General features: G+C 41.7%; 5 protein-coding genes and 2 long non-coding RNA genes across 23 annotated transcripts in view; 3 read left to right on the top strand and 4 right to left on the bottom strand.

Moving 5' to 3' along the window:
• The window catches only part of LOC143693609 (uncharacterized), a 13,576-nt gene extending 10,226 nt beyond the window's left edge, over window positions 1-3,350 (bottom strand). The window contains exon 1 of the long non-coding RNA XR_013181489.1: window positions 3,320-3,350. This is a non-coding gene — a long non-coding RNA (uncharacterized LOC143693609). The remainder of the gene's footprint in view (window positions 1-3,319) is intronic.
• Window positions 1,280-25,510, top strand: RD3 (RD3 regulator of GUCY2D). 7 transcript variants are annotated; one of them, XM_077175888.1, is made up of 4 exons: window positions 1,976-2,580; window positions 2,776-2,937; window positions 14,713-15,024; window positions 22,761-25,510. In XM_077175888.1, the coding sequence occupies exons 3-4, from the start codon at window positions 14,729-14,731 to the stop codon at window positions 23,056-23,058; spliced, it is 594 nt and encodes a 197-aa protein (XP_077032003.1). In that variant the 5' UTR covers window positions 1,976-2,580; window positions 2,776-2,937; window positions 14,713-14,728; the 3' UTR covers window positions 23,059-25,510. The 7 variants fall into 7 exon arrangements, with proteins under 7 accessions (XP_077032000.1, XP_054485501.2, XP_077031999.1 ...); XM_077175887.1 differs by having other exon boundaries at window positions 14,710-15,024; XM_077175885.1 differs by lacking the exons at window positions 1,976-2,580; window positions 2,776-2,937 and adding an exon at window positions 1,280-1,417 and having other exon boundaries at window positions 14,710-15,024.
• A 6,607-nt stretch (window positions 25,511-32,117) lies between these two features.
• LOC129118639 (uncharacterized) lies at window positions 32,118-37,567 on the bottom strand. Its single transcript, XM_054630098.2, has 7 exons — window positions 37,421-37,567; window positions 36,888-36,959; window positions 36,514-36,651; window positions 35,800-35,852; window positions 35,126-35,209; window positions 34,809-34,901; window positions 32,118-33,415 (listed from the first exon to the last, which is right to left on the bottom strand). The coding sequence occupies exons 2-7, from the start codon at window positions 36,955-36,957 to the stop codon at window positions 33,365-33,367; spliced, it is 489 nt and encodes a 162-aa protein (XP_054486073.1). The 5' UTR covers window positions 36,958-36,959; window positions 37,421-37,567; the 3' UTR covers window positions 32,118-33,364.
• A 472-nt stretch (window positions 37,568-38,039) lies between these two features.
• TRAF5 (TNF receptor associated factor 5) lies at window positions 38,040-61,280 on the bottom strand. 5 transcript variants are annotated; one of them, XM_077175880.1, is made up of 13 exons: window positions 61,036-61,280; window positions 51,769-51,835; window positions 49,395-49,527; window positions 48,620-48,996; window positions 46,815-46,872; window positions 45,481-45,582; window positions 44,977-45,141; window positions 44,598-44,675; window positions 44,151-44,225; window positions 43,790-43,882; window positions 42,708-42,848; window positions 42,034-42,202; window positions 38,040-41,563 (listed from the first exon to the last, which is right to left on the bottom strand). In XM_077175880.1, exons 4-13 carry the CDS (start codon window positions 48,832-48,834, stop codon window positions 40,986-40,988), a joined length of 1,674 nt encoding a protein of 557 aa, XP_077031995.1. In that variant the 5' UTR covers window positions 48,835-48,996; window positions 49,395-49,527; window positions 51,769-51,835; window positions 61,036-61,280; the 3' UTR covers window positions 38,040-40,985. The 5 variants fall into 5 exon arrangements, with proteins under 5 accessions (XP_077031995.1, XP_077031994.1, XP_077031996.1 ...); XM_077175879.1 differs by having other exon boundaries at window positions 48,620-48,951; XM_077175881.1 differs by having other exon boundaries at window positions 48,620-48,951; window positions 49,395-49,523.
• Window positions 61,281-63,456: 2,176 nt separating this feature from the next.
• Window positions 63,457-90,316, bottom strand: RCOR3 (REST corepressor 3). Of its 6 annotated transcripts, none has more exons than XM_054630167.2 (12): window positions 90,060-90,316; window positions 89,515-89,571; window positions 83,469-83,546; window positions 81,935-81,987; window positions 80,050-80,211; window positions 79,573-79,697; window positions 78,033-78,129; window positions 75,179-75,397; window positions 73,444-73,521; window positions 72,775-72,832; window positions 67,325-67,566; window positions 63,457-66,896 (listed from the first exon to the last, which is right to left on the bottom strand). In XM_054630167.2, exons 1-12 carry the CDS (start codon window positions 90,199-90,201, stop codon window positions 66,552-66,554), a joined length of 1,656 nt encoding a protein of 551 aa, XP_054486142.1. In that variant the 5' UTR covers window positions 90,202-90,316; the 3' UTR covers window positions 63,457-66,551. The 6 variants fall into 6 exon arrangements, with proteins under 6 accessions (XP_054486142.1, XP_054486143.1, XP_077031990.1 ...); XM_054630168.2 differs by having other exon boundaries at window positions 78,051-78,129; window positions 90,060-90,315; XM_077175875.1 differs by lacking the exon at window positions 90,060-90,316 and adding an exon at window positions 89,859-89,922.
• A 5,755-nt stretch (window positions 90,317-96,071) lies between these two features.
• On the top strand, window positions 96,072-100,685 carry LOC129118696 (uncharacterized). The gene is made up of 2 exons (XR_013181486.1): window positions 96,072-96,871; window positions 98,688-100,685. It is a non-coding gene; the product is annotated as an uncharacterized LOC129118696 (long non-coding RNA).
• Window positions 100,686-105,413: 4,728 nt separating this feature from the next.
• Window positions 105,414-285,153, top strand: KCNH1 (potassium voltage-gated channel subfamily H member 1). Of its 2 annotated transcripts, none has more exons than XM_054629252.2 (12): window positions 105,414-105,631; window positions 116,581-116,704; window positions 116,951-117,057; window positions 126,858-126,986; window positions 134,521-134,639; window positions 142,939-143,331; window positions 155,801-156,230; window positions 189,969-190,168; window positions 193,729-193,981; window positions 207,822-208,018; window positions 278,090-279,133; window positions 283,028-285,153. In XM_054629252.2, the coding sequence occupies exons 1-11, from the start codon at window positions 105,559-105,561 to the stop codon at window positions 278,936-278,938; spliced, it is 2,874 nt and encodes a 957-aa protein (XP_054485227.1). In that variant the 5' UTR covers window positions 105,414-105,558; the 3' UTR covers window positions 278,939-279,133; window positions 283,028-285,153. The 2 variants fall into 2 exon arrangements, with proteins under 2 accessions (XP_054485227.1, XP_077031989.1); XM_077175874.1 differs by having other exon boundaries at window positions 278,090-279,255.
• Window positions 285,154-288,358: the final 3,205 nt, after the last annotated feature.

The raw sequence follows: 288,358 nt of genomic DNA, 5'->3' as shown, positions 1-288,358 counted from the left end.
AGCAGGCCAAATACAACCCTACCATATTAAATTTGCTTTCTGTCAGTGACTGAGAGAGATTATTTGCTTGTGGTTGGAGCCATGCAGAAGACAGCAGCAATATGATTGCTACTGCTTGGAGAAGTCCATCCTCAGTGGCATTGTCAGAGTCCATGACTTTGACACCAAAATATGAAGGCTCTGCAGGCAGCACCTGCAGTGTTAGCAGTGTGCTCAGGTGAGCCAGGGCAGCATCTGACAAATGGTGAGAAACAGCAGGCCCAAGTGCACTGCACCACACACTGTTCAAATGCACTACAAATTGCAGTATGGTGAAACCTGACTGTCTTGGAGTGTCCTGGGAAATGTACCACTGGATAAATCTTCCCTCCATCTATGGTATCAGAGAATTGCTACCAAGCAACTGATGATCTGAGTGCTGACTGATCTGCTAAGTCCTGTCAGTACAACAGTGAAAGAATCCTTGGTTTCAGCTGCTAAATAAGGTATGGGAGAGATGAATAATTTTTCAGTTGTGAGGCTTATATATCTATTTGCAAGGAAATGTTCCCAGAGATATTCCACAGTCATCAGTGTCTCTGATTCATGACAAGAACTTCCAGGAATTCACTGCATTGAAAAGATAACCTGGAAAATATACCTGAAAATGAAGCATTTTCAAGGGGGTTTTCTTCTGCATTAGTCAGAGTTGATGAGTTTTGAAATAGGTTTTAATGTATGAAAATATAATGGTCTTTATTCGTGCAAGATGACTTTTCACTTAAACTCAACAATCCATTTAGAGCAGAGCATACCCAGGATGTTATAAACCTCCACAAACTGGGCTGGCATTGAGGCTCAGGACAGACAAGTAATCCTCCAGAGATAATTAGCACAGAAAAATGCTTCCCATCTCATTGTTAGTCCAGTTGTATTTTTTGATCTAATAATAAACTAAACTTTAAAACCCCCCATCCTCATACATTTTAATTTAGACTGCACTGGGAATCCTGTAATCTGTAATATTTTCAGCTGGTCTGTTTTGGTTTATGTGTGTGCTGGTGTCTGGAACACCTCTGTCCTCTGCCTGTGCAAGTGCTGCATGAACACAACAACTTGGGCCATAATTTATGAAAGCTTTTCAGTGGGGGCCTGCATGACTTCACACGCATGCTCAGGTTGCAGGTGTCATTGAGTGCTGTCACCTGTCCCTGTGCTGTCCCTACCCAAGGCTGTAGCTCTGCAGCCCTCTGACACAGCCTGGCTCTCCTGGGATTTGGGGGGGGTTTGGCCAATGATACTGGGGATGGTTTTGCACATTTTTGCACTGTGGGAAGAGGCTGGGTGAGGAACTGTGGGCTCACAGAGGACACTGTGGCCGTGTGTGTGACTGGGACCATCTAGTCCAGCCCCCTGCAATGAGCGGGGACATCTTCAGGTAGGTCAGGCTGCTCAGAGCACTGTCCAACCTGCCCTTGAATGCTTCCAGGGATGGGACATCCACCTCCACACTGGGCAACCTGGGCCAGTTTCACCACCCTTGTAAAAACCTTCCTCCTCCTCTTCTCCTCCATGCCCTCCAAACCCAGCACAACCCTTGTGGCTTCTGTGGCTGAAGACTGTTCTGTTCTGTTCTGTTCTGTTCTGTTCTGTTCCGTTCCCAAAGGACTTGGTGAGAAATGAATGAATACTTCCAGTTTCCGCGCCGTTATTTGTCGGTGCAAATTCCACCTACAGCAGTGAGTCCCCGCGGGGTCTGACGCCGTGCCGCTGCCGCTGCCGGTGCCGGTGCCGCCGGGATGCCCGGGCGGAGCTCACGGTCCCGGACCGAGCGGGCATCCCGCGGTCGCTATGGGAACGGGGCGGGCGGGGCGCGGGGACGGCGGCGGCTGCGGAGCGGCGGCTCCGCTCAACTTCGGCAGCGGCGAGAGGCGGCGAGAGGCGCTGCCCCGGCTGGGCGCCGGCGGCGGGACCGAGCGGGCACCGCGGTGAGGAAGAGGAGCGGGAGGAGGAGGAGGAGGAGCTGGGGACACGGCCAGCAGGGGTGCCCGGCGGAGGGCACCGCTGTGTTTGCGGCGAAGAGCCCGGGCTGGGGTGTCCCCGGTCCCTGTGCCGGGGCGCGGTCACCGCCCGGCCCGAGCGGCTCCCGCAGGGCGCGGGGTGCGGCCGCCTCCGCCGGGACAGCCCCGGGGCGCCGAGCCGGAGTCACGGCCGGGGGCGGCGGGAGCGAACGCCGCCTGCAGCCTGCGGGAGGTCCCGGTGCCCTCAAGCACCTGCATTTCTTCCAAGGGCCGCCTCAGCTGCGGGGTAGAAAACGCTACAAAGTTTTCGTGGTTTGGAGGGACTTTTAAACTGGTGCCGGCTCTCGGCGGGAGGCTGAGTGTGTGGAGGTAGCGGACCGAGCCCTAATCGCTCCAAAGCACTGCCGTAAGCACAGCTGCTGTATCTCGTCACCAGGGCTAATCCATAGCCCAGTGTGGGTTTAAGCCTGCTGTGCCAGTTTAGAGGGCTTGACTTCCAGCCACGTCCTCCTCCTGGTACCCTCTCCGCTCGCCCTGGGTCCGTCTGTCCGCGGGAGCAGCGGGAGCGCCGGTGCCAAAGGTGAGGCGGGATGGGTGGGCAGGGAAAGGCAGGGGCCGGGGCCCCCCGGCAGCTCCCCCAGGCTGGGCTCGGGCACGGCTGCCTGGGTGATGGATAAGGGCCGGGTAACTGGTTATGTAAGGACAGGCGATCGAGGAGGAAAGCATGGTTCATGCTGCCTAATGTTTATGCCATATTTAAAATCTCTCTCATCAGACTCCTGCCCTGCTAAGTGCCTGCAGGTGGAAGTTCAGTGTTTGTTCAACCCCAGGGAGGTGCCACGAAGGGTCGGTCAGACAACTTCTGAGTTATGGCAGTGTAACTGAGGCTAGAACACACTGCACACCTCCTAGTGCTGATACATCAATTGAAACCCAGGTGAGGACAGTGCTGTTCATGCTCACAGGGGCTCTCTGTGCCCACAGGTGGGACATGCAGCTATTCCAGGGTGGAAAGCATGAGCTTTCCCAGGGTTCTGCCAGTGCTGTGGGTGATCTCGATAAAGACAGGCTTAAGTTTTCAAGCTGTAAATTTAGCATTCTTCTTTTGATTGCTAATTTTAGAACAATGTATATTTTTAAGTAGCTCCTGTCACAATGATCAAACTTAAACACTGGTCCTAGTACTCTGCAGTACAGAGAAAACTGTAGTCAGAGTGGGACTTTGGGGACCTTTGGTCAATATTCTTTCTGGTAGATACCATAACTAAGGTTCAGTCCTGAACAGAAATGTACAGGTGTCTGTTACACTGCATTCTCACCTGTGATGCAATGAGTTACTCCTGCTTTCCCAGAAGAATCAATCCTCAGTCTGGATGGAGAATGCACATCCCACCTGCCCATTTTCACAGCACTCAGTCTGGTCTTCGCTACAATATATGAATAAAAATACTTCAGAGGACATGAAGCCAGGTGGAATATGCCTTTGGGTCAGAGTTTCAATCTCTTTATATAACTCTGTGTATGAATATCTGCAGTGGATGACAGCATTAGAAACTCCAATCTGTGACATTACTGCCCCTTTAATAACATTGTGTGGTTAGTAGTAGAACAGAGCAAGATGAGCTGGGGATCTCTCAGAGTTTTAATTCTGAAAGCCTTTTGTATTGGAGCCTTCCATCAAATGCTATTACTGTTTTATTGCAGAATACGTTTTTCTGGTGGTTTGGATGATTTTAATAACAGAAAAGCTCTGGGTCTGTGCTACCTTCTGAATTCTCATTTACACAGCTGAATGAATGGTGAAGAATACTTTACAGCCCTCTGTCCTGACTGGAAACCTGGCTTTGTAGTCTGCAGAGATCAAAGCAAGGTATAGAATTGAAGGTGTGTTTGATCCACCGTGGCAAGATCTGAGCAATATATAGGAGTGTTAATAACAAGTCAGTCAAACGGAGCAATTCATTGTGCTTTAACTTCCTGTCTCCTGTAGGTTTAGGTAACAGTTTGGTGTAAGCTGTATGACAGAGTGCTTTTATGGTTGCTAGTGGAAACATTGTTTCGAGCATGAGTGAGATATTGGCATAAAAATAGTTCTGTTTTTCAATAAAGGGAACTCATTTGCTTTGATAAGTAGACGAACTGCAAAATACTGCTCTGCTTCATGAGCAGATTTGAGCAGAACCCACCCTTTTGCTTTTGCAGATAACACAAAGATTATCTTCTGTAGAGTGCCAGGCATTAGGAGAGCTCCAAGCTATTGGGCCCTTCCTTCACTCTTTCCTTAAGACTGGATTTTCCTCTGGAGTTAATCAACAGAACTCTCATTTATTTCAATGAGACAAAATCTGATTTACATTTGTGCAGCTTTGCTGCAGATCATGAAGCTGTACCTGTTAGATCAGCAACCTTTTCTCATGGTGTTCTGGTTAGTGACTGAAAATCATCTTCCTTATTCTCACCTGAACTTGGGGCCCAGTTTGCACTGAATTCTCATTTCTTTACTCCTCTTGCCATCAAAATGCAGATGTAAAATGCATCAGATACACTTGTTTTCTAGAAGATTGAAACTTTAAGAATGTATTACAAACTACACAAATACCGGGGGAGATAAGAGCAGTACTTTTAGCATGTTCTCAATTTTAAAGGCTTTCATTAAAAGAACCCCAAAACCTTCTGAGGGCTACCAGGTGTAGAAAACGTGACATATTCATGTATTTCATCACCGTTTTGGTATTTCCAGAAGGCCACTCAACCTTTCCTTTGATAGAAAGAGTACTACTCAACCTTTCCTTTGATAGAAAGAGTACCACTTTTGTTTCTTTTCTGTCCTGCAGCACCTCTGATGGATAAGGGACTCACTCTGAGTGATTGTCAGTCACGCACCTTCACTAAAGGCTTGGGTGACTTGTGGCACTCTGTGACAAGGACAGCAGCCAAAGAGCCAGTCCCTTTCTGGAGTGCTGGCGGTGCCAGCCCGCTGGAGAAAAGGGAATGCAGGGCAGGGGCTGCGCGCCGAGCAGCAGCACGGCGGTCACGCTGCTTTGGGAGTGGCTGTCACGGTGTTTTGGGAGTGGCTGTCACGGTGTTTTGGGAGTGGCTGTCACGGTGTTTTGGGAGTGGCTGTCACGGTGTTTTGGGAGTGGCTGTCACACTGCTTTGGGAGCAGAGCTGGCAGCAGCAGGCGCTGTCAGCCCGGGGCGGGCAGGTCGGACCCTGAGCACAGCCGTGCTGGGACAGACAGACAGACAGACAGACAGACATTGCCTGGCATGTGCAAGGGCCTGCTGGGTGTCACAGTGCCCTGTCACAGCTGGCTTTGCTCCTGGACACTGCTGTGAGGCTGTCCCCAAACTCCTGCCACCACGGAATAAGGTTGCATTTAAAGCATTCGCTTCATCCCCTGCGCTCCTGTTATTCAAAGCTCCTTGCTACTTGTAACAGGGTCATGTACCTGGAAACGTGTTAACCACTGTGAATTTCAATTTTTTTCGTCCAGAAATAGCTTGTGTCCATCACAACAGAGGAATCAGTGTGCTTACAAAGCAAAACACAGGTTTTCTGCTGTGGTCTACAAGCCAAGCTTATAGAGGGTCTAAGGGTCTAAGGCCCCTGAATGTCCTCCAAAGTTCTCTCTCTTTATTCTGCAGGTCAGAATGAGGAATGCTGCTATGATAATATAATGATATTTGCACAGCTTTTAAATTTCTTGATTGACAAGCTCTACCTACTGCTTTTTCAGCATTAATTGCCTCATAACATCTCAGGCTGAGGTTATAATAATTTCCATTGAAATTACAATCATGTGGCAGGTAGCTGTAAACACCTTAACCTTCCATGTCACTGAACAAGAAAGGAGATTCCACACACAGAGGAAGTAGAGTTCTTTGGGCCCTGGTAAGGTAAAATTCTCAGTATGGAGAGAATAAAGGCAAGTAACTTAAAAAAAAAAACAAACAACAAAACCCACAGAATATCCTGAGTTGGAAAGGATGGACAAGGATCCAAGGATCATTGAAGTTCAGCTCCTGTACCAGCACAGGACATCCTGAAGTGTCACACCATGTGCCCAAGAGAGTGCTCCAAATGGTTCTTCAGCTCTGTCAGGCTTGGTGCTGTGACCATTTCCCTGGGGAGCCTGTGCCAGTGCCCAAACACCCTGTGGGTGAAAAACCTTTTCCTGATATTCAACCTAAACCTGCCCTGACAGCTTCAGGCCATTCCCTTGGGTCTGTCACTGGGCACCACAGAGGAGAGGTCAGTGCCTGCCCCTCTGCTTCTCCTTGTGAGAAAGGTGTAGACTGCAGTGAGGTCTCCCTCAGTTTCCTCTTCTCCAGGCTGAACAAACCAGAAAGTGGTGGAGAACAGAGAACAGGGGTTCTTTAACAAAGCTATGGTGGACTATATAAATAAAATTGAGAAGGTGTTGGCAGCAGTTTCTTAGTTAGAAGTTGCTAAGATTCTTTGGAACAAAAATTAAAATATCTTCATGACAAGAGAAATAGATGTTGAGGTTCATCTTTGATGCTGTTGCTACTTAATGCTACTCCATGCAGATAGAGCCAGCAGCAAAGCCATGACCACAATTTCTGCCTGAGCAGCTGTTAAACATTGCATCAGTTAGCACAGAATTCAGAGGTGGGGGTAGCCAAACCAATTTCAATCTACCTGTGAGTTGCAGTCCAGGCAGGTACTCGATACCTTTTGGTATCTGAAGGACACTGGACTCTCCTGGACCATGTAATTCAAATCTTACTGAAGAGGTAAATAATTTAAAACAAATTTTAATGTGCTCTGCATTTTGACATTATCTCTTTCTCCCCTGACTATGTGTCTTCTAAAAAGTACAATTATGGGGACAATTTGGAGATTGGACCCACTTTGGAAGTGAATTTCCTTGTTTGTTACCCTGTGATCTGGCATGTGTGGAAAAAGGCTAAGTGGGTATCTTGTATGAGCAAATTCTGCTCTCTGACTGTAGCGATAAGGAACCACCACCCACAAGAAGGGAGGGAAGGCATTTCCCAGCTCCTCAGCCCAGTTTGTTGGCATGCTTTGACTGGATGATGATGGATTTCTTGGAAATCTGTCTACAGCTGAGTGACAGCCTTTCTATTGACATCACTGGATTATGGATTAGGCTTCTCTCACGTAACCCCTTTGAGGCTTCTCCTTCTGCTCCTACACAATCACCACACCCCCAAGGCTCTTGAGAGTCACACAGGATTGTCAGCAGCACTCCTGGACTGTGAAGCAAAGGCAAACCACAGGAGACTTGTCCAACAGAGGGCACAGAGTCCTATTCTACTCTCATTTTTTTTCAAAATGCACATTTCCCACCCTCTGCATACTCCTCTCCTATCCTGAAGGGCATTACAAGCTGGCAGCTAGGAGAAGGATCAATGGAAATGAATATTTTATTCTCAGAAGTTGATTTTCTATACACTAAACTGGCCCTGCTGCTTGACTCATGGTTTAAGACTGTACCAAGTCTTAGCAAGTGGTGATGCAGCCTGCAAGAGCCTGGAGGAGCCTGTGTCTGTCAGGTTGGATGAACAGCCTCCAGTTGGCCAAAGACCAGCAGGCCAAGGAAACACTCCCTTTGCTGGTGAAAGGGCTAGGAAGGGCTGAAACCCTGTGTAAAGAAGGTGAAAAAACAGATAAGGCATGCGAATGTTGATATTTCTGATGGGGAGTTCTTCGGAACAAGAAGAGGAAATCACATGGGGAAACATGTGAGAAGGTGAAAAAATGGAAGATGAGGTGAAATTGTTCAGAACATGCCCTGAGAAAAGAATGGAGAAAGCTGCAAAGTACATGAGGAGAAAAATGCAGGAATTGCTGACAGCGTAGAGAACAGTGTAGGAGTTTTGAAGAAAGGCAAAACTAACAGGAAACATTTACATGAAAAACTTTCAGCAAGACTTACTAAAAATTACTAAAATCTGAAGCAACCCCTCAGAGACTGTGAGGGAGAGAGAGAGGGGGAGAAAGCCAGGTATTCCAGACTTTAGCAAAGCTAAGGTAAACATGTGCTTAAAACTCTGTGAGGTGGTTGGTCAGACTTGCAATCCGCAGTGACTTCTAGACAAAGGTCTGGGGTCAATGACACCAAAGTCTGAAACCCCAGCTCTGTTTCTGTAGTGGAACTTACATAAACCCCTCAGAAATTTTGGTTTAATAACACCAGAGGTGTTCATCAACTGGATTATGTCACCTCCCAGGATAGCCTCTCAGAAGGAATTGGAAAATGGACTAATTGGGCAACAGAAAGATCTGTATTCAGCTGGGGCAATGTCTTTTTAAAAATAATTTTAATGTGAATGCTTGCAAAGTGTAAATTTGTCCTTTTCCCCAGTAAGAAGGTCAGGCTGTAACTTTTGCCTTTCTTTAGTTGTCCACATCTTGCCAACAGTGCTTTGAGTTTTTCCACATGGGAAAGCCATTTTGAGCCAGTTAATGATTAGCCTGCCTGTGAACTTTAAATTAAAACCAGCAGCCACAATTAATGGAGCCCACAGTATCTTTTGCAGGCTGCTAAGAGCAGTAGTGGGAAGAGTGGTGGCTTGTTGAGCCTGCTAAATAGAGATGGCCACTTGCCAGCTCTCAGAAAGAGGAGATGATGGATGAGAGAAGGGAAGGAAACAATCTCATACAAACAGGACTCCCTTAGGAGCAGCCAGCACAAGCTGCCAGTGTGCATGAAAAGCTTGCATGGGATTTTCCTTCATTTGAAAACAGGCCATTCCAGCTGCAGGTCAGGTGCTCTCCTTCCTTTATAGTCTTCTCATCTGGAAGCAGGTTTTTATGGCAGTCAAGTGAAAGCCCCATTTGGGGTCTGAGCTATCCATGTTCCCACACCAAAAGCAATTCTGCCTTTTATCAGAGCTTTCTGAAAACTCTGGGACTGGGCAAAGCTCAGGTTTAACAGACTAGGTATCCAAAATATTTTTCTGTTTATTCTCTGTAATACTAGTGCCAGGTAAATTGGTTCTCATGCAGGATGCCTTGCTTTGAAGGAGACCTGTGGAACTAAAAACCATAAATGCAGTAAGAACAGCCCAGGATCATGCAAAATCCAAGTCTTCTTGCTCTCTTTCCCAGTCTGAGCACCAAATTCCTCTCTTACTCCTCTTCTAATGAAACAGCTGGTGAGCTAGGAGTAGCTGGAAGGGCATTCCTCAGTTGTAATGCTTTATACTGATTTACCCCTAATGCCACTGAAGTCAGCAGAGTTAAACCAATGTGAAACCAGGTCATAGCCAGAATTAAAATACAGAAGGGCATGTTCACCTTCATCAGATAAAGGCACAAATAGAAATAATAATGGTACCTAGAGCAGCTTACAAAAACTACTGTCATCACAGAAGCTGAAAAGAAACAGGAGTCTTTAATACAACAGCTTGTGGCCTGTTTTACCCCTCACTTTTGTTTGAGATACACAAAGGGTGATCAGACCAAGGAAAAGCTCTTTGTCCTTAATGCTGTGTGATGGTGAGTGGAGGCACCACGGGGCAAGATCCAGGTACCCATTGGAGTGGCAGGGTCACTGATTTGAAGCTGTCAGTGCCTGGGTTCCAGCCTGAGCCCGTTCCTGTGTCTGAGCTGAGACCAGAGCTCTGCCTGCTGCTGTGGGAGCTGCTGGCTGGAGTCACTCACCCTGGCCATGGACACAAAGGGAAGCACTGGCTGCTCCTCCTCCTCCAGAGCACAGGCATGAGGCAGGGGCAGCAGTACCTGCAGCAGCTGCTGGCTGTGACTGCTGTCACCAGGATAACCACAGCTGATGCTGCAGGGCACTCACTGCAGCCATCTCTCCTGTACAGGCACTGCTAACCAGCCCAGGTGGTGCCATCTTATTGCAAAGCTCCCATTCCTTCTTGGTCATTTCTCATGGGCAGCTCCTCACAGCACTGACTCCTTCTTCTTCACAGCTCAGCCAACAAACTCCATCTCTCCTCACCCAGCTAACCCACTCCTCTTCTTACTGGTTACAGCTGTGGCCTGTTAAGGGCAGGCCTGTTCCTAACCTCTGGTAATTCGCGCAGCTGCAGCTCCTCAGGGGTGCGATTACCTTCTGCACTATCTTTATTTTCTTACATTCTGTCCCCACACCCTGGTGCTCCTCTTTGCAGGGATGGCAGATCTGTGCCTCACACTCTGAGCTGGCTGCAGCTGTGACCTGTGGAAGCTTTCAGCCCTTTCATGTCTGCCTTCTGAAGAAACTGGCATTGCTTGCTGGGAGAGGTAGGGTATAGGACTAGAGAAAGTAGTCCTTTGATGCAGTTTGGAAAACTTCCTGATTCTAGAAAAGTCTAAACATTAGAGCCTGGAATAATCTCAGATGTGGGATGCTGTGCAGACTATCTAGGTTTTTGGAGCATTTTCCTTTAATGGTATGATTTATTTACATAGTATGAACACTTTGGAAAGTGAACAGGCTACTGTAGGATGAGTGAATGATGCATGGAAGCATCTTTTCCTTGCAGTCCTTGCAGAATGCTGTGGATCACTTCTCATCCAGGGAGTCTGGGAGCTCGTGGCTCTCAGCTCTAGTGGGAGTACTGTGTAGTTATGGGCTTTTGGTGATTTTTATTGTCACTAAAGGTGGAAGCTTAAATGAAAAGCATATTTTTCCTCACCACTTCATGTCTGTCTGTGTCCCAGTAGTGAGGATTTGCTCAGGCCTGCAGAAACAGACTCTTTAATCCCTTGCCCTCGTGTTAACTTTTGACGCCATGTCCTGCTTGGGCTGCTGCCAGAGGAGCCTTTCTGTAATCCCAGCTGCAATCCTTATTTGTGCCATCCCTGCTCCCCAGGGGCTAATGGGAGGGAGCAACGAGGCACGTAAGTGCTCTGTGTGAAGAAACAGATGCTGTTTTTCTCCTCTTCAGCTCCCCAGTGCCTGTTTTGGAGTCCATTGTGTTTAAATACAAGTACAATAGGTAATAACTTTGTTCCATGCATTGTCCTCCTGAAGGGACAACATGAAGGGATTGGCTGGGTGGGGAGTTAATTCCATCTTTTTCTGAGCTGATTGATGCAGTTTGTTCTGTCTGCTAAGTGCTGGGTAACTCCCTAGCAGCAGAAACCTCTCACTTAGAGGTAATAACAGTTTAAACCTTGGTATGCTTCTGCTTCCCTCTCAGAGCAGCCTCAGTTCCCTTGGCACTGGAGGTGCTGCTGAAGGAGTGCTCCTGCAGCAAAACAAATAATTGGACTTCAGCTTGTAAAAGGTGGTGTAGCCTCTGCTGCATGCAGCCACACATTTGCTAAATAATGGTTAAAGCTCTGTGTGGCCTTGTAGCTCAAGCTCCTGTGAGTGCTGCCCAGGCAGGGCGAGCTCTGCTGCTGATGTTACAGGAGCAGCAAACCTACCCAGGTGTGTTTAGTTTGTGTGACAAAGTTTTGGTGGTGATGGGGGCTACAGCAGTGGCTCCTGTGGGACACTGCCAGAAACTTCCCCCGTGCCTGACAAAGCAAATGCCAGATGGCTCCAGCAAGGATCCACTGCTGGCCTAGGCTCAGCCCTTCAGTCCAGATGGCAGCACCTCTGGGGTAACAGGGAAGGGGAAAAAACAAAAGAGCAATAGCTGCTGGGAGACAGAAGGGAGGCTATGGGAGGGCAGCAGCTCTAAATACCACAAGGTCAGTGGGGAAGGAAAGGCAGGAGGTGCCTCAGTCAGTGGAGCAGAGATCCCCCTGCAGCCCACGGTGAGGCAGCTGTGCCCCTGCAGCCCATGGAGGTTCAAGGGGATGCAGAGATCCACCTCCAGCCCATGTCCAAAAGGGTTGTGACCCCACGGGAAGACCACAATGGAAAAGGCTCCTGGCAGGACCTGTGAACCCAGGAGAGAGGAGCCCAAGGTGGAGCAGGTTTGCTGGCAGGACTGGTGACACCACAGGAACCGACACTGGCAGCCTGTTCCTCAAGGACTGCACTCCCTGTGAGAGACCCAGGCTGGAGCAGTTCATGAGGAACTGCAGCCCATGGGAAGGACTGACACTGGAAAAGTTCATGGAGGACTGTCCCCCATGGGAGGGACCCCACACTGGAGCAAAGGAAGGAGGTGAGGAGTCCTCCCCTTGAGGAGGAAGAAGTTGCAGAAACAATGTGTAGTGAACTGACCACAACCCCCATTCCCCATCCCTCTGTACTGCTGGGTGGGAGGAGGCAGAGAATTTGGGAGTAAAGCAGAGCCTAGGAAGAAGAAAAGAGTGGGGGAAAGTGTTTTAAGATTTGGTTTTATTTCTCATTATCTAACTGTGATTTGATGAGTAATAAACTAATATACCCACGTTGAGTCTGTTTTGTGCCTGACAGGAATTGCTGAGTGATGTCTCTGTCCTTATCTCAAACCATGAGATACATTTAATACATTTTCTCTCTCCTGTCCAGCTGGGGAAGGGAGTGATTGAGCATCTTTGGTGGGCACTTGGTGGGCATCAGCTTCAGCCCACCACAGCAGGTCACAGAGGAGATCTCCAAGGATCTCCTGGCTAGAATGTAGCTCCTAGCAATCCTTTGACTCCATGCACTGAGTTTTTACAGGTGAGGTCGCTGCAAGGTCGTGCCCTTCTGTGAGGGTTCAGCCAGGCGAGCCCAAGCCCGGTGTGTGGGCAGGAAAACGCTTCCCCAGCCCAGCCTGCAGGAAGCAAGGCATCCTTGTAACCTGAGCTCAGGTGGCGGGGCTGTGACTCGTTTTAATGACATGCTGAGAGGAAGCGAGGCTGCCTCTTCACGCTCTGTCTCACCCTCTGAGCGGGATGGCTGCTGCAGGTGAGATTTCTCAAGGTCTCGGGATTTCTGCTGGTCACAGTGACCCTGAGATGCATTAGAAAGTCTCTTTTCCCAGCCCGACGCTTGAAGAAGGAGTCAGAGCTCTTCTATTCTCGTTCTCAAGGTTGTTTATTGTTTCTTATCTATAAATATCTTTCTCCGCCCCACCACAGTTCTGTCTAGCAGGTAGAGTTGAGGCACGCTGCCCATTTTTGGGGCAGCGTTATCTTTTTTATGCTAAAAACTACGTGTACATAATTTACCATAACTTCTCAATACCTATCACCTATGTTAGACAGTGAGTTTTTACCTTAAACCAATCTAAAAGTGCCACCATCACCCAGAAGATGGAGGCTAGGAAGAAGAAGGAAAAAGGACAAGGTACACCCAAATTCCTCCATCTTGGGACCCCGAGCCCCCATTCTAAAAACCTCAAAAATCTATTTTTCACCCTGTGACTAACTATTATTCTACTTAAACTCTCTTGACTTGTAATTCTTCATATAAAGGTTGGTAATTTTTCCCATGGGTCAAGATCAAAGGCACAGGGGTCTTGGTCTCTGAGCCCCCTGGGCAGGGGCTCAAGCCCCCCAGTAATTCGGTCTCCTGCAGGGTTCAGGTTTGCTCCCAAGCAGGCTGCACGGGTCTGGATAGCTCAGTCCTCTTACAGGACAGACTGCCTGAATTCCCAAGCAGTTCTCAGCGTCTGGGAACTGTAGCAAGCTTAAGGGATCAGCTCTTTAGTGATTATCAGCTCTTTGTGATTCCAGCCCTTAGCTTGCTAAAAGCCACAGGAAGGCAGACACAGGGTGAGAGAGGAGAAGGCTGTTCTGGTGTTCCACAGCGATGTCTTTATTGGGTGTTCTGTGAAGGTTCCAATGACAGCTCTTCAAACCAGAATGGGCTAAAACAGCCCATTATATAGGATACAGGGGGATCAGAAATTGTCCAGTAGCAGGGGTTAAAGGAGAGTGACCCATGGAGTTACAGAGAGATAAGCCGGGGTCTGAAGGTGGAAGAGAGGGGCTTCTAGCTATTCACCATTGTCAGGACCCAGGACATCCCTCTGGCTGTCCTGAGCAGCCAAGACCCCTGCCAGGGAGCTCAGAGACCCTGGCACAGAGCCCAAAATGCCTGTGGTTTTGATTATGACCCATGGAGCAAATTACCAACCTTGTACGAAGATCAGCAAGCCACAACAGTTTAAGTAGAATATTAGTGAAGTTATCACAGGGTGGAAAAGTAGATTTTAGGGTTTTTGGTATGGGGGTTCAGGAGGCAAGATAGAGGGATCTGGGAGTGTCCAGCCTTTCTCCTTCTTCTTCTTGGCCTCCATCTTCTGCTGTGATGTTGGCACTTTTAGATTGGTTTAGAGTAGAAGCTCACTGTCTAACATAGGTGATAGGTATTGGAAAGTAATTGTAAACATTGTACATGTAGTTTTTAGTATAAAGACATAACACTGCCCCGGGGCAGGCAGAATGCCTCAGACTGGCTTGCTGAGCACACCTTGGCAGAGCAGGAGAAAATTTTTTATAGATAAGATAAAATAAACAACCTTAAGACCAAGAAATGAAGAGCCCTGACTCCTTCTTCAAGCGCCGGGCTGGGAAAAGAGACTTTCGAACTCTTCTCGGGGTCACTGTGACCAGCAAGAGATCCCGGCACACCATGACTTGGCATTTCCTATCTTTAGGCCTCTGCTCTCCACGGGGCCCTTGCAGGCCCTGTGCCTGCTACACTCCAGGGCAGCCAGAGGAATTTCCTGGGTTCCCACATCAAGGTGCCCAGCACCAATTTTTTCCAAGTGGTTATCCAGCAGCAATTTTAACAGCAGACTGGGGGGCTGTGGGGGGAAGTGTTCTCAGCTGAGGTGTGTTGATGATGGCACTATTCTTTTTCTCTCCCTCTCCACACTCACCCCACTCCCAGCAGAGACACACGGAGCACTATGTCACTGGCATCCTGGTTCAGGTGGAACGAGCCCCCAAACCGCATTTCCCAGAGGAGCCCCACGGAGATGGTGGTGGAGACGCTGATGATGGAGCTGAGCTGGCAGATGAAGCAGGCCGAGAAGCAGCAGCGCGAGCGCGAGAACGAGTACCGGCGCATGAAGAGCGGCGTGGACTACGGCTGGCTGGTCAGCTACCCCAAGCACAGCTACGACATCAGCCCCGGGGAAAGGCTGCAGCTGGAGGACATGTGCACCAAAATACACCCTTCCTACTGTGGGCCTGTCATACTCAGGTACTGTCAAAGATGGCATGATGAAGAGCTTGCCTTTCCCCCTTTCCTCTTTAGGATGTGTGAGGACAGAGTGAGAGTTGCTAGGACCAGCAGAACGGAAATTTGGCATCCTGTATCATGAGTTGTGCTGGGTTTGTGTCTTTGTGAAAGAAGGGAAATCTAATGTTTTAAGTCAGTTTAACATCATTTCCCGAAGAAGTTACAGAATGCTATTTCCCTCTGACATTGGTTGAGTGCTTCATGCTCCTGAGTAGCCAGAGCAGCATTACCTTGCCTGATGAACAGGTACCATCTCAGTATTGTGATGGCTTTTTTTTGCTTCAGATTTTGGAATTGTAGAGAAACTGAGGTTTAAAGGGACCTGTAGAGGGATGTACTTCCACCTCCTACTTGGAGTAGGGCCACCTTCAAAGTTAGATCAGGTTGCTTAGGGCCTTGTCCTGTCTACTGTTGAATATCTCTGAGGCAGAGGTTCCCCAGCCTCTGAACAGCCTCCTTTGGTGTTTCCCCCCTCTCAATGGAGCCTTCATTCCTGGATTTAAGCTGTCCAGCAGGTCTATTGAGGCACTTGTCCCCAGTGTCCAAACCAGTCTAAAGATGCTATTATTTTTTTCAGCCTGTGAGCCAGGTATTCCCAGAGAATGTCTCTCTTCCCTACCCTCCCTCTTTCCCTAGACATGGAGTCATGGGATGCAGGTGGGGATGAGTTGGTTTGAACAGCCAAGTGGTGCTTCTGACTTCTGCAGTGTAGATGTGCACAAAGCCTCTCTTGCTGTGGAGCCTTTCAAGTGCTACCCTTGGGGTTGCTGCCTGCCAGCTGAGCGACCTCCTGTGAAAATGCCTTTAGAAACTGATCTAAGCCTGCTCCAGCATGCAGACTGGAAGGGAAGGGTGTGGCTCTTTTCCTTTTGGGGTGGCTGTTCTAAGATAAACTCTTGCACTTGGCACAGCGAAGGCAAACTTGGCAAAGTGAGGAACAGTGACTCTGCAGTGCACCTTAGCCAAAGCAAAATTGTGCAATGGGCCTTTATGATCAACTTCCCCTGCTCCAACATGTTCTTCAGCTGGGATTAGAGTGAACACACTCTTTACAGAACATATACAAGAGGCTCTCAGCACCCTGCAGTCCCTCACTGCATATGCTGGCTCCTGTTTTCCCTTGAACAAATGAATCTATGGCCTCTGAATTGCAGCTGCAAAAGTGCTGGAAATAGCTGCTCCTCTGTCTTACAATGGATGGAGCCAGGAAAAAATGCCAAAATTACCTCTCTAGCCCTCATCTTCCCTGGGGCTGAACCTTGGAATCAACCTGACACACAGAGCCTTGGCTCTTGCAAAGGTTGCCATGATGGCAGAATTTGGGATCATTCAGTGACCAAGACCTCTCCAGTGAAAATTTGCTGGGAACAGCACCTGCCTTGTGGTTGTATAACTCCAAGCTGTGCTGTAAACAAGCCACTTCAAACCCTTGGGATTCAGAGCTATCTTTACCATCCCCAGGGCCTGTCTAACAGGCTAACAGGTTATTTCCATGGCAGCAGGCTTTGGTTGCTGGAGCAGGGAGGCCCCAAGGTTCATCTCTTCAGGAAAGTATTAAGCTGAGCCATATACAACTTGCTGCTCTGCTATTTATTTTTTGTTTAATTGATACAGATCATGCAAGATGTCTGATTTCAGTGCAGCTTGTAATGGTTGTTCACTGTTGTTCAGGATTCAGCATACTGATAAATGTAAGTAAGTAGATAAAGGCAGTAGATAAATGTACTCAACAACGTTGGTGGACTCTGTGTGGGTGATTGAAGAAGGCTAAAACCATCCTCTTGAAACTCCTCTTACAAATAGTGTGCTGTCATAAATTGTATTACACTGTGATTTGAGAAGTGGCATGTTTTACAGAGCCTGCATGGTTAGCAGAGCCACACTAAAAAAAAACCCTGAGGATTTCATAATCTTTGTTGGTTCAATTCTGGGACTGAGAAGGGGCTATCAGAGTCACAGAAATGGTGGAACTGGATTGTGTCAAAGGTCTGGCTGATCTGATGAGCAGGCTGCATTGACCAGTGGCATCAGTGTAAGGAAAAGAGCAAAGGACAAGGAAGCAAATCCAGCAGCAGGGACAATTACACCTCATGTATAGCATCCAGCTTACTGTGCCTTGTAACTGGGAGACTTTTGGAGCCACAAGTGGACCTTCTATCCATAATTGGCTGATGTGGCTTTTTCTTTCAGTTGTTGAGGTTGTGGGAGCTTTTCTCTTTTTGAACACGTGTAAATTTATAACGTTTTAGCACCCTGTGGCAGAGCTCCACTCCTGAACTACAACTCTGTTACAAAAACTGTGTTTTGCTTGTCTTAAGATAATGTGTCCTAGTTTTATTCAATAATCCTTTCATCTTGTGTTGGAAATGTTAAGAGTTGACCCCTCTTCTTTTCTACCTTCTAACTGAGAGCTCTGTCATTCCATTGAATTTTCATTGTTGGTGAGGAAACTAAGAAAAAATGGGGCTTGCCATGTTAGGAGGTGAAAATATACAGGAGAAAGAAAGAAAAATAAGTAGCCCACAATTTAAAAGACAGCCAAAATTGGATAAATTGTCTTTCCAGAAAGTGAGATAAGATGGAGATTTTAGTAACTTCCCCAAAATTCCACAAGATGAGTTTAATAGGAATGCAATGAAACCTCCACATTCCCAGTGAAGTACTTTAATAACAAGATCATTGCACTGCTGATGTTTCCTCTCTGTGACTTCTTAATATGTAGCAGCTTTTAGAAAAATCTTCCACCATAAAAAAGTTTGTGAGTGTTGTATTGGGAAATTCAAATGCAGAGCATGTACCCTACCAAAGCCCTTGGTTCTGACTGAAATAGTAAGTTTGATCCTTTCCCTTCCACTTTAGATATTTGAAGAGTTGAGGTCCTTTTTGAAGTCCTTTTTGCACTCGACAAGCACGTAATTCTTAAATAACACAAGGAGCAGGCACCTTGCAAGACTGCAGAGTTTGTTTTGTTTGTCATGCAAGGTCTCCTGCTTTGTGAGATTCTGAGTTCAGAGTCAAAGCCAGAACAAAACATTTTTATATGAGCTGTTGAGATGTCTCTTTGTTCTCTAAAAGTCTAAATGATTATCCAAATTGTCCTTTTCTGTGGGTATGGGCTCATTTACTGAGAGGCAAAATTTCTCCAAATTTGTTTCTTTAGATGTGGAGGAGGCTGGAAAGCAGCACTTCACAAATGAGCAGGGTTTTTTCAGATCCAGATTGCCTATTTTGTATTTTGGGTCAATAGGAACTTCTCTTTGAGGCTCTTGGAATTCTGGAAGGATTCAAATACACTGCAAATAGCATCAGATATCTGGAGACTCTGATTCACCTCATGCAAATAAAGCCATTGCATTCAGGAGTAACTTAGCTTTAGGTTACTGGGTTGGAGATCTCTGTTTATTTAAAATTAAATCCTGGAGCCAGCTGAAGGAAATGACAGTGAGTTTGGTGAGGCCTGTGGTACCTAACTGCCCTAGTTAAACTGAACAAGTAGAATAGTATGTTGCCAATAAAAAATGCTGGATTTTTCCCATCTTTACCCAGAGCTTTAACCCTAGTCAGAGCTAGTTAAAGTCTGTTTAGTTTCTTTCAGTTTCAGCAGTAGTGAAACTGTTGGTTTCTGTCCCCCTGTGTCCAGAGAGAAACAAAAAACTCCCTAGTATGGAAATGTGAACTTGCATTTTGGTGATCTGAGTTGTTATCAATATTACATGCTAAGGACTGTAATTTTATAAGGACTGTGTATAGCTGAAGTGGCCTTCCTATTAAGACTTAATGTAAGACAAATGACTAAAATCAGAAATGGATTTATTTACAATTACAAGCTTAAGTTTGAGGTGATGTGACATGAGTGCTGCAATTAGTGTGAATGCTGTAATTCTTTGGGAGTTAAGGAGCCTTTTGTAGCAAAGCTGTTTGAGTGTTACCCTAGAACCAGAATTACTGCTCAAAATATAGATTCAGGAGTCAGCAGCTAATTCTTAGCACTAAGCAACCCCACATTTTCTTTGAATGACTGAATCTACTTAGAGGTCCCCATTCAGACAGGCACTCAGGAATACCCTGAACTATAAGCACATTGTTTAAATCCATGGACTTACATTGGATTTAACAGGTCTTTAAAGTTCAGGCTGTATTTAGGGAACCCACTGTACAGGGGACCTATAGAATAACACAGGCAGGTGACAGTGCTTTAAAAAGCAGTGCCAGGATGAGCCAAGCACGGCAGGATTCTTGAAATGTGACAGCCCTATAATGCAATGAAAGGGTCACAACTTAAAGGACAAATTTGTTTGAACTGTGATTCCAACACTGCCTGGACTGGGGAATGTGCTCATCCCTGTGTATGCCCATTCATCCTCCCCAGGTCTGTGCTGGTTCAAGGTGAGTTTTTGTCAGGTCTCAGTCACTGTGTGACGTGCATGATGTATTCCAGGAGAGCTGCCAGCACTTCCACAGCTTGAGCCACAAGTAAGATACAGAGGTTTGCTTTTGTGATGAGTAAGGGAACCCTGCTGAGGTGTTTCTGGACATGGTTGTGAGGTTGCCTAGTTTGAAACTATCCCATGCAGAAGCGTAAGGCTGTTAACCTGGGGTAGAAGACAGATGAGCCTTGTGCAATTTTGTGTTCCTAACCCCACTGAGCAGCTTTGTGTGGAGTTTGTTTCCCAAGATACAAGGCCATACTCCCTGATTCCAGTGGTTTTCTGGTTTTATATGCTGGCTGTTCTGTGCAGAGAGCAGACTGCTGGAGCATCCAGCACATCAGCTGGTGTTCACTGATACCTGGGGAAGATGGCTTTGGTTATTTGTAGGTGCCTGCAGCAAAACCATGTTTTCTTTCTGATACACAGACTGGTTTAGCTGGAGCTCAGCCCTGATAACCTGTCCATCTTTTCTGTTGAGAAACATTTGTGGTATGTACTCCTTTAGGACTTCCTACATGAGCTTGTCCCTTACACCAACGTGCTGGTACTGAAGTTAGGTGGGCATTAATAAAGGGGTGAAGTTTGTTCATCCTGTTAGGGGAGAGAAAAGGATCCCCTTTCCCTTCTCCATCAGAATCAGGGTGGCTTTCCATTGTGTGACTGGCAGACAGTCTTTTGGATTGCTTTCTCTTTGTTTCTTGGACCTGCTCAAATCCTTACAAAGTAGTTTTGGTGTTGGTCCTGAAAAGTTAGAGGTAAATCTTAACAGCAGAGGTGACAAAACTAAGCTAAGAAGAGTGCAAGACAGCAGACAGGTGGAAAGCTACCCTGATTTCAGAAAACTATTTCAGCTGGATTGGTTGGGGTGTTTTCAGCAACCCAGGGCATTAGCACTAGAGCTCTCTGTTCAGGGGGAATATTTGCTGTCATATCATTCATTTCCCCTCTGGTACCCAGAGCCAGGCACTGGCCCAGTAATAGCCTGATACAACCTGCTCCCTGCTCTGGAGCCACAATCCAGCAGTAGGACACACAGCCTCTGAAAGTGGAGGCAGTGAGGAGGCCTTTTGGGGGCACAATTGCCAATACAAAAGAGGAGGATGTAATTATATATATATAAAATATGATAGCACCTCTCTTTTAAACAGACATTGAGATAAAATAATGGAATGTCACTTTTTAGTTCATCTCTGCAATAGCAATCCTTTGAAGCTGCTTTCCCTGGTATAATAATAAGAATGTTGTGGGGACTTGAGTTTCTATGGACTCACCTAGAGTCTATGCTTCAAATAGAAAAAAGGGAAAAATGTATTTATTGTGAAAACTGTATTTTGGGCTCTTTGATAATGCAACTGAAGTGCCTTCTCAAAAGGCAAAAAGGAAGTTTGCAATGTTCAACAAATCCCAGTTCCTGCTGTTGTCTGCTAACCCTCAGCAAGAGATCATCGCTTTCCCTTCCAGGCTCTGCACAATTCAGTTTGGCATCATTGTGCCAGTGCTTAAATACCAGCATGAACTGCAGCACCTCAGAGGCTTTTTGCACCCAAACATTCAAATTTTGAGGTTTTTGGTGAGGGGGCAGAGGAGGAAGATTAAGAATCCATCCAAAGTGACTGAAACAGTTAAGGAACATTTTGGTGACTTTGGAAGGTTTTGTGTCAAACTGCTCTGGTTTGGGAGAAGGGACTGGTGCTCTGGAGAAGGGACCTCTGGAAGGGACTGGTGCTCCTGCTGACACCAAGCTCCCTCAGTGAGCAACACTGGTGTCCCCACAACTGTACCTGTAGCTGCCAGTACTTGCTGGGAGAGAAATATCTGGGATACGGCAGGGTGTCGAGATGTGTGGCCAATTTCAGGCCTCCACATTTAAAGTCAAAATACATAAGCATACAAAAAGTCTTTCTGGTTTCTCTTTGGCTTGCTTTCTGTCCCTATTATCTTGGGTATCCTTTGGGACACCATTAAGCAATGCAATTCCATATGTGCTAAACTCCTTCTTACATTCCTGGGGCTTTTCAAAAACCCAAGAGGCAATATCTTATTCTATCAGCTTCTGCTGCTGGGCTCATTTAAATACAGTCCTACTGTTTTCCATCCTTGTCCAGTTCTGCTGGAGGAAAATATCAAAATGCTTACCTTATACACTTTAGCTTCCCTGCAGTACAAACACCTGGATTTTAGTGAAGTACTAGTTTAGCTCTGTGTCTGCTTGCAGGTATAATTTTACCTTAAGAACTGATTCTTTATTAGAAGAGCAGCCACATTACCACCTGTCACAAATGTGTACTATTACAGAACAATGAGAATATCTACGTGACCAGAGGGTGAGCCTTGGGAATGGCTCCCACACTTTCCAGGCTGGGGACAAATCGCCCATCTTGGTGTCAGGAATGGCATGATCTCTTCATTGCTCAGCCTGTGGCCCATTCAGTGGCTTCAACAAAACAACTCTGCCCTGCATCTTATCTTCCTCACCTGCAAAATAAACAGTGGTGATTCTTCACTTCCTTGGTATTAAGCTAGGTTAATAAAATTTTAAAAAACTCCATTTTGAGCTCTTTGCTGAGAAGGTACTGAAATAATTCAGAGCTATCTAATTAGATACAGGATTGTGCTGCCAACCAAGACGTTTTCAGCTGAGCCAGTCCATTATGTTACAGAAATTCATAAGAAGATGAAACACCACAGAAAGTTAAATATTGAAAGACTACCCAAGAAAGTGACTGGATTTTCCTTTGTCTAGAGGCCATTGGGTAGTGCTATTGGGAACAAGAATGGAAAACAGGGGAAGTCATGTGGGGCTTTCCCTGGTCTACCTTGAGCTTCTGGTAAGCTGCAGTTCAGGGACTACCTCGAGCAGTGATGTACATTTGGACAATCACGTTTCATCAGCAGTGCTGGGGACATTTTCCACAAACTCGTCCAATAATTTTGTTTCTTAAGCTATTGAGTTCTGGTTTAATAGGTTGTTGTGTAAAAAGAGCACTTCCTTCTGTTTCAAACTTGCCTTCTAGCTTTGTTTGGTTCTCCCTATTATTTCTTATGCTTATAAGAAACAGTGATTCACCTCTTCCTTACATTCCCTGGCTTGCTTGTGATTTTAGAGACCTTGGGCACATCTTCATGGCCCCTCCTTGTTGTTGTTCCCTTCTGTGCAGGGAGTCCCATTTAGCAGGAAAGTGCAGGTTCCAAGCCTAGCACAGCGATTTGGCAGCAATCTGGAATTTGATGTTTTTAATCAAAGCTGTGCCTCGACTGTGCTTCCAGGTTCAGGCAAGTGGTTGCGGAGTACGAACCAGAGGCGCAGGAAGTATCCCGGCTCTTCCGCTCCGTCCTGCAGGAAGCTGCTGAGAAGATCAAAGAGGAGGAAGAGGCCAAGAAGCTTGCAAGGCAATGGAACACAAAGAACAGAACCAGCCTCTCCTTAACAACATTTAAATCTCGGTCCAGGATCTCCCCATTCATCAGTGACATCAAGACCATCTCTGAGGATGTGGAACGGGGCACCCAGCCCAACAGGAGGGTTTGGAGCATGCCAGAATTTCGGAACACCAAGGACTTCTAACTCTATACTGAATAAGGTTTTTAGACACCGATATTTCGAAAGCTCAGTTAACCCTTTTTTAACTCTACTGTTTCTTCTTTTTTCCATCTCTCTTTTCCTGCCTGTCTCTGTCTTGGAAGCTGTGTCTGTAGTAACTGCTGATGATGCTGCTGATGCCCGCAGCCTGTGACACCATTTATGACCAAACATGGTAGCCTTTCCTGTAACTCAGTAGCTGTTCAGTAACCTTAAGGACCTTAAGGCCCATTTACTATCTCATTTTTATTACTGCTTTCTTGTGGAAAATGAATTAGTTTTGCTATGCCTTTCCCTTCCAGCCTGGCTGTAGTTATCTATAAAAACTTTTGGCTCAAGCTACTGAGAGCTGCTGGCTGCACCAATCTTGCTGAAAGCAAGACAGCCACTTAAATGAGTGAGGCTTGCAGGATCAGGCTTGTGAGCTAAAGCTAATATCTGATTTGGAACTGAACTTCCTTTTCCAACTAATAGCCTTCCTCAGTGCTACAACAAACTTCACAGGTAACCTCAGCACTGCTCTTGATCTGCTTTTTTGCTGACAGTTCACAATCCAACCTGAGTAGAAACAGACCCAAGCTTTTTGAGATTAAAGACCAATCATGTTCCACAACCACCAGTTTATGCATGTTCAAGTTTCTTGGGTACTTTCTCTTTTGTGCAGGCAGAACCCCCAGAACTTAGCACCTGCAGAACAGATAGAAATTTATCACCCTGCTGTGTAGATACACAGGTGGATACCTCAGTGCTGTGTCAAGTGCTGTTCTGGCGCCTCAGTGCTCCACCCTACACCCCAGAAATAAATCAGAAATCACCCTACACCCCAGAAATTAATGTTTATGGCCAAGCCTGAAAGAGGGCTGAAGTAGAATATCCATGTAAAAGGAAGGGTGAAGGGACTCAGCATTCATCTCCAGGGCTCTCTGTACAGTGGCAGCAGTTGAGATCATGTGAACATTTGTTGCTGTGAGTGACTGAAGTGCTCTGGCAGATGAAGGTTCTTCTGAGACCTTGAAGAGACAGGAAAATGCCACTAAGAAAAAGCTGCTAAGGCCCTAACTCAGCATTGGCAGGGAGAGCTCTCACCAGCAAAGGAAACAGCAGGGCACACTGTGAAAGTCAAATGTCCTGTAGAGAACCCAAGGGCTAGGATGCTTTGTGGTGACCAAGGGGAGATGGGGAATGAAGAGAGGGACTTGCTTGGATGACTGGCTTCTGGGGAATCATCTCAGTGGGGTACAGCCTCCTGGAGGACCCTGTAGCTTTGTTGTTCTTTTGTCCGTTTCCAGCTATTTTTCCCTGGGGATCTTTGCAACAGCATGTGGGTTCTACAGCCAAGATTAAAACCCTCTGAAGCTGTGCCAACTCTGGGAAGAATTCCAGTGCATGAAATCTATCCTAGACTAGAAATGTGCAGCTTCTCCCAGAGATGGAGGAAGGCAGCATAAAACAAAGATCAAGATCAACCCCCTAAGAGCTCTCTGAGACTGGGATTCTGACTCTTCCTCTCTCCCCTCTGGGCTATGTAAGATTGAAGACAAAGCTTTCTTAGCAGCAGCAGGCTGCAGTTTCTATCCCTTGGTAAACATTGCTGCCAGCAACCCTCCTAGGGACAGAAAGCAGCTCACTTTTAATCAAAAAGTCAGGGCTTCCAAATACAGCATCCAGTTTGGGACAAGCTATTCCAAGTTTAGGTCAATGAGGGAGAGTTTAAAGCCTTCTGACAATCAGCTTAGTCTTTTTCAGCCATATGTCCTTGTGAAGTAACGTGATTGTGTACATGAAGTAAAAACCAAGGCTAGACATACTTAGCATAACCTTAGCTGTCTAGAAGATGTAGGATCTCTAGCAAGGGGTCACCACAATTTGCAGAAACAATTCTTGTTTGGAAAAGAGTCAGCCATATATTTTTTAATATATTTGCAAGCCACTGAAGGTACTTGCAAGGTACTGAAGACTGAGATGAGTTCAAGAATTTCATGCTAAAGCTCTGTTTTCATTTTATTTGCACTTATGTTCTGTTTGGCACCTTCAGTATTGACTGCATCAATGTAATGTTTGATGGGCTGCTGGGAGACATGGGACCTACTGCCACTACTCTTTGTAACAGCAGTGTCAGTAGCAGTGTCAGTAGCACGCTCACTCTTTCTTAAGGAGAATCAGCAGTAAGTACCTGCCCTGCAGCAATGTTCTAAGCCAAGGAAATCCCTGATGGGTGTTCACACTATCACAGTGGCCTGTGATTGTGCTGTGTCCTTCATTAACAGCTTCCAGCTGGCAGACACCATTCTGGTGCAGCCAAGGAGACAGAGCTGACCTTTGGTCAAAGCCCTGCATGTTATGGAGGCCAGGCTGGGGCACTGCTTGTGACAGCTGTTTTGCCTCAACTTATCTATCATTTATAATTCCACAATAAAATGTAATCCAAACTCTTGAACAGTAGTATCATTCTCCTGTACCCCTTCTGGAAGTTACACTGGGCTCCACAGTAGGATCTGATGGTAGAGGGATATTCAGATACCAAGCTAGGAGAGATCTATTCTTACTCCATGCTCTCTAGTACTCTTACAGAGATAGAAGTAGTACCATGTTTGCCTGCAGCCAACTGCTTGGAGACTGACTGTGAGCTCCTGCATTGTGTGTGCAGCAGCAGGGACTGAAGCAGAGCTGGGAGGTGATCAGGGTGCATGACTGCTGCACTGCTTGTGGTGCTCATTTTTCTTAGAAATGCTGTACACTGAACCTTAAATGATCCTTCGATCTCAGCATGCAGCAACAACTATGCACTCATGTTTGCCTTGTCCTAATTCCACATTTGGCATGGCTAAATTAGTGTCAGTTCAAATGAGGAGCATGAAATGCCTGACTGTCCCCACCTACTGTGCTATGGTCCATGGCACTGGGCACACACAGCGGGCTAACCAGATTGTTTCTGGCTAAAGCCAACCCAAATGATCCATTGCAGGTGCCTCACAAACCATAAATCTGCGCTAATGGTGGTCTGAAACAAACTCTCATGAAACTTGCGTAGTGTGAAGATCAGGTCTTCATTGGTAACTGTCTGACTCCACAGCTCCATTCCTCCTGGGCTGCACTACTTGCTAGTGTAGAAAAACAAACAAAAAAATCTTGATGAGACCATCTGATCTGTTTTTAGCACCTCCTGAGAGCTTGTCCTGTGTCTTAATTCTTTAAGGAGAATGCAACATTAACTATCAGCTATATAACTATTAACAAGCAGAAGTGAACTGAACAAGAATTATCCTAAATCCTCAAACTTTCTTTCGGAAGGCTTTTGGTATCAGCTCAGAGCATCACTGTTGCCCCATTGCTGACAGTGTTGTGCTGTCCAAAGGACACTGTCACACCCAGGAAGAAGCAGTCCTAGACTTGCTATACCTGCTAAAAAGTAATGGCAGCAGCTCAGCTACACTGCCCAGCTTCCAGGGGCTGGCACTCCTTAGAGCCACTGCTCTCCTGAGGGAGGCTGTGCAGCCCTGCCCCTGGCTTCTAGAGATGAGCCTGGCCACAGGCCGTGCCAGCCAGAAAGGCTGTGCAGGCAGGAGCTGTGGTTCCTCACCCACAGCAGCAGAGTTCAGGCAGCTGTCATGCCATGGGGAATTGGAGTAAGCTCTGAGGGGAATACCTGTCTGCTGACACTGCACTGTTTATACATTTCAACACAGAACCTTGGAGAATTAAAGCAAAGCTGTGGAATAGAAACCAATTTATTTGTACTTGTTGTCTTTAATTAAAGGTCTCCTGAAATATAATCTGTCTATATCTAGCCAAACACAACAGCTGTTCCACTGCTCTACTGTGTACGTATCAAAGCAGGAAGGCACAAATGCTAAAGGCACTTGATCTAAACAAAAAAACCTCCATCCTCTCTCTTCAGGTACACATGCAACTGCCCACCTTCTATCTTGCCACCTCTACAATCAGATCTCAAGATATAGTGATAAATAACCAGGATTAAGCAATTGCAGAGGTCTGAAGTTCTCTGAAGCTACATGGTCTGCAGATACAACCTTGAATCGAAATCTTCATCAACATGAACGTGCTTCTGAGCACGTCTTACATGAGCCAGTATCACCACAAAAGGAGATGACAGGAGAGACAAAATGGGTGTTTTGTCTCCTGATACTTTTGAGTCACTCTGTTGATTCCATACCTGATCCTGTGTACTGCAACACTTCAGTATCAGCAGATGGCCCCAGATGGCTCAGAGCTCCCTGTGCTAAGCAACGTATATACGAAGCATGCATGTGTTTTTAACAAAAGGGAACCATTTTTCCCCCACGAGGTATTAGTGAAGCATGAATTGCATTGCTTAGCACATCCTGCACATGAGACAGATGAGTGGTTCCAAAAGGGGACTGTGTGAGTACAGGGGGTTAGTAAACCACAGCGCCCTAGACACAGCCTATAGCACAGAGTTACTCCCTGCCTGAAGCTGTGGACAAGCAAATCTGTGTTGTTGCTTACACCACTTCCCCCAGACAATGCTATAGGTCTCTCCTGGAAGGAAAACTACAGTTTGACTGAATGACCACTCTGATATTCCTGTGTCCTGCTGCACCTCCTTGCTAAAGGATATGGCACTTCAGTTTTGCCCAAAAAGCATTCTTACAAGAACTGGACTGCATCAGTCACAGCCTTCTTGGTGTGCCCTGCAATACAGGAAGGGCTCTTAGGCCTCCCTCAGTTCCACCCACCTGTGCCAGGCAGAGACATCATAATTTCAGTGCCTGCCTTGCCCTGGTACTGCTGTCTGTGTGAGGGCTGCTGGCACAAGGGACCTCTTGTTCCCTTTGCATGGTCAGACAAGTCATGTCTCAAGCTGGCTTACATCAGAGAGATGCTCTGCTGGCCCTGAGTGCTGGGTCTTGGGGCCAGGTCTCCCAATGACTACCAGGTATTTTCTGTGCATTTCCTGCACAAAGATATTCTCAGACAAAGGGAAAATCCTTACAGATGAGATCTTAAAAAACACAACAGAAAGGTGAGAAAGAGACCTACAAGAATACACTGTATACACTGTCACTGGACACTTCATAATATTATAAATTTTTAGGGTCCTGGCTAGGATTATCCCATATAGCATCTTACCTCTGTATTTTAGCCAGAGACACATGTTGCCTTTACCAAATAAATGTAATGTAACCCAGGAGCAGAGACACCAAAGTGAGGAAAAGAGCTTCTGTGTTTTTAACATCAGAATATCTGCTCTCAGAATGCAATTACTATTACATCTGGTTAGTGTTCACAATGCTGTATCCTCAGAGGCCTCTATCAGGTCACAGTCCATCTGCAGTACTTTTTCAACCTATTTTTTTCCAGTATCAAGTGGCTTAAAGCAACAGATTGCACTTAATTTGGCCTGAAGACTATTTAAATAACCAGATGTGTTAATCAGCAGTGACACTGAAATACCTCTTACATTGGAGAGTTTTCTTTCTATATTCTGGCACTGGTATTTAGGAGATGGAGAAGAGCAGAGTGCAGTTTCTGGAGAACTCAGCAGCCCCAGGTAGGGTGAGGCACCTTCCAGGCCCCTGCTGGCTCTCAGCAACCTCCTCCTGTTGAATTCAGCTACTGAGAAGTTAAAGGCTTCCTTCTGCGTTTGGCACACAGGCACCAGCAGAAGAGACTATTGTCTGTCCTCAGCACAGCCAAGGGCAAGAAAGGAACAAAGACTGGATTAAATTCATAGGACAGCAGTAACACATGTTCCCCATAAACAACCATAATTAGGAATTTGCGAGCTAATTATAGGGTTTCAGAATAAGAAAGTGCAAAGCCAATGTCCAAAGGTAAAAAAAAAAAAAAAAAAAAAAGGTTTCTGTGACATTGCAGCTGGCCAGCATTGCCACCTACCGGCAGATATTCCAGCACCGACCAACCAGGAACGGGCAGCAGCTCGGGACAAATTCCTCACTCCCACACCACTGTTCTGTCACCCCTAGAGCAGCTCACGAGTGGGGAGCAAAGTGAACACAGGAGATGTTAGCCCTGGTGCTCAGTGCCTGAGAGGAAGATGGCACCAGCTGCCACCATGGACATGGGGCCTCTCAGGCTGGGTGGGGATGGTGTTCCTCAGGCTGCCCCAAAGGGCTCTCAGGGGCTTCCTCAGACCCCTCAGCACTGTGTCCTGCTCGTCCCTCGGACAGCACTACATCAGTCACACCCCTGAAGCACAATTTAACACTGAAGTTGAACAGGCAGGGAGAAAAAATACCTGTTGCCAACAAGCAAATAAATCTCAATCTCTGCACTGGACAGTAATTTTGATGATTAATTTTGTCCAGAGATGGAACTAGGTAGATGGGTGCTTGCCAATAATTTTAAGAAGCAGGTCCTCAAAAACTCACCCTACAGCTTGAAATATAACCAAGTGCAAACTGGTTATTTTCAGTTTCTCAAGTGTGCCCAGGACCTCATTCCTTCAGGAAAACCCACTATGACATAAAATCCAGCCATTCCACAGAGTCCTCAAATGACAGTGGAGGTCCCAGCCTTGAGTGTTGAACCAGAACTTTGGAAACTTGTTTCTAAATACACACAGCAAATACACCCACCATAAGGAGGGTGTTCAACACAAGAAAGGACATCAGAGCTCCACCAGCCACCAAGGCCCTTGCCCACACGAGGAAAGGCTCAGCAGGTGACCCCAGGGCAAATCACTTCAGCCTCTCTGACCTCTGCTCTTCCCCTGCATGTAGAGCTCACTGTTTTTCCTGCTGCAGAGGATGACTGGGAATGGTAATTCCTGCAGCATGAAACCCCAAGTACATCCAAACAGCACACCCTGCCCAAGTTTAACCATACTGAATATTGAACTGTTTCCAAAATGGCAGGCCCTGCTCAGCTGTGCAGGATGAGACAGTTTAGCTCCATGGAGCCAGGCACTTCCAAGTCAACGTGGCATTTATCAATATTGCCTCAGCTTTTCATCTCTGCTACGTTTTTGTGTGGGCAAAAGAGTGAAGTTCAAGCCAACCCTAAAGGAAATGAGTAACAAAGGATTGCACTGCCCACATGAACTGGCTGGGATAGAACAAACAGTGCCAAGGAGGATGGGCATGGCAGCAGCAGCTCAGAGAATGTATCCTTCATCTCCTTCCCGACAGTGACTTCTGCTTCTGAAAATTCTGCTGCTAAAAAAATTCAGTTGAGTTCTGCACAATTCTCAGAATGGAAAACTGTGTGGAACACAGAAGGTGAGTGATAGGGAAGACTGTCACACACACACATACACTCACACACATACACTCACACAAAAGGCAGGTTTCACATCTAAAAGACCTCTGTTACTTGGCATTTTAGGAAGAACCTCAGCTTGCCCAGCCAGGTAAGCTTCTGCAGCCCCTGCCTCATCACCTGACCTCTGCCCACTCCACAACTTCTGACAGCAGCCATCTCCCTCCAGCCCTGCCTCACCTGTTCCACTGCTCTCCTGTTCCAGCCTTCAGCCCTGCCCACAACATGCACTTCTTGGTAGACCTGGCAGCAAGTCTCTCTATCAGCCATGTGTGTTACCAGGTTAACATCCCACAGTAAACTGCCTCACATTTCCCTCATGCAAATTTCTCAACTTGATTTTCAGCACATTCTTCCTGTTGTAAGCTTCTCACCTGGTGGTGCACCTGCCACAACAGGGATTGCAGCAGTATTAAGAAACCAAGCTCTAGTGAAAGGGTCAGTGAAATGAACTTTTTCCCTGAGGGTGCAAGGTGTGGAAAATTATTTTGGCTGTGCTCACTATGGAGGGCTGGAATCTGTTGGCCTTTTCCCAATAGCAGATACTCAGTACCATGAAGATGTACAGGGTCTCACTGCTTGTGGGGAAAGATGGAGAAGGGAAGGATGCAACATGACTCAAGCCTCTTTAGAAACCTGAGAATCTACATCGAGATGGGTAGAACAGAAAAGGAGGCTTACAAAAGCAACAACTGCTGGAAGTTTCAGAGAGCACTTGTAACTGACTGGGCAGGAGAAAATAAAGCAGAAATCAATGACACAGTGTTTAAGCAGCTTGGCTTTGTAGAAGAAATGATAGCTCAGAAGTAAATGCTGGTACAGAAATATTTTAAAGCATCACCAAAGCATACCCAGAATGTAAAGAAAAATAAACAGAAAATTTCTCTGTCCTGAACACACACCAAAAAAAGGTTTGTTTTGTAAGAAGAATTAGTTTGACTCATTTTTGTACCATGAGAAACAACTACCAAAACCTTAAAGGAAGAAGAGTCCACATCATATTACTAAAGGCCCTTTGCCTTTTCCCTACTAATGCAGAACAGGGCAGGAGTTTTTATGATCTTGACCAAGGCAACAAAAAGCAAATTATTTTAACTAAGTATGAACATTCCAACCAATGCAGTTCTTTACAACTGTGACCTCTGCATTTCCCATTGCTATTTTCTTTTCATTTTCCAAATTTCTACTCCTTACCCCGCACCAAGTTTTCCAAAATTACACTATTTTTACATAAAATGTAACCTAGGGAATGGGAAGGATGCTGTCTTCTAAGAGTGTGTTTGGGATTAACCTTGTTATGCAAAGTCCAGAGACAAAAGCTGCTTATCTGGGCAAGATGCTTTGACATCACTAGCTAGAAAATACCAAAGTAGCACAAATCGAAGCATAATCCCCATGATAAATAAAAGGGGTTTTCTTATTTCGTTGTTTTTTCCCCCCCGCAGTGACATTTCAGAACAGTGCTTTCAAAAAAACCCTTTTGATTGTTTTTTGATTGTTGGATTAAAAGTCAAGGAAACTCCATTTCTTACCTATGTTTTTTTTCAAGTTTTATGTTCATAAGGATGTATGGAATTTCTCTGCTGGATCAGGGCTTTAGTTTCTAAAGAGTTACTTCTCTGCAACAACTACAAAATGCTTCACAACAAAAGAAAACTAGGGAAAGGAGAGGATTCTAGTATCTTCAGAAGGCTTCACACATCAAAACAGTTATAAATTATCCCTTGAGCAATGGTACAAATCTTCAGGTTCACTTCAAAACACTGTAGCAGACACAGACACAGTTTTCCATTTGCTCTTTAATGATCTCCCCCCGCTCTGACTGCTGTACACTTAATGTTTTTGTCAAGGTCAACTCCCCTTGAGTCCTTCCTTCAGGCATTCCTAAACCACAGCTCCTGGGGAGCACGTGCTTCACAGTGATTCCAGTGAACTCCCACAGCAGGGTTATGTACAGAGGGACCTGCTGGGTAACCTAGAGTCAAGGTGTGGAAGGAAGAGGGCAGGCACTGAGCAATTTACCACAGCTGGCACACCCACAAGCTGTGCTGGGCTCCTGCTGGCTGTCCAGACCTGTCTCATCTCCCAGTGGACTCTCAGCAGACCTGTGAAGTCACTGTCCCTGCCTGCCTCAACACCATGCCACAGCTCTTTCTCCATCAGACCAAGGCATGCCGATGGCACGTGCCTTGCTGCACTGCAAAGAGGGGAAGATTTGATACAGGCTCACAGGATCAGAACAGCAGGCCACAACTCCAGAGCTTTCAGCCTAGGAACTGCAACTCCAGATTTGGGGGGGGTAAACTATCTATTATGAACTGAACAACTGATTCAGGTAAACAAACAAAACCAGAGACCTTTCCTGCTTCTACTTTAGGATAAAAATAATTTGCCACTATTATTGCTCTAGAGTATTTTGCTGTTACACTTTCTAATGAGAGAGAGAGCAATAAACTGTCCAGAGAAACACCACATCTCGAATTCTGAAAGAAAATAACATATTAGTGAATGAACTTTCAAAAAAAAAATCATTTATGTAAAAGGATGTTCTATTTACAAAGGTCAGTTTGCTCTTTATGATATGCATAACCACTACCAGAAAAAATATACATAAAAGAAACACCTCATCTTTCAAATAAACATTTACAAATACTCTGCTTAAACTACTAGAAAAATTAAGACATTTGAAATTAAGAGTGCATTCTGCATGCAGTTAAGATAGAAATTACATTGCTGGACTTCAGTGTGTCATCTCCTATCACTGTGAACAACAGACACTTGGGCTCTTCTAAAACACCACAGCCTGGCTATTACCTTAGGATCTCAAAAGGAGGACATGGAGCTCCATGAACAAGTTATCAGCTACTCTGTGTTTTGCCATTAAGAAAGGACATCCCAATTTTCTTCTCAGTAGGAGGGTCTGGTCTTGTCCAACTTGGTGTCCTTTTCCCTGAGTTTCTCTTTAGTGTCCTGCTAGGATGATGGCTGGCTGGGTACATCTGCCAGTCCTTGGTGAGGACTCCTCCGGTTACAAGGCAGAGTTCAGGAATTCCAGGAGCTGGGCACGGTTCCGGTCTCTCTGTCGAGCAGACAAGCAGAGGCACTGGTTGGACAGAGCTGTACTCAGGAGCAAGGCCACAGATCCCTGTTTTCTGTGGGGTTTCCACATCCCAAAGCGAGTGCCATTGACACAGCTGGGTCCAACCAGCTACCAGTGAGGCATGGGTGCCCAGGGGAAGTGCCAGCCAATGGCTTCTGGGGACACAAGCTGTCACTATTCCATGAGACACTTCCTAAGTGGCTCCCTAAGGAGGCTCCGCTGGCTGTCATGGTGCAGCTCCCAGCCTGCCCAGGAGGGAACTCACAAGCACAACAGATGCTCCTCTCTGGTGGCTGAGGCAACTTTCAGTGTACTCCCAGCAAGTCCTCAGCTTTGGGAAGTATCTTTTTATCCCTGTGCATAAACAGCAGCTTATGCAGCATAACAGAACCCTGAATTTGGGTTCTCTCTTCACAAAAAGAAATGGCCCAACCAGTCAATTCCAGAGCTTTTTATAAAAAATTATTCAATCTTTAAATATTGTAAAGAATGGATGTTGTTCAATTCAGGAAGACCACGGGCCCCAATCAAAAATAGGACCAACATCAAATATTTGACATCAAATATTGTAACAAGCAGGTTACTGGAGCAAAACTAGCAAACATTCAGCATAATTTAACACACCCTTTGGTGTCACAGAGAGAAGATAATGTGTTTTCAGTCAAATTTAACTCAGAATGCCCAGGACTGCTTTGATAGCTCTAGAATGAACTACTAGGGCTGAACCTGAATCTGCCAAGCTGGATACCTTGAGAAGTAACACCTCCTGACCAGTACCAGAGCCCTCTGCAGGTCACCCTAAGGTGTTGAAGAGTGAAGGTATTATTTAACTGCTGAGTCCACACATCCACAGCAATAGCACACAACACAATTCATGGTATTTATTTCCCTGGGTATCTCAGTAAAAACATTTGACTGCTCTAAGAAAATGCAGGAGGATATGCAGTAATACAACTGGGATTTTACAAATTCCTCTCTAAATAAAGGCTAGTCTTGCATGTGTTAGAAAAACACAGTGAAGTAGCAATTACCACAACTGATCACAAGAGACTGAAAGAAGATAAGTACAATTAGCACCAGTGTAACAGAAAGCTACAAATTGCCTAATGATTAGAGGCTGAAATTCTAAGAACCTGCACAAACATCCTTTGGTTTATCTGCTCATGACTGAGAATTCCAAGCCCCTTAACATAAAACCTGCCAAAAGAGTGAATTAAAATTTCTCAGAGGGCATCACAGCCACACTAAAAGCTACACTCAGTTTACAACTCTTAACTGCAAGACCCGCTCTTCTACAAAAACTACTACTAGAAAAAATATTAAAAGATACAGCATTTTTTTCTTAGGGACATTTAGACTAATTAACTCTTACCTCTATATCTTCCTTAGTCTTCTTTATTTTCATCTTAATTTTCTTTCCGGTTATCATGCTGTAGTTTTCATTCTTCTTTTTGTTTTTGAAGAACTGAAATGAGATCACATGTTAAAAAGACATAAGCTTTGTTCTGTACAAATCTCATGTAAAATTGCAGACAATAATCTTTTATACTTCCTTACTGTCCACAACAACAGAGAGAGGTTTCTACTGGTTGATGACCAAACTGGTGATCCTATGAACATTTTTATGACAGGATGGATTAAGTATGTAGGTGAGAAATAGAACAGGGCTTCACACTCGGACCAGCATACCTTGGAAAGCTGGACAGGTCCTGTTTTCTCTTTCCTTTTCTTCTTTTCTTTCTTTTTCTTCATTTTGTTCTCCTTTTTCCTTTTCTACAAGAAGAAGACATGTTCTTATGCTTACGGACTAACAAGGGCAAAACCCCCTAAACCCACCAGGATCTCTCAAGGCACTCAAGACAGCCACTGCTGCCTGCCCTTACCACTGCTGGACAAGCAGTAGAAAGTAATGCACCAGAGTTAGCAACCCTTGGGACTCCGAGCAAGAGTCAGAAAAGGTCTGATTCCCTGTTCTCTCTCTTTTAAAGTAACCCCAATATATAAAATCACTGAAAATGGAATAGGAAAATAACAACAGCAAGAATTTACCACTCACGGACTATAAATAATTTCTTCTGGGAAATTCTATGAAGTTATCAAGATTCCCCACTTCTCTTTTTTTCAGAGACTACTCTAAACTTCAGCGGGACCACCAATGATCAGCAATAGTAACTTTTAAATTATTTCTCTTTTTGTCTAAAGTCAAGTGCCCATTTATCAGTTCAGCTACCACAACCCTAAAAGCATGATTTAGATTTACACAGCCACAGACAAAAGCATTATCTTACATGACATTTAAGGTTATTGAAATATAAAGAACTGTTTTGTTTGTTAACTACTTATTTCTCTTTGTAAACTTTTACCTTTTTGTTGTGTTTTTCTTTTTTCTTCTTCTTTGACTTAGACTTAGGAGAATCTAAAATTAAAGGAAAAATAAACAACAAAATCAAACACTCAGTTTAGCATTCTGAAAAAGACATTTGATTTACAGATAAGACAGAGAAATGTGAAACATATGAAGAAAGTGCTTTAGTTCAGCTGTTTGTATGGACACAGGTTGAACTAACCCTGAGAAAGAGAACACATTAAGTTACTGCCACTTACTGGGCTAACATGGAAGCTGAAAATATCTCATTTACTGATTCTGCAGACGTGCCAGCTTCATCTGAGTCCTCAAAGTTAAATGCTTGAAATGTTAAGACCAAAGGAGGACTAAGTCAAACCCACAACTCTGGTCTAAATAGACTGGTGAAGTAAAAAAAGATCTGTGTTTTTAAAATGCAACAAACTGAGGGGCTTAAATATATACAGCATATTGTTACCAAGTAACATTTATTTGAATGGCAGTTTGTCTTTAGAAGGAATTCAAATTAACATAAGAACATTGCAAACTGTGTATGAAGTGGCACCTTTACATACAACAGGAAAGGGTTATGAGAGAACAACCCTGAACAAGCAGCACTGGTATTCTGCACTGTCACTCTGTGGTGGTCTCACCACTTCTAAAACAAGTTTTAAATGCTCTCAGGAGTGCTATCAAAACTGGAAAACACCATGTGCATGTGGAGGTAGCTTACCTCTACTACTGCTGGAAGAAGATGACCTTGATGAAGAACGTGATGAGGAAGAAGAAGTGGATGTACTGCTAGAAGATGATGTGGATGAAACAGATGAGGATCTGCTTCTGCTGCGCTTTCTTTTCCTTTTTTCTTTTCCTTAGGGCAACACAAGGCAACAGTGACAAGCCTGCTAATAACTGTGGCCTACAGAAATGACTCTCAGTAGAATTTAAACACAATAAACCCCTGTTTTGAGGGGTCAGTTGTGTTTTTCCCTGCTCTTCCAGTGTGCCATGGTCTACCGGCATCAGCAAGCCAGCAAACCCAGTAAGTGACACAGAGGGTGACACACAAACCAACACCAGAGAACAGCACCAGATCACAGCACCTACCTCGGGCCTTCAGCCCTTCTTCTGAGGTTGCACATAGCGTCCTGCTTTTCTCATCCTTCCTGTTATCCATATCTAGTCAGAGGCAAAAGGACATTCAATAATATCATTTCCAAAAGTATCTGGCGGTGGGGGGTAAATTCAGAAACCGAGGAATCGAGCCAGCACGCCTGAGGGCAGCGCCATGGAAGCACAGGGTGGGACAGGCTGGAAGAGACCACGGAGGGTCCCTGGTCCAACCTCCCCGCTCCAGCAGGGTCATCCCAGGCACACGGCACAGGACCACATCCCCCTCCATGACACTGCACCACACTGTGGGGGAAAGCACGTTCATGCCCTTGCACCAGGAACCAGAGGCCAGACTCGGCTCCGGTGCCGCTGCCGCAGGCGCCAGGGGGGTTTTACCCATGCAGACGTATCGGGCTGTCGCTGCATCACGGATCCCGCCCATGGCCCTCACCGGCCGGAGGGCCCCGCACCCCGACCCGGCCCGGCCCGCCCCACCCTTCCCCGGCCGCCCCAGGGCCCCGACCCACCCGCGCTGCGGCCGCGGCCGCCCCGGCTCCGCCGCCCCTGGGCCGGCGCCGCCCGCGCCCCGGAAGGGCTGGGGCCGCCCGCCGCCGCTTCCTGCCCTCCCTCCCTCCCTCACGGCAGCCGTGGGCACAGGGACCGAACACGGCCCCGCTCCGCCGCTTCCTGCCTTCCCTCCCTCACGGCAGCCGCGGGCACAGGGACCGATCGCGGTCCCCGCTCCGCCTGCCTGGGCTCTGCCCTGCCCAGCATCCCCTTCCCGCTGCTCAGCACCGTGTTCCCAAGCACGCCGCAGTGGTGGGATACTGGAACAGTTCCTGTTCCTGCTCTGAGCCGAAACAAATCCAACCCCTGCTGAGCCCAAAGCCAGCCCAACCACAAATTGTCATCGCAGTGCAGCCTCAGACCTCGAGCATATTCATCTGATCTAGTTTAGGATTTACTGAACTTGCTCTGCGATATCCAAGTGCGAACCAAAATACCTGTGAAGCACATTGATTCCTAATCTTAAGCAGTGTTGGTTTGTTTTTGTTGTTTTTTAATTAGTGTAAAACAAATGCCCAGTACTCCACATCCTTAAAAGTCTGCTTCAGTCCAGCCAAAAGGAATATAGGCCACAGTCCCTCCAGAAGGATGATAAAATTATTTATTCTTACATTAGTTTATGTACACAGTAAAGACATTCGGCTAGAAAAATGCCTCTATTGTAGTAAGAGATATTCAAACAACTACAAACTATGAATAAATACATTAGAAACATATGGTATGCTGATGTAGAAATACCCTATGCTCTTTTGGTTTCTTACCCAGTACAACATTATTGAAAAGTTTTTTGGTATTCTTCATGCAACATCAAAATTCTTCCTGACAGTTCATGCTATACAACATTTTTTCTTTATTAGGAATGGGATGAAATTTTAAACCCTGTTTACAAGCAGTAAAAAAATCACTGAAATTTTAACATAAATCTCTTAATTTCTGTACTAAAAAGAACAAATTTAAAGAAGGTTGTCTTTAAAAAAATTAATCTTTTCAACTAATTCTTTATAAAACAGGCAGTATTTCAAAAGGGATGTTTCCATCACCCAGGATGAATTTGTGCTTCAGAATTTTAAAAGGAATATTCATGGCAAAAACCTAAACCCAACCAGTAGGTAGAGGAGAGACTGCAGTAGGAACTGCATAAAACCAAACATGCTTCCAAAATCTGTCTAGGAAAACACTAAACACCTATCCACATCACTATGCCATCACCTATTCTAACAATTAGAAATGGAGTTTTAATAATACTTAGCTCTTTTCATGCTCAAATTTCTTCACAAACATTTAAATAGCCCTAGCTCTTCTGCAAGTATTATTATTCCCATTTTACATTTGAGGTGGTGGAGGCAGAGAGGGCTGGGAATTTGCCAGGATACAGACCACACCCATCCTTTCCATCTTGCCTCCCTTGCTTGTCCTTTATCACTTTCTGTATTGAACACTCAGTGTCCTTGAGAGCCCCAGGACACAGGGATGGTACATTCCCATCAGTTGTTAGTGGTTTTTATGGAAGTTGTGTCACTTTGAAGGTTACATGACAAATATTAAAGTAAAGAGCGACATGAAATCCAGGCTCAGGGTTGATGTCTCAGAATGGCACACCACTGTCAAAATAAGCCTGCTCTTTCTGTAACCAAGTGTTATGCCTAATTCATTCTGTTTTACAAGCTGAAATGACTCCTGAGGTCAGTGGTGGTGGAACACAAGAATAAATTTGTTCTTCACAATCTGTCCCCAGGAACATGGAAAGCCCCTATGGTGGCTCAGTACATCTTGACATTATAAAACAAAAGGACTTCCAGATCAAAACAAAGATTTCACATGTGCTAACCCACCATGAGGTACAGATTACTAAGGTCTCTTCCCCTCCACCCCTGAGTTAGAAAATACATGTGTCTGAATTATGCCCTGAAAACCATGTGGGAAAGTGAATGTCTAGCAATAAGACTGCAGATACAAAATAAAGTATTTTGCCTTCATCTTGGTGTCAATCCTTGAATTATTTAGATTCTTATCAACATCCCTCATGGGAAGGGTATTTTTCATTTTACCACATTTGCCCTCCTGAATTTTCTATTTTACTCCTTTCAGTCTGTGCCCTGTTTTGATTTTTATCCTGCCTAGTTTATTCTTACTCTAAAACCAGCTTAGTTTCTTGCTGTCTCTTGATAAGCTTTGGAGCAATGGATAATGCTGTGGTGTTTCCCTACCTGACCTGTAAGAGATGAGAGATGCAAAATTCTTCCACTTGTAATAACAAAATCACTGAGCATGCAGAATTACATCCCTCTTACAGGCACCCAAAGGGCTTTAAAAAGGCACATGTGTTCTGTGTCACGTCTTCCTTAGTGCCTGACCTTGGTGGCTTTAGTGTGTCTCCAATAAACCCTGTACAATGCACACATTCCTTTGCAATATGGAAGGAACTTGGAATAAAAATTAAGATCTTCAGGCATCACAGTCAGCAGCTGTGTCATCCTTTAACAAACACTAAAACTGCACTGATTGTCAAAATTGGGTTCTTACAGCAACCTTACTCCCTAATCTATTTTCCCCCTTCTTCCTCAAACTTCTAGGAGAGAGGAAAAGTGCATGTTACATAAGTGAGCTATTCCCCAAGCTCTTCCTGCCTTTTGTAGAGCTGGTAAGGCCAGAAAACATCTCTTTTGCACAGATGTGGAAGCAAAAGATCAGGAGTTTTGCCCCTCCTCCAGCAGTGCAGCCAGGAGCTGGCAGGCTGGCTGAGTGCCCTGCCTCTGGCCATGTCCTGAGAGGTGAGAAGCACCTGCAGCTTTTGGCTTCAGATGGGGACTGTGGATGTTTACCACCAATGGAAACCAGTCCCAAGGCACTAGGCAGGAGTGGAAAGGACATAAGAAAGCTGTTGTGAGCTGGGGTACTCTGTACAGCTGAAAAAACAGGCTAAAAACGTAAGAGGCGTTGGCTCCTTCCTCTGGGCTTTCTGGAAAAACACAATTAAAACAAATAAAAAAGATGCAAGATACTTGGCAAATGTTTACCCTGCCTAACTGAAGCCATTCTCCCTGCTTCAAAAATCCAGGAGATGGAGGGATCAAGACACATTGATTCAAATTTGCTAATGTTGAAATGTTTCCATTACAGACAGATGAAATGCACTTGCATGTTTGGGCATGGCTTCACTTCTGTGTGAGGGAGAGGAGCCCACAGGCCTGCCTGGGCTCCTGGGAATTTACGGGAGGAGGTTCATCTCCAAATGCCAGTCTGGGGATGGGAGGCAAGCATTCTCCCTAGCCTGGACTGAACCAATCTGGATTGAATGCATGTTTGTGCCAACCTGGACTTCTAGCTGCCTTAAAAATGCGGTCTTGAAAAAAAGGGTAGAAAAGGAAAGGCTGATGCTTTGGCAATTCATTATCTGTCCTGTAGTCCAAAGCCATGAAACATTCTCAGTAGCTTGACTGGTGGCAATTTGCTATTGCATGGCTGGTGCTCACCACAAAAGCAGTTCCTCATGCTTACAGCAGTCACATTGACCGGGCACGCTTTTCACAATTCCTCCAGGTCAGTTAGATCCACGACCACTTTCAAGAAGAGAGTGTCATCTCTGATGTAGGTGTTCTTTGTGCTCTCCAGGACGGTGTGCGGCACGAAGCGCGGACAGCCGGAGGCGATATTCATTTCTCCATCCGGCCTTTTGAAACTGCTGCTGTTGGGGTCAGCCCTAAAGACTTCCACAATGTGATTTTTTTTCCCACTTTGGTCCAAAAGCATAAGTGTAACCTTCTGCTTGAAAGGCCACAGCAGCAGCGAGTCAAACTCACCCCTCATGACCACGAAGTAGAGGGAGATGTGCGTTCCCTTTCCCGAGCCATCCCCGTTCAGGTAGGCTCTGGCACACAGCCTGTACCCACAGCGGCTGGTGTAGAAGGGCTGGCTGGCTATGGACAGCACACGGCCCTCCACTGCCTCTCTTTTCTTCTTCTTGTAATCCGTGATTTTCCAGATTAATTTCCCATTGTAGCACGTGCCTTCCAAAAGCTTAAATCGTTCTTCGTTTTTATTGAGCTGTGCTTTGTGATTATTGATCTGGCGATCATGTTTGCTGGATTGATCTTCCAAAACAACTGAGAGAAGAGGGAAATAAAAAGAAATAGAAAAAAAAGAGTGAGACATTTGGTAAAATATAACCATCAGAGCCCTGGATAAAACAAGCACCCAGACTCAAGCTGGCAAAACTGATCTACCCAAGCCTGAGTACAGGTATGAACTACAGCTGTTAACTTTTTAAAACTGTAATTGCAGCAGCTGGTAGTTGAATAAGAAAAGCTGTCAACTATAAATCATGAATGCCTGAATAGCACCACGACCTCCATCACAGTGCAGGAGCCAAACCAAGGCCAGCTCTGTGGCCCTGCAGTGCCGCTGGAGTTCAGGAGACACTGTGCAGTAAGGAAAGGCGGGAGAACACCGCACACACCATCACAGTTTGGTCTCAGAATGCAAGAAGAAAAGCCCTTTCTAGTAGCACCAGAGGCTCTACTTTGCCAGCAGTAAATCAGCAACCCCCCCACATGTGCAGGGAGGTACCACATACCCAAGCGCTGGTCGTAGGTCTCCATCAGGGCAATCTTCTGCTTCATGGTCTCAATTGCGTCAAACAGGGGCCGCAGGTCTAGTTTACTTTGCTGCTGGTTTGCCATCTGTATTAGCTGTTTCACTTGTGATTCCAGGCGTGCAGACTTATCCAGGTGACTGGCCAGAGCCTTCCCAGTTCATGCCATTGAAAGAGGGTGGGAAATAGAGACAAGAGATATCCATAAAACCAGATAGTTGTTTTGAATTAGGATAGTGAAGTCTTTAGCATGTCAGCAGTAGCAACAATATGATGCATTCAAAGTGCTCTGCTGGCTTAGGAACTTATCCCAGTGCTCCTTCATGATTAATTCAGCACATTAACAGACTGAGAAGCCATTCCTCATTCAGAACTCATTCACACTGCACCACTTCATTCAACTCATTATTCAAATTTACACCTGCACATTTGCCCTGGGCATCTGACCATGAGGATTTGTACTGTGCTTTTTGCCCAGATCATGTATCCAAACTTCTGTATTGATTAAAATGAAAAGACAATACCATATTGTAAAAAAATGAGAAGGTCTTGGGGAGATTTGTTACTGCTGTGCTATTAATAACAACTATTACTGGAGAAACATATTTCAGGATGCAAAAAAGCAATTGGTAAAAAAAGTAAAATCAATGTCTCACCTGAGTGCTTACCATCAAGTTGCTATTATTACCAAACAGTTGTGTATACTGTCTGAATTCTTTCTCACACTTCTTAATGGCATCTGCTAGCTGCTGGATTTTAATATCTTTACATTCCAGGCTCTTATACAGGTCAGATATCTACAGATGGAAAAATCAGAGTATAAATGCTAAGGAACACCAAAACATAGGATGCAGAAATTATAATGTATCTGACTATATAAGAGACAGTGGTAAAGTTTACAATGCAAATCCTGTAAGTGAGCTAGATAGAGCACTTCTTCATTCACTATTTGTGAATAAGCACTAGCAAGAACTGCACATAAGGTAATCAGACTTTTGAGCAGATCTGTGTGGCTCCAGGTGCAAAGAGGCTCCTATCTCTCATTTCCATCGTGATGATCCATTCAGCTCTATAGTGGGATAATATACACTTACATGCACAGGTGCATGTGTATGTATATGCATTTTTTTCCTCTGCTGAGGTCTAACCAGCAGAAGAGATGAGTCAGTGAGAGATACGCACTTCAAAACCAAATTTTAGCAGTTTGGGACTCTTATTTCTTGCATAAACAAGCAAAGAGTAAGTCCCCCATCAACTCAGTTAACAGGACTGGGCCTACACCCAGTGTCTCCTGCTGGGAGCCAAAGAAATGATCTTGAGCAGAGAGGTGCTTGCAACTGGCTCTGCTGTCCTCTGTGCTGCCTCCACACAGAGCAGGTGACCTGGGCAGCTAAAGGCTGCTTTTTGGAGCAACCTGGCTAGTCAATTAAACTTTAAAATACTTTATCTCTAAACCCCATATCCAGTGTAAAGCAGAGACTGAAAGCAAATGAGGTGAGCAATAGCAAGGAGCCTCCCACTGTGCCTGGTGGAAAATATATGTGCCTGAGCACACAGAGGTATCCCAGTAATTGACTGGCTTCACTAGAAGAGCTTATTCTGTCTTCTGAGGTGTGAAAAACCATAAAAACAGTCTTTTAAAATGTACCTGATCTAAAGCAGGCAACAAATGTAGAATCTTGTATCGTCCTCTAACCAGTCAAGAACTGCTGAAGAGTGCTCATTAAATATGACTTACCTGCTCTTCCAGCCGGGAGTTCCTGTCTAAAATCTGCAGCATGTGTTCCCTCAGGGCACTGTTTTCATGTTCAGCAAGTTTCCCTCTTTTAACCTTAGTGAGGCAGAGGGGGGAAGTGAAAGAATAAAATAGTAAGATAAGCAGATTTTTGAAGTTGTTGGTAAAAAAATTATTGATGCAAACATTCAAAATGTCCCCTTTATGCCTTGAAAGGGAGAGAAGGGCAGTCCTGATTCTCTAGTATTTCATCTTAGCCAGCAGAAATGGTTGTGAAAGGACATAAATTGGTTATTTTAATTATTCTGACGGTTTGGGAGACAAAGCCCAGTCCTGGAACAGACAAAGATGTGTAAAACAGTACCTTTACATGACAGCCGTACTGCTTGTATGGACAGTCCACTTCTGCCTCGGGACACACAGCGTGGTGCTTTTCAATCTGCATGTATTAATGAAGCAGTTTGTGATTAAATAAACACTTAGTAATTCAAAGCACTAATAAAATTTAAATGCCTGCAAAAAGGGGCGAATAAAGGCCACTGTCATGACACCACCAATCACTTTACCAGGAAAACAAGTATTCAGAATCAATAAGCAAGCCAGGTATTTTTCCATGCTGCAAAACACCCATGGCTTGCAGTGACAGAATAATCCACTTAGAAGATGGGAGATATATCCTTTTAGGATCAAACTAAGGAAACTCTTAGAGCAATGAAATTTTATTGGCATGAGCCAATGTAGTCTGCAGCTTTCAGTTTTCATAAATTTATGTGATATGCTGAATTGCAGTATCAGAAAAAAATAATAGTACCTCTTTTTTCAGAATTATTTGTGAACAGTTTTGGAGACAAGGCACAGGATAATCAGGACAGTCATTTTTCTCATGATTCTGAAGAAGAAGAAAACAGAACAAGGCAATGGCTTTCATTTTTGTGAAGTAGTATATACAGAGGAAGCTGTGCAAAAAGTAATCCCAAACATACAAATGCAAGTCACATATCACTTTGTTGTTCATAAGAGAGCATCAATAATTGGTATGATTTAAATTACATTTATTATACTTTCTCCTTCAGCTACTCAGCCAAATTTTGTTTCAGGATTTAAGTGCCATTGCAATGCTGGAAACTTTTCACTCAGCAATATCAAGGGGAAACAGGTGATGGAGTCCCAGGAATGCTTCATAATCTTACCTTTATGTTAATTAACACCACATATGTATTACAGTACTGGCACCTCTCTTCCCGGAATTTACAGTGCTGGCTCAAGTGCTCCTTCAGGTCTTTGCGAAGAATTCGATCCTGACAGCCATCATTAGTGCACTGCATGCTTTCAAACAAACACTGCTGCAGATGCTCCTGCAACACACAGCAGCAGGTTAAATGCCAAATGGCCAGTGTGGTTTCCTCAAATCAGCAATCACCTAAGTGTTCAGAATATGAATGAACGCTGCGATTTACAAAGGCTACATATAGCAAATGGCTCTTATTAAAAAAAAAAAAACACCTTAAGGCAAAGCTGGAACAAGCTAAAAGCTGTAATACATGCTACTTACAGTGTATAGCTGTCATAATCTTTTGTACTTGAACCACGTTGCTACAATAACTCTAAAGACAATCACGGGAATTTAGCTGATCATAAATACACAGAGCTGTCATGAAAATCAAAGGCTTCAAAATTTGATCAAGCAAACCAACCTGATATCGCCCCAGAATTACTTTTGAATTGCAGTCAGGAAAGTTTTTGCAGAACACATGCAAGTTGAGAACTTCTCTTTTACAGCAGTTGTCTTTGAATACCTGTAAAGGAAACAAACCAGCCTTAATATGCAGTCACATGGGATGTTATAAATAATATAAAAGAACAAAACATTGCTACAGATCTTCTAGGTGTTCAAGCATAGACACCATAATTGTGAGTATGGCTCTTGATAATTCATATTGAAAATTTGTATTGAAACTATAAATTCAACCATTTATGACATTTCTCGTAAGCATAGGGTTTTTTTCCCCCATGTAGTTATTCCAGAGATGCTGATCCATCCCACAGCCAGCAGGACTAGTAGCACAGGAGCTGTATAAGCACTGCCAGAGCCTGCCTGTATCTAGAAGAAAGCAGCTGGAGCTAACAGGCTCTGAAAGCCAAACCAGCTCTATGCATGCTCCACTCTGCTCAAGCAGTGCCTTTGGGAAGGAGGTGATGCTGAGATATCCTTTCTGTCACCTCTGAGAAGCAGCACCATTCTCAGATGTGTATGCAGAAGCAAATGAAGCCCCCGGAGCAAACTCTCTGCCTTATTTGGAGATCTTCCCGCATTGTTGTCATCAAAATTTGCAAGAAGTAGAAGATGAAAAATGAAAAACAAAAATCCTGTAGATAGTCTGATTATAATTTCCTATCAGGATTAGAAGAGAGAGGAAGGAGACATTTTATTTCCCTGGAAAATTTCTGGCAGGATCAGTATATAGTATACTTTTAAGCTTTGGAATATAAATAAGGACAAATTAATCCATTATAAAACAAAGCAACCAAAAGCAACAACAGCTTGCAAAATAAAAAGGATTATCTCTCTTTTCCTCTAAAAGTTACCAAAAGTAAATTAGGTCTTCAGGGTTAATGAGATCTAATGGAGATAATCAAGAAATCAAATTATAGCCAAGTTAAAACGAAGACAATCAGATAAACAAGATACCCCAGCAAGATAGGGCATTTAAAAACCAAATCAGTAAAATCTCCATTAAAAAACCAGACATCTGGTGACTTGGGAGGATTCAAAGCTTTGTGAAATTCTTCAACACTTTACTGGAAATACAGAGGACTAAAATTAAATAACTTTAGAACATGAGGTATAAAATGAAGCTTAAGCTATAATCCCTTTCTGGGAGAGCATCACTGAGTAGACTGCTTCCTTAAGCATTATTTCAGAGACAAAAAACTGCTCTGCCCTGAGGACTGAAAGCCACCTTGTTCTCAGCTGTCTTGCCTTTCCCATGTAAATGCTGACGGCTGAAATAAAGCTATAGCCACTTACCTCATGCATTTTTATTGTTTCTTTGTCGACAGGACAGGTGGGTACTGCATTTAACTCTCTAGATCAAAAGAAGAGTCGTGTTAACCCACAGGAAATTCAATTTATTTTATTAAATTGGGCTATGCTATAATCTGACTCTGACAGCAGTCAGCAGTAGAAACAACAAGAAAAAGTCCTTTAAAAACACTTTCATCTGGCAACTGCACAGCCAAATTCTGCCCACAGCTCAAAGAGGACATAAGGCAGTAACCATGAATACATAACAGAAAGCAGAGTCTGTCCTAAGAGTGTTCAATGGTAAAAACCACAAGATGTTTTTAATTAAGGGAACATCATCACTGTCTGACCATCTGCAGATCACAAATGTCATATCTCAAAAAATCTCATTGTATGCTTTAAACCCAGCCTTTGTCTACTAGAAGCAGTGCCCTCCTTGCTATGCCACTAAAAGAAGATCTAATGGCTTCTTTCTTAAAAGGCATAGGAATCATGTAAAATCCAGGAAAATAGTCATAGAGGCAGTGCAAAAGGAGTTAACCCAGAGATAAAGCAGCAAACATGAAGCATCTAAAGTTCACAAAAGGTAATTAGTGATATCCATCCACATAAAGAGGCGCCTCTGCAACCTTTCCAGGTAAAATCCTGCCCTCAGGTACACCAAAGAGTCCATAATGTATTCCCAGACAGGTCTGGAGGGTGAACTCATTTGTACCAAGCAAGAGGGATGCTAGCAGCCCTGTGATCTATCTGCAGCATCAGGTAATATTAACATCAGCTTACAATTCTGCTGAATTCAGAGGGATTATACAGAAGCAAATGAACACAGCCTAGTCTAACCACCAGCACCAACACCGTGAGACATCAATGCAGCAAATTCCTCTGTAGAGCACCATGGCAGATAGACAGACCACAGCAGCATCTCACACAGCACTATCAGCTTACATCAACAGTTTCTTTATGCTGGCTTCCCTGCAGACGGGGTAAGGCCTTTAGAGACACCTTTAAAACACTGAGCATGCAGTCACTGGTGTGAAAAGTGCTTATTATATAGCTCTATGCAGATATTTACTATATGTATTTTGTTGTATTGATTAGTGGTGCTGTATTAACATTTCAATAGTATGGTAAATGTAGTTTTGTGGTTAAAACGTAACTTTTGTTGTTAAAATAGGATCTATATATGTGGGATATTTTTTTTAAGAAAGGAATGAGGTACTCGCACCAGATAACAGCCACAGGACACCTAAATCTTTCAGAGAAAGAGAATTTATCGCCCCATTATCAGGAGAAACAAACTTCTTCCTGCCTTGCTCAGCCATGAAGATGCCGTTTAGGGTTAAGAGGAAGAAGTCGACACTGACCAGACAGAATCCTGTGTTTGAATGGAATTTATGCATCATGTATGAGATGTATGAATATTCAACGGGCTATTGCTTTTAAGGGTTAATCCTCTGTTAACGTGGTGTCCTTTTTCGGGCTTGTGCTGCCCAGAAAAAGGTACCTGGACATCCGTAACTCTTTGTTTCTGTTGTCTCGTCCTAATTCAAGTTGTCCAAATTATTATTACTCTAATTATATTATTGTTTTTATAACCATTTTATTACTATTAAACTTTTAAAATTTTAAAAACAAGTGATTGACGTTTTTCACCCTGGGCTCAACAGAGCCCTGCCATTGACTCCTTCAGGCTCTCACTGTGTGGGCAATATTAGTATGGCACTCGCTGCTGATTTATAGGAGATGTGGGCTGCTCTTTCAGGAAAGGGAGCAGGGGAGCGTGCGGACAGGGAGGAGTGTGCTCTCACCTCAGAGCGAGGATGCACTGCTGGCAGAAGCGGTGCCCGCAGCCCGTCTGGTGGGGGTTGTGCAGCACCAGGTGGCAGTGGGCGCACTTGTACCGCTCCTCCAGGCTCTCCACGAACTTGTAGTCGGCGTCGGGCTCGAAGTCCAGGGAGCCGGCGCTGGAGGAGTTCTGGCGCGTGAAGGTGCCCGAGGGAGCAGCGGGTTCGTCACAGGCCATGGGAGCTGCGCTGGGAAGCGAAGCAGAGGCAGGGAGAAGCTCTTCAGACACTCCCTGGCAGCCACTCCGCCTCGGCTACCGCTTGCAGCAGGCTGCTGCCGGCAGGAGGGCTCTCATCTGCAGGGGGGACACAGGTTTCAGAGGGAAACGTGGTGGTGCCAGCTATGGAAGAACAATGAAACGCTCACAGAACCACAAAACAAAGATCACGCTCCAAGCATCAAAGCACACTTCTTTGGAAAAGAGCCTCACAGTCTGAAAATTATTCCACAGAATTGTGATTTTGATGGTTTGGTTGGCGGTTTTTGTTTGTTTGTTTGTTTGTTTTTTGTTTTGTTTTTTGTTGTTTTCTTGCAGTAGTTCTTAGGTCTTAAAAAACGTCAAGAGTCTGGGGAAAGCAGAGGCCAAGTCTTGGCCTTAATGCTCACCAGGAAAGTCTCCGCTTAAAGCAGAGCCCGCCCACATGAATTTACAAGTTCATTGCACTGGTTCAGGCAGGAGATGGCTTTGTGGTTCACAGCAAGGAGCATACAAAAAAGAAGCCAGCAGGGGGATTTTACCTTCAGTTTAGGTGTTACAGGAATTGGAGCCTCTTAACTTGACATCTTTCTTTTTCCCATTGATCATTCATTTCTAGCAGTAAACTCTTATTTTACTGAATTATGTGCAGGTTTTTGGCTATATTGATTCTGTCTGAAAGAAGTGGTGGGAAAAGAAAGAAAAGCAGGGTTGCAATCAGAAGTGTGACGTAAGTTTTTCTTTCAACCTACCATAACTCATACACAGCACAGGAATGCATCGTTCATCATCTTCCAGTAGGAAAAACCATCAACATTCGTTCCAAGCCTTAAGCCACAAATCTTGAGATTTGCACCAGTCCCCCAACCTTGCAGTTTTTATTTTTTTGCAAGTAGCTCAAGCCCTAGAGCCACTCTGGTTGGCATTTCTTGCAGCTTTGCACTCAGAAGACATTTTCCTTACATGACTGTACAAGAGCACAACACACCTGAGCTGCCAGATCCTGATTTCCTGAGGGGAATGCTCAGTCTTACAGCTGTGCTGTAAAGGATGCTGTCTTTTCTCTGTGTGCACCACCCACCCTGTCAGTCACTGGAGTCACTTTTACTGGCATCAGCACCCGTCTGAGAGCTCTCACTCATCTCCTGTAAGGTCACCCAGGGCATTTGCTGCTTTTGGAGGGAAGCAGGGCCAGCACATCACCATTAACAACCTTGTGTCTGGCATGAAACAGTGTGCCCAGTGCTGGCACTCCGCCCTCCCTCCCTGCTGCAGTGGCTCCTGGCCCACAAAAGCAGCAATTAGTGAGCTGCCACAGAGCACCTTGGGCTTCAGAGAGCAACATCCATTTTCCTTTCCACTTTAACAATCCATACTGGGTGAGGAAATCCTGCAGACAGATAATGTGCCTGATTCAAAAACACACCAAAGCACTTAACCAATTAAAATGTATTCCACGGCCAACATTTAAGTGCTCCTGTAACTCAGCACCCTCGTTAGGGGCTGTACACAGTATTCACCTCCCCATCTTGTGAGAGTCTCCCTGCCTTTCACCAGGTGGCATTTCTGACATATTCCAGCACAGCTAAGCATCTAACATTGGTAGCCCTCAGGAATATGAACTGTAATCATATTCCAGCCATTAAAGACTTATTATTCCAACAGGAGTTTTCAAATTACCCTGTTTGGTTCCTCCAAATGAAGAGCCTCCTGCTTCAAACCAGACAGGGCTGTCCATTTGTTTCTTTCATTTTTAAACAGTCGATCTTTCCTCCTCTGAAAATGCACTTCCAGTTCCCTGACACCTAATAAGGAGCAATTCTCTTTTCCTCACGCCAGCCAGAGATGACAAAATGCAGCCTGAGGGATTACCAGTCTCCTGTCTGTGCTGCCTCAGGAGCAGATGCCAGCACCAGAGTGTTCCTGCTGCTTCTAAGGCAGATGGAGAGCTGTCACCATTAACTTCCAGAGCATGGACCACCCACAGGATGAGCTGCCTAGGAACTCACTCTGCCCTGGGTCGGTGACAAACCTGAAACAAGTTTCCTTCTTCTCTTTTATTGCTGCTCTCTCTCCCGTTTACTTGGCATACAATTGCCCCAGTCCTATCCTGCTCCAGCACTTACCTCATCTGATGTATGGTTTAGCAAGCTAATGCATCACTGTGTAAAAGCACACTAAAATAAAACCAACAACAACAACAATTCCATGTTTTACCCATTTTGCCTTTAGGGATCTTCCTTAACTCCAGAAACTCCAGCTGGGGTGACGTATTTTAGGCAAAAATGTTATGAGACACATTAAAAAGAAACACTCAGCAGCCCAAAATTCCATCAAGAAACTCCAGAGCTCTCACTGCTCATTAAATCAACCAAAATCAATCCCATTTCTTTCTGGAAGGAGCACTCTGCTGTGGTACAACACCTTCCAACTCTCCTGCTGAAATGAGAGCCTGTATCTCTTTAAACACCTTCATAATGCACCCAACCCAGATCCCACTCCTAAAAATGGATACTCTTGGCATCTCCATGGAAGCACCTCCTCCACCTCAGCCTGGCCCAGGTTAGCACTGCACAGCTGAGGGCACCTCAGGACACAGGAAAGAGCACCCCAGGTGAAAGGGGAGGCTGCCTGCTCAGAGGGCAGAGCGGAAACCTCAGAAGATGAGGGAGTTCACCACTGCTCCCAGCCTTGCAGGAGCTTTGCTGCAGGGCTTGCAGCTGTTCTGCTGGAAGAAATGGGCTGCTCCAGGAGGGGGCCTGTGGATGGCGGCACTTTGCCCAAGCTGGAGAGGTGCCCGTGTGAATCAGCTGGGGAGGCTCAGAGGAGCTGAGAAGCAGCAGCCTCTGCCAGCCAGCACTTGGTGGATGTGATCCAAAGGAGCCCAGGCAGTGTAATTCCCATGGCAGCACTCACCAGTGACTCGGGGCACTTGCAGCAGCTCTGCTCCCACTCCTGGCTCCCAGCGCACGGGCTCTCGGAACTGAAACCAAAGGGGAAAAAGTGCTGTAGGTGACAGTGAGAGCAGCCCAGGGTTATCTGAATCAATTTCCTGCTTACGCTGATGCCTGGCCAGCGTAGGTAGGGGCTGAGGGAGCTTTCACTTCTGTCTGCTCACAGCTTCCAGCAAGGGGAAGCTGTCCTGCCTTTGTGTATGCTGCAATTTTTCAGCACACGTGTGAACTCTAACGCTGGTTTAAAATAGCAGAGAGCAGCAGGCTTGTGCTGCATAATGATGCTCTTGAGGCAGACACAGTGCATGCTGGAAAGGGATTTTCACTGCAACTGCACTGCAACAGCACACACACAAAACCCCCATGGAGGGTATGGAGACTGAAAATTGACACAAATAAAAAAAAAAGGATTTCCCTATACTGAAATAAATAGAATTAATTCTGCCCACACATAAAAAAGAAGTGGTATGAATCACTAGGAGCTAAGCCCAAGTCCTATAAACAACTACCAATGAGTGGGAGCTCAAAGGCAGTGCAGTACAAAGAGCTCCCAGCTGCACCTTCCCATCACCTCAGCATCCCAGCCCTGCCTGCACAAGCAAAATGCTTCTGGAACAACTCTTTCCATGCAGATGCCTTAATCTCACTGGAAATAATCCAAGTGGGAGAATTTTCATAACAAAAATAAACTTTATAAATTGGGAACTATCCTGTTTTAATACCACCATACCAAACGGAGCCCAAACATTTTCCAGTAAAATGCTCCACACTTAAAATTGCTTCTTATTCAGAAACTGAGCAGAACATAATAATAAGTAGAAAAATCAGCATGGGCATGACTTACTAGAATATAAAATTGCATCAACATTTTAAAGCCATGTTCAAACAGCTCCCCTCCAGCACGGCTGCTCTCTCTCTACAGCACCAGCAGTCAGAATGACAGAGGCTGTGTGGAACCTTGATCACACTGAACCACTGTGGACAGATTAACTTCTTCTAGCCACAAAAACATACTTTCTGCACACAGGAAAAACCATTCCTTACAATGTGGTTGCTTTTTTAAAAGAGAACATGTTTTTCCTGTTTTCTCCAATGTGAAACTAATCATTACCCCATGAGCTGTGAGTGCACCATTACAGCCAAAACTTCCAGGACAGCAGAACCAGGCACAAGCACTGGGTGCCACCATGTCTCAGACTGAGAAGGGAAAATATCCAGGTTGTTATCACAGACTTGATCACCACACATGGACAAGAAGACAAGATCCCAGGCTCTGCTGCCCAGCAAATGGGGCTGAGAGCTCAGCTTCTGCCAGGTTCACTGCATGAGAGGAGGGTGAGGCTCAGTCACCCTCCAGGACTGGGGTATTCCCAGTAAAAAGCACCTTCCTCACTTACCAGCTTCCATGTCATACATACAACAGGGCACAGAAAAAAGGTTATGCACCTACCTTTCTGTAGCTCTAGTCCACCTCTGTTGCTTTACACTAAGACACTTGGTAGGGACGAGGCTGAGAAGATGCCCTGTCCCTCCCTCTACAATTATCTGCCTTTTATGGTAGATCAGAACTGTCTTAGACACAGTGGGAAAAGTTTTGTCAAATTTGGAGGTCTAAGATCAAGTCACTTTGTTGGGAGGTAACAGACAGAAACAGAATGGAGGGGAATACATCTTGCATTAAAAAACACTCTCCAAGCTGCCTTATAAACTATTAAATTTATGTACAGATTAGCTGCCTCCAGTACTTTTGAATTAAAATAACAAAGTTGTATGATTTACTACTTTGACGTCCCCCAGAACTCCACTATTTTGGGGACAAAAAAATATATGCCCCACTTCAACACACAGAGTGGAAGAGCTAACAGTTTCCCAAAGAATGACTAAAAGTATCTATACAGTTAGTTTGAGATACATATTTAAGATATAGCAAGTTGTAGGGAGCCATGTGGAAACAGGAGATGATGACATCTGACATCACTGGGGGATCATCCTTGTCCCTTCTAGCCTATGGAGAGTTAGAACATTTTGACTGCTGACAACAGAACACACTGGCAGAGTCCCCATGTGGGAGAAGGACCATGGCTGCACCATGTGTGTCCCTGCAGCACAGAGGCTGAGGAGGGAAAGGATCCCTTGCTCACCAAAACAGACCCACTGCCAGCACCCAGGGCTCACTCCCACTTCACCCGGCAGTGAGGGAATCTCAGGAACTGCTCTGCTGTTGTCCCAATCACTTACAAGCTGCAGGGTAGTGACCAGCTGGTACCCAGGGAAGAGTACTTCTGACAGCAACAATTTCCTATTGGATATGTGCCTGAGCACCCCCAGGGGATGTTGCTGCAGCGGACAGCAGAATAAACATTTTCTTTTGTATACAGACACCACTATGCTATTGAAGTTCCAACTGTAAGATTACCTCATCCTCAAGGCACAGCAAAGCCTTACTAAGCAAGCATCAGTTTGCTCATGCCCATAGGCAAATTTTCACTGAGCAGAGTAAGACAGTAGGGTTTCCTTTGCACAGAGGTACAGTCAAGCATTACAATGAATTCCCATAAGACTAGACTGCATCAGGGTTTTAAGACACGGTTACAACACTGCATTAAAAAAAAAAAATTAAAAATACACTTTTGCAATTAATGAAGTGTGTCTGGTGCTAAAGTAGCTTTGATTTTACAGCCAGCTTATTATCTGCTACATCTCCTCTTTCCCCTGGATGTTCTAAAAATAATTAATTAATTGATTTTGCACTGTCAAGAAATCTATTTCTAATCAACACAATATTGTTATGCCTTAAAATAACCTCATCCACAGCTGGAAAATAAACCTGTTGCCACCACTCCTGTGGCAATCCCTGAATGCTTTATCACCTGCCCAAGCACCACAGAAATCTCAGTAAGAAGGTTCTGCCTCTCACCCTTACAAGATCATGACACCACTTTGCCGGTTCAGGGGGTGAACTTGTTCCCTGAGATGTTTCTGGGTCTGCAGCCTTCCCCCAACCCCTGTGTGCCAAGCCCCTGAATAGCCCTTCAGAAATGAGAAATAATTCTGGCAAAATTAAGCTCCTGCCAGCATTAACAAGACACATTTTGGTAAAGCCATACCTGGAAGCTGTAGCTGGTCCTCACTGGGGAGAAAATGAGAGAGAGACAGAGACAGAGAGACAGAGTCTACCAGCGTGAGCTTTGTGGTTAGCATAGCAGTACAAGCATTTTAAAACAGCAAGGGAGTGGAAATCCCCCAGAGTAGCTTTGAAAAGATCATGCATAAAAATGTTTTAGAAGTGTTAGGATACAAGGCAAGCCACTGAAAAGTATTTTGCCTTACTGCAATGATGTAGGGACTGCAGATTTACCATCTGGAGCAACACAAGGTTACCAAAGACATTTCTCACAGTCGGAATCCAAGATACAGAGTAGATTTCACCTTCCACAAAACTGGTGAGTGATGTGATCAAAGAAAAAGTACAAGGGCAGCAGGAAGCACACAAGGACATAAGAAACAGCCAGGTCCAATCCTGTGAAGCCCTTTGCAGTAGCCTCGCAAAGCCGTGTGAACACACCCATTGCAGGAAGTGAAGTGGCAGCTCACAGAGGAAGCAGCACTGGCTCGGTCACATCAGCTCATGCCACAGGCTGCACAGGCATGAGACACTCAAACAGAACTCCCAAACAGAAATAAAATCCATTTTAAGAAAATAAACATTTTATTTGGTTTTGTAATAACTTAAGTGGCCATAAACCCTAATGGTTTTGTAGTCTCAACTTAATTGTACACTCAGGATTCTTGGCAGCCTTGTCTCCCTCTTTCTGCATCAGCCTCTCTCCCCAGTCCAAAATGTGCTGCCCTCGAGGCAGTGCCTTAGGCTCTATCTCTACCCCCACTCTTTCTTTATCCTCCTCTGCCCTCTTCCTTTGCTTTCTGGTCTCTTGTTTTCATTTTTTTTTCTTCCTTTCCTAAAGTAACCTATTATATTTTCTCTGAAAGCAGTAATTTTTAAGTCTCCTGTTATTTAAAATACTAATTTTCCAAAGAAAGTGTCTATTCTCTTTTTTACTTAAATGCAACATATAGTCTCTTTCACCTTTTCCCAAAGCATTTCTAACCTATTTCAATTTCCATCTCCCCTCCCAGGAGGTATCTCAGCCTACGGCACGTTTTCCTGAACCTTCCATGAAGCTCTGGAACAGACAAATCAGTGCATCATAAAGTCAGTGGCCAAGGGAAAGACACCAATTTGCAAACTTGCTGCTTCTTTATGGGATCAATTAAATTGATTTGAGTTGCATTTCTCAGCACAGCCTAAGCTCCCTTCTACAGTCAAGCTTTTTAACCCAGAAGGTGTCCTTTCATCCCTGCCATCAGCACCTGACACCAGAACAGCACAACAGCTTGTGCACAGACTGCCCTTGAGCCTGCCAGCTCTGAGGGAAGGGCACATCCAGCTGGATTCCTCAGGAGGAGGCAGTGCTGCAGAAATTGTAGTGCTCTGCAAGCACAGCTCCAGGAAGCACCATCTGCTTCTGGGAAGCTTTGGGGAAAACCCCAAATGGAGAAGTTGAGTGGGAGCAGGATCTTAATTTTAAACAGTTTGACTCTGTAGATGAGTAGAGAGCAGCAGGGCAGTGTTACTGCTCGTGAGCAGCCCTTGACCTCCTCCAGCAGCATGCACAGTGCTGAAACCCTGACCAAGTTTCAAACAAACTCAAGGGGATGAACTCAAGTGAAAAGGCAGACAGCAACAGCATTTAGGAAAGAAGAATGTAGGAAGAGACAGAAAAATGAAATTAAAAAAAGTTACTGAAAAAAAACCCAGTAAGGGACAGAAAGCAAGACAACTAACAGGCTTTAATTTTTTTATCTTTTAGTGTACTGAAGGCAAAGTGAGTCATCACTTTTCCTAACAAATAATTGGCCATTACAAATTTTGCAGAACTAGGTCTTTGGGGCTTCCAAATTCACATCTCTTCCTCTGCCCTATAGGGACACACTATTCAGGACTTCAGCTGATTTGACCACTCTGTTGGTTTGGCCATGAATATCTGTTTAAGGTACAAGAGATCCTTGGTTTAATTTGCCACGCCCAGACCCTTTGACTCAGTCTTTATAGAGAACTTTACCAGCATCTCTACAGAAATCTATGAATCAACTCAATGGTTATTCATCTGAATTAGTAGGATGAGCTCAAAAATTTTTTTTAAACATATACATGTGTCTGATGACATGTAGACACATATTTCTAGCCATAGCTGTCACTGAAAATGCAACTGCTAATATAAAAACCCAGTGCTCTCAGGGACCCCATGAACTTGCTGTTGGGAAAATGGTGACAGCAAAGACTGTCACCATTTTCTTTTCTTAAAAAGAAAAAAAAAAAGTCAACTGCAAAAAGGATGTGTTCTTAAAAAGTCCTTGCCATGAGGACAGGCTGGAGATGTACAGACGTAAGAACCAGGAGCAGTGCTCTCCCATGGCCCCTCCTCCAAATGCATTGGGCAATGGAAAGCTGTGCTGCCACAGCCAGGCAGCCACAGCATTTTTTTGTTTCTTTCATAGGGCCACATTCCAGTTTCAAACACATGGATATAGCAGACAAGATTGTGAACTATATGGTCTTAGCACAGTGCAGATAATTTCATATCCCACAGCATCTACTTTGGGAAAAACTCCTTTGCAGATGGTTCCTAACCTTGAGGTTTGGTTAATCACTAGGTGATTTGCATAATAATAATAAGTAACTTTTGTATTTTGATATAACCTTCTGCAAAGTAAATTCACAGCAACATACTTTGCATACAGAATCCCTGTATGCAAACATCAGTATATTACACACAGAAACTTGCTTTACAGTCCCATTCCCAGAGACAAACATGCTTAACTACAGGGCACTCTGGCCAATCCCATCTCAAAATCATTGTGGTTTAGGTGCAAACAGTTTCTCACACACTTGTGTATTTGTTGCAGTATCGAGCAGGGGAAACTGGAAATTTTTGCAACACTTGTACTAACAGTACAGCATGACTCAAGTTTCCTCACTTTCCCGAGCCCAGCCACACACCAGGGTAAAGAGGTGAACTTCTTTCCTGGGCTGAAGGAAGACAGTGGAACAACCACACACTTGCAGCCCAAACTGCTACTGATAAGGCACTGATGACTAACAGTGTGGTCATTAACCCTTCACAGTTGTTGCCGAGAAACCTGGACAGAAAAGCCCCAGAAAGCAAAAGAAGAGGTTCTGAAATCCTCCCGCTGGGGTGCAGTCCCAAGGGCACGCTGGCTGTGAGGTGTCCCAGCCAGTGTGACCAGGTGACCCCAGGCTGGCTGGGTCCTGCAGCAGCACCCTCAGGCTGCCACACTGCTCTGGGCAGGGAATGCTCCCAAGAGCTGCTCTGGGCAGGGAATGCTCCCAAGAACGGAATGTCTGTGAGACAGCAGAAACCACCTGAATTCCTGAGCCACCAGCAGCTGCCTCCTGAGGATCAGGAGACCAAGAGAACTACAACTCACACAGACTCCCTGAAAAACCAGAGAAAGGAATATCTCTCCCTAGCCAGATGATTCCTGATGATGAATTATGTCTATTTATGCAAAATCAAAGGGTCAGAAAAAGAACTGAAGAAGACAGAGGGCTATAGGGTAACTTAAAGGTGGGGAAAATAAAGGAGATGAAGCATCTCCAAGTGTGCACCTGCCCACTGAAGGGATCTTGCAAAGTGACCCAAGCAATATGAGGCACAGAATGAAGAGCTCCTGACCTGTCCCACAGCTTTGACAGCTGTGTAAGAATTGCTCTTCACTTAGGGAGCCTGTGTGGTTAAATAAAGAACTGTCTGGTTTCTGCCCTCTGCACTTACCTGAATTCTTTTTGTCCAAGTCTACAAGAGCAGCTTTCTAGCTTCAAAATCTTGTCCCCTCCTGGTTGTGATTCCTTACCCTCTCAAAACTCCATTAAATACCCTGTGAGCACCACAAGCTTTTCTTTCTTCCTTCACGGTGTTACTATGAATCTTATCTTTCACCAGCTTACAACTCTTCAGTTTCTAACCCTAAAGTTTCCTGGGAGGTACTCACAGATGTGCCCTATCGCTGCAGACCATCTTCCTGCACAGGCTGAACTCAGCCTCTCCTCTGATGTCTGGGCTGTGGATGGTGGCCAGCCCAGAGGCAGCACGATGACCCCAAGCTTGCCCTGCAGCCCTTCTGCACAGCCCGTGTTCCAGCCTGGCACAACCAGACCCTGTTCCACTCAGCTCTGTAACCTTCATCTCCCTCTCAGGCTTTAAGTGTTAGATCTTCACAATACCTCACCAACTTCTCCTGCTTCGTGTCTCTCTATGACACAGTATTTCTTGTCTGCTAACACAAATAAAACTGCCATCCATCACCATCATCCTCTGGTTTTCATCGAATCAAGGGTTTGGGGACCTTAAAGATCATCTCGTTCCAACCACCTGGCCATGGCCAGAGACACCTTCCACTAAACCAGGTTGTTCAAAGCCCCATCCAGCCTGGCCCTGAACACTTCCAAGAATGGGGAAAACACTTCCAGGAATGAGGAAGACACTAATTTCCAAACACTTCTTTCTCTTGAAATGTAATATTTTACTCATTTATCCACCCTGTGTGCTGCCACAGGGATAATTTTTCTAAGCCACAGCTACAACCACATCACTTCTCACCATCCCTCCACTTTCCCACTGCACCGATATCTCTTCACTTTCAAAGCCTGTTCTGGTCTCCCTCCACTTGCTTCTGCATCACCTCCAACGATATAAAGGTTTCCTCTCTGTTCAAGCAATGATAACAGGCTCCACTGCCTCCTTGTCATGTATTTGAGCAAGTGTGTGCTGGGAGGGCAGATTTTTTTTTTTTTTTTTTTTTTTTTGAGAGATATTAGCAGGCTGTTCTACTTCAAATCTCTTCTCCAAGATCTCCTTTGCCAAGCAGCTGGGAACAACCAGCTTCTGACTATCAAGGTGATCCAGAAAGTCCCACTGTCTCCTGTTGCTCCTGCACGCAGGCAGGTCCCTCCCTCCTGACTTGAATCTATGAACTCCCTTCAGCCAAGGGCTGCAGTTCAGCCTTCTGCTCACACAGAGGGGTCCTCAACCACAGCAAACACTTCTCTGCACAACAGAAATAAAATAATCAAAGCTAACAGCAAAGGAAGTTGTCATGGGTTGTTTTAGGCTGAGCGCAACACATCACCACCAAACCTCATGCTTAGCTCTAAAGCAATAATACAACACAGTCTTCAGAGAAAAGAAGATGATGCGAAAAACCAGCCATGGCCAGGCTCATGCACAACGGCATTCCAGATCACCCCAATTTTACCTTCATCACTAAACCCGCATGCTCTGTGTGCAATCAGCAGGGGAGTTTAAAAATACAACTGTTTCTGCTGCCAGCCTGGAGATGTGCCTGACCTGAATACACCCAGCTATTTTTAGCACATCACTGCACTCCTTTCAGCCATCCCGTATTTATAAAACGGAAGTTATGAGGAAAGTTGTTCTTGGCTGGCACCGGGAAGGCACAGCCAAGCTAACAATAGGGAAAGCAATTCAAGAAGTGCCAACAATAGGAGCTCTTCATTTTTCCTTTTAAATATGAAGAGTGTTGAAAACGTTTGGTTAAAGCCTGCTGCGCCTCGAGATGCTCCCAGAGTGCTGTTAATCAAGGAAAATCAGAAGACCCCCTGCACAAGCACAGAGGGGAGATTCCCTCCCTCCAGCAGCATTCAGCTGACACCAGCAGGGATGCTTGTTACAGGTCCCTGCAGTCTGAAAAGATCAGAGCTGCAAAGACATTCTTCATTCATCCGAGCAGTCCCGACTTTGTCTCCTTCCCAGCCCCCAAAATTTCGGCCCTGCCTCAGCCTCTGGGGCGGGCACCAGGCCTACCTTTCCCTCCGGCATCCCCGGGGGCGGCGGCCGTGGCGCATCCCGGGCAGGGCTGGGGAGCCCCGAGCCGGGGCCGCGGGCTCCGCCGCACCTCGCACAACTCCCGGGGCGCCAACTTCGGCTGCGCGCCCCGGGCCTCCTCTGGAGCGGAGAGAGCAGCCCCGGCCCCCGCAGACTTGCTCTGCCCCGCGGGGCTGGCAGGGCACTTCAGGAGCTGCCACCCCCGCCCGCCCAGCACCCACCGCGGGCCCGGTCCGCTCCCCGACGCGCCCCGTCCCCTGTCCCTGTCCCTGTCCCGCCCCGGCCCGCCCGCCCCGCCGCACCTGTGCCGGCGCTCGCCGCGCTCCGAGCCGGGCCCGGGGCCGCCGCTGCCGGCGGTGCGGGTTGGTGCGGGGCCGGTGCGGGGCCGGCCCGGCTGCGCGGGCGCGGCTCCGTGCGCGGCTCCGGCGGGCGGGGGGCGCGGCGAGGACGCGCTACTGCCGCCTCCCCCGGCTGCCGCCGCCACCCCCGCGGGCGGGAGCCGCTCTCGGTTTCATGGCAACCCCCGGGCGGGGAGACCCCGGCGGCGGCGGCGGCACCGCCCCGCTCGGGCAGCGCCGGCGGCACTCCGGGGCTGGGGGATGGAGCGGCGGCATCCCCCCCTCGTGAGGGACGGCGGCGCCGGGAGCCGCGGCTGGGGCAGGCTCCCTGGCAGCCCTTCCTCAGCCGCCGCCGGCCCCGGGCTCCGCACACCGGCCCGCAGCCCCCAAACGCCGGTGAGGCGCGGTCAGGGCGGCAGAGCCGCGCCGCTGCCCTCCCGGCAGGCCAGGGAGTTTTCCAGGAGCGGTAGCGAGGAGCGGCGGCGGGGCTCGGGCGCAGCAGCCGCTGCCTGCAGGGAGGGCAGGTATTGCTCTTTTCACTATTTACACCCGCGGGACTGAAGGAGCGAAACAAAGCCCGCGCTAAATAGGCAAAGGACACGGACGTGCCGCATGCCTGTTATTATTTGCTATTATTATATTACTGTTACGTGCCGGGACTGCTGGCTAATGACCCGAGACGTGCCGAAGGGTTCCTTACAAAGGCAGGCAACGCCGCCCTCCTCCAACCAACAGTACTGATGTGAGGGCTTTGCTGCCTGTTCCACATCACCTGCTGCTGCACTTTGTTCTGTCTTTCACATTAAACCACTTCTAGGAAAACCAGTCTCTAAGGAACATTCCATCCTAGCACACGCACAAAAGCACTAAGGCTGACAAAAAAAGAAACAATTGGGTCACTTTATCTGGATTGTCTTCAAAGGAGCTCTAAAACCAATACTAATGAAATGGTTTCAGAAAGATTCTTCTTTTGCTAAAATGACTCAGAATTGTCACTCCCGAGGGAGTCAGTCCATAGTGCATTGAGTCTGGGAACCCAGCAAAGGCATTACTACGACAGACACTTAAAAACACTCCTTGCAAAAATTAGGTTGGTTTTATTTTTTTATTAGCTTTTAGGAATATCCTGATTAGTCTGGGTACGACTTGCCGGAAGTTCACAGGAAGATCCGTCAGAACAACAAGCATTATGTTTCTGTAATTAAATATTTATAAGTTTAAATGAATAGCTTAGAGATGGAATCAGGTTTCCTAGCTGGTCATTGGCTGCACTATCCTCCCAGTGCAAAAGATAATTCCCCAGAACACTGCTTTGTGGGGATGAATAAAACCATCAGATATCAAGGTGCAGGCATTAGTTTAAAAATCCCTCTTCACTTAAGGTTCAGTGAGCATAACAGGATGCCTGGTCTGCATTAAGACAAAGTTGCATCCTTGAAGCTGCAGTAGAGATCACAATCCCTGAATCTCAGTGCTTCCTTTTGAGCCAATCCAAGGGAAAACTGCCAAGTCAGTAACAGCAATGAGGATTTATTGTGCTGCCAGAATTCTTTCAGTGTACAAAACTGCACTGAAAAAAAGCTTTAAGATTAAAGAATTAGAACTAAAAAGTAGCAGCCTTCACTAGTGGTGAAAATGAAGTAATTTTCCAAAGTTGTATTTCAGAATTAATTTTGAGGATGTCTGTTCTATAAAAGGGGACACCTGCTAATGAAATAGTCCAGATACTGTTGCCTGTATATTCTGCTTCTTGTCCCTACCTGACTGTACATTTTTGACACCTAATTCATTGGCAATGGACTGAGTGGTGTTAAAGAGTTCATGTTTGCCTTTATATCTCATATACAACTGCCTAGGATCATAAAGCAGATGTCTATCCCATCAGTGCCTGGCTTTAACTCACTCTGAGAAGGGCAAACTCTACCTCAGCCTCAGGAAAAGCTGGAGGTTCACCACATTTAGCTGGATGACTGAGCTGTATTCAGTGCTTTTTACAGTGCAACATTGCTGACTTCTCTACCACTTTTTTAGCAATATGAAACACATCTCCAAGCACACTATTTCATGATGTTTGGCTTTGCTTTTTTGCCTGACAACCACATTTCTGCCTGGCCTCGGCTGTAAGTTCAGTCTATTCCTTTCTTTTGCTCTAAAGAGGCACAACATAGTCCTAGTAACCTTCATCCCAAACTCTGCATTTTGTCTCTGTCCATACACAAACTCCCATACCTGTAAGCTACCGGTGTGCACTCTATTCTTCATGCATTGTGAGGTTTCCAGAGTAAAGAAAAATCCCAACACTCTAAGGATGAAAAAAACCCTAAGGACAAAAGTACCTATTTCTTTTTGCTCAGGAGCAACAAATTAAACTGCTTTACTATGATGTGCAATGTTTAGTGATTGTTTTATTAAATGCAGAAATACCTGCTCAACTTCGTACCCATTCTGATTTAAAGTGCAACAATTAAATCTGATAGTTCTTGTACATCCATATTTTGCAAGTGTTGTTTCTTGAATACATGTTCTGATTATGCCTTGCATTTGTAAAATTTAATTTTTTAGTACCGTTTTGCTTTATTAACTAAAATAAACTGTACAAAAAGCTGTAGAGTTACATTAGCTTTGAACAATGTAGGATACACGTTCTCTGCCCAACGTTAGTGTGCAAACATTGTACATTTTTTAAAGTGACAAAATTAAGCCAACCTTGAAGTCAGAGTTCATTACTACATTACAAAACAGGAGACTAGATATGGCAAAAGAAATTTCCCACTGAAATCAACACCATTGTATAATTTTATTTCTAATTCTTAAAAAAATAGAAATGAATTTAGAAGAGAATCACAGTATAAGGGCCCTAACATATTAGACCATTACAAGGTACATAAAAATAGAAGACACAGATTTCTTTGAAACTTTAATCCTTTGATTAAGCAGCAAGCAAATCACTCTCCAGGCAAACACTGCTTAAAACATACCCTACCCCCCAAAACAGGACGTGCAAACTGTATGCACATATTCTGCAAAGCACACAATAAAGACATTTTGCTATGTACATACTTATTTAGTACTACAAATGCTAGGAGTTCCCTACTGTGTGCTACAGTGTAGGTAAATTAAGAAATACTACCCTACCTATCTCTGACCCTCCCTCCCCCCTTCAAATACAGCACCTTTGCCCAGTTATAGAATATTTAAACAAGATTAAACGGAATTACAATGTACTGAACAGTTTCATAGCAGTTGGTGGTGGCCAACTGTACTGTAACACCCAACATTCTGCATACTGAAGTCTATCGACAAGAGACAAGACAAAAAATAGCGGATGTACAATACACACACCTGGGAGACTCAATGCTTAAAGTAAACAAAAAAAAAGAAAAAAAAAAGAAAAAAAAAATCCCAAAGATGAATCTTACCACTGTTAACAATTAAACTGTAAAAATGTACCATCTTGGTTTTTTATTGGTTTTAAAGACCAGAGAGCAGCCAGATTTGTGTGCAGCTGATGAGGGCACACTAAAGACTTATGACTCCCAGAACACAAGTTTCCATGACCACTAACTCCTTGGTGCTTGTTTTAAAATTCTGCTGTACTTAGACACGGGATCATCTGATGCTCACATAGTGGCTAAGCACCTACTCTGATGCAAAAGAAAATTTGTAAGAAAGACCATTTTGTATGACACCTCAGCACACCAGTGAAAGCTCTTCATAAAGAAAAATCTCTCAAGTTTGATCTGAGTATTTTAAAATGAAGAATTAAAACATAAAGGTCAACACTTCAACTGCAATTCAGGTTACAACTATCAAACTTTAATACTAGATTTTCAAATGAAATAGAATCTGATAGTACAAGAACTTCCCTTTGCACATTAAAAAAAGACCTTATTTAGCTGCTAAACTGATCATTAGACCACCTAATTTATCTGTGAAAAAAAAACATAGGGAGAGCACATCCCATTTGCATAAAAAGTCTCATTTTAGTCAAGGGCAAATCTAGTTAAAAAAAAAAAAAGTTAAAATGACTTTTAGACACCATTTCAGCTATAAGCAAAAAAACCTTTCCAAATAGGACAACAGTCAACATGAATATTATTACATAATCAAGAATGCATTATTTTTCAATAGCTTAATTCAGATCACACAGTTTCAAACAGTGCTACTCATATTTGGAGCCTGGTTTACTTGGAGGTTAGAGGCATCTGCTTTTACAAAAAAAACACAAAAAAACCCCCACACCCTGAAAGACTACTAGGCATCATTCAAGGTTTCAGATGAGAATGCAGTGAAATGAGTTTCTTTCAAACTCCTATAATTTGGAAGCAATATTAATATCTATATGCAGGTTTTACTGAGTCAAGAAAATAAACAAACACCTTTGTCCTTCCCCCAATACCCTCAACTCATGTAATCAACTTTGCCAGAAATATAGCAGGAGTCAAGAGAAAATCACTTAAAAGTAAGACTGGGTTGGCAGGAGATAACTACTCTCATGATACTCTACCAGCACCACCAGCCTCTACACTTCCCTCATTAATGCTCAAGCAAGGTATCAGTGATCTAACACACACGAACTGCAGACAGTCATTCTCAGAGGAATGGAATTCTACTGTACTTACATAAGAAGAATTAGTGGGATAACAAATTAAATTAATACTTCTTGCTAGATGGATCCTGTCCTGTCATCCCCCTGGGTGGTGGAAGCTGCTGCCACTCTATCCTGCCCAGCCCACGAGACAAGACTGCAGCAAGAAACTGGACTCCTGCTTCCAGTTAAATTCTATGAGTAGAACACGCATGAGATTTAATAAATTTGGTACAATAGCTCACTGAGTCTTCAGAATACTCTGAAAGAGGAGTATTTAATAAGCCAGTACCTTTTAAAACAAACTAAGATGTTCTGGGAAAAACATGGAGAGAAGACCTACATTTTATAAGAAGGTGAAATGCTGTTATCTAAACAGGGTCAAACATTCTGAACCTAAAGCCATTATTTTCTTTCACTAAAAGATAAAAAAAAAAAAATTAAAAAATTCACACACACAAAAAACCCCAACACTACATTTAAGTCTCCTACAATATTATCTATTTCTAGATTTGCCAGACTACTTTCCTGTAGTTAGATGCTTGACTATAAAGAACCGTAATAAAATAAATAGAGTAAAAATCAGTTAAACAAAATCTTGGTGTGTTGAACATTTATTCATTTAAGAAGTTAGCTTCCTTCAACAGTTATTCATACAGAGGAGGGCTGCAGTGTAGGCATTGTTCTGCTGTACAAGTCTTCGGCATAAAAATATTTTTATACAGGTGGTCATTGACGTCGTTCCGTGTCTAGTTCTTAGCTCGCTCCTCTGGAAAACTGGTCTGATACCTGTGAAGGCTCGCTCTTTTTTTCCAAATAACGATAGGGACAAAAAAGTACATGGATCCAATTTTTCAAAGGTGGGAGTCAGCATAATGGCGCTGGTATTTCTTCAGTGCAGAGTGGACTGAGGTTCTGTGTGGATGCCGATGAGCGAGGGCGGCTGCTGGCCGCTGCCGGCGCCCAGCACGGGCCGGGGGTTGAGGCGGGGGGGCACGGAGCTAGCGGGCCGGATGAGCGGCGGCGGCGGCTGGTTCAGCGCGGGCCGCGGCTGGATGAAGCGCGCCTGCTGCTGCAGCGGCGGCGGCTGGCGGTGCAGAGCGGGAGCGGCGGGGAGCGCCGGGCGCAGTAACGGGGGCGGCTGGTTTAGGGCTGCCACGGGAGCGGCAGGGGCCGGAGCAGAGGCGTGTGCCGGAGGTGAAGGGCCTAAACACTGAGTGGCCGGAGTGCTTTGTGCCTGCGCAAAGGACAAAGAGAAGACGGTGTGAACGGCCGGCCCGGCCGGGACCTCAGGCGGTTGGGCTGCCACTGGCCACTACACAGGAAACAGCATTTAATAATATAAAACCAAAGAACCGAGAAGTTACTGAAAAGAAATCACCAACCAAAACATTATGGACAGCAGAACTAAAAATATTTACAAAGCAAGTCTTCTTCTAGAGCAAGAAGTGTATTTTAACAGTAAAACAGTAACGTGATCGTCACTATCAAAGGTGCGGCCCTGCTCCCGGCTGGTTAACGACATTGGCTGAAGTTCTATGCAAGCTCATCATCATTCTTTAGAATGTGGATTGCCACTCCACACCAGTTAACCTTATATTTTATCACTACATAAAATGCTGTTCCTCAACCCATGCTTACTTATTTCTGGTACACAAAACACACCTCATCTTCTTCATCAGTGCTCTTTCCTGATGGCACATTAGAAGTATTTTTTGTGTCCTCCCCTAAAGCAGAAGCATCACCATTAGAAGCCAGGGTTCCTTGTTCCGCTTCCCATTCCTGCAATACCTCCTCTAAGTTAAACCGACGCCTGTAGTTTACAAAGAAGTTCTTCACTTGGCCAACAGTCTTGTTGCCAATTACATCTGCAATAGCTTGAAAATCTTTACCATATTTTCGGACACCTGGAAGGCAAAGTAAATAACATAGCTGTGAAGGATCAGTCAGACACAGCTACGTGTGATGTATTTATAGAGAGAACCTATGGGACCTGCAAACCGAGGACTCACTAATTAGGAGAACTTCTCAATTAGGAGAAGGCCTCAATTTCCGTTAAAACAAAGTAATTCTTAATAGCACAGCTATCAACATACAAATCAAGAACTTTATTAAAAAGTCATTACCCATTCTTCTTAAAAGATCCTGGCTTACTCACCAAGCCTCTCAACCTAAAACCACAGAGATCTGGCCCCTGACAGAGTGAATCTTTCAGCGTGCTCACAGTAAGGGCAGATGCCCAAGACCAGCTCAAGAGGGGAGGAGGGGTGACTGAGCACGTGTGAATGGCTGCAAACAGAATAAAATGCTACAAGTATCCAGTGACAAACACTGACAGCTCCTACAGGCTCCCTCCACACCAGCTGCACGCAGAGGGCTCTTTCCCACGGCCAGTGGGGCAGGAGAGGCAGAGGGCAGAACAGGGGGGCACAGATCTGTAATCACAATATACTGCTGTTCCTGCACTTGTGACACACTCTACTCAGGCTACACACAGCAACTGCCAAGTGTTCACCCCGCAAAGCCTGTTTGAAGCTTTCATTCACCATTCTACCTGCGTAGAAAAATCTGGGGGTTCACATTTACATTCTCCACCTTGGAGAATGTAAATATATTAAGTTACTAGTGCCTGCTTATAAGATGGCCCAGCAAAAGCCTCCATGATTAAATCCTCTACTGATAAGCAGCATGACAGGTGAGCTTTACAGTATTCTTTTCATTAATTTTTGTACTGACATCAGTAGTCACTTTTGTTTTTGAGCACTTCAAACGAAAACCCCAATATATATTTTAAATACTTCTCAAACTACATCTGAATATAATAAAAAAATAGAGTACAACATTCCATAGTTTTTAACTTAAAATTTGAATTATAATAAAAATTATATATATTTTGTTATATTTAGGCTATGTGTCTAGTTCTTCCCCTCTCCTGCTTAAGAAAAAAATCCTCAACCTCTCCCACCGCCTAGAACACAGCTTTTAGCTGCACAAAGTATATTTTTAATTACAAGTTTGGAAACTTGAAGAAATAAACCAATTTTGTTCCAGAGTAGGTAAACAGAAGACTTTTTTTGCTGTCAGTTATGCATGAGAGGATTACAATTTGACTTCTCCTGTGAAGCTTGTGATAGTTAAACTCATTTGGAACATATTACAGTTCTTAGAGGACAGGCACTCTTTCTCATTACAGGAAAAGAAATTTATGCCTGATTTCATGCCTCACTTCAGAAAATGAAGCAAAGTGTTCAGAAAGTGAGAGTTGTTTCAAATCTGAAAGCAATGTTCCTTTTCAACTTAATTGTGAAGAGTGTGACCTTCAGTTTGTTCTGCTCCTTTCTACTTTCCTTGTTATTAGGCACTTCTGATGTGGTAATGTACACTCTGTGCAATTTAAAAGAAAAGTTCACCTCCAGGATAGTAACAAATTCTGTGGCTGAAGCTGATGTTTCAGCTGTCAGGAGCCCAGCTACATTATTTAGTATCTTCTGCAGTGTACAAAAGAATACAACCCTCCCGATTGCAGGAACCTTGGAAAGATTTCAGAGCCACGTGGGAGGGCATGGATCCAGGCAAAGCAAAGACAGGGATTTGGCTCTCTGCTTTATCAGTTGTACAAGGTATCAGCTGTACTCCTTAAAAGCTGTGTGTGCCCACACAACACTGCCTCCAGTGCTTTAAAATTCTTTGTCTGCCCTACAATTACTACCCTTACTGATTTATAATGAACATGGAACATCCACTGCAATATATCTAACATCCTGTACAATTAATCAAGTGAACAAGGTGCCCAGCAGAATAAAGCATATTTCTGTTAGGAAACTAATAGAGACTTTTAGTGATTTCAGCCTTTTATGTTACTATGGTGGCTACACTTCTTTCCTCCCTTAATCTGCAAAACAACTGAGCCTGTTTGCTATCTTCAACTCAAGCTGTCAAAAAATAAGGTCTTAAAGCCTATTTCTAAGCAAACAGCTTGAAAACAAGGTGTTCTTGCCTTCACTGAGAACCCAACTCTTAAAAAGGAAATCTAAATAAACTAAAATTTCCTTAGTTTAGCTGCACACAGCACTGCTCATTTTGGATTCTTTTCAATATTATTACCACTGCTCTACCACAATGACGTATTAAAAGCCCTTCAAGCCACATAAGAAATAGAGAAAATTCACTGTGTGTTTATAAAACTTCAATGTATAAGGTGATGGCATATCTCTAAGAGTTGTTGCCAAGTCACCATCCCTGTCAAACTGGTGCACATTTCTTATGCATCCTTATACAAATTCAGAGCTAAACACCTCAAATTATTTCTCACGTGTTCAAACCGTGATTCAATAATTTTATTAGGCTAATGAAAGTGAAGCTCAAAAAGAAGGACTGCATAGCCTCACTTCCCATGTATGAATGAATGGTTTTCTCCCAGCTCATTTGAAAGCAGCTGAGCTCACAGGAATCCTTCAAGCTCTTCAGAAAGAACTTCATCCAGCTGCAAAGGTACACTGGAACACATGCATGCTCTTGATTACAGCATTTTATCTTGAATGTCTCTCTTGGAGAAACTCATAAATCCAAGTTTGATTATTCTGTTTACACTGCTTCATGTTGTACAGCACAGCCAACACAATATTAATCAGGGTGCAAAGCAATATGATACAGCACCACAACAAGGCAGAAAGAGTTAATGGGAGCTGCAGTTCCACAGTGATGGGATTACAGTGCTCCTGGCAACTATCTTATGTAGAGTTAGATCCTGATTGTCCCAACTGTTTTTCCCTGCAATGCCATGAAAGTCATGCATAGCTTTTCAATGTAAATTTGTTGTCTCGAACAAGTGTTAAAACACTTTTGCAATTGCATTTTTATGGCCAAGATCTTAGTTTGAAAATATGATCATTCTTATACATTTCTGCACATAAAATTTTGTAATTTAAGAACACTAACTGATGAACTAGCCCATTACATTTAACAACTATTCAAAGCTGAACTGATAGCTGATAAATTATATTGTGAATATATTGGCTCAGAGATTGTAAATCTGAGTCCACAACCCCACTGCAGGCACCTACACTGCTTTTAAGATTACACACAGCTCTATTTTAAGATAGGTTGTCTCATTACCTCTTCCTTAGTTACTGGCAATCCCTTGAGATTAGCCTACAGATAACAAGTATTTTCATGTTTACAAAAAACAGTACCAAAATTATATTACTGCAGATTATATTTACAATCTCCTTGGTCAGAGTTATTGTCCAAATTCAAGTGAACAAATCATGTAAGTGCCACCTACCTGCTTAATGCTTGTGATTTCTGTAAAATTATTAAAAGCAGATGCCAAAATATATCAATAAATTTAATGAAATTCATCTGTTCTAAAGTGTACGAACCAAATGTCCTCATGTTCAAGTCAACGTTCAAATCCAAGCCTAACGCACATTAGGGAAGCTTTTAGTAGAGCAACTGTGGCTACCTTCTAAAAACAAAGCCAGGGAAAAACACAGCATGGCTCCCTCATGCCTAGAGTCTACCACCTCAAGGAATTGCTTTGAAGCAAGAAATCAGGGTCCTTAGCCTGAGGCATGGGAGACAGCCCTCTCATTCCAGGAGAGAGAGCAAGCACTAAGTAAGGGAGGGATAATTAGAACACTTTGTTCTTGTCATTAAGATTCTCTCTCATCTCCATTTTATATGGTGACAAGGGAAAGGGTCCACAGAGGAAACAATACATATACGAAGCACATGTCAATGAAAACAGATTTCTTCCAGAATGCCAGATTTCTCACCCCATCCTTAAGGCTGACTACCTTTATAAAACACAGAACCATTCCTAGAGACCAGAGGACTGGATCTCCTCTCCAAGGAGCCACCACCAACACTCATTCTCTTTTGCTCAGGCTCTCTAGTTTATTTGTCTTGTTGGTCACAGAGTGTCACAGCTTAACAATAACTGACTGTATTCTTATCACTTCCCAGACTGTTGCTTAGAGAGAACTCCAATAATTAAACTATGAAAAGGCAAGATGGTTTGAATCCTTTCATTCTATGGCAGGCACAATGACCCTGGATTTTCCCCACTCTTCCAGCAAGTCTATCTTACTAGTATAGCATACTAGAGACATCCCCTTCAGCTGCATCTGGGAACAAAATACTGAAGTATTTAGAAATGGTGAGAGAATGAACCTAGGACAGAGGACAAGTATGTAAATTGAAAGGCATGATTTAAGACTCGCCATATCTTTCTGCATTTCCATTCACACATCAAAATAACCTAACTTTAGGTTCAGTCAGTCATCTGACTAATAAATAAGTACCAGGTATGGCATACCTGACAACTTTACACTGATATCCTGATACAGTGAATATTTTATACTAAAACTCAGTCTCTCATTTTCAAGGTGAAGAACACAGAGGAAAAAAGCACATAGATATAACTGAACTATTATCTTTATAAAAGATGATCCCCATAAGTGAGTCAATACATGCCTTCAAGACAGCATCTCCAGATATTTCCCTTACATGGTCCTTGATTTGGCAGTGCATGCTAATACAAGAGTCAGTTTTCCCTCATATAAATGAAATAAATGCAAATAAACTGTATGAATAGCTTATCAGAAAATGCTGGGGTTTTAGCCCAGTAAGACTGTTAGTCAAGCATCCATATCCATCTTTAGATCTTAAAAGGCCTAATGAGTAGATACCTGCCCATTACTCCCTCATGAACAAAGAAAAGCAACAGTAAAGCAGATTTAATCTGCTTTTTCCTACCTTAGGATACTGGAAATGTCTTAAATGCTTCACATTTTATTACTTTAACAATTGCTTTAGTCTTCTACATTAAAGAAATTCATGTAATGTGATTTAGAAGATGATTGAAGGGACTTTCTGGTACTAATACAGTTGTTAAATCCTGCATAGCTTTTCTCTTTGAAATTTAACATGGGTAACAGAAAGCCTAATGTCATATTGCTTGATAAATGTCCTAAATATTCTCAATAGTTTTGCTGTTTTCCTGGTGACCAGAAAAAGTTTAGCTTTGCATTAGAGGGAAATACAAATAAAAGCCTAAGCACCTCTTCATATCCTTTGCATCAGATTTCAACTTGCTGCTACTATTAACATACCTTGTACTGCAAGAAGCTGCTCTTCTGTGGTCCAACGGGCATTGATTTTCTGATTAGACTATTAAAATTAGAAAAATGGCACAAAGATCATTAAATTGTTTCAACAGCTGCAAGATATCTGAGCATCTATCTATTTTACTTGCACTACAGTTTGCAAAATGGGTAAAAACCTCTTGCTTATAAGCCAAAAATTTATAGTTTAAGATTGCTTTCACGCAGAGGAAATACTGTTTATGGAATTAAGCTTAAAACTATGCCAGCAGTTTTTCCTCTGTTTTATTGCAATTATTAGTATCATCTACATAATAACTTATGCACAAGCTAATGATCTTTATGCAGACAGAATTTGAATTTATAGTAACATTTGTCTAAACTATTTGGACTTGGTGTTTAGAGCATTTTGAATTCATGTTATGTTTCATATCCAAGCCTTTAAAACAAGCAAAACCAGAACTTCAGTAGAAATAGATCATTCATTTTAGATGCCAAAATGTATATATAGTCATGTTTTTACACAGAACACCATTTATTACTGGCAATCTACATTACCTATTTTTAATCCAAAAAGCCCCCAAGTATCAGGGCTCAATTTCAGCTCCCTATTACTGTGGACAGACATGACACTTCAGAAGTGCAAGGCCACAAGTTTGAGTGTTTGTTCTGATTTACCTCAGGAGGTTTGAATTCTTCAATCCCGCCTTCCATTTTCTGTTTAAGTGCACTGTTTACTTGCTTAGCATTTTGAACCTTGGTCAAAAACAACAAAGTTAATCAGCTCCACAAAGAAAGTTGGTCACTTTACACATTTATCTTCACTAGGATTGCCACAAGTGTACCTCCTAAGTTAAAAAGAGAAATATTATGGTTTAAGGCTTCACTACTTTTAACTGTTTCAAAAAAAACTTTAAAAAACCAAAACAAAACACATCAGTTTAGTATAGAGAAAAAAATTAAGCCAGTCTTTCAGAAGAACAGTTTGTTTGCAAGAATATTAAAAGCTGTTCACAACAAGTAATTTTTGATAAGATGCATAGGTTCTTGAAGAATTAAGAATACTCTAGACACAAAACTTCATTCTTAGATATGTGAGATGTATTGCATATATTAACTTCTTCCTTCTTAAAAAAAAAATAAATTCATGAGATGTTTTCAGTTAGTTCCTTCTGACAGATGCTTTTCATTGACCTGAGATCATTCTAATTTAATTAGGGGGGATTCTTGAAATTATTTTAAATATTTCTTAGTTTTTAAAAGGACAGACCTTCCAAATTGTACATATACACATCTTTGAACCACTTAAATCTGACATTGATGCACATAACATAGGTAAGAAAATAGTGTTGCATACTATGGTGCACAGCTATTACAAGGGTTCTTAAGCATGGACACAAAAGCAGACAACTCAGTGGGAGATTCCAAAGGCTGCATCTCTGAGATCACTGCAAGAAAAGAAAAAAAAAAGAAAAAAAGAAAAAAAAGAGAAACACAACCTCAAGGCTGAAACTCACCTACACTTAAGGCTAAAGAGTGAAACCCACCTATGCTATTTAGCCCCAGAGTCCTGCTGTGACAGAAAGAAGCTTATTTCTCCTGTAAAAGAACATAAGGGAGCAAAAACCCCATGAAAAAAAAAAACCCTCCACGATTTTGCAACATGGCAGTTCTATAAGGAGGCAGAAATTCCAGAAGATGAGCCTTGGCTCTGTAGCCCCATCGCTCCTAGAAAGCAAGCATGCACATAACTACTGTACCCTTAGAAGCTGAATAATTACATGGTTCAACTTTAAATGCTAAAATTTAATTTCTTCATGCAAAGGGCGCAGGCAATTTTCCTCTTAAAGGTGAAGACTAAAAAGCTTTTCTAAATTTAATAAGAAGTAGAAAACTTATCAATTCAAACAGAGACATAACTAGGTCCACACATCTAGGTTCCACACACCTCTCATACTTTCATAATTTGTGGGAAAGGACATCCATAAAAAAAAGCTACAATTTAAAGCATAACAAATGTAACTTCCTCTGCTCCATTGGTCTCGTTATGGCTTTTCAAACAAATACTTCTAACAAAGTAAAAAAAAAAATTCAAATCAAATGTGACTTTTGATTTTTCCTGTCCCCAAATCTGTAGCACTGTTTTAATGCTACCCTTTTTTTGAAAAAAGTAAAAAGTAATCTTGCTTCATTTTATCCAAAAGAGCAGATGAACGTAAAAAACAAAACTGAAGAGCAGCTACTATCCAGCATTTGTGGTGATAACTGTGGAACAAAACAAGGAAGACTCACATTAAAGAAGTTTCAGAATCTTCACAGAATCTAAAGAAGTTTCAGAATCTTCAAAACCATTACAATCAGAACAATCTGAGATAAAAAAAAAAAACAAACCAAGACCAATAACCCATGGTACCTGTCGCTTTAATGAGATTAGTTCCATATCCAGCTGTCTAAGAATTGTGTTGGCTGCATTGGGACTACAGGAAACAGCTATCACATCTTCCTGGGTCAGGTACATGCCTTTGGGTGGCCGGCATTTGGAACGCTGGGAATGGTGGCGATGCTGCAAGCTCTGATACTCTCTTCTACCCAGACCTATTTTGCTGGTCTGAACAGGCTGCTCATTATTGCCCTTTAATTTACAAGAAATAAATCATTAAAGAATAACAGTATCTTGTATACAAGTTTACTAAAAAGAATGAAGTATCAGATAGCATTGTAATGTCATATTTATGACAAATAAAACCTAAGCTAACATCCTCCTTCGCATGTAGTATCCAACTATGGCTTGCAGATGAGTTGATGGAGCATACCAGTCATCTGCTGGATAAGCCTGCATTACTCTAAGAAAGGTCAGTTCTCAAAACTTTTTTAGTATGGCCACAAATACAGTAAATGGTAATGGAAATCCCAGTCTGAATACTGTGACAGAGGGCAAACATTATGGATCTCTTACATAAGCAATATACATGTATGTATCTCGCTTTTAAAACAAATAATCAGTGACTTTACACATTTATTTCTGATCAAAGAATTTGGGCAAATACTAAAGGAGAAGAATGAAAAATTCAACTAGGCCAGGCAAGAATGCAAAATTACATTTCTCCCTGCTGTAAGCACTCTCCACAAAGAGACTGTACTGTTTGGTTTGAGGGGATGGGGAGGAGCTGATTTGGGATTTGGAAGAGAGAGTATGGACATACCCCTGCAGTCATTATAAAAAATCTATGTAATTTAGAAAACATGGGCCTTGATTATTTGCTTCTTTGGAAGGAAAAGGAATGGCAAAGAGGAAATTAAGTCTTTGTTTTGGTATGTATGGGCACCTAAACATTCTCTGCATGTATGCGACTCCCTCAGAGCAACTGAGTAGTTTCCCTATAGGCCAGGAGCAGAGACACAAAAATTACTTTCTCTGCAAGGATATTCTAATTCAAAGGAATGCTTAGTACCAGAACAGAAAGAGAACTCAGGCTTTTCCCTACTTCAAGCAGCTCCCTACTGCTCCTGCCTGCTGGCATCCATGCATGTTAAGAGGAGGTGGTCATCTGATCACAGTAACTGCAAAACCAAGTGCAGCAGCCTTTATTATTATCATTATTATTATTTTCTGTAGTAGTAGTGCAGAGCAGCAAACAGTCTTGTTTTACTACACTTGACCTTGTGCCACATTCTCTTCCCCAGCTAACATAACATCTTAATCCAGCCCCCAGACTTCATAGAGGCCACCTTAAAAGCACTTAAGATATGTGCTCTTCCCCAGAAAACTGATATAGAGCATTACATCTTTGACATGTAAAAAATTCAAGGTTAAGTTTACTTCTGCCCTGTTTATACTTATTTGGGTTTTGGTTCTGCATTGCTCTTTCAGTATGAAATTGCAGTTCCTGTGTGTTCAATCTGGATTTAAAGTGAAAATATTCTCTCATAATTTTGTCTTGCCAAGATAGAGAGCTTAGGTTATATTTGTTTTATCTGGTAACAGAAAGTTTCCATTGCTCTGTGTGCTCAAGCAGCCTACTCAGTTTATATTCTGCTTAGGAAGTGAAAGCATGCAAATCCTACCAGAACTATTAGATCACAAAATTATCTTGCACAGATCCAAATAGCTCATCAGAAACTACAAATCTATTTGTCCTTTTCCTAGAAATCTATCAACACACCACTTGCATTCTGGACTGCATGTCATGATTCAAACTATAACCAAGTAAATTGAGCAAAATAGCCCTTATTTAGACATGGCTAAGGCAGCAACTCTAATCATTAGATTGCAGGGACATTGTTAGAACAGAAAAGTAAAAAGGTACTTTATCAGACCACGTGACATTGCAAGTACTATAAAACATGCCCACGTTAAAAAAGTAATCTTGAACTCTTTCACTGAAAGGGATAATTGTCCTTTTTCCCCTAAGGCCAGTAGATAAAGGGATACATCGAAGGTCACTGCAAAGCTCAGAACAGAAGCTAAACTTATCACTCTCTTACTCAATATTATTTTGGTGAAAAGTGCAAAGTTTTATTCATAATCCTAGATACCCCTTCATGGGAGTGCTGAAGTTTTGCATAACCTCTCCTCTCACTCTTGAGAAGCATGAACTGGCTGACTTAGGAAGGTCACAAATGCTTAAAGTTGATAAAAGAAACAACTAAACACACACTTAAATGTGTTTTTCTACTCTTGTTCATAGATAGCTTAATGTTTAGAACAAATACTCAAACTCCTAAAACCTGAACATACCCTGAACACAGCAGTCATCTGTAAAGCTAACAGTAAGTGCTCATTAGGACAAAAATGTTTTTCCTCTACATCTATTAGTTAAAAGCATCTCAGTAAAACCACATATTAGTTGAAATGCATCACCTCATTGTGGCTTTGAACAAACAACAAAAGTTGTTCTTTGAAAAATGTAATTTAATTTTAAAATTCAAAGAAAACATTTTGATTCAAATAATTCACAACCAGTAAAAGTGCAAACATATTAACAAGACTGAAGGAGGGCAAATACAACCTGTTTTACTAGGTTGTGAGAGGATACATCTCACCCAAAAATTGAAGAGCTCTCAGGACACAGTGGAGGTAATGAGAGATGCATTTACAGCCACAAAATGGCACAAATATATGATACAATTTTGTTTCAGTGAGAAATCATCAAGATCCTGACTCCTTAAAGACCCTGGGAGTTCAACAGGTTGAAACTTAAACCTCTGTACTACAACTCAGTCTTCACAGTAACACATTCACTGAAAACAAACAAACTGACATTCACCATTAAGTTATCTGTTACCTCCTTTTTGGCTTCTTTTTTGGGATCATAATCACTATCATTTCCATCCATTGGATGAGATTCTTCGACATCATCATCACTAAAGACAGATTATAAAAAAGCTGGTCACTTTATTACTTTTTAAACCCAAATCTAAGTATGTACCAGGGTAAGAGTTATCTACTTGAATTTATCCATTCTGAGAATATGGCATCTCAAATTGTTTGTAGTTTTCAAAAGACAGCTGTTATAAGCATGATTTTCAGTATTAAATTCTAGTAATTATTATGATAAACAAGCAACCACAAACCACAGTTTCAAAGTTACTTTAAGCAGTGCTGGTACTGCTGCCAAGAATTTTGGTGTCACCTTTCTTCAATTCAACCACTTGTGCCAGCATGAACATTCATGTGGCCAACTATATACCAAAGGTAGAAGTAACCTTTCATTTGCCCCATTAGTTTTAATAGACCAATTTTCAAACCACTGCACCAGGTGAATAAACCCTTGCTGAAGTCTGTGGGGAGCATAGTGCATATGATGGGAAAACATGGGACTGCTTTTTCACCAATGTGCTTAAAATCTAGCAATTTAGTGGAGGGGAATCAAATTTACTGAATTAAATCAAAGAAAAGGTTAAAAAGAGAACAGTCAATTTGGAGCCCAATCCAGTCATTCTGACAATATAATTACTGAATAAATTAATGCAAAAACAAACTAAAATTTCTAGTTATTACCAAACCCCTCCAAACTGCTATTTTAAAAGCAAACTAATTTTAGCTTGCAATTTTTCAGAAATAGAATCACTAAATAAGCATATGAACTTTAGATTCAGAAGTTATTCAAAATAACATATAATTAAAAAGACCCTTTTTGCTCCAGTTAAGCAATTTTCTATAGATATAAAATTACAGCTTCCCATATAAACATAGATTATATTACTTATACATGCTACACATATCACCTTTTAAAAAGTGTAAGCTAATTATTGCATATACTGAGCACAATAAAATTTTAATTTTATAATAACTGTGAGAAATGTTATTCCCTTCTATGCAAGACAACAAAACTACTCTGAGCTCTAATTCTCTCTGATAGCAGTTGTAAGTCTTCTAAAAAAACAACTTTATATAAATTTTTGTTATAAAACAATGCATAAGCATTGAAACTGTTCAGCTCTTCATAGTGGTTGCACTTTGAGTTGTAGTTCCATATTAGCTCAAAAATCCAAACCAAGAAACAAGTCCAACCCCTCCCACAAAAACACTCTCCTGCACAGACAGTAACAGACTTTAGGGTGTAAATCCTTGTTTTTACAGTTATTCATTAAAACATTTCCATCTCCCATTACAACTCACACAGACTGGAGTGATAAAGTTCTTAAAGCACAGGTACCAAACCCCTTGCTAAAACCAGAGACAGCACAACAGGGGTTCAAACCTGAAACACATGGTTCACATGGAAACAATGGCTAGAAATTAGTTCACATCTCTACTTAGGAAGATTTCAGTCTCTGGTTAGCTACTTAAGAACATAAACTCACCTGTCACCTTGATTATTTCTATTAGCTAGTTTACGAGCCTGACGATCCATCAAACTTGTTCTAGAGCGAGTTTTTTTCCAAGAATAGTAATATTTTACAAGGCTTGCAATGGTCTTGTCTGGGAGCTAGAAGAATTCATCAACAGATTAACTCTTTTAAAATTTAAAATTCCACTCAGAATTATAATTCAGCTCTGTTTATAAATAAATAAACCTTTAAATAATATTTTAAATGCATTGGTAAGATTGAAAGGAGGGATGTATTTCATACACATTTTTGAAAAGGGGAGAAGGCTTTTTTCATTAGAGTGAAAAAGCTGCATGTCCAAGAGACATGATGAAATTAAATTAAATCTCATATTCAAGGTTCTTCCTGAAGCTCTTACATAGAAATCAACATGAAATTTTAGCCCAACGGGAGCCTTTGTTCTTAGTGCATCTGAACTGTTTAATGCTTCTGATTAAAATATTACTTTACCATTTGCTGGATCCTGTGAAAGCTCTTTCCATGGAAGCTAAATGCTTGTTCAAATAGGACTTTATCTTCAACTGTCCATTCATCAGGGAAAGGAGTGAAGTTAGGGAGATCCGCAAGGGACTTCTCAATATTGTGTTTATGCCAGAACAACATGCCGAGAGCCTTTGAAAAGAAATAATCCCTCTTTGGATTTAGTCAATTTTCTAAAACATTGAGACAAGTTAAATAAAAACAGGGAATTTATTTGTTTGAAATAAAATTTGACTAGGAGAATCCCTTCTCAAAATGCATTTACAATTTTATTGGCTCTTTACTATAGGTTACAAAATTCTCTTTGGAGACAGTGGGCACATCTATACTTTATTAATGGTATGAAAGCCAGACAATTTAAGGTTGGCATGGCAGCAGTAATTCTAGAGCAGCTTGAACTAGGCTGAGAGGCTCAAATCTGACCTGCTTTCTTACTTTACAGGCATATATCACCTACACAGCTCCTTATAGGCCTTTATTAGCAGCCCACTCAAGAAAGAAAATAAGGATACTTTTAAGTATTAATACTTTTAAATAAAAATACTTTTCAGTAGCTGGAGGATCATCCAAAATGCAAGTCTGAAAGTTCAAAGTGAGAGTGGTCTTTCTATAACTCTCCAATCCACAAATAACAGCATGGCCACTTTGTCATGTGCACCTAATAAGGAAGGGAAATTTAAATATACTTTCTTACACAATTTCATTTCTAGACAAGTCTAAAAGGATTTTATGTTCATTGGACTTTCTGCCAGAGAACCACAGGCAGATTTGATGCCAAGATTTGGGCATGGGAATCGGGCAACGTAATCTACTCAATTTCAATCACACAGCACAGACATGATCACCAGGCATCTCTCCAACCCCCTGATTTCACATCTTCTGACAACCTGGACACAGCAAACTCTGCTCTTGTTAAAATGGCAAGTGACAAACACCTCTTGCAAAGAGAATTTCTGTTCCATTGTGAGGAGTCTACAAGTGTTTTGTACCAGAAGTTATTTTGGAAATCCATCTCTTGGAGACTTGAGATCCATCAGTTCCTCCTCTTGCCTAACAGAAGTCAAGGCATAAAGAAGTAACACCAAACCACAGGTATATTCTAGACATTGTAACACTGGCAGCCTCTTTGTCAGACAGCAGCTGATGAGCAAGCTTCCATCCTCCAAAACTTGATCATACAACTTCTTTTCAATCATACAGCAAATATTTTTTTTTGCAACAGGTAATCTCACTTTTACAGATTGGTTAATTGAAGAATTTATGAAGAATTTTGTGATAGAACTACATGAAGACCAGCAAAGTTTTATCCTTACTTTTTAAGGAATGGTGGCCAAAGGCTGTTAAATAAAAAGTGAACTTGTTTGTTACTTTCAGAGCTAAAACTTGAGCCTGTTCTCCTGCCTCTGAAAAAACCCACTCAATTGAGGTTGGTTTTCAGGTTTTTTTCAATATGAAAGAAACCTTTTCAGTGCCATCCCTATCAATTAATGGTTCAAAATTGTACCATATTTGCATTTTAATGTTAAACTTTAAATTTGTAAGCTGCTTCCCTAAGAAACTCTTTAGCTAAATATACACACACAAGTGCATGACATGCCCAGTGTATCAAGAAACATACCAAACCTTTCAAAAGTGCACATTACAAGCTGAGCATGTCATGAAAACAAAGAGCTCAATCTTTTGCAGAGAATCCAGACCACAACTGTATGCAGATCCATTTAACTGCAGTGTTTGCTGCCGTGCCTGAAGAGAAACAGTGTTAATTAATGGTAACCAAGGGGAAAAATAAGAGTTGTGTTATAGTTTTATATTTAAAAAATCCTTTAAATGAGCACTCTCATTCCACAGCACTTACCTGTTCCACATTGTATCCATGTTTTTCCTTTGCTATTGCTATATATTCATCCACTGTAACAAAGCAATGTCAGAATTACTCTTTTATAATTTTAGTTCTGCTCTATGACAGAATTAGCCATCTAACATGGGGAAAGAGTCTCCCCATGCTTTAACACACTGCATAGGCCCAGATCCAGATCCCCCAAAATATTAAATATACTCACAGCTTTATTAATAATAAATAAACCCACTGACCATTACTAAACATTTAATTTTATAAACTTTTTACACAAGCTAATTTTCTTTCACATTTTTACTACAACAAAACCACAGAGGCTCATAATTTATTTAGTTAAAGCAGAGACTAGCTGGTTATTGAAAGGCTATGCCTTTTTGGAACCCCCTTCTGGGTTAGCTTTAAATTTAACTACTTCTACTGCTTGTATTCTCAAACATGTTGAAAATTACAGCAAGAAGATCATGTATCAATGATTATGCATATCCTCAAGATTACTATAGCTTTCACTAACCAATATGGATTTTAACTATGACACAAAGTCAGTTTTCAATAGAGAATATGAAAATTCAATAATTAGATAATGAAACTAAGGTATAAAATTTTTAAAAAATCATATTTAGCAATATTAGAGTCAGCTTTGAGTTGAACACTTTTCATCATTATGAAATTAGGTCCCACTTTTTATTTTTAAACAAAATCTTTTCCTATTCACCTTCAAGAGCTCAAAATTAAGTGGCAACTAAATAGGTGAAAGGAAGTACTATCAAGAAGAGGAAATAATCAAATCCTCCTTCTTCAAATGGACAAGGGATATCCCTGCCATGCACTGTTGCTGCAAAGAGTTAATTATACTTTAAAGGAATGAAAAAAGTGTTTAATAATCACAGCTGTATTTTATTTCTAACCGTTCTGCAGTAGTTGAAGGTGCATTCCCTCAGAGGGACACAAATCTCTAACTACTGGTATTAGATAGAAACTGTCCCGAGGATGAGGTTCTCATGGTTGCATCCTCAAAGTTTACTCCCCTATATTACATATTCTAACACAGGAAACAAGTTTCAACTAGATTAAACAGATAACTGATCACGTTTAGTCAGATGACTCCGGTATTTCGGGTCACTCCTAAAGGGAAAAAATGTTTGGTTTTTCCTTCTGTGACAACAGTAATAATTTCCCCTTGAAGTGGGCCTCAACAAATCTTTTCTAAATTCATCCGCTGCAACTCCTTCTCCCAGGAATTTAAAGCAGCAAGTTCCTCATGTTCAGATTTTTTATTCTTTAATTAATAACAAAAGGTTTCACAGACAATGATGATGATAGTACAAAATAGGCAATATGATTTGAAACAATGATTTTACTAGCATAAGAGAAGATCATCTTTGCTTTATCTGGAGCTCTCTAAATAAAGAAAAAGAAGCTTTGTGTTTAATTATTTGCAGCTTCACTGTGTGTAAAATAAAGACCAAACAGGCACACCAGAAATAATTATTTAGTTTACTTAAGCCCCCAAATTCCCAAGCAGGCAAGGACTTACACTTGGCATCAGGAATATTATGATATGGAGACCATACAAGCATCCCTCCATTATCTTTATCAGTGTATTTTGTGGCACCTGTAAGAAATAATTCACAATTAATTCCTTAAGATATCAAATGGCTGAATCCGAACACTACTCTTAGGATGTTCAAGTACAACTAAATATTAGACAGTATCCTGGTTACCACAATTAAACCACTGAAGTGCATTGCTTCAGTTGGAAGGAATCTTTTCTAGTTCCAAACCTCTTGCCATGGGCAGGGACACCTTCCACTTGACCAGGCTGCTCAGAGCCCCATCCAGCCTGGCCTCGAACACTTCCAGGGATGGGGCATCCACAGCTTCTCTGGGCAACCTGTCCCAGTGCCTCACCACCCCATAATGAGGAATTTCTTCCTCATATCTAAATATACCCCCTGTGGAGTTGGCAAAGATGCAACTTTGTTCTCCTGAAGTTTGATTGTCTGTTAGGGCTCTAACGTTTATCACTGTCATAGGAGGACTAGGACCTGCAGTGGTCAGTTAGACTTCCTTAAAACAAACAAAAATAGATAAGAGCTAGAATTCAGTCACCATCCTTGATCCCTTTCAAGAAGAAACTATACTAACAACTATACCAGAAACAATTCTGTTCATCTCTCTCTAGTTTTGATTTTTCTAATTTTATAATTTTAAGACTCATAACCAACCAAATTGCACAGCTGGAGAAAGCAGTCAGACGGTAAAGTAATTTTTGGTTTTGGTTTCTTTACCCCCACCTCAACGTAGCAAGGGAAGCAGTACAAATTACCCAACCCATCAGGACAGAGCAGTACTTATGCAAACACTGAAGCACTACATCAGAGCATATGATTTTTGAAAATATGCTGTAAAAGAAACTCCCCAGTACTGCAAAAGCATTCAGTCAAGAGCCACTTTCCACTACTATTGCACAAATGTAGTCTAAAACAAAGCCCCTTATAATCTATTTGTTCACAACAGTTTATCTCGCTAAGAAATTGCTCAACAATTGGATTTATATCTAATGCCAGTATGAATTCCTTGAGTAATCACCCTCAGAGGAGAAATCCTTGCATCCTTATTGGAGAAGAACAGCTTTTTTTATTCAGTGAAACAAGTAACTTTTCACTCCATTTTAAGCTTACACACTTTATATTTAGGCTCTACATCTTGTTTGAAGCAAACAGAAAACCAAACCCCGTGCTTTGGAAAAAAGAACAGTGCAGTGCTTTCCCTTTATGTACTATGTTTTATTGCTCTTCTCTCTTCAGTTTGGCAGTGTTTTGTATTTGCTATCATCTCTGCAATCTTGATCCATCACAACTGTGAACTTGAAAACAGTTAATTAAAGAACTCCTGCGCCCTTCCAAAATGAGATGTGTAAGGCAGATAACTTCAGTGCAGCATAAACTCTGTAACAGGTTAAGAATGTGCATACACTCATAAAGCACTAGGTTCAAGGCATAAGCACTACTAAACTCTGAAAGGTTTTTGGTATACAAGAACGAACTCCTTAATATAACATTCCACTTTAGAATAAAAAAGCATGACATTTTTAGTCATTAGGAATGCAAGACTTCATGAAGAGCAGGGCAAGCTGTTACAGGCACAACATTTCTCTTGTCACAAGTAAATGACCACTATCCTGCACTTCATTCTAGCTAAAGTTGAGGAGAAAGCAGGATGACCAGAGAATGTATTAGAGTCTCAGGTTATGAGGAAAAAAAGTCTAAACTTGAGATATCTGCACACAACTGAAATATCATGGATATTACCAGATACTGAATACTCAAGTACTAAAGAAAAAACAAAATTAGTTTCAGAGTTCTTGTGCCTGCAGGAGATCATGTAGGTGGTGACACTCCCCTTATGAGGTATGACCCTCACATGACAAACAAGCAACCACCACCAGAACATCCCTTTTCAAAGCAGTGCTGTGTCCCCAGCAGGAATTAGACATCTGCTTCCATTCAGGTGGCACCTTCACACTGCCAATAGAAAAGCCAGGATGACAAAGGAATAATGAGATGCATACAGGTAGCTTGAAGGAAGGCACCCTGACCTCAGCACGGCATGTCCCTGGCTGTAGGACAGGGATCTCTCCATCTCTGATGCCTTGAGAGGCTGATCTGGAACAGACACTAGACAGATTTAAAGAAGAAAGTAGGTATTTATTAAAAGGCCTCAATGGATACACCTTGGGCAGTACAAGAGTCTGGCCAGGGCTACACCCAAGAAAGACCCAAAGCGGTCACAAAATGGACAACTGCTCATAAGGTTTCACACTTTTATGTTTTAGTCCATTTGCATATTGAGGTTAATTAGAGCTTCAGGTTATGAAGTCTCATCCTCCTTGTTTGCTCCCTTCAATTCACTGTAGTTTATGCTTTCTGGGCCTGAAGCTTGTAACCTTGGTTCCTTGCATCCTTGGTTCTCAAGCTGGAAAAGGATTGTTTTGTCTAACTACCCTGTGAAGAGAACTTACTAACACTTAATATGAAGCTCAGAGCTACACATCAAGGCAGCACAGAATCTGAAAAACATGAGAACTAAAACTTAAGGCATAATCTCCATATGCAAGACCACGACCTACCTTCCTGGGAACTTCCTGCCTGTGCTTTGTGCCCCAAGCACTCAAGGAAGCAGCCCTAACCCCAAAGAGGCTGTGTTACACCTGGAGGGCAACACAATCTTTTTTACAAGGGAGGGGGCCTGGAAATACCCTGCAACATGTTAACCAAAGTGTGTTAGAAGACCTGTAAGCCAGTAAGGAAGAGAAGGACCAAGAGCTACATCTGAAGAATAACAAGTCTCCCTCTCCCCAAAACACACCTCCAAGCCACTGAGGAAGAGGCTTCTGCACTTCAGCTGCTGCACCCCTCTGCCAGTACCAGTCAGGAAATGCAGCCAGCTGAAGGTGACCAACAGGCACCACTTCCAGAACAGAAATCATAGCAGCAAACTGACCCTCTCTAAAGTGCAGCTTCACATTAGAAGTTGGGTATGCACAGCTGGTGCAGCTCTATGCAGGATTCCAGGTACTGAGAATAAGGTGATCTTCCAGAAACATACAGGACACAGTGAGGGCATTGCAGGGCAGCATGGCAATTTAAAAGTATGTTGGTTTCCAGCAGAAGATGTACCTTCCTCTGCTTAAGACTAAGCCTTCCCCACACCATTTAATAATTTCAATTTAAAAAAGCCTGTTTTCCTATTAGAAGACTAGAGAGAGAAGTTATAAAGACATACAGACAAATGCTTTCCTAAGTGACCTTAAATGGTATAAAACATTCTTCTTGACAGCCCCAACTCCATCTCTGAAAAGAGGGTAAATGGGAAATTAAGTATTTCAGCATTAAGTAGGCAAAATTCATACTAAAACCATTGTGAAGTCTAAATCTGAGTAGAATAAAACTTCTCTAGCAGTTCTCTGTGGGTGACACAACAGAGTGGTGCATTCTCTACTGCGATTTCCAAAAGAATGCAAACAACCCACAATATAGGGATACCAGCTTTGTAACATCCCATTGGATCTATAGGTGGGTCAGAAAGCACAAGCAGAAAAATTTTCACCAAAAATATAAAATACTATAGGAAAACCAGGAGGAGGAGACAAAAATCTGCATGCAAGAGATGGTATGTTAACTCAGTAAATTAGATAAAGTAAAAAACCAAAGTTTACTTATTAAAATTGTTTCTTGCAGTGACAAAATCGCTCTCGTTGCTGTAACAGTTGGTGACAATTAAAAACTCTACTTCTCTTAAGCTGTATCTGAAAGTTTGCTTGTAAAAGTAATATGGTGTGGAGGGGGCAAGAGTACACTAACGTGAATTTTGCGTAATTGCTGCTCCCAACCACAATCCACTTCTTCCATGAGACACAGAGAAACAGTGGCACTTTTTCTTTAAAAAAATGATCTTGTTTTACACATAAATTAAATTTTTAAAAAATGCTTACTGCCATCACATTAATCATGAATATTTTGTTCCTCAGTGTATTGTTGTAGAGCATTGCTTATGGCTATTTTTCAAGACAGGCTAAGTGAAACCCAAGGATTTGGTATTATTCCACTCATTTTAGTATTTTGTAGGTTTATCAGGGCTGACTTTCATGTCTTAGAGTTATATCTACTTTCATCCATCATTGATTCCCTTCTCCCACCTATTTATTTCAAGGGGCTTAAAAAATAGCACTCAAGAGTACCGCAAATAAACACATACTCTAAAATATCTGATAAACCCTAAAAAAAAGGCATTAGAACAATTCCAAGAAGAAACATAATTAAAGACAATCAAATACTGGGCTATGTCCATATATACAAACTGGGAACTAAAGGGGAGCTTATTACCTTACTTGCTACAAAAAAGTCACCTAAAAGTACCTGGAGAGACAGATTTTTGTCTCTCATTATTTCTGTCTCTAAGAAATTATGCCTCAAAACTCACCAGAAAAAAAAATTCAACCCAAAAAACCAAGCAGATGAAAGAATGAGATCTTGCTGATATCTCCTCAGATAAACAATTTGTTAACTTGGTAAGTGCTGTACTTTTAAACTTGATGGACTTTTAAATTTATTTTGTAAGACTTAGGTGTTCCAAAATAAATCACTACCTTCTTGCCCTAATCAGGAAAATACACACACCAAGAAGGATAATAACTCATAATAAAACATTATGCCTCTAACTCAGGAATTATTAAAGAAACATTTCCATTATTAAGGAAACTGATAGGGTGAGTATATATTAACCCTAGTTATTGGAGAAAGAGGCATTAATTTAATACCATCCCCCAGAAACACTTAGGAGCTCTAAAAAGTCTGCTTATAGGAGAGCATAAAATTAGTTCTGTAGTTACTAATGTAATGGTACTATTGCATATACAGTTTACAAAATTGAAACCACAGAACCTCAATTGTCCTACAAGGGCTGAAGAGTTCTTTTAATCAAAAGAAAAACAAACACTAGGTGTTTTTCTAATTTAAGTGGCCTATAGGAAAAGCAAATCCAGGCTGGAGGTTGGAAACCATCATTTTTACCCGTGTATATTTTTATGTAGGCAATGTAAAAATAAAGAGTGCAAACAATTAGCCTTATTAACAAAGAGACATGGACTGCGTGCTCCTTCCTAGGGGAAAGGCATTCCCTTAAGCCAAGATCACGCATTCATTTGATCCCATCCTGGTGCTTTGCTTCCCCTGGCCTTTTCTTTGGCCAGTGGGGACTTCCGACCATCCCGAGGGGCTCGCTGCAGCCCTGGGAGGCACCCTGGGAGCAATCCCCTTCTGGTGAGAGACCACCCGACACCCACGGAGCCTGCCTGGAGAGCAGCAAAGTACATAGGCTTCATCTGACCCACCGCTACAGCGAAACTGCTGAACGCTCCTGTGCCCTCCCTGCTCAGCCTAGTAAGGCACGGCAGCGTTCTCGCAATTAACTTGCTAAAGCTGAGTACCAGGCTGGGCGAGCGTACCCATATTGCTCGGGGCGGGGCTGGGGGGCCGAGGAAGGCGGAGGAGAGCAGCTCAGCCTGCCACGGCGGGGCCAGCCAGGCTACTACAGCACACAAAACCAGGAGCAGGAGTTTCCCACCGAGCGCATCTTCCACCCAGCAGCCAGGTCTGCTCTGCTTCCGGCAGGGCGCATCACTTCCCACCCTTGCCCGACAACATCCATCACCCCCTCGGCAAATATTTTTTATGGTTATAGGTTTAAGGACAGGAAGGGGGAAAAATTAAAAAAAAAATAAAAAAAGAAAAATCAAGCTTTTTTCTGCTTCACCGCCTCCCGCCGGATACACATAATGCGGCCGATAATGAAGTGAGAATCCCCCGCCGCGAAGCCCCCCGCCCCCGGAGCGCAGATGCTGCCCCGGCCAAGCCTCCCGCCGCCGGCACCGGGTCGCCGACACAAAGGCTCCAAAGCACCGTAAATAGAGCCCCGCGGCCGCCTCCCGCCGCCGGAGAGCGCTGGGCGAGCCCGCCCCGGCGGCGAGCCCACCCCTCCCGCCTCGGGAGATGTCAGGTTACAGCCGAAAAGCCATTTACCGGGCTCGAAGTCAGGAATGCGCGCCTGGTATTCCGCTCCGACCCTCATTCCTACATCTGCAAGGCAAAGGGGGGAAGAGAAATTAAGGGCTGGAGCGTCCCCGGGCGCCGTCCCAGGCTCCCGCCGTGCGGCGGGCGGGCGGGCTGGCGGAGCCCCCGCCGCGGCCGTGCGGAATAAGCCACCTCCTCCCCCCGCCACCCCCCGCCCACCGCCGCCGCCGCGGATTAAGCCCCGACGACCGCCGAGGAGGGGGCAGGAGGAGGCGGAAGGGGGAGTTTATTCCAGCGGAACAATGGGGACGGCGGCGGCTCCCGGGAGACACTCCCTCCCCATCGTTAAGTACCGCGGGGGCAGCCGCGGGGCCGCGCCGCGCGCTCCCGCCCCCCCGCCCCGCACACGCGCGGCCGCGGCTCGGCCGCGGCACGGACGGAGCGGCGGAGCCCCGGCACCGGGAAGGGGGAGGCGGCTCGGCTCGCTTCGCCGCCCCTCCCGCCGCCTCCGCCACCCCCCTGCCGCCGCCGGCGGGGCGGCCCCAGGCTCGCACCGTGCTCGTCGCCACTGTCGCCGCCGCCGCTCTCCGGCTCCGAGTAGTGCCCGTTGGAGGGGCTGCTGCTCTTGGCGCCGTTGGGGGCTGTCCGGCTCTTTCCCCCCAAGAGCTCCGCGCCCTTCTCCATCGCGCCCGGCATGCCAGGGCTGGGAGCGGGGGAGAGCGGCGGCAGCGCTGGCTGCCGAGGGGGGGGAAGTTAATACGGAGCCGCCATGTTGCCCCCTCCCCGCCCCCCCCTCGGGCACCTCCTCCCCCCGCCCGCCGCGCCCCCCTCCCCCGGCGCCGGGAATCCCTCCGCGCCGGCCCGGCCGGATCTCGCCGAGGGGCGGGGATGCCGCCGCAGCGCCGGCGGCGCGGCCGAAGGAAGGAAGGAAGGATTCCTCCCGGACCGCGGCCGCGCCGCCGCGCCGTGGAGCTCACCCGGCCAGCGGGCCCAGAGCACAGAGGGGACTATTTCCCGGCGGCGGCGCAGGGATCCCGGCGGGCGGGAGTGGCGGGCCCGGTGGTGCCGTGGCCAGGGCGGGAGGAGCCGCGGCCGCGCAGGGGCCGAGCGGGGACGGGAGGCGCGGGAGGGGCCCGGCCACCTCAGGGCCGGGGCCGCGGAGCGGGGAAAGGCGGTGCTGTCACATCGCTGAAATCGCACGGTGTGGGAACCAGTGTTGGCTTTTCTTTCTAAATTCAAAAAGTGATCTATTTATTTACCTGTTTAGTGAATTCCGGTGCGTTACCAAGTGCTGCGGTGTTACCATGCAGTTTATCTCCAATATTCACGTTTTATGAGGTAAAAAAGGGCTGAGACGGGCTCCAGACTGAGTCTGAGTTACAGTGTGACAACAGTCTTGCTGCTTAATCTGGTGATGCGTTATTAGTCTGGTTTGTTCTGTGCAAACGCATTTAATGTTCTTGTGGCTAAGATTTTATATGTGTTATAGATATTTTTAATGATACCCTGATAGTTTGTCAGTCCGATTTCCAGATGTAGGGAAAAAAGTATAACTTTTAATTGCTGTATATCAAATTAAAATCTCACGTTCCAGCTAAGAGTGTCTGACACAATCCATTACCCTTTGTCACATCTCAGCATTCTTCCCCAACTTTGCCCTGGCGGCTGTCGGCCCCAAGCTGGTGGGTTGGTTGATTGATTGACTGATTGATGATTGATTGAGGAGTGCTAGCAGGAATAGTGCAGCTGCTTTCTTAGGTGAGATAAAGGGGAGATGACCACTTGTGTCCGTACTTATGGCTACTAAGTGTTCATGTTGGCTTATAGTTGGATGCAGTTGTGTTTGCTGTTTCTTGATACTTGCCTTGAAAACAGCACATTATGATCAAATTATATACTTTTGAAAAACCTTTGTATATGTGTGCTTCCTAGAATATGTCAGGAAGATATTGTCAAGACTTTTCCTGCTTTGGGAGTTTTGTGGTCTTTGAAGAACTGGTTTTGTGACAACTTTTGGCCGATGGCTATCAAAAATGCAAGTAAACAAGCTGTTACTCCTCTATGCTTGCTGTTTTTCATGAGCTGGAGAGAAAGATTAGCAAGGACAAGGTAGGAGCAGCGGTGGTTGACTGCCTGCAAGTACCTCAGCAATTGAGGATTTGCAGCCTCACAGTTTAATGTACACAAAAAAACCTCACAATAGGAAAACACTGAAATGTCAGAGCCACAGGAAAATCTTGAACCAAAGTTTGTGCTTTTAAGGCACAAAATTTACAAAAAGCAGGAAATGATTACGAAAACTTGCAGGAAATTGGGATTTGTTGTTTTAGTTGTAAGGCCATCTATTTGAGATTTTTTTATCTTTATTTTCTATGGATGTGAAATTTGGGCATACGACTGTATTTGTCTGACAGTACTTAACTACTGATAAAAGCTGCTGGAAGTTTTAGTAAGCTATTACAACTTTCAGGAATGTTAAGTTCTTACAGGTGTCATGAAAGTAACCACCTGAAAGGAAGAGAGATTCCTTGTGGCATGGTTTGGAGGAGAATTGTCAGAAGAGCTTGGCCTTTTCTCTTTCTGCTCCTGATGGAGCTGCATTTTGGAGGTTACATGAAAGGGCTTAGGTTTGCTTAGTCAAGTACTTAGACATTAGCAGATCCATATAATGATTTTTTTCCCGCATGCAGTCTGAAAGTTGGGCTATTTCTTCTCTTGTCTTCTGTTTTAATTTTTTTTGTTTGGTTGTGGTTTTTTTGTTTGGTTGTTTTTTATCCCTCTCTGCACAGTTCCTCTGTCACATTCAGTATATGAGTGCTTCTGGATTAGATGTGACATGATAATCAAATAGTTGTTTGTGAGATTGGTGCTGCATTTGTTACAGAAACTATGCATAAGGAGTCATCTTAGATTAATGTTAGCATATAGAATCACAGCATAGGTTGGGCTGGAAGGAACCTTAAATATCATCGAGTTCCAAACCCTTGCCAAGGGCAAAGATGCCACTCACTAGATCAGGATTCTCAGAGCCCCATCCAACCTGGCCTTGGACACTTCCAGGGATGGGGCATCCACAACCTCTCCTTGCTTTATGTTGTCTCCTTTCTTCTGTATATCCTTCATTCCCTGTATCCCTATTTGTAATTTTTGTTTCCGGACATAAGCCCTAGAGGGCAGCAAAGCAACCAAAGCATTCAGAAGGTGCAGATTGGGCCCGTCTGAAGATTCTCTTTAGGAGCCCGTCGGTTTTGCATTCTTCGAGATTATGCCTTTCTTCTTAAAACGTGTTTCCCAAGTCATAGTTTCAGGGGGAAGGTTTGTGTTTGGGCAGGGATCCTTGGGGCACAAAGTGGATTGCAACAGAGAGGAAGGGAATTAGGGAATGGACAAGTTGAAGACAAGGAAGGTGAACCAGTTGCTTCTTTCCTTTTAGTGAAATTGCTAAAAAGTAGAAACAGAAGCTCAAAAGGAAGCAGCTTTCCCTATCCATCAATTAACTCAGCTTGAAACCTACACGGCTTCTGAGGATGTTCCACACAGGGTTGAGACCTTGTGCAATTTTTGTTGGTGTGGGTTCTTGGAGCTGATTGCAAACCAGACTCTGATTGGAGTGTGGGCTCCTGCATATTATTACCTTGCAGTAAGGGCTAATGATGGTATTAACTGTTGAGTGGTGAGCTAGGGGAAGGTAAAGACTGTTTATTCAGAAGAAACTAGATTCTTCAAACGAGGTTTTAACATGCCTGTATTACTTTAGAATCATTTAGGATGGAAATGACCTCTAAAATTGAGTCCCACCATTAACCCAACACTGCCAAGTCTTTGCTAAACCACATCCCTAACTGCCACATCCATGCATCTTTTAAATACTGCCAGGGATGGTGACTCCACTGCTTCCTTGAGCAGCCTGTTGCAATGCTTGACTGCTCTCTCTGTGAAGAAAGTTTTCCAAATATCCAATCTAAACCTCTCCTGGTGCAACTGGAGGCTGTTTCCTCTCATCCTGTTACTACCTGTGAGAAGAGACCAATCCCCACCTGGCCACAGCCTCCTTCCAGGCAGTTGTAGACAGCCATGAATATTCCCCTCAGCCTCCTTCTTTCCAGGTTTAACAACCCCTGCCCACTCAGCTGCTCCTCATAAAATTCGCGCTCCAGACCTTTCACCAGCTTCATTGCTCTTTGGATGCTCTTCATACCCCTTGTATGCCCATCTCAACTATAAATTTCTAACTCATTAAATTCTAGGTCAGGGAAAGTATTGCAGATCACATGGTTGTCCTTTTTATCTTATGGTGACAGTTTCATGCTTTCAGTTTTTTTGGAAAGAGCATTCTGACAATTTCCTGTCTTGGGAATGTTGCCTTACACCATTTAAAATCTGTGTCTTTAAATATTTTTAGAAACAGGTCAACAGATTTGTGATGCTTCTCTAGAAAAATTATAGATAGCTGATGTGTGTTTTGTGAAACCCAAAGAAAATAGGATGACTATGGAAACCTTTTGGCAATATCCAGCCTGGAAACTTGTGCTTTAATGTGAAGGTTTATAATTGTTCCATAAAGAAAAGTTAGCTCTTTGTTGTCATAAACACATTAGGAAAAGCATGCCTGGCATCAAGGTAATTTCAGATAAATTAGACTGCTTGGAGTCTGTTCACGCCTCTGCTGGAAAATATATAGGTGTCATCTATCAAATCCTGTGTTTCTTTTATATTAAACACAACTTGGCCTGCTGGGTGGTAAGTGGGAGGCTTAGAGTGGACAGGGTGAGATTTATTAGTTCTTTTACACTGATGATGGTTGTTGCTGTGTTTCATTCAACATTCTTGAGTTTTTCAAGGACTTCACATTTTAGTGAAACCAGGGGAAGATGGTGGATTTTCTACAGCTCTAGAAAATCAGGCCTTCAGTCTCAAGTTAGCCTTTATTAGTATTTTTGAATTCTAGTCCTAAACTTTTAAGGCAGAAGTTAGTAAAAATTTGTTCTATATTAAAATGAAACAGCAAAGCATTTCCTGCCTTTCCACTGTTAATGTCTCCCAACTGAGATTTTTTTTCTTTGTTTTCTTTCTTTTTGTAGTGCTGTTTTCCAGTTGAAGATTTCAAGAGTTATCTGCTTTCCAGATCTGAATGGAATTCTTCTGCATCAGAACAGGTAATAACTAATAGGGTAAATTATTCTTGGGAGATGAAGAAAGTCATGTTGCAGTTCCTTTGAGAAGTTAAAGGACTTCAGCAGCTGTAGATACTTTTTCCTATTTAAATGCCTGTCACCAGGTATCATATCATATTGCCAAAATTTGAGACTCAGACTGTACAGTTGTACAGTCTTAATGGTGGATACATTGAATGGAGTGGGGAGTGTTAGGACTTGGCACTCTGTTAAAAATAGTATTTTGAGATAAATTATTTGTTGCACTGTTGGAAGGCTTGTTCAGGAATGAGCATAATGGGTTAGTGCTAACATCCATCTTGCCCAGTACTTTGATCCTGACAGTTCTACAGAGGAACTCATTTTGGAGTGGGTGCCATAGTCTCCATTCTGTGTTGGCAAGAAGCCTATTCTTGGTCTTCTAAAGATTTTAACTCTGAAGTGTAAAGCTTGGTATCTTAAAAAAAAAACTCGTTCCTATGGATGTGTTACAGAAACTTCTGTTCCACCTTTATGTATTTCTAGACTTGTTTCAGTGACTTCCTACATGTGAATTTTACTGACACTGTATGATTATTTTTTTTCCTTAAAAAGAAATTATTTTATCTTGACAGGAGGGACAGCTGTTCCTGCTCAGCCCTTTCAGTATCATTGTTTCATTTCTCTTCAGTTAATCTAAATATCTGGTGAGCTGTACTGTTTGCAAAGAGCAAAGAGGTTCTGTGTCCATTTGAATATGATAACACACTGTGGGAAAAGCTGAGTGTAGCTGACTTCATCTTGTGCTACACAGGCAACTTAGGACAATAGGTCATTTCAGAAAGTCAGTCTACAGATATCATTTAACCACTTATATTTTTGCCTACCCTTTTTAAAGGAAATTTTGGTAATAGCTGGCAGTATGTCTTTGAACCAGAGCATTGACATTCAGTATTGTCATTGAAGATTCTCAGACTGCGTATGAAGATACTGTATACATGGCTGAAATGGTAGAACCTCTGTACAAATACTTGGGGTTTAGGGCTAGTTGTTTCCCACAAAAGGGAAAAAAGATATTGTAATTGTTTTGGTAAGCTAGTGTGCTTTTACTTTGTCCTCTTTCACTTTTGCATAGTTACCTAAACCACTTTTCATAGGACTGTTCAGCAGAAAGCAGAGGTCACCTAATTGATACTTAAAGCTGTTGAACTTCTGTAAGAAATGGAGTTTGGTTCTCCTGCACAATGTTTACATTTTTGTGTGTTTGTTGTGGTTTGGGAGGGGTTTTGTTTGTTTTTCTAAACGCAAAGCAAGTGCTTTGATTCCATGCGGTTGGGGAAACTGTGCTAAACTTAGCTTTACTCTTGTCAGGTTGCCTGTCACTGTGCTAACTTGAAAACTTGAAGAGGTGACCATTTGCTGTGAGGTAATGATGTTTATGCTCTCTCCTGTGGATCTCTCCTCCTTTTCCTTCCATGAAGCAACATCACAAACACTGTACAAGATTTTCTCCTTGCAGTTAATAGTACCAAGTGCTTATTTTGTTGAGAAAAATGTTCTTTAAAACATTCTAGAATAAGAAAAGAAAATGCTCTGCTGTGTTACCATTGTTGTGTGCCTAATCCTGAAAAAGAGAGAACTTTGCCCCAAACACTTTACAGTTTGTTTGGGATCCAGCCAGTGTATGTAATTGGAAATTGAATTTCCAATCAGGAAAGGAAAATGAAGGGAGAATAAAGGAAACATCAGTAATATGTTGGACAAATTATATAAAATTACTGTAACCCTTTACTGCCCATCCATTTAAGAGAAGTCTTATTGCAGGAGTAATCTTGGGGGATCTGAAAGAACCAAATGTTAAGAACTTCACTTGAGGAAGATGATGTATTTTTATATGTGGAAAAAAGGTGTAAGGAGTGGTGTAGTAACCTGAAGTGGCAACTTTTTTTGCTGTATGTCTTAGGCCTTGGACTGTCGGGACATTTTATGCTGTAGCATACTGGCACCTTCTGCTAAATTTTGTCCTCCATAACTTATCCTACCTGGCTTCTTGTGATTTAAGGATGGGGGAAGGAGGGAAGTGGAAAGTGGAAAGTAACACTGTCTAGGGCCAAAAGAAGGTCCCTGATGTATTACAAGTTTGTATTTCTGCTTTCTATCTTGTTGTTTCTATAGAAAAGTCTACACTGTTTCTTAGAAGTCGCTGTGTTATGGAGCTGTGCAGGATTTTGAAGGTCAGTGTTGCTGGACTGTGTAGATATCAAAACATTACTGCTATTTAAGAGTCATATCTTTTCCTGCTGTAACTACTGTTTGGCTCATGTAATGATCCCCAGTTCAGATATACAGTTAGGAAAGATCACCAAGAGGTTCTGTTTTAAGGATATCTGTAAGACGGAGATGCAAGCAACAAAAATATAATCATTAATGAATTTTTTCTCGTATAAGTAAGATTTGCTTTTCCACATGGAAATTGTTATTATAATACCATTTCACTGGAATTTTCTAGGAGTACAAATGGTTCTCTTAAAAGTATCCTGTTAAAAAACCCAGCAGCTCAACAACAAATGAATCAATATGCCTGTATCTGGCTCTTCAAGTTGTATTGTACAGTGTTTCCAGGAATGATGTTCTCTCTTCTCCTGTCTGAGGCAGATAATGACAACATAAATATAAAACTGAAATCTGCAATTTTGCATTTGAGGGTATGGATCAGCACATAAAGGGTCAATCTACAGTAGCAAAATTGTCCTTGGAAAGAATGAACTGCTCACAAAATTTCTGCTGGAGTGTTTGTTAAACTGAGAGGAAAAACAAAAGCTTATGCATACACAACTTCAGGGTGAAAATGTTGGATACCACTAGGACCTTGCTATTGTTGGTTTCCACACAGTTTTTAGAAAAACACCCACTCAGCTTCACTCTCAGCCAGTGCTTTAAATTCTCTTATTGCTGGAGATGATGTTTTTACTTGCTCTTATATAGTTCACTATCTTCCATCTAAATTACATCCCTTTTAGTGAAGGTGGCTTTTGTCCTCAGTTAAATTAAACTAAATAAAACTTGAAATTTGTTACAGTCTGGGAACCTGTTATGAGGTCCATTTGTGTTAGACACATATTGTTCTACAAAACCAAAGAGATGACCCAGGTTTCAGAGTTACACTCTGAGCCCACTACCAGAGATCCCTCCCTATGGATACTGCAGAACTGGCAAGGCCATTTTTGAAATGTGATGTTCTGCTGGTTTGTTGTGTAAACATACACTTCTAACAAGTGCATTCCCACCCTATCCACTCGTTCCCTTATTTCACCTTCCCATGTGCCACATGCTGTGTTTTAGTTTGGTAGCTGCAGATAGGTCTGGATATTCTAAAAGAATGTCCTGATACCTCTCTGTACCGTGTGACTTAACAAAGAAGCTTTTGTATTAATTAACTGGTAGCAGTCTTTGCTTCACAATAATAGATGGAAGCAAAAAAAAAGAATCCTCTTCTACTTGTAAAAAAATTAACCAAAATTGGAAAAGACAAACCTCCCCCCCGGCAAGTATGCAAGTGTTTATGAAAACCAACAGCTCATGGGTTACCAGTTACTAGGTATGAATATGAGTCCAGTACTGATAAAGACCATGGAAAAAAACTGCTTTTAAGATATGATCAAATTTAGAAAATTAGTAATTTTATTCTCAGTGCAATTGCTGGAGATAACAGTAAGACACTAGTTAGAATGAGACAGTTTGGTATCACTTCATTTAAATTTTAAATGAAAAAAAAAGGCAGTACTATGCTAGTTACAAAACCCTTCCTTCCCGCCGTCCCTGCCAGATTTATGCTCCTCAGTTGTTTGGCTACTTTTGCATTCTTTGACAGTGGGAGGGAAAAGCAGCAAGGTTTTGTCTACAGAAAGCAGTAATGCATGTGAGTAATGTGAGTAATGCAGCCTGTTGACATTAGTAAATGGGAAATATGTGATGAAATGCTAAACTCAGAAAAAATATGAAATAAAGTGACAAGAGTTTAGTCTACTTTTTTTTCCTTCTCTATTCTAGGTTTTTGGTTTTTTGGAGGAGAGGTTGATTTCTGGCTGTTGATAAACCTTCCGTAACTGAAAAGTACAGGGAACTAGTATGGTAAAGTCTTAAGGTAAGAAACTTTATAAAATATGTGACTTCAATGCAGGAATTCTGAGTACATAAAAGGCAAAACCTATAAAATATAAGCTCTGTGCAAGAAATTTATTCACTGTGCTGAGGATAGTTTTATGCTGGGTACTCTAAGGTGTATTTTTTTGGAGAGGCTGCTTGGAAAGAAGCACTAGCAATGCTTTTACCACTCTCAGCCTTATAGGTGTGATGCTTCTGACCAGAAAACAAACAATGAGGCTTTTATGACTGTTGGGCTTTTTAAATTTACCAAAGAGTATAATCTGGGGAGTCTGACTCAGTATTATTTGGGAATTCTTGGCATTATTACATTCTTGGAAAATGCTATCTAGTAGAATACAAAGAAAAAAAAAAGAGGACTTGCTAGCTAGCACAAGCATATTCCTAACTAGGAGTTATTTTTTTGAATCTGGGCCTAATCCATCTAATTTTCAGTTTTATTCTTTGGACAGTATGTTATGAAAACATAGGATTAAAAGTGGCTTTAAAAAATACTGTTATATTAGAGACTACTATATAACAGTTGAGAGATAAGGATGCGATTAGTAACAATACAGTAATTCAGCCTTCAGAGCTCCTTTACAAAAAACAATCTTCCAGAACTATGGGTTCCTGTGTTTATTGTGGACAAGGCATGCAGATAAAGTTATTTGTAACAATTACTTAGCAGGACCCTGCATTCTGTTAGAATTCAAGCAAACTGCATCCAAACTGTTCAATTTTGCATTGTTTTATATTGATCGAGAGACACAGGAAAAACGAGGCCAGTGAAATACACAATATTTCACAATACACAATATTTAAATATTGTGTAAACACTGTGTAAATATTTAAATATTTTAAAAAATCCCACCAAACCTGGAACCAAAGAAACTATGGGTATTTTCTATCCCCTCTCTGAGTAACAACAGCAGCAGGTCACTGCCTCTGCTCTGAGGCAGGGAGAGACTGGCCATGCCAGGACAGGGTTGAGCCAAGAGGATTGAGTAGCCACAGCTGCAGTGAGGGGAAGGGTGATAGTGGCTGTTGTCCCAAACAAGATGTCTGGTGACTTTATGTTGGGTTCTAGGCGTTTTATTTTTTCCCCTCCCTTACTCTGGAAATCCAAGATGCTTTCTCCTATTGAAGAGAAAGGAGAATGGAGATGGACATGCTGTCCAAATGGGGAAAAAATTTCTATGCCCTTTTGAGGTGTTCTTTAAGAAGGAACAGTTCCTCCCTGTTAGCCCACACTCCAAATGTTAGATGTATAAATAAAAACTGGCTGTGTACTCCCTCATCAGTTTTATTTTGAGATTTTTTTTCTTACTTTCAGAACATTGGATTTTTTTAGTTATTGTTCCATAATTGTTACCCATAAAAACTCTGGAGGAAATTCAGTAATTCCAAAACGAGAAAAGTGTTAATATCTATTGTTTGGCAAATGTTATGGCTGCTTAAAAATACTAACATATCTCAGTTCCTAGGTCTACAGTCTGCTGTGTGACTGGATTTTTCTTTGAGTTTATTTCAGACCCCAGAAATAATTGGACCTTTAGGAACGTCAGGCTGAACTTGGTGAGTATCTCAAGATAGTGTAGAAATAAATGGAGCAGTTTCAGTAAGATGCACAGTTATCTTCTCAAAGTCTTTCCTTTTGATGGACACATGTGCTTGTTAAACTACTGACTTGACTTAGTTTTAAGGACTTTGGTTTCTCATTGCTCTTCCCACAAGATAGCAAATAAGGTTAATCACAAGCAACTAAGTATTCATGGATGTTATTACTTAACAGGAGGCCTTTGCCAGCATTCCTTTGGGGGTAAGAATTTGTACAATAATGACTGCTTTATTGATTTGAATGTAAAAATAAATAAATAAAGTTATAATTGTTTCTCCACCTTAGTTGGAATTCAGATGTCTTTTTTTTTTGTTTAGTAACTTGTGTATTACCTTCTGTAATTTGTTATTTAATCAATTAATGAATTTTGACAGTTTATCAAAAGCCATATGGTAGTATACAAACTGAACTCAATTTAAAGATTGAATGCTCTTTTTGTTTTTAGGGTTGGTGGTAGTTTGTTATAGTTGTGTTATGATTCTTGGTTTTGACAGTTTATTTTTTACTAAGAACAAAAGGAAGTGTGCAAAACAGAGAAGAAATCAAAAAGACCTTAAATTAACCAGTTCTTTTCAATATAAACCTGCTAAATTCTTAGCCTATGAGATGGCCCTAACTACCATGTTTCTTTACCCATTTGGTGCTGTGACAGTGAAATGAGAAGTCCCAAAGTACTGGCAGAATCTAAGAGCAGAAGCCTTGTGCAACTTTGGAAGAACTGGGTTTATCCAGACTGCGAGGCAGCAAGAGGTGACAGATGAGCATTACAGCAACTTTTCATGCATTTGAAAACTTGCAAAAGGGTTGGTGATTTTTGTGACTGCAGAAGGAAGAGTTTTTACTGGCTTCAGAGACCAGATGACTTAGTGGCATTTTAGGAAAAGCTTTCTCACAAGATATGTTAGAGGTTGGAACAGATTGCCAAGAGACTCTAATGGCTGACAAAGGGAAAGTTTTTAAAGTTACCTTAGTGTCTCTGAAGGGTGAACCATGGGATAAAGTGAAAGAAGTGAGCTCTGTCCAATTCCAGTGTTTCTATTTCATAAATGCTGTGGGGTTAAATGATTTCTTGGAATTGATGTTTTGAAGGTGTTTGTGTGTATGAACACTGGAAGTTGACAGTCATGTTAGTAAATGGGTTGATGTAAACACAGGCTGCTGCCAAAGAGGGACGTGTCTTAGCTGCCCTTTTCAGGCTGGTTTTCAATTCAGTGTGGTGACAAATATGCACAGTTTAGATGAAGGCAAATCTGTCCCTTTTGCAGCAGCAGCTGCTCAGTGTGACCATGGAACAGGAGCTTAAGGCTCTGCAGCCAAAGGATGGTCACTTACTGGGGTTATTGATACTACACATCCCGACCTAGGGCCTTGTTCAGGAAAGAACAGCTTAATGCAAGACAGCTGAATGTCTTCTATAGCAAACTATCACTTTTTACATTAGCCTTAAATGGAAGTAGATATTTAGTTCTAATATAGATATTTAGTAGATATCTAATAAATATCTACTAGATACTAGTAAATACTAGATATCTAGTAAATATCTAATATAGATATTTAGTAGATATTTAGTTTAGATATTTAGTTCTATCCAGTAGGCTTAAGCAAACATGCAAATTAAGCAACTCCAGTTTTGAAATTTCAAAAAAGTGATAGCTGGAGAGATGTAACCACCCACTAATAATGAAGTTGGACAGAATGCATGTTCTGCTTCAAGTGGGGCTTTACCTTCAGCTCTGTATCATTAGCAAAATTTACCAGTGATGATGAGAAAATGAGTATAGAATTCAAAATAATCACAGTAAGACATTATCACAGTGTCCTCTGCTCTAGTGGTGAAAAATTCATACTGCCAGCAAGAATCATATTTTGCAGGGGGGAGAAAGTCCAAAGGAGGTAGAAGATAGAGGAGAAATCTTCCATTTGTTATTGGGTCTGGCAGAGCTGGAGTTCATTTTCCCCCCAGCAGCCCCCAGAGCTGTGCTGTGCATTGGCAGCTGTAGAGCTGCCCATAAGGACAGCAGGGTTTTGGCTGCTGCTGAGCAGTGCTGGCACAGTGTCGGCCCTGTCACTCCAGCACCTTCCCCTCTCCAGGAGGGTGCGGCTGGGCAAAATCTTGGGATGGAACATAACCAGGACAGCAGACTCACTGACCAAAGGGATATTCCATACCATGTGATGCCTGCTCAGATACAGAAGCTAGGGAAAAGGAGTAGGGAGGGGGGACATTTGTTATTTACAGTGTTTATCCTCTGGAGCAACCACTGTGTGCTGAAGCCCTGCCTCCTGGGAAGTGGCAAGACATCACTCACTGATGGGAAGTAGATACTAAAATCTTTGGCTTTTTCCTTTGCTTGTGTGCACACTTTTTTTTTTCCCTTTTGCTGTAATAACCTGTCTTTTCTTGACCTACAAGAGTTTTTTTCCATCTTATTTTGCTGGGGAAGGGAGTGATAGAGCAGCTTGATGGGCATGTGGCACTCAGCCAAGGTCAATCCACTACAATTTGCTATAGCGTTTTAGTCATTTGCAATGTTTCAGGGTAGATGTAAAACCAATGTAGATAAAATGGCACCTTTGGCATGAAACTTTGGATTAAGCAGGACACTGAAAAATTAGGTAATCAGAGACTGGACCACACAATGCAACATAAACTGCAGCCAGCCCACACTTCATGGAGTCCTAGAAAAAAAGTCTTCAGTTTCTTACTCTTAGGTCACCTCGTTCCCACTTCTGATTCTGTACTTGCTGATTCAGTTTGATACTTTTTTCCTGTAAAGACCTCAAAATTCCTGTAATGTATGTCAGCTGCCAGGTGTCTCCTAAGTCACAGATATTCCTGCAGATATTCCAGCAGAAGCTAAGATACAGTGTGCACTCATTCCTCTGGCACAGTGGCTTTGAGGAATAATGAAACGCTACTCTGCATCCCAGTTTTCCTAATCTCACTCTTGGTTGTTAGCAGTTGTGTAAATTCAGTGTCAAAGGCTACATTTACAATTTTGTCAGAGAGCTTAGAATCTCTTCAGGTTTGGCCTGTGCTGCTGAAGCTAGTGGTAACTAAATAAGCTTTGAATGGATTTGTTGGTTTTCTTAGCTTTTATAGAGATGGGGCAACTGAGAGATGTTTTAAAAGATTTTATTCTGTTGTCACTCTTGATGAAGGGTGAGACATAAGAGACATAAAACTCAATGCTATTCCATCAGAAGCTAACTTATTTTCTGGTTTCAATACTTTATAAATTTTTTTCAGCCTATTAGCTTTTACCACACAATGCTGCTATTACTTCTAACACTAATCACCTATATTTTTATCCTACATAATCTTATTACAGTATATCTTTCACAGTTCTAATTCTCTAAAATATCTAGTCTTTTTACAAAACCGTATTTTAAAACTTATTATAACTTTTTTCTAGTTCAGTCTTTCTCTCAACAATGTTGTCTCTATTCCATGACCTTCCGAAATCAACACACCTTATTTCGGTGTTTATATACAAATATACAAAATTATATGAACTTTCTGTCAAGTTTTAAAAGTTCTTTATAAATCCATTTCTTACATGGATGGTTGTTAGGGGTACTTAGATGTGTAAAGATGCAAATAAATGCTTCTATGGGCTCTTTTAAATCCCAGCATTTCAGGGACAGTTGGTGACCTTTTTGCAGCTTCAGGAACTTGTGGCTTTTTTTTGTTTGTTTGTTTGTTTGGTTTTTTTTTTTGGGGGTTTTGTTTTGTTTTTTTTTTTTTTTCTCTCCTAACCTGCCTCTGTTTGGCAGCAAATGCAGGTGTCCAGCATAGAAATAATCACCAGTTTAAAAGAGGCTTCTGTGGCACAGCTAATTGCTGCCTGGCAGCTGGGTTGGCCCACAGGGGCTCTAGGAGTTCCCAGGATCCCAGCTGTGTGAGGGGCTGATGGCACCAGGGACTTGGTCTCTAGCTGCTGCTGCAATGGAATTGTCACCTGCCTTCACCCCTCGAGTCTCACACTCTTCACTTAAAAATGCTGTAGGAGGCTGGTGGCAGGGAGATCAGACTTCTCAGGCAGTGTTGTGTCACAGTCAGTGTTTGGTCACAGCTGTGCTTTTAGAAAAACACCCTGAATTGGATCATGTGCGTGGCTGTGCTGGAGCTGACTGTGGTTCCTGGCTGGTCCTGCCCCAATCTTTACGCAGGAGAGAGCAGGCTGGGCAGTGCCAGCATTCTGGGGGAAAGGTGGTAGTGGTTAAAAATCCCGGCTGACACAGGCCATCGTGTTTGCCATGCTTTATTTGCTCACATTGTGAGAAATAGCTTTTCCTCTAGCAGATGAGCCTGCAGAACCATACTCTCCATGTCTCCAATATGCCTTGAGCTGCGGAGCCTGAAGGTGTTACACTTAATGAGGCATTACAGCAAGTAAATGCCAGTGCCAGCAAGAGAAAATATGCCTTTTAAATGTAAAAGATCTGAGTGTTTTCCATTTACTGATAGATTGGTATGGGGGAACAACAAATTAATCTCTGAATGAAAACTTGGTGTCAGTTAAATATCTCAAAGAGTTCAAGACCTGTCAAAGGTTATACTTAAACAGTTTGTCTCGTTGCTTCCACGGAGCTGTTAATAAGTTTGACCACTTACTACTAAGCGGCCTTCTAACAGAAATCATCGTAGGCTGGCGTGGAGCGCGACCTGGGATGAGGGCGGCGAGCAAAGGCTCCGGAGCGGTGTCTCCCGCTGCCAAGAGAGCGGCTGCCGGGAGTTTGTGAGCGGTCTTTAAGCACTCCGCGTTTCTCACCGGCGAGGGGTCGAGCACGGCGGCCGCCACTCCCGAGCGGGGGCAGAGGCCGGCGGAAGGCGCCGTCCGCCGCGGTCGGGCCGAGCGCTCTCGGGGCCGGCAGCCCGCGGCGCGGCGCGGCCCCAGACGATGGCGCTGCAGCCCCGGCGTTGCGGCGCGGCGGCGGCCGGCGGGGGTCGCTGCGGGGCGGGCCGCCGGCGGCGGCGGCGCGGGGCTGCGGTGCGCGGGAGGCGGCGGCGGCGGCGGTGCCGCACAGCCGCTGGTGCCGGTCCCGGCGGGGGCATGAGGCGCGCGGGGCGGGCGGGCGGCGGCGCGGCAGAGCGCGGCTCGGCGCGGCCCTGAGCGGAGCCTCCGCGCCGCGCTGCGCTCCCGCTCAGCGACTATGGCCGGGGGAAGGCGAGGGCTGGTGGCGCCTCAGAACACGTTCCTGGAGAACATCGTGCGAAGGTCTAACGGTAAGGGGGCACCGCGGGCGAGCGCTCGCCGGCCGCGAGGAGCCCGCCGCGTCCTCGACGGGAACAGCGCCGGGTGGTGGGCGCCGAGCCCCGGCCGCTGCCGGGCGGCTCCGCCGGAGCGGCGAGTCCAGGTGCCGGAGCCGGTGCCGGCTGCGCCGCCCGGGTACTGCCGAGAGCCCCCGGGCCGGGCAGCGGGGCTCGGGCTGCAGGTGCGCCGGCACGGCGGGCGCCCAGCGAGCCCCGGCGGGCCGGGATCCGCGCCCCGGGGCGAGCGGGAGCAGCGCCCGGCCCCGGGCGGGGGGATCGGGGCGTCCGGAGAGCGGCGGGGGCGGCGGCGGCTCCGGACCGGGAGGAGGTGCGGGGATTCAAGATGGTCCCTGGGCTGGGAGAGCGCGGTGCGGGGGCATCGGCCAGGGCTGCCTGCCCGAGGTGAAAGGGAAGGTTTGTCATAAGTGAGGAGAGAGTTTGCCATTTTAAGGGCTGAGGGCAGATATTGCTTTTTTGTTCTTTTTTTTTCCTAGTGCACTGTAACCAGGTCTGTCTCTTGGAAAACTGTGGAGTGGAAAATGCCTCGAATTTCACAATTGCATGCAAATATGTATTAATGCTATCCAGATTCTTTCACTTAGGGACTTACCGAAAGCTACTCCCTCTGTGAGCCGGCGACCATGCAAGCGTTCATGGGTTTGTTTAACCTAGGCATATGCATTTCTTTTAAAGCCCCGAGCCTAAGTTGTGCCATTTCTAATGTTCTAGTGACTTCAATGGGGTCACTTCAGGGATTAAGAACTTGTAGTATGGTTGAGAATATGAGGATCAAGCTCCTTTTGAAGACAAGACGAGTTAATTAATTAAAAACATAGTCAGTTTGTTCTGATAAGGCAAAGACAATTAACCCTCTTGATAAGCAGCTAAAAACTCAAATGATCCCAAGAATGATTTTCAAATATTTTTAATTAGGCAGTGTGAGTGGAGAACTACCCTTTGATAAGACCATATTTTCACATAAAATTGTGAGGCTCTTTTTATAGGTTATTTCTCTCTGCAACTTTCCTGTAGAAGGAATGGGGCTGGAGGCTGCATTCCTGAAAAAATTACTTTCCAGTCTTATAGTGAATCTTACCCTCTTTTTTTTTTTTTTTTTTTTTATGTCTTTAAAAATGAACGTTACATGTCATCACATTTAGGCTGCTTCTCTAATCTTCCAACAACAGTTATTGAAGGTTTTTCTGAAAACTGTCTCGACTTTGTAGATTATTTTCTTCATTAAAAACCAATTTCCTCTTTTGGCTTTCAGTGCCAAAGCCTCGCTGCAATAAATCAGTTGAGGCTTGGAGATGGGGGGAATCATGCAGCAGATGCTGTGCTCTGTTTCTTCCTCTCTTCCCCCATTATTAAGAAGGTGTCATACCAGAGCATAGTGCTAGACAGCACAGGTAGAATGACAGCACTCCATTTCTAAATGCTCAGCAAGTCCTGAGGGCTGTAATCAATACAAGTTTTGATTAAGCTTGGTAGGAAGTGATGCACAGTTCAGACATACTAGGATAAGCTTAGGCAATCGACTCAGGTTTAGAACCCTATTTCTTCTGTGATGTGCCTTCAAGTTTTTGCTGGACCCAATCCAGCTTTGCTGGAAATGTGGTGCTGTCACATACCAATGTTGGATGAATCAGTTTTTTCTACCCTTAGTCTGTTTGAAGAGACAAGGATAGCCTCCTTTCTCTCGTGCTGAGGCAGGGCTGTGCTGACCAGCACGGGGGCAGTATGGAAACATGCCACATCTCATCTTGTCCTGCCTGCTTGGCCATTGAGGTGATTTGGGATGCCCACAGGATGAGTGCTTAAATGGGCCCATAAAGCTTGAGGTTTGGCTCCCCTTTCTTGGTTTTGTTCAATTGGGCAGTAATGTGACCCACAATGAAGCTGCCTACGCCATTTGGGATTTGCCAAATAAACCTTGGGCTTCTTGTCAAGTTTGTATTTGCTGGCACATGCTAGCAAGTTGAATAGTGCCAACAGATATTGGGTGATACAGATATAGGAATGCTCCTAATTTGCAGAGGATTCCCTTTGAAAAGAGAGGAATTTTGTCATTGAGCAGAAATAACGTACTAAGTGCTTCATGTGAAGGAACTTGTACATGACATGGGTATTGTCAGTCACGGGTGGATGGAGGAAAGAGTGTTTTGGGGCAGGGGGGTGTTAACTCAGTGGAAGGGGCTGTATAGTGGTTACAAAGGAATGGGCATGCAGCTTCTTTTGCAAGCATTGCTCTAAGGGCAGCACTAATTACACCTTTGTTTTACCAGTAATTTTGACAAGGAGTTCTTTGGACAGCCTTTCTGTCATGTTAGCTGTGAGACTGGTGAGCTGATGCACATTCTGTGGCTAAAGGTAGTAGCAGTGTATGTAGATGTGCAAGGTCAGGGGTTTTGCCATTAGGGTTAAAATTTGGCTCATGTTTATAGCACACCTTCTGCAGCAGGACTCACCTCCAGCTCCTTTGGTCTGAATTGTCTGCTTCAGAGTTATTAGGAATGAGAGCTTCTTCACAGGCTGCAAATCAACTGAGACAGGTTCTCATGCACTGAATGCCAGCCAAAAGAGCTGTGCTAGGGTTAGAGCTGCAAAGCACTGCCTTCCCACTCATGGGAGTAAAGAGAGCATGGGATGGCCTTAGGTAGCACACACAGGAAAGAACATGTAACATGTCATCTTCTAGATCTGTGGACCTTGTCTGGTCCTCTGTGATTTCTTCTCACACAAAGACCTTCTGCACAAAGTGTGAGCTTAAGGTTTGTCCTTCTTTGAAATGAGGGACACCATAATTCTGATCATCTTGTATTTAATGTTCAAAATATGTGTTTCTATACTAGCCATGCAGAGCTAGAAAAATAAATGTTGCATGCAGTGGTTGGCTGACAAAAATTTCTTTGAAGCATTGAAATATTTAAAGACCAGAACACCCAGTGGGACAGAAAATGAGCCCATGCTGTAACACAGTGCAGTATATAAAGAATCACTAGCCCCTGATGGTTACTGCTAATGTGATATTAATGTTTTTTCTTGGTAATGTAATACATCCACAGTATACAAGCACTGTAATAATAACAGTCATAAACCTGGATCATGGCCAGGGCACCCAAGTCAACTGGTGCAGCTTGTTGTAGAGGTTATTTGTGATATTCCAATGCTTTATCAATATCTGGAGAAAAAAATTTGTTTTTGATTTGTGTAAATGCCAGCTGAATTCTTCAATCCTTCCTTGGTCAAGATTCTCATTGAGGTGTGTGATAATCGTGCGTGTATAAGGATGGCAAAAGTAAGTCCTGTATTTACATGGCTTTGGAATTTCAGTGGAAGTCACAGGTACTTTTCTGATTTATGGACAAAATAAGGAGCTTGGAAGAAGAGTAAGTTAGAAGGCATAAAGGTTGTGTGAATTTAATTTTCCTTTCACAAAATCCCCTGGGAACACACTAAGGAAACATCAGTTATGGAAGCAAACCTGCATCTTTTGATGGAGAATGCAGAGAGTTCCCTGTAGAGGGAAAGAAAAAGCACCTTCAGACATAGATCTTGAGTATAACAGACATTTGCATGATTTATGGCATTGCTTTCATTACAGGCTATAAAGTCCCAGTACAATAAACATTTTGCATCCTGGGCATGCTAACCTTGTACCATCATCTGAGACCTAGGAGAGAAATTAACTTTATTGTAAACACTTCTGAAACTGAAAAGACTGTTTTTGTGTTCAGCCAGAGAAAAATGCAAAGGAAACTTAACAGAGAATGAGGAATGAAAACAGCAGACCTTCAGAAACTGCAAGAGGACAGCTTGTAGGTTCTGTGTTAAGGACATTTTCCGAGAAGAGAATGAAACAATGGGTTTTATTGCTTCCTGATCTTCCTTCTTTCCCATGTTAACAACTAGAGTGGAGACACATATATTTTCATATACATTTTCATCCATGCTTTTCTCACAGTTGATCAGTACGTTGAAATACCTATTCACTACTGACAGTATTTTTTTCTCAGTATCACTGGAATAGAATGTAAAATGTTTTTTTTTTTTCTGCTGGCTTTTACTAGGCCAGAAGTCTAGTTCTGAGTGTGCACTTTTATGCATTTAGGAATGTACGGCCTGATTTTGTTAAAATTACTTTTATAGATAGTAAGGGAAAAAATGTACAGCACAGAGATGACAGGTAATGTGCTTTAAAAATAATGTTCTGAAAGCTCAAGAACTTCTCCTGTGATAATTCAATGTATCAATCCAGTTTTGCATTAAATCCTAGAACAAGATTATAAAGCAAGTCTTCATGAAACCCACTCGTTGGAGAATTGGTTAATGCATTTTTGTAACTCATAGATAAAAGTGAGTGGGGAGTTAGGGCTATAATCAGTAAATCAAATGGCTTCTTTAAACTAAAGAAAGACTCATAATTGATGCAACTAAAGTATGCCTTTTCTGGATTAGTGTTCATCTCATATGGCATGGGAAAAGCAAACCCCCTGACCAGCTGAATGATGAACCCTCACTGCTAAACAGTGGTTTTGTCCTTTAATAAGAGTGGTGTAATGTCTGACTCTTACCTGCTGATGAACTTTCTTATTTCTGAAAATCATCTAATCATCTCATTCTAACATCACATGTGTGTAAATGTTGTGGGATTTGTGTTTTAGTGTTTATTTTTGGGGGGTTTTTGAGGGGGTTGTGCTGGATTTTTAATGTTTCTCAATATGGACAGTACTTCAAGGACAGGTGACAAATCATGCTGTCCATAAAATACATATGACACCTTTGGTGCAATTTCAGCTATTCTTGTTCTGTTATTCTGCAGTAATATGCTTTATTTTAAAAATATAGATAATTATGGAGACTTTATAGCTACGAGTGTTAGAATGATGCATAATTTTCAATTTAAGCTTTTCTCATGGTAGATGCCTGCCATGAAATATTTTCTATAACAATGCAAAGTAAGAATGTTGAGATGGAAAATGTAGTTTTTTGTCTATTCTGCTGGCTGCAATTAGCATTCATTTTCTGTAATGATTTAAAGTGACTCACTTAAAGTTGTTGCTTTAGTTGGAGTCTCTTGTTATTTGTGGAAAGACTGATGAAACAAATTTTTTAATAATTCTTTTCAACTTGCGCTTGCACTTTGCTCTGGTGTACACATGACAGTGTAAGTCATGTTTGCATAAACATGAAATATCTGTATTTAGGGAATTGTGCTCATGCTGTAGCAACTAAGGAACTTTTAAATCAATTTTGGTTTGGAAATTAAATAGTTATATAAAACTTTTATAAAACAGCCCAAATGAACCTATCTATTGGAGTTTATGTTTTTTGTATTACAGTGAGCTGAAAAATTTTGACCTCAATATTAAGGATAGATGATTTTGAGGCCACTATATCATTATCCTATAGAATGATCAAGTTGTTCAATGGGATATTTAAGCACTGAAGCACTTCCACTGTAGGGATGAATACAAGGGGATACTGAGTGAATGTGAGTATTGGTGTAACACCACTGGCTTCCACAGGAGGATGTGGGTGGAAGAGCAGAATTATTCCTTATTATTTTTATTTTACCATATGAATAGTCTTTCTGTCATTTGAGCAGGTCTGTACTTGCTCTGACTACAGTTACACCACTTCTGTTAGGATGAAAATGTGGTTGGTCCCAGAAGTGCAAATCTCAAATCACATGTGTGCAAAGAAAGGATTGAATAAATACTTGAAATTCAGTGTGAATTATTTGAACTGACTTAGGGCCATATTTTGATCTCCGAAATTACATCTGAACAATGTAACTAATCAGTGTGACTAAGTGCTTCTGGTTTACTTTTTTTTTCAAAGCTAAGACTAAACATGAGCAAAGATTCATACATACCTATCCTTTGTTAGCAATTTTGACAGGCCTACTTATACACAATTAATTTCTATGCTCTGGGAAGAAATTAGACAGAAATGATGCAATCTCATTTCCCCCAGTATCCAAATGATGCTGTTTGTTATGCAAAGTCACAAGTTTGTAGATACCACGTGTTCCTTGTCCTTAAGCTGCATGATACACTCTTTACTGCTATGACAGCAGCACATGATTTTTGCCTGCTGCACATTTCATACCCTGGCTGTGACACAGCATCTCTGCTGTTCTGTGCCCATCTCAGGCAGCAGTAGCTGTATCCTCTACCCTGTTCCGTGGGGAGGGTGAGAGACACATGTGATGGAAGCAAACCTGTTAGTTAGATGGAAGCAGCTCTGTTGGTTCTGCTGTAGGAGTGGTTTGTGCTTGTTAATGCTAAAGAGCTAGGTTTGCTGCCCTGAAGATCCATGGGAAGAGTTTGAGACAGGATAAAAAAAGACCTGCTGGTCTCAATAACCAGGGCTGTCATCACCCAACATGAGGGAGGCTGTGGTCTCCAATGAGGAGGGCAATCTCCTCCTTCTCCTTCTCTTCTCCTTCTCTTCCCCTTCTCTTCTCCTTCTTCTTTCCCTTTCCCTCTTCCCTTCTCTCTCATGGGAGAACAAGCAAGTTTGGTGAGGAGCAAGCCTTCCCACCATACTGAGCCTGGTTCTCCTTTTCCTCAAGGGGGAATAGATTGGGAACAAACCTTTTGAGTGTTGTATTTGTATGATGACTGTGGGGAAATATATTAATATATTTAAATCCCATTTGTGCACTACACAAACCCAAGCACCCTGGGGGATTTGACTGACCCAAACATGGGAAAGTGCAGTGGGCACCAGCCTCTCCTGTTACCTGCACTAGGACTGCCTGGGCAGAGGCTTCCCCTCAGCTTCCCCTGTGCAATGAGGGAACACCTTCAGTGTGGGAATGTGTCTGGCAGTGCTGTGGGAGTATGTCTGTCTGTTGGTCTCTGACCTTCTGCCACTGTTTCCCAGAAGAGGACCTGGGCATCACTGGTGGGACTGGGAAGGTAGAACCTGTCTGCTGGCCTCTGGAAAGAGGTGGCAGGGGGGTTGTCTCAGCTTGGCAAGATCCATGCTACAGGAGAGGCTGGGATGCAGCGGTAGTGAATATGTAGCTGTGCAGGGCAATGAATGGTAGGGGGAAAACATTTCAGTGACTTGCTCCACGTTCATGCAAGGAGGTGAACACTCCTTAGTCAGTTAGTCCTGGCCAGATAAATGTCTGTGAGTGCAACTTATCTACAGGAATTCTGGAAGCTGATGGACAGTTTTGGTTAAACACAGTACTAAATATAACAGTAGGATTCAGTAGATAGAGTAGTTTTGGTAAAATGGATGCTCTAGACACCTGTGATTGTTAGTGTTAAAAGGACCAAGTTTATTTAGAAAGACATTTTCTGATTCTTCTGTGATGGTGTGTTTTCTAAGTGGAGGAAAGTACTGGTTTCAGTGACTGAGTGAAATCCATTCTTACATTTTGGAAGGAGCTAAAATGTTTTTCTTGTTGCTTTTAAGTGGCCATGTCTACTTTAAAGTGATAACCCAAACTGGATCTGACATTTGAGTGTGTAGATGCTGACGTAGGTATACTGCAGTGAGCAGAACTAACCTGGAGAAAATGCAGGCTAGAAAATAGGAAGTGATGCACTTCACAAAGTAATCCATGCTGCAGAAGCCTGCCCTACTCATGCAAGTAATTGTGCTGCCTTTGTGATGTTACAGCTCTTACTTGTATTTCTGCAGCACATTGTGCTCTGTGCTGCACCTCTGCATATTTCCTCTGCATATTTCCTTGGTCTTGTTCAGACTGTGCCAAAGTCAGCAATTCAGCACAAGCCAGAAGCCCAGGTCTTATATGAGCCTGCTCTCTCTAGTTCTAGCTCATAGGAAGGGCCAGTGATGCTTACAGTTTCTTCTTGGGCCAGGTAGTGCTGCTAACACAGCTGCCATTGTGATAGAAATTGATTTTCAGGTAGGGGAGTTCACTGAGTCCTTTCAAGTCACCAAATAGTTTTGATACTGCTGCTATTACTATTATGTCCATTTCATCCCTGTCTTTGAAGAGAATTTAGCAATAGATTTCTTCATGGTGTTCCTCTGGCCAGCTCCTTTCCTGGCCTTGCTGACCCACTTGTGAGTCCCCAAGAGTCTCTGCTCTGTGATACTCAGAGTTCACTAGAGCATCCCTCGTGCTTGTTGTGTAACAAAGCCACAGCTGTTTCCTGGTCTCAGGGACCCTGTGTCCCTGCAGATGCAATGGCAGTATTTGCCTCAGTGGATGTTATTCAGTATTTTCTTATGTTAGGAAAAATGACCAGGTTATGAGCTGTCCCCAAGCAGCACATTGTCAGGGCTGTCACTGCAATTGAATGTAAATGATAGCAGCGAGGACAGCCCTTCTACTCCTGGGCTGTGCGCTGGAGTTAGAAGTGGGAGTCCTTATTTTATGCTGTGTCTTGCCAGCGTTCACACAGGCAAAACAGTGTTGTCAGAGACCCTTCTCAAGAAATGAGATGTGTTTGTCAGCTATGTAAAGCCTGGATCAAAGAAAGGTCAAGATGCATGAAGTTTGAATTAGCTAGAAGGGAGAGACACTTAAGAAACAATGGGATCATCAACATCTCTGACTTGTTCTTTGGTTGATAGTTGTGCAAAATTTTTCCTTTAGAGTTTTATGGGTACATAATGATCTCCCAGCTTGCTTCTGACTCACAACTAAATCCAGCCTGGACTCTGATGAAACATTGTACCTCTACATGCTAGAGAAGCTCACCCAGTGCTGGCTAATAGGGGTGCATAAAATACAACAGCCAAGTCATACTGACTTAAAAACTCCTGTGATGAGGGTATTGACATCTATTTGCTGTGGTGGCTTGATGATTAGAACAGTCATTTGAGAGCTGAAATAATGTTGAGCTTTCACTGCCCTAAGGTAGCCTTATCTTCTAGAAGAATGTCCAAACTGCTGCTTAGGGAGGGAAATGTGTGCATGCTCTCTATGCATCCTTTGGAAACTGTCATGGGCTTTGCTGGGCCAAAAACATAAGTGGGAACACGATTCTTCAGCTCCTGCAATAATGGCAAAGAATTGAGTATTAACTATGAGAACTGGGCTTATGTTAAAATATTAGGTATTGTAACAAACATGGGAAAGGGAAAAAAACAGCCTTAAAATATCCCCCTTTTTCATTGTTTTCTGTGATTTAACTTGGTCAGATTTCTATTTGCTGTGCTAAAGCTTTTTAGTTCTCCTCTCCAGCAGTGCTCACAGAGCTTCCAGCTCCCAAGTCCTTGAGAGCTGGGCATCAGGGACTAGACTCTTGCAGTCTCAACTTTTGGAGCTTAAATCCCTTGTGGATTTAGGGCTTTGTTTTCACCTATAAATAGGAGATAAGAGCATTGTTGTAACTCACAGAAGCCTTGCAAGGCTAGATAAAAGTAGTATTATCACAGTGATGGTTATCAGAAATGTGTCCTATATAGCCTTCAATGAAAAAAACCCAAGAGATTATTTATCTGAAAACAATAAGGTTTAAGTGTGAAAGGGAGGCAAATTCTTAACAGGAACTCTTTAGGAAGTGGAGAGAAGGGAAAATTACTTTTTGAGAAGGGAAGGCAGTCAGAAGCAATTCTGACGCAATTCATGCATGGAATAACGCTATTCAGATCAGGGCAGGACCCCACCTAACATTTGTATTTGCCTTTTTTTTGGTCGTTTTCTGTACTTCCTGATGAAATTTTAAAATATCCTAACACAGTCTAATGTAGTGTTTTATAAGAGACAATCAAAAGCACTTGCTTTAGCAGTGAGAAATGACTTGGTTTACTTACTCGTAGGAAGGGGTAAAAGAGTTGTGTTTTGGGCAGAAAGTGCTTCAACTAAGCAAAACCCATGGTATTTAAAAGAGGCTGTGAGGAACAAAGCAGCTAAAATATCCTGAAGTTATATTACTGGTGTATTTCATTCTAAAGAGTGTGTAAAAATACACTTGATCATGCTTGTGGAATTGGGCAGTGGATTTAGCTAAATACAGGACTGCTTTATTGAAACCCACTTGAAGTTTGGGGTGAAAGATTTTGAAAGGGGAACTTGATGCAAACTAAACTCCCTGCAATTAATAGGTAAAATGTCATTTGTTTGGAGCTGTATGGATGTGTGAGCAGCTGGGAGTTGCTACTGAAAAGTAGGCAGTGTGTTGGACTCCCGTAAGGGCTCTCCTTAAAAATGAGTGCCTCTTGATCTCATGTGAGTGCCCAGCCTTTCTTCCAAAAGCCAGAGGGTCTTTGCAGCTGTGTCAGGAGCCACCATCTCCTGCTGCCTGCCAGTGCCCAGGGAGCAGCACTGCTGTCTGTTTTGGCACAGGTGTAGGTTTGAGTTGGCAAGCATAAAATTGTGGCACGCACAGCCCCAGCAAGAATGGAGGCGTGAATCCTGCTTGGTTGTTTTGGGGTTTTTTTTTTGTACTGATTGAAACTGCTTCTGGCTTGTATTGCAAACAAGGAGTTCCTTCTGCTGGTGTAATTGCTAGCCCTTAGTTTGGAGTGCTGTGCTGTACACGAGTGTTTGGGCTTGTGTGGCCAGCAGTGAGGGCAGTGTTGAGAGGAGCCCCTGTGCCTGCATTCAGGGAGGAGAAGTATCACTCATGGGTTGGTTTGGCCACCTGTCAGAGGCTTCACCTTCAAACTCAGTGTCATGTGGATCACTGCATGTGGCACAGAGGGAAACAGTTTGGTGGATCTGTCCTCAGTCAAGAGATGAATTTTACCTGCTTAACCATCATGTGTTTTATTTATGCTCTGTCTGAGTAATTACCACTTCTTTAAAAATAAAAATTTACTTAAAATTAAAATCAGGAATAATCCTGTTCACTGCAGTGGGAATGATAGCTGGGAAAATTGTGCAGGGGCTGAAGCGATTGGGATTGGGTTCTGAAATGAGTATTTCCTCTAATGCAACCATAGCTTTGACTAATGTCTAACTGATGTGTTTTTTCAAACAGATACTAATTTTGTCCTGGGTAATGCCCAGATCGTGGATTGGCCCATTGTCTACAGCAACGATGGATTTTGCAAGTTATCAGGATATCACAGAGCAGAAGTTATGCAAAAAAGCAGCACCTGCAGGTATTTGAGAACAGATTTATTTTCTGTTAAATAACTTGTAGTGTTGTGCCTGTTACTTGAGGAGAAAAGTAATCTGTTTATTCCAGTTTTGTATTTTGTCTCCTGGGGCTACATCTGTCAAATGTGCTTTCCAGGTGAAACAAAATCAAAGAAGAGCCATTTCTAAATGGGTCCTTTTTACACAGTAAACAAATGGCTTTGTGTCTTTGTCTGGTATCTGACTGGAATTTCTCCCTTTATTTGCAGTTTTATGTATGGAGAGCTGACAGACAAAGATACAATCGACAAGGTCCGGCAAACATTTGAGAACTATGAGATGAACTCCTTTGAAATCTTGATGTACAAGAAGAACAGTAAGTAGTCAATTGGTTTGTTCATTAATGTAGGTGTGTAAAGGTGTTCCTAATTGTACTGTAAACTGCAATTCTGTCACCCTGGAGGACAGTGCTTTATCTGGGGCTAAATAAGCCCCAGTTCTGCCACTTGATCTGAAAGGGAGAAATGAGAACATTAGAGATGAAAGTCACTCAGGGAGGCAGAGGAAGCTTTCTAATTTGTTCTGACATTTAGAGTAATCTGTGTGTGATGCTTTAAGACAACACTGAAGGTTCCATCAACAATGGTAGTACACAAGCTAGGTTTAGGCAAGTTTCCACTACAGAGAACATACTTTCTCAGTTTTTGACAAATTGATATAGTAAAGCCAGTCAATAGTAATTTTGGAATAAAAAGAACCCATCTTTTGTTTTAGAATCTGAACTACTTCTAATGTTTTCAGATGAAATGTCTTTTGTTTTGGACAAAAAATCCTTAATTGGCACATTATTTTTTTCCTAGGAACTTCAGTCTGTCTGTAACTGCACCTATCAGCAGATGAACTTGCCCCAAACTTGGTGTCTCACCTAGTGTGGACTGTGTCATGCAGTTATTTTCATCTTCATTAATGAAGATAATCTACTTAATCTGTGTCACCTGAAGTGTGAATACACTGAGGTCTTCAGCCCAGCCAGATGTTAAGCTGAAAAAATTGCATTCTGTAACTTATTTTGCTCTTAACAATTTTGCCTTCTAACCATGAAGCTGGTACTGCCTGTATGCAGTCTGTATGGCCCTGCTTTGTGCTGCTTTCCTCCTAGGGCTACCTGCCTCCACTATTTACCTATTTTCTAAAAGCTGATTTCTGTTCCTAGCTCAGTTTGTGGCCATGAGGACCATATGCAGCTCACATCTATGCATCCAAACCCAAGTAAATAAGCTGCAGTCCTGGGATCTGGGAGAGTCAGGAATTCTCTCTTAGTTATCAGCGATTTGGCACCGAGAGACGATGCAGCCACTCTTGTGTCACGCTGCAGCATATGGCCTACAGTGGAGCCTGGGGCCTCTCTGTCTTTTATGCAGATTTAGAGCAAGGTACCCGTGGAGTGAGGAGTGTTTCCTGCCCTGCTGTGCACTGCTCCTGTGCAGGAGAGGTGGCCTGGAATGAAGCCCAGCTGTGCAGTAACTGTGCTGTGTGACGTGAAGGACGGAGCTGCCACGGCTCTGCTCTGCACACAGAGGGTCACAGCCATGGGAAAAAGGGAAGCACAGAGCTTGCTTTCAAGTTTAACAAACTGCAGAGCACCTAATGTTTGTTAGATTTGCAGCTTTAGAGATACATTAACTACTGTTACAGAGACTGACTAATAACACAAGAGAGTTTTAACTGAAAAATTTCAGAAAGGGGACATCCTGGAACTTTTTCTCAATATAAGGCACATCACAGAAAAACACTGTCGTATTTACCAGTCACTTTAGCACCCAGACTGCTTAGTGGCCTTTCCTTTGTGGTCGCCTTACATCTGCCTGCAACTGTGGCAATGGTTCAGATAATGAACCTGATTGGTTCTAACTTGCTCTCAGTTTGAAAGCTTGGGAAAGGACCCCGAATTTTGTTAGACATCTTTTTTCCTGTTCTTTGTTTCTTCTGTTTGGTCTCTCTGTTCTTTCCTCATTCTATTATTCTTTTTCAAATTAACCAGGAAAATAGATTTTTCTTGTTCTTTACCTGTCTACTGCCTCTTTATAAACTAACAGACATGACAAATAGCATTTTTTTTTTCCCAGTTTTGAGTTGTTGGGTAATTGGTACATTTTCCACAGCCTGCACATTTAATGTAATTCTGGCTGTTTTACCAGTACAGTCTCTAACCTTTTGGAGGAACAAAAGAAAACAAAATAGGAGTCTTGAGTTAATAATGATGTCTGTAGTGCAAGTCAATCTTGTGCTTTTGGGAACAGCTATTTTTTTCTTTCTCTGAGAAACAATTATTCCCTGGTCTTACATGTCAAAGCAGATTGAGACATTTGATGATGTTACTGGAAGTGATAGGCTATTTTTTTTTTAACATGGCACTCTCCATGGTGGTGACCCAGTGTTAGTATTTACTTGGTTGCGTGATAAGAACATCCCATGCAGCTGTTGATAGGTACAGTATATCCACAAACTTCATTGCAGTTCACAGTATTAACTCTAGAAACAACATACAATTTCCTGCCTTCAGCATGTTGGCATTTATGGATGCTGCCTCTACCCTGCCTTCCCTTGTTTGTTCACTCCTCCCCACATCCAAAAGTGACTGCACTCCCTGTTTTCAGAACTTGAAATTAAGATGTGATAGAGATTTGATGATTCCTTGGGCTAGGCCCTTGATAACTTAGCAGATATGTAAAAATCATTGTTATTCTCTGGAAGAATTGCTTCCCAGAAATACAGAGCTTCTTCAGGATAATTGGAAGCAATTAGAGCAAACAGGTGCATAGCCACCAGATTTTTGTCATTGCTGCTTTGATGCCATCCAGTTGCATTCAGTGGGGATTCATTGTCATACCTGGAAGGAGACAAAGTGAAAGCTTTCTTTAATCAGGACTGCAAAATGACAACAGACAGACTGACAGTAATTTCACACGAGAGCTTCAGTTCCATTGTTTAATTAGATGTGAGCGCCCAGTGATGCTGGAAGTATTGTTTATTTTTATATGGAAAAATGAAAACATTACTAAATCTGAAGTCAGCGGAGATAAATGAACTTATTGCAAGGAAGGGTACAGCTTATGTATTAGAAAATACTTTATATCTAGCCTTAGTCATATCTTACCTTACCTGAATTGATGTGTTTTAAACATTTAACTTCTTATGAGACTTTGACAGCCATTTGTTGTTTTTACACTTTATGGTCAGCCTCATGAGTTAAAAATGGCTGAATAAATTATACTTGGATTTTCTTTGTCTTGTATTTAGTCTACAATGTAGGTCTGGCATACAAGCAATGAAAAAGCAGGCTTGTTCTATATGCATTTGCTTTCATTACTGATGAAGTATATTTTTGTAAGAATACAAAATTCACTTGCTTCTATCTGCCCCGAACATGTGGTGTCCAATTGAAATCTAACCCCCTTTTCTATGCAGTACTTGACCCACTTTAGTGGAAGAATATTTGAAGTGGGGTGAACTCATCAAAGGTGAAGTGCATCAAGAGTTAGAAAGAGTCTTCAAGTGTCCCCTGTCTGAGCAGAGCCATTCCCATTGCTTATGGTCTGCAGCTGTGCTGCAGAGAGAGTGTCAAGACACCTTTTTTTTTTTTCGTGTCTCAGAAGTTCTCTACTGGTAGGACCAGCAGGATGCTTGCCAGAATGCTGGCTTGGCTGTAGGTAACTATTTTGCATGCTGCAAAGCAGTAGCTCTTTGCTGAGTAGATATATTATGGTGAGAGTCCCAAAGGCTAGCATGCCCTTTCAATTTGTGCTGGGCTTCACTTCCCTATTTTCTGGGTGCTTGAACATTTAACAAATTTAATAGCATGAATATTTGTGTGTGTGGTTTTTTATTTGATTGTTTGATTTTTTTAATTTTCATTTTAATGTGCACACAATCTTCTCCCTTCCTTCCTTCTCCCTTCTTCCCTCAGTGTGTTAGAAAGTCTCCAGATGTCAGAGAATGACAAATCAGCCTAAAATAGTGATTTGGTAGATTCTACTTGCATTTATCTTTGGGACCAGTGCTTTCTATAGAGGTTCAAAAGCAAACACCCCATCCTAATTTATAGGAAGCAAAATTCACTTCAGGGCGGTAGACCTGTGATTGCCCACCACCCCAGTTATGAGAAAAGAGTTTCTCATAACTGTTCAAACCATCTAAACCCATTTATACTTGTGTGTGCTGTGCCTGCAGTGTCTCCAGATGGAAACCTTTGCTAACCCATATCGTTGCGTAGGAACAGAAGCAGGAGAGAATGAGGGTGTTGGAGTCAAATGACAGGTATCCTCCTCAACCTCTCACTGAAGTGTAGCTCCATTATTTGTCAAGCAGTATGCACACCTGCATCTCCTGTGAAATCCATCTGTGTGAGTTCAGTTACCTTCAGCAAGGTCAAATTAAATATTTTGGACTCATAAAACTGGTAATTCCCATTTGTCATTGTCTTCAAATGTGTTGGCAAGCAAGGCTTGCTGTCATCTCCACAAATACGTACAGAATTCCCAGTAGTAATCCTTAAGTATTTTTCCTGCAGTAGATGGAAAGAAGATTCCAAAACTTTACTGTGTCTTCCTTATACTCATGTTCTGTTCTTCAGAGAGCTCAGAATCAGGTGAACTGTGCCAGTACTACTGCAGTACAAGACTCTGCTGAACCTTGTTTTCTGCTGTGCTGTTTCAGTATCATAGGATAACCCTTGTGAACAGCAATTCCACCTTTGGGGACTAAAATTGATTTTCCTTATCTTAGCATGTAAAGATCTGACCTTTAAAAGCATTAGGTGCCACAGCATCCAAGCACCAGATAGAGAAGACACGAAGATAACAGCTTTAAAAGTGCTGGGAGTGTTTTTTAGAGGTTTACTCTTTAAAAGAGTGGTGAGCTGCAGGCTGAGTTGGTCTGTTCTCATTTGGTACACACTCTCTGCTCAAAGCTAGAGTCTATAGGAAGACTTGTGTTCTTTGTCTTGCATGGTCAAATGTCACGGGCTTCTCTGAACACCTGGTTAAAATCTTTGTGGGTACAATGGCTTGCCAAACTCTCTGATCACACCTCATCAGCTGGTTGCTAGTTTGACATTGGACAAACTGTTCAGTCAGTGTGGGATAGAGAGAAACAATCTCATACTGAGTACCTGGGAAGAAGTGAAACCCTAAAAGGGGTGGCTGTAATGGTCAGCCATGCTGTTAATATAACTTAATTCCTGCTGTCTGCATTGCTGCATGTAGGAATTGGTGGAGAAAGGGCACATTTCTATTTCCATACTGCCAGACTGTTTCCCTTCAGGACAATAGGTGTCTGAGGACTGTTTGACTGAGACATTATCACGTAATGCAGAGATTGTGCTGCTTAGAGGAAACTTGACCCATTCATTAATGGCAGTGTAGATGTCAGCTAAATTGTCAAAACATTTTTTCATTGTATTTTAAAATTAATTTTGGTTTAATTAGTTGAAAGAAAAATTGTGTATTCCAGTTTTATTTAAACTAGTTTTGAAAAACAGTTGGCCTCTTTGGTTAAATGGCTCAAGGTATGGGCAAAGAGCACATTTAAACAGTAGTTTTTATTTTCATATAGCCTATTTTTGTTTGGCAGGAGGGAAAACTGAGGAGAGCTCAATGGTATTCATGGAGAGGCTGGAATAGACCTTTAAGATCTCTCTCACTTTGATCATGTAAGAATTTCTGAAAGACTTCAACCAAAGTCAAATAGCATGTGAAATGCTGGTGTTCCTGCCCAGCAAGAAGCTGAGCATATCATTGTTGAAAGCCACAGGACTGGAAAAAGGGATAGGGAAGAGACAGTAGTATTTGTCTTTCAGATGGGAAATTGAAAGGAAAGCAGACATTTAGAGTGTGTTAGTCTGGAGAAGACTTGGGACTTGAATAACAGCCCTTGAAATTGTCTTTGCTTTAAGGCAACACCATAAGAACTGTGCTTAGGCCATAAAAGCCTATCAAGAGCTGCACCTGTTAATTCTGGATTGGCTATGTATACCTTTGGTACCACGAGCCAGGCTGCTCCTATGGCTGCTATTGGGCATTCATTGTAGATTTTCATTTCTTCTCAGTTGTCCCCACTGCTTGTCCTGCAGCTTTGGAGGGGCATTCCCTTTTCTAGCATGATCGGTGCTATGCCACCAGACAAAGGCTGGATTCTCTCACTGCTGATTCCAAATCCAACAGAAGCCAATGTAGTTCATGAGTGTTTACTTTTTTGTTTGTGCACTGGTATTATCACTGAACTTTACCAGGGAGAGAGGTTGCCAGGACTAAAGACAAAATGTAAATGGAAGTAGATATATTGTTGGAAACACTGGTAAACACTTTCTGTGTGGCTGTGCATCAGTGCAGACTGGGAAGTTGCACTTGTTTTGCTGTGAGAACTCTGGAACATGCTGCAGTTTCACTGCCTGAATAACCACAGGCTGAATCTGAAAATCACATTTTTCATTAAAATGGTCTTTTTGTCCTCTTGCTAGTCATGGTTGTCTGGCTGAGCAGGGATGTTGGCTTTGACACCAAGAGCATGAGGGCTGCTTGTAGGACGTTGAAATTCTGGTTTCCGACCTATTTATAAGTAGTTTATACTTTAGGCTTTCCTGTTTAATAGTTAAATAAACTGTTTAAGAAGTAAAATTCTTCTGATAATTAAACCAGCATGCAGCACAAAAGCTGAGCATGGCCACTTCTTGGCTGAGCCATTTGGTGTGTTCCCACGTTTCAGATCCCAGTTCTGCTGTGAATGAGCTGCTGGTTGGGAGCACTGTGGAAAGCCCATGTAACCCAGCACTGTGAGCTCTCACCTCATGACTGTATTTTTATATCCACTTGTCTCCTGTTCACCAGAGACACTGACAACATGTTAGGGAATGCACTGCAGGGAAAATACAATGTTGTGGAGGCAGATACAGAATTTTCCATCGACTTATTTCTGCCTTTGTAGTGTTACTGTGTAGAACCTAAACTGGAAGATGATTTCTGCAGGCCCTGCATGCCCCCCTGATTTTGGATTTTGCTCTGATGGTGGCTCTTTGGAAGGATAGCCACATACAAGGATACCCAAATACAAACACACCTACTTTTGGCTGTCAAGAACATCTGGCTCTTTCTTTTAGCCTGTGGGGCGTATCACTAAGTTATACACTTGGTTCTAGGTAAAAAGTGTTTTGTCTTCCTTTTTCCTATAAATAATGCAACACATGAGTGGGAGTCAAGGGAGCCAGAAAGTAAAAACCCTGCTGATAAAAGCTCCTTGCCCTGCAGCAGCCTTCGACAGGTTATTGGGAAAAGTCCTCTTGTTGCATTCGGAACATGTTAGGAAATTCCTGCAACAACATATTATAGCATAACCATAAAGGGAAGGTGACATCATTCATCTGACAAATAGCCAGAATAGGAGGGTGAATTGCATCATTTCGTGTTGAGTACAGCATCTTCAAAAGCACAGCAGTATGTTTTTATGGCTATGAGAGGCAGAGAAGAAACTGAGTGTGTAATTCAGCCTCAGTGCTATGAAGGTTAATATTGTGAGCAGCCCATACAGAATAGCTGCAGCTTGAAGTAGTAAAACTACGAAGTAGTTTGGGGAGGGGAAAAAAAATCCCTAATCAAAAAAAGTGCATGTAGATAAAGATTAAAAAGCAAGGCTGTTGATGGAGATCCTGGCTGATTAAAAAGTTGCAGTGTTAGTGAAGGGTGTTGAAGTGGGTAAAATGAAAAGCAGTTAGTCACCAAGGAGTCTCTGTAAAAGCAGGATACGGATTTGATCAGCCTCAGAATAGTTCACATGTGAAGTTGGGAAAAACAAGTAGGCAAGAAGAAATTGAGATTGGCAATTTTAAGAGCTCTTGAGAAAGGGTAGTGTAAAGGGTGTTACTGTCTAGAAAATTGCTGTTGGCTGCTTTGTGGCAGTGTCTTCTAAGCTCATTAGCAAGTTAGTGATGATTTTACTGGCACAGTTACTTTGCTTAATCTTCTTTCACACTTAGCATGTTTGTTTGTTCATACTTTTTGGAAGGGGTTGTTCAGGAATGTTAACTCTTTAAAATAATATATATATTGACCCTTGAATACTTTCTGCCATGCAGGCATATTTCAGAAATGGCCACCAGTGATTCCATCTGGATTTCTCTGCTTTTTGAACAGAGGCCTCCATGCATCATAGGCCCTGCTGTTTATAGAAGTGGCTGTACATATGGTATGGAATCTCAGCCAGAGTTTGAAACTGCTTGTGTGTTATGCAGGCACAGTGGGAGCCCTAGGAATTGAACTTGGTTTATGGAAGTTGTCCATGGGTTTTGGAGATGCCCTACCTTTCTGTAGCCAGAAAAGATTGCTCAGCACTGAGGCTGGGAAACAGCCAGGTGAGGCCCTGGTAACAACAATCTCTTTTATATTAACATAGGTGGGAAAAAAGCTGCCTTTGCTTCCTTTTTTGCTTCCTTTGCTTCCTTGCTTGTAAGATACCTGACGTTTTCTTGTGACCCTTTGACAGCTGGGAAACACAAGTTGCACTTGTTACTAAAAATTATTGCATTAAATATACCATGTCATGCTCATGTTAAAATACTGAGCAATTCAGGTGAAAGAGAATCTTATCACTAGCATAGAAATGGGTCCTGTGAGTGAGAAAGAAAAGGAATAGTCTTTAAGATCACTATTTCTAAAACAGACTTTGCCACATGAGTGAAAAAGATTGTGTGGTGCTCTTTATTCTGGCTTTCCCAGAGGGTCATGCTCCTGCTGATCTTATTTTGGCCCCTGGTATGTAGGCCTTTCTCTCCAAACAAATCTCTAAAGGGACGTATAAGAAAAAATGTTGCTCACAGCAAGAAACCCTGAATCTTCTCTCTTACTTCTTGCGCTCGCAAAGGCAATGGTGAGTTTTCATCATCTCTGAGGGTGTAGGGACAGTCTGAAAACCCATGTACAGACTCCCTGAAGGCTGAGGTCTGGAGTATCCCTACTGTGATGTACCTCAGAGTTGGAGAAGTCATCTTTTTATCTCTAAGTTAAGACTGCAGACTTAAAAATGGTGCCTTCAGGGAGGTCATGTTCTTGCATACAGGACCAAGTGCTTTGTTCTGAGCTCTCCAATCAGTTTATACTCAAATATAATTAAAAGCAGTGTGAGTCACAGGACTGAGTGGTGAGTCCTGTGAAAAGAGTGGTAGACACTGCCTTGTTACATGGAACTTCATTGGGTCTTCTCAGCAGTGTCAGGAGAACTGCCAGAAATATGAAAAGGCAGGGCTGACTGACAGATTCTCTCCTCAAGGTGATCTGTGTGGGTAGAGGTCAAGGAGAAATGGCAGCAGCAGCATCTGAAGGGTCATATTGTGAGACCATCTTTTTCTGTGATGTGTAGACTTTAATCTCTCAAGCAGTTTAATTAGCAGTTCATCTGCTGCAGTAATTAGAAAGGTGCAGTTCCATGCAGTACAACTTGATCCCATCCACAGCATCATGTGATCTGGTCCTAATGGCTTGTTCTCTCCTGAATTCAGGGGAGTCTTGCTTCACAGTGGAGTGATTTGGAGCAGGCTCAGGCCAAGGCAAGCTTGAAAGCAGCTTGTGAAGGGTTTCCCTTGCATGGGGGGCTTTGCAGGCTGGGCCAGAGCTCCTGGAGCCCAGCTCTTAAGATAGACATAGGCTACTATAGTAGTTAGGGCATGGTCTTTTTTAGGGCATTCCCTGTTGGCAGGGAATTATAAAGTTGACCAAACTGGTCATATTCCTGAGTTGAGACTCTGTGTTATGCTCATGTCCTAGGCACAGCTGGCCCATTTTCAAATCATTCAAGAACCAGCAAGACGCTGTTGTGTGCACCCTTTGGAAATATGTGGGACTCTTCTTTAGGGAGATCACAAAGCAGTTCTTAAGTTCAAGTGTTAACTTTCCAGGTGAAGTTCAGAAATAGGGTGACTCCTGGAAGATTAAAAAGCTAAGAAGAGACAGAGCAGAGAACTTAAATACCAGACTTGTCAGCTGCTTTGTTATTTTTCCAAATAGGCGTTTGTAAAAAAAGCCAACATTAAAGTAACTTTTGCAGATGGCTGATTTGAGATGTAAACATCTGAACTGGCACATTTACTGTTCTGCCTGCCATTGACCAACTCTTTGATGTGTTTGTTTCCAGGAACACCTGTCTGGTTCTTTGTGAAAATTGCTCCAATTCGAAATGAGCAGGATAAAGTGGTTTTATTTCTTTGCACTTTCAATGACATAACAGCTTTCAAGCAGCCCATTGAGGATGATTCATGTAAAGGTTGGTCTTTTTCACAATTATATATTTATGCTGCTTTTGCTTGTTTGCCCTGGTCTTGAAAGAGCTGAAGTCCTTTAAATACCCAAGGCAAAGAATGAAATGTTAAAATAGCTTGTAGCTGTGCCACTGGGGATGGCATTTGTGCAAGAAATGGTTGCTGATTTCTTTAGTAAAATTGTTCTGGCCTGCCCTGGAAAGGGTCATTGCTAATGAAAGCCCCAAGTGCTTCAGAAAGACCAGTTTACATAGTAAGTAGGTACTGTTCTTCCTTTAAAATACACTATTAACCCACTCTCCAGCATAGCCCTCAAGGATTCACAATGTTGCTCAACAACCCTGTACAAATTGTGTGTGAAACGGCATGAAAAAAAACTGAGGAATCAACCCTGGCTGAGTCTAGCAAAGTTCAGAATAATTAAATTCTGCCTGACTCGATGTTGCTTGTCATTATTATGGGATTTCTTATGTTAAAGTCCTGTTCTAGTTTCCCTTAGCCTATGTGAAGAGATTCCAGTTATCTTAAGTGGAATCAGGTTTAAGCTGTCCTGGAGAGTGAAGTAGCACTGCAGTGTTCTGCTCTTAACCCTTTGCTGAGCTACAGCCTGGAAACCTGGCAGCAAACTCAGCTGTGACAGCAGCATAAACTTTCACTCAGGTTCAGATCCCGTCAGAAACAGACCTTTTGTACCCTATGGAGGATTACAGAGACTTGCATCCTCTGGGGTGAAAAAGGATGTAAGTTCTCCTGTTGTTTGCATTTTTGTAGTATTTAATAATATTTGTAGTATTAAATTAAACAGGAAACTTACTGTGAAGATGAACTGATTTACATTTGTTCTCAAAATGTTATTCTTTAAAAACATAGTTTCTCAAAGTGGAAACACCTGTTACCATGAAAAAGGAAGTACAACCTTGACAAACATACCCTCTTCTAGGCTATGTGGATAATTTTTTTCTCCTGTTAATACTATTTGTTTGGTTCCTTATTGTTTTAATAAAACTAAAAATCTTAGCTTGTCAGAAAGTTTGGGTCTATTTTTTTCCTGCCTAATGGTGCTCACTGTATACTGATGAGGAGTGACAGCACAGATAAATAAGCATGATGCAGTAAAGCTGGCTCTCATTTATTAGCTGGTAGTGAAGGCCCTTGCTTCATTTAGTCAGTTGATAAGCAGGACTCAGTCAGGAATGCTCGCTGTGTCCTTTGGCTTTCACAGGGGTTCCCTAATGTGGTAGAGATAGGCAGTTTGTCCTTCACTTTCAACACAAAGAAACACTTTAACACTTTCTTTTTTTCAATACAAGTTTGTTGAAGAAAGGGAATGATCATTTTTTTTTTCTTTTTAAGTCTCCTTTGTATCTTGAAATTATGCTGTTCTTGCAGTGAGCATGCTAATTCTCAGTGGTTGCACATCTGCAGCAGTATAGGCACTAAACCTACACATAAGTGCATGGACTTGCAGAGGAGTTGATGATGAGCAGAATTTCTCCCTCAGGCCCGCGAAAACTGGCAAAATGACTAACAGAGGTTGCAGACAGAAGAACTGAATGTATTATTTAGAGGCCACTGATTGACAGCTCTTCACTCTTTCCCTGACTGCTATGTCTTTATGTACAGAAGGACTTGTGCACTAAATGAGTCTTCCAAATATTATTTCTGGATTTCCTAAAATTAATAAAGTTTCAGAAGTTTCATGCTGGTAAAGAGTTCTCTGTCACTTTATACACAAATCAATCTTGATATAAATGGAACTGCACTTTCTGTTTTCATCCTTAATTTATCCCTTTTTCTTCCATAATATACTTGCTGTAGGAATTTTGTTATGTGATATTGTATTAATCACTGGATGGCTAGATGAGCAACTTCTTGGAGGAGCTGATTTATCAAACAGAATTTTACATGTGTGTCCATGTCTTTAATGCAAGATCTCGTTGTGCAATTGCATGCTGTGAGAGGGGGAAGAAAAGGCAGATATGAGACGTTAGATAATCATCTGTAGTAGGCTCTGGGATTCACAGAGTGGAAAAATGCTTTTGGAAGATCTAAAAAAGGTAAAATTGTACTAGCTTGTTCTGAGAACCATTAACACACATGAGCTTTGAAGAGGGCATATTCTTTGTGCTGTGTGCAGCGTTACACAGGAACTCTGTAACACGCTTTTGAAAGAGGGCAATTTTCTTAGGAATGTTTCTCATATTCTCAACCCAAATGAACTCTTAATCTGAAAAACTAAAACTGTGAACTGAAAACTGATTGCTAAATCAATTCTTTTCCTTCTTTCACCTTCAGTTAGCTTAGCAAATACTTTACTGTATGTGTAATCAGTTTCCTATGCTTATGAGTACTTAGTATGTAACAGGTTGCCTGTAGATGCAGATATGTTAATAAAATGTGCTCTTTGCACAGTTGCGGGACATTTTAGTTTAAAGCATTTAAGATTTTCAGAATCAATGCCTGCATGTCTGTGTAAAGAAAACCATTAAATCGATCATGTTCTTGTACTGCATAAGGAGCAACTGATCTGTCAGGCTAAGCCTGCTTAGCTGTGGTGTATCTTGGTTTTCTATCACCTGCTGGCAATTTCAAGCCTGATTGTTCAGCTGCAAATGATGCAGCTCCTTGAGTGAAAAGTGTAGAGCTGTAATGGCAGGTGTTTGACTATACAAAGATGAATAGGCATCTTTCCCCTGAAGGTGACTCAGAGGAATAGAAGGTCCCATTACCATTTTTCATGCTTACTTGTTTTTGTATTGATTAATAATGTCAGACATTGGAATAGATGAAACAAGTAAGTCACATAAAAAGTAGACTTCTCATTGTGGCCTTTCTTTAATTGATTCAGATAATTTAGAAATGTTTATTTTATGATTTCCATGGAAGGTAAGTAAGCTTGCTTTTAAATGCAGCAGCTTTAAAAATAGTGTATTCTAAATAAAACCGCTTAAAAATAGTGTCAGTGATGTTGATAATTTTTTTAAACAACCTCTTTCTACTTTTTTCCCTTTGCTTGCCCCTCAAAAAAAAAAAAATCAGGGAAGCGTAAAAGAGGTTTACTTGAATGGAAGAAGGCAAAATCAAGCAATAGCATAGCTAAGTTTGGCTTGTCGAGTGCTAGGTCACCTTCTTAGCTGAATTTTAAAGTTTATACTGTATCTGGATTTAATGCATTTTGTCTGTATATGTCTCTCCTGGTTTGAGATCTAGCACACCAAGTATGAGATGCTTGAGAGTAGTGTATAAAGTGGAATGCATCACTTTATGCAAAACAATTATTTATGCAGACAAATAGAAACTGTGCTTGCACTCTGAGTGGCTTGTAAGAAGTTTGCCTGAACAGGTTTTGAATGTATGAATACAAGGTGAACATATCCAGAAGCATCTATGCTGTCGCATAAGAGCTTGAAAACTAAGCTTTGGAACCTAATTTATGCTTTTGATACTTCATTTTTATACATAGAGGTGGTCAAATTCAGCATCACTGAATCAAGTAGTGAATGGTTGTTATCCTCCAAGATGATGTAGCGTTCTGTGCTTTGTAGCAATCATCAGTTGCCATCTCCTCTGCAGAAGATGCTTTAGTTCATGTTGCAGCTAAGCTGTCCTTTGCATAACAAGCAGGGGCACAGACACAAAAAACATTTTGTCTCCTTCATCTTAATTCAGGGGAAAATTCACATTTCCTCTTTTTTTTTTCCCTTTTTGTTTCTGGAGGATTTTTTGGGGGATTTTTTGTTCTGTTTTTAAAGATGTATTTATATGAACAGAGCCAGTGTTTGAAATATTTTGATTAAGATATACTCTGCTTTCATCTGGATGAAATGTTTTCTTAAAAAGAGGAAACAAATGAAGGGGAAGTAGTGAGTATATTAAAAACTTCAGTATGCATTCCCAGTCCAGATGGAAAAATGATACTGTTTTAGTCATGAGGTTTCAAAGAGACGAATGGATGTAAGCAAGGATCTTCCATGTGTGGGAATACAAAGGTGGCTTGAGTGGAGGCAAGAACTGCTGGAGTCTTGATTTATTCGCATTTACACAGTTGTGTGAACAACAGGGCTGTTCACAAACAAGCTTGTTCTCTGGCAGACAATTGCTTCTTGTTCTGACTCTAGGAATTGTGTAAGTCATGGATCAGCAACTGGTAACAAGGGTTCTATGACTGCCACAGTTCCCAATGTTTGAATTCTTGAGTTATCAGGAATGAATTGAGCAGAGTGGTAGGAAACAAATAGCTACCTTCAAATAAATAACAAGTGCTTTGTGCTTGAGTATCAACTTACTTAAAATTACGGAAAATTCAACTTAAGGCCATTGTTAAATGAAATCCATGCTTTAAAGAAGAAAAGTTTTGATGCCACAGCACAAAAGTGTATTTCAATGCCATATTTCCACATGAAACAAATCTCAGGGGACAGCTTTTGTAATCATCTTGTCTTGGGTGTTATCAGAAGCAATTTCTGTTCACCTTTTTGCGAAGAAATGGTGGAAAACTGAAAGAACAGTGTGGAATGCAGGAGTGCTGCAATCAGTGCTGTTAATCTTGAAGGCTTTCCATCCCTTTGAAGCTGGAAATGTTTTAATGCCATCTCATTGCTTTGTCTATGCATGATATTTTCTGAAGAACTGAAAAAAGAGACCAAACAATGATAAAAATGGGTTAAAATCAACAGCAGGGGCACAGGCAAGCACTGCCATGGGATGGTATCCATCTTTATGTTTGGTTCCTGAATTTCAAGCTGTCTTCTCTTCTATCTTGTTTGAGGATTTTATATGCCTGTATTAGAACCACCTAGGATCACTAGATTTTAAATTTAATTTATATTTTCTCTGTTTCTAGAGGAAAACAATGGATGTAGGGCTATACCATCTGCTTCTGTTGAAAGAGAACTCCTAATCCATATAACCTGGTCTCTCTTGTTTTAGCAGGACTGACACCAATATATTTTTACACCTTTTTGAAGCTTAGTTCCTCATCTTGGAAAGCTCCATGACCCTTAAAATTTAGTGTTTGTGTTCAGTCCTATGGCTTAAGTCCATTACTGGACCTGTCTTTGTTGGATAGATAACTGACCTGCTGTTGGCTGTGTCTGTTCTTCCGGTTCTGGATGAAAAAATGCAATAAATTCAACAGGTTGTCTTTTCAGGCATTACTGGAGATGTTATGATTCAAAAGGTTTAGTACTGGCATTCTGTTTAACTTTTATTTTCTTTTTCCTATGCCACAATCTGCAGGTCTAACTGTATGTTGGAGTTGCCACATTTTTATCTTTTTCTTTCACAAAACCCAGAGCCCCAAAAGGAGGAGGGTGTTGTGTTCTAAAGATGAAATTCTTACACGTTGCACATGGATTCAGTGCTTGGTTTTAGGCATACCATGGCACAGTGGTGGGAGCGTCTCCTAGTGGGGCTCCCAAGTGTGGTACCCTGTGTATGGAGAGAATTAGGGTATGCACTGCCAATTTGTGTCCACACTGTTTTGAAAAGCCAAGCTGGAAAGAGACACAATCTCTTGCCTAGAACAGCTATATTGCTTTCAGATCAGAGCTTGGAGGGGGAGATCTAATGTTTGTGGGAACAGTTATTTTGTGGGCCATTTAGGCACCCACAAGTGAGATGTTCAGCATGGAGGGCAGAGGACGTGCTTGCAGGGGATGCTGAGGAGAGAGGAATGGGTTAAGCTGTTCCTTTCAAAAGGAGATGGCTCCTGGGAAGAAGGGGGGACACCCGAAGGTGCTCAGCATTCACAGCCACAAATCATAGCACAGAGTTGTCTGGCAGTGCTTTTGTGCAGCAAAGCTCAAGTGAGGTGCTTCCTTTTGATCTTCCCTCTGCGTATCTCCAAATAGCCCAAATCTTAGAACAATGTCTGGAAGAAAATGCACGCTGAAAGTTTGTCCTCAGGTTTTGAACCAAATTTCGCCTCTACCAGGAGAATTCCCTCCCCATCAGTCCGGTTCGAGTTAGTAAAAGGAGCTGTCTGTTATCTGGCATTAGAAACATTTTGCCCGTGGTAGGGGAGGCCGGTTTGGAGTTCCCGGGCGAGGCTGGAGCCCCGTGCTCTGTTCGTTTCCCTCGGGGCTGACCTGTGCGAGCGAGCCCGGCTCGTTCGGCTCCAGCACCACGGCCAGCTCCAGCCCCGTCCCGCTCCGGCGCCCGGCCCGCCGCGCTCCCGCCGCGCCGCTGAGGGGCGATGGCCGCTGCCCCCTGGGAGCGGGCCCGGCACCTGCCAAGCCCTGCACCTGGGCCGGGGAGCGGCTGGCCGCGACTCGGCCAGGTGCCCTTGAAGCTTATGAAGCCAGCTGTATCCAGGGGGGTATCAAAGGCAGCGTGGCCAGCAGTCAAGGAAAATTATACTTCTGCCTTACTCCAATCCTATGTGACCCCACGTGGAGTACTGCACTCAGCCCCGAGTCCCCAGTGTAAGAAGGACCTGTGGGGTTTAGAGGAGGATCACAAAGATGCTCAGAGGGTGGAAGACCTCTGCTGTGCAGACAGACTGGGAGAGTTGTGTGTGCTCAGCCTGGAGAGGAGAAGACTCCAAGGATGCCTCATAGCACCTTCCAGTACCCAATAGGGATCTACGAGAAAGTTGTGTAGGCAACGTGTTCCAGAGCCAGGTTCTCATTATAAACTGAATCTTCAAAGTGCTGAGCATCCTTAGTTGGAGTTGGTGATGAGGGGTAGGAGCTCAAGAGCTCCCAGGTGGTGCTAGCATTTTTTCAAGATTGGGACTAAATGCACTGTTTCTTCCTTTCAGTATACCAAAAATATCCAGATGTACACTCTGCCTACAAGTTATGGCAAAGTACTGCTCATAAAAATTATAGTTGTAGCTAGCTGTTGTGACTGTCACTGAAGGTCTTCTATTTTCAGGGATATTTGAAATCACTGTAAAAAATATTCTGAATTAAAATTCAGCATATGACTTCTCTGCCAGAAGCTGCTAAATGTTTAATTTGTGTTTGAGAAAATCTATTAGTATATTCCCCCTTTTGTTTAGAGAGAGTAAAATTAATGGTTTTGTTTTGCTTTTCTGCTCTGCTTTTTATTATCTTATGTATATTTCTCTGCTTATTCCAGATCTATGCTTGATGCATCTGAGGCTAGATTCACTTCTATTACAGACAACTGTAATTTTCATTGTGCATGACTCTAGCCTTACATCTTGATTAGTCTGAAGTGTCTTCTGCAGTGCTGTGAGATCCAAATCGGATCATTAGATTTAATATGAGATTATTGTATAGTGGACATTTATCCTTGCAAAATATGCAGTTCACGTGGCAGTACTTTTGTAGAGTCATTGAATACAAAGTCACAGCAGTCATGGGTTTTATTACTGTACCACGCTGACAACCTATTCTCTGACTTGTTTTTATCTGCTACTTGGTTAAATTATACACCCTTCTGGTCAATATTAAAGCAGATTGCTCTGTTTTAACAACTTTTTCTCCCTTTAGTCATATAAGAGGTTTTACGAGGTACACTTGCAGCTTTTTTTGGTAATGTGTGTCTAATCTTGCATGTTTTCTCAAGGTTGGGGCAAGTTTGCCCGCTTGACGCGTGCCCTCACGAGCAGCCGAGGGGTGCTGCAGCAGCTTGCTCCCAGCGTGCAGAAAGGAGAGAACGTTCACAAGCACTCAAGACTTGCTGAGGTAATTTTTGCTTTCCCCAGGAGGCTGTTATGAAATGTTTTTAGCCTTTGTGGGTATGTCATCTCTGTGTGAGCCAAGCACTGTCAGTCCTCCCTGCCCTGGGAATCTGGTTTGTGTGCTGTGAAATGTGTCCTATGACAGCAGAATGAAAGCAGGTGTCCCAAAGACTTCATGTAACCTAACTGCAGTTCCATATCTTAGCAAAGTCTTAGAAAGGTGTTATTAAAATAATACTTTCTCACTTAGTTTCCATTCTTCTGAGGATCTTAATAAGAGTAGGATCTTGGACTATCTAATTATGTAAAACTGAGGTGAGAAAAACTCAGTTTAGTACACAAGGGAATCCTGGAGAATCCATGGCAGGGTTATTATCTATATTAATTCATGTCTAGTTACTTTTCAGTGGGGTTCCAACCCTGCATTATGAACTGGTTAAAAACGATGTTTAAGTTACTGCTTTCATGGACAGAACAGTTGTAAGATGCCACAAGCAGCACTGCAAGGAGATTAGGAAAGTGAAACCTTGTGATTTAAGTAGCCTCTCAAAAGTTTGAGATAAACTGCAGGCAGAGAAGGCCCCTTGAAGCACTTAGGGTTTGAGGGCTTTCGCCACGAGGGGGAGAGACTGTCCCAAGTTTCCTGTAGTTGTCTCCTGGGCCAGTAGCAGGGTCTCCCTGGTGTAAGAACAGCCTGGGGAGAGGTTTGACATGGTGTTAATGACAGCACAGCCAATACAACATGGCACTTCCTGCTGTGAATGCCATGGCAGCAGCTCTGACTTGGCAGTAATTCTTGATCTTCCTGTGCAGCTGGAGGTGTAAGGTGTTGATGGGTTCCATGGGGTGTCCACATAGTCAGTTGTACTACACTCTGCTGGTTCTGTTGTATACGTCTCAGTTCCTGTGCAAACTAAAAGTCACCTGTCTTCTTACAATGTATAATGGCAAAACTTCTGCAGACAGGATCTTACCTAGTCAGTGTTTAATACAGAAGAACTCAAGAAGGGAAAACCAATTTCTGTTGGAGCAGAGAAATAACATGGATCATCCTAGCACAGGGGACATTCCCACGGACACCGTACTGCAGGAACACCATGCAATTAACACATGTCCACCCTGATGTTACTTTAGTATCCTGGGATTTGGAACAGTTCTCCTCCTAATCCTACTCAAGGCTTCATATCAAATAATCCTTTCTTCTCTTTAGATCTCTACCCTTGAATTTTAGTTAATGCTAAAATGTAGGCAGCAAAATGTAAGACAAAAAGGGCCTAAGGTTATTCTGTTTGGCAACAGTCTGGACGTCAGTGACTACGTGTTACTGAAACTTTTTGCAAGTTCATCTGCTCAACAAGTCTTTGCAAGTATTCTTACTGGCACAGCCAATTGATTCATTACAAATAATAAGGGGCAAGTGTATAGTTTACGTGTCTGAAATGAGTTTCTTTAATTGCTGACTGAATATTGCAGTCATAATTTTACAAAGAACATTAGCCCCAGCTGTGATGTTAGGTAGCTTTTTTTCCTGCTGTAATTCCGTTTAAGCCAATAGAACTACACTACAGAGAAAAGAAGAATTCAGATAATCATACAGACAAGACCACCTTTCTTTATTTGAAGATATATGGGGTGCCAGGCTTCTTATTCTGCAAAGGTTTTTTGATAATATTGAATATGGGATCTCTAACAGTTTCCTGTTGTATTTTCAAATATTTTTTCTTTTTTTTTTTCTTCATCCCTGCAGTAGCCTATCTGAAATTTAAAAAGTCATCCTTTTTCTTTTGCTACTCACTGTGACATTTCACATCAATCTTGTTTGTGTGAGAAGGCTCCACGTTTATTGCAGTGTTATTTGTGTTGCTCTTAGTTATTTATCACTTATATATTTGAATGTCTTGGGAGGCTATTGTGTCCCAGAACCTGAGTAGAGCAAGGTGTTGGAGCCTGCCACAACAGCTTACAATTTTTTATTGTTTATGGAACAGTTTAAGAAAGGTGTTAGTGACAGACTAACAGGCCATGGATAATACAAGCACTGTCTGTGAAGCTTCAGTCTCTGAATTTTGCCAGTAGGCACAGTTTTTTTTTTTTAGCCTGACTTCTCTAATAGCAGTCATATGAAAACTACTCAAGTTAATTATGCAATTAACACAAAGGTGTTAGGTAACTGTGAGACAACATTTTGCAATAGGAGTTTGTAAAAGTAGCTGATGCATTTCTGTTGCTAAATCACCAAGGAGCTGATTGTAGGGATGGTTCTTCCTGGTCACATCTGAATGAGTACGTGTGTCATCTGCACCTGTGGTCTTAGCTGATGTGTTCTGCACCTTTGCCAGGCAGTTCTGGGCAAACAAGACTGGGTCAAAATTAAAAAAAAATATAGTTATGAAAAATAAAACCATAGAAATTATAATGGTGCTTAGCAGCACTGCTTAAGAATGGAACTTCTGCCAGTTTTTTTTTAACATTATTTACCAGGAACTTACAACTGCCATTAAAACTGCCAATCAAAATATTGAGCCTTAGCACCTAGCCCTTAGTTTGGGAGCAATTTGTGTCAGTGCTTGGGAAAACAAAACAGGAGGGAGTGAGAGAAAGCAAATAGGTGCAATTGAAAACATGAAAAGGAGAGATTAAGCTGGAAATGAGTGAGTGCTTGTGTTAGCTTTTTTTTCTGCCCCCCAGTCATACTGTCATAAGAATAAATAAATCATTGTAACCACATTTGACGCAATTTATGACTCCTGACTTGGGATATATTCACCATTTTGTAAAAAAAGAATAGGATTAAAAAAAATTTGCTGTGTTTAAAAAAGAACACAGTCTTTTAAAACCCATGATGAAATTTGGCATTTCTGCTCTTGGAATAAAATTCTTCAGCGTTAGAGAGATATTAAAGCATCATGCATCATTACCACAAATAATAAATGCAGATAATACAGCTGCACTTTCTGATGAATAATAACCAACTGAAATGATACTTTCACTAATAAGTTTATTTCTTTTACCATGATAAAACTGTATAATAGTGAAAAGTCTTCCAAAACCAGAGCTGTTTCAATTATTCAGAAAATTGTAGTAATCAAATTGTCCAATGCGCATGAAAGGAAGCTCAGCATATTGGTTTATATAGTTGTGTACATTTTCTTCATGATTACTTTTCTATCAGTCTCTTGGGGTTTGGTTTTTTCCCTCTCCAGGAGAAGTAGCTTTACAAGCAGTTTGAATGTGGTTAGTTCGTGTGAGTGTGTAACCACGCTTGACTACTTCAGCAAACCTGTCTCAGGTCGGCACTGCTCTCCCTAGAGGCTGAAGTGCAGCAGGAGCACCTTGGAGTAGGGCAGAAGGCACTTTGCATCGACCTGGGTTTGCTGGATGGTGCAGAGAGAGTGGGGTTTATGGCTCTCAATCTCCAGATGACCCAGGGGTGGTGTGTGGGGGGAAGGATGATGAGGAAATAGACTTGGTGTGGCCCTTGGTGTGAAAAGTGGAGCAAGGAGCTCTTGTAACTTCCAGTGCAGTGACCTAAGAAAACCTTGATCTTTAGCACTAAGCTCTGTGGACCTCCTTCCATGGTTTCCATGCAGTACTGAGCTCTTCTGTTGTGCTTTATGATAAAGACACATGCTTGTTCTCTGAGATTAAGCTTTGTTGTAGGCGTGTTTCGCTTCCTTCAGTGAAATTAAGAATTTGGTGCCTTTGAGAGCTCCTGGCTGGCACTGTGAGATTCTTGCCAGTGTGCAAAGCAAGTTGCCTTTGCTGGGAGAGATAGTGTGAGCTGGGAAAGTGCCTTCTTTCACCTCAGGCTGAGAAATCATCTCCAGCAGTGCCAGCAAGATGGGCTGGTTTTACAAAGGTATGTGTCAGTGATGTAGTGAGAGGGAAGCCAGGCTAGAACTTCTCACCTCCATCCCAGCCAAAAAGAGGACTGGAGGCACCTCTGGCTTTCTGCAGGTGGCTTTCCCCATCTGGTGATTGATTGGAATCCCTGTGTCATTCCTTGATGCCTGTTTCCTGCCCCTCCATTCAGGATTCATGCCCACAATGCTTCTGCTGGAGACCAACTAAAGCCACTGGTCTCTTTAAATAACCATTGCTAGGGCTTCTCCAGAGACTCCAGGGGGGTAACAGAAGTTCAAAAGACTTATTTATAAGGTCCCTAGCTATTCAGATAGTTTAGAGTATGTTTACTTTCTAAATAGGAAGGGAAGGAGATCAATCAGTCATCAATCCTTTTATTTTCCTGTGCTGTAGCCCTTGAATCTCAAACAAGTAAGGCCGAGAGTGCTTTGTATTTGGTGATGACATTTTAAAACACTGAAGCAGCAGTTTATTGTCTTAACAAGTTGGAACTAGAAGTCTGTTTTTTCTGCTTTCACAGTTCAGTTTTACATCCTTAGGGTTCCACTGGCCTTATTTTAATGGCTTTTTTTCTATTTACAGCAAAACAATGAACACCATAATTTAGCCCCTTCTTTTTTGCCAACAAGAGATTGTTCTTGCCTTTTCCCCTAATTGGCTATGCAGGTATACATTAGTGTATTTTTCAGGAAATTTAGTTCTTTTGATGCAAAATTTCCCCAAATTCTTGGTGTACAAAGAGAGCAGCAGTGACCAAAACAGAGAGCATTATGCAATTCTCAGTCTATAACTTATGTATGTATATATAAGAACCACCTGACAAGAGCATACCATTTTTTTTTCAGTTTTTCATGGTTGAGGTTTCTATGCTGATTAGAATAGTTACCAAAATATTGGACTTAGTCATGTAATACCAGGGGCTAAAAAAAAAAGCTGTAGTAGGCCTGTGATTGCAGAAGAAGCAATTATGCTTTCCTGCTGCATTTGAAGGGTGATCCTATCTCCCCACACCAGTAAAATCTCAGCACTAGAACTGAAATCCTGCTAAATGAAAAATGTTACTGTGTGATGGAGGTGCTTGGTTTTGCTGATCAGTTATTCCAGTGAATGAGGATTGCAGAGGACTCTCCTTGCCCAGTGAGGCATATCTCAGGCTTAGGATTCTGTGTTAGAGCTGCTGCTCATGAAAACCAGTAGTAACCTGGTAAACCAGTAGTAAACCTCATGAAAGCCAGTAGTAGCTCATTGCTCTCCAAGTGATTCAGGTACAGCTGCAATGTGCAAAAGGGAGGGCAGGAGATATTTGCAGTATTGATTTGGGCTAGAGCTTTTGTTGGGAAAAGACATCCCAACATCTGTCACTGGGACTGCAAACAAGGCCTGAAGGGAATGATGCTCTGAGTACACACAGGGACTCGGTGCACAACCTCTGCCTCTTCCAGTCACACCAGGGGCTTTTGGGGCTGCATGGGCTGGCCAGTGCCTCCTGCAGGAAGAGAGCCTGCATGTGCCTTGTGCTGCTTCCAGCTCCTCTCAGCACAGGACAGCTTAATTCCCTTTTATTTTTGGTTGTACGGAGAACATACATGAATCAGCGTCAGCATCAATAGACTGTGTAATACTGCAGTGAACATGTCTGAGTCGTAGTTGGGTCTGCTGGAAAAATGTTCATTTCTCCTCTTTGCTGTCATTCTAGACACTCACTAACAAAAATACAGAGTCCTCTTATTTTTTTTTTTAAATCAATTTTTTTTTCCAAACTCTTAATGCCTCTGTGGTAACATGCAGGTCTGTCAGAGCAGGTCATGTTAATTCTCTTCAGGAGAACATACTGGGCTCAAAGTCAGCAGGCTTGCAATTCCCATTCTCATTTACACGTGTGTGAGGAGCTGTGCTCTGACAGTGTCTGACCCCTGTTGTGTACACGAGTAAGTGATTATGTGAGGTTCAAAGCAGCAGGGAATTTCATCTGAGACTGTTTTGTCCAAGTAGATCTTGTGTAGCTGATCGTTTTCTTTTGTCCCCTTTGGCTGAAACTGTTGGAAAAAATCTCACCAGTTCACCAAAAAAGAAAAAAAAAAAGAAAAGAAAAGAAAAAAAAAAGGCACTCAGAAAAGCCTGGAGATAAAATCCACGTCTAAATAACTGACATTAAAAAAGCTGAGATAAGGAGAATGAAAGGAAGACATCCTTCTATTCTAGCTGTGTTGTCTTATCTTTTCCCAGAGAAAAACAGACATTTAATTTCCTTCCCTGCTTCCTATTGCTCTGAACTATGTGTAAATAAATGTGAAAAAGGAACCATGCTCCTAAATACTTCTCACAGGTTCTGTGAGTTTGGCATTACCAAACACATTTCACTCAAGCAAGCCTTCATGTTTCTTTCAATTTTCATTCATAATTCATCCAGGGTAAAACTTGCTTTAAAATTTAACTTCTCTTTATTTGGACACAGGTTCTTGATGTTGGTTTCACCCTCGTGTATATCCATGCATATAAACAAACACATTTTTATTCATAGGTATGTGAAAGAAACTTGAGTTCCCAAGAATTACATACATGATAATATTGTTTTTGCAGCAGTGGGCAGAACTGGAGAGAGAACAGACATAAAATGGGCAGCATTGATTGAGAGTGCAGCTATGCAAAATAGTGCTCGGTATCAGCATGTGCTCAGCTTGAGGTCCAGGGTTTAAAACACATGCTGGCAGATCATCTTCTGCAGTAGTGCTTTTCTGAATTCAGACCCAACTGCAGTGTAACTCAACAGTGTGCCTTGGCAGGTCCCCTAAATCCTGCACTCAGTCTGGAGGCCCCATAGCCAGAGGGACATTGAGGCATTGGAGCGTGTCCGAGGAGGAGCAAAGAAGGCAGTGAAGGGTGCAGAGAACAAGTCTGATGAGGAGGAGCTGGGATTGCTTAGCCTGGAGAAAAAGGGGCTCAGGGGGGACCAGCCCCTCTCTACAAGTGCCTGAAGGGAGGTTGAAGAGCGAGGGGAGATCTGTCTTTTCCTCCAGACAACAAGTACGGGACCAGGGGAAATGGCCTCAGGTTGCACCAGGGGAGATTTAGATTAGATACTAGGAAAAATGTCTTCATTGAAAGGGTTGTCAAGCATTGGAACAGATTTCCCAGGGAATGGTGGCATTACTGTACCTAGAAGTGTTCAAAAGGTGTGTGGATGTGGCACTTGGGAGAAGTTCTCCAACTTGTTTGTTGGTGAACACGGTGGTACTGGGTTAATTTTTGGACTCAACAATCTTAGGGGTCTCTTCCAACCTTAATGACTCTATCTTTCTGTGATTCCACACCATCAGGTAGTTAAGATACTGAACTTTGAATGAAAAGGTGAAGTCCAAAATGAGTTTATTGAGGCTAATGATAGATATCCTTGTATCAAAAAGTAGTGTGCCCCTGACGCAGGGAATGATTGGTATTTGAGCCTATTGATTCAGAAGGTTGAATAATTGCTTTATTAAAATATTACATTATATTATATTATATTATATTATATTATATTATATTATATTATATTATATTATATTATATTATATTATATTATATTATATTATATTATATTATATTATATTATATTATATTATATTGATACTATACTATACAAAAGATAGATGCTAAAGAAAAACCTGTGACTGTCTCTAGACAGCCAGGACACGGCTTTGAGTGATTGGTTAATTAATATAAACAACTATTCCTAGAATTTAATTACTAAATCTCTTTAAGTAAACAATCTTCTTAACACATTCCACATGTCCAAAAACAACAGGAGCAGAGAACAGAGATAAGAATTGCTTTCTCTTTCTCTGAGGTTCCTTGCTGCAATTCTCAGGAAATATCCTTGGGAAGTTGTGCCTACCTGCTCTCTATGAAGAGAGGTGCAGCTACATCTGTGGGCTTTGGACCTGCACAGCCCAGAAAAGAGGAAGAGAGGCCTGTGCATTGATGATAAATTGTAGTATGAGACTATTTCAGACAGGGTGTAGTGAAGAGTTAAATAGCCAGTGTTAAAAAAAATGTGGTCCAGTGGTCCTACTGTTGGAGTGGAGCTCAGTTGTGTGTTGTTCCTGGTTTTGCCATCAATTTCTATTCGCCCTGGCCTCCCTGCCTATTCTTGCCCATCATTTTTCTGTCTCGTCTGTCTAGATAGCTGAAGGGTTTTTCTCTCTTCTCTGTTTGTCTTGGACACTCCACACGGTAGACTTAGTGTCAAAAAATAATTAATGGCATTAAAAGAAACAACTGTTCTTAGTTTGATGCTGATTTGTGTAACATAATACTTTTCTTGGCTTGCTAACCATTTGATGGTGATAAAAGGAGTTAATGGACATGAATTTTTATGAACTGCTGTACTGAGCTTGAGAATCTAGTGTGAAAAAACTAAGCATGTTTTCTTTTTCCTCTCAAATCTCTCTTGACTACAGGTATTGCAGCTGGGTTCTGAAATCCTCCCACAGTACAAACAAGAGGCACCAAAGACTCCACCGCATATAATTTTGCATTATTGTGTATTCAAGACTACCTGGGACTGGATCATCCTGATTTTAACCTTCTACACTGCTATTTTGGTCCCTTACAATGTCTCCTTTAAAACCAAGCAGAACAACGTGGCATGGCTAGTAGTGGACAGCATTGTAGATGTCATCTTTCTGGTTGACATTGTGCTCAATTTCCACACCACCTTTGTGGGGCCGGCAGGGGAGGTGATCTCTGACCCCAAGCTGATCCGCATGAATTACCTGAAGACCTGGTTTGTGATTGACCTGCTCTCCTGCCTGCCTTATGATGTCATCAATGCATTTGAGAATGTTGATGAGGTCAGTACACCACTTCCACTTCCATCCATTATTTATTACTCAGTGGTTGGCGGGGAGGTGCGGGACAGAAGAAATGTATGTTTTTAAATTTATTGAATTACTGTACATATGTCTCTGGTAGCCACCCACAACCTGCACAGAAGTTTGCTTATGAATCCTAGCCAGAAGGCTCATTCTTTAATTTCTGCTGTAGTTTTTGGTGTTAAAAATCCATGTTTATTTTTCTTCTTTCTGCACTCTCAGGGTTCAGGAGGACAGGTAGAGGCAGACAGCAGCACCTTTGTACAGGTGCTGCTGTCCCTAATTTTATACTGTGGTTTTTGTCCGTAATGCCATAAGATATAATCTGTACAGCTCTGAGGAAAACTGCTCCATCTGACTTAGCAGGAATAATTTGAGCTGTGTGTCAGGACAGTTTGTTGGGGCAGGCTGTGCTTGCTTTCACTGATGACTGATCAGGGCAGTTCTGCTAATTCCAGTTCTGCACAGGAACAGCTGGGAAGTAAAATACACGTTTCTCAGCTGCGTCTAGTACACTGTGGCAGGTGGCAAAGAGGCAGGCAGTGACTCACTGGACCTTCTTAGAGCACCAGAAAGCACTGTGTGGATACCTGGTGATCTGTGAAGCATTGTTTGGCAACAGCATTTTTAGAGGAAGGTGAAGCAATTGAAGATGCTTGTTTGGTGATTTCATAATTAAATGAAAGAGTGGGGAGAAATCTGGAAATCTAGACTCTTCCTTAGTTCTTCATTTCTCTGGGAGTAGATCACAACCTAGCAAAAGAACTAACATTTAGACACTCAAATCCAGAAAACTAGTATTTTTTAACTGCTTGTTTTTTTAGATCAGTCTGCCAAGAAAATATTCCTAAGGTAAATACATTAAAGTTTCCTGCCTAAATAGTTCAGAGAGTTGATGAATTTTTAATACAATCTTAAAGAGGATTCCAGAAGTCTGTTTTCTGGTTACATGTTATAAAATCATCAACTAGTTATGTCTCTGAGTTTATCTGTGACACATGCTAAAGCTGTAAGATGCAGAATCACAGGGTGGCTGGGCTTGGAAGGGATCTCTGGAGATCACCTAGTCCAACCCAGCTGCTAAAGCAGATTCACAACTTGCACAGGATCACATCCAGGTGGGTTTGAATACTTCAGAGAAGGGAGAGGAATTTACATACCTACCTCATCAGGGCTTGGTATTTAAATTTTAGCCTGTAAAATTTAAATTTTATGACTTCCTTTAAAATATGCCCATTTACAAAGGACAGCCTATCTATCAAAAGAAAACTATGCCAAGTGAAATATAGGTAAAACCAAACCCCATTACTTTTTAAAAATTACACTATTTTTTATAAAATTTAAAGTGGTTTTCTCAATAACTTGAGGATAGGTAGGCAAACTATTAAATGCAGTGGAAAAAATGTGATGTTATTTGATATTTAATTCCCTAGAGAGGTTTTCATTTTATATCAAGCTGTAGACTGAAATAACACAAATTAGATCAAGCAAAAAAGCCTTGTGAGACCTGTCCTTAAGTATTTGTTTGCCATATGAAAGACCCAGACTGCAGATTATTCTGCAGGGCTTTCACAAATTACTTTGCTGTGACACTGATGGAGCGATGGGAGGAGTGGCCATATGTCAGGTTCTGACATTTAGACAGAAAGAGTAAAAATAATAAATAAAAGTAAAAAATAAACGAAGCAAGAGACAAAAAACCAACCAAAAAAAACCCCAACAAACCAGGAAGGAAGCTTTTCTCACCCACGGCAGATAGAAGCAGCCTGGTGAAGATTTTGCTGAAGGAACACTTCTTGACTTTAGACTGGTGTTGTGACTTACAGAACATCCCTGAGGAAAATGTCTGTACCAGTGGCTGTGACAGCCCTTGAACTGAGCTCAGATGATTTTGGACTCATGGTAGCAATTCTGCAGAGAAATTCTTGTGTGAGTTTGTATTTCTGCAGGTTCTCCATCTCAGTGTTGCCTTGTAGCAATGAGGAACTGATTGGTACTTCAGTTTTCCCCTGGCTCTTCAACAGTCTCCTTAATCAGTGTAACAGTGTTAGTTTAAGTTATTCTACTGTTGTGCCCAAGGAAAAAAAAAAAATCAAGATTTTTCTTGATGCTGTCCCTTAAAGACTGTTCATCTGCATTTCCCATAGTGGCTTCTGACATTTGGCTGGTATAAATTGCTGTAGGATCATTAGAGCAGAGTTTCCACTGGTGTAAATTGCCATGCTTCTACTGAGGGCTCATAGGCTGGTTTATGGCACCTGAGGGGTTTTGCCAGCAATGCCAGCAGAATAACACAGTGCACATCAGGAGGAGGTTTGGGGCAGTATCTGCTGATCACTGTTTCAAGAACTGCCTGTAGAGAGAAAGATAACCTTTTAGTGAAGAAGAAAAAAAAAATAAAAGCCACATTCAAGGAATCTTGAAAGCAGAAAATCTTTGCCTTTTATCTTCTTTTTCTGTTGTGTAGAGCATTCCCTTGTGGGTCAACTCCCTTCCTTTCTTGCTGGCTCAAATTTACCTCTCTCTTGCCCTGGATTATATACCATATAAGTTTGCAGGTGCAAAGCTGCCCTGCTCAGTGTGCAGATAACCAAACTGAACTGTTATCTCTGTGTCACTTTAATTTTGCTAGAGGGAATTCCCTTGGAGCCATGGCAATGGAGTCAGGAGCTGGCCATGGCTGCTGCAGGACTTTTTTTTTGGAAGTCCAAGTGAGAGTATTCTTAAAAAATGGCCAGAGTTGAAATGATGCCCAGTGTCAACAGTGGTGCTAAGATGAGATGAAGAATATGACTTGTTATTTTCCCCAATCTGATGTTTTCCATACATGATTTCAAACAGGAAGAAATAGAATCCTGGCTTTGTTGCAGTCCCTATAATGAAGGGGGATTGGACTAGATAGAAGCTTGCTTATTTTGCTGGCTGCTGTAATTTTCTGCTTAAAAAAAAAGGCACTGAAGACTCTGAGAATGCCATGGAGGAACTAACTTGACAAGTCAATTTGTACTTCAGAATGTTGTAATTACTGTGATAGAGACTAATTGATTTGCAAGGGACACAGGAACTGCAGCACTGAATAAGTAAAAAAACTGTATAATAGGGTATTGAGATTTTTTTTTGCTCTGGGCAGTTTTGGGACTTTCCCATTACTTATCTCTAGATTAATAGTGAAACCATTTTTGTCATCTTTAAAATGATCCACTAATTGTAATAGATGAAACTACAGTTGATCAATATTTTTGGCAAGCAGATTCTCAATTGAAAAAAATCTTGTACTAGATATTTTTTCCTATTTTGAAGTAATTTCTTGTTTTGCAATTTACTTCATTATTCCATTATAAGATATAACCGAAAATATTTTCTTGAAACAAAATTGAGTGTGACTTCCGTGGTTTTCAGACAATTTCAAAATTCTTTGGGTTTGTTGCAGTTTGGAAAATTAGTATATTTTCAATTCACATTTTTCAATAAAATTGAAATTCCAGTCTCCTCTCTGCATGGTTGAGAATATTTTGGTCCATAAAAATAATTTGAATTCATTAACTATTAATCAATACAACTATTAATAACTACAATTAATTCAAGAGGCACTTAAGTATGAATATCCACATTCTACACATGGAAGAGGAAAGAAAAAACATTAATGTCTTTGTTCAAGGCCATATAATTATATAAGAGACTGATCTCAAGTGCTGTGCTCAAAGAGACAGTACAGCATTTCATATTCAGACATGAGCAGAATTCAACAAATGAAGAAATAAATGGCTGTGGAGAAATTCCTGTTGTTACCCAAATGAAAGTAAAGTTATGGATGTTTCTCCTGGCTTTTATACATGGGAAACAAATTATAGAGTTAAATACTAATTATTTTCTTGACCTGACAGAATTTCAACAGAAGAAAATATACCATATTCATACTGATTGATGAATCAACTTAATGCTAGGCTTGAACTTTCTATTGTTAAGAGAATACATCATGCTGTAATTTAGTCTGAGTAAGAAAAGAAAATATTGGTCTAAAATTTAAACATGTGGTGTTAGTCTCTTTCAAATTTGAATGATCAAAATAGCATTTGTCAGTAATTCTTTACAGTAATTAGTATTATTCTTCACTTAAGGAAATACCACCTACTTTGGGGGATAATGTTATCTTTTTGTGTTCAGACATCAATCAGTAAATTTAACAAAAACCAGGCTTAAAGAAAATTCCACAATTTTTGCCAAGAACAGTGCAATTTTAGACCTTGAATTCCAAAGCATATTTTTGCAGTGTCAGCTTGAGCAATTTTATACTGTGGTTTTCATCCATAATGCCATAAGATATAATTTATATTGGAAAAAAATTAACTTATTACATGTGATGCTGTTGTGAAATCTCATGGTAGGAGTGGAATCCAGTCATGTCACCACCATATAAATCTCTGAAATAGGGAGTTTGTAGTAGTAATTGCTATATATTATTGAGCAGAGAGCTGTGATCAATTGTTGGCTGATGCCAAATTGAGAACCACGTATCAGTCAATTAGTTGAGGTAGAAGACAAATAAATGCATAGTAAAAGATCATTAGGAAACATATATTCAATATAAATGATCTAGTGCTCAGTTAAGTGAATGAATAGGAGAGAAGCTAGCATGTAGGCAAAGAGGATGTACAGCTTTGAAAGGCCAAAATTTATGATGATAAACGAAGTCCCAGAAAAAAAATACAATACGGAATAATAGAAGTAAATGAAGATAATTAGTGCTAAGTGAGTGTGGTGTAGCTGGAAAGTAAACAGAGAGTTGAGAGAGGAAAAAATGAATGTGTTGCTGGTCAAATTGTTGGCAACTCTCTGAGGCAGTACTTTTGTAATAGATTAATTTAAACCTTGTTAATGGAATAATCTCTCATGCTAATACAAATTAGCTATTTAGGAATTACTGAAGCAGCTACACTGGAAAGCATGCAACTTCCTTTTTTTTTAACCACTGCATGCAACAAGGGGCAAGGAAATAAATTATCATATTTACAGTTTTATGGAATAAACTGGGACCTATAAAGAAAGATTTTGTGTTAGATGAATTTTGCAAACTGGAAAATGTAATTTTAAAAGTATTTTTAAACTGTAAACAGCTGAGTAATATGAAATCTGTTTAAACAGTAGTTCACCACTCTTATTTGAATCTATCCAGTGAGGCAGTGCTGTATTTTGCATGTGAGTCTATTGCTAAATCTAGCAATGAATGAATAATTTTCCATGGCTAATTGAAATTTTAAAGCAGTCATAACCTACTTTTTATGTCATGTTTAACAAAAAAACCCCAGCTGTGTATCAGGGAGCGTGATCCAGGCATAGAGGAGGAGATGCTGGCAAGTTGTGGTTCTTGGATGAGATGAAGGTAGACCAGGAGGGATGAGAGAGACCCTGTGGACTGGGTGACACCTACTGGGGCTTCTGGGGAAGGATCGAGAAATTGGGTTATTGTGCCCAGGTGGGGCAGGGGAGGGCTGGAACATGGGCCTTGGGCTGGGGATGGTGAAGGTCTACTTGGTTGGGTGTCCCTGTGTGAGAATTCCCTGAGAAACAGGACACACCCATGGCAGGTGTGTGCTGGGGCTGGAACTTGCCACAAACCCTCTGAGCAGAGGAAGGTCCTTGCTCTGCCTCCTAAGTGGTATTGGAGCTTCAGAAGGAGTTTGACAGCCTTGAACTGTGGAAAAAGGGGGAGTGCAGTGGGAAGGAAAAGCAGTGGTGGAGGAGGAGGGCTGCTTGTCTGACTTCTGTAAGTGCCTCTGTTCAGCAGCATGGCCCCAGGGGGCTGTGCCAGGCAGGAATTACTCCTTAGCAGACAGGTAGGTGGAAGGAATATTTTGGGGAAATGGAAATGGTACAAAACAGATTCCTGGGGTAAAGTGCACAGCCAGGATATAAACCAGGTAGGCAAAAGAAGCACCTGCTGTTCAGACACTCTTGGGAATTCAAGTGAGGGTGTCTCCCTTCTCTGTCTGCTTTGTTCCACATCTCCTCACCTCCCCCCACCATTTTTTTTCCAGTCAAGTATGAGTTTTTCTATCTTCCTTCCTTAAAAACCCAACCTCCATGCTACCCGTCACATGCCATTTTTATGCTACCCTGTGAAGGGGCAGGCTGTCTTTTCCCCCCAAATCCTCAGTTTTCCAAGTTGTGTTGATGTATATAGCCACTGCAGGCATTCAGGGTTAAATTCTCTCCCATGCTGTAAGCCTGATTCTGCTACCTTCCCATGTCTTACCCAGGCTCATACACCTTGGTGGCTCAGAGACATCTGCTCTGTCTGCTGATGGATAGCCCCTACCAAAAGAGAATTCCAGAGCAGGATGTGTTGCTATGTCCCTGTCCCCACAGTAGGTGTTGACCTTCTCTGTAGGTGCTACTGAGGCTGTTAAGACTCCGGTTCACTCTTCTTCTGCACTCCAAATGTTCAGATTAGTCTTTCTGCTAAGTCACAGATAAGTAAGGGTGTTACTGGTTTTCAGGGCTACTTCTTCATAGCCTTGAAAGGCCTGACATGATTTATCATTCTGTTAAAGAGAGAATAGTAGTCTACATAAGCTATTCAATCTGTATCAGGCTAAAAGAATTAAAACGCTGAATTACATTTTCAGTGATAATGTATGGTGATAGCCTTTTTCCAAGAAGGAGAGCTAATTGAATATATTAAGAGTCTGAATTATTTCAAAAAGCTGCTGTTAGAGCGAGACTTACACTGTGTATAAAGGGAGGCATGTTCCAGAGGCAGGGATCAGTTACTCTCCTCTTCTCCCCCCATTCAGCACACTTGTATCGATCTGAGGCAGAAAGTCAGATGAGATGACAAAGGATATTTGTTTGAGTAGCTAAGTGGTTGCTCTGTAGTCTATTTCATATTAGGGATGGAATTAGAATTGGAAAAGATGGAGAGATATTAAATGCCAGTAACGCTAAATATTATTTGGGTGTTTTGCTTCTTTGAGATAAGTAAAAAGCTTCTGGAACTGGCTGTTGCTTTGAATCAGAAGCATAGGGGAGCAGGTTGTTGGGGTTAATTTTTATTTGCTACCACAGAAAGTAGGATTTCTTCAGGTTACTTATATGTTATCTTTATTCTTGTTCTTCCTCTTAAAGTAAAAGGAAAATAGAGTTTGTTTCCTGGTTTTGGGTTTTTGTGGGTTTTTTTTTTTTTTTTTTTTTTTTTTTTTTTTTTTTTTTTTTTGTGTGCATATATGCATGTAAGGCAAACATGGACATAGTCTTACAAATGAAAAATCAGCCTTCCCATCTCTTCCCACACCCTGTGCTCTAATGCATGAATTATTGCTGTTTCTCCCCCATTCCTAACCAAGCTCACAAATGTCTGACTAAAATAAGCTTCAGGGGTCTAGAGATCTGTTTTCTTCAGTGCTGAAAACCACAGCAGTATCCAGAGGGCTTAGATATTGATTTTGACCTGTGCACATAACGCTATCTCATCTCTTGGTTGCTAAATATGGCCATCTGTAGGAAAGGTCATGTTCTCAGACCTAATTAAGAAAATCAGAGGAGACAAATGACGGAAATGTGTAGTCCTAATGATGACCTGACAGGGCTGCCAGGTTACTGCAGATAGGCAGAGCCAGGTTGTGGCATGGCTGGCTTCAAATGAAGTGCCAAGAAAGAAGGCAGTGCTTTCTGCAGCTTTTGCCTCACAGTAGTGATAAATTTGGTTAATTGCCTCCCCTTTTGGAATAAATAATTTTTTTTGTCTGTTTCATTCTCTTTCTTTTAATGGTTAGCTTTTAGTCTCCTGCATCTCCCATTAATTGAGGTGAAGCCTGAACTTTAGCAGTTCCATATGAGAGAAAAGTGCTGAAAAACTTAGGAAAGATTTGTGCCAATACTGAATATTTCTCTTTTAAAAATAGGTAGTAAGTAGGAAGTAAATTATCCTGCCTTTGAGCCTAGAAAAAAAATCTTAATGCTTGGGTTAAGTGCATTTTCTTTCTGTACATGTAGAAAGTGAATAATGGCCTAAAAAGTGAATACTGTCATGTAGATTGAATCTATTACTAAAGTACTTGTGCTACTGCAGCTGTAGGAGGTGGGGTGAATGCAGCATTTTAGTTATTTTCTGCAGTTATTCATGCTGCATCTTGTTTGGAATGGAAAATTAGGTATTTTTCATGTTTTTGGGGGGGCAGGTGAGGTGACCTCGGTTACTTTTGATGGCTGTTCTTTAAACAACTTGTATTTTAATTTTTTTCTAGGTGGGCTTTTATTAGTCAATGAATTGAGCTGAATTTAATTTTGCATGGCAAATGAACAGCAGCAACTGCTTTTGTCTGTACAGCATCTATCACTGTGCGTCCACTGTTACTGTTCTTGGACCACAAAGACACAAGGAACAATAATGCTCTGCTTACAGCCCTTGTGTTTCCACAGTGCCTCTGTCTCTTTTTCTGGGTGTGAGAGTAATAGCACAAATCTTACATTGTCTGATTGAGAGGGAGAGCCAGCAAATGGATGTCCTGGATCCTGTGTTTGGAAAGAAGGCTGCTTACATGCTGAGGTATCAGTGTGAGACAAGGAGTGCACTCACAGTAGGTTAGAACTTGCAGAAAGCAAGGAAATACAGAAGAAAACCTGTGTAAATGTGCACAGAATATAGTGAAGAAGTCTAATTAAGGACAAATTATACATGGAAATTTACTTTTGGCAGCATTTAATGGACAAACTTACGAAGCCTTTTCTTTGAATATAAAATGAGCACTGCTTTGCTCTGGGACTGAGGCTGGTCTGTTTTTCTGTTTTTGGGGTTCAGTTCTACTCTGCTAAGAATGTGTAGAAGGAGAGGGAGGGGAAGTGGTTGTATTTATTATTTTAAGAGCTTTTGACATTCAAGTCTGCTCAGTCAGTGGCTATGGAATGATTTCTTCAGTGTCTCAGTGCCTTGAGCTTGCCCTTTGGTTTGGAGAGGACTGGCTACACTTTCTTCCTTTTTTATGCAGCAGCCATCACTGGCAATGAGAGTAAACCTGCCAATCTATGAAATATTTATCAACATCAGTACACAGGTATCAGCAGTAGAATTTTTTAGTCTCATTCAGTCGCTTCAAAACATTTGAAATACAAGTGTGTGTGAAATTCAGTATTTTCTGACATGCCTGACCAAGTGCTGCATATTGAAGTGAGCACTGCACCCAAGTTCTCTCTGTAAAAAAATATAGTAAAAATGTACTATGTGTCTATTCTGGGCATATAACAGATTTTTAAAAATTTATATTTGCATAGCCTCAAGGGATGTTTTCTGTTGGATAGAGTACCAGTAGTTGCAACTGTGTTGAGGTAAATCAGACCCAGTAGAACTCCATGGAATATTACTTAGCCTTGTCCTTTCCCTGGCTGCCACAAAGACATTCCTTATGGTGACCCTTTAGAGCAGAGCATCTGAGGGAGCCTGCCTGGGACATGCAGTGCCATTTCTAGCTCTTCATGAACTGAGGTTTTTCTGTTTCCTTTTGGCACAAGGATCTCTGGGTGTCTCCTCATCTGCCTCTCAAAACTGGCAGGAGCAGCAGACCAGGAGGGTGGGACACACATCAAGAGAAGTAAATTGAGTTCAGGCTCCTTTGTGTGACATCATGGAGCCATCTGTACGATAAAAGCATAAAAATAATCTGCACTGATAAGAGCATTAAAATGGACAATAATCTAAAAGTACAGTTCTATTTCGGAAAGTGGTAATCTAAAATTGTCAATTTTTCAATCCAACAGATCTATTCCAGTGAGCATTAAAATATAATTTGCTAAATCTAGTGCCAAAAAGTACTGATTTAAAGTATTGCAGGACTATCTGATTTTTTTCCCCTACTTTATAATCTGTGAAACAGTCTATTAAGTTTCAGTTGTTTGTAACCATTTGAAATTCTTTCACTTAGAAATTTTTAAGAGTTATATGCATAATCATTTCCCTGTGCAGTTCTTGCTCTTGATATTGATCCATTTAGGATAGACAACTCCTTTCGTTTGAGGAAATCAAAGAGAGAACAGTGTTCATGCTGAAATAAAAATAAATTGGAGTTTTTTTATAGAGCTTTTTCTAAACTTTTAGAATCTCATTGGCAATGCAGTCAGGTGAGCATTAGAAGAAATTTGAATATTAAATGTATCCTTCCAGTACCACTAAATCAAGTATATATTTCTTGTAAATATTCAAGTTCTTGTACAAAAAGCCTAATTCTATCTATGTCTGGTAAGAATTTGGTAGAATCAGTTTCTCCCAAATGATACAGTTCAATCCCATTTAAATTTTTTAATAAAATTTCTTTTAGTGAATTCCACAAGGGAAATTAGGATAAGAGAATGCTTGAAAAAAGTATTTTGCCTTAGACTTTTAAAATCTGATTTAATGTATTTTAATTAGTATTCCCAATTTTCATATCCAATTTCTTGAGCTCCTCTCCTGTGATTCTTTCCTTTCCCCAAGTATTTCTAATCCTTGACTCTTTCTAATTTTTAATTCTTAATTTTTAATTAAGAATTAACCAAATTCTAAGCTATTAAGTCCTTCCTAAACCATTATTATTTTTTGGCTTTGGTAGGACTCATGCTGACAAACAGCATTTTTCGGGGTTTATTTTTTAATCATAGGGATATGTTTAATTTGAAGAACAGGTTTTGCACCACTGCTTTTGAACAAAAATAAAACCATTTTCTCCGATGTTGGGGTGGAAATTTTGAAGCAGCGTGTGATTGAAAGGCTTGGTTTTAAGAGTGAAGCTAAAAGAGCATCATTGCTGGAGACCTCTCAAAATGAAAAAAATGAGTGTTTCACTGCTAAGGTTTGCAAAGAGAACAGGGAGAAGTGGGCATGAGCCCTGAGGGAAAAAGCCAGAAGGCTGTCTTGTAATGTCAGAATATTTAAAATGCAGAGACTAAATGTGCTTGTCAGTCCAGGACTTGTACGTCCAATTCTAAAATGTGGTCATAATTTTTTGCATTTTCCACTTTGCTTTTCCTCACCATACAGAGTGTTCAGAAATACCTGCTTTCCCTCCCCTGGAAATTAAGGTCTTTTGTGTCATATTCTCAGAATTGGCACTGAGGCTTTGCTCCAGTGTTTACAAAATAAAGCTGGGTATGGAATGAATGGGAAATGGAAATTAACTTTGTGAAGCAATTTTGGTATCAGTGACTTGAAAAGTTTGGCTTAGATATTCATTAAAAGAGTAGTTCACTTGCTCTCTTCTAGATTTCTGGAAATACCTCTGATTTAAAGGAAGGCTGCTTTTTATTTTCTTTTTCTTATCTCTCTCTCTCTCTCTCTTTTTACTCCCCACCCCCTGTTTGCATTAGATCTTGTCCAGATACTTAATAGAAATTGCTAGTGTGTTCCCAGGTAACAAATTACATCTGTCTCTGAAAATGAGTCAATGTAATCATGACAAATTCATGAAATAAAGGGAAAATATATTGCTGCAGTCTTGGGGAACATGAGTCAATATACTTTATGTAATTATTTAATAAAACATCTTTTCTAGTGCACTGAAGCAGCCTAAGATACTGAGGCAGTTGTATTTATGCAGGAATAAACAAACTTCCAGTAAAAGCTGGTGACCAGAAGTATGCAATTATGCATTTCCAGAAATACTCATTAAACCAGTCTGCTTAAATTTTAATCAGACTTCTATGTATGAAACAGTCTTGGTAAGAGGAAGTAGAGAGAAAAAAGGAAGGATTTTTATGATAGGCTATTCAGATATGCTCCAAATGGGTTTGAATTTTTTAATTTGACTTCTTGTGCAAATCTGTATAAAAGTTAACAATACAAAATCCTGCATGCTGGCTTAATTCTGTTTCATGGGAACCATATTATTTTCAGTACAGAAATACTGCATTGATATCAAAGCTGTCATAAAAAGGATATAATTTGGGGATTAGTGAGATATTTGAAATACTTAAGCTTTGTGTAGTTCATATGAGAAATGTCAGAGGACTGATTATCAGTGCATGAATTTGTATAGAAAAGTGAAGTCATAGGAAATGTATCGTAGGAAATAGGAAAATAACAAATTGCCAGGTACTGCCAGTATTTTTTGGCTTTATTTATCTTTCTGATATGTCTGAGCTAAATATTGTAATCGCTCTTATATCTGAGACATTACATCTGACGTGTTGCATAAGAATTCACAGCTGGATATGCAATAGACAGCCTGTCGTTTGAAGTTTTTACAAAGGTATTGGTAAACCTGTTCAAATAATCTGAAAAGGGAGAGTAACCCACAAAATGGTAGTGAATGAAGGTAAGGGTGCATATATCCATCCCTGGGAAGGGTCACTAAGCTTTTTGTGTTTCACAGTTATCTGGTGACTATGTTTTTTTGTGGATCACCTTGTTTCTTTGGAAGCCGCAGTTATAAATATTGTTGCTTTCACATGAAATCCTAACGGCCGCTGTTCTTTGTCCTTCCAGGGCATCAGCAGCCTCTTCAGCTCCCTCAAAGTGGTCAGGCTGCTGCGGCTGGGCCGCGTGGCTCGCAAGCTGGACCACTACATCGAGTACGGGGCGGCGGTGCTGGTGCTGCTGGTGTGCGTGTTCGGGCTGGCCGCGCACTGGCTGGCCTGCATCTGGTACAGCATCGGCGACTACGAGGTCATCGATGAGGACACCAACACCATCCGCACCGAGAGCTGGCTCTACCAGCTGGGGGAGTCCATCGGCACTCCCTACCGCTTCAACACCTCCGGCTTCGGCAAGTGGGAGGGCGGGCCCAGCAAGGACTCCGTCTACATCTCCTCGCTCTACTTCACCATGACCAGCCTGACCAGCGTGGGATTCGGGAACATCGCTCCCACCACGGATGGGGAGAAGATCTTCGCTGTGGCTATGATGATGATTGGCTGTAAGTATTAGAGATTCTGTCTTTCTCGTACTGAGACTGAGTGGAAATTTTCCAGGGCAGAAATCCATTTTGATTTAGGTGAAATGTACATCTTTGAGTTAAGTCTGTAAGCTTGCAAACATAGCTGTTTAGTCTGACTGCCTATTCTCATAAAAAGCCTATGCTGGGAGAAACTGCTGCAGCCAAAGGACAAGAGATAGGGGGGCTAGACAGAGAGAGAGCAAACTGACCCAGGAATTCTTTCTGATAAAGAAGAATTAGCAGAAAATGTCACGTGAAATCGGTAGAATGAATATGTATGAACCTATTGTGAAATTGCATGCACATGTATTTGAGGGAGAGATAATAAAAGGATCTGGAGTTCTCAGAGGCACACATGTCTTTTGAGGGGAGCAGTCCCCACATGTGTCCAGCGCTGTAATAAATATACTGGCTTTACAACTTCCACAAAGTTGTGGAGTTTGTTTGCTTCTGCAAATCAGTGCACAACACCAAATAGCTGCATGTCATCAATGCTGGTTTCACAAGAACATCTGGAATCCTGGTAAATGTGATGCAGCTAAAAATATTTTTGGTGGCAGTATAAGCGTTTACTTACACACTTCGTTACTGGTTAGGTTTAAATCACAAATAGGAGTATTGTTGTGACTAGCAAAAATTCAGTTGTTTTGGAAAAAATATTCTGTCCATATCACCTCAATATGCTCTTGTAATATCCATAAAATGCTTAAAGACTGAAGTGTTAAGAATTAATGCACCTTTTTGCCTCCATTTTAGTATGTGGCAAACTCTTCACATCTGAGAGCTGTATTTGATAAGTGGGTCAGAGTGTGGGAGGAGGTCTGGGAGCATCATCTTCTAAGGGAGAGAACTGGGACTCTGTAGGAACCACAAACTCTGCCGGTGGGCTGAGCACACAGACATATCCTGAAGGAAGGGGGGTGCTGCTGTGCTTGGGCACCTCTGGCTCAGACATCCTTGTTAGAATGGGTACAAGTTGCCAAGCTGTCCAGCTTTTGGCCATGTTGTCATTTCAGTGCAGGATCTGCATTCAAAGTGCCTTGAGAGCTACTTGGAGTTAAGAACCATATGGTGGCCACTGTTAAACTAGGTCATGGTTTTCTAGATAAGGGTGGAGTTTGAACCAAAATAAGGAAAAAAAAATCTGCTTTGTCCATGGGAAAGCTTGTCATTGTATAGATGAGAAAGATAGAAGCTTCTGTATGGTAACATTGCATCCAGAGGAGGAGAAAGTCAGTCCTTGCTAAGCAGAAAATGAAAACCAAATACATAATGAAACTCAATTAGCAGTACAGTGCCTGCTGCAGAAATGTGAACTTTTGATTCTGATGTGTTCTTTTACAGCAACACTGAAGTCACACACTGAGATTATGTGTGTAGTGTTAAGTCTGCTGAAGGTTAGTGAAAAAAACTATCAAGACAAACATTGTTGATCACACAGGGATTGGGATATTTGAGCTATAAAGATTGTTAATTTTGTTTTTCTAGCTTTTTTGTCTGCCAAGAATCCCATCATCCTAATAAAACACCCTGTAGGAGAAGGAAAATTTATATAAAATATGGATAAAATTTTGCAGTTTTCTCTTGAGAAGGTGCATTAGACAATGTAGTGGTGTAGCACAAAACAGGCTTCCAAACATATTTTCTGAGGAAGGTGCTAGTTGGATAGGAAATATCCTGGTCTTTGGCTTATTGTTATGACCATGATACTAGCTAGAACAAGAACAGCTAGTATTAATCAGTATTATTATTTAGTACTATGAATAATGATTAAGCATAGCCTTCAAAAAGTCATGAATGTACATGGGGTTATTTTGGACTTGCACCTGTTCCAAGCTCTTCATATGACAATGTGGCAGAAAGAAACTGAATTTATGCATAAATAATGTTGATTTAGATGAGCAGAATGAAAATGATAACCTTTCTTTTTGTGTGTTTCATCCTCTGCTCATTTGAATAGCAATAAGTGCTGTATCAAAAGACTAGTGGCTTAAACAATACTGTGGCCAGCTAAGCTTACAGTCACAATTTCATTAGCAAGATCACCTTTGAAATTTTTACCTTATTTTTATTTCTCAAAGAAATTGACTTTTCTGGAAATGACAATGAAGAAGGTGGATAGGTGTGAAAATGTCTTCAAGCCCCACCTTTCCTGCATGGGCTGGGTGTGAGGCTGCCCTGCAGGAAGTCAGGGTGCAGTGCATGGCAGGGACTTGCCCTCCCACTGGTGGCTGTCACAGAAGCTGCAGCTCTGTGGGTCCTGGATCAGGTCAGAGTCGCAGCACTGCCTTTGCAACCTCCCCTCATTATCGGTATCAATGGTTTGGCTTCAGTTTGCTCCATGAGCTGTGCCCCCATGGTTTGGTAGGGCCACTCAAGAGCTGCTTCTCTGGAATTGCTGACATCGAGTAGAGGGAAAGGAAGAGTTTACTTTTAGAATTGTCAATTCTTCCTGCTCAGAATTATTTTTAATCAAATGGATTTGATTGTGCAAAGTTCTTGTGCCTCTGGGAAGGGCTGGTCATGGTGTGGACATTGCCAGGTGGTGTGGTGGCTTTGCAAGGCTTTCAGATCCTTGTTTCAAGCAACTTGGTTTCTAGTTTTGTTTTTGTTTAGTGGCTCAGTATCTTGAATAGTTTCTGAAGAAGAAAGGTGTGAATAGTAGTGATACTTTCTTCTTTGATCTTGGATTGTTGTCTGTTGAGCCTGTGTTTCTGAAGAGGACTTGCTGTGTAAACAAGTGTTTTTAAGACATGCATTGCTGTCTTCCACTGGCAAATCAGCTGAAAGGTTTGTGCTACAGTCAGCACAGGCCTGTGGTGACATCCAAATGGGGCATTTGTGCCAGAATATTAGAGATATTTGAAAGCATAAGCAGTTCATAACTAGTGTCCTTCCATGTGTCTTTAGTATGCTTATGCCCAGGGAGATGGAGTTAACACTGGAATTCCATCTTTCTTAAGACAAAATGTGGTTTGCTCTGCTGCTCAGCCATGGGTATATCCCCTTCTGCTCACTGCTTACTCCCTCTGTGAAGCTGATCCTGTGTCAGAATTTCATTTGTGTTGCATTAACTCTGTTGACACACTGACCACCAGTTATAGTACTTTGCTGGGATATCAGATAGCTGTTTAAAAAAGTAGGTAAGACCACCAAAGTAGTAAGACCACTTCCATTTTATCTTTTATTCAAGCTTTCATTATGGTAAATAATAAATCCAGGTAGCTTTTAATGAAAAGTTTAGAAATACTTTAGTGAAGCTGTCCTGGAGCAGTGGGAATTTTGGCTGAGTTGAGCACAAATGTTGACCCAGTAAAAAGTGTAATGTATGTAGCTTGTAGGAGGAGTTGGGTACATGATACTAGTTGTGCACAGACACTGGGAAGGCATCATTGAGGTGAATAAACTGTGTGGGTATTGAGCCTGTGGGGCTGGCTTTGTTGGTTGTGTTTAACTTGGGACAGAGTTTAACAAAGCCTGGCCTTCTGTCAGCAGCCCTGGTCTCTGCTCCAGGGCCTCCTTCTGCAGGGTGGTGTTCTTGTGCTCTCGAATGCAGTGATGCACATGCTGTCCTGCTGACCTCAATGTGGCTGCAGTTTTCAGAGAGAAAGTGTCCTGCTGCTGGTTATTTTGATGTGGGAAGGTGAAGCCCCTAATTAGATTTGTGGGGGGCTGTGGCATACTCATAACCCCGGGGATGTTTTGTCACTTCATCAGCTCCACTGGAGGGGGTAGGTGAAAATTGCTCTTGATTCTTGACCTCAAATAATGCACATCTGTTTGGGAAGATCAAGTTATTTTAAAATAGAGATGAAATACCCAGTGGCTGCTTTTAATGATTTCTGTTCTGGGGAAGCTTATGTGTCTTGTTACTGTGTAGCTGCTTTTCCTGAACATATGTTGAATTGTAGTTTTGCAAAGTAAAATATCTTCACATCTGTGAGCTGACCTGCATGGTTTTGCCTCACTTTCTTTATTGACTGTATGTGTGTGTGTATAGAGAGAGAAGGATGAGTTACTAGGGGAAGTAAAAGCAATTAATTCCTCAGCTTCATTTTAAATGAAAAACATATTTGCTTATCCCTTTCCACAGATGGCCACTAAATTGCTAATTAATAGGGAAGATGTCTACAGACAGATCTTTCAGTGAGGCTGACATTACATAAAACCAGGCTTAAAACCACTGTCTGGGTCTGCAGAAAAACAAATATTTTCCATTTTTAATACTTGAGAAAAAAAAAAAAGCTGTTTCAATTTTTGCTTTCTTCCCTGTGGAGACATATGCCTTGAAATTACAGTCTTTATATATTTTTCTCAGTGATTCTGTCAGGTTGGGTTGGGTATTGTTTGTTTTTCCTAAGCCCTAGCAAAAATCAGAGGACTTTCATTTGCAATTTTTGTACCTGGGCACTGTGTCAGCAATCCCCTTGCTATGCAGGTGTAGTAGGGATGAGCAGTTCTAAAAATGCTTGGCATTCTTGACTTTTGACATAAAATAATACTGATGGATGCTTGCCTATTTGGATTTTGAGCAATGGAGCAAAATCCATCATTTTGGGAGCCTTTTGTTGATGTTTTCAGTTGCATTAAAGGATTCCAAGTTTTTGGTGCATGTTTATGCTAAATTCTCCTTTGTTAGGTAGGAACTTACTGGAACTACAGGGCTGGACACATCCAAAATACGAAGGAAAAGGCACATCTTTGAATGCTAAACAAAATCACAAATTCCCTTGTGAAACACTAAGAGCAGATAGTGAGAGGGATCATGGAAAAAGACAAAAGTAGGAGTTAAAAGGTCAGACTCATGAACATGCATGCTTGCATACCGTGATGAATTGTGAGCCACTGAGTTCATTAATCAAAACAGTCCAGAAACCCAAGCCACTCCTCTTCTGCATGATGTGGAGTGCAACATAAGCATCATGCAGTCCTGCAGCACTTCAGCTGCTGTCTCTGATTAAGGTAGACACAGGTCCCAGGAGAATGGAGTAGCTGTCTCAGCTTTGATCAGCTTTGTCTGTGAATAGTTTATTGCTCATTAAACAAAAAATCCACCAAAACCAAACCAAACAAAACCACCCAAACAATCCAGAAATGTGAATAACATTTGGTAAATGTGAAAACATAGGCAGTTTTGTTTACAGCACTCCTGCTGAAAGGAACAATAGTGTGACCATCCTTGAGAGCTTTAAGAAAATCTTGGTGGCAGGAATCATGATGCATAGGTCAGTGCTACTCCTTCACATTCTCACAGAGCATTGGTGTGCTTTGGTGACCTCCAGCAGGGTAAGAAGTGTTTAGTGGCTCTTGTGAACAAGGAGAGTGAGGAACTGATAAAAACTAGACTATTGTTATCAAAACACCTGGACAAGTTAGAGAGGCATTGCAGCATCTTGTTTGATAATCTCCCTGAGGCATGATTTCCCCCTCATAAAGCAGGTCATCAGTTAAAAAGCAAATGGATGTGGCCATTTACTAAACATGTATCTAATGGAAAGAGAAACAAATTTAACTCTAGAACCCCTTCTAGGTGGTGGGGGAATGTGGTGGAATAAATTTTGCTGGAAGTTGGTGGCCTGAAACTAAGGGCCAGCCACATGCCAAGTGTTAGTTAGATTTGCTGAGGGTATCATTAATGGGTGCAGCACAAAGGCCTAAGGTATTTTAAATCCAAAGCAACTTTCTCTGTGTTCATGGGTATTGCCAGTGTAGTGTTTTGGGTTTGGGGACAAGCTGGGAAAGGAAAAAGAAACCTTGCCTTGCAAAAACTGTCTCTTGAATTCCTGGTCTTTGTCACATCCCTGGCAAGATGACAAAAATCCCTCAGATGTCACATAACTCTTGCAAGCTCCTGAAGCTGCAGATGGCATGCTTTCTAGGACTGATAGTTTTGCAATAATTTTCATTCTCATCTATCTTAGCCAACAGCATCTAGCCAGTAATTCCTAATTTAAAGGCCTGGATTTTTTTTTAATTTCTTTTTAAATAAGTATGTCCAGTCTTTGCAGTTCTGTTCCTTCACTCCTCTGTGCTGTGCCTTATTACTTTTTATTTGATGCTACTCATGATATTTGAAGAGATGGTATGTTATTGCTGTAATTGTTAAGCAACTGTTTAGGATTTCTGAATGTTATTTTGCTTTCTCCATTAGAATAAACCACCAGAGGTGTTGTGGATATATTTCTGTGCAAGTTTCAGCCAAGTGATTAGGCTGGCAGAAAAGTGGGTAGAGTTTGTCTGTATGGTAGAAGAGGGTTTAACTATTAGGGCAGGATTTGGTCTCATTATCTCTAAAGCTGAAAATATCTCAATTTTTCATGTTCAGAGTAAAGAACGGGTAAAAACCAAGCAAAACAAAAAAACCCAACAAAAAGTCAACAACAAAACCTACCAAAACTTCAAAGTCATTGTGACAAATAGAAATAAAAGGGATACACAACGTTGTTTTTGGCTTTTTGGGTATATAAACAATCCTTCAGACATCTGAGTCCCGAGGGATGCAGTTTCCAGCGGAGCGCGTCGGTATTTCTCATCGGTAAGCGTGGGGTGTGCCGGGTCGGGGTGGCATTTCCAGCCCCACTGATGAGCCTGCACAGAGTTACATCATTGACATTCAGTGCAGACAGGCCATGGAGGAGAGATGCCATCAGTGCTGACAGGCTTCACAACTCAGCAAGCTCCAAAGTCTTAGCTCATAAAAGCTGCCTCCTCTTTGGGTAAGGATGTCCAGGACCTGCTTGTTTTTTTCAGGATTGCTTGCACTGAAGCACAACCCTGTTCCCCAGGACTCAGTATTGGGACCAGTCTTGTTTAATATCTTTCTGAATAATCTGGATGAGGGGGTCAAGTGTACTCTCAGCCAGTTTGCAGAGGGCACCAAGTCATGTGGCAGTCTTGATTTGCTGGAGGCCAAGAAGGCTCTGCCAAGGGATCTGTACAGACTGGACTGATGTGCTGAGGCCAATGGTGAGGTTCAGCAAGGTCAAGTGACAGGTCCTGCACTGGGGTCACAACAACCCTGTGGAACTCTTCTGCCTTGGGGCAGAGTGACTGGAAACCAGCCCAGCAGAAAAGGATCCAGGGGTGCTGGTGACAGCAGCTGAGCATGAGCCAGCCTGTGCCTAAGTGGCCAAGGAGGCCAGTGGCATTCTGGCTTGTACCAGAAATAGTGTGGCCAGCAGGGCAAGGACAGTGATTTCCCCCTCTGTACTGGGCACTCGTGAGGCCACACCTCAAATCCTGTCTTCAGTTCTGGGCCCCTCACTACAAAAAATACACTGAGGTGCTGGAGTGAGTCCAGAGAAGGGCAACAGAGCTGGTGGAGGGTCTGGAGCACAAGACTGATGAGGAGCAGCTGAGGGAGCTGGGGGTGTTTAGCCTGGAGAAAAGGAGGCTCTGGGGAGACCTTTTCAATCTCCTCAACTCCCTGAAAGGAGGATGCAGCCAGGTGAGGGTGGGTCTCTTCTCCCAACTAACAAGTGACAGGATGAGAGGAAATAGCCTCAAGTTGCAGGGGAGACTTAGATTGGATATGAGTAAAGATTTCTTCATGGAAAGGGTGTTCAGGCATGGGAATAGAGTGCCCAGGGGAGTGGTGGAGTCGTCATCCTGGAGGTACTGAGAAGACATGTAGATGTGGCACTTGGGTTTAGTGGTGGACTTGGCAGTGCTGGGCTAAGGTTGGACTCGATGATCTCAAAGGTCCTTTCCAATTTGAATGATTCTCTGGTTCGATGATAAAACACTGGTGTTAAAATCAGAAAAAACCTTTAGGTGACGCCTATCTAAATAGCAAATTCCTACAAAAATCATCTCTGGGTGAAGATGGACTCAAAGTTGTTTTTCAGGTTCACAACACAAGTGCTAATGCTGTAATAAATCTGTTTTAGCTAATGACCATGGCCATATGAGGAGTGGACCCTTCATCTGGGGTTAGTCCGTTCCTCACCCCAACACATTTCAAAGCAAGCAGTAAGAAAGTATTTTCTGTCAGTGTATTGGTATGGTAATATTTTGTTTCCTGGCCTGGCCTGGGGAAGCTTAAATTAATTCTCTGTGTGACGTTTTTTCTTAGAAGGCAAAAATGAGTAACCAGTATTCCCTTTCTTGTTCTTTAAAGCATATATGACCAGATTAAAGCTAGATTAAATTATTGCCACTAATGTTTTTGGGCAAACTGTAATTTGGAAAGGGCAAGGGTAAATTTCCTGTGTACTTATGGCTCTAGGGAAAAAACCCATAAATGTTCTAGAGCTACATATCACATACCCTTATGCTTTATGAATCATCCCTTGATATGTTATCTTGCCATAATGACTAAAAATTTGAGGCTGTACTTCAGCCTAATAGAGCTAGAGAATCATCCTACCTCAGAATATACTAGAATTTAGTTGCTAGAATAGTCCTAGGATATAGTCCATATCTCTAGCAGTAGTCTGCAAATCCAATCAGGACAGTTCCCGAAGTGAGATTTTTCTAAAAATTTCTAATTCTCAAGATTTTTACTGTCCATTTCTCTCCTGCGGAGCTTAACATTGCTCCCCAAGACATTGGACAACTTTTGAAAGAACTGTAAATGCAAATGGAGAAAAAATAGTTCAAATGCAAATGGAGAAAAAATAGTTCTGTTTGACAGGAGAGAAGATGAAAGCTGTGAAGTGTTAATAGTTTGGTTTTTCCAGGATTTGAGGAGAGCTCACACTACAGTAATGTTATAGATAATTGCCTTTTCTCTTTCTTTTACACAGCATTTCTAAATTTTGTCTTTTAACTCTTTAATAGGAAGGAGAAGGATAAGGAAAATAACTAGGTGTTCCAGCTGTGGATATCTTTTGTTTTTCACCTGATGTCTTTATATCATGTGCAGCATTTTGCTTTCTTTAGACATTTCTAACATTACTTCCTGTAAGTAGATTTAAAACACTGATATATGCTGGCTTTATCAAACTTTATTCAGAGTGTGCAACTAACTTGTTTTAAAATCTAAAGGAACATGATTAACACAAGTTAATTTGTGAGAGAAGAGGGTGATGCATCCAGAACATGGACTGAAAGAGCAGAGGAATATAAAAAAAAGAATATTTCAGGCAGGAACCAGGGGATAATTTGCAAGATGAATACTTTGTTCCCTACAATAAAACAAAGACTCTGCAAGAGACACAGTGCTTTGCTATGCAGGACAGCAAACCTTGGGGTTCAGTATACAAATTTATTCCTAAATTGCTGAATTACACAAGTGCAATCTAGAAGAGGATCCTCGGTCTGTCCGAACTATATTATGAATTCCCACTTGTGAAATTGGCTAAATATATGCAACATACAAAAAGCACAGATTTTTCATTGTCTCTGCATTCCTGGGAGGCCTTTCCTTAAGCAGCCAACTGTAGTGCTGAAGGATGACAATGATGGACAAGGATTTGGTTTTACACAAGTCCATTTCTGACTAAGAAAAACCCAATTAGATAGGCATGGGAGGGAAACAATAAAATAGCACAACCACCCATATGACACATTGTGCCACTTGTCACCAAAGATGTGGAAACAAGATGGAAGTTCTGAAGCATCTTCTAAGCACTTTTCACTTCTGCATGAGCTTCAAAAATTATAGTATAGTTATTTTAAGATCAACATTGTTGTATAGTTATTTTAATATCTACATTCTGCTGGACCCAAACAGGCCTGCTGTAGGTTACAAAGTGTTGGAGTGGAAATAGCTTGCCTAGCTGGAATGTGTGAGTGGTTTAAAGATGATGCTATGACCTTAACCACTTGGATAAGTGATCTCATGACATCTTGAGAATGAATAAAACTTAGTTGTGCTTACCAGATCAGTGAGTTTTAGTGCATTTGGCTGCTTTTATATTTTAAAGGAAGGTTTGGCTGTTTATAAAAGTGATAGGGAATGTTTTAGAGGAGGAAAAAGCTGCTGTGGGTCATATTCAGTCTATTTCTTGGAGTTGAAAGCTCTGAAATACACTAGATCTGAACTTGAGTTCTTATCTGAAGCCATATCCTATCATAAGCAGCAGCCTCTTGGAACAAATTCTGATCTACTGAGAGAATATGGAATATATGTAAAAATATCAGTATCTTTTATCCACTGTGCAGCAACTCTTGCTGCTACTGCTGTGAAAAATGTGGAAGGAGACAAGTAACATATTAATAGGTCCTCTTGCCTGGAAGAAAAGTAGAAAATTTATTCTTCTAACCAAAGGATTTTGGCAGCCAGTAGGTTCTAAAATCTCAAGTGTCTTAGAGTAAAGAATGAAACAGTTGAGGTATAAAGGCCTGACTTTTCTGACTCATCTCAACATGAATTAGGAATGCTTTTTTCCTTCTTTAAAATCAAGCCAGTAACTGTACCAAGTGGTGTGGAATTCAATTTTCTGGTGAGATGATGGGCAAACCTTGCCTTCCCCTGTGCCCATCCCAAACACAAATATGTGCTGGTTGATGGGTGCAGGTGAGAGGGATGATTCAGGGCTGTGGTTTGGTACTTCTTCATTGTTTTTGCAAGGATCCTGCAGGATTTTCACTACAAAATGAGAGGGAACTGGAGATTGATAATATATTCTAAGTGTAACAAGGCCAAATGGAAGGAGACAGAATTGGACTTAAGATAATTAATTTCTGTCTTTGAACTTGAATGAGGAAATTTTTTTTGCAAATTATTTTCTGATAAAATTAAGATTTACTAGGAAAGCATGAAAAATAATGTTGGAGTTTTTGGGTCATCCTGGTCCACAAAGACCTTAAATAGTCTCAGAGCTTCTAGAAACTTCATCAAGTGAATTCTGAAAATTGTAAGCTTATTTATTAGAGTTGTATGACTTACTGACAGTTTGTACTTTCAAGTTTGGCAAAATATGAAGTAGCACACTTGCTCCAATTTTGAACTAACCCTATCCTAATGTTCCTTTCCAAAACCTTTCCCCTCTTTCAGATTCAGAGGCAAATGAGTGGAATTCCATCTCCTAAGGGTCAGGCCTGCTGTGGCACTTTGTCTGTGTGGTCCTGGACAGGTCCTTTTGCATCAAACACACAGATCTGGCACCGATTTGGTCTTGGAAATAACCCAGTATCCACTGAGAACAGTTCACAGAACTGCACCCTAAATCTCATGTGGCCTATTTCCACTTCTCTTTCCTAAAATGGACCACCATTTTTCTCTCACTTCTCTCTATAAACCTTCATTTCTGGGCCTGTCACCACTCTGAGCTTTGCCATCCCACACTAGCAGCATCATCCTGGCTTTATTTTTTTTTTTCCTCACAGAGAAAATTTAATAAGAAACAAGGAACCAGAAAAGATACTCAATTTGACTTGTTCTGCCCCTTTGATTTTTGAGAAGGAAGTTGTTACAAATTGTAATTCCTTGAGCTTCTCATTCCTTAACCATTTGCTGAACTTTAAAATTCTTGTTGAGTTTCCTGCATTTAAATCCAGAGGGAGTGGGAGAGGGGAAAGGAAGGTGATTTTCTGTATTGCAACAGTGCAAATAAGTTTCCATTACCTGACTCACTTCTGTTTTGAATATTTTTGATATTCTACTTCTTTTTTCTTCATAAAAGCCTTTCTTTTCATGACCTAGAAAATTATAAAATCAATTTTATCAGGAACTAAGTATGCCAGAACTAAAGATTTTAGGAGCTGTGTTTCTCACACTCCTTGCAAATGAGTTGACTGCAGGTTAGTAATGAGATGACAGCTACAGAATGTGTGAGGGGGGAAATGGGCATTTTTCTGGAAGGGAGCCTTATTCCACATAAAGTTAGCAACCTCCTGTCAAAATCATAGAGGAATTACCAAACAGGGAAATCAAGCCACTGTGTTGTGTAGGTGCTGCACAGACTGTGGGCATTGGAAAGGAGAAGAGGACCTATCAGTGAGCCACCTTGGCCCATAAAGCTGTTCTGAGCCACCCATGCAGTGAAAATAATGTCTAATAGTGCTCTGAACCTTCGTGTATATGGTGAACTGAAGTGTCTGGAGGCTGTGCCAGATGCTGCCTGGAAGGGGCATTGCAATCCCACTGCTGGTGCCCTGTGGTGTGACACAGGGGAGCTGAGGCCACATCGAGGTGAGGTGTTGACTGTGCTGTCACCTTCCATGACCTATTTTCCCTTCTTTGCCATTGTTAGGTGTTCAGAGTCTGTGCAGGGAGGTAGGGAGGGACCTGCCTCATGTTCCAGATCCTGCTGTTTGTTCCCCATGCTGCATGCATTGGTGTAGGTGTTTCCAAGAGGCACCTGAGAACAGAGAATCACCTGTGGATGCTGCCTTGGCACTGCAATGTGCCATCTGACCAAGAGGCAGCTTTCTGGAAAAAAAGGAAAAGGGGAGAGGCAGGTAAGTCAGAATTTTTTTTCCCCTCACTGATAAAAGAATAGACAGCACACTTGTGAAAACTGCAAGAGTCAAATCAAAACTTCTCCGTGTGTGTGTAGAAGTATGAGAACAGCAGTAGCTGTGAGGCAGAGATCTGTATGGCATTGCCAGGCACCTTCTGGGGAATGACTGCAAGTTGCCAAGTAGATGGATGTTCCTGTTTTCCAGTGATGGCATCAGGAGGTCTTTTCAGGCCAGTAGAGCTGACTGCCTGCTTTTTTGGGCTTCTGCTGGTCAGTTCCTAAGTGCACTGACAGGTGTGGGGTGGAAGAATGTAGGTCACTGAGATTCCCTTGCTTCCTTTGCTGTTATGGTGAGGTGTGTGTGGGTGAGCAAAAGGAAGAGCAAGTGTTGAGACAGAGAAATAGAACTTGAAGTTGACACTAAGGTTTCTCCTTTTCCTTTACAAACTCTTAAACTTCTTTTGTTACTGCTTTCCAAAAAAACCAGAAACTAACATGGTGCATGTTTAAGATGGTTGTTTCCTCATGCTGGAAACAACCTGTAGTCCAAAAGATGAACAGTATTTCTCTTCTTTGGCTCTCATGGCTGAAAGAGTGTGGTTTGGAGTGTGATGATGCATTAAAGCAAAGACTTGAAGAGGAAATTTAAGAGAGTTATTTATGTGAGGAAAAATGCATGCTGGGGCATGAGGTAAGTATGGCCAGTTGACTCTGCTGATTTTATCAGGTTTGATATTGTACTGTACAAAGTACATGATATTCAGATGGTGATTATGCCAACATAGAAGATATCTCCTTTCATGAGGGTGCAGTTCAGGTCCAAAATGGAGTTATCTTTTATTCATACTCAGCCTTCAATAATACAGAAGACTGGAGGGAGGACTACTGCTTTATGGGACCATTGTGTTGTATCACTGGGCAGCCATACAGAAAAAAATGCTCAGAGTCATTGCCAGTTTGGGTTGAAATGGAAAATATGATACAGCAGGCAACTATATCCAAAAAGATATGAATGGCTTGGTACATGGAGTTCCTGTACAGCTGCAAGGGTCCAAAGCACAATGCAATGGGCAGTTCAGCAGTGAAATGCTGGGGTAGGTAAGACATACAAAAAGGGAGGAAGGTGAGGGCAACCACATTTCTCAAGCAGTTTGCCTTCAGTTGGGAAGGACAACAATCTGCTGTGAAGCTTGTCTCCTCTTGCTTTGGGGGACTAGCTGTGGTAGAACTGGTCTGGAACAGAACTAACTCTCCAGCCTTGCACACTCTGCACAAACAGAATGTTGAATCAGTGTTGATGACAGAAATCCCACCCTTGTGGCAGTAGTTTCATGTTTACCTTCCTACAGCTGTTCTGTAAGCAACATCATGGCTGTACTCACTCTCCAGAGATTTAATATAAGACAGTGTCAGAAGGGGAGAGCTGGGGGGAAGAATTCTGGGAAAGCAGCTGCCTGTGAATGAGAAATATTTCCTGTAAGCTCTTGATGTTGGTTATTGTCAGGGGTTGGGGGCAGGATCTGTAGGGAGCAGGATCTGTAGGCCCACACTTTAAGGTAACACTGGAGATGACTGAAGAGTTTGATTCATTTTGGGTAAATGGGCAGTGAAACAAGCTGCTTCCCAGAAGAAGGCAATATGGGTTGAAGAAAGGAAAGAACTTAAATCTGAGACTGCTGTGTTTGTGCATGTCTGTGTGCTGCTAGTGCTGCTTTTTCCTCCTTCAGTTGCTGCCTTAACCTGCCAGAGAATACTGCTTTATACATTTAAGAGAAGAGTATCTGGTTTTGTACCATTTTCTATGCAGTGATGCACAAAATGGTTGATGCACAGTAATGTTTGCCCGAGGCCACACAGCCAAATTTCCTGCTGGTTGCTAATGGGAGAGTTTGTCCTTCAGTAGCTACACAGCAGTACTTCTGTTCTAGCACTTTTGGAGGGCTTTACCATCAGTTGCCAGCTGCCTGGTGAACCAGAGCACTCCTGTAAAGCAGGGCTACTTTCCCAAAAAACCTGCTCTTTAAAATGCCTATTGGTTGTTGGTAATTTTAAATGCCACAGGATTTCTTGCTTCTCTTGGTTCAACAGGCTGTAGATTCATCTAAAGTGAAAGAAGAGCATTTACTGGAGTTAGAGCTGAGGAACAGTCCTCCCAGTCTCTGCTGAGCCCACATCCAGGGAGGGTGGGGGAAGCAAGGTGCTCCTTGGTGCCCCAGTTCTGAATGGTCAGGTCCCCTAGGAGAGGGAGGGCAGCACAGAAATGTTCCAGCTGAAGAAAATAACACACAGTCCACAAAACCTATTTACCCTAAGGGTCAGATTTTACTTTTGCATCAATTTCTCCTCTCCTGGCTTCAGCCATGCCCTTCCTGAAGTGTTCTGGGAAGAGTTGCAAAGACTTGACCCTGTGAGAACTGCCAGTGTTTCGAGAGCTTTTGCAGTAAAGGAAGGTAAAACACCTTTCATTAAAGGGCTGGATTTCTTCTGAACTTAACTCAGAATCTCTGCTTGCAAATGCACTTAACTTTAAAAATGCTAGGAGGAAAGTATGTTGTCAGTTTTCAATGTTCAAGCAAAAGATTGCCTGTTGGAGCAATTAGAGATTATTTTGTGTGCTTTCACATTGTCTTTTTTGACCAGTATTTTTCATGGGTGCTTGATAATTTGTGGTTTAGCTTCAGATTTTCCCTACTTGGTACACTGCAGACCTGACTTTATGTTTCTATGCCTCTGAGGCAGAATAGATTTATAATTTATTACCTTTGTTATTATCACACTTACAGAAAACAATGAACCTGGCATTAAGAATTTTAACTGTGTCGGTGACCCACTGGAAGACTCTGACCTTAGACAACAGGAGACAAGAGAGACATAAGTGTATATGATTTTTCAAGTTATTAGGGATTCACATACCTGTATATCAATGGCACTTAAGCAGAATGTTTAATAGAGAAGATGGACATGAACTTTAAAAGTTAAAATGCAAAGTAAAAACTGAAATAGAGAAGCCCAGCAGCACGGGCTAATCCTACCTATCTTAAACCCCCTAGTTATTTGTGGAAACAACTGCACTTTTAATGCTGCCACTAATATTTCTGGTGTTGTCAGGTAGGAGCTGCACCTTGCAGATATGCACTGTCTGCTACTATCAACAGATAAGGTTAGTGCTGATATCTGGGCAACAGCAAAACCCTACTGTGCTCCTGTGTGCCTTGTGTGTGATCTCTGTGCTCTTTCTGTGTGGTGAATACACTGGGTATGCTGTAATTCAAACTGTGGACCTTAAAAATCACCCTCAGATAAGCAAACAGAGCATAACAGCTATGATAACAATTATTTATCAGAAACTGGATGGCCAACAGGAAATGTAGGGAAACGTTCATCTCCCTATACTCAGCACTGGTGAGGCTGCACCTCAAATCCTGTGTTCAGTTCTGGGCCCCTCACTACGAGAAATACACTGAGGTGCTGGAGTGAGTCCAGAGAAGGGCAACAGAGCTGGTGGAGGGGTTGGAGTACAAGACTGATGAGGAGCAGCTGAGGGAGCTGGGGGTGTTTAGCCTGGAGAAAAGGAGGCTCTGGGGAGACTTTATCCCTCTCTACAACTCCCTGAAAGGAGGGTGCAGCCAGGTGGGGATGGGTCTCTCCTCCCAGGTAACAAATGACAGGATGAGAGGAAGTTGCACCAGGGAAGGTTTAGATTGGATATGAGTAAAGATTTCTTCATGGAAGGGGTGTTCAGGCATGGGAATAGAGTGCCCAGAGGAATGGTGGAGTCACCATCCTGGAGGTATTTAAAAGATGTGGATGTGGCACTTGGGTGGGGAATGGTTTAGTGGTGAACATGGCATTGCAGGGGTGGCAGTTGGACTTGAGGATCTTTAGGTCTTTTCCAGCTTCAACAATTTTATGATCATGTTCAATACAGCTTGATTAGAATGGGAAAACAAACACAACCCAAAAACAAAGAGCTTTTTTTACTGATGGCTTTGTTCATTCCACAGGCTGATGATGTGCTTTGTGTTATTCCTTATGTTCTGAGTCCTTCCTACTATTTATGATTTTACTGCTATTATCTGTCTGCTGTCATCTTGATAGCATTAGAACAAAATGTAACAACATCTATAATTAGGGTTGTCTACACATTTTCTCTCTATTTTCCATTTGACTCATGTTTGTAACTTTCAAAATCTTTCAATTTTCAAGTTGAGATTATCAAGGTCAGCCATTTCTGAGAGCAAGGGTGGTGTTTAACTATTTTTAAAAAATTGATATTTTGATCTTCAGAGCAGGTATATAAGAACAGCAGGGCTGGATATTAAAATTTGACAGCGAGAGAATACTCGTAGTAGAGAATTCTTCGAAAAAACCCAAGTCTTCTTTTGAGAAAGATACTAACAATGTAAGGACACTTAATAGTCACCTACTGGAAAGTGTTGATTTGAAAGATGCACAAAATTATGCAGTTATTGAGATAGCCATATACATAGTTTAATGTCAGTGGAAGTGCTGAATAGACATGAAAATTATATGTATTGCCTTCTCTGGATGAAACCCAAGAGAATGAATCATGGAAAAAGATGGGCGTGTGTAGGACCTGAAAGTCACTGCTCTGAGGACAAGCTAGGACATGCAGGCACCCTTTAGCTGCCAGTGCCCACAGCCCAGCCCACACAGCCCCGTGCTGTGGGGAAGCACCCCTGGAAGAAGCAGCGTGGGCTGGCCCCAGCTGTGGCAGCAGGAGCATCTGCTGAAGAAATGATGCTGCTGGAGCCCAGGGGAGGCTTAGGAGCACCTGGGAAAAGGTGATGGGTCATGGACAGATGGAGTTTTTAGCCAGTGGGTAGTATGTACCTACTGCATGAGCTAGGCTGGTCTTTTAGCTCTGCCTTTGTAAGCTTGCCTCAAACAGCACAGCTGGGGTTTTCTGCACGGGGGTTCTGTGCTTGACCTTGCCCAAGCTGTGCTGCTGTGCACAGGTGCTTTTTAGCATGTCTGGTTTTCTGCCAAGTGTGACTTGTTGCTTTTTATTATAAAAGTTGGGGCTTTTTATGTTGTTTTGTTTGCTGAGATCCTTAAAAGCATCCTCCTTTGTGTCTTCTTTTGGGGAGTAAATTATTTTCTACTGTGTTTCACTCTGGTCCAGTGTGATACCACAGGGTGCTGTGTGTGCTTCATTTCAGGCACTGATTTTTAGATATTTGGGACTGGCCATAAGTGAGTTAACTGGTGATGCTAATTGGTGATTAACCTAATAATGGCTTTGATTATGTTAATTAAACTCTTTTCCCACATGGCAGCTGTTAAAGCATTTGTCTTCAAGCTCTCCCTCAGCTGGGGTCCTTCTGAAACCTGCTGGTTTGTGTTGGCAGGGTTGAGTACTGAGTGTGTGATACCAACACAAGTGTCAGCACCAACAGTGTATTCAGTTTTTTCCCTTTAATTTTAAACTTCCTCTTGTTAAAACCCTATGGTAAAAATTTAAATGTCATTGGTCAGTTTCTGTAGTGTGGTTCTCTGGAAGTTCTTCCAAGTGTAAATGTTCCCCAAGGTGAAGGGAGAGAGCCTATGACACCTGTTTATGCTAACCTGCCTTTTGGTGCATGTATGCACTTCATGGGATGCCTATGGATGCTGGATACACAGATCATGAGACAAAACCACAGCAGTGAACTAAACATGCAGCTGGGAAGGCTGGGCCAGGTTGTGGTTTTCCTGAAAGCATGGAGAGAAGTGAGTCTTCTGTATGGATTGTTAGCTGACAGAAAACAGTGTAGAAATGAATACTTCAGCAAGAAAAGACTGTAACTGTGGTGGAGGGAGTTGTGTGGCAGCACTGATGCTGCTTGCACCTTTTCCAGAATAACTCAGAGCTTTTAAATTTGAGTAAGTAAGCAGATGTTTCAGACTGGCTTGTCCACAGCTTTGTAGCAATTGTAATAATTTCCATGCTGCTTTTTTAGCAGGCTTTCATCCAGTCAGAGCAGTCTAAGAAACTGCAAATGCAATGAAAAGGGAAACTGGGCAGTTCCATGCAAATGTATATTATATGGAAACACAGATTTTGCTGACACTGCCCTGGTTCCATAGCTTTTAATGCTCAGGGAATGAGTACAAAGTACTAATGCAGAAATTATGTTGTCTTAATGCTAGTTTATTGAAATTGGTGACAAACAAGCACAGAAGAATGAATTTAGCTTTATGTGTGTGTGAAACTAGTATTTCTACTTGCAGAATATTTCAGATTGCCCCCATTTTGTGGTTGTGGTCTTTTGGGGCACTCATAAGCCCCACGTTGTTTGGATTGTTTCAGCTGAGGGTGCTCTGCAACTGGCAGTATCAAGCCTCAGGTCAGAAAGATTGCTTTTCAGAACTGAGGAACATTTTAAATTGATGGCACATTCACAGTGAATACCTTTCCAGAAGACTGAACAGCACCAAGCCTACAGAAGCCAGTTCCTTTAAACAACGCCTTATCCCTTGTGATTGCTGTGACGATTAAATAACTTCAGAGTTGAAAAAGTTTGAATGGCATTTGCCTTGAGCATTCTTGTGCAGTGCTTTTTTAATGAGATCCCACACTGCCAGCTTGCAGCTTTTAGTACTTAAAGCTTTCTTTGTGCTTCACTCTTATTGCAGTGTTGATAAATGTGGTTTAAGACTTTTATTTGCAGTTGTCCTGTTTGTGTGAAGTGTGAAACCATGCATTAAGGCAAGGAGAGGTTTTATGTTTGTTAATACTTAATTCTGTTCTAACTTGAATCTAGCTGGAAGTCTAAATGTACTAGGCTGTAAGTACAAGGGCAGAATAATCAGGAAAGACAAAAACTGATGATCTGATGATAAAAACTGAATGAGCCCTCAAAGATTCCAAAGTATTTTTTATGACTTAACAAAATATTTGTACATTTTAATGAAAGTGCTGTGACAAGACTTTACCACTATGCACTACTGTTGGAACTGCTAAAAGGACATTACTCTTATTCTAAGGCTGAGGAAGAGGAGACTGTATGAAGTACCAGCAGAGGGAGTCAGGACTGGCCATTAAATGCTGGAAATGTTCAGATCCCAGTGGTCATCATGTGGAAGTGAAAACATGTTGTTAATGTGTGAGGCGAAGTAAAAAAGGTTGCCCTTAAAAATCTTATGGCTTTTGTGTGATACATAAGTATGTCTTTTCCCCTCCAGCATTTGGATTAGGAATGTGAAAACACAGTGTATTCTATTTTGGATATCCTCATAGTGATGCCATTCAAAAATGGTTTTCTGAGCAATTTCCCTCTTTCCTGTGCCCTTCTCAAACAACACTAACATGTATGGGATGTGGTAGCCTTTAGAACTTCTGAGGATTTAACACCTCTAGCTCGTCACTGGTAGAAGAATAATGGAAACGGGATAGATTCCCAGAGGTGGGGAGGAGAAGTGGTTCAACTTGCAAAATGTTGGCAGCATGCTCAGAAGAAGCACTGTCTCCTCTCCCCCCTGCTGCAGAGCAGTGGTCTCTGAATGGATGGGATGGATGCTGTCTCTGATGGCACACAGAAAATGCTCTGAAGAGATTTGTGGCTGTGCAGAAGCTCTTGAAGCTCTTTTCTGTCAGTCTGCAGATTAACACAAAGGACTTCATCCCTCTCTTTCTCACCTTGCTGGTGACAATTTGTTTACTTACACTTTGTATGAAAGATATTGTTAGGACCCAATGTTTTTGTCCTCTGTAGTGTCCTTTGCAATAATCTCTCTGGATTTGTTGTCTAGTGTTCCTTGGCTTGTTCTAAAGTGGTGTTTTAAAAATCTTTCTGGCTTGTTCCCTAAGCTTTCATAATTGAAATAATGGAGAAAAGCAAATAAAAATCATAAAGTATTTGCTTTAAGATATAAAAATGGATTAATTTCTATTTATTAGCCTCTAGCAAAAACAACATTCTCCCTGGAGTATTTGTTATCACTGGCACTTTGTTCTTTTGGTCTGACTTGCTCAGGCTAAAGAGACTTGCATGGCAGTCATGATGTTGACACACTCTCGCATGCATCCCTAAAAACAAAGTTTTTAGGGATGCCTGTAAGCCACAGCTCAGCCTTCTACTGCTGCATTTCACTTACTGACCCTGGTGAACGTGGTCCCAACTCAGACTGTTTCTTCATTAAGCAGGCTTTTGGTCCATTTTCTTTTTACTGGAGAAAGGGAGATTCAGCCATAGACAGCATTTTTCTTCTGGAATTTACCAAACATTCAGAGAGATTGGTGCTTGTTGCCCTCTTGAATTTGCAGAAGGGTCTGGATACAGCAAACAGGTGTTCCTGTAAAGGAAATAAGCTGATAGGAAAAGAGCAAAGCAAAAGGTGGAAAAAGCCTATTGCTTGTCTCTTCAGGGCTGACAGTGTGGGGCTGGTGGACAGGGGAGAGGCCCTGAGCTGGCAGGCTTGGGCTGGGTTCCCAGCTCTGTCACACACTCCTCTGTGGCCATATGCAAACTGCTCCAGGTCTCTGCTTTGCCTGTCTTGCCACTCTTAATCTTCATGTCTTACTAGTGCAGAGTGGCTTTCACTGTGCTCTGTACACACCATACCATTGTGTATCTGTTCCCTCCCTCTGCCGTGCCACTGAAGAGTCTTTTAATCTTGGCCAGAATTGATGTCAGTAAAGCCAAGCCTATGCAGAAAACTGGACATTTAAACCCTCTCTGTGCTTTTTTCACAAGTTCATTTATCAGCTGCTCCTTTGTTCTGTGTTCCTAACCTCACCTGCATTCTTTTTCTGCTCTTTCACCCTCTGCTTATATATTTAGGTTTGTAACCCTGTCCTTTCCCTTCTTCCCCTCCTTCAGTCTGTGAAGAAACCCCATTCTCCCGACCATCTAATTTAACTTCGATTCCCTCCTAGTCATTAGGCTTCTCTATTGAGGCCAAAAAGGTCTGGCAACCTCTTTGATGGGTTTGCTAAGCTGTTGATTTAAATTTTACAGGCTTTGTGATGCAGAGAGACTGCTAAATCACTGCTCCCATGACAGGTTTCTAAAAGGCTGGAGGAAGACAGGGGATTGAATAGAAAATTGGAAGAAGTGAGAGAAAACAGGAGGGTAGAACTTCTGGAAGGAAGCATGAAGAGTAATTATGGGCCAGGTAGATGACAAGAGTCTGACAGGGAGAAATCATTTTAAAGAAGAGTGTGTATGCATGTGTGGATGGAGAAAGGCAGGTTAGAAAAAAGACAGAGGGACATTTGTCAGAAGGAGCTGAAACCATGGTGACTGGATTCTGAATGCTCAGCATCAGGGCTGATATTTAAGGACAACTTCAAGAGGTTCTGATCAAGAAAGTCCAGCTGTGTGGTTTCAGGTAGATTCTCTTATTAAAAAAACAATCCAAAACAACAACAAAACCTGTGAAAAAAACAACCAGAAACAAACAAACTGACTCCAACAAACAAAATACCTAAAGAAATCCAAACCCAACATTGAGGCTGTGTACCATTCAAAGCATGTCAAGAGAGCTTGACAGAAAAATATTTTAATAGCCTGCTCCTCTTGTGCTGATTGATTACAGCAACAGCTCAAAGATAAGCATTCTGTCAAGAATCATTAATATCTGTCAGCCAGTAGTAGCTGTGCAATATCTGAAATTCAAGCTGTTGAAAAGCATTCTATCCTTGCCTTGTGCTGAAAACCAGTAAATGAATATTCATGGTAGCACACACAGCTTACAAACAGTTCTTCACTTCACATAGCTTTCAAAAGATGAGCGTGCAGGTTATTACCACAGTTTAGGTGTGAAAATAAGTTCCTGCTTTTTTACTTCTTTATACTTTGACAACTTAAATTCCTGTAAATGACATGGAATATATTTACCACAATCGTTTGCCCAAATCTTACTATTCATCTCCAATCTTACTATTCATATTCCAATGAGCTGTAAGATTTTCTTGTTGCCTGCATCAGTGGGAAGGAAGAATTTAAGATCTGGAAGATTTAAGATCCTACTTAGGTGATCCTGTATGTGGCAGAAAATTGAATTACAGAAGGCAAGTTCTTCAGTGCTTAATCAAGCAAAATACTTGTGACTACTGCAAAAACTCTTCAGGAAGTCCTCTGATGTTGTGAAAGTTCTCCCTGATCTGTGAGAATTCTCAGGGAATGTGCCCTTAGTGACTGCCCTGGGACTGCTGCAGGGTTAAGCTACATCCAGTGTTGTGTCAGCAGACAATGGGCATCTGGGGCACTTTTCCTTTTGGAATGCAAAGATCAGGATTTAAGTTCAGGAGGAGCCATTGCTCTGACATTGTGTACCTATGTCACAGTGATGAAGTTTTCTCTGAGGTTTGACTCCTGATGATGTGCTAGGGTTTACTTATGATGAGATTTCACCAGTTGGTACAACTGCCTTATTTTCTTGTGATTCCTAAGACTTTCTTCATGCACCTCTGTAAAATCACTTCAATGAATCTTAGAAATTACTTTTCCTAGGATCTTTTGGGAGTGCTAGGATAGTAGGTGTCCTTGACCTGCTGTGGCTGGTCAAGTAAAGTTTCTCTGAGCAAGCCTGCTAGAAAACACATTACTCACTGTGGAGAGGTGAGAGCAGAGTCTGTGTTTGTGTCCAGAGATATCTGCCTCCTCCATTCTAATCCATTATTTCATGGTTCAAAGGCTTCAAGGATATGGAAATATTTGGAACACACCCCTGCTGTATTTATGGAGATTGGAGCAGTTCTACTAGTAAAAACTCGTTTCCTTTCCTTTCTGTTTGATTCAAAATACTCAGTCACCTTTAGGTGAAGGAACTCTTCAGAAGAATGGAAGACCTGAGCTCAGATCTCTGCTCCTGCACTGATATTTGAAACAGGCCTGTTGTATCCCAGATGTTCAGTGACTGCAGGGGATTGTACTTGTACTATAACCTCCCCAATCGTTCTTCCCTAAGCAAGGAAAAGCTTTGTGTGCCTAACTATTGGATGAGGTTTGTAAGTGCAAATTACCGACAGAGATATTTCATTTCATTTGAGAGTCCTCTGTACTTTCTGTTGGACAGTTTCAGCTTATTAGCATCTGCAAATGCCATTTCTGGGTGCCTGGCAGGTACTGCACAAGCAGGACAGTTCTCTAAAAAGGTCCCAGTGGGATAGTAACACATCCTTACTTCTGGCTGGATATGTTTGTTTATGTGCAAATATATTTGCATTTTGTGGTGACTTGCTAACAAAGCACAAAATGCAGCTGCCTGCTATCTTTTAGATGTCAGATGATTTCTGTGTAATATTTACTTTAAAAAGAATTTAGGCAGTATCTCTTACCCAGTAGCATCTACCCCTGAATATCATGATTATCCTTTTTAGAAGTGAGGAATGGAACTCCCAGCTGTATGCATGTTTACTGCTGCTTTTAGTCCTGCTGAGTTCTAATAAAAGAGCAGACTCAGCCTGGAAGAAAAGTACTTTTAAGACTGGAGCCATAGGAAGAGAAATGAATACCTGTTTCAGAAAGTTAGGCTGTAACCCTCTTCACCACTCCAGAGGCAAGTGTTCCTCTCACATGCAGTCATCCATGGTATGTCATTAAAAACACAACAGTGGTTCCAGTTATTTTTTGATAAACCCTCTGTGTCTTCACTAGACTATCATTTCACTTGTCAGTAAAGCAGGGCCCCCTTGAGAAGCCACTGTCTATGAGTTATTCCCATGTCACATTCCTGTAAATACTGTGTGCACCTCTTGATTTTGGTCTGCAAGCACACCTGTGATTAGTGTGTGGGAGGAGCATGACTCAGACCTAGTCATTCCAGTGACAATTCTTCTTTAAGCACCCCAAATTAGTCCTCATGGGTAAATGTCATCTTTGTCTCCAACCTCACTGGTTTAGTCAACATAATTCCAAACTTCATTATTCTTATTTGTGTTATGAACAGTATTAAATCTTTGTAACTATTTGGTGATACCAGAAGAGGGGAGGTTTTGTGTCACTATAGGACATGAAGCAACACGAGCACACACACTGCTGCTCTCAAGGTCAAGAAAAGAGAAGTTTATTTTCTGACTCCAACATTTTTAGATTTCTAAAAGTGACAGTGGATTGGAGGGTGAAAGTACCACCTCTCCAATGACACTGGACAAACTAACAGTCTATCAAATTTCTCTTCCTCCATAAAGGAATGCAAAACAATAAGTTATTTACAGAAAGTATCAAAACAATAAGTTATTTACAGAAAGTATCAAAACAATAAGTTACTTACAGAAAGTATCAAAACAATAAGTTATTTACAGAAAGTGTGTGAGAAAGTTTGTTACAAGAATGTAAACATCAGAAGGCTGAGAAAAATCTTAAAAAATCAGGGCAACAGTTTTGGACCACTTTGTCTTTAGGTTTGTTTGGGAGGTGTTTGAAAAGCCTGTGCAGAAAATACTCACGTAATTGTTTGTACTTGTTGCACCCAGAAGTAAAATCTGTGCATGTGCAAGAAGGGATTGGCAGGTTGGTGATGAGCCCCTTGCAGTCTGGCCGTGGCTATTGAAGTAACAACACCCCAGGGTGGCTTACCAAGGTTTGGTTGCATCAAAAGCTTCAGACTGTGCTGCAGAAGGCAAAGCACACAGGTGCAGTGTAGTCCAGTTAAGTGCACTAGCTTTAGGGGTTTAATTTCACAGTAGAGGAGATCTGAAGTGAGAATGAATTGTTGTCCTTATGTCCAGTTTGCATTAATCCAGTCAGGTGCAGCCATGCCCTTAGCTCTTGCGGGCTGGTCTGTCACCTGGGCAGAGCTGGAGCTCCTGGGTGATGAGCACAGCCTCCCTGGTGTCTGGGCAGTGCAGAGGTCACTGCTGGTTTCACAGTGAGACTGCTTGGAGCAAAGTCAGCTTGAAGGGCCTGCTGAGTGTAAACCAGGTGAGCTACAGAAGACACAGGCTTCCAGGTACCCACTTTCAGTTGCTTTCAGGGTTTTGTTTAAGTAATTTTGTGTTTGGGGACAATACAGTTAATCCAAAGAAGTGTCTTCTCTCTGGAGTCTGTGAGACAAGGGATATGCAATTTTTCCATCAGCTGTCTGGTTGAGGCCAGCACTCTTACCACCCACCTTTGGTTCTCTTCAAAATGACACCGGAGTACCTCCATCCCACTCTGCTTTTATGTTGGGGTAATTTATAGGCATTAAAATTTTACCTTTTCTTTTGTTCTCAGAGAAGACAAAACCTAAAAAAAGACTGTGCTGTACTGCTACATAGACAGCAGAAGCTTTTGTAAGTCATTGGATGAAAGTTAGGGGTTGAAGAGAAATGCATTGTCTTGGTATTTCTCTGAACTGTGTCCTTAACGTCCACCACAGGCAGACATGCCCACACCTTGCAGTAGTGCTTAAAGCATAGCTGAGTAGAGGTTTTAAGCCTAATGAGAAGTGAGATCACTGCAGTCTCAGGGGAAGCCTTGGGTCCTTCCTTGTGGTCTCACTGGTTGTTTCAGATCTGAACATGATCAGCAAGGAATGCAGGCAGCTATGAACTTCCCACATGGGTGCTCTGGTGGGAGTAGAGAGGAGCCACCTGAATCCAGTTATCATTTGGAATAAAGAATTACTCTAAATGTAAGATTCCTTAATTAAATGAGATTGAAGCAATGACCAAAAGGAATCGGACAGGAGAATTTTGCTTGAACTTTGCAAGTGACTTTAGCCATTAAACTCTTGTGTTGCATCAGTGATGGGGGCAAGTTTTGTCCAGAAATCCATATGTGTAAGTGCTGGATGGTGGCTTTGGTGTGCAAAATTCAGATCCAGTACTGAATTCTCAAAGACCATAGTAGGTTATTGCAAGAGGAGGCTCAATAGTTGCTATCAGGAGCAGACCTGAGGCAGCAGGGCAAAGCCCAGCAGAATGTGTGGCAGCAATGAAGGGAAAGGACCAGAAGGTTTGGATAACAGATGATCTCCTTGAGTGTCCTTAGATTTCCCTCCTGCAAGGCCATGTAGAAAGGATGATACAAGTCACAGAGGAAACAGCATGAACAGAGGAATGCTAACAACAATGTAGGTAAGCAGTTTCACACGAAGAGAACTTTTCCTAATTGTGGCTTTTGATTTTTGTTTTTGTTCTTTTGTTTGTGTAGGTCTATTTCAGTAATAGATTTTACAATGAGGAGAGTTGGTGTTTAACTGGGGGAAACCATTTGAGCTAAGTTGAGAGTAGATAAAACTGAGCTTTGAAAGCAAAAGCTTTCATGTGGGTGCAAATGAGTAAAAATCTAGAAGCAGTATCTGGAGATTTAATTTTAACCAAGTAATTGAAAATGGCCATGCATTACCCTGCATAAACTGTAGAAGAAAAATTATGCCCTTAAATGGCTCAGTCGTCATTTAAATGGTGATCTGTTCATTAGTGCTGGGAAATGAAATGGAAATCCATTTCAATTTTCTAGACAATTTAAATTTTATTGTCCATAAAATTCTACAAAACAGTAAAAGAGTGTCCTTTCTTACAAATTGCAGAGGATTTAATCAGATTTGGCATTTTATTAATTCTCATCATGGTAAAACCTGCTAGTGTTTTACCATGAACTCATTGAGCTGAGTTCATCCTGTGTTGGTAAAAGTGTCCCACTGGGGAGTCTGCCCTGGTATGTTTGGAACAGAGATAGTTTTTGCAGCTCTTATCTCTCTGTACACTTACTTTCTTCTTGGTAATCAAATTGGCACATCGAGCAAATCTTGATGATGCTCCATGTTTTGAGCATGTGTACTTCAGCGTTGCTCTAGACTAATCCTTTATGACATTCCTGAAGATGTTGTGATAAATATACTGCTCTTTACAGGAACTGTAGTTGTGAAAATTGGTACATTTTCTTGCCATTCTTTTTTACCTTATCAGAGATAAACCTATCTTGTGGGGAATAAAATTTAGAGAGGTGACTGGGAAGTCCCATTTTCTGTAGAATCTTCCTTTTTCTCTAGTCTTACCTTTGATTTATCATTATCACTATTTCAAATCTTGCCTGTTGATCTTGTTGTCCCATATTGTTACATTTTCTCTGAAATAAATTGAGTCTGCAAGGAGTTTTCTGTGGACTTGTTGATTAAACTGTGCGAGTTCTTGGAAAGTCTTTTTGTTATCTAGGGTTAAGGCCTTAATTTCAATTAATGGCTAGGTATTACTGTGTTTGGAGTTAGTCATAGCTTTCTGTCAGGTCTAAGAATTTACCTGTAAGTTGAGGCAGAACATACATCCTCCAGTCTGGTTTATGATGCACTTCTAAATGAAAAACAGTGCTACCCTCATTGGGACTCACTATAGTCAGTGGAAGTGCTGGGCCTTGCAGAGAAATGGATGCCTTCAGGTAATTTAAGTAAGAAGAGTCAGGTGAACTCATTGATCTGCAAGTGCTGTTTGTTTATAGAATAAGAGTGTGCAGCCCTGTTTCCCTGAAAGTGAGAGATGCTCGTGGTTAGGGATTTTGAAGTCTATCAGCTTGAAGTCTCACTGTATCCAAGATGCTCTTCTCTTTAATTCCTTTCAGCATGATGGTTCTCTTGTCTTCTGTTGGTGTCCCTTTACAGCAGAAAGTTAGTGTATGACCAGATTGTTACTCCTTAATTTGTCAACCACGAACACATCTAAGTCCTCAAAGGCTACTTGGGACTTGTTTTGCATCTGATTACTTTAGTATAATCTGCTTTTCTGCAAGCATTTTGGCTGCAGTAGAGTCTGTGGCTGCCTTTAAATCCCCCTCTGGTGACTGTTGGTACCTTTCGGGATAAATACAATTCTAAACTGTAGCTGTCAAAACAAATGAGTGATGCGTTTTGTGAATCAGGATTCTTGCTGTTTTACTAGTTGGGACATTTCTCAATTTGCCAAAATCTAGATTTTGCAGTGTTAATTAGTGGGACTGTGTTAATTTAGTCAGGTGCTGCTGTGCAGAAGTAGGAGCCTTGGCCAGGGAGGTAAAAGCCACCACTCTGGATTGGCAGAAGGCTTCATCCTCTCTTTTCATAAGCAGGCTCTTGGATCCAAGATGCAGCATTTCATAGAGAGCAGGGTGGTGTTGGCCCTTCACTGTCAGCTGACAGGAGAGAGCTGTTCATGATAAAGAGCTTTCTCACAGGCCTGATGCTGAAGTTTCTTCTGCTGGCTTGTACTCACTGTGGCTCTGATGGCTCCTCTGATCAGTTGTGCTCTGTGTGTTTTTCCATGCTGTTTATCTTAGCCCAAACATGCTGAAGGCAAGAGCAAAACCTGTTAGAGAGCTTTGCTGTGTGTGTTGCTTGCCAGCCAAAACACCTGTGATTGCTGCTATCAGTTGTGTGGGTGCTTCCAGATCAACATCTTAAAAAAAAAAAAAGGCTTTGAAGCATCCTAAGGGATGCTGGAATTCAACATCTTTGGAAGGTTTGGTAGTTTACCAAAACTTGCCTCTCCTATATTAAGTCTTAAACTGGTAAAATATAAGTCATTGCAAATCAGTGAGGTAACAGGAGGTTGTATGGCTGTTCTGCTGTAGTAGCAGGCTGCTTTTATTTTGTAGAGTTAGGGTAGGGTGTGAGGAGAGGAGCAGCAGGAGCTGCCTCTGGTGTTTCTTCTATAGCTGTTCTTAACTTCCCTTTCTGCCCTCATACACTGCAGACAGCCTATTTTAAGGTGCACAGATGTTTCTACTACTCTAGTCCTTGGTAGTTGCTTAAGTGGCTTCTTAGAGCAGCTGTTCCCTTGTTTATGTCTCTGACGTTCATTTCATTGCAGTTCTTTTTTTTTTTGGTGATGGGAAGATGAAAAAACCCCATGTGCTGATGCTCTGTTGTTTAGCCTTTATCAATTGTGTCATCACTGGTGTCCTACCCTTCTGCAGGGGAGACATTTCCATTGTAGCTGGAGCCCAGTGTTGTCCTTCTCTGTCCCAATTTTGCTGTCAGCAGGGTGATTTCACCAAATGTGATGATGAGAGTAAGAAGATTTGCTGTAGGATTCAACTAAGAGTTTAATAAAATTTGCCTGTGGTCTCTCATCTTTCATCCTAGCAGTCAAGTGCTTGCGCCACATGGTTTGATGTGCATGTCCCTCATAGCCTATTCAGGCTTCCTGCTTTGCTCTTTGCCATTAAATTGACTTTCAGACTTGCTCAGTAGTGTGCCAGTTCTCTGATCTTTGCCATTGCTACTGCCTTGCTTCAGAGGTGCAAATTAGAAGCTGGTGGCATGAAAGAGGGAGGTGGAGCAGTGTATTGTTTCTGTCCAGAAGAACAGAGAGCTGTGGGAAGAGCAGGATTTAACAGTTACTGGGACAGCAAGGGGGAGAGCTGTTCTGGGAATTTACTTTCACTTGAAAAAAATGCTATTTCCCGGGTTGTGAAATTCAGGAAGTGATGTACATGCTATGACTAGCAATTGTAATTTGTTTTATAACAGGTGAAAACGTTCTGGATATATATTGTGAAAAGTCATGAAGTGCAGAAAATTAATTGACCTATTCGATTTTGGCTAAGTTGTTTACATTTATTCTTTACTAGCTAAATGGAATTATATCTTTATACATTGTGTTAGTAAAAAAACAAAGAGTAGATAAAAGATTACAAATAGGAAACTTTATAATGCACAAAACTTCCTAAGAAGAAGCAAATTAGGCAGCTCTGGGTCTGTCTGTACTGTTCTAGAAGGTTGTGTAGATACTTGATAGGTACATCTCGCTTCAGAAGCTTTGGTATCAGATTGCAAGACTACAAAGAACAATTCTATCAAAACTAGCTTTGTGAACAGTTCTTTAAGATACCTGTTCAGTTTGGTATTTGCTTGTATATTGTGCTTAACAGTTCAGTGCTTTTCTATTAACTGCATGTTCTCTACCCATCAGTAGGCATAATTACCACTAATCAAGACCCCTAATCTCAAGCAATTATAAGCTCTTACATTGTTCTAATTGCACATTTGAAAATAATGTCATTTTCTCATAGAATTATGAGATGATCCATACAATTAATTTCTGCTTTTCTTTTTATCTGATCCGTGTTAATTTTGTGTGACCTCACAATGTGTTATCTGAAAAATGCCTTTGAGACTTGCAGTTTTTCTGGTTAATTTACAGTTGTGTTTCATATTCAGTAAGAAGTGATACAGTGCAACAAATTTTCAAGGCTGTGCTTTCAACCTTCTATGAACTGAAAAATTTGTTGTATATTATGAACTTGTTGGCGAAACAGAAGTGCAATTATCCATTTAAATCATCTACTATTTGTAAATGCAGGTGCTTGCTCTTTGAATAGTACTTAGGTTACTGCAGTATGTAAAAGGGGTTTATTTTGGTTTTTTAATTGTTAAATTGGAATTTACATGCAGACAGACAGACTTTCTCAATCAGCTTTCCAGGCAGCAAAAATGAAGGCAGTTAATTTTCAGAAAGTACTGCAAGTCCTGGGGGCAGGATATAAGAGATTGTTCAGTAGTTGAAGTTGGTCTCACTTGTTGCTGTGTAGTTCTGCACACCTTTTGTGTGCCAGGCCATTGCATGAGTGTGTTTTGAACAAATCATCGTCAGTCTGTTGATTCATCTCAGGAACCAAATGCAGCACTTGCATCTGTAAATGGAGTAATTGTAAACCTCTCATTCTTACAGACAGAATTTCTTCCTGTTACAATTCTAAAATTAGACCCCAGATCTTTTACTGTGGACCTACACTGGCTTGTATTTATTTCCATATTCTTACTTGTAACATCACTAAAAATAGCAGATGATTCGGCGACCTTTGCTACCTGTGTCTGACCTTCATGATTCACTTGTGGGTAATTTGCTGCTGCAATTACTATGGTCCTGTCTCTGATGTTATTTAAACACTGGTTTAAATGACTGCAGTGTAAATGAGCAGCCACATTGTTGGGGACAACATGTTTTTCTTTATTGTAAGAAAATAATATTTACATCAGGGGGTGAGTGCCACATCATTTTTGAGGGATCTTGACATTCCTGGAGAAGAAATGCTGGAGATTTTGCTCTGTCATAAATAGCCCAACTTTCTTCCTTTAGTAGGGTGTGTGTTTCTGAAATCGTTCTGGGGCTGCAGTCTACTGCAGTGGGTTCATTTCATTATTCCTTTGAAAGTAAGGAAAGGCACAGAGCCAGCTCCTTCTGTGCAGAAGAGTTCAAGGTTTAATATGCTAATGTATCTACCCAATATTAGGCTGCAAAAATCCTTGGCTTTGATGTGTCTTTAATAGTAATAAAATGGTTGGCTAATGATAAATTAAGGATGTAAGCTTGGGAATTAAAAAAAATTAATCTAGGCAGAAATAATTTTCCTTGCCAAGATAATTGTCATACTGGAACTGCAGTTTGCAGTGGAAATTCATTGCTTTATAATAATCAAAATAGGCAATCAAACTTCTGGCTTTTCTTTAGGCTTCACATTAAAGCTGGACATTAATGGGACAGAGTGGGGACTGCATTTTACCTTTGCTGGCCTGGAGCTGTACATGCCAAGGTCTCTCTGAACCCCCAGGTCTCACTGTTTTCCAGAGAGCAAAGATAAAAATCTGCTTGCCATCCTCTCTCTAATTTGTCACCTATTTCAGTGCTGGGCTGGCTCTTGTGCTGCTGCAGTCTCCTGTAGTGTCATGTTTGCATCTGCATAAGAGAGAGCAAACCAGGACTTACTCAGGGATAGGTAATGCTTTTCTAATACAAAAATACTAATGAATTAAGGAGCTTTTATGGTAAATCTGTTTTGTAAAGCATTTTATCATTCTTCACTACTCACTGGACTGCTCGGTATAGTTTTGTTCAAGCACAAGTTTAGGTTAAACAGGGAAAATAAATGTTTCTGGTCACTGTAATAATGCTCCCCCTCTGAGAGAGCACATTTTTCTGCATATTTTTATACCTGTTTGTACAGAGGAATAGATGGAAAAAGGGAGAGCTGTTCTCTACAGAAACTCATAAAAAGGAAAGTCATGCAGCATCAAGAAGGAATTCTACAGAAAATCAGCAGTCTAAGGGCCTTGAGCCAACCTTAACTTAAATCACATCTCTTGATGATCAGGGCAAAGACTGTTCTGTAAGTTTCTTCTGCACAGTATCAAAGGTTTTTTGTTGGTCATAGAACCCTAGAGCATCTTAAGTGGCTTAAGGATATCTGCCTATAACACTCACCTGAATAAATAGCTGCATTCTCAAAGGAAGGAGTGGGATGATTTTTTTTTTTAATAGCTGGTGAAGGAATAAATAAACAGCAAAAAGGGGTACTTCAGTAAAGCAAAATATATTTTTTATAAATATGTCTTCTCGTTGACTTATTTTTATTTCAAGTGGAAGAGATATGGTACTCACAATTTACTGCTTGTTTTGGGGGACAGGAAATGATTAAGAGGAAGAACTTACTCAGCAAGCCAGAGCACTTATGGGTGGTTATCATCACATCTGCAGTCTGACTGTTCCTCTCCCTCTACAGCCAACCTGTCACATATCACTGACCTGATTCATAAGAGAGAGCTCCCCTTGAGGCTTCCTGTCTCTCCATTTCATCCAGGGCTGGATTGGCTGGAAGAGCCCCAGCCCCAGCCTCTGCAAGCCATCAAAGCTGGCTGCTGAGGCTGCCACCAGCCTGCTGTTCTCTCTTGGCCTTCAGCAGATGGAGCTTCTCAAGTCCTGTGTGTTTTCATCTGCTTCTCTCCACGCTTGGAAACACTGCCTTTTTTTTTCTGCCTGGTGTTTATTCTTAAACCCATCTTGATGAACCAGCTGGCTTCACAACTGTGTTGTGTGAAGTCAGGAGGGCTGTGCAAAGGTCTGCCTCAGAGGGCTCTAGATCTTGCCTCAGGCCTTGCTGTTCTTTTGCCTGAAGAATGTAAAATGTAATGCGAGTTTTTATGTATTATTAAACTTATGTCTATAAATTACTGACCCATGGTAGCTGTTTATTGCATATTCCATCTTCTGCTTTGATGCACTGCTGCTGTCACTCCGAGGTGGGTAACGATGACTCAGCTTACTGCTGTGATAATGCACTTAAAGCCTGGAAATCTGTCACTGGTGGTATTTCAACACAGGTGCCATAAACCTGAGATGAAAAATTAAAGTATTTGCTGTCAAGTTATTTCTCTTAAAATTCTTCTGTCTACTGTTGTTTTGTAAGGTTTTGGGTACTGCTGAGTTGTTTAATGGACAAACAATCGTGTTTTAGGAGGTCTGGGATGCAGGACATGCTCTCACAAAAGAAGGTGTTGGTCCTCAGTTTGCAGTGCTGAAGGTGACCTATAAAATGCTTGTGCTCATCAGGCCCTCCTAATGAAGCACCGATATTTGCATCCATTTTTATGACCTAGCATTTCCAGCCTTAAAGCCCAGTGGAACACAGACTGATCACCACATCTTACCATGTATTTTCTCTGTGTTTTTTCTTCTTTTTCACAGCCCTTCTGTATGCCACCATTTTTGGTAATGTGACAACCATATTTCAGCAGATGTACGCTAACACAAACAGGTACCATGAAATGCTGAACAGCGTCCGGGACTTTTTGAAGCTCTACCAGGTCCCCAAAGGACTGAGTGAACGAGTGATGGATTACATCGTTTCCACCTGGTCAATGTCCAGGGGAATAGATACTGAAAAGGTAAGTAAATTAAACTGCAAGGAAAGAAGTCACATCCTGAAAGTAGTCCATTAAAATAAACAGGAGGTACTGTCTTAGTAAAGGAGACAAATATTCTTTAAATAGTTCTAAGCAGCAGCTTCCCTTAATTTTTAACTTTTAAATACAGGATTTCAGCTATTCTGTCATACTGACATATGATAGTGGTAAAAGTATGTATGTTTTGCTAGTGAAATGGTATGAAGTAGTATAAAAGTGATAAAGAGAAAAGCTCAGTTTACTATAAATAAAGGTGATAAGTAAATAACAAGTTCCAGACTGTAACACAACCTCACAGTTTTTCCAAATGAGATTTTTTTTGCAATATTTCTTGTGAAGTTGCTTGCAGCTCTGTGGGCCTGAAAACAAGGTAATTTTTTTTTGTCATTGGAGAGTTTGTAGTATTCTGTGTGCAGGTTAAAGATATTAATGAAAACTGGAAGTATTTAATAGCGTATTGCTTGAAATCTACTTTGTGTAAGGCAAGCATTACCATTCTGATTCATTGAATTGACAAATAAATTCCCATTCTGTCTTTTAAAATAACAGATGGCCTTTCACCAGAACAAATGTACAAATGTAGCTCCTTGTTGCTTTCATATTAGTTGCCAATTTTTGTGGGGATAGACAGTTTTTCTTCTGCTTGTAAAGAGATGTGATTTGTGGGGTGGATCATTCAGGAAATCATACCAATGCTCTGGTCACCAGCCTTCTGGTTGGCAGCTTAATTTAGTATTCTGAACCGTGGATGATGCAGTTAAAGAGCAAACAGTGTCATTTCTGTACAGCTGTTACAGCATCATTATGAAGGAGGAGAACAGATGTGGCCTTGCACTGAGCTGCCTGGAGACTGAGGGGCACACAGGGCACTGTTTGCTTTCCTAAATGGTCTTCAGCATATCTGCCATTTTTAGATCCCAGACATGATTCTGTAAGCACTGTCTGCCATACTAGCTTTCAGAAAGAAATTATATTTTAGTGCTGGATAGCACTGGTTAGAAGCTGTTCTGCATGTTTTCTCACAATCTGTCTTTGTGTGGGGTTGTGATTCGAGGTAGGTGCATTTGGAGAAGGTGGGGAGACATCTGAGGATACATAGTGTAATGAGTGCTGGTGCTTTCATTCAGCCCCCATTACAAACTCCTGTCATCATTTTAACAAAACAACAAGAAAAAATTGCTATGTAAAACATGTTGTTGTTTTTTTTTTTGTAGCATATCTTCAAAGTTCATTCTTGGCTTCCTTTGATAAGGAGAGAAATGCTTTAAGAGGATGCATTTGGAGACAGCAGAATAACCAAACCAAGCACAACAATACTCAGTGTAGCCTTTGAGAATTATCTTAATAAGCAGGAAAGAAGTCTCCAATTGTCAGGACACCAAAGAGCTTAATACAGTGCTGTTTTCAGTAACTGGTGTGTTCATAGCTGAACTGCTGCTGGCCATGACTGCTAAATCAAGAACTCAGCTTTCATCTGCACAGCAAAAGCTGTGGTTGGCTATGCCAATCCATAAACTCCCAGGTCTGAGCTCTGTTGTTTTGATGCCTGTGCATAACTTCTGGGATGTTTTATCATGAATAAAACATGTATTGCTCATGAGGCAGAACAGTGGTACTTGTGCTCCTCTGAAAGGCAGTGCAGCTTCCTACAGATGAGGCAGAGATTTAAATATGAACTGAGCACAGAACTGGTTCTGTCACTATTTTGTAGGCCATGAATTAGTCAGTTCAGTGTTCACTGCAGACACGCTAAGTTATTGGTCTAGAAAATGCCACTGCAACAAAATTTAACCAAGAGCTACTGAAAGATTCTAAAATTGATCCATGAAGATACATTTCTTACCTCCCTTACAAATGAAAGTCTTCTTCCATTTATCTGTAGATATCAAATGTCTTTAATCTCTTTCATTTTTGTGAAGTCTGGAGACAACTTCTTTAAATGGAGAATGGAAAATTGGTTAACTTCCTCTAAGACTGCTATACCAAAAAGTTTTTGGTTAATAGCATCATTTCAAATATTCTCTTGTATACTCAGGGGGGTTTGCTGCTATTTCTATTGCAACAACCCTTTTTGTGTGTGATGTCCAGGTAACTGGAAAGTGTGTGTAATTCCAGTAGTAAAATTTGGCAAGAATATGCCACTAGAGAGTATTTTTATCGCCAGAGTAAATGAGATAATGGAAAAGACAGATATGGCCACTGCTTGTGTTCCCTGTTAAATGCTGGCCTTGCTGCCCCAGCTCATTTCTGTGAGCCTGGAAAACTGGGAACTGACAGTTTTGGCAGCTCTTCTGTACAGGGCAGCCAAGAAAAATCATCCCCGAGTGCCCTACACCTAAGCACTATACAAATACATCTCTTTTAAGAAGTTATATCTGTAATAAAATGTCTGTTTGGAAGTGGGCCAAAGATGTTGATATTGGTGGTGGAGTTATTTGCCTTTGGAGTACCAGGCATGATATCTGAAACCAGTGCCATGCACAGAATTAATAGCTTGGTTCTCTGCTCAGGTCTTGCACAGAACCCCATTTCAAAGTGTAGGCATAGCCATAGTGCTTCCTGTGTTACTTTTGTGTTTTTCAGGAGTATTTGCAGTGAGACATCTTTTCTTTCCACCTAGGAAAATGTGTAGGAATAACTCTGAAGCTCAACTGGAGTGCTCCCTAATTGGATGGAGTAGTTATTACTAAGAAAATAATAATGAAAGAAGAGGCAGACTCAGACTACTCGATGTTCCTCTCAAATAATATGTCCTAGACGTGCTTCATCATAGACCATCCCCCAAGGATTTTGTTATCGCCAAACCCTGTTCATGTCACTTCTTTCCACTTTTAATCTGCACATGCAGCAGTGATTTGGTATTCTTTCCACTTGGCTGTCCGTATTACATTAAAACCCTTCAGAAACGGCCCTGGCTGGTACCCGCTGTGCTGAGCATCAGCTCCATCAACTCGTGTTCTCTCAGGACCACACATCATGAATTGCCGTGAGGAACATTCCATTTGGGAGATCAAAAGCTGCCCAAAACAGCATCATACCTTAAAGTCCCTTTTCTGTGTAAACAAAAAACTTGTTAGTGCCACTCGGGGGTAAATTTGGATACCTGCAATTCTCAATGTAATGAGTTAATTAAACTTTAAGTGATTTGTTTTAGTTGCTAAAGCATATGACTTGTGCAGGCTTTTCATGGAATCTGCTTATCAAAAAAATTACCTACCCTCTAGAAACAATTATTCTGGAAACTTTTCTTCAACACCTTCTGTACTGCTGGGCTCTAAGTGTTTTTTTTTGTCTTAAAAACCTTAGATCTTCAACATCCAGCAGAGCATGTTGCTGAGAGGAAAACTGTGTTTTCCTTCAGATGTTGTAAGGTAGACTAAGTTAGTATTGTTGCTTATGTGGATAAATAATATAAAAATAAACTCTGAGATTAGAAATAAGAAGGAGGAAAGTGGCTCTTAAACTTTGTGTGGTAGCCTAGCCATAGCAGGCAGATAGAAGCCATGCACAGGAGCTGATTGCCCCCCTGGTTTCCCTCTCAGGTTTTGCAGATTTGCCCTAAGGACATGAGAGCCGATATCTGTGTTCACCTGAACCGCAAGGTTTTCAAGGAGCACCCTGCCTTCAGGCTGGCCAGCGACGGGTGCCTGCGGGCGCTGGCCATGGAATTCCAGACGGTGCACTGTGCTCCAGGAGACCTCATCTACCACGCCGGGGAGAGCGTCGACAGCCTCTGCTTCGTGGTCTCGGGCTCCTTGGAAGTGATCCAGGATGATGAAGTCGTTGCTATATTAGGTGAGTTTCAGAGCTGCTAATGTGCATTTGCATAAATGCCAAATATTTGTGTGGCAGTGTTCACAGGGGTCCCAGGACAAGGGAAGAGATGAGAATCTTGACTCCATGTTTCAGAAGGCTGCTTTATTATTTTATGATATATATTATACTAAAATGATATATTAAAACTATACTAAAAGAATAAAAGAAAGGATTTCATCAGAAGGCTAGCAAGCAAAGGAATGGAATGGAATGATAATAAAATCTTGTGACTGACCAGAGAGTCCGAGACAGCTGGACTGTGATTGGCCATTAATTAAAAACAACCACATGAGACCAATCAAAGATCCACCTGTTGTATTCCACAGCAGCAGATAATTATTGCTTACATTTCATTTCTGAGGCCTTTCAGCTTCTCGGGAGAAAAAATCCTAGCAAAAGGATTTTTCATAAAATATATCCGTGACATATGTGCAGCAATTTATAGCCTCCTCTACTCATTCTTTAAAGAGCTTCAGATAAGTTTGTTTTTCCACTGAGAGGTTTAAGGGCAACCATCTAATATCCAGATTTCTTCAACCCTGTTTCATCTGGTCAATGGAAATCTTACTTTTGCATGAGGTCCTGGTCATTCTTGGGGTTTTCCCTGTCTTGATTCCTTCTGTTGGGGAAGATGAAACAGGAAAGCCTTGTAAATATGATTGCCTGGCAAAAGGTTTTGAGAATATGGAAATTATAAGCGAGATTGAAATGAAAGCAAGCTTTGAGATACCTTAGTTACTGAACAACTGGAAAACACTGGTATGGCTGGCTGAAGGTAATCCCCTGTTGATGAAACAGTACCCTCTGCTTGCAGACACGTCCAAGGGTCAGAGCAGACCATACTAGCTTGGCAGAAGGGGTCCAAACAGTAGTTTTTAGGGTTTAAAATGTAGCATAGTATGGTAATGTAATGATTCTTATAGGCTGTATGTAAATGCTATAGGATTTGTATCTTGTATTAGATTAGTTAGTGAGAATTAGAGTATTCAACACAGAAGAAGATTTATTGTATTGTAACAGGAACCTCGCTCTCTCTCATCCTCTTTACCACGCTCTTGCCTTCTTTCTCTTTACCACTCTCTTTACCTCCCTCTCCCTCTTTTGGGCCTGCTCTGAGCTGTGGCTGGCAGCTCCAAGCAGGGCCCCTGCACCCAGGCCCTTTGCAATCTCCATCCGTCCTGACCATCCTATCCTCTGGTGCTCCTACACCTTCTAATTAGAAATTCCATGTAGAACTTCAGAAAACTTGAAGTGCCTGGCTTTTCTGCCTCACTCCCACCCTCCCATAATAATCCACTTTCGCTGAAATTTTTCCAGGTGGATTTATTAAGATGTTGTGTTACAATACTTTTTATCTATTTAAAGTCAAAATAGTTAAAAACATTTAGAGCCGATTTGTGTTAACTTGGGTTGGAGGCATTGAAAATAAACTGATGGGTAGCGAACAGCATTCTGAGGCAAAGCTAACATAAAAGAGTGTGATAATCCAATAGATGAAGATGAATCATGGGGTGGCTGGAGCATTGAGCAGGTGATACTTATCATTTGATTCTGTCAAGCCCTTTTGTGATAAGGTAAATTCTCATGGTGGCTTAATCCTGTAACTGTCACTCATAGCAGCCTGGAAAAAGAGAATAAAACATCTTGGTTATCTTACTTTTTTCTGAACACATACACTCAGCTCTCCTAAGATGAATGTCTACTGAAAAATGAGGGGGCTAATAAATATGCTGAGCTTCATTTTTCTCTACTTTTGAATAGGATTGCTTGTATAACATAGGGTAAATTTAGAGTCATGGAGAATCAAGTTGGTAATACTTTGTGCCACACAAGAAGCTAAAAAAGTGAGAACTTGGAGGATAACTAATTCCCTTTTGTTCTGGAATCACCTGTGCTGCTCAGTGCTAAGTGACATTTGTAACTTCTGCTTGTCTGTGCTGCACATCAAGAACTTGCTACCTTTTGCCATGTTGAACTCTCATGAATTAACAAATGACAAATGTAGAACACAAGCTAAGACCCCTCAGTTTGTGCACCTTTATGCCACCACCTGAATTCAGCATGAGCAGAAAACCTCAAAACATCTTGCTGCTCTATTTGAGTATGGATAAAAAAGCACTAAGATCAAATTTCTTTAAAATGTTCTTTAAAGATACCAATTTTCTCCTCATCTTTACTGCTAACTCCTGCATTTTATCATAACACTCACTTTAGAAAACCCTCAGCCAAGATTGCTTGAGGAATCAGTGTTAAGGAAACCTAACTCCTAATCTCTGCTGCTGCAGAGTGATAGCTACAGATAAATGAGGCTGCTCCCTTGGGATCTGGATGAATACAAGTATTTTGTTGCTGCTCTTCTCCTGGGATGTAACTATCGATCCTCTTCCTACCACCACTTTTTATTTTCTTATTTTTCTTTCTTTTTCTTCTTTAAAATCTGGAGTCAGTTCCCCGAATCTCACTAAAGTTGGTGAGTTTTATTCACATTTTCTTTGTGAATATTTTAAGTGGAGAGGAAAGTAAAACGAAGTGGGATCTGTTTGGGATTCTGTGAGATTTCATTTTGGATGTGCATCAATTTTTGTGTTTCAGTTTCTGGACTAAGGAATCGCTTTCCTTCCACACTTTTGTGTCCTTTCCTCCTCCAGGCTGTGAAGACTTTTGCTGAAGGTTTCTCTATCCTGAAAAGAAATTACATATTTAACTAAGTTTTTCACTGTTCTAAGTCAGTTGAACTTCTTTTTCCTTCAGCATTGTGTAATCCCCACACTACTGAAGGATATGCCAGGACATGGGTCAGGGTTTCCTCTATAACCTCTTTGTACTCTCAGTTTTCTTATCTGTAGAAAACAGTGGTTTGGGGTGGGGTTTTTTCTTGTGTTATTTTGTTTGTTTTGGGGGGGGGGGGGTTTGGTTTTTTGTTTGTTTGTTTTTATTTTCATAGTTAGCTAAATTTGCCAAGTTCTTGATGAATGTATACCAGAAAAAACAAGGCACTACAAGGGGGAAAAAAGTGCATTGTACAAGAAACATGATTTTTGCTGATCACTCAGCCAGAGCAACCTATGCCATAAATTTTGTTTACCAGTCCCAACCAAGCATAGCTGTGAACATCAGGCACATAATAGCAACCCATGTGAGGAATTCCATAGGGTAATTTTAGTTGACAGGTATGTTACAGAGACTGTAATCTTCTTTCAGGCATTCTGGAAATGAAAATGAAAAAAAATAATGCACAAATTATTCAAGGTGAATTATTTGCTCAGCTCTGGCTGTCATGTAATAAAGCAGCTTTTGTAGCTTGCAATGTAGCCTGTATCTTCCTTACAATGGAGAAATGAATTTTAACTCTAAATCAGTCTGTGGGACTGCTATACAGCATTACATAAACCAAAGGCAAACTGCACTTAATGCTTACAGGATCCAATCCATAGGAAACATTTTCGAGTTCTGAAATAATTTAACCTTGCAGACTGGTATATAAGAGTGTATTGTGTAGCCCTGGAGTGTATTGTGTACACTTGCATAATATCCTTCCAAATAATTTCCATGTAATACCCCAGCAACAGGTATACTCTCAGTTCAGGCTTATGTTCTTAGAACAAAGCACTGACTTCGATTGACTTGGATTAATATGAGTCCTGAGTTGGAAGAAATTGCTCATAGGCCAGCAGTGAAAAAAGGTACTTTTTTTATGTGTCCCCTATGATTGCCTTTGACATTAATTTAAACTAAGACACAAATACAAAAAATATGCAAATTAAAAAAAAAAAAACAACCCCAAACCTTTGCCTGTTTTAGTAAAAATTGAAAGAAATTGGTGCACTTTGTATGAAGTTTGATTTTTTAGGATGAAATATACATGTTTTGAATTCTATGCAAAATTTATGCTAAAATACAGAAATTACTGATGTTCACACAACACAATCTTTGGATTTGGTGTGTCAAAGAAACAGAAACAAAAATGTAGAAAATGACCTCTCAGCCAGGTGATTGATTTATTTGTGATTCATTCCAATACAAATGAGTCAGAAAAAGACGACTTAGCAGGAAAAGCCACTCTCTTGCTATGTTTTCTATGTTAATGTGTAAGTATGAGAGTGGGATTATGTAGAAGGGAAGTTTAGCTGGTTGGAAGCTGCCTGGATGAGGCACAATAAATTCTGGTTTTGGGAGTTTGCTGTTCTTCCAGTGACGCTGCTGTTGCTGCGTGGGATGGAGTGCTGACGTACACTCAGCACTTTGAGGAAGACTGAGACAAATGACACAGTCCCTGCCCTGAAGAGATCTGAGTGAAGCACAGGTCATGCAGGGCTTCCATTAAGAGAATCTTTTCAACTTGGTTTTGCTTTTAACTTTCCTGAGCCCTCACACTTGGCCTGATGCTGCTTTATCCACCTGAGACTGACAGTGTCTCTTTGAACTACTCTTGCTTAAAGACTTAGCCATTTATCCTGATGTGGTTAGAAAAAATAAGAAGGTTTGTTTCCTCTGTTAAAAACATTCAAGTGTTTATGTGCACTTCATTTGGAGCTCTAGTTTCTCTGTTTTGGAGCAGATCTTTCAGGCTAAGACCCTGAACATCTGAAAGCCTGACTTTACTGTGGGTCTTTGAAAAGTTAAAACCTACTCATGCTCAGGAGATTGGCTGTGTTTTAATTATCAATCAACTTCTTAAAAATATTCCTCCTGAATTAACTGTGTTCCAGGCACAGACCATAAGGTCTGACTGTGGCCTTCTTTGGAATATGCAGGGGAAAAGGCACTTTGCTGCCCTCCAGTCATTTAGTCTGAACCTTTTCAATATCTTCTTACCATTGCTTGAACAAGTACTGATTCCTGTGCTATGTCTCCAACTGTGTATGTGCTTAGATAATTCAATGAAAATTACAGAAAAGAATGTCATTAGCAGCCAAAATAACATTTTGTACGTATTTTCTGGAAATACATGGAAGGACTGGGTAGGATACCTTGTTAGTACCCAAGTTGGTTCAAAGTCTTTCTGCCTGAAATTGGGGTAATTTTTGACATTTAAGAAAACATTCCAGTAAAAAACTAGAGAGAGGAAGGAGAAGACTAGTGAAAATTAGGGTGGCAAACTTTTTTTTTTCTAGATAGCAGTGGGGAAAGCAGTGTCTTTTACTTAAATTTTCAGACTGCTGCAAAATTTGTCAATTAATGGCTCCTAGAGGGCTTGACTGAGCAGGAGGTCTTTACTTGTATGAGATGTTCAGAGCTGCTGAAATGGTCTTGACACTTCCTGCAAGGAGCCAATGTGTGTATGGATGGTAAGACTGGAGGTTAGTTTTGTGGACTTGATTAGAGACAGGGAGCTTTAAGCTTTTGTTTAACAACTAAAATCCAAAGCCCTGAAAACCACTGTGGACTTCAGAGCTGAGCACTGGATGAGAAGAATAGCATTAACTAGAAGATTTAATTAAAAAGAAAAAACAACACCCTCCAACCAGTTTGTCCCAAGCGTTACATTCCAGCTGTTCTGCATTTATGTTCTTGCTATCTTTATTTGAGCTAAAAAATTTCAAAAGAATAAATCTTTTTCTTGGCTGTTGGTTTAACATCACAGAATATCCTGAGTTGGAGGGGACCTGTGGGAATTGTTGAGTCTGACTCCTGGCTCCACAAAGGGCAGGTAAAGTGAATGAGACAGGAAGGGAAGTCAGGGCAGGAATTTATTGTGAGTAAGGAATACAATTTTTCTCCAACAGGTCAGTTTGCGTTTGCTAGTCCTTTTGCTGCTATCAAAGCTGAAAAGCAATAACATCATGGAGATATATAGGTATAAGTGTACAGTAACACAATGTCAAGAATGGGATTTTCTGGGAGAGGGGCAGGGAGTGTACAAAGGATGCACACAGATTTGCAATAAAGATCACACAGAAGCTGAGGAGGTGAAATTTGCATGACCCTGAAATACAGATCTTTTATTGTTATTTACAAAGCTACAAGGTTGACAAGATTGGAGACTGTGGTTTTAACATGACGTTGTAGGGGACTTTGGTGTGCCGTGTTTTGTTTCAGCAGGATATTAAATGCTCCATTTGCTTTGTGTGGAGAAATTCCTGCTGATTTAATTTGATCTAATTGCAGTCTTAAAGAAATGTTATAAGAATAATTGTTTGTTTTCTTTACAATTACTTTAGCTTACTCATTTAGCCGTAAGCATTTTGTTCAGATCTGTCCCATTGATGGGACAGATTTGCATCCAGATAGGACAGTGCCAGCTGCAAGGGCAACTGTGCCACAGGGATGGTCTCTTTTAGAGGAGGGACAATAGCAGTGCAGAAGTGTTGTCTGCATTAGACCCTCTCCATGGAAAACATTGCAACTTCCACACAGTCGTGTGAAAACTGCTTCTCAGCAGACCTGAAGATGGCAGATAAGTTAACTGAGCCCAGGCTGCTATCTTCAGCCTGTCCCTAGTACCTGAGCTAACTCTGATTTCCCTGAACTCCTCTATGTTGTAACCCATTTTCAAAGATTACTTCTGTTATTTTAGAGCCTAATTCCAAGCCCTTGAAGAAGTCCCTTACTTTTCTGCTTCATTTTTCACCTGAATTTTAGGTTTAGGTACACCTCTCTGTGTTAAAAATGCCAAGCTGCTGAGCTCTCAGGCTTAAGAAATGGTTGCAGGATTATGGAAGGCATTAAGAGTTTTCTGACAGTATCTAACATCTCAGCATTGTTTGTGCTATTGAATAAGATTGAAACATGACCAGCAGTGCTTTGACAAAGGAATGATTGAAATTAAAATCCATCTTTATCCTCAGTAGTTCCATTGTGCTTTTTTCTATTTATAGTTGAAAGGTGGGTTTTTTTTAGATTGATTTATATAGGCAGGTTGGACAGGTTGCATGTTTCTGTGAAGTGATTCAATAAACATCAACTGAAGGAATAATTTTCAGAGTCTGATTTGCTCAATGAAAGTCCAGGCACACTTAGCAAAAGCATTACAGATGGAGATGCAGCTAAACTTTTTAAAAGGACATGGCATAAAGAGGTCTACATTCATATAAAATTTTAATTTCATGGTGGATGCAGGAGCAGCACTAAAACTCTTATTGAGAAATATAGGTTTATCCCACATGGTGGTTTCAGACAGAGTACTCCTTATCCCTGTCCTCCAGACATCTGGGGTGGGCTGATATCAGGACTTGCCATTGTTGAAACTTCTTGTTTGTTCTGTGTCTAATTTCTGACAGACATTGAAAGCCTGAATTGCCAAAGCTCCTGTCCACTGTTGTTTGTAGGTGGTTTAAGAGTGCACAGGGTATTGCAAAAACAGATTTTTAAAACATTTGATGACTTGCTGGAGTAACTGAGGAGGAGGAGTATTCAGAGGCTTCAGTAGGGAACTTTTGGGCATGTTTCATGTTTTATTGTGCTGAATTTATACACCTTTGCATAATGTGCTGTTAAATAGTCCAACAGCATTGCATGTGGAAGAAGTCTCTCTTGGAAGCTGGCAGTGTCTGGCAATAATGATCCAGGACACTGCAAGCTGAAATTGAGATCTGGTGGGGATGAGGCTCTCTTGATATGGCTCTCTTGATATGGGTCTCTCCAGCATGTCCCTTGATATCTCAGGATATCTGTGTTAGGAAGGCTTGCACTCATATTTGTGTGCATACTGCAACAAGAGGCGTGGAGAGGTAGAAATTATAATTTAGCAAGGAAGTCAGCTTTCTATAAAGACCCTGATTTCTGGCAGGTGAACCACTGAACTAATTTACTAACGTTTGTCTTTTCTTTTTTTTTTTTGGGTAGGGTTTTGTTTCTATCCCAGAATTTTGGAAGAGGAAGAATAAATATTTTTTCACTGAAGAGACAGCTTAAAAAAGAATTGAAAAAATGTTCATGAAACACTAGCTTTTCTTCTTTTTCTCCAAATTTCAAATTAATACTTTTTTTCAGAGATATGTTTCTATAGTATTGTTAAATTTGTACTGAAGGAGTTACTAGAAGTACTAAATAAAATTAAATACAAGATAGATGCAAATTTCATGAGGTTTTTGACATGTTTACTTTCTATATTTCTCATATTTCTGAACACAAAACTTGCTATTTAAACTCTTGTGAATCCTTTCTGTCTTAAATAAAAGAATACAATTTCGGGGCTTTAAGATATGTTTAAAGCTATACCTAGAATATAAAGCCAGTCCCTAAGTAATTAGGGAAGTAACTCAGAGGATAATGCAATTTGAACCTCTTAATTAGGTTTGTTCTTTTTTTTTTTTGTCAGAGAATTAGCACTGCCCATGCAATGACAACACAGATTGAGCTGTGTTTTTCCTATTACTTAACCAATGCAAATACATTCAAATATATTTATTACTCCAGTTACCTGAACTACTCCATATCCTCTGAGTTTGTACAGACTGGCCACATACTTATAACATTTTTATAGTAACCATTAAAATGCAAATAAGGATAAATGATGCAGATTCTGGTGAAGCCTCCTGGCTTTTTTTGTGAATAAACCTGGTAGGGCCCAGTTGATGTTTAAAACTCTTCTTCACAGTACATCAAGTAGTGAAATATAATTCTATATTCTGTATTCTGTGAGACAAATAAGCACCTTAATTACAGCAACAATAATAGAAAATTTAGCTGTAACTTAATCATGTTGTTGCTACTCATCTCTAAAATAAATGTTTTTATTTTGTCTGTACAGTAACGTGTTTCAACAGAGAAAATTCATGCAGTTGTGTAGTAAACTGTCTGCAAAATGTTGCCAGGCTGTGGTTTACAGCATGAACAGATACTCTGTGTTTCTGTTTATGAACCAGGCAAATCTGAAAGAGGAACTTCAGTTTGTTATCTCTGTAACACTGGCTTTGGTTTCTGTGGCAAAGATACTCAGGCATTTTGGTGGTCTAATTAGAGGAAAAGAGTAGTGAAAACCTCTGGTTAATGAAAAATAGTATATTCTCTGCAGTGCAGAATTGGTCATTCACTTTTCATTACATGTCTCAGTTTGCACTTGAGAAATCTTAAGAAAATCCAAAGCAGCAAACAACTTCCATGCATCATCTCCTGCCAGCTGTACTGTGCTGGAGAGCCAAACTAAGGCTATTGAGTGGCTGACAAGTTGTGCAATTTATCTGTAGGACAGACACTGAATACTCCACCTCAATGCCAAATGGTAGCTCTGCTTTTTTCTGGCTGCCAGTTTTTGTTGCATTAATGCACCAAGAGGGAAAAATTACTTTTGCTCTATTATCTTTACTTTCCTTGAATCTTTCTTCTCTCTGTAAAGTGGGAAAGTTTAAAATGCATGCCTTAGGTTTGGAGGAAATGAGGGAAGAGAGAAGGGAAGGATTTTCAGTTGAAGCCAAATAATCATGTGGTGATCACAGGGGGAGTTTAACCCTAGAAAATCCGTGTATTTGCTTTTATAGCAGTTGGTGTCTCCCACTGCTTGGAGGTGGAGAGCAATCCTGAGGGTGCAGGCCAGCGTGGGGCTCTGGGGAGCTCTGGCTCTCTGGTGCTGGGAAAGTCATTGTGGATCAGCATCCACAGTTTGCTAAACACCTGGTTGCCAAGATATGCTTGGTGCTGCATTGCCACTGAGGTGAGCAGTGTCTGGTCAGTCATTGCTCAACCATAAGCAATGTTTGGTCATTCTGTCTGATCTTTGGATCTGCTGGCATGGCCAGGTCCTAATTCTGTTGTTCAAACATGCAGATGAAGGCAAATTGGGAAGGGACATGACCTAGATTCTGCTAGTGGCTGCTGTAAAAATGATTACTATTGCTATGAGAATGATTCAAACGTGAATATTTTGTCTGATATACTGAAAATCCATGGGCTCATGTGAATGCCTTCAAAATCCATACTGACTTGGAAGACCTGCAATACATGAATCCATAGCCTCATCTTCTCCCCCAGCTATCACACCAAAACTGCACCAGCACTTTGAGACACCCAGAACCCAAAAGTGGACTGAGTTGGTTGTCAGCCAAACACATATTCCACATGAGTCATTTTTTTGGAGTAGAGCTTTGGAGTAGAGTATCTTCTGCCTGTGAGAAGAGCTCCTCAGTCTTTCCTCTTGTAAGAGTGACAAGGCCAAGAGTTGTTGTGGTATCAAGGCAGTACAGTTGTAATGTGAGAGGTTCTTTGCTCAGAATCAGCAGAACACATGTCTAAGCTGCAATAATCAGATCTTCACCACTGGTGCTGCTTTCAGGAGACAGGGTGGATGTGGCCTGACCTTATGCCTGACTCAGTCTGAATTGGCAGTGGTAACAGAGAAATCATCTTTTCACTTACAAGATAAACAGCAAATTTGATGTGGAGAAGAAACTGGAAAATATTAAATATGGAAACAGACAGTTTTCTAAAATACTTCTTCACAGTTTAAATATATCTGGGTTTGGGGACTTGTTATTATAATTAAAACAAACAAGGAAACATAAAAGGCAGAAAACTATTTGGCTTTCCAATGCATGCTGAGCTGATGGTGGAAAAGGTCCTCAGCCCACAAATCCAGCAGGGAGTATAAATGATTGATGGTAAAAGCTTAGATCATCCACTTTAAGTGTGATTGACAGATAATGTTCCTGGCAAACATCTGGAATTCAGCAAGCTGGGAATGAGAAATGCAAAGTACTGACAAACAAACGGCCATCTGCATTTCTCTGGCTTTTTAATCTTTCTTCAGAGGCAAGGTGAAATATCTAAAGCCTGGAGTTATGTATAAAAAAACGCTTTTGGCTCAGGTTCCTTAAGGCAGCCCTTGGACTTTGCTAACCACCTTCTGACTCAGAAGTATCACCATAGCCTTCTTGCTTTCCAACTACAGATGGTTTTGATAAAACACCTACTTAGTCTGCCCCCATTTTTTTTTTTTTATTCCTTTTCCCACAGGGATTGATTTTACTTTGTGGAGAACATATAGACAAAGGGAGATGGTGTGCAATTCCTTATTATGCATAAGAGGTCAATTGTTCTATTGCAGTGCAGGTAGTCCTGGGTGGAATTTTAATTCCTTCTTGCTGTATAGATTTCTACTGCTCCTTCCCCCCACCCCCCCCGCCTCATTTTTCTATAAATGTCAAACAATTTTTTTTAGAATCTGACAACCACATTTGATACTTTTGGTACACATCATTTAGAAAATGGACTTGACAGAAATAAAGCAATGAGGTGCTTGCATGTGCCTTGCTTTGGAAACTGAAGTACAGTGTAGGGTTCATTTTCAGCTAGATCACTGGCTGTTAACTTCAAGAAAGGTTTTTAATGAAAGAAAAGAGCACAATTTCTTTTGGGTTTTTTTAGTTTGTTTCTTAAAAGCAGGATCTTCTGTGATTTGACATGAGTTTGTCACTCATGTGTTGGTTTTCTCTGGTTTGGCTCAGCAGGCACCCGGCAGACCCAGCTCCCTCCTGTGCTGCTCTTGCCACTGATGAGAGGTGGCAGCACACTGCAGCAGGGAGATTTTTTTCAGAGGGAAGAGTTACAAATAGTGAAGGGAAACTGTGGTGGCTGCCACAAGTGAAGGACAAAGTCATGTCTTTCTGTGTTATGGAAAAAGCAGAATTAAATTCCAAGAGTAAGACATAACTATCTTCTGTTGTACCTTTTTTCTGAGGTACGCACAGCAGCACCATGGTGTTTGTGCTTGGATTGTACTAATTATTCATCACATTATTGTGGGGCAGTAACATAATGGTTGTCATTTTAGGGTAGGGAAGCTTGTCTGGAGATGTTAAGCAATACACTTAGAAATGAGTTAGAATTCCTCTCCCTTGTGCTTGGACTACCAGCTCTAACTGTTGCTCATCAGTGATGGCACAATTCAATGCTTGATAGATTCTAGAGCGTTAATTAAAACAGTTGTTTAGCTAATTGCCTGGAAGATTGTGAGTAAAAGCATATTTATTCCAAAGGCAAACAATCCATTTTTACCCAGTGAAGCATATCGGTTTTTATGGTGCGTAAAAATTGTTTCATTTCAGTTTTGAATATATTGTGTGTTTGTCTGAAAGCCTTATAGATGATCTGTTTCAACTGCATGGAAGCTTTTTTTCTTTAGCCATTTTTAATGTATCTGCTAACAAAAACCATACAAATAATTGAAACTGTGAAAAGTCATTGCTATTAAAAAGAAAAGGTGTTTACTGTACTGGTCTGTGGGATTACCACCATTCTTGGTGATATCAAGCTTTTGTACTCTTCCAGATGTTGGCATTGTACTATGCAAGAGACTAGAGGTGAAAGAAAGGTTATCTTTATGGTGCCTTTGTCTAATTTTGTGAAAAATGTGGTAACAGAACAGGTGGTTTCAGTGTATAGACACATTTAAAATTAAAATAAAGTCCAAAACGGTCAGGATCTAAACTGATCCATGTGATGTGGGCGGTGTAGGTCTTCTGTGGAAGACTGGCAACACATTAGAGTTAATAACAACTTTTTGCAATTCAGGGTCATTTACCATCAAGCTGATAGCTTTTTCCCAAAGAAAAAAGGCTTATCATCTAATGGAAGAGATTAGATAAGGGTGGAAGTACAGCTGAAGGACTGAGATGGAAATTTTGAGTTTGATTTAGAAGTTTTCTTTCTTAGCTCTTTACTCATGATAGTTCTATTGACTTCATATAGGCTTTCAAAAATGATGATTTATTTAGGGAAGGAATCTAAAAGAACCTGGGTGAAGTCAGTAAACTAATACATATTTTGAGGCTTTGGATTTAAGAATTGCTGCGGGCAAGGTATTACTTATAAGACAAGGGACCATTCCTATCACAACTTGATAGATATGAACGTATTTCCATGCCATTGGTCTTAAGAGAGATGGGCAGTGATGATATAGCACAGCAGAACTTTGGGAGGAAAACTAATTTCAAAACAAGGAAAGTATAGCTTTTCATTATCAAGGTAACAAGCGAATATTCCTTTTTTGTTAGCATTATGTATTGGAAAACAGAGGGGAAAAAGACCTTTACTCTTGTAAATGAACTCGTAACTTTCTCCTACACAGTCCATTTGTGCCCAGCCTAAATGGGGTGCAGTCAGTGAAATCCTGACAATTCCAGGATCACTCCTCAGCTGGATTTTGGTGTACATGCCCTGCACTGTAGTGCCCAGACTGGTGCAAATGCCATCCTGCAGTATCCCACAGCAGGAATTTCACTGCTGCCCCGAGCTCATACAGACATGCACATGGGAAGGGTGTGAGGAAATGGATCCTTTCTTCCTTCCAGTGAGAAACAGCTGAACTTCCATGCCTTGTCATTGTTATGTTGGGTATAACTAATTGTACTCTTCTTGGTTTGGACTCTGTTTAGCTGCAGCCTGTAGCTGCACTGATGTGTGATACAGGATGATTTTATTGACACAACAGTGGGTAAATGTTAGCCAGATAAAGAAAAATCAGCAACACAGATGTAAGAAACAGATCCTTTGTGTAACAGCTAAGAGGAGGAAGGGAAAAAATATTTCCTCTTAATTAATTTCTTTGAAAGGGATCAGAAGAAAACATGAACTGAGAATGAAGCACTTTTCTTGATTTTTAGAAAAAGACCTTTCTTGATATTTAAAGGAGACTTGTCACATAGAACACTTTTAAAGTATGATTTATTCTTATGAAGTTTTGCTAGGCTGTTGTAATTAAGAAAAAGATAATGGAAAAAAGTTATCAGTTAAATATTTCAAAGTTGTTTTTTTCCCCGACAGTTTTTTTTTTTTCCTGAGTGCAAAAGTAGAAGAAACGACTGCATGAATGAGATGTCTGTTCTTTTATATTTTTGATGGAAATAGTGCTGTTAATGAAAGCAATGCTGTTGATTTTCTGTAGGCAAAGGAGACGTTTTTGGTGATGTGTTCTGGAAGGAGTCGACTCTCGCGCAGTCCTGTGCTAATGTAAGGGCTTTGACTTACTGTGATCTTCATGTGATTAAAAGGGATGCCTTGCAGAAAGTGCTGGAGTTCTACACTGCCTTTTCACACTCCTTCTCCAGAAATCTCATTTTGACCTACAACTTGAGAAAAAGGGTAAGTAGCTGTGATTTTAACATACATCATGTATATGATCTCACTTTTAAGGACTGTCTGCATCAAAAAAACTGAATGGCTTGAATTCTGGAATTTTTTGTGAGTCCTTTTTATAAGATGACTTTTCAGAGCTTGCCTAAGAGGCATATAGAGTCTATATGCCAGCTTGCCTGCTGGCATATAGAGTCAAAAGGCTATGAGTATTTATTCCAGTGCTAGCTTCAGAGGGAGCTAGACTGTGTGTATGTGAAAGTATTATACATTTCCAGGAAGTAAACAGGTTCCAGCATCTATGAAAACTGTCATGCCCTTGTGATAAACAGTGTTCACTACTTAGTGCAACTTCAGTTTGTAAAGCAGTGAAAAAGATTTTAGAGGTGTTGCCTGAAATCACAAGGAAAATGACAGGGAAGATACAAAATATAATATATGGAACAAAAGTCAAGTACAGTAGACATGATGGAAAAGTAATATAAACATGACATTCTATCAAGAGTTGTTCCTTTTATTATAAATCACATTTTGGAATTACTTTGCTTATCTATAACATTTCCATTTTCTTATCCTTGATTTTTTGGCTCTTTTCATTCCTTGTTGTGTGCTGTTTAAAGTTATTTTGTCAAATGCAAGTAATCATAATCTAATAGCCCAGTTTAAATCCTCTGTGTAATCTTCAGTGAACAACCTCTGCAGAAATTTATTAAAACTGTAGTGGGTATAAATCAGATGATAGGATTTTATGATGCAAGGTAGAAGACAATAATAATACATTGAAAAGAAATACATTAGAGAACCTGTACTTGCTTTATAGGGGTATTTGAGATCAGCTAAAGAAATATGTTTGATAGGAAACTTTTTTGTTCCTAAAAATGATTCTCGATAGTAATTTCCAGGTGCCAAGTGACTCCTAGATAATTAGACCTGAAAAAAGAGAAATCTTTTAATATTTTAAATCTATTTTATAAAATTACACTTTACAACTAGACATTTTTAAAGATTTTTTTTTAATATATAGAGTTGGCATACAGAAAGTAAAGTAGTGTGATGGTATTTTTTATCTCCATATGTTATCAGTATAAAAGAATTCAGCTTTTTAGTGTTGGATGAAAGAAGAATGTGTGATCCACACTTTGGTGAAATAAATCAGAGCTCTGGTAGAAAATTGATGTGATTAAAAACTAAGAAGCAAATTTATACTTGGGGATTTCCTCCTAAGTAATTTTTTTCAAGTGAAGGTACACAGCTGCAAGCATATTAAGAGAGATGTCCTCTTAATAAACAGCTCCTTACTCGGTCTTAGTTAATGTAAGAAATAAATTAAATGAAAGAATTTGACATTGCTGTCACCTCAAGAATCAGTATCACTGACTGACATATTTTATGATTAACTCCATGGCTAATGTGGTAAGATGCTCTCAGAATATATAATTACTTTTCTCTTTCTTAAAATCTGTAGAAATAGCAAGCTTTGAGGCTTAGAAGGACCAACTTTTTCAAAACTCATAGTAATGTTAGTAGAATTCACATCATTTTGGACCTGATCTGAGCCAAAAGGCCCAGCTTTAGAATCAAATACCTACTCCAGAAGTGCCACTGTCCCTCCATATTTATTGGCATTGCTTTTCCCAGCCCAGGTTATGAAACGTTTTCTAACTGTAGCATCAGAAACTCTGTGCTGTCAATTTTCTACACAAAATGTTCCTAATAAAAATGTACATCTTATGATAGCAATTTCCATCCAGTTATTCAAATAATTGGATTTTAATTGAGTTGCAGTCAGCAGAAAAGTGGCATTGATTGATAATGGAAGTGAGAATTTGATGGTTCTAAGTTAACAGACTGTAACACTATTTTATTAAAAGAAGGCTGATTGCAATCAGAATGCAAATGTTAAATAATGTGAATCATATATGCTCTTGGAAATGCATGGAAGGTACAATACTTTAGCGATTTGAGGTGATGCACTTTAAAAGGCAACTTTTTAGAATTTGGAATTTATTCTGGTTTAAATATCCGTGATTTGTTTTTTTATAGAAATAGCTCCCCAGCCTGTCGCTTCTAACACTTCTCTGGTCTATTTCTACAAATGGAATTTTGTAGAATTAAGATGAACTGCTACCTTCTGTTGGTTACATTTGTGATGTATTGCATATCCTTTAGAGTATAAATACCAGAATTACACTTTTCATTTCGATAAACAGTTCCATCTCTTGCTCCAAAAGTGTTCAACTAGTTGAAATGTAGATACTGTATATTCCTCCCAGATTCCAAATACATGAAAAAGTAGCTTTGGGGATTTTTTTCAGAAAGATCTCATATTTTTAGACTCGGTTATTCCAGTGAGGTGTCCCCATCTTCAGGGCACAGATGCCTGTAGCTGGCTGTGGTACTGAGTCCCGCTGTGCAGGGCTGGGTGCTTTGTAGCCTGGTTTCACTCTGCTTCATCCCTGGCCGGGGTCTGTACAAATCACAAACGGGACAGGACTGCTCAGGAACGTGCCTTGAGCTGTTTTATTTTCCAGCATCAGTCTCATTACATGGTTATGACAATGGGAAGATGCCAGCAGCTCACATCCCAGGCAGCAGACAAAAAACTTAATGTTACGACTTACTTTTTAAGGTTTTTGCCCAATCACACAACGCAAAAGCATATTGACAGTAGTTCTATCCAACCTCTATAAGCACAGGTACCTTTGGTTAAAACAATGCCTGCTTATTTCGAATACAATACCTGCTTGTAAGCCTTGAACACAATGCACAGAGCTCCTTTATTAAGCTTAGAACTTCCTAACATCTTGCTAGATAACTGTAGCTTAGGGAGTTATTCTAGACAAGTGTTAATGCACAGACCATTGTTCTATTTGTCCTTACTTTTCTACTACTTACTTAATTTTTCTGCTGACCTATCTCATAGCTACTGCTTAGCTCTAATCATAGTTCTGCTGTCCCTGAGGCCTGCCTTTTGCAGCTTTCCCAAAACCTTCTGATTTTATGGATTCCCACATTCCCCCTCTTGGTTCGCCTAAAAAGAAACCTTTGTAACTGTGTCGTTTATTAACTACTTTGCCTTTCGTAGCTTTATTATAGTATATCTGCTTATTACTTACTTAAAGCATCTTTTTACTCACACTAAGCATTGCTATATTACCACATGGCAATTTTAATGCTGTGGAAGTCCAGTCAGTTCAAAGGGCATAAGTCATGCCTGACAATAATTACAGGTTGTTGTTCGAAAAAGTCCTCCTGATTTCAAGGCCTGAATTCAAAACTTTCCTCTGTGTCTACACCTTCATCCACCATCTCTGTGAGATTTTGAGAACTCTGTGAATCCATTTCCTACCTCTCTCTCTTGTGTGATAAAAACTTCTTTGATAGTTTTGTCCATCATTTGTTGTACACACCAAAGTATGCAAGGTATTACTACTAATATAACTACCAAAACACCCAACACATAGAGACCTATCTTACAAACTTCTCTTAGCCAAGGTGCAAAGCTCCTTTCTTGGAACAAATCATCTAACCACGATCCACCATCTTCTTTAATTTGAGCTGTCAAATCTTTCAGCTTCTGTATGCTTTTGTGGATGGATTCAGAATGATCTGACAGGTTCATACAACACAATCCTTCAAATTTCTCACAACCATGTCCATGTGCCAGTAAAAGAAAATCAATTGCTGCTCTATTTTGAAGGGTAGCATGTGTAACACTATTAACATCTGTCAACATATCACTGATTGCAGTGGATGTGACATTAGCTTGTTTACTCAGCCAACATCCAACCCGATCCAATTGTTTCAATGCCATTGCTGAAGCCAGTTGGGGTAAAAACAAACCTGCTGAAACTCTTTTCAAAGCATTTCAAGGCATGAAATCACTCTTACAGTTACACTCCATTATTTTAGCCATATTCCTTGGGTGCAGGGTCTCCTCTGGTGATCGCTGGAGGAGTGAGCTCCCTGTCCCAGGCCCTTTGGTGCCAGTGAAGGAATGGTCCCCCACTGCTGGTCTGGACCCACTGCTGATGAGTGTGACAGAAATAAGCAGACATGCAGGTACATTGGAAGGCACCCAGACTGCTCAGTTGGTCTTGACCTTAGCTAAATCTAGAGCTGGATTTAGGCAAAGTAAAAGGCAACATGCCTTGTGCTGTTCTTCATACTTGAATGTGGTTTGAGGCTGCGAGGGCAGGATACTTCTGGTCTGTGTATCCCCTCTATGCCTTGCACAGAACAGGTCTGCAGGTGTAAAAGGTTACTGCCTGTGACACTTAAAAGACTTTGTGGCCAAGGGAAAATTTTCCAGTGCTCTGTGCCTGGCATGTCATTATTGTCCCTGTCTGTGCTGTGAAAGCAGTTTCCTTTCACTCACTTTCTCAACAAATGCCAGTGAAATATCCTCTTTTCTGAAAGTGTCAGCTTGCTGTCAGGTGACTCCCTGAGCAGTTTCCTCAAGTGACTAAAATCCCTCCTGAAGTTATTAGTTGTCTAGTTACCTCAGAGTGGAGCTCAGACTTAGGAAACTTTTTATTTTTCCTAAAGGAAAGGAGAAAGCAGACCTTTAATTAACTCCTGCTGCCAGTCACTGAAATTTTCATCTAAGTGGGAACAGGGGGATAATCATCTGCTGCATCTCTCTTTCCACCCTCCTAAGAAACTGAAACTGCAGTCTTGTCTGCAGGTGCTATGTGTTGGACTTGAAGACTTTGCAGCTGAAAGGAAACTGAGAGAGGTTTTTCAGAGCAATACTTGCTGTAACAATGTTCTGAAATTAAAGCAGCAGGTTAACTTGGTGTTTCTCTCCATTTTTGGAATCTTTGAGGGGAACCAGAGTGTAGACACTGGGGGGTATTGTGGGATAGTAAAGTGACAAACTCACCGTCATGAAGGGTATGCTGGACTAAAGAAATGCTGCAAGCTGGGAGGGCAGCAGGATTCACAGGCTGGATGGAGCAGGTCTGGTTGTTCCCACCAAATATTTAAATGCTTCTGGGTTTCCAAACTGGATGTCATAGCTCCAGGTTAGTAGAGCTATAAGAAGAGAAAAGCTTCCTCCATAGCTGCCTGTCTTTGGCTTGTGGTGGGGTGCAAGTTTGCTGTCTTTGAGAATGGGAAAGGCCTTTGGCAAATGTTCTGGCCTTGGCAGTTGCTTCTTTCCATGTGCACGAGCTTTGTGAGCAATATTAACTTGCACTGGGTTGTACCACCCTGCATTTGCTCATTTCATTCTGCTGCAGCCATAAATGATGTTATAGCTCAAATGTCTGCTCACACTACATAAAAGGGAGAATTCTAATACATAATTTATTAAGCTGAGATTTCTCTAGTAAGCCATTTTAGCCTGGATAGAGATTAAATGACTAATTCTGAATACTTTGGAGTGTCATGATAGAAAGCACAAGTAGCTTTCCCAGAAGCTGAAATTCGTACTCTGATATAAAAGAAGGAAGGCAGTAGGATCTAGGTGTGTTACTGGGATTTTGTTGGAGTGAAAGAATTGGCAAAGAATGTTCTGCATTTTTACAAATCAAACATGATTTAGTGAGTTAGAGCCAAAGCTCCTAGTCAGAACATACTTGAGAGAGCAGCGATTGTAACAGAATAGTCTCTCTCCTTGGCAGTGTAAGATTGCTTGCTTTTGTACATGTGTGTGTATTCTATGGTATTCCAGCTGTGCCAGTGGACAGGACTCCCAGCATCTCTTTCAAAGAGCAGTTTTAAAATGTAATTGTGCTTTCCTCTTCAGCATTAGCCTAATCTTTCTTCTTTTGATAGTGTAAGCTCTAACTAGAGAGAGAACCTCTCTCAAAACATACATTTCAGCTAGGAGTGCCTCAAGCCCTGATTTTAAATCTCAGGGAGTGTTGGTAGCAGTTTTTTTTCAAAGGGGCAGTCCATGGCCTTATATTCTGCCTTTTCACATGACAAGTTTTAAAATTCTTTTTCATGATAGAGGTTCAAAATGGTATCCCAGAATTTTTTCTGGTACACAAAAACCAGAATTGCTGGAAGGTTTCAACAAAGCTTTCTTACACTGAGAAGAGAAAGGTTTTAATTTTAGAATATTGTCCCATTTGATGATGGATTTCATAATGGTCAAACTGACAGCCTGCTTTTTTCTCCTGTGTTCGTACTCACCAAAACAATCCCGCAAATCCTGTGGGAAGAGGATTTTGATGTTTGACTGGCATGCATCTTAGAGCACTGAAAACTGAGGACATTGGACATGACTGAGATGTCTGGAAGGGCCTGTGGCTTGTGAATTATGCCAAATTCCCAAGGAGGCAAAGTTGTCAATTTCAAAAAAAACCTGTCCAAATGTAAATTAACAGTTAAGCACACTGTTCTTTCCCATGCTGCTTTTTAAAAGCTGTTCAGGGAGTTGGATGCTCTTGTGTACACAGTTTCTTTATGTCAATCTAAACAAAACGTATTTTATTCTGGTTCATCATTATAAGATTCCATATTGCATTTCTGCATCTTTTCTCTGGCCTTGGACATCTTAACTTCTGTCTCTGTCAGAGAACTGTCTAGCTAGCCCTCAGAATTTTGGTCAAATAGAGTTTACACTCTGTACTGAAAATGCTCTGAGGCACTGTTTGTGTCATAAAGTTTACACATCTTCTGTGGATGATTTTAGTGCTATGTCTGTCAATTAATTGAAGCCTCATGCTCTCAGGAAGATGTGCCCTTGGATTTCTTCCTTCCCTTCCTCTGTAGTTTGTTGGATCCCTCCAGGTAAAGTGTTACCACTCACCCTTAGAGAAGATTTGATGAGCTGCAAGCCTTTAACATTCATACACCTACAGTGGTTGTTGATGTATGTGATTGTGTTCATGCCAAAGTAATTCCATTATCTATTTTCCAAAAGTTCCAAAATTCTAAACTTGTTTCTGTTCTATTTAATGCTTATGGCCTGGAGCCCTAGAGAGAGGAAGAGCTGGCTACAAATAGTTTACATAGTGGGGATGTGTATGTACAGTAGAAAACATAATTAACTAGGAAGTATGTGGTGGGTTGACCTTGGCTGGTTACCAGGTGCCCACCAAGTCTCTCTATCACTTCCCCCTTCTCAACAGAACAGGGAGAGGAAAATAAGATGAAAGGTTTGTGAGTTAAGATAAAGACAAGGAGATCACTTACCAATTGCCATCAAGGGCAAAACAAATAATTTCATTTATTACAAATTAATCAGAGTGGGATTATGACAGATAAGGAAAAAAATCTAAAAAACACTTTCTGCCCATTTCTTCCTTCTTCCCAGGCACAAATTCACTCCCAAGTCTTCTATCTCCTTCCCCTGAGCAGTACAGGGAGGTGGGGAATGGGGGTTGTGGTTGGTTCATAATGCTTGTTCTCTGCCATTCCTTTCTCTTCACACTCTTCCCCTGCTCCAGCGTGAGGTCCCTCTCATGGGAGACAGTCCCTCAGAAACTTGTCCAATGTGTGTCCTTCCCACAGGCAGCAGTTCTTCAGGAACTTCCCAGTGCAGATCCCTTCCACAGGGGGCAGTCCTTCCTGAGCTGCTCCAGCATGCATCCCCTGGGGAGCCACAGGTCCTGGCCAGAGGACCTGCTCCTTCCTAGGCCCCCTCAGTGTGTGCAGGTGGATGTCTGCTCCACCTTGGGCTTCCATGAGCCAGAGGGGATAACCTGCAGCTCCACAGTCTCCACCATGGTCATCACCATGGGTTGCAGGAAAATCTCTGCTCCGGCCCCTGGAGTGCCTCCTCCCCCTCCTTCTTCTCTGCTGGTGTTGTCTGCAGAGTTTCTTTCACATGTTCTCACTTCTCTCTCTCAGCTGCTGTAGTGCAGCAGTGCTTTTTTACTCTTTCCTAAATGTGTTACCCCGGAGGTAACACTGCCATTGCTGATGGGCTCAGCCAGGTCTGCCTTGGAGCAAACCACAACTTGCTGGGTCCTACACGGGGACAGGTCCTGGTGCATTCTCACAGAAGCCAGCTCTGCAGCCTGTCTGCTATCAAACCCTCACCACATAGACCCAAGCTGCACAACGAAGCTGTTCTGTTGCTCACTGCATGCTATGTTGTCATGTAAATTTTAGCTGTGACTTAGATAAAGCTCTGCGGGTAAGTAGCAAAATGCTTCTTCAGAATGCTCTTAAATGACTAATCCCTTCTAAACTGATTTAATGAATTCATCACATGTTTGAGATGCCTTCTGCTACTATGAATAATGAGTAATTTTCATACATTTAGGTGCTGTAGTATAATGTCTGCGCAGTTGTTATAAAGAAGTAACTTAGTATGCCATGCAGAGCAAGCTGTGTATTTCTTCATAGAAATATTGAGTTGTTGAAGTTCTGATAGGCCATTCACTAGCAAATCCCATTAAAAGTAATGCAGTCGTCAATAGATATTATTAATCATCAATAAAATTGATGGAAGAGCTGTTATGGGTGAAATTCAACTTCCAAATCACCTTAAAATGGAAGAATATGATTCTTTTATGAAGCTGATGCTAAAACCATAACTGCCTTGAGGTATCTTCAGTAAAGAGAATATTTCCTATTCTGTGCTATTGTAGATTTATAGGTTTTCCCATGCTGGTCACTAAATTCTTAACTATCATTTGCACTCTGATCACTGAATTAGGAATTAAATTTGTGCTGACTAAATTTGTAAGCCCAGAATTTTGACTATTTGACAATGTGTTTTCTAACATAAAAACATGTGGAAACATAAAAACATGGAAAACTATGTCAATGTTAAGTCAATAAAGACATTCCAATTCTATGTCAGTACTTGGAAGGAAAATGCAGTAAACAGAGAGCGTTCTGGCCAACCAGAAATTGGGGTTAAGCACTTCATTCATCAGTCCAGAAACTGAATTGATGCTTTGTTTGTTTTTATCACATTTTGAGGAGACCTGCTTGAATTGTCTTTGAAATGGTTTTTTTTATCAGTGACCCATAAAATACTCAGTCTTAAATATAAACTAAAAAATTGCGACTTTTTTGAAATCTGTCGAGTGTTTGTAAAGTTTTTCTATAGATGAGAAAGCTGTTTTGAGTAGATGAAAAATGCTCTTAACAAGGTTGATGGTGAATTAAAATAAAATTTGTTTTCATACTCTTTTAATCCTTAAAAAAGACACGTTTGGCTTTTGTGAAGCTATTTTCAGATGAGTAATAGAAAGTTGACATTAAAAAAAGGTTTTGTCTCATTTAAACATGAGACACACACCCACACCAACTTGTTTATCCCAACAGAAGAAAATGCATTACTTTGATTTTTACCCTCCTCCACCCACATAGACTAAAGCGTAGAAATAATTTTAATACAGAGAAAGGTTATTCAGAGTGAATGAGGATTCCCCAGAATAGTTCCCCCAAGCCTTTTTAAAATAGAAAATGCATTTCCTAGGAACTGAGGAAGTTCTAAATGTTGGCCCACCACCAGGGACAGAAGACAATAATCCAAAAGAGTGTAGCTGCTCTTACACAGTCTGGGAATCTAGTCTTCCTTGTGAAAACAGTGAAAGGAAGGATTAATCCCAATTTTAAACTTATGCATTTCCTTATTAATGTGTTGATTTAGAGAAGTAAAAGTGCAATATGTAGAGTCAGTCTGTGTTCAGTATCCTGTGTGGTGTGTTCAGTATGCGTGTGCACTCCACCACCTGCTCACAGTCAAGTGGAATGAGGTCCTTTGGTCCAATCCTCCACCAAGCTTGCAAAGGGGAGACTTTCCAGGAGAATTCAAGGAATTACTACCCTTTCTCCAAAGCAGTTATCTGCTTACCGTGACTGAATGGCCTGAATGGCGAGAGTTTGAAAATTTTTCTGTGTTTCCAATTTAAAAAACAAGGTACAAGGTTTTTTTTGGTGCCTGCCATCTCTGTCTGTGTGTAAGAGTGTGTGTATATATATATATATATATATATATATATATATATATATATATATATGTAAAAAAAATACAGTGACTGACTTAACTGCTGAAGCTCCCAAGTAATTCCAATGTCACACACTCTTTCTAATATATTCATGCTGCTGCCCAGGCTTTTTTGCATGTGTGTGCCACATTCTATCATGTATTATAATTGTACTAATTTTATTAATGCCATGGTAACCTCTGTGGCCTGGTGGGTTTATGTTTTGGTATAACATGGTGCTTCACTGTAAAGCACTACTGACCAAGCAAATGACAGAACAGTGACTTGATACCCGCCTGTATCATTTTTTTCTAAAAATGATCTTTCTGGTCTGGGAAGCAGCTGGATCCAGGACAAAACTTATTAAAAGGAAATGATTTCCTGGCATAACAGCTTTGACCTTCTGGTCTTCTCTAGGGTCACTAAGGGTTGAACTCATATGACTGCAGATCCAAACACAACCTGTTCAAGGTACTCCATGAAGGAAAGAAAACGTAGATAACTGTGCAATATGAAAGCTGAGTTACATTGGCTAACCTACATGCTTGAGCAATCAAACTTTATGATCTAAGTGATCCAATTGATCCTTTTTGGCACTGCAATGAAAGCTGAAATAACTGGTCCTCATGGGAAAGCAAGCAAAAAAAGGAAAACAGAAGAAGCTAAGTTCTGGAGCTTGTTATGTAGAGACTTTGTGATCCTTGCCCCAGACCAAATGTTTCCTCCAGGTCCTCTTTTCTTGCTGAAACGTTCTTTCCTGTTTTCTTGCTGAAAAGTTGAGACTTTTATCATAACTATGAGCTCTTGGACAGTGAGACAAAGGAGGTCCTTCCCCTCTCTGTGTGCCTCAGCCAGGTCTCCATAGTTCTTCTGAGGGCTCTCTTGAGGGCTCTATTTGCTGTGCCACATGATGGGCATAAAAGAAGTAGTTCACCTTAAATGCAGCAAATCCTGTAAAGATTTTGTGTGAACCAAAGCAGTTTCCCAGTTTGATTTGGGAAAAGAGAAACAGTGAACACTGAGAGGTCAAACTAACCTATGTGTGTAGACAGCTGATGTTTTCCCTGTATCCATCCTTGAGAATCAGCCTTTGAGCTGCCTCTGGATGAGCATCTTGCTGGGGGAGAGCAGCCAGGAGCGTGCCACATTGCTCAGCCTCAGGCCTGCTGCCAGAGGTCACACAGGTACCAGGGTGTCTGATGTCAGCCTGCTCTACAGGCTGCTGCCATTCCAGGCTTTGGAGTGTTTGATTGCTGCCTCTGAAGTGGAGTAACAACAAGGTGTGGCCTTGTGAGAGTTTCTGAATTTGAAATCGAGTACGATTTGCCATCATGGGAATGAACCAATTGCAAACAAAACTGGATAGGGCACCTTGCCAGTCATCTGCTGTAACTGTACTACCAACTGTTCCTTCTGCTAAAGTCAAGTGTTAAGGAGTGTGTTGAGCTGTGCCTCAATGTAAGAACTTAGAGAAATACATGGAGAGTAGGATGACAAATCATCCCCTCTTATTTGGTATTAATTTTGCAGCCAGCAACTGGGTTTTTGTTCAAACTGTGTATGATTCCTTCCTCAAAAGGAAGCGCACTTTGTTATGTGCTATGACAAACATCTGTCTGAATTCAGATTTTCAAACAGAAATCTGACACTGATGTAGAATGTAAAATCCCTATACAAGTGAATGTACTAAGGGTTTTTTTGAGTCATTTTTTCTAAACTAGCAGACTGCAGAGGAGTCTTAGCTCCACTTGAAAATATTAATATTCTCATTCTTTTAGTGGCTTTTTTTTTGTTGGTCCCATTAATTTTCTCTTTTGCTTTTTACATTACAAAATGGGGCGTGAACTTCAGCATCTTGTGTGTATATGTATATATAAAAATAATAAAAATATAAGGGCAAACACACACACACATATATATATATGTATATATATAGTGGTAGGCTACTCTGAGTATACTCAGCATGCCCAAGTGCTGTCCTTATAGGACTTGGAATAGGAATTTCACTATCCACAAACAGCCATGCAGCTGGACACGAAGGGATCATAATTAACCACAGGTCCAAACCCCTTGTCTCTCTATGCAGCTCTGAGCCTGCATAATGTTTTCACCAGGTTTTTATGAGGGGCTAAGTCTGCTAAATCTATTTTTAATTAGTTCAGCATTATGAATGTGAAAACCCAATACCCAATTAAAGAAGTGTTTGGACTTTAATACTACCATATACCTTTGTAGTTCTTTTTGTTGCCATCTCCTGGGGTCTTTTCCAAGCACAGAAAGCAAACGCTCCACACATGCACTTTTCCAAACCACATCTACATTTCCCCAGCATTCCCCAACCTGGCTTTGCCTTGCAATTCATCTAAACATATTGTTCTTCCATCTTAAAATTTCAGAGGATGTGCTTCCACCATTATGGCATACTTCATGGTCGGTCATTTCTCCCATATGCTCTGTAATAAATTTACTGCAGAACAAATTTTTTTCATTATTCATTTACACAGCTGATGCCAGAGAACCCAAGAAAATTTCTGCCACAATAATTTTGTGATATGGCAGATGATTTACTTTTGTAAGTATTGTCTTTGTGTGAAAATATAGAATTATGTTCCCCTTTTGGAACCTTCTTTTTCACTTTGATTCTTAAAAAAACCCACAAAAAACCAAACCCAAACAAATTACTGTAAAAGGATCTAATGTTATACCCAGGTTGACTGGCATAGACACCTCTGTGTCTCCCACCTTCAAAGTTGATGCCTAGATTTAGTATAAAATTTAAATGTCATGTAAATTGAAGCATTCTTTGTAGTGCTGTAGAAGTGAGCTTGTTGCAGTCATCCTCTAAGTAGGGAGATGTGCAACTTGTTGTTTTCCAAGGTTTTGCTGTTACTTCACAGTAACTGAAAGATGTTATTTATGGCCAGTTATTATCTTGATTAATGAAAACAAAATTGCTGTTGATTTCCATCACATACTTGATCAGATGGTTGGCTAGAGTGGAAATATGAGGATGCTGTAACCTTTGGTCATGCTAAGATGCAAAGCAATAACAGAGGAAGAAAATAATGTTAGCTCTAACAAATGGATATTGGTTTTGCCGTTAGAAATTTGGTGTAGTCGAGAAATATTAACCTTTGGTTTTCCTTGCCTGCATATTTCAAATTGCTCAAGCAGCAAGTCTTGTAGGAGTAAAAGTTTCAGTGGCTTACATGTTCTCAGTAATTATCCTGTACCCTTTATGAAAGAGGAGATTTCCATTTAGTCCAATGACAAATTCATGGGAGTGAATGGAAGAAGAAATAATGAAAAGCTTTTATTTGGAATGTCATTTGGGATCAGTTATATCCTGTAGCATAAAAGCATTGTAGTGGTCTTTTTCAACAACCTTGAAAATAATCATTTGTGTTTGACAGTCAAAATAGTTCATGAATGACCTTCAGCATTCATACCCAAACCATTCTGTAACACAGATGCAGCCATGAAGGGAGTCTGGAGAACTTGTGGCTTCTGGTTTGTAATATATTCCCAAAATTTATAAAATTTGCCTAAATTTGCAATTGCTCTGTCATTTATGTAGCATATTTGTTAGTGATGTGAAGGCATAACTTCAAAAATACTGAGGGGGTGTTCCTTGGTATGCTCTCTGAGAATCTCTTTAAATATTGCATATCTCTTGTTTCATCACATTTTCCAATCAGTAAGATTTTCCAAACCCCATCATGCTCTTCAGAGAACTGTTCAGAAAAAGCACACTTTGTAGAATTATAAGGCCCCTACCAAATTAGCTTTAATAATATTTTCATTCTATTACATGTTGGAATTTCTTTACTGGACATCTTAAGGTATAAGATTAAGTACTTCATACAGAGGGCTCACATGGGGCTATATTTCTTTTTTATAAGATACTGAATGATTTATTGTCCTTATGTGAGGGGAAGCTGAAATGTAGAGGATTAAGTGACTTGCTGCCTTGTACAGTGATCCTCAGTGACAAGGAGGAATGGAACCAGGATTCTCTAGCCATATGTTCTACTCTGTGTAGAAGACCTTTGAAGGTCTGCAGCACGTGGCATAGGATGTCAAATTATGCCTTGTGTGGTGGAAGAGCAGACTCTAGTTTTGTGCTACAGTATTGCAAACGGCCTTGTGTCTGCTTTGAAACAAAACCCAGCCTGTAAGTATGTAATAGTGCATACAAGTGTGCTAAAGAAAGCAGCTGAATGAGCAAAAACAAAGACAGGGTTGTCAGGAGAGGCCAGAAAAAAGGTGCTTGAAACACAGGCTTGGCCTTCTTCCCCTTGTTGAATGCTGCATGTACCAAGAGAGCCTCTCAGCAGAGGAGCTAGTTAGACTGAGAAAGAGGCAGGAGATGAGTGGAGCATCTGGTATCTCTCCATGGAGGTGGGTGAAAGAAATCTGGATGAATGGAGCAGCTGATGCTCTGTGATCCACAAAGCTATAGGACAGCAGTTGGTGACTGGGGAGAGAGACAGCTCAGTGTTTTGGAGTTTTACTACACCAGGTGGACACAATAAAAACAGTAAAGAGTGACCTCAGATTATCTCACCAACTTTTTCCCTATCTGGCCCCCAAAGAACCCCTTCAGGCTGCACCATTTGACAGCCTGACTGCCACTCCTTCCTGACAATAGAGGCTGCAGTACAGCAACATGTACACTCTCGTGATCCCCAAGGAATATTATTAAAGCAATCAGCAGAAGAAGATAAAGAAATCTGGTGACATTACTGCACTTGAGGTCCTTTTTCAGCTGTCTGTATCCAAAGTTGGTCTAGTACCCAAGACTTGGAAAGTCTGACATGAGACCACAGTGGTACCCTCTGCATTGTGCCTTATGGTTACCATAACAAATCCTTAAGCCAGGGCCCAATATGGAATCACAGAATAGTGAGAGGGACCCTTAAAGGTCATCTAGTCTGACTGCCCTGCAGTGAACAGGGACCTCTTCAATTAGATCAGGTTGTCCAGAGTTCCATTCAATTAACCTTGAATGTTTTCAGCAATGGGGCATCTGCATCTCACTGGGCAACCTGGTCCCGTGATTTACAATTTGTTGTAAAAAATGCTGCTTCAAAAGGTGTGTGTGGCATGGGTATGAGGCCCATGTCTCCCACTGGACAGGTTGTGCTGCTGGGCCTATGCCACAGTGGTCATCTAAAGCAATCTTAAATGGTATTTCCACGTGGTACCCAAATAGTGCATGATTGATCCTGGTGTTCCTGCTCCTCCTGTGTGAATATGAGTGACAAAGCTGCTTTAAGGACCAGAATAGATATAACAGTTGCATCCTGCAGCCCTCCCAGTTTAGAGAAACAACATGTGATTGAGCTGCTGCTCTGTGGTTGTTGGGTGAGTGCCAACTGTGGGTTGCTGAGACTCCCCAGACTCACTTAGCAACTGTGTGTGCTTGGGATATGAGAGTGGCTTGTCACACCATGCTCACTGCCTACCCCTGCCTGAGCACAATGCAGGTCATGTTTTCCTTTGAGATGTACTCTGCATGTGTCATTTGCTGTGCTCTGCCCACCAGCAGCTGAGCCCCACACCTTCTGAGCAGCCTTTGAAGGTGACCTGGGCCAGCTGTGTCCCTTCAGACAGGAGGGACATCTCACACTCCATGAACCAAGTCATATTCTGAGTTTGGGACCATCTTCTCAGGGAACAGGGCTGGAACCAGGAGCCTGGGGAAGCAGGGAGAAGGGTGGTTCTGCTCCACATGAGCAAACAGGTCTGCTGGAGCAAGCTGCTGGAGACCAGAGGTGGTTGGCTTCTCATGTAGCAGTCCTTGATGAGCCTGGGGAGTCAGGTAAGGAAGGCTGACCTCTCAGAGATCTGGATTTCTCCTGCTTTCTTTCTCCATTTCCCTCACCTTGCCTGAAGAGATTCTGGCAGGTAGCCGAGCTAGGCAGGATCCCTTCCATAGGATTGGTTTGTGTTGTGGGAGTGGTGTGGACAACCAGTCTGTAGTCAGATTAGACTGCCTTAGCTGCCAAGGGTGGTGGGGCCTGGGGCAGTAGGTCCCCTCTCAGGGATGCACTGAAGATCAGGTACAGCCTCCTGGACACACCAGGCTGGGCAGCAGCCAAGACAACAATCCTGGTCCAGCCTGAGGCCATCTGGCACGTGCAGATCTTCTGAAAGGGCAACTTGACAGTGAATATTAGTAATTTTACTATAGAAGCGTCAAAGCTAGTTGATCTGGAAGAAAATAAGATTTTTACAAAGAATTACCATTCTTCTGAGCTATTTGGAGGTTTCTAGCACAAACTGTTCAAAAGAAAACCTCTTGATTTGAAATCTAGCACAGTTCAGTGCAGGGTATTTCATGGTTTATGGAGCTGTGTAGTAAAAAAAAAAAAAGGACTAGTTTTTATGTCTGGGAGCCTCCTGAAATGGATCTGACACCAGTGGTGAACACTTCTGCTGAAGAAATTCCTGGTCCTTCTTTAACCAGAGGTTTTTAGTCTCTTTATTTTGTAAATGCTAAATATGTATTCTGCATGTTCAGAAAGGCAAGGCTGAGCAGATAGGAGTAGGGTGCAAAGATGCAACAGTAATAATAATGATAAGCTATACAAATTACCTTTGTAAGGTAAAGAAAGCTAATGTTAGTCATTATTTGCCTGTTGCTGGATCCATGACTCTTTAGTTCCTACGTGCTTATCTTAGGACATACTAATCATGATTGCATTAGGAAGCTTCCCATTTTATTTTTTGTTTAGAGTATTGATATGGCAACTTGCATTAAAGGCAGAAAAAAGTAACACTTTAATAGCATAATATTAATAGTTTAAGATTGTTTTGTGACATAAATATTCTTTGTTCCACATTAAAAAGCTTCAATTGCCTTTAGACATCCTAAGTGATTTAGAGAAACAGACAAATGATTTAATTTTGATTTTGTTTTATACTCCAATGAAACAAACAACAGATTTGGAACAAGCTGCTTGCTAGACTTTGGAAATTAAACTGCTCTTTTTATTGGGCACTGGTAAAGCATCTCTGCTTTTCCTGATGGCAGACAAGCATGAAATACATTGACTCATGCTTGTGAGGGTGCCATCAAGCTCCTTTTATTTCCTTGATTATGATTCTAGTGCTGCCACCCAGGCAGGAGCTCCCATTTGATTTCCCTTGAAACCTGTGCTTTCCAGAAAACATCTCCCCTCTACAACCTGGCATGAGTTACATTGTGAGGGATGGAGTTACAGGGCTCTACAAAGCTTGTAATTTAAAGCACTGAATGCAGAACAGCCAAGCTTTTTCTTACCCCTTTAGCTGGGGATCTGCATGTGTGCATCATTAGCTGAGCCTGGAGCTTTGGAAAACAACAATAGCCCAATTTTAACCGATAAACCTGTTTTGATAAGGCCACTGTTGAAACCAAGGTTTTGATGACTGGGTGTGATACTGTGAAGAACTCTTGTTCGGGTCACTCTTGGGCCTTTGTAGGTCTTCTCAGAGCTGGAAGCAGCAGTGGCAGCTTTTTGCAGCAGGGTGGGAGCTTGGGGTGAGCAAACCACTCACCCAGGTGCCTGGAGTGATCCTGAGTGCTTCTTATCTGGTTTGCTTAATGCAATCCAGGATTAAACGTTTAAAGGCAGGTTTCTTGCTTGCATGGCACTTTTTCAGGCTCTAAAAGTTCTATAAATAACCTGTTTTCACCTGATTGGTTTCAGTTCTTATACCACTAAAATATTTGCTTTTTTTTCTTCTTTTTCTAGTTCTGTCCAGGTTTATGAAGGCTTTCACTGCCTTTATCACTGTGTTATCCCAGGGTCCTTTGGTGAAGCACAAAGCACACCCACTAATATCTGAACATCTGCCTTATGTAGTTTATTCTTTCTCACCTCTTTTCCTTAGAGAAGTAAATGTATATTCAGTATCCTGGTTTACTTTGGTTAGGATTTTTAGTACATGTATGTTAAAGAAGGTGGAGCCTATGCACCAAGAACAGCAAATGGTAATAGCTTCTTAAAAGCAAGGTGAAGTAATTACACCTAATTACATTTTCTTGATGAGATGCATCTTGTGGGCAGTATGGTTATTTTCCCTAGTAGTGAAGGGCTAAAGGGTTGTTTGCTGGAATTACTTCTGTCTTTTAAAAGACAATATTTCCTCTCTCCAGTGTTTCAGGAGTGTTACAAATATGACTGTGCAAAGATCAGCAGACACTATGGCAATCCAGTGGATTTCCTTTTTTGTTTGTTTCAAGAAAAACATATAATAAAAAAATATTTCCATCTTGGTGTTTCATAGGGCATTTTATTTGGTATTTCTCTCGATTTTACAATATTTGAGTGGTTCTGATAAATCTAACTTATGTTCTTCATACCAGTGCTACTGAAGAAAAAAGTGTGTTTCCTCACATGAGAATATTAATTATTGCATAGTCTCTTCAACTACTGAGAAAACTGTTGCTTGTTTCAAAATTGCACAGGGTTTGAAGGTCCAGTTGCCACAGTTGATGTATTTTGGTAATGAACTGAGAGCACTGTCTAAGTCTCTGGGGCTTTTTTAACTGATGTTCTTGCAGCTTCTCTCTTTTTTGCTCTGACTCACATCTTGGATGCTGTATTGTGTAACCTGCCAGCCAATTGCCTGGAATGAAAAATTTAGCTGCAGGGATTATTATTAAGTATGTCTAATAATTTTCATATTGTAGTGATCTATTTTTGGATCATTATGCAACCCACTACTCAGTGGGACTAGGCAGAAAGGATAGGGCAGGACTGGATGCTGATAAAGAGACACCACTTGGTGTGCTCAGGCAGGCAGTGGGGGCCCTCTAGGCACAGGTGCTCTGTTTGAAGCTGTCTTGCTTTGTAGCAGGTTCTCAGAGCCTCCCCCAAAAACAAAGCCATTTTCCCCACTGAAGTCTCTGGTCTCTGTGGGCAGGGGGCTGCCAGCACCTGTTGGCAGGACCCTTCTGCTATCAGGTAGACATGACCCTGAACATAGACCACATGTATTTACACTTTTGTGTGTAGTAGGGAAGGATGTAACTGCGATTCAAAACAGTGTCAATACATGCTGGAAACTGCATAGTAAATCACCATATGTTCCAGAGGAAATGCCAAACAAAGTCATGATTGCTTTATATGTGCACAGCTGACTGGCAAGCATTAAGGCAGACTCATGATGGGGAATGCCATCATATGCTTTTCTTCTCTGTGCTATATCAGAGCATGATTAGAGCCCATCTGCTTCCCTTGGTGCTGGGAAAGGGTAGGAAAACACTCAGCCTTAAGTTTTGCTGCTGGAGCATTCACACCAGGACAAAAGAATCTAAACCCAAGGAGCTCTCCTAGATATGTTCTCAATTTCCTTTGAAGTAGAAAATTTTTTAAAATTATTTAAAATTCTCTTGCTTCTGCAACTTGTACAGCTCTGGCTGTGTGTTTGTGCTGTGACAGCTTCATGTTTTCTGGCTGTGGTTCTCAGACCAGGCATGTCTGGGAACAAACCTCAGCCTTGTGTGCTGCTTAGGCTGGCTAATAGACCTGAGGAGGGGGCAGCAAGCATCTCTGTTCTTTTAAGCTGTGCCAGCACGGAGTGTTTAATGCCTCACTACAGCCCTAAGTGCAGGTGTAAGAGCTGTGGTATTTGCTGACATGTTTGGCAATCTGTTTGCGTTCTTTCCAAACTCTTTAAGGATCCTTGAAATATCTGATAGAAAGTCATAGAAATAACTAATGACTCCTTTTTTTTTTTGTTTTTTTACCTTTAATTTTAATTAAAGCCGATTTATTTTAAGTACAGTAATTTAGCGTTCTCCAGACTAGGCACCTCTGTGGCCTGGAGTTGCTGTGCACGATAGCATTGACTGCTGTGACACCTACTGGCCGAGCCGGGCAGGGAAAAGCCTCGGGGCGCTTCCTCCATCCTTCTCCCAACGCTCATTCCATCTCCTAATGAGCTGGGTCCCTGCAGGAGCACAGCCGTGGTGGTGTCCCTTGGAACGGCTTCTTTTAGACGTCACCTCCTTCAATGTGCCGGTACTTTGTGCATTAAGAAAGCTAGAAAATCACTCTTCTTTTTGCTTATAGCTCCTGTCCTTTCCATTCCTAATAGCTCTTTAATCTTCACCCTCTTTGTTTCATCTGTCTTACCTTTACTCAAATTTCTTTTTTTTCATCCCTTAATAGTATTTGGAACTGCAGGAAGTCACTTTGAAGCCTACTCTGAATTGCCTTCCTCTCCTAGAACAGTTCTTCTTCATTAGCTGTGATCATTTCTTCAGTGCTTGAGACCTATTACCATTCTTATGACCTGTTTAGGCATTCCACTTTTCTGGGAAAGGTAAGGAGCCATTCATGCAATTCCTTCTATGAAATCTCATACCTGAGGAGCTTATGTGAGTATTAAGAAAAATGGAGTTTTTTCTGTATATATAAAAATAAAGATCTTAGTAATTCACAATAAAAACAGCTTTGCATCTCCACTGAACAATGATGAATGGATTACATTTCAGGACTGTAGGGAGATTTTCTGTATTCTTTTTCAGAAGGATAGTTTTTCTGCACTCCAGCAGTCCTGTAATCTTCTGAAAATGCATTCTCTTCTATTTGATTCTGGAACATGCCACCAATGCAAAAAGTTATGCAGAGGCCTTCTCAGGCTGTTCTTTAAAGACAATTTATATTTAAAAAGCTTGAGTAGTCCCAAATAATTTAAAATTGCATGAGGTGACTTGATTGAATCTGGTAGATCTCAGTGGCTGATAGCAAGGAATCCCTGCTGTCTCCTCCTCCCTGTTTCTGTGCATGTTTCTGTCACTTCTTTTGTGTCTGGCAGCTCCAACACTCTTCAGACCCTTTCTGCAGCCACATTCAGGTCACTGAAGTGGCAGAAAGAGAGAGGCTGGGCCATGGGAATTCCAGTCTGATGAGCACCACTGGGTATCGGAAAGGGACAAGAGGTGGCTGGGAAGCGGGGGTGAGGAAGCTGCTGGAGTGGAAAGAAGATTAGTGAGGTTCCCCCCTTTCTGGCAGCAACAACCCAATAGATTCAACTGTTGCAGTGATCTTCCCTATGGAAAAAAAAGGTTTGTTGTCTCTTGCTGCCTTTTCCCCTCTCTGGCCTGCCAGCTCTGTGGAGTCCTGCAGTGAGCTGTGGGTCATGCTGCCATTCCTGTGTCTTTTCTCAGGTTCTGGGCAGCTTCTTGCATTAGGTTTTTAGAGCAGGGTCTGCCTTCTGTCTAGGCCATGTGGCAGTGTGCCCAGCATGCCTCCTCTCTCTCCTCTTCCTTGGGGGAGAATTCAGTTTGCCTTTACAGCACACAATAGTTCCATACCAATGAACACAAGACTTTTGTAAGTGTTTTTCTCTAGAACTGATATGCTTTTAACATAGCCCTGGAAGTTATGGAGCTGGGGAGAAAATGGGAAACTGAGCAAGGTTTTACATTCCTTAAGAATTCAGTGAGAAGTTGAGATTATATAGGTTTTTATCACAAAAGATCGTGGTATTGAGGATTTGCATTGGTAGTCTACAATAATTAGAAACTCTGTCAGTCTATAATCTAATTAAGAATGAATTGAGATGAGTTAACAAGCTCAGCATCAAAGAAGAAAGGAAAGAATCTCTGTCAGACAGCTGAGATGGTCAAAGTACTGTTGTTCACAGACTCCTCCTGAGCAGATGAATTGACTTTGCTATGCCAACCACCACAGACTTACTTTGTTTTTCAACTTGAAGAGATCTGTCCTAGAACACAAAATATGCCAGTGATGGCTATTTTACTTGTCTTGACACTATTCTGATTCCAGATTTCATTTTTAAAAGTTGGGTTTGGTCAGTGATTCATGTTACTCAGGGTGCTGAGAAGTTCCTGCTGATCTGTGCCCTCACTGAGGGCTGAGGACAGTGGTTGTGATGGTGATGTTTCATGATTTCAGATCACTAACAGAAAAATGTTCTTAGCAAATTGAGACCTCAGACTTGCCTATTGCAGTCACCATGTCCAAGATACTGCTCTGAAGCAAGAGTGGTTGAGGCAGAGGATGCATTATTCCTGTTGCAGTGATAAGGAATTAATCTCTCTCTCTGTAGAGTTGGAAGTTAGAACAGAGTTTAGTGCCTTGTGGGATTTCCTAAGCCTCTCAGGGTCCAGTTGCCCATAAAAGTCAGTTAACCTTATTAATAGTTTTGCTCTACATATTTCTTATTGTACGTCCCTTGTCATTAAATGGCCTGCCAAGGTTCACACAGGAAATCTCTGACAGACCCAGGTACTAAACCCAGATGGCCAAATTCCCTTTCCAGGTCCTTAGGCACTTTCTGGGGTGGCTCTTCGTAAACTAGATCCTGAAAAAGAGACTGTAGGTCAAGTGGCAGTTCTACAAATCATAATGCCTCTCAAACTAGAAACCTACAAAGCAGACCTGCATTTGTAGCCATTTTTGCACAGTATTAGTGTGTCTTGTAATGACACATCATTGAAAGCTACCATTTGAAATATTGAATTGTAGAAATCTCTGAGTCTTACTTTAATCACAATCCTATGCTTAGCTAGACAATCCAATCTGGAGGCGATTGACCTTGACTTAATTATATACATTTACAATGATTAATTTGTGGTGATGTCATTTATCTGATGGTAAAGTTCCAGAGAGTGAGGGACTGCAATTTAATTTCACTTGTGCCTTGTGCTGTTGTGGCAGTTTGACTTTGGCCTCAAGATAAGATGTAGTGGGGCACCGTGTCCTTTAGAGGTTTCTCTGTGAGCTGGCTGGAGCTAGAATCTCTTGCCAGCTTTTGGGTCCAGCTCAGACAGTGAGACAGAGCTCTGTCACCCTAAGAGAGCTCCAAGCAACACAGTTTTGCTGTCTCCAGTGCAGCCACTAAAATAAAAGAGTTAAAATCCTTTTTTTTTTTTTTTTTTTTGGTTAAATTCTTGCTATGAGATTGAAAATCAGTTGCCTAGAGGAGGGAGGAGGACTGTCCAACCTGTGAACCTCCAAGGACAGTCTGGTTGGTGCTGTACCCAACTCTTTCCCATTGGGCCCCTCAGGAGCAGAATAAGGGCTGGATGGGTTTTCCCCATGTTGAGCTTCCACTCACCACCCTTCTCTGGGGTGTGAAGGTGCCTTGAGCTGCATCTATGGTAGCAGGCTCAGATACAGCATGTGGGATTGTGCTAACGTCCTTTGTACCTTGGTTATTCTTCTCTCAGTTCTGGCTCCTTCCTGGCACTGTCTCTGCAGAGCCACAGTTTGTCAGCATGCCTGCTGAATGTTTTCAATCACTAAATGGTGGCTGTTGGGCTTACGTGCACCTCCTGTACTCAACGTCACAGACACCAAAAATAGAAATGTTGATTTTCTTTCTAGCCTTGTGCATCAGCCTGAATAGTGGCGGATTCTGCACCTTTGTTACATTCTTCTATTGCATTACAGTACAGATCTCTGATTGAATGCTAAGTATTTCTTATTCTATCAAAAATCACAATGGGACGCTCCTGTAATCTGTCACTGTTATGTTGAGCCTCTTTTTTTGTAGTGCAAATAACAATTGCTTGTATAAATCTTGTGCCTCTTGCAAACATCTTTGTGCTTTTCTCTCAGATCTTGGTATGATGGCAGTCCCTTGCCTATAAGCACTGAATTAAGGAGGGATTTTGATAAAGGTTAGCAGGCTGCATGTAGCTTTTCAGTGACATGTTTGCTTAGTAAGATGTAATAGATCTGTAAACTGTTAAAAATAAATCACATCTCTTTCTGGCTCCTACTTCTGCACGGAAGGAATAGGTTTGGAGTAAAGTCCAAGGAACTTGTAGGGACGCATGCAGCCCACCTCCAGCTCTAGGGTTTGTGTTGTTGTATTAGAATTTCAAGATTACAAAGCAACATAATAGAAACCATTTTGCACATCAAGAGAAAGTCTGTTATGTATAAATCCCTGAATTACAATTCTTTCCTTCCTTTTTGTGACTTTTTGGAATTTTTAATTTACATTTTTGCTGAAACTGATGTCTGTGGGTTTTGTTAGCTACCTTAGTAAAAGCTTACATCATGTTCTTAGGAAATATGCACTCTTTGTTACTAAGTCCAAAGAATATTGTCAGTTGTCAGTTATGCAGGGTAACGGTGCCTGAACACAGTAAGGGCAAATAACTCTTTGCCCTAAAACATCTAAAGAAATTTGACTTGGGGAAAAGCTGATGTACAGTGTTGTAATTCACACTTGGTGGTGGAGGCAGCTCCAGGGTTCCTCCACAGTCCTTTCTGTCTTCAAGCACTCCCATGCATGCCTTTGGCTCATTCCTGCTCCAGAGCTGTGCATGCAGTCGTTCAGTTTGTCCTGATAAATGAGAATGCTTGTGCTTGCATTTTCACCAGCACATCTTTTGAGAATGTATTTGCATGCTGTGGTTTCTAAACCTTCATCTGTGGGGGGGGGGGGAATGCAGTTTTGCAAAGCCAGTGGAATTTCTGCTTTCCTCTCGGTTATGTAAAATGGGGCAAAACAAGTGTGGTCCAGGACGGTAACACACAGTTATGGGGGTCAGGCTGAGTTGGTGTCTTAAATATTTACTCAACTGGCTTAGGAGAGATTTCAAGCATGGAGAGATTGCTCCTCTCAGAGGTCCCTCTAACTGGGTGTCTGGTGTGAGACAGTGTCCAGCTGTACTGCCTAGGGGACAGCACAAGTACAGGAGGGAAATGTCACTGTGCTGTTTGGAATAATCTCCTGGCACCCAACCAATTAGGGGAGAGGATCAGAAGCAGTCTGTTTGTATTTAGTAATCCTTTGTGTATTTTTCTTCTGTGACTTTGTCCTGGTACCTTTTGAGTCCTCTTAAAACTAAGACTTAAAAATTCATAAAGTCCATGGCAGGGAGATCAGAAGGTTAGAGAGCTGTGTGAAAAAAGCTGCCTTTCTTGTTTTGAACCTGCTAATACCATTCAATACCACTTACTTATCATCAGAAGAGAGGGTCAGCAGCATTTCGCCATCCTCTAATGTGACACTAATGATTTTATAGCTCTCTGTAGACACCTTCATGTTTTCCTTCTTCTTCCCTCTCTTCTCTCCCTCTCCCCCACCCCCAAGGTAGGTGTGAGACTACTTGTCATTCACAGCTTCATGTTGAATTTGACTAATAAAGCGTGATGAGAAAAAAATTATGATGCAAAATTGTTTTCACATTTTCAAAGTCAGCTGTTCATTTAATAATGGTTAAATTAAACCACGAAACACATTAAAACACAAAGCAATATAATTAAGGGAAAAAAAACTGGAGAAGAAAATGAAACATTTTTCTTGCCTCAAAGTACATCTTTTGAGGATGCTTTCAGGAGCTTACTTCAATTTTTTGAGTGCACGTAGCAGATAACAGGGATTTTGTTTTCTCTTTTGAAGAAGTGAATTGTCTCTCTCAGTCCTTGTGCTGCCCTGCAGCTTTTCAGCTCTCAGACCTGCACCTGTTCCACAGTGGGAGCCAGGTCAAACTGGCAGCACTGGCTGGCTCCACCCCAGCTGTGGGACACCATCTTCTAGCCAAAACCCAGGATGCTCAGGGTCTGCTCAGAACCAGGTGTCACAATGAAGGATTTGGTCTCCCTGCAGCCTTTATGCACATATTGATACAAGAAGTTTTGCTTTTTGCCAGGTCTGGTTTGTAGCCATCCCTCTTCTGACTGCTTTAACATCTAACTGTGGTCTAATCATCAGTTTAATTGTGAAAGCTTCAGTCTGACTGCTTACTAGAAAGTTAAAAATAAAGCACAAAGAGCCCTCAGCTTAAATATTTTCTCTTTTTTTTCAGTTTTTATTTTTGTGGTAATACTACAAAGCTCCCGACAAATACGTACATAAGGCAAATTTTAGTCTTCTTACATCCAAACTGTCCACTTCAGAAACTCCCAGTATATTCAGCTAGCTTTAATCTGTGTTTATAGCTAACCTGCAGAATCATAAAACATTCTCTATTACTCTGTGGAATTAATTACTGTGATATCTGACTTTTCTCAATAAATATGAAACACTGTGCAGTTGAATACATTATTTTGCTCCTAGCTACTAAGGCAGAGGTGTTCATAAAGATTGCTTGAACACTCATGGCCTGATACTTCTGATTTTTGGGTGGCCAGATCTTTGGTTGTCTGATTGGAATATTTTGGACCTTGTTTTCAGTGAGCTGGAGCATATCTATGCCTGTCTCCAATCAGAAGTCTAAAATGGTTGAAACAGAGATTGCTGTGGAAATGTTGTGTTATCAACCCTGTGTTAAGCACAAATCCAAAGCACAGCCCCTCACCACCTACTGGGAAGAAAATTCACTCTATCCCAGCCCAAAGCAGCACAGGCATATAAAAAAGCTTAAAGTGGCAAGTCAGAGACCACTGTTTAAAAGAAGAAAAACATATGGTCAACAGCTTCTAGAGAAGTTAGTGTAATAAATCGGGAAGAAAATCTGAAAATAGCACTAAATGGGGGATGCAGATATGAAAATGATGGGTTTTTCAAACTTAATTATGTGCTTTTTAAAAAATGTAACTTGTGTATAGCATGAACCTAGGTATTACTTTTAGTTGCTGGCATGTTGTTGTTACTAGAACAATGTTGGAAGACAACTGAAGGAAATTCAGAATGTGGCAAATGATTAAATACCTTTAGACAGTTTATTTTAAAAAATATGGTCTTTCAATAAATGCAGTGTGCATTAAAATACAAATGGTTAAGAAAGAAAACAAAAACCAAACAGCAGAAAAATAAGAGCAAGAGAAGCTGCAGCTTTGAACGTTTTTTACTGTGGAGAAATGTCACAGAGTAACAGTGTTTGGTGTTTCATTCTAAGTACCACAGGGTAAAACTGGAGAGAGTAGATGAGTCTTTGAAGCAAGGGGGATATTTTACAAACTGACAATATGCAGCAAGGTGAATTGGTTAGGTGAGTGAGTGGCTAAAAGCCTGCATGACTCCACAGTGTATTTTGTCCCCTTCTCAAAAAGCAGGAGAGTTAGATTTCTGTTCTTGTAACCCAAGAGAGAAAAAAAGGTACAGGTGCATAAAAGTGCATGTTTGTGTCACACTGTTCTGTGCCTGCCTGTTAAGTGGGTCCAGCTTAGATGCCAGGTGAATTTGGGAATGTCTGGCCCAGCCTGCTGTCCCCTGGCCTTGCTCACAGGCGCTGAGAGGAAGGCGCAGGAGGGTTCTGCACGGTGCTGTGCTGGAAGGGGTTGGTGTGCTCGGGTGTCCTGGTGCTCTGAGTTGGGGCAAGAGGAGTAAATGGTGCTGCTGGGCTGAGCCAGGCTCTGCCTCCTTTACTTGTGCACAGGAATACCTTGCTGTGGTAAAGGGAATGGAAATATTTGCAGAGTAAGGTACCACTTACTCGTAATAAAACAGTGCAAGCCTAGTCTTATAATAATATTTATTTAACACCACAATGCTAAGTGAATAGTGCTGTGGAGGAGGGAAGCTATTTATTTTTCACACAGCAGAGGCATTTTGAAAACCAAGAGATGGCAATGCAAAGTCACTCAGAGGAGTGAGCTGCTGAATGCTGGATGTGTGTTTAAGAAATTCTGGAAGAGCGTGGTGCTTTCAGCTCACTGGGTGGAAATTAAAAACAAATAATCTGTGTGCCAGCAGGATAACAGTGAATGATTTTGGAACCCACTGTTGTTTTCAGATTTATGTTTCTATTAATTTACTTCTTGTTTTTAAACCCAGAACATGGGTAGTACAACTGTAGGCCTAATAATACTCTAGAGTAATGCATTGCATCTTTTCAAGGGTGGGAACACAGAGGGATATCCTAATCTGGTTTTGGATTATGCCTGACTGACCTTCAGTCACTGCTTTCCTGTCCCTCATATGAGATGGGAGTGTCTGGGTGAGATGTGTGTGTAAGTATGTCAAAGAGGAGACCTTGCTTTATATTTCATAAGAACTTCTTACAGCTCTATCTTTCTGGAACATTTGGATTTCATTTCTTTTAAGATACTGGGATTGATTTTCCAATTAAAAAGCATTTTCACTGTTGTCTGAAACCTCCATAACCAGGATCTTCATCATGTGGCTCATTTTGCCTGAGAAGAGAATGTAGGGAATCAGGTCTGTTTTGTTATAGCTGAGGAAGGCTGACAGACTGCCCAAAAAGTACCTGTTTACCAAAACCTTTGTACTTTTTTTCATTATGAGGTGGTTTGCAGAGAGTCCACTGACTTATAGAAGTAGCAGGGGATGGGGTGTTATTTGCAGTAATTCAGAGAGTGTTCAGTAAAAGCAATGTGATCAAAATAAGCAAGCCATATTTGATGCACACACTAAATTTTGAAATGCTGCTGTCTTGGAAAAGTCATCTTTCATGTGGTTATGATTCAGCTCAGAGATTAGTTCCAAGAAGAAATGAGAAATTGAAATGCACATATTGGCTGGTAATTGTGTGAATAGCAATGAGTGGGTAGTTCAAAGCCAGCAGATTGCAACTATTGGGTCTCTCCCAGTTTGCTTTTTCACAAATAGCAATAGTGGTAAGGGACAAGCACTTTTGTGTGTTTCTTTGTGGGGTCTGTATTATTTCCTAGATGAATAGACGTTCCTCTGCAACATGGTAGATGGTAAGATTTTCTGTGGGCCATATTTCAGTGCAGGTCCAACAAGAAAAAAAAAACCTCTTGTTTTATTATTTTATGCAAATGGTTTCCTGTAGCAAGAAGAATTTCAAGCACTATCTAGGTCATTACTGCCAGAATTAATTAGTTCATTAAAAAGTATGACAAAAGAAATGTAAATCACATTGCCCATCTATTCTTGGCAGATCATTGAAGTATATACTGTAAAAAAAAGCCAACCTCAAACTAAGCAAACAAAAATGTTTCCTTGGCTCAGAAATGAAATAGGTGGTCGGGCAGTTCTCTCCCTTTTCCATTTTTAACGTTGTGATGGCAGCCAATGTAACTCATTTTGTCTATGTGAAGGCTGAAGTGGGAATATCACAGCTCATACCAGAGTTGTATTTGCAGAGAATTGAAATTATACTGAAGATGTGAACCTCAGTTTCCATAGCATGGTGACAAAACATGTGAGATGGTCAATGTACATGAAATACTTGTTTCCTTACTGCTGTTAATCTTATTCTTGGTGAATACAGTTACCTATATTTAAAGTTTGGCTGTGTCATGTGCTTTTGGCACAAATATTTGGCCAATAGTGGTCATGTTCAGCAGCCATTTGGCTCTGCTTACTGCATGTAGGGGAGCTGTGTGTCCTTGAGCCACCTCATCCATGGTGGTAGCAATAGAAAGTTATTCCCCCAGATCATTCTGTGTGCTTCCTAGTGGCAGAACCTGACTCAACCACATCTCCTCCTTGCAGTGGATCTGCTGGACAGAGGGACAAGGGGGCTCAGCTGCCATTGCAGTGACCTTCATTTGAGATTCCACATCATTTTGCTTTGGGCAGCATTATGCTTTTTGAACAACTTATTTTGAAGAGCATACACTGAAGAACTTATGGGTATAGATGCTCTGCCTCCATTCATTTATTACTTTAATGTAACCATGAATTAAATTGAAAGCTCAATCAGCACTTTGAGAACCTGTGAGATGACCAACAGTGTAGTGCTAAGCAGTGGTCTCTTCTGGGAAGTCAGTGCTTTATCAGCAGATATCAGAAATCAGACATGGTCTGAGCTGTGAGAGGAGCTGTTGCTGTAAGCTCGCATTTCCTTCAGGTATTCAATGCTGCAAATGACCAAAAAGATTGCTCTCTCCTTAGAAGTTTCCTTTGGAGAATTATCCTGTTAAAGAAAACAAACAAAAGAAGCACTGAAAAATAACTTGGAAGGAGGAAAATTAAGTGTCCTTCCCCTGCTTACCATACTTACCATAGTTTTTCAGTCAGTAAAATTAGGGAATGAGCCAATTTGGAAAAGTAACTTAAAAATAAACCTTACTACTGAAGTTAGCATGTAGAAGTGCAAGACAGTGCTATGTTACATGAATCTTCCTTTTGTCCTAAAACCCCACCAATTCAAACTCCTTTTGTAAATCTTACAAAAAGCATGGCAGAAATTTTGAAGGAAGTTACTGACAGGGAACAGCTTCCAAAACTACAAAAACTTTTGAAGTTACAGGATTTTTTTCCCAAACATACTCATTATTATGACTTCTAAATGAAAAAAAAAATATTCCTTTCTTCCTGAAATTAATTCTGGGCTAATTAAATTTTAACAATGTTTTTGAATGTATCTGACATGTTTAATTTGTTCATTTCTGAAAAGTACATGGCCTGTAAAGTGACACAAAATTCAGATGATCATAAAAATGTTCATTATGGACAAAATCACTTTCCATGTTTCTCTTGGTTGCATTTGAGTTATACCATTGAGCATTTCAGAAACAAAAGCATCAGATCAGATTTCTGCCTATATTACTTTGTGCTGGGAAGGTAAACATGCTGCAGATGAGTGTCAAATTTTTTGAGGTGATTTTTAGAAGTCTTTAATGAAGAAACATTTTCTTCAGTATAGAGTAATAAGTTTAAAAGCCAAGTTCAACCTGTGCTCTTTGACACTATGGAAATAATTTCTGAAACATATCTGGAATCAGATGCATGGAGCAAGGGGCTCCAATGTGTTTCAGTACAACATGATGGTGCCATTTTGCACTTTCCTCCCAACATGGCCTTTTTCAAGTTTTCTGGGCTTACATTTAAAAAGGCCAAGTCTGCTTATTTTCCCTCCAGTTTCTAGTGCTTAGGTTGCAGTTTTTCTACCTCTGATACCAAAGAAATAATTTTTTGTTGCTACAATGTGAATATCCATTTTGCTATGAGACACAAATGTCCTTCTAGAACCATATTACTTGCCCCTTGTGCTTGTAAATCAACACTTCCAGACAGAATAAAGCACACAGTTGTTTCATGGTTCATAGTTAGCAGGCATTCTAATTGAATTGCCTATTTGTTGCTGTTCTTACCAATGTTTTCTAATTTGCTTACAATTTTGTGACCAATTTACATGTTCTATGATTTCCAATCAGAACGTTCCAGAGAGAAACAAAGTTTTGTTTGGAAAAAGTAGAATTATTAAAAAATAGATAATGAAATTTAAACAATCTGATAACAAGTTGCTTTTTCCCCTCTCACTTCTTTCACGATATGTAGGCACAGCAGACATAATTTTCAACTTCTTTTTTTTTTTTTTTTTTTTTTTTTCTAAATGTAAATGCAGTGTCGTAGTGCAGAAATTAAATTAGAATTAAGGGTGATTGTTTGGTATTTATTATGCAGAGTATGCCTACTAGTTTAATGACAGACCTTGACATTTACAATTAACAAAATTTGTACCTTGTCAGCACTGAAAAAGAAGAGACTTGCTGTGTTTATTAATTGATTTATTACTTCTGAAAGCATCTAAAGAATGCAAGAGCAAAATAGTTACTTATGAAATGAAATCTGCAATGAATTCATTGCATTTGGTTGCAATCAGTAATATTATCATCAGTGTTATTTTGCCAACAATACTGAGAGAAATGGTACAAAATGAGCAGTGACCTGGACTGTTTCTTGCTGCTGTTAAACCGAGGAGCTCTGGGGAGCTGCTGAACATGGAAGGGGTGAGATGATGGGAACAAGCTGCTTCAAGCCTTTTCAGAGCATAGTCCGAGTAAATCAGTTTTTCTGATGGAAAATGGTCAGCTCCCAGGCCACAGAGAGCTGTGTGGAGTCCAGGCTTGTTAACACTTTTCTGTGTAACCAGAAGTGGCAGGGGAGCTGCTTGGAAGACTTTGGCTGAGAAGTGCTTTGCTGTTCCACCCAGCCTCGTTGGAGTGCGCTCTTTATTCACATTGATGCCTTTTCAGGTTGATGCTCCAGCTTTCAGATCCAGGGCCAGGGGTGACCTGATGCTCCAGGTGACCCTTCATTGCTCACTGTGGCCTGACCCTGCTCTGCCTCCTTCTCTCACAATGACAGCAATTCCAGTGCTGGCTCCTCCATTCCCAGCCCCTCTTCCCTCCTTGCACATCTTTCTTTTGAATAAGATTATTCATGGTGCCCTCTAGATGAGTTACTGATTAGTCTTGGGGAAGGGGGATAAGCAACTGGTCTGAGTAATTCCTCTGAAAGTAAGTCATTGATGTTAATAGAAATGGCTTTAATGGGTTGATTTTCCAAATGTACCTCATCATGGCACTCAAAAGCAATGAATGCTTTTTACTCTGGTTCCATTCATTTTGCACTTCAGTATCTCAGCATTCAGGTAATTTTTCAGGTGCTTAATTGACTTCATTTTTCTGCAGTAAAGCCCATGATTTTCCTTATATTGTTGTAATGTCTCTGATATTGCTTTAAAAGCCTCAGTACTGAGAACCTCCCAAATTGGAGAGAATAAAATGAAAATATTACAATATAAATTGTTTGCTTTTTGGCATGGGCTTTAAAATTTTAATTTGAAGGAAAGGTAAAACATACTTGGAATTCTAGAAAAGTCTCTTCCTAGTTGAGATCTGCTAAATAAATGGTGAGGCAGAGACTGACAGCAGCACTCCAGCAACATGGCATAAAGCTCTTACTCATTTATTGCTCTTCCTTCTTCATTTGCTTCTGTTACTTGCCACTGTTTTGCCTTCAGGTTCTGCTGAGATGGGAATGCTGCATGGAATCTAATCCTAATGCAGAACTACATTTTGCTCTGAGTAGCCTTTAACTCTGAGGTACACTTACCTTTCCTAAACCCACCTGAGGCTGCATTAATACCTTAAATGAGGTGTAATGAATCTACATACTCTCCAAACTATTTCCTTTTTGCCCTTTGGTTGCTTTGAATTTTTCAGATTGTGAAGCTGTGAAAATTCTCAATGGTTTTCCTGTTTTCTGAGGGACTTTTATTTTTTACCTCTGTTAAAAACCCATGTATTCTTTTTTTCCCCCCTTAATTTTTCAGCATTCTTTCTGTCCAGATGATGGATGGCTTGCATTTGACTGGTTTGCTTCCTTAACTACAGTGTTAGGAAAACAAGTCATACTGATGATGGAAGAGTTGGAGAAGAAAATGGTGCACAGGCCCAATGTTCAGCAGCACAAACCTCTTCTGCCTCGCTGAGGCTGAAGGTGGGCATGGAGCTGCCTGCAGAAGATAGGAGAGGCAGAGCAGATGGTGTAAGATGAAGGGGTCAGGATGTGCCAGAAATCTCATTTCACACAATGGTGAAGAATTCTTCTGCCACGTATTTAAAGTAACACTTGGGAGTGCCAGCCAGCCTCCTGTTACAGACCAACAGCAAGTTCATTCTTTCTGCTTTTTGGAAGGATTTTCATTTGCAGGCACCATTTGGTTCTGAGAACTAGGCTGTTGCAAAACCCCCACTTTATGTTTTAAGATTCACAATAAAATAGCAAGAGTTGCAGCGCTTGCCAGCTCTTGTAATTTCGTGAAAAGATTGCATTTGGTGTTTTTTTCCCCTGATGGCACAATTCCTGGATACAAGCATCTATGCAAGGAACACAACTCATACATTTAGGAATCCCACAGTTATAAATACTTGGTAATGTGTAATACAAAACCTAAAAAGCAGGGTATTTTTGGTTCCTAATCTTGTGAATTCCAAACCTACTTGCATGATAAGCAATACTAGTGTTGATACCATAGTCTTCTCATGGTTTTGAAGAAGAAAAAAGCGTCAAGGTTATTTTATACCCATCTTAGCATTAATTTTCAAGGTCTTATATTGATCCTCTGTTTTGTATATAACCAATATAGTTTAAATCATCAATTTTATTTTTATTTAAATTAAGTTTTAATTTAAAAGCACTAAAATAATGGTGAAAAAATATATTTGTTTGCTGTGATATTTATAAAATAGCTACATCATTATAAAATAAAGGACACGAAAAATAATGTAGTCACAAGACAAAGGACTTTAAAGCTTTTGGATATGAGAAAGTTTTCACAGAAATATATTTTATTGTGTTCTAGACATGTAGGCATACACATATAGAAGAAGTATGTTTTATATATTTTATGTATGTAAACATATATATATATTTATGCATGGACAGCTAAGTTTTGTAGGCATCTGATTACAGCCCTAAGTAGAAATTCCACTTTACTGATAAATTTATATTCAGTAATATAACCTTTTTATTTTTTTAATAAAAAACCTTTTTTTTTTTTTAATTCCACCTACTGTATTTACTTGAATAACAAACAAACGTATTGTGACAAGCTGCTTTTAGGAATATTCTTTTTTTTATAATTAATAAGTAAGAATAGTACAAAAGCAAAAAAACCCATTAAAAGCTACCTGGAGAAACTGTGGAGAATTTCCAAGTAATAGGAAATAGGGTACAGAGCAGGTACAGAGCAACCTCCCAGCCAGCTGGAAGGCTGCCTTTGCTGCCAAATTTGGCTTTTTGAAAACATTTTCCTGGCCACAACGAATGCTCCATGGGCTGCAACAAGGTCAATATGGCATCTGCCATTAATCATTGTTTTTCATGTGCTGGGCTTTTAAGACATACTGTTCTTCCAACTCTTTTAGAGTTGGTGGTCAGATAGTTTTCTGACAATATGTTTTCTTTAATTTGAAAGCAGAGAATGGCATAGTCTTCTTTTTGATATAAAATATCATAGTGGTGGATTCTAAGAGGAAATAAAATGTGACTTGATGACCACTGCTTACTAAAAATAGAGTGAGGCTAATGCCAAATAGATCTACATTGATCATGGATAAATTTAGATGGAATTCAAAATCAGGTTTCTTATTATGGAAAGGATGAGATGTTGAAACTGGCTTTTAAATATGAGTAAAAGTCAAATTAGGTCAAAGACAGAACTTGTGAAGCCAATGAAGAGGTTGCAGTTGTCTATGACAGCACACAGTTGGACTTGGAGGAGGTGTCATTGCCTCCCAAGCCTGTGTTCCCTGTCCTGCTGGCAAGAATTGTTTTATAGCTCTGTTTGTTCCATGTTACTGGAGGAATCACATGGGCATTTAGGATCGTGCCTATGTGAGGGTATTTGTGCTGGAGGTGCAAAGTCTGAAAGCTGCTGAGTCAGTTCTGTGTTTCACAGTATTTCCCAGCCAGAGGCGCTGGCAGAGCCAGAAGGGACCAAAAGCTATGTCTGGCATTTCCCTTCTTCCCTTCCCTTTGCCCTCTCAAATCTTGCTGCTGTTACACAGACAGGTCAGAGCGTACAAATGTTTACACACACACACTTGTGCAGCAGTCTTTGGCTTGAGATGTCTATGGTTCCTCCCCTTTTAGTGTTTATTCCAGAATTACTTTCTTCTGTTTATGTCTCATTCCTTGTTTTTATCAGTCTTGAGACGCCAGTCAAGTGACTTAGGCAGCAAATGTCCTGCCTGTGTTTTTGCATCCATCACCCCTGAATAATTGCATAAATGTATCTACCAACTCTCTTATTTTGCTCTTAGTTGAAATTGCTTCCACAAATAAGCAATTTGTGCAGAAGCCTCTGCATCTTCTTCTGCATGATTATACAACGGTGAGGTGTCTGTGAGTCACTGGAATCACCCCCTGTGCTAAATCTGCCTCTTGCCAATAGACTGTCTGGCCTGGACACTGAAAATAGAGTGAGAGGGAAACACTCTATCAACCTCTAATGTGATTCCTTACCACAAGGGAATAAGTTAAGGGATATTTTTTTGTGTGTGTTTTCATTTATGACAATTAAATAAGTGAAATCTTTCTCTTACAGAATAGAAAGTTAAATTACTATGTTTTGATTCTGTGCCATTTTGCTTTTCAAGTCTATTCTGTAGCCTGGACTAGATTCTTATTTGATAATAACCCAATGAATTTTTTTAAAGCAGCATATTAAAATGCAAAAATAGGGTAGCTTGGTTTAAAATGGTGGTGTTAATGGATTTCAAACAGCAAAAATAACAGCTTAGTAAAAATAAGCTTTGTTGCCAAGGCTGTAGTATTGCAAAGTGGGAATTTGTTGTACCTCCTCTAGAGAAAGAAAAGTTAATAGGTTTGGATTAGATATTAAGAAAAGAATCTTTGTTGTGAGGGTGGTGAGGCACTGGAACAGCCTGCCCAGAGAAGCTGTGGATACCCCATCCCTGGAAGTGTTCAGGGCCAGGTTGGATGGGGCTTGGAGCAACCAGGCCTAGTGAAAGCTGTCCCTGTCCATGGCAGGGAGCTTGGAACAGGATGATCTTAAAGGTTCCTTCCAACTCAAACCATTCCACAATTTTACAATTCTATGGAAAAGTTGTGTTGCTAGTTAATTTTAAACGTGGCTTTATTGCATTGGGGTTCAAATATGTTCCAGAGAACAAAAGTACAGCAGTTCAGACTTTAAGAAAGCAGACATTTAAAAGTCTACATGATTCTTTATCACTTATGCATGACTTGAAAAGTCAATGTTAAAGGGATTTCAGCTTTATACTGTGGCTTCCAGTAACAGGGTCTTTATCTTGGTGATTATGCCCTGCTAAAAATCAATCTTAGCACAAGACTCATTACAAGTGTCAGGTTTTGTTTGCTAACTTTGAGTGTATGCTTTAATGTTTTGTCAATGCAAAAGTATTCCTGATGAAGAGATAAAAAGATGGTTTGTGATTTAACTCTCCATTAATTACAAAATTAATTTACTTCTATCTAGCATATTTAAGGCACAACCCAGCAAAGAAGAGTGATGTTGTTCCTAATCCATTTTTAGCCGTGATCTTGTTAGTGCTCCCCAAGGCATGGCTGTCATGTTATAGATAGAAGAGCACAGAGCTGTTTGCTAGGGAACACCTCTCCCTGTTCCCTCCTCCATCCCTGCACTCCAAATCTGCTCTTTGTTTCCATTCAGTTGACAGAACCTGTGCTTTCAGTGCAGGAGCTTGCAGTGCTGGGAATGCAGAGGCATTCAATGCAACGAGGAGTTGATGTTTAGAATAGCAGTCAGGATGGAGCAAAGATGACTGTGGGGAATTAAATGCCAAGGGAAACTGAAATATGCCATAATCATAAATGTCATCTCTCCTTCCATTGGTCCTTAAGGTGTCAAGGAACCTCAGTTGAGGACCATGCACAGCAGCCCACCAAGCACGTGATCCCTCTTCTTTGGACTCACTGATGGTATTTGTCAGGGACAGTACAAAAGATGAACAGAACTAGGGAGAGGCCATGGGTTTTCCAGGGGGATTTTGGAAGTTCTCTGCTGCTTTGTGTTGGAAATGTTCCTTTTCCTCTGAGGGATGGGGAGAAGTGCATTCCTGTTCCAATTGACCTGCAGAGTCACAAGCACGGTCATCCTAGAGCACATTACATGGAAATACCTCCAGAAGATTCCTGAATATCCCTGGTGAGGGAGACTCCACAACCTCTCTGGACAGTCTGTTCCAGTGCACAGTAAGGAAGAAGTGTGAAGGATGCAGCAGAGGCTGATGACAATGCAAATCTCAGTGCTGAGTTGTTGTAAGAGCGTAAGGCCCAACATATGTTGGGTGTGTTTAGCTGAAATTGCATTTTTGAACAGAAAAGGAACCTTTATAGAATTATTTAGGCAATCAGTTTTTTAGATTTTTGCTGATTCTGTGTAGTCTTTAGGAAAGCTGGTGAAGGGTCTGGAGACTAAATCCTATGAGGAGCACTTGAGGGAGCTGGGGATGTTTAGCCTGGAGAAAAGAAGAAGGGAAGAATGTTTGGTTTGTGTCACATCACCAGAGAGGATCAATACAGGTGATGGAGTAGGCAATAACTATAGGTTTTGAGGGGCTCTAGTGGATAAGAGGATGTGTAGGAAATGTTATATAGAGAAAAAGCAGAAGCCAAGATCTTGGTTTAAAATAGTAAGAAAATGTAATCCCAGAAACTCTAATGGGTAAGATCTTTCTGGCTCCATACTGCACACAGAAGCAGGCACTGTAAACATTTGAGTCTACAACAACTGAAATATTTCTGTTACTTCATTCTAGATGTTCCATTCAGGATCAATTTATAAACTGCAGCACAAATAGGTAAAAAGAATGAAATTTCAGGCCAAATGAACCACCAGTCTAAACAACTTTAAATATTGAGAACTTCAACAAATTCAGTCAATGATAGAAAATGACACCCTCATCAAGACTTCATTTGCTAGAAGGGTGCTTTATTTCAGCTAATCAAAAATGTTTTCTATTACTGTGTAGGACTGTCAGCAGTCAAGCAAAATAAATGGTTTAAATGTAGATGCATTGGAAATAAATGTGTTTGGATCTTCATGCAGTGGTATCAGCTATATGAGGGTTACAAATGATGAAAGGATAAATTTGGTGGGGCTGACTTCAATAAAGAATAACATTAAGGTAGCTGCAGACACACAACTTTTAAGATATGGCAGTATAAAAATCCGCTTTTATGGCTTTATAGCATATGCCTGCAGGAAAACTAGTTAAAAGCAAATAAGCATTATAAAAGAACTAAAGAGAAAAGCTTTTCCTTTTAGAAATTGAGAGAAATCTGTTATGAACTGTTGAACCTGCAGTGTAATTTAAAAATGTTATTTCCTTCTCAAATTAAGAGTCTAGGATTTGCTGGCAAATTATCCTTGTTGAAGATGGTGACACTGTTACTGGTCTATGCTTTTACATTTGTAGCTCAGAAGTTTTATTTCCAGGAAAGAGATAGTCACAGGGAGATCTGTAATTTCTTTAAAGCTTGCTTTGGGAAGAACATATACTGCCTGCTGATTTTGTGTAGGTGGGGTCAAGTGTTGGCCTGATAGCTGCTCTTCCTCCCTCGAGGGGTTCAGAACAGACTGATCTGAGGAATAGGCAGTAGGCACAAGACCAGCAACAAGATCAAAATTAGCAACAGATTCTGCCTTTTTGTGTGGGTGCTCAGCACCCCTGGCCAGCTCCACTCCTCCCTGGATGTCTGCCCCACCATGCTGCCAGACTCTTGGCAGAACCAAACCATTTGTTCCAAGCTTTTGATGAAATCTGAGCAGGACCCCCAAGTGACACAAAGTGTTCCCTTCAGCAAAGCACCTCAGCCATCACCGTCTCCTTTTTTAAAGGACCTGCAGAGCAGTACCAAGAGCCCCCTTTTTAGGGGAAGTGTACATCCCAAGGCAAGAGCCATTAGTTGCTTGTCAGTTTAAGGCAGAGGCACTGGATGTAGTTTGTTGGCACAAACAACATCAGCTTGAGCAGACAGAAATACCACATCCCTTCTTCTGAGCCTGGTTAAGTGCCACTGGGAGGGCAGTGAAGGAGAAAGCAGAGCCATCACTTGAATAATACCATAGATCACAAGAGGACAGAGCTCTTCTTTACTGCAGCTTCACTCACAGCTAAGGTAGAGAACTCACTGTTGTGTAGGGGGTTTGCAACGCCACATATTTCTGTGTGTGGTTAAAAGGGAATTGTCTAGTCAGACTGGGCAATTATCTTTTTCAAAGACTTCTTTGTAAGTGAGAATCGATATGGTTGTTAGTGATAATGGTTTTCCAACAGTAGTGGGAATGTACCTGGTAATTTCTAGACAATTGAGTGATAAAACCAAGTTGTATTATACTCGGTTATGTTCATTTTTTTGTCCTCTTCATAAAAGTGCCTTTTGGAAACTCTTGGATTATTGAGCCAGTCTGGTTTCAAGCCTCAGGTTAATTCCAAGGTAAAAAGCTGTTCATTGTGTACACAACCCACTTCTGCTTTTTTTCTTTTTGAATATTGGAAAAATCTATAATTCAGGCTCTGCAGATATGTGTCACTAATGTCTGGAATTTTGGACCAAGTTTATTTCATCACCAGCAGAACAACAAAATTTCTGTGGGAGATAATCAAAGCAAATGGTGGAAAATAACCATTTCCAATCATATGCTCACAATACTGTGAGGTTTTTACAAGACTGAATTTTACTTCAAATAACAAAGGGATTGAACAAAATCAACCAAGACCTTTAAATGCAATTTCTGTGTATATACATTCATATAATTTACTTATTTATCTATACAATGCTATCAACAAATGCTGTAAGAAAATATTTACATGCTCCTTTTTGATACCCAGATCAGCCTCTACATTGTTTGCAAAATACTGACAGTAAAGGTGTCACTCTAAAATGAATTTCAACACTGCTGTCTTCCATTCATCAGAGCATAGCACCAGTAAATTGGTATGAGTTTTTACAGACAATGGCATTTAAAGCAGCACTTGACTCAGCCAACAGCTGTGATTTATTGTCACTCACTTGGAGCTGCCAAAACACCAGAAGCAAAGAATTGCTTTGGAAAAGGTTTGTATGGGTGGTGTGCCTGCTTTCTGCCTCTTGGGCAGTTATCAACTCCAGTAAATTCCAGGAAAGAATTTATAGGGGAGTGGTGAGGCCCAGGTAGAAAATTAACCATCAGTGAGATGAGGATTTTCATTTACATCATGGCACATTGGTAGATAGGTCACTGGCAATGCTGTAGCTGCATTACTGTGGGCTGTCCACTCTCTTTTGTCCTGTATTGCTGGTATTTGTGGGTTTTGATCATGTGTGTAGTGGTAGACAATGAACTTTCTTTAACTTAGTGTGCCTTGTAGCACTGTTTTATCATGGTGACGTAAAAATTGCAAAATTCAGGCTATATTTCTCCCATTCTTCCATGAAAGATGTCAGCATTTCCTCCTATGACATTCCTAGAACATTCACTGGTATGAAGAGATGAACAGTCCTGCATTCACTCTATGAACAGTCCTACAGGAGGCCTCACCAGTGAATCAGTTCCTTGTAATATTCAGAGCATTAAGGAAAAAGATTAGCAAATGGAGTTTTCACCATGAAAGTCTCACATGATTATTGCTGTAGACATCTTTCAGTGATTTAATCTGTTTACTAGAGACAGAAATGTGTAGCCATTGCAAACTGTCTATAATAATTAGTTCATGATAACAAAGTTATGCCTGGATGATTGCAAGGCAGACTCCTGAGTGCATTTTTATGAAAGGATATTAACAGTGCTGAGTTAGATGAAACTGAACTAATCCTGTTGTTATCTATCCTATTTATATTTTATAAGCAAGGGCTGTCAGTTTGACTAATGCAACAGAAGTGACGTATATACAGTTATTTATCAAATTATTTGAATGAAATCTCAGTGGCAGGTACTGACTCTGTGCTGAGGTATGTGTCAGTGGATGTTTCCTCTAGACCTTGCAGAGAGAGGTACTCAATTTTCTCCAGCCAGGCTAGTTCTTGTCTTCCTTGAGGTCTGCACTAAAGGGATTGCTACAGTGTCTCATACAAATGAATATTGCCTATTGTGGAAGGTTATCTACTGGTACATCCTCTTTCCTGTTGTTTTGCCCTTCTGTTGCAAGCCCACTGTGGGCAGCTGTGCCATACTAGTGCAATGGTTCTGAAAATGTCTCCTGTGAGAAGCAGAAACAGATTTTCATCAGAATTTTTCATTCCTTTTTTGAAGTGAAATACATCAGTCCTTAGTTGTTGAGATCATCTGTAGCATATATATGAGAAGTGGAGAAGGACATTGATGATCCTTTCTGTTGTACAAAAGCAGTGTCTAAAGCCTTTTTGTGCTCTAAAACCCTTCCACTGAGCTGAAAAAAACCCCTTGCATGTTCTGAGGGAAAGCTGGGAAGCATCTCACCAGAGCCTGCAGAATGGTTTGCTGGAAAGCAGGGACATGTCCAGGTTTTTTGAGGGGACACACTGAAGGAAGTGTGTTGTCTCATGGTTAGATAGATGTTACATGCTTACACAGGTATGTGAGATTTGCCTCTGCTTTTCTGCAGGAATGAGTATAGTTTGCTGTTGTTGAGTTCAAATGTTGATGCTGCTTTCCTTAGAAACAGAATGAAGCTTTCCTGCTTTCTGATGAGGTGGGAGGGGATGTTCAGCCAGTGGCTGATGTGACAAACCACACAAACATTTTAATGAATGTTGTTTGGGACAGTGATGGAAGTCACTGTTTCTGATCTTGGAGCTCAGTGAGCATCTTCCCTGGAAAGGTGCTTTGTGGAAAAAATGTACTTATATGTCACAGAATGATCCTTTCACACACACAGGTCCCAGAAGAACACAGTGAATACAGCAATACTCAGCCCAGGGCTTTACAGATGAGATTGAGCTGAGCTTCTCTTTCTGCTTGCCCTTTTTCTGCTGACCCTTTGAGGTTTCCCAAAATGGTTCCCCAATCCAGTAGCACTTTCTTTTGCAGCAGTGACAGCCAAAAGCTGCTCAGTGTTCTCTCACTGAGAAGAGTACCTGGAATATTTCAGGCTTTGTCTGACAACCATGGGGGAGATGGGTGCTCCTAATTCAGAAGAGCAGTACACCTTCCAGCAGAGGAGTCAACTGCTCCAAGAAAGCTGCTGCAGGACTGGAAGGAGAAATAAAGGATGAGGGCCCATGTTTTACAGCAGTGGCTCACAGGAGAGGTGGGTGGTGCAGGGCAGAGGGGCTTGGAAGGAGTGAAGAGAGCTGTGGAGGCTGCAGAACTCCCACTTAACACAGCAGATGCTCAGCTTTGGTCTCTGCTCCTCTTCTTGCTGCAGCTCTGCTCCTCTTGGAGCTGATGCTGGGGGAGGGAATTTGCATGTCTGACATCTTTCAGCCAGTTTTAAAGCAAAGCTTGAAATAGCTTTTTTTAGGGGGAAGGGAAAACTTAGAAGTTTCATTTGCCCTACACTAAAACTGCCCCTTTCTGACTGTTTATTTTTCTTTAATAATTCCTTTAATATGCAAAGTGTAACTGCAAATGAATCATCAGGCATTTGCTGCTTATATCTGGTTTAGTTGCATGGCAGTTTTAGGGTTTAATAGCAAAAACAGAGGTCAGGCACTGCCTATGGGGAGAGCATGTGCCCCCAAGCCAGCTGTGCCTGGGATGTGCCATCAAAGAGCATTCCCTCTTTTCTCATAAATGAGTGATTGAAGATTAAGACAAATTAAGGCAACATGTTAAGTAGTGGTTGCAATGACTACTTCCATCTGTTTATTCCATTTTTATTTTGAAAATGCATTAATCATATTTTTCCTTATAGTGAGGAAACAGTAAATTCCCATTACCTTAATGTTGCAGCAAAGTTTATCTGTTTGGATATCTTAAGTTTCACAAGTCACTGCAGAATTATTATTAACTGAGTAGCTTAGCCAGACATTTAAGGCCCATGAGAAGAGAAGTCTCTCTCCAGTATCTTGTTGTGTGCCTATGTGCCTGTTACCAGGTAGTTTTGAAAAAAGAGTATGATTGCCAAATACTCAAGTGGACTGTCCACTCAGCTAAGCAGTTAACTGCTCTAGATTTAATATTCATTGGTGCCATTGCTCATTCTGTAGTTGCATCTGCATTTGATTAGAGGAGACAGAGGATTTACCTTTGTCTTTTGAAGTACTTTACTATGTCAAAAAATTAGATTTCCTTTGAAAACAAAGCAGTAGATCTGCCCATTACATCTTTCTCTTGCTGTGTGTTTTGCACAAAAGAGGTTTTTCCATTTTATATATTGGTGTGATAATTTGTCTCTGTCTAACTCTGCTTTTGTGGAGTAAGAGATAGCTGTAGGTACAGCCAGTTAGTTGTGATTTCACGTTGTAATTGCAGTTCTGCCCCACCTGGGGGTCACAGTTGTCTGTGCTGACATGAAGCCACAGTTGCCTTTGGAGACTGATGACAGGAAACTTGAATAGAAGTCCTCAAAGCAAATTTTGTCCTGTGCTGTGGGATCTCAAGAACATACTGTTTGCTCTCACACCATTTCTATAGTGTGTGGCCATGTCTTTGCAGCTGGATAAGTGAGATTATTGGCTCTCTAAGGCAAAACTGATTAACATGTGGGCTATGGTGAGCATGGGAGGCTTTCCTGTTCCCCAAATCGTGGGTTATGGGTATATACACACAAGGGGTTTGATGCAGGATGTGTGCCTTTGTGTTCCTCTCCCATACACCTGGAAGGAGGCTTGGCCAGGGCTGCCAGAGGGTGTTCAGCACAGGGGCTGTGAGGAGAAAGCCTCCTGCAAAGCCTCAGGTCTTTGTGCAGCCAGGACCCAGTCTGAGCTGCTGCCACAGCTGCCACCTGCAGAACTCTTCACAGGATTGGTTCTCTTCAGCTGCTGGCTGGGCATGGCACTCACCTGTGCCTCAGCCAGTCTCTGGGCATGGCACTCAGTGTGTCTCAGCCATTCTCTGGGCATGGCACTCACCTGTGCATGGCACTCACCTGTGCCTCAGCCAGTCTCTGGGCATTGCATTCACCTGTGCCTCAGCCATTCTCTAGGCATGGCACTCAGTGTGTCTCAGCCATTCTCTGGTGCATGGCACTCACCTGTGCATGGCACTCACCTGTGCCTCAGCCATTCTCTGGGCATTGCATGGCACTCACCTGTGCCTCAGCCATTCTCTGGGCATGGCACTCAGTGTGCCTCAGCCATTCTCTGGGCATTGCATTCACCTGTGCCTCAGCCATTCTCTGGGCATGGCACTCACCTGTGCCTCAGCCATTCTCTGGGCATTGCATGGCACTCACCTGTGCCTCAGCCATTCTCTGGGCATGGCAGCAGCCAAGGAGGCAGGTCAAGCTGTTGGCAGGGGCAGGTCAGGCTGTTGGCAGGGTGCCTCGTGCTCAGCATCCCTTGCTGTGCTTTCCCTGGGCAGACCCGCTGTCCCTGGCTCTGCCGTGGCACCGCAGTGGCACTCCTTTGTCCCACTCATTTGAGCTCCATGACTCTCACAGCACAGGACTCCTGCCCATGGAATTGCCCAGTAGTCTTTATAACAAATGGTGCAAAGCTGAGGTGCTACAGGGCTCTGGAAGCACTGAAGGTATTTTGCTTTCTGGCACGTTTGTGTGTGCGTGTGTGTTGTGTGTGTAACATATGCAAGGATTCAAGGCTTAGTTCTGATCCTGCTGAAGTAACATAAGTCCAAATCCTGTTCCTACCATGGCAGATTTATCAGAGCATGACTGCAAATGCTCTGAAGCTGACTGAGAGACAGCTACGTGCTGTGGACAGGCAGCAGCCAGGAGTTCACTCCTACAGCTACCACGGGAGCAGGAAAACAGCCATGAGTAATAAGAGTGAGTGGGGAATGTGCAGCAATTTAACAGCTAACAAAATGAATGTAAAATGATACTGTGTTCCCTGCATTAATATTAATTATTTCTCTCACCAAAGTAAAATGAAAACAACATTGTAAGCACTCATTTTAAATTTTTAAGACTATATTATTGAGGCACTTATATAATGCATTTGGGACCCACTTTCCTGTTTTGTATGAGAAATGAGAGTTTTGGAACAAGATAAACAAGTGAAAAGGAAGCATAAAACTGAGAAAATGAAAGTCATGACAATTGCTGCTTGTAGACTTTCTTCCTTTTCCTCTTCCCATTTGAGATGCTGCTGTGCCTCTGTACGTTCTGGGGCTGTAACTCTATGAGAATGTGATTGATTGCAGTAGGTCTCTGGTAGAATTCAGTCCTGTAGAAGCAGTGATTTAACCTGGGGACTATGGGCTTTGGTCACAGTTCATCATCTTTCTATAAATTGCAGTATGTAGCTGTGCTGCTCCTCACAGCACCTTAGAAAGGATTTGCCGTCCAAAAAAAATTATCACCTCTCCACTTTGTTCCGAGAAAATTGTAATTTGCAGCCTCCAGGAGAAGCATTGTGTTTGTTACTTGACCTGACCAGTGGAGTTTTCCCTGTTGTGTTGGGTGGGTGGTTCATCAGAGTAGGAGGCAGGGACTGGCTCCCTCATGTTTTGCCCCTGGTCAGGTGGGCAGGTTGTTCATTTCTCTCCATGTGTGCTCAAAGATGTGAGGAGGCAATTCAATTCAGGCTGCCTCTGTGTGCTAGCTGTACAGCACACCTGCTTTTAAACCAAGGATTTTTCTTTTTGCATGCCTGTAGAGCACACAGTAGCTATTTAACCAGTCAGTCATGATAGTGTCATATTCAGATAAAAGTATTGCAAATCCATGCCCATGAGTTGGTAGAGATGGATGGTGCTGCCCCTCCATCTCCCCCCCATATCCCACTGATGTGTTCTTTGGTGCTGCACTGCCTCTCAGGTGCATCATAACCCCACTCCTGCCCCCAAAGTGGACGTGTGGCTGTAGTCTGGGTTGTAGGAACAGACACAGTCACCTGTCAGGGCTGAGCAGTCATCCCCTGCAGCTGTTCCCAATCTCTTCTGGGGAAAAGATAGTTGCACAGGTAGAAAAAATCCTGAAGAATCAATGTAGCCTACAGAATTGCTAGCTGGGCCCTCCATGTCTAGGCTAAGGTCTAAGCATGCTGAAGTAATTTTCATTTTTCATTGCAGAGAAGGAAAAAAACCTGGAAAATCAATATAACTTCTGTTTTCCATAGGAGACAATGGACAGATTGTATGCTTTAAGGTCAAACAGATGTTTCATCTCGATGCATTTTTTAAATCCATAAAAACAGTGCGAAAATATATACAGGGGGAAAATGGTTCAAACAGATTAAGGGTGTATTTTTGCTTTATTGCAAATATTTTAAAGCATCATCAAGAAAGAAAAGCAGTTAGTTTTGTTTTAGCTAATAAAGTCCAGTCATTTTCAAAGCCATCTCCTTCATTCCTTGTTTTATACAGAATCAGAATGAATTTTCTAAGTCACAAGTAAGGAAAACAAAGAAAGAGGATTTAATTCTTGTTAGCAATTTTCAGAAGATGACAAGTACTGTAAAATGACTAGCCTTTTGATGTTTAACTTCAAAATGAAGAACTGTTTGCTAAAATATTTGGAGTAGTTGTGAAAACAAAGTTTTGATGCTACTCTTTAAAATTTCTCTACGAAGGGAGCCAGTGAAAGCAAGTGGCAACAGTCACTGATAATTGCCATGTATGGGTAGTGGCATTAGAGCTGTCAGCAGAATGTATTCATGTTTCAGGTGCAGCAGTGTATGGGTTTGGAGATGGACATATGGAGTTAATATTAGCCTGGTTTCTGATAAATACCTGGCTCTGGACTGTGATGGTAGAAAGTGGATCTTCCTCTCCCAGGCACTTAGATGAAAACTCATTGTGGAAAACATGGGCTCTTCCCTCGTGTTGGCCCAAAGTCTGGTGTGAAAGAACCTCCATGCAAATCCCAGGTTTCTGCCTGTCTCTTGAGCCCAGCCTGGGCTGTGCTCTCAGCCCAGGAGCAGGAGCTGGGCTGGCTGAGCTGCTCTGCAGTGGATCTTCCCTGGCACCTGGGGAAGCCAGGGCGTGCTCTGTGCGGGCTCAGGGAACAGCGCATCATCGTTCTTCGGGGCTGGGCGGTTTAAAATTCTCTGCTCACAAGGTTCATGGAGACGTTGTTCAAAAAGCACTCTTGTGTGCCCTCTGCATTTTCAACATCAGATAAGAAGCTTTAGAACCCTGAATTATTTATAGGTTGGTAATACAGTAGATCTGACCTTTTTATGGGGTAGCATCGTGCAGAAACAAATGAAGTATTTTTACACAAGGGTCATGCACGCAAGGCATAATCTTGTTGTTTCAATTGTGATGTCCCCTCACTTTGCTCTGTCCTGGCTGTTTTTGTTGTTGTTGTTGTTGTTTTTTCCAATGGCATTTCTTTTGTCTTATGTGTGAATTGAGGACAAATAATGCAAAAAACATCTGCTACTTCAAGCACAGGAGGGTTTTTTTCAGCAGCAATTGAACAAATGCAGTTATAAAAAAGTTAAAAAGCTGTAGCCTTACCGCTGATCTCATAAGGATGAGCAATAAGGCCTGTATTTCCCAGTTTATTGAGCCTGAGCAGTACCTTTTACCTGCTTAAATGCCAAAGCATTGAAATAAAGAAAATTGGCATTGTATTCTCGTGAGTCACCAGAACAGTAGTGGAATAAGATTTTATCTACTTCACAGGAAACCCAAAGTGTATCTGTGAGAAGTGTTTTAATATGATCTTTTGGATTCTGAACCCATAAGCCCATAATAAATCCATATGCATCTCTAGTGCTATATTTTGGGTTTGGACCTGATTTCCAGAGCTACTAAACCAACAAAAAATTAAAAAACCAAAACCAAACAAAACTCCTCCATGTCTGCACTTTTAAAAACTCCAAGGAAACCCATCCAATTTTGAAATTTTGAACATCTGCATCTATACTTTCGACCAGAAAACCTCAAAAGAGCTCCTTTGTAGAATGGAAAGAGAAACCCAGAACAGCACTCATGTGCACACACTTGCTTTCCTCACCAGCTGTGGTAGGATTTTAAAGGCAGGACAGAATGGTAATGGGTTAAGTGAGTTCCTGACTACTTCTCACTCCCAGGAGTTACATCTCTCAAAAATGCAGGCTTGGGCTGCATACTTGCACTGAACTATGAATTGAATTTGTAGCAGGTTGGCACTGCAGGTCTGAGCCTACACTGATTCTTTAAAGCATCCCTCAGATGGGAAAGATAGATTAAAGATTAATTCAATAAGTAGCAGAATCACTCATTTGTGCACTGCTGTTCAGTTGGACTTTTTTACTTATTTTGAATAGTGAAATAAAATAGTGACATTTCAAGATTCAGACTGAGCAAAATATGAATGTGAAAAGACTGTGCTCTCATTGGCTTTAAAATCCAGCACAGTAAGGAAGTGGTGTGGGTCAGTGAATAAAGGCAGAATAATAACTGCATGGAGGCAACTTTTGAACATCACTGTAAGATGCTGTCAGATACTTAAAATTTTTAATCTTTTAATTTGTCACAAAAACTTTTTTTTTCCCTTTAAAAGCTATGAAGGTATGTAGCACTTCAACAGAGGTGCTGGTGACTTGTAGGGAACTTACTCCTGTGAGTGCCGTGTCTCAGGTGTCCTAAGAACTCCAGAATGGCTCCAACTACAGCTGCTTGCAGCCCCTGGCCTCCTGATTCCAGCTTGCTGTGGAAGTGACTTCAACTATAGCTTTAAAGATACTTTGTAACATTTATATTTGTGGCCACAAAGATATTGTGAAACTTCTTTTAGAGAAATTGCTAAGAGATGGTGCCAAGCTGTGAAGTGAGATAAAGGTGGAATATCATCTTCCAAAATTGCTTTTTTTTTTCTTTTTTTTTTTTTTTTCCATGTGTAGATTTTTGTATAGATTTATTCTTACTGCTGAAAGCAGGGGTTTCAGTTATGGGGTATCTGCTTTCATCTTTAGATATTTCCAGTAGCTCCAGTGAAGGTATGCTGAGCTGCCACCTCTGAAGGATGTGACTGGGGGCTTGGCCCCTCCTAAATTGGCCATTTCACCAGAGGAGACCCTGCTCTGCTGACAGCAGGTGTACAAGCCCCTTTTCAGCATCCTCATCCTTCCCACAGAATAAAATAAGTGAAGCCAAGGCAAAAAAATGATCTCTTCTAAAATTTTCATTGTAAAGAGTGATTGAACCAATGGAGAATAGGTTCTGTTTTGGACAAAATAATTAAAAATGTATGAGATAACAGATTTCAGTCTAGCAGGAAAACCAAAACAAAGCAATGACATGTATAAGGGATTAAATTGACTTCTGAAAATGTAATTCTAATGCACCAAACAATCAAGTTGCGATCTTGATATGTTGAGGACTCAGTACCTCACTTCAGCCATTTTGTCAGACATTTATTTCACTCTGGCTTAAGAAGTTTGGCTTCTGTTCCATGTTTACCTTGCAATTTTCTTTTAGGAGCATCACAACCATATTGTTCCCAGAGATGTTCCCACTATGTTGTTCTAAAACTAAGAATAGGAGAGTATGAATAGGGGTTTATAAAATGGGGACAGACTTTTTTAGTAGGGCCTGTTAGCAACAGGACATGTGTTAATAGTTTTAAACTAAAAGCAGGTTCAGACTAGATATAAGGAAGAAATTTTTTCACAATGAGGGTGGCGAGGCAGAAGCACAAGTTTCCCAGAGAGATGGCAGATACCCCATCCCTGGAAAAATTCAAGGTCAGATTGGATAGGTCTCTAAACACCCTGATCTAGTTGAAGATTTCCCTGCTCATTGCAGGAGGCTCAGACTAGATGAGCTTTAAGGGCCACTTCCAACCCAAACTATTCTATGGTTGTATGATTTTATGAATGCCACTGGGGTGGAGCTAGTCTGGAGGCTGAGGAAACCTGTGGTTCTGTGTGGCCAGTCTCAGAAATCTGGCCTTTTTGTACCATCTGAAATGAGCTGAGTATAGTTTTTCCACATTATGTGATTAACTGAAAGTTCCTTCTCAAAAAATTATCTGTCCAGGATATTCTTCCATTATGCTGTCATCAGCAATGGAAGTAGTTCCTTACTGGAGCTCAGTGGTGTCTCACTGCCTGTTTTGAATGAAATCCCCATTAGCCATCTCATTGAATGAAATCTCCATCAGATCTCTCCATAGTGCAGAGTTACAGCAGGTACCTTTTGGAAAGCTGAGAATTCCTTCTTTCCATGGGGAGGGTGGCATGACACAGTATGGGCATGTCAGACTGTTCTTTGCTTGGTATCACTTGTATTAAAATAAAACACAAATGGTGTTTTTTCAGTGTAGAGAAGCTTCTTGCTCTGATCCCATGAAATCTTGCATACAATGTGAATATAGTGTAGCATTTAAATATGATAAACAGATTTCCATGCACTTATGCTGTATAAGAACAATGTAGCATGAATCATCTTTCTATGACTGCAGGGCTTTTGCAAAATACCCATTAATTCTGTCTGGTCAGTCTTGCTGTATAGATTGAAAAAAATATAATCTTCCTCAAATTGCTTACATCTGAATGCTTCTGTGTTTCAGAGTTTCTTCAAGCTCTTTCAAATCAGAAGAAAGATGATCCTGTCCTGTTGCTGACTCATGCCTCTTATGTTTTTGTTCCGTTGCACAGGGCTTTTAGCATTCTTCAATGTAAATGTATCAAACTGGTAGCGCAGACGTTGCGGAAGCCACATCTTCTTGAGTAATAGCTGTGCTCTGTCTCAGTTTTCCTTAGACTTGAGGAAAATTTCTACTGGCCTAGCATGCAAAGGCTTTTGGGGAATGTTTTTTAAATTATTTTATTTTCAAGGGATGGTTCTCATTACAAAAAAAAAAAAAAAGTCAATGCACTCACAGTTTTATTTCTTTTGGATGTTTTTAAGATTTCTTGAAAATAAAATTCTTATTCTCAGGAAATCTTTTGCTTCCAACTGCTATTTCTCCTTCATATCTGGCTCTTCCAAAGAGCAGCCTAGAAAAAAGACAAACACCTATCTTACAAGAAGACAGATTATGGCATAGTTCAATGGTTTCTCCCTAAATTCTAACATATAATGGAGTATGGGTTGGGGTGTCTGTCTGAGGGTTGCATTGCAGTGTGCTTTAATCATTTCCCCAGTCCTGTTTAGTTTCTGGCATTCCTGAGAGGTGCACTTGCACTGACACTAGCTGATGACGTTTCCATCCTTTTCTGACTACTTGAAAATGTGCAACTTTCCGTGCTTTTAACAAAGCCATCCTTCAGGCTCAACAAAATCCATACAGCTGTTCACGCTCTGTCTCAAACCTCTTTTCTTTTTTTTTGTTGTATAGAAATTATAACCTGTTTGGATCCATATTGATTTAAGTTAAAGGATGAACTGAACTACATGTATTGATATTACAGAAACAATCTGGCTTAATTATAAAGCATGAGTACGTACTAGGAGCAGACATGCAATCCTTCTTCTGTGGGTAAATGGGTAGTAAAATGTCACAGGGCACTGCAAAGGGGAATTCATTAATCTTTGGAAAGCATAAAGCTCCTGCAACCCCCAAAGTCCATGGGGAAATGGCTCTGTTGGCTGGGCAGGGTTTGGAGGCTGCTGGCTGATAGACAGGTCATGCAAAGCCCTGTGAAAAATAGCTCCAGGTGAAGTCAGCACTGCTCATCTACACAGGAGCCCTGGCTAGGGGCAGGGCTTTCATAAGAAACATCAGGCAGACAGGAGGGATGGCAGAGGCAGCCACAGCTGGAGGTTTCTTGGTGCTGCAGCTCTGCCTGAGCCTCCCCCAGGGCAGTTCCTGAGCCTGCCTCCATGTGTGTGTGTGTGAGGGAGGGAGGGATGCCTGGGGGGTTTCAGAGGCTGAGAAGCTGCTTAAGGTCAGTGATGAGCAGCACTCTGTAGCCACTGAGCAATGGAGAGGTTGAGGGTGTTCAGCTCCATTGAGAATGGAGCTGTTTAAGCTTTTAAATCAAACTGGATAAATGAACTTTTCTATTAAGATGGTAGCAGTTTGATGCTTTACCACCATATCTTTCTTTTTGCCTGGAAGCAGCCCATCACAATGAACTAAAAGTAGGGACTTCTTATTCCTGTTGTGTTACACAAGTCAAAGTAATTTATTTACTGCACTGGTCATTCAGTGCACTATCTGTAACTGTTCTGCAAGCATATATGACTCCTTTGAACATTTATTCTTACAATGAACATCCTGTATTGCTGGGAAAACAAGGATTGCTTTTCATTCTACTGCAGGCATCTAGTTTAAAGGCTAGGCTGATTATTCACTCTCTTTACTCTCCAGTCAGGCAGCAAAAGCAGTGGTTTCCTTGCCTCAGAAGCTATTACAAAGTTGAATCTTCTTAAGACTCCCAGGCAAAAGGTGTTTGAGTGACTAAAGCTTATTCCACAGCCTAGATCGGTAGTAAAAAAAAAAAACCAAACCCAAACCCAAAACAAAACCTGCAAAAAAGGTGAAATTCACTGCTGTTGCTTATAAATTTTAGATCAAATCCTAAAGTAAGGATTTTACTGGGATTTTTGACTGATTCTTATGTGTGCAGGAAGGTTGCTTTTTTGACAGTGCTTAGTTTTCCAGCTGGAATGAAGAGCTTCACATACACCTCCTGTCTTCCTCTTCACTGTCATTACATCAGTGGGAGCTTTTGAATGCTCTTTTCTTGGAGTATTCTGTGAGAAGGACAGTGATTGCTGGAGCATATCCAAACATCTTTAGTGACCTAGACACAATAGCTGAACTTCAATCCAGATCTCATCTTAAAAAAGGATCTTTTTAGATAGGGAGAGAAGACCTAAAAAGTTAAGTGATATGCTGTAATCGTCCTGCAGAGGGGTTTAAGTATGGTGATTCATCCCAGCATGAAAACTCCTGTAAAAATTCAACACTTACTCTAGTTGAATTATTTGTTGGGTTTTGGGATGTTTTTCTTCTGACAATTATTTTTTGTTGATTCTGGGACCATTTTTTATAGATGACAGAGTGAAGGAGACATTTTGACTGTCAGATATTTACAGAATTGATAGAAAGTGACCAGGAATTGAAATGGTATGGATGGTTCCTCAGCTGAAGCCAGGCTTTGATTTTCTGAACCTTTTGTTTGTGATATGTATTTCCTGGGTGTTGTGAAGCAGAATTCGTTGTCTGTTAAACACTTCGAACTTTGTCTCTATTCTACTTGTTTGGTTTTGTAATACTAATACAAACTGGAGAAGTTTTCAACAAAATCATGATGCTTTAAAGCTGTGTCCACCGATGTGTTAGAAGGCACAGTGACATCTGCTTGTTGCCTAAAACTGCCAGTGCTAAGAGGGTGCCATCAGCTATAGTTAGACTCAAAATTTAGGGCTCAATCTGGCAGTGAAGTGTGGGCAGACAGAAGACATGCAGCAGAGTGCACACCCTATCTCAGCTTTGAGAGCATAAAGGATAAAGTACAACTGCCATCCTCACCTGTTCAGGCATTTGGGTCTCCTTTTATAACCATCAGAGTCAAAAGACCTCACTGGAGCAATGGCCTCATCAGAGGTGATGAATTTTCCCATTGCATCCTGTGCTGCCCAGGAGTGCTTGACCTGCCCAGCAGTGAGCGCAGCTCTGTCCTGCCTCCTGACCCTCGTGCCTTTGGTCAAGGCAAATTAACAAAAAAAACAGATGAGATGGTGCCATCAGCCACAGGGAGTCTGAAGTATCCCAGTCCTTGTTCCCTTACATGCAAAACACATCTCAATGCAGTGTATGATGCATTTGCAGATTTGCTGCCTGATTTATTCCTGCAGTCAAAGTGAGAACATGGGCCAGTCAGTATTCCACTTGGGTGTTTGATCTGTGAATTGTGGCTGTGTTTAGAGGCATTTTGGCTAGCCAGAAGCCTTCTGAGTTGGCCTCCTGTATGTGGCTCTCTACAAACTCAGTGGGGCGTAGCTGGATCACCCTGTCAGTGCCTCAGTCTGTAGACACTGGGCAGCACTCAGGTCCTGCAAGGACCTCTGCAGTGCCTGGTATCAGTATGTGCCTGGTATCATAAATGCTTCTGATCACTTAGTCCAAGCCTGCAAGAGGTAGAACAACCTTTGTGCAGTGTATTAATGTGAGACTTGGGAGATACCAGTCTACATCTCTGATCTGCAAAAACCTGCCTCTGGCAGCCTTTAAGAAATAATTTATTTTCTTCTGTCTTTTGTTCCCTTTCCATAAAATAGATATGGCATCATCATGCCAGACTACAGCTTGGAGAATTAATGGTCTGTGTGTAGAGAAAGGATAATGTGGTCTGTTTGGAGTTTGATTTCAGCTCTTTGGCAGGTGTCCCCACTGCCATCAAAATGTTTTCATGCAGTTCAGGACGCTTCTTCGTCTCACCTGAGGTACCCTTGCCATCATACTGAACAGCCTTGTCTCATACTCCCACTTCACTGGGGTTGAGCAGAGATTCCCATCTGAGATGAGGTGATTGGTCAGTGAATTGCTGCAGGGAGCTGGCAGCAGAGCCCTGCACTGCTCCCTCCTCTCCCTGCCTCCCGTTTGATCGGGGCTCTGAGCCCAGCCCAGCCCTGCGTGCGGCACTGACGGGGCAGTGCTCAGCTTCTGACAGGTCTGTGACAAATACAACCAACTACAAAGCCAACAGCAACAACAAATTTTGGGGTGTCTCAGCGCTGCTTTGCTGTCAGTAGTTGCTGGAGTAGGTTTGTCCTTGAACAGGTTTGAGTGTGAAGAAGCCTCTCTGAGAACAAGAACAGAATGTTGCATTGAAGTGGGTAAATGCCTTGGAAAATCTCGGGCAATCAGGAGTGACTCACGGCTTTAGCACCGGTGCTGGAGATCATTTGGCAAGATGCACTCCCAATAACCAATGCAGGCACAAGGACCAAGTGTTTTCAGAGCTGGCTGTGATGCAGAAATGAGCCTAGATTCTCCCTGCACCCAAGGTACAGGCTAAAAGTATTCTCCTCTTTATCTGAATCGTCTCATCTGCCTGATGACTGCTTCTTTGAAGCTCTGATATGGTAGATGTATCCAGCAAATGATGTATTTAAGAAGATAATCAAATGCAATGTGAAATTCCAAACATCCATTAAGACAGAAAAACTTCTTCTCTCTGGGGAATCCTCTTCTCTTGAGTTGGGCAAAGATGAGGTTTGTGTGCTGATTAGTTACAATATGTCCTGTGAAGTAATTTGACTCAGCTAACAGGGAGTGATGGCAGCAGCATCCTGTGCTTCTGCTGAGTCCTTCTGGGTCTGCACATTAGAGCAGCAGCAGGCAGCCAGCTGTTCACAGGCAGCTCTGCACCCTTTAGCAGCAAACCTGGGCCTCTCACAGGGGACAAGTTCTAATAACAAAGTTTAAAGGATCTTCTTTTAATCACTCCTGCACCTGAGCAAGATTGGAAGGTTGGATGAAGATGCTATAAATGTATATTAAAAAAAAAAAAAAAAGCAAAGCAAGATAAACCTGCAGGTTTTGAGACTTATTTTTAGCAAACTGAGTTCCAGACAGTGTGCTGGGGGCAGCTGGGTTGCAGAACAGGTGATGATACATAGTCATGTTTAAGATAAATGCTAAAAATTGTATGACTTACTGAAGCAACAGCTTTTCAATTTATAGTATTCTGAGGATGGTGATTTTGAAGAGCGGCACTTTGAATTTTAGTTGCTTTAATGCAAACTAATGTTCTAGAAATAATCCTCTTTATTAATAAACCACATTTCCTAAGAAGTCATGTATGAAACAGCAAATGCTAAGTAAAAGGAATATTAAAGACAAAATCTGTTTCAAAATCCAGATCTCATAAACTCTCCTGTTAAAAAATATCTAATAGCAGCTGGATTGGGCTTTTTCTAGCGGGGTAAAACAGATTATTTGAGGGGGGGGAAGTGAATTTGCAACTAAAATTGAAAAGATTCCTGAGCACCACTTGTTCAAAGGGTGTTTTCGTTTAGTCCAACATCACAGCTGAACCACAGTTTATAGCTTGGGTCTGCTGGGGAAGTTATTGCCTCTGTGTGCACAGGAATGCCTCTTCAGCTGGGCTCATGTGCTGCCAAGGTCTGCACCTCTGCCTGCAGACCTCCCACCACCCTGCTCATCACACCCATGCAGACAGCTCCTGCTCCTCCCAGTGCCCATGCTCAACAGCATAGGACATTTCTGACAAATCTTCCCAAGGGCCCTCTAGGATTTGAGAGGTCAAATATATTTATTTTATTATTTTATTTTTCAAAACTCTTTTTATTTTCTTTTTCCCAAACTCTTCTAAGAAGTTTCAGTCCTGGCACAGTGTTAGAGATAAATGGGCTGCAGATGAAACTGGTGATCTTCAGCACTCCCTACTGTCTGTGCATGAGAGAGGGGCCTTGTGTGTTCAACTTTGTGTGCTGGAAAAAAGATTTTTGTGCCCTGTCTGTTCTGCTTCTGAGCTTTGGGGAGCAGAGAGAGAGAGAAGAGGGATGTTGGCAAATATTTTAATTCTTGACCTCCTTTGGTGCAAGACCTGGCTTTGAGAGGGCAAAGGCAGGCAGTGTATTTACTGTTCTCAGACACATTTTGGAGGCAGTGAGAGCCCTTGAGCTTGTTGCCTCCTCCTCTCCATGTTGCCCTGCAGTGAGGACACCACTCTTACCCCACATGTTGATGTGTCACCCTCTGCTTGTGGGGCTGGTGGTTGTGAGGGCTCTGCTGAGGATGGGGACAGGCACCCAGGTGAGGAGCACAGTGGGGAGCTCATTACCCACCACTGAGCTGGAGGACAGCTTTTCCACATAATGAAAGCATGCAGCATGTCAAGAGATGCTCCAGTACTGGCATCCTGCCAGGAGGACTCTTGTCCTGAGAGCTGGCATCAGATCCAAGTTATAAGTGAGCAGCTTTTGGAGTTTAGGGAGATTAAATGGTCTCTGCCAGCATTGCCATGCCCTCCTTGATAGCATTTTCCAGAGCCTTCTGTCACTGAAGAACAAAAGCTGGATCCAGCAGTTGCCTGGTGGTTCCATCCACTTCAGCCAAACAGGCGTTTTGGGCTGGATGCCGCTGCAGCACAATGAGAATAATGGAAATTACAGCTGATTTACTATGCAATGATGCTTCTGAGCCAAATGGTTTCCATCTGAATATGAAGCAGATTTGCCAGTGTGCTGGTGTAATGAGTGCACCATCTCTTTGCCCCTTCTGTGCCTTTGCAGTCAAGTATATGCTAGAAAGTGCAGCATTAGATAAAAATCATGAAGGGAGGGTTGGAAGTCACATCTTTAAAGTTTCTCTAGATTTTACTTGGTATATATAATAGTAGCTGCAAGTGTTGGGAAATGGATAAATTAAAAGCATGCACACTATGTGCAGAGTAACCCAGGTGTATGTGTGTGCCATAGGCTTGCTTCAGCAGGGTCAACATGGAGTCCCCATGCCAGGAGTTATAGGAATTGTGCTGTTTCATCTCAAGATAAAATGTTTCTTTCCTGTTGACTTTTGAAAAACCTGCTGGAAGTCTGAAAGCACTGTAGCTTCTTTTTATGAATCTGGTGCCAAAATCTCTGCAGCGAGGCCCCTGTGTGATCAGTAGCACAGGGCCAGATAAAGCCTGATATAATTCTATGCTGTGGGCAGACTGGTGATGAAGATGCATATTGGGAGAGTTCAGGAGCATTTGAGAGGACAGCAGGGGTGGAGGATGAGATGCATCTTTGACAAGCCTCTGGGTCTCTCAAATCTGTCAGTCCTTCCCAGCCCCGGGATAATCTGCAATTAGAACAGCACAGCGATGGCTTGGGGCCACCTGCCCGTGAGTTGTGATGGCACAGGAAAGTGGGTGCAACTAACAGAAGTTAGGTGGCAAATTCAAACTGGTGAAAGAGTTCCCATGAGAAATGGGGTTATTATGCAGTAAGGGAGATGGTCTTAAAAGCAGTTCATTTGATTAGGATTATGATTAGTCATTATGTAAAATATTAAGAGCACTTTTCATTTCTGTGGGATGATGAAGCTGTTGCCAAAATCCAGCTTTCAGTTTCTGGTGCTGGTTATGTAATGATGACTGCTCTGTGTTTCTGAGGATTGTAACCTCTTAGTTGAAAACAATGTCAGGAAGAGATTCTTCAGCATGGTTTGCTGTTTGTGCAAACACTTTTATTTTCTCTGAGCTCTCTGTTAGATTGTCCAGCTGTGTCTTTGTCAGGTGTGCACACATAACAGATTGATCTAAGCCTTGTTTACTCAGATTCAGGGGGATGCACTGGCCATATCTGCTGTTGTCTTTCCTTGAGTTTAGATCCATGACTAACATTATTTTGGATAACACTGTCTTTTTTGAATCTCAAAATAGCATTTTTCATGAAATGACTATTTCCACTATATTGAAATACTCTCTTTGGGGAGTCTGCTTACTTAACTGCTGAAGTGTCTGCTGCACTCTTCAGTTGCTAAGGAAATAGTTTCCTTCCCTTGATAAATATTTCTAATGTCTCAGCCTATGCTTCTAGTATAGGATCATACATCTTTTCACCAGGACAAATTTAAGTGAATTTTGGGACTAGTAATTCTTGCAGACTAGATGCCTTACAAAGGCATAAGAGAAAGCAGAAAGGAGAGAAGTGCTCTCATGGAGACAGGAAGAGAGGGATTTTTGCCTTTGTTTACTTAATTCTGAGCAATCAAACAAATTTGTATACTGTAGTCAAGTACAATCATTGTCATAACAGAAAAATTTTACAGCACCATTGAAATGTCTACTCTTAGGTAATGCTTTGCATTGGGAACCATTCCCAACTGGATCTCAAGTGCCTGAGGCCTTGGTTATGTCCCCCAAGTTGTATGAGGGACATGGCAAACCTTTGCCTTCCTCTCCTCAAGCACAACTTTGCAATGTGGTGGTGACAAAGCAGAATGGGTCTGTGGCAACATGAAACCCACCTGACTTCCAGCAGCTTCTCCAACCTCTCCGTGGCTGTAGTTCTTCCTGTTTTCAGGAAAGTGAGAGTATAGCATACTGCTCACAGACTTTATTTCTGATCAGGATGGTGGTGTTTTACATTTTACACTTGGGATAAGAATCATTTCATGTGAAAGATGAGACTAGAAATGGGTAACAAAACATTATATGACAAGCTCCTTGAAAGATGCCTCTCTTCTTTTAAAAATAAGAAGATTATGCTGTGTAAATATAAACCATAAATGCACATGGGGAACTAAAGAGCCTGTGATGCAGTGCGAGGAGGAGTTAAGCTGAGATTACAAAGCTTCTCTGCACTCCTAATCTGAGGTATGGCACTGGTGGTGGCTTCTCCTGGATACTAGCACAACTCTGGAACTTGAATGTATCCCATTTCAGTGATGCTTAGAGGTGAAGGCTTAATGTCCCAGTACTACCAGTGGAAGAGAAGCAGTTTGCTCAAGGGTGAGCTCTGTGCCACGTCTCTCTCTTATCTCAGACAGGGGATCAAGGAGAAAACTGATTTTACAGTGCTCCTTAGGAGGAAGCAAGGAGATGTCACCTGAAGTACTCAAGTTTAGCCCAGTGTGACGTTAGAACAGGGAAGGTAGAGATGGCAAAGCACGATAGTTAAACAATCAATATTTTATTGATCTCTTAAAAGCACGAACCACGGCAGCGTACACTCTGTGCTCGCCTCACTTCAGCTACTGAAGCTGAACTCTTCAAGCCTGCCTGCCTCTCCAGTGAAAATTAAATGTTTTGCATTGTCTCAGTGAAGTGGAAAAATAGGAGAAGAGGAGAAAGCTTAAATGAAAAGCTGTCTGTAAGATGAAATGAAAATTTTAGTTTGGGGAAATGAAGGGTTAGAGTTGCAGAGCAGAAGGAGGGGACTATTCAATAAAACTGGCATAGTTTTCAGGTTCAGGAAGTTAATTTTTTTTACTGATTTGAGAAGATGAAGAGAATGGTAAAACTGCTGTCCAGGAGGGTTCTGGGATTAGGTGTCATTGTCTCCCCAGCTGAGATTTTTCTGTTTTGAATCAGTGGTGGAGGCATTTGCTGAAGCAGGAGCTAGAATGTGGGGATCCCACCCTTCTGGTGATGTCCTGTTGTGTGTGTTTCCAAAATGACACACAGGGTAGACTTGGAGCAGCTTTCCCTGGGGTAACCTCAGCCATCCTGGCCTGTGTCTCACTTGCAGTGGGCAGGAATCTCATCACAGTCACCTCATCACGGGGCAAAGCTCTGGGAAGGGAGGGAAGGGGAGGGAGAGCTTCCCTCATGGCATCTCTGTGCACATCAGAGTTTGAACTGAGGTTTTGTCCCCATAATGTGGTGACAAGAGATGTGCTTCCTAAAGGGGTGTTCAAATCCTTTTGGCAGAGGGGAAAAGGGAATTTGCTTTTTGCTGTCTTTGAGTACTGGCAACTACTCGTGGAAAAAAAAGGTAGACAAAACCTTGACCATGGTGTCCCAAGAGTCAGATGCAAGCACACACTTTTTCTAAACAAAGTCTTTTACCAAAACTGGTTGCAAATGCAGCCTGGATTGTGATTGAAAAGTCATTTGGGGATGAGTGAACCACTGTGTATCTGCCCATGTCTGTATAAGAGGGAGAGGTGTGATACAAACAAAGGCTGGGTCAAAGCTGGCTTTTAGACTCTCCTTTGATGGTCTCAGCGAGTCTGGAGTTTGGGGTTCCTACTGCTCCTGGTAAATATCTTCAATATTCAAATCTTTGTCATTCTTTGAATACAGATGATGGTAAATATTTTAAAAATGAGGGTTTCAATCTGCTTGTGAAGAAACAATGCTCTCCTGCTGAATTATCCTGGCTTTCCTCTTCTAGAGCAGGTGTTTTCTTCAGGAGAAATTAATAAAAGTTTAGTGTGTCTGAAATCACTGGACAAATTGTATTGAGGATCTCTTATCTGAAATTTTTAAGAGTGAACTCTCACCAATTGTATCAGAAAGGATGTCTTGCACAAGTAACAGTTCAAACTGCTGATGAATACTTGTGTGGCTGACATGAAACACTGCAATATGTGCTGGGCCTGTGATGTCTTCCATGAAACAGGCCATTTTATCTCACTGAATAATGACATTTTGCTCTGTGTGTGTATCAGCTGAAATCCCAATAGAGCCCTAAGCATTGCTAGTATTGGAATCTACATTCAGCATGGGACATAGTTCTGTCTGCTTTCACAGAACTAAAATACCTGAAACAAGATCAAGAAATTCAGCTCTAAAGGATTCTGTGTGAAGTTACTTGGAGGGACCAGCCAGTCCTTGGCTATTTTAATTAGCTGACCTGTGGATTTAGTGGATGGGAGACAGCTATCAGTTTTGACAACTGATAAGGGAGATGGGCCCTCACTTACCATCACCAGCTGCAACCAGCTGGGCTGTGGGAAACTGGCAGAGATTGTTTCTAGGAACTGAGAGTTTAGAAGAGCTCTTGTAATGAAAAAGTGTGAAACACCTCACTACAGTCAATTCTTGTCCTCCCTTCAAGGTTTTAAGCTCCTGGCTGTTAGGGCTGAGAGGGTTTGACAGCTGCTTTGGGAAATGGTGAGCAATGCACTTTTTCTGTTGCTGATTCTCATTCAGTTATTGGTAGTTTGTTTCCTTCTCACATAATGTTATCCAAGCTTTTGAACAGGAAAAGGACAGACCAGTTGGGTGGCACTGGGTGCTTGGCTGTGCATGACTGTGCAGCCATACTGGGCCACCTACTTGGGTAGAAGATTTATTCTCTTTCTGTGCAGGGCTGCAGGTTAGTTTGCTTTTCTTCAATATTATAGCTGAACTTTAGGCCTGTCAACTCATATAGAGACACATTAAAAGAGAGTTCATGTTATCTTAGGCAATTTATGCAGGCAACTTTCATCTGAGTGTAATTCTCAATTTATAATTTTGAGAGCTGCACAACCCTTGTGCATTGGGAGCACGGAGCATTGTGTTTGTGTGGATTGGTTTGTGAGTGGGCATTTGAAGGTAGCTGAATGACTTGTAAGCTCTTGGTAAGCTCTGATTAATTTGAATACATTTGAAAATGCATTTGATTCCTCTCTTGGAAAGTAAAATACCTGTCAATCACTGTAAGCCTAATGACAGAAAGCAGATAAGTGAAAGCAGAAGGAAAAACAAGGGAATGAAGACACTAGCTAAGAGGAAATTATCTTAATAGCAAGCCAGTATCCAAATGTAATCACAGAAAGCAAACTATACAATTTAACTATTCCCTCAACACGTCATTGCTTTTCTCAGCTCTACGACCTCTGCATCCATTTCAGATCTCAAGTGAAATTGCATCTGAGTTAGAGATGGGAAAAAAAATCCCAAATCCTTGACTCTCACAAATTGCCTGGTTTCTTCCAGAAAACACTTAGTAAATGGCAGCAAGCCACAGGGAGCTTGGAGAAACAGACTCTGAGTCCTGAGAAAGCACGTTGTACAGATTATATGACGTTTTGTATAGTTGTAATTTAGGTGACAGAGAGGTAAGTTCCTGCTGTGCCTTGGGCTCTCCTTAAAGCAGTTTTTGAGGCAGTGTTGTCTGCCCAAGAATGCAGGTAGTATGTTGATCTGGAATAAAAGATGACACTACATGAATTGGTAGCATGTCTGATGTCTGCCCACAGCTAGAAAAGCACTCCATGTACTAAAAAAGAAGATTAAAAAAACCAAAACAATGCAAACCCCCCCACCCAAACAAACATGAAAATAGTATTTTATAGGAGTTGCTGCTAGAAACTGCTGACAGTTGGCTGTCAAAACCCATAAACATTCTTTTTTTCCTCATTTACTAGAAACAAGAATGTCCTACAGAGCATTTCACATTTTGATGGACATAGTAGTTCTCAGGGGGTATAACATTCCACCACTCAGATCTGGCATAATTTCCCTAAGCTCTTGTTTGCACATTAAGTATTTGCTTGTGACAGCTACTTTTCATCTCAGAATAATGAAGTTCTAGTAGATCTTTAGCAATATATGTATTTCAATGGTTTCTTTTTCTCTGTTTCTCTTGCATCCTTTCTCTATTAGTGAAGGAGGTTGCTAAATTAGCTATAATGTGCTGTAATTGTGTCTATTCAAATCAGTGTGGTTTTTAGTTGTGTAGTTGTCAAAGTTTACTGTTGACGGTGTTTTGAAATCTGTTTTGGAGAAGAGACATCTCTTAATGCCTCAAAACCTGCTAGGGAGTCTGTTGCAGACCAGGCAGGGGTTTTTTATTATTTCCACTAATTGCTTTAGACATAGTTCTGTCTTGTTTTCAGTAGTATTTTTGTAAAAGCTTTTCCCTTTTCTCTCAACACTAGCACAGCCTGTAAAGCTGAATTAGAATGAGGAATTTGACATAGAGAAATGGAGCCTTGAGTTGTGTAGAACTTCTAAATAAGTAATAGTGACACGATTAAACACTAATATCTGAGTTGATATTTCTAGAATTTGTAATCAGGCTACAAAGCAGGCTGTCACAGGGAAGAATTTCAGCACTGTTGAAGCTGATAGTGCTCCTGACAGTAACATTTAGCCCAGATGTTGTTCTGTAGAGACTGAAACCCTTGTTTCCTCTGTTCATCTGGGTAGCCTGGATGCTCATGAAACGATGAAGTTGTGTCTCTTCTGAGCACTTGTTTATTAATGAAGTGCACAGAAGCCTGGTTTTTGGAAGGTAACTGGGTATTGCTCTGTCTGAAGGGCAGGGTGATGACACCCCACAGCACAAGGGGCTGTGCCCATCCACATGTTGGCCCTTGGGCTTTGTGTCTCCCAGGGATCCCTGAGGTTTGCTGACACCAGCACCCCTGTACAGCCCCACTGCCAGGACCTTCTGAATCTTAGCTTGCTTTGAATTTTCAGATAATTAATGAAAACTAGAAATATTTGAGAGTGCTCAGAAGGGATGTGGCTTTAGCTGGAGAGAAACTCGTTCCTCTTCAGAAGCAGAAATGAAATCCTGCTGTTATAGACAGTAAAGCTAGAGAGAACTTAATGACATCTGCAACATTTTTGCACATTCTCTTGATCCTGTATTTAATGAGAATATAGGACCAGTGATTCCCTCCTTTCTGACAAGCCATCCCATAAAATTGCAAAAGACACAGGCTCCTTTTGCCCTGACACCTGCTAATGCACTGCTATAGGGATTCCTCATCATCACACTCTATGTTGATCACGTGCAGCTTTGGTTTCTTTAACATCAGTGTCAAAAGCGTTTTTATTGTTGAGCCTTCTGTCTCTTTCCATTTTTCCTCCCCTTTTGCTTCTTAAAAAAAACTAAATAAAAAAGGAAGAAAGATTGGATCCAATTTTCATCGGACTAACATCAGCCTGAAGATATTTTCATCAGTTCTTGGCAGATCCTGGATGGACTGTGTAATAATGAATGCCTTTTCATGATTGTTTTCCTCACGCTTAAGTTCATTTTCTGTGAGCACTGTATGAAGTAATTTTAAGCTTTTAATTGTTTATGATATTTGGCACTTCCAGACTCTGGGAATGTTTCTGTATCTATGAAAGAGAATTATTAAGCACCAGAGAAAAATGCCATGCTACTTGCTGTTATGCTGAGGAAGACCTGCCAAATCTTGCAGTATTTGTGCATGCTATAGAGGTGGAAAGAAGGGAAGCTGGCAGAGCTAATAATAGCAGCAGCTTTGTGGCTAGAAGCTTCATAATTGTAACCCATGATGACAGTCTGATTCAAAACATGATGAAATATGTACTTCTATATATTCTAAATGCTACTGCTATCTATTCTTGTGGGCCTTGGATCAATCCTTACAAAACGAAGTTGAAAAAAAACTCAGATTTTTTGCACGAGACTAAAAGATCCTTTCATATCAGGTGCAGGCAGGTCTCTTTCAGGATTTGCAGGGGAAGGTTTTCAATACATTCACAATATGTCTAAATGTAGTATGCCCTGATCTTTAAGTCTGTCTCATGCAGTGTTGGCATGCAAGTCCAAAATCTGGTGGCTAATACATCGTTCCTGCCTTGCCCTTCTGTTGATTGCCTTTCTGGCAGTGTGAGGAGAGGCAAAGAACATGGACTTGCCATGACTTGGCAGGCAGCACTGTTCTGGTGGAGTTTGTGAACAACCAACAGTGGGCTGTTCGTGACAAGAACAGCTACTGACAGTGGACAACATAGTAGAGCACCTCTCCCATAAGTTCAGCCTGGAGAAGAGAAGATTTGGAGCACCTCATTGTAGCCTGCCAGTACCTGAAGGGAACCTACAAAAATGATGGAGAAGAACTTCTTACAAGAGCCTGTAGTGACAGGACAAGGGGAATGGATTCAGACTGAGAGTTGGTTTAGATTAGATAATAGGAAAAAATTCTTCACTATGAGGGTTGCCAGCCAGAGAAGCTGTGGATGCCCCATTCCTGGAAGCATTCAAGGCCAGGTTAGCTGGAGCTCTGAGCAATCTGGTCTAGTGGAAGGTGTCCCTACCCATGGCAGAGAGGTTGGAACTAGATGATCTTCAAGGTCCCTTCCAACCCAAACCATTCTATGATTCTATAATTCTATTATTCAATGAAACTTAGCCTTGAATCAAAAACTGAAGCGATGTTTCATCTAGATGTCATGATGGATTCTTTTTTGCCATCAAATTGGGTGTTTTTCTAAAAGATGCAATCTAGTGGTAACAAGATTCCTCCCAGGGAATGCCCCTTCAGAGGAATCCTATGGCCTGCCTTAATCTTGGGGACACATTGCCATCTGTTCTCCTGGTCTTATCATAAAGAAATTATGAAAGTCATATTCACAAATAATGTCCACACTCTGTTATTTAAATGATGCTTGGGTTTCAGTGCTGGGTACTCCCCATTTCACAACCAAGTATTCAATTATGTCTACCTCATTTTTTAATACTTCCCTTTTAATTTGTAAAAACATTTATTCTAGAAATGAAATACTTGAAAATTCTATGATGATTCAAAAGAGGCAGAATTTTTACCCAAAGTCACTTAAGACTTCACAACTAGGTAATACTGAGGAAAGGGGAAAGTGCCTGTTGTAACCCCATCTTTCTTTCTTGGACAGGACTCCTGCACAGGCAGGAATATGGTCACAGAGAACATTCTGTCATAGGCCTGTAAGGACACAGGGGAGCAGGAGTGCACCAGGACATGTCAGTGCATTTCTCCACTATTCTGAGTGAATTTTCCAAAAAATGAAATTGTTATTGAGTCCTCATCACTGCATGCCTTGGTTAAATGTTCATACAATTGCAAGAATCTGTGCCTAACAGGGCTATTTTTCAAGGTTTTGGCAAATCTAGGTTGATACCTCCACAATACTCCAACTTCTGGCAGCTTGGGCAACTTCCCTGTGGAGGTACAAGATTCAGCACCTTTTTAATAAAAGTAGAATCATGAAGTGAGATTTGAGATTGGAGGTGTGAAATATGCAGCTTTAAGCCTGGTGTTTAAATTTCATGTTATTTCATCTCAATTCAGGTTCTTTGTCAACCTTTTGGTTTTGACATACTGTTAAAATGCTCCCACTAGGTTTTTTCTGTGGGACCTGTGTGCTTAGGTCTTGAAGAGTGCAGTGTTCTGGAGAACTGCATCACTTGTGAAGTCCCCTGTGTTTGAGCAGTGTATGATACATGGGTTAGGAGATTTTGAGGGTATAAAGCTCTGTCCCTTCCCAGACAGACATGAATGCTTGGAGAAAGAGATAAAGAGGGACTGTTCTAAAAGCTAGCTTGGGATCTCTGCCACAATATTTGGGTTTTAACTTTGATTAAGGTCCATATTTGTAGCCCTATCAAATTCCATATGAAAATTTCTGTGTAGATCCAGACTTCTCTTCCTTATAACAAATGAAATCTATTTTCTTTTCCTTTGTACTCTTACTGCTTCTGGGAGCAGGTGTACATCCATTGGCATACCAACCAAATTTTCTGAATAACTTGGCTGCTGCTGAAGATAAACCACTTGAAAATGGTATTTTCCTTAGCATTTGTAAGAAAAGAGTCCACTTTAAAGTTATGTGTATTTTTATTTATAAGGAGCATTTAGTCTTAAAAAAGGCAGAAAAAATCCAAAATGGAGTTTATGAATGCATTTTCAATTACTGCTGAGTTTTGCATAGCTATAATATTTTTGCTTACAACATAAATATGGAGCTGTCTGGAGAAAATACGGCATTGGGGAACTTGCAGAAAGGGACACAAGTGACAGCTTTGTCTGAGCTTCCCAAAGAGAAGTTGCTCTCTGACAGCTGTTTCTCCAGTGTCTCAGGAGTCAGTTAAAAGGAGCCAACCCAAGAGTTGGAGGGACGTCCCCTGGCAAATGTGTGTATGTTTGACTTGCACTGTGTGAGCACAGCTTGCCACATAAATGTGTATCTGTAGAAGATGTCAGGCAGGGTGGGAGATCCAAGGGCTGCATTTCTGCATTCATGCAGTGGCTGCTGCCCTGGTGCACTTCCCTTGGAGCTGGTGTAAGGCCTTGTGGAAAATGGAAATCAGGGGTCTCGTTGGCGTGGTGGCAGTACCCATGGCAAAGGCAGTGTTTATACATCTCCTTCTATGCACACGCCTGCTCCTGCTGCAGTGGGATCTCCCGAAGGCAAAGCAGGGAAGGTGTGTTTGGGCCTCTCAGGCTGGCCACCACACAGTGGGAAGGCTGATGGCAGCTCCTCCCTGGCCAAGTGTGCCTGGCATCCACAAGGGGGGCTCTCCAGGCAGTGCCATGGAGAGCAGTGGCGGCTGTGGGTGGATAAGTGCTGTCCATCAGTGCTCACCTTTCTGCATTTCTGGTACATTCATTGTGTCCTCCACCACAGAGATCACTAACTGCTGGAGGTGCAGTGGCTAGGGCTAATATGGACTGGGCCAGGCCAGGAGTATGGGATTGATTGCTTGAGACTTGGTCATTGCTGTCTCTCCTGCATGGTGCTGTAGCAGAGATAGCCTCTGTCACATAACTTACCCATTTATGTTGCAAAAACCAGGCATTAAATAGCGAGAGGTGCTCCAGTGCTTTCCAGACAAGTGTTGATTGGGCTGTGTGGAGCAGTGGCTGGCCCAGACACAGACTCTGCAAAGCATCCTGGCCTCTGGGTCTGAAAAGCCTTCCCTGATGATCCCTGTGAGTGTGACCACTGCACCAGTCAGTCACACATCCCTTCTGAGCATTTAAGGCAAGTCCTGATCCATAGGTCAGACCAAGACAACATGCTCATGTACAAAGTGAGCCCGGTTAGCTACATCTGGCACAGATGTGGATATCCATACCTAACATACAAGCCCCAGGAGAGGGAAGGCTTGGGGACACAGAGTTTTGCAGGGACAAATTGACCTGGCTTGGTCAGGTAGCTGCCTTGGTGTGCTGGGGCTTTGTGTCCCCAGAGCCAGCCTCAGGATGCTGCTGGAGTGACCCCCTGGAACCCTGCCTGGCATCACTTGGCTCCAGCAGAGCAAGAGGGGCAGTTGCTCTAACACTGGGCTGGCACTCATCCCTCCGGTAAAGTGGGAAACTGGCACTGTGTTAGTTAAGCCATTAGCCTGCAGGACTGCATTGAATTCCCCCCACTGTGAGTGCTAGTCTTTCACTTCTAAGGATTACACTGCTTTGTCCACTTTCTACTGAGCTCATTGCAGAGTAAGTTTCCTGGAGGGAAGAAAAAAAAAGACTGTCAAGTACCCTGTTCTCTTATTCTTATCTCATATTTAGTTTCCTAATTACAGCTTGGAAATAAAATATCCTTCCTGCTAATTTTATTCTTTTGTATTTAGGAAAATGCTGCCAAGTCTGACAACTTCTTCCTTCCAAAGATGCACTGTTAAGATGGTTTTCTCCCTGCTACACAATGACAAAACTGTCAAGAAGCATTGGAGTCTAGAGAAACATTAATTTTGTGTGTGCCAGTGAAGAAGTCTTATTAACTTTAGCTTAATTTAAATTTGTCTGCAACAGAGGGATGGGTTTATTTACACATTTCCTAATAATGATTTGAATCTCAAAGTTATTTCTGCATTATTTCTGCGAAGTGTAAGGTCTTTAAGTGGATTTTCTCCAAAGCAGCTAAAGGGATTAGGTATCAGTGTTCAGTAGAAGCTGTGGGCTGCATCTTTTACCCTCTCTATTGCAAACTTTAGCTTTGGGGACCTCTCATTTTCAAACTAGGCTACTTACTGGTTCTTCATTAGCCTGGAAAATACCAATACTAATGTAAAATGCACAGAGTTTTTGAAGGGAATGTATTTCTATCACATGCAAGAAAGAAACCTTGCCTGGCTACAGGTTGGGATGCTGTGAGGCCTTTTTTAGTACTGTGGGATCCTTCGGCTGCTCCTATAGAGAGCACTTAGCCTTAGAGGCTCAGGAAGATATAATTAGGAGGGTAGATGGAAAATTAATGCTTCTTTGTGCAAAAATGTTCTCTTTTGCATAGGAATAAAGAGATAAATTAAGGCATGAAGCTCTACAAGCTTCTGAGGTAATCAAGCCATGAGCAGCTCCCCTGGCTTTGGGATTGACTCAAGCTTTGCATCCTTAAACTGCACGTTGCTTCTAAAAGAATATGTGGGAGGAAGGGAGGGCAAGAAGCACTCTGCAAACTACTGTTGAAGAGTCCAGAGTAGTCTCTGCTGTACTGGCACCACGAGTGGCCAAGCTGCACTAAAATAGAATCAGATCATTTGCAGTGAGTGAGCTCTGAGATGAGACTGATGGGAATGGCTCTGTAACATTAGAAACTTGGTACTAAACCATATAGTCAGGAAAACAAATACAAGAGGTCACTTTTAAACACAAAATAGAACAAGTATCTTCCTGGGATCATTATATTTACAATGGCACTGCCTTGCTCTGACTCTCAGAGCTCGGTAAGTATTTTTCTTCTGTTTTTTTTTTTTTTTTTCTTTTTGGTCTTATAAGACAGATGGTGTCTGCTCTTAAATAATGAAATTAACCATGTTCCACACAACATAAGACATTTGAAAATGTTGCTATAAATGTGCAGAGGTTGTGCAAGTCTCAGTTAAACTAGATTCTTTCAAACAATTCTTTCTCCAACTTTTTCCCCTTAACAAGCGTGCAGTTAATCACAGAGTGGAATCTCTTTCCCCCTGTAGATTGTGTTCCGGAAAATCAGCGACGTCAAGCGGGAAGAAGAGGAGAGGATGAAGAGGAAGAACGAAGCGCCTCTGATCTTGCCCCCGGACCACCCGGTGCGGCGGCTGTTCCAGAGGTTCAGGCAGCAGAAGGAAGCGCGGCTCGCGGCGGAGAGGGGCCGCGATCCGGACGAGCTGGATGTGGAAAAGGGCAATGCCGTCGGGGAGCAATCCTCTGCTCGCGCCGTGGTCAAGGCCAGCGTGGTGACGGTCCGCGAGAGCCCGGCGACGCCCGTGTCCTACCAGCCCGCCTCCACCTCCGCGGCCTCCGACCAGGCCAAGCTGCAGGCCCCGCCGGCGGAGCACGCGGCCTGCAAGGCCTCGGGGGAATACCCCCGGCGGAAAGGCTGGGCCAAGTTCAAGGAGGCCTGTGGGAAGGGTGAAGACTGGAACAAGGTCTCTAAAGCAGAGTCCATGGAGACTTTACCTGAGAGAACTAAAGCTTCAGGAGAAGCTACCCTGAAGAAGACAGACTCTTGTGACAGTGGCATTACAAAAAGTGACTTGCGCTTGGATAACGCCGGGGAGACGAGAAGCCCGCAGGACCACAGCCCGGTCCTCACCGAGGTCAAGCATTCCTTTTATCCCATCCCAGAACAGACTCTTCAGGCCACCATGCTAGAAGTGAAGCATGAGTTGAAAGAGGACATCAAGGCTTTAAACACAAAAATGACCAATATAGAAAACCAGCTTGCTGAGATACTTAGGATATTGACCTCAAGAAGAAGCTCCCAGTCACCCCAGGAGTTGTTTGAAATATCGAGGCCCCAGTCTCCAGAATCAGAAAAAGACGTGTTTGGAGCTAGCTGAGGTGTTTCTTTTTAAAAACAAACAAACCAACAAACAAAGAAACAGCCCCCTAACACTTTACATTTAATCTTTCTTGAGAACAAATGAGGGATCCGTTCACTAAGCATGTTCCCTCTGTCTAAAAAGGTATGGTAACAGGAATTGCAACCTCATGTCAAGATGGCAGCTGACTTTGAAGCCTTTTTGACAGCAAGGGTACAGTTTCTAAAGTTTTTCTTTCCTCCCTTTGTCCTCATTCCCCCCCCCCAGCCTCCTTCTCTCCCTCGGGATGTTGGAATTAGAATTCTGACAGCAGCAGCCATCCCCATGAGCCCCAGGTGATCTCAGAGGTTTTTGGAGCATGCCTTATGTCCTTAGCTTGGGTCATGCCTATATGAATAAGCACTTGCCAGGGTGCTTATATTTTCAGTGTTTGGTGGGTTGTTTGTTTTTTTGTTTTGTTGCTGCTGTCACTGTCTCAGTCACCTCTACAACACGTTGGATGTCACAGTATATTTTCATAAAGCTGTAATAATGCAAAGAGCAGTAGGAGACATGTATTTCATTGTGTGCTTAGGTTTCTTTTGGGTAGTCAAGAAAGGGCTAATAAGATGAAAAAAAAATTGTGCTTTTTAATTTCAAACTGACATATTGCTAAAACAATTACATTTGGTAACATCTTCAAAAATAGCCACGGTATTTCAGATCTGTTAATAAATGGGATCTTCCACAGTCATTCACTGAATCAAAGATATGTTTTTTTCAAACCTTTTTATGTTTTTTCAAAACACTTCTCTTCTGTCTCAGATGTCTTTCAGCATTTGATACTTCTGCTTTCAACTCCAGCTGCTGGAGGGTTGGGTGTGAAGTGTACCTGAGAGCAGCCCTCAGCACAACATATTTGAAATATCACCAACAGGTCCTGCAGATTTGCCTCCCAATGAAAATATACTGTGGCATTTATGTCCTGTTCTGCTATGAATCTGCTCTTTTAATTCTTGTTAATTATTACTCAGAAGTTTCTGTTTTGATAATGTTCATTGAAGCCAAAGGCTTTCATGGAATTTTTAACAGTTTCAGATGGTGGCATTTTCCTCTACATCCAGACATATTGTTCCTGATCTAATCTAGCTTGGAAGCAAATGGATAGTAGAGGCAGAAATTCAGTGCTTACTGTATGCAAGTGCTATTGTAGCAAGGAAACAAAGAGATCTGCTTCTTAAAGAAGGAGATGTTTCCAAAACCTATATTTTCATAACTTTTTTCAGAGGAAGATTGAAGCACTTTACCAAAACTAGTCTTCATTATTCATATAGGGTAGCATAGATGGTATCATGACTTGTGTTCTCACCTTGGGATACAGGTGTATATTCACAATACATTCACTCCACTGATCTGGTATGTTCACTGCTTAACAGTAGCTTAGATCTCAGAAGCATGGTGCCATACCACACTTTAAAGGGTTTCCATCTTTAATGTAAACAGGTCTTAATGCTGTGTGTGTTAAGTCTCGTTCTTTTTCCTTGGTACTAAGTCATTTACAAAGAAACACAGGATTTTTTTGGGGGATGATTTTTGTTCATGTTTAGTACAGAAGAGGCAAGGAACACGATCAATTTTAATGATTTCTGCTGGCCTGATGTTTGCACAATGCAATGCAGAACAGTGCCAGACATCCCTGGGGAGCTGGGATGTCCACAGATGACTGGCACAGTGGTGAGGCTGTGCTGTGCAAAGCTCCCAGCTCAGGTCCTGCTGTCAAGAGTGGTTGTTTGTACCTGTTCCTGCAGTAACTGCCCTTGCTCTCAAAGATAACAATTATTCCAAGCCAGCACCACCATTTCTAAGTCCAGAGGCAGGTGGTTTAGGATTGGCTTTTATTGCCTTTCTCCTTGCTTTGGTATGGAGGTGCCCACAGACTGTGAATTCATACCCAAGGATTTAAATACTCCTGAGAAACAACTCTCAGGTTCAAACCTGTAGGTTACCTTCTTCCCTCCCACAAGAAAAGGCAAGCAGGGAGGTGAGTTGCTCTGAAACCAAGAAGGTACTTCCTTAACTATTTCTGGTTCCATGTTTAGGTTTTTCCAGTGGTACGTGGTGTCTTTTCCAGTTGCTCACTGCAGACTTGCAGTGCTGAGGAAGGCACTCTCTGACCAAAGCCACACTGTTTGTGTTTGGTGCTTTAATCACTGTAAGTGGCAGCAGTTACCTGCAACAGCAAAGGCATGGCTGCCACAGAAACCCATCCATCCACAGTTTCTGTGAGAAACTCATCCATCCACAGTTTCTGTGAGAAACTTTGTCATGATTTTTTTTTCTTTCTAGTCTGCTTAGACAGTAACTACTACCTAAGTAAACCCCAGGTGTACTGATACCCAAGGATTTGTAATTGATTTCCAGCAAGTTTTTAGAGATTGCCTTGGAGTCAGTTTCCTGATCCAGGCAAATTCCTCACCAGCATGATATTCACAACACTTTTCTTCATAAAGTTTTTGAAAGGCTGAAGGTCTTAGCAAGTCCTTTGTGAAAGCATCACCCATTTACCTGCAGTTGGATAAACATGGACCTGAGCTTATCCCAGGTGGACAAGGGAGGAAATGTTGACAACCTCCCAAGTATGTGCCTAGTATCTCCAGAACTGCAGTGCAAACCTAAAAGTAAATGCAGTTGCAGGTTACTGGCCCTTTGTTGCTGATACTGAATTGAATTGTTTCTCAGTGATATTTTTGTGTGCCCTCAGGGATATGTTAAAGGTTATTCTGCTGTTGTTGATTGCCCAGCCTGGAACCCCAGCAGGACCAGCCCCAGAAGCCCCCTAATTGTAATAACTGCCCAGGCCTGTGAACAAAGGCACACAAGTCCCCATTTTCTGGGATGCTCCTTGTGTAGCCTGATGCTCAGAATGATTCCAAACTCCTCCCCACCCTGTATAACAGTGATTGGGCGAACTCAGTCCTTTTCTAAGGCTTTTTTCAGGCTCTTACAATGGCCTATAAAGACATGTATTATTTGTAAAGCCCTCAAAGATTGTAACATACACCTGAATTCTACTTAAAACCTAATGTCTTTGAAGATTATGGCCAAATTTAACTTTGCTATGGTCATGAAATGGCAGAGAAACTCTGCTTGCTCCTTACAGTGACACCTTCAGGGTGTCTGCTCCAGGTGAGCCCTGACAGGAGTCAGTGTCAGTCAGACCTGTACAGCTGTAACTGAGATTAGGTCCATTATTCTGAACTGTCAGGCACTAACTGGTTGTAGAAGAGTACATCATCCCTCAGCAACCTGTATTTGTTGTAAGAGAATTTGAAAAAAATACCGTCTAGGATGAGTTTTGGAGTTTGGATTCCCTGGACTACTGAGTGGTTCAATAATGAACAAATCCATGCCCACTCCTTTGAACCCCAGGCTAATCTGAACCTGTGCTATGGTGCTCAGGCTCTGCTGATGCAGCACTTTTCCTTTAAAGAGTAGCTAAAAGCCCCTGTGTTACAAATCTGTCTTTCTCCACTGAGCCTTACACTCAGATGCCTATGGCTGGATGGCATGTGGACCTATCATAAATGTTATTAGTTCTTTGATTTTATTTGTCAGCTTTTCCTTTTTCTCTTGTTCCTCTCTACATGTTGGCTAAGCCTTTTCACTTAATTATTTTCCAGTTCCGAACTGAAGGATCTCTGAAAATAAGACTCTGCCCCTTCACAAGCAAATGTTTGTAGATGGTATAAAGAAAAAACCCAAACAAAAACCAAAGCCTCAGTTTTAACTGTGTTCTGGCATAGTGCTTCTGCTATTTAACAACCTGCTAAACGACCTGCATCATTCTAAAAGCAATGATATGTTCCATTTTGGTTATATGGTGTAATTAAATTTCAGCCAAAAGAAGGTAGTTGAGGGAAGGAGCCTGTATTATGATTTGGTCAAATGGGAACTTCTGAAAGTTCATGCTTAAATGGTTACAAAGAATACAAATATGCAGCACATGAAAAAGGATTAAAAAAGCAAACCCCAGCCCTCCCCCCTACCTTGTTCAGATACAGTTACTTTTGTCTGGTATTACAAGTATACTTTTGAAAACACCATTCTTCCTTTAAATCTCTTCCACAGTTCTGCCCTGAGCCCCAGCGAACACCCTGTTTAACAGCTTCGGAGGCGATGCTCTGTTTCTACAGCACTTCCCTTTAATGAACTGAACAAGATACTTACTGTGACTATCTGCTGATATATTTTCAATCACTCTTAACCAATCTGTGAAAAAATTGACTACATAATTTGTCTTTACTATATAAACAACAAGGTGTATGATTACGCTTGTGCAGATGCGTGTACATACACACATATATATATAATATCTGTGTATAGATAAGTCTATGGATTGCATTTCTGTTAAGTAAAAGCACATTCCTCATTGATTCCAGTCCAAGAAGGGAGCTTAAATCTTCCCAGTAGACATCCACTGAGTGTCCTGTTAGTGTCTTGTTTGTTAACTGTTGAACTTTTAAGGCCATGATTTTTGATTTTTCTAGCTGGCCTCAACTTCATACTGTGAGTCTGGTAAATAGTGTGACTAAGAGAAAATCTGGTGAGGGTCACGATAGTCAGGAAAGAGAAATCCATGTGAAATTGGAAAAATGCTTTATCCTAGTTGGTGGGGATAAGACTTACAAGCTGGTGTTTGTTGCTCACAGTATCTCTGAAGCCAAGCTGCCCTGGTAGTGTTTATCATGGCTTTTCCTGCAAGAGAGATGGTGGAATAGATGGATTTATTTTTTTCTGGTACCAGGGGCTGTCTCAAAGGTGCTGAGCCTATCCTTCTTCTCATGGGCAGCATAACACATGGTTGCTGCAGCTCTGCTTTCTTGTCCTGGTGTTAGGTGGCAAAAAGCATCTTCTACTGAATTTTTCATTTCCACATAGTCTCCTGTGGGTGTATTTGCAATAACAAAGTCTGTGTTTTTGCTGCACTTGTGATAAATCAAGATAAACCTTTCAGAGAGAGTCCCATGCAGGGGGAGCTCCAGAAATTTGAGGTGAGGCACAGTAGGATACTGTATCCTCCAATCTGACATCATTTTGACCACATTGTTGTGGGAAGCATTGATTCAATTAAATAAAAATAAAGCTTTTTTTGCAATAAGATATATCCAGCATTTAGCCTTAAGACCCTTTCATAAGTGATATAATTCAAACTGTGATTCCATTCTTCTTCCTTCTAATGTTCTGTAGTATTTACAGTGTTGCCTAAAGATGAAGCACTTTGATTAGCTTTCTAAATCTAATGGAAATCACTTGCTGGTAATCACATTTCTTTCTCCACTTATTGCCTTCTTATTAGGATAATTAATTACTCCAATTGCCCTCTCCCCTCATAAAACAAAGAGACATAGCTATTGTCTGAACACTTTTGTGTATCAGGGAGCCAACCTGTCATACTGCAAAAGTGTTTCAGAGGCTTTTTTTACAGATCAACAAAGCTAATGTGAATTTACCTGCAACTGTAATTTGTTCCAAGCTGATTGTTGAGTGTTGTGTAAACATATTTGATGTGTAATCCCAGAACATCTCTGTAACTGGATCCAAATGCCTAATGTTAACAAAACAGTTCGGGGTTTTCACTAACTGTTCTGAAAGGCTCATGGGTTTCTTTCTTCTTCCCACTAAATCTGTGACCACTAACATAGAAAAAGAATCATTTTAGCTGTAGATGAAAGAAGTTCAATAATCTTGTATCAGGATGAACTGCTATATAAAGAAATAACAAGTTTTCCAATGAATGTGTTATATTACTGTACCTACATACAATCAATATTTGTACATCTGTTGGAGACCTGTCTGCATTTCAATATTTAGCCACCACTGCATGGACACTTGATTGATATGCAGTTAATGCAGTTGCTTTGGCGCTTTTCAGTGTACTTCACTTGTTTTTATCCTTTCAGAAATCCACCAAATACTCTCAGTTCTTTTTCTTTGCATTTGTCACTTTGTTCAATGAAGCATGACTAGAAACAGAGAATGAGTAGATACTATTTTTGTGGTCAGCAAAGCAGCTGCCAGTAGATAGACAGTGTGTGTGTCTATGTATACGCACTGTCTGGGAATGTTTCAGATACAAATGCAGCCACCTCCATTAATGATATCCCTAGTCAACATTTTTAAACAAGCACAAATAATATTTGTAAAAAAAGAAGTTTAATTTTATTTATTATAGTAATAAACTATTTTATACATTACAGTTGCTTTGGTGTGCTTTTCTCTGTGTTGAATATGTGCTCACAAGATCAGCAAGGTGGTTTTAAATTACTCTCTGGAACTTGTGGCTAGCAGTTTTGTTGCTGTTGGTTTGTATCTCAAGTGTTACCAGTGGAGCAGTGGGATATTACTGCTTTGACTGTAAATGATTCAGGTTGTTTTTTTAGATTTCTTTCTGCTGTGTATCAGTCCAAAGGGATTCACATTTCCAGGCTTACTGTAAACTAAATTCAGGTGCCCTTTAAAGTGAATATCCTGACACCTCAGGCAGTGTCCTGTGCTGTGGATCTCAGTCTAGCCCAGGTATCTGCTGAGCAAAAAGAGATCACCAGAGGACTGGCTGTGACCAGTCTGAAATGATCATCCCATGTCCTGAAGGCACGCATGTCTGTAGTTGGTCTGTGTTTTAGACTGTGTTCACTGCTGCAGTATCTGAGAACTTTTACAAAACTCATGGAAACCAGAGATCAAAGAACCTTCTGCTTTCCTGTCACCTGCTTGCAGAAGAGAGACCTCACCATGGACTTAGCTACCACAAGGGAGCCCCTGGCAGTGACACTGCTGCAACAGGCAGCAGTGAATATTATTTTCTTGGCTACCTCAACAAAGGATAACCAAAGGTCATGGGAATGGGAGATCCTTTCAGATCAGGAGGGACACATGTGACAGGATCCCAGCCAGCAGTCATTCCTGCAGGCCAGAAGCCATGCTGGAAGTGCATACAAAGTTTGACTCTTGAGGGTGTCAGCCTGAAGCTTTGCAGCCATTTCTGTGGCTCATTCTCCATCCTCTCACCCAAGGGTCTGGTGAATGTGGCTGCCACCTGTACCAAGACATTCCATGGGATTGTCAATCTCATCTCCAAAAGAACAGCAGTACAGCAGGAGCTTTCCCACTGCTGAGCTGGGGTGGAACTGTACAGAGAGCAGCACAATGAGGAGCTATTTTTAGCACCATTTCTGCATCCACTGTCCTCCTGTGTGCTGTGACAGGAGCTCTCGTCACTCGCATTGTTTCTCTGGCCAGCGTGAAAATCCAGCTTTCTTTTGCATCGTGTTATACAGTGCCCTTATACTTACTAGAAAAGGGAAAATTACCATAGTGAAGGCATGTACTTTCACTTGGGCTTTTTTGTTTTGTTGTGTGGGGTATTTTTTGTTTTGTTTTATTTTGGTTGTGGTTTTTTTGTTTGGGTGGTTTTTTGTTTGGTTGGTTGGTTTGGTTTTTTGTTTGTTTGGGTTTTTGGGTTTTTTTGATTTTGGTTTTTTGGTTTTTTTTTTGGTTTTTTTTTTTTGGTTTTTTTTTGAGGTCTCTAGAGGCTGTTGTGCTCATTTTCTGAATTCTTTATTATTTTCTTTGCTCCTGCATTCTTCGTGGCCTCTCTGGCAGTGCTCCAAGCTTCAGCGAGCACAGGAGGGGTAACACCAGCCACACAATGTTCCCCATCAGAGTTTCTCTCCCCTCAGCAGCCCCACAGCATTTCAACCCAAGGATAATTACCTAGAGCACTTTTTGCTCAGATTTAGGTGCCAGTTTGCAAAGGCTGGTGTTGTGCACACTGCCCATCTCCCTGTGCTGAGCTGGGCAGCAGCTGCCCCAGCAGCTGTGAGCAGCCTTGGGCCCAGCCCCTGCTCCTCATTCCCTCCACCTGGGAGCACATTCACAGCAGGGGCAGGTTTCTAAAGCACAGGCAGTGTCCCGTGGCTTCTGATATTTCTCAGACATAGCTGCAGGTTCTTCTGTTTGGTTGTGAATTAGTGCACAGCTGCTGGGGACCCCTGCCGGGGGTGTGTGGTCCTGGGGCAGCAGCAGGAACTCCTGGGGACGGTCAGCAATGCATCGGCTTCTGGGGAGGTGAGTGCTGCCTACACACTTTTCAGTTCTGCATTTGGCAATAGAGGCTCTTCAGTTGCTCTGTGGTGCATTTTAGTATCTGTGTTAAACGTGGAAGCACTCTGTCTCCAGTGCAGTTTTGTTGGAGTAAAGACAACCAGCACAAACCAGCTCCTCTGTGCTGCGAGAGCCAGTGGGACTGAACTGCAGCAAATCCCTCCCCTCACACATATGCAATAGAAATGGGTATTATTTGCTCCCAGAGCACTGAGGAAACATCAAAACTATTCCTGTTCAGTGTGTGCCTGGTGCAGGGCAATGCTCAGGAGAGCCCACCAAAACTCAGGGAGAGCACTGGGCCCCTCAGCCAGTGCCCACTGTGCCCCAACACTGAGGCTGAGGGGACCTTGGCTGATTAGCTGCTCTCTGTGCCTGCCTTCTGCTCCAGGAGTTGGGCTGGTTAGTGAGGCTGTGTATCCAACCACAACATGCTGGAAGGATGCTGTGTTGCTATGGTATTTATTGCTGCCAGTGGTGTCAGGGGTTTAATTGCAACACACACATAGAGAATCTCAGCCAATACAGATCTTTTTCACCTAGAAGATTGAGTCTGTGCTTCTTTCATTCTAATTCACCACAACTTCTGTGTTGGTATGTGGCAGCTGGGGGAATTAACCTCTCCTGTTCTTGAAAGACAGGATGAGTAAAAACCTGTGAGAAATCCAAAAAAGGCATTAGGGAAAGTGAACTTCTGAAGTCTGTCAGAAGTAGCTATCAAGATGCTCATGCACAGCTGTATCTGTAAAATACATGTGCTCAAGCCTTGTCTTTTTGCTTTTTTTTTTCCTTTCCTTTTCCATTCCTGCTTCCCCTTTCCTAATTAAGTTCAAGTCCTTATGTAGCACAGCCAAATTCAAATTTAAGTTGCCCCATGGCACAGGTGTGGGTTTAAAACAAGCTTAACTTTGGCAGCTCCATCCATCATTACCAATTCCAAAGCTTTCTCCCTGCAGCCTCACTTTAAGTTCTTATGGAGGCAGGAGTGTCTGAGAAACCTTGAAGATGTTTTGGCTCTTTTTAAGCCTTGCTCACTTGTAGAGATTTTCTTGAAGATGTTTCTGTTCAGGTGGAGAGGGATGAGGGAAAGTGTGAGGCTTTGCTGTTAATTCCTACCTGGGGGGGACACAGAGCACCTGTAAATGTCACTCCAGTTTCTATGTGCAAATCCCAGGGAGTTGTGCTTTTGCCCTGGAATTTCCTTCCACATTCCCAATCTCCCAGCTTACAAAACTAGGGGCAGAAAGAAACTGTGCTGGAATATCTATTACACATGTGGATTTTCTATAAGAGGAA

The sequence above is a fragment of the Agelaius phoeniceus genome, chromosome 3 (assembly GCF_051311805.1).
Source record: "Agelaius phoeniceus isolate bAgePho1 chromosome 3, bAgePho1.hap1, whole genome shotgun sequence".
Lineage (NCBI taxonomy): Eukaryota > Metazoa > Chordata > Aves > Passeriformes > Icteridae > Agelaius > Agelaius phoeniceus.
The sequence above is the reverse complement of the archived record's forward strand: the minus strand, read 5'-3'. Positions and strand labels throughout refer to the sequence as shown.

Bases quoted from the DNA above. Each gene is read 5' to 3' on its own strand.
- TRAF5 (XM_077175880.1), bottom strand. From the start codon at position 48,834: ATGGCCTGTGACGAACCCGCTGCTCCCTCGGGCACCTTCACGCGCCAG. The intron at 45,142-45,480 runs GTTGGTTTGCTT...TGTGTGTTGCAG, and splicing joins TAATTCTGGGGCGATATCAG to GAGCATCTGCAGCAGTGTTT. The intron at 44,676-44,976 runs GTAAGATTATGA...CTTCTTCTTCAG, and splicing joins TGGTGTTAATTAACATAAAG to AATCATGAGAAAAATGACTG.
- LOC129118639 (XM_054630098.2), bottom strand. From the start codon at position 36,957: ATGGATAACAGGAAGGATGAGAAAAGCAGGACGCTATGTGCAACCTCA. The intron at 35,210-35,799 runs GTAAAAGTTTAC...TTCTTCTTGTAG, and splicing joins AAGAAAAACACAACAAAAAG to AAAAGGAAAAAGGAGAACAA. The intron at 34,902-35,125 runs GTATGCTGGTCC...ATCTCATTTCAG, and splicing joins GACCTGTCCAGCTTTCCAAG to TTCTTCAAAAACAAAAAGAA.
- RCOR3 (XM_054630167.2), bottom strand. From the start codon at position 90,201: ATGCCGGGCGCGATGGAGAAGGGCGCGGAGCTCTTGGGGGGAAAGAGC. The intron at 81,988-83,468 runs GTAAGTCCTTGC...GCTTTGTTACAG, and splicing joins TAATATTCCTGATGCCAAGT to TGGATGAATATATAGCAATA. The intron at 79,698-80,049 runs GTAAAGTAATAT...GAATTCTTCTAG, and splicing joins TTCACAGGATCCAGCAAATG to CTCCCAGACAAGACCATTGC.
- RD3 (XM_054629526.2), top strand. From the start codon at position 1,831: ATGGGAACGGGGCGGGCGGGGCGCGGGGACGGCGGCGGCTGCGGAGCG. The intron at 1,968-14,709 runs GTGAGGAAGAGG...CCCCACTCCCAG, and splicing joins GGGACCGAGCGGGCACCGCG to CAGAGACACACGGAGCACTA. The intron at 15,025-22,760 runs GTACTGTCAAAG...CTGTGCTTCCAG, and splicing joins TGTGGGCCTGTCATACTCAG to GTTCAGGCAAGTGGTTGCGG.
- KCNH1 (XM_054629252.2), top strand. From the start codon at position 105,559: ATGGCCGGGGGAAGGCGAGGGCTGGTGGCGCCTCAGAACACGTTCCTG. The intron at 134,640-142,938 runs GTAATTTTTGCT...TCTTGACTACAG, and splicing joins AGCACTCAAGACTTGCTGAG to GTATTGCAGCTGGGTTCTGA. The intron at 190,169-193,728 runs GTAAGTAAATTA...TTTCCCTCTCAG, and splicing joins GGGGAATAGATACTGAAAAG to GTTTTGCAGATTTGCCCTAA.